This window comes from Anabrus simplex, chromosome 1, assembly GCF_040414725.1.
Source record: "Anabrus simplex isolate iqAnaSimp1 chromosome 1, ASM4041472v1, whole genome shotgun sequence".
In the NCBI taxonomy this organism is placed as follows: domain Eukaryota; kingdom Metazoa; phylum Arthropoda; class Insecta; order Orthoptera; family Tettigoniidae; genus Anabrus; species Anabrus simplex.
This window is the reverse complement of record NC_090265.1, coordinates 863,340,043-863,628,400: the sequence shown is the minus strand read 5'-3', so window position 1 is coordinate 863,628,400 and position 288,358 is coordinate 863,340,043. Positions and strand designations below refer to the sequence as shown.

The 288,358-nt window shown below is 39.3% G+C and overlaps 1 protein-coding gene across 4 annotated transcripts; it reads right to left on the bottom strand.

The window, feature by feature from the left end:
* Positions 1–100,952: 100,952 nt before the first annotated feature.
* On the bottom strand, positions 100,953–288,099 carry LOC136857648 (zinc finger protein 431). 4 transcript variants are annotated; one of them, XM_067136465.2, is made up of 17 exons: positions 287,959–288,099; positions 287,485–287,613; positions 262,220–262,346; positions 203,290–203,512; positions 202,458–202,597; positions 202,206–202,380; positions 202,004–202,110; positions 193,880–193,989; positions 182,383–182,490; positions 182,116–182,303; positions 159,154–159,314; positions 158,041–158,376; positions 142,535–142,608; positions 136,200–136,469; positions 123,815–124,006; positions 123,510–123,659; positions 100,953–101,343 (listed from the first exon to the last, which is right to left on the bottom strand). In XM_067136465.2, exons 1-17 carry the CDS (start codon positions 288,091–288,093, stop codon positions 101,176–101,178), a joined length of 2,793 nt encoding a protein of 930 aa, XP_066992566.2. In that variant the 5' UTR covers positions 288,094–288,099; the 3' UTR covers positions 100,953–101,175. The 4 variants fall into 4 exon arrangements, with proteins under 4 accessions (XP_066992566.2, XP_066992567.2, XP_066992568.2 ...); XM_067136466.2 differs by having other exon boundaries at positions 287,861–287,966; XM_067136467.2 differs by lacking the exon at positions 287,959–288,099 and adding an exon at positions 287,716–287,849.
* Between the last annotated feature and the right edge of the window lie 259 nt (positions 288,100–288,358).

Genomic DNA, 288,358 nt, shown 5'->3' with positions numbered 1-288,358 from the left:
AATGCTCAAAGCAGTCCGGGCTGACTTGTGACGTGTAACACAACGGTTGCCATGACAACGCTCAAGACTGCCTCCAGTACGCTTACGGCTATATTTTGCTTGGTGCAGCCCATTGAGACACTGGGATATTCGGCTGCTTGGCACGAGGTGGGAAGATATTATCCGAACACACCCGAGTATGTAACGCGGCCTCTCTGCTTAGTTTGCTGCCATGTACGTATCTGAATCTCACGCTGAAACACAATTAAACAAACAAGACACATTTACTATTATATTTTGTCGCGAGAGTTGTGGCTACTGTTACAACACCTGTAACAAGAAGCTTGTTATAAATTCGAACGTGTGGTGCTCGGAGTATTCTTTTATAGTGAAAGTAAATGTCCGTTGTTATGTGAATCGTGACCGTGTGGCGGATTAGTTGTGAGTGAACTGTACATAAAATACGCGCTTTTGAAGAGCATTTAGTAGCACAGCTCAAAGAGTGAGCTCTTGGCGTTTTTATAGATACTGCGTGAAGCGTAGCACAATTATTGTTGTATGGATGTTTGGAGAGGAAGTGCGGTTGAAATTCATTAGGGATATAAATATGTAGCATGCGAGGCCGTACTTATAGTGTTGAAATCTTTTCTTATAGTGTGAAAGAATAGTGTTCCTTCCAAGGCGTGTTTTTCTAACATGAAACCCTCCGTGCATTTAGTTTGTATTTTAAGAGAAACTCCATTTTCGAAATGGAAGGAGGAGGATAAAAAGGAAATTTTATCAAGCAATCGTCCCCAACCAGTTTGACTTATCAGAAAATAACTGGTTCTGCCTCCGAACAGATGTACACACGAAATTTCCAGGTATCTTGATATAGTAGTTATCCGTGGTTATGCGGTATTCATTATTTGCAGAGACTCTTTTGTTGGCCGTGTCTTATTGTTGGAGTGAAACAGGCAATCTGGAATCACGCAGGATTTGAAAATATGTCCTGTGCTACAAGGTCTTTCCAAAAACACGAAGGTTCCTCGGAGCATATAAAAAATGCCGTGGGATTTAAAGAAAAAAAGAATCAGAATCAAATTGCTGACGCTTTAAAAGGAAATGCTCGTCTATACATGATAACATTTAATGAGAGTGTGAGGCTTAACAGACTTTTCATGCGATTACCAACCGGTGCAGTTTTATATTTTTCTAAGCAGGAAATGGCATTTAGGGGGTATGATGAGAGCGACTCCTCCTTATGTAAAGGGAATTTTAAAAAACTGTTGATTGAAACTTCTATTTTCCAGCAGGTGATTAGAAATGCAACAGCATTATGCTTCTGTAAAGGTTTATAGCGGAGAATAGAAAACTATGCAATGTGAGTTAATAGACTGCATCTATACCTTTTTTAGGGTTTCTGCGAAAGAAGAAATTTTAGAAACCTCTTTCTATTCAGTTCAGGTCGACGATACAACTGATATCACAAAGAAATCGCAGTGTTCGGCGATACTTCGGTATACGTATTACCCACAAATGTGCGCTAGTTGAACGCTTTCGGTTTTTTGACGTTAGTTTGGACTGTACTGCGATTACTTTATTCATCTTGCTGTATGCTGTTTTGAGTGAATTTTCCTACAAAACTAAATTGATTGTCCAGTGTTATGACGGAGCTAGTGTCATGGCGGTCATGTAAATGGTCTTCAAACTAAGGTCAAAGAAGATGCCCCTCAAGCATTATTTGTACATTATTTTGCACACCAATTAAGTCTAGTGGTAAAGCAAATTATTACCAACATATTATCAGAGTGCTTTTTTTTTTTTTTTTTTTTTTTTTTTTTTGCGAGCTTTGGTGGCATTCCTTCATTTTTTCATTTATCATCCAAAAGAACTTTCGTCGCTGGTTCAGTAATTGCGAAGCGAATACCATCTGGTGTGGATACACGTTGGTCGTCACATAGGAAACTTTTGAACGTGGTTGTCGAGGAGTGGGAGGGATTGAAAGAAAAATATTTGAAAGACTTGTGTACGATCCTCAGTCAGACGAAGAAAACTTTAGTCAATCATAGGTGTTGTTCAATAATTTCAATAGCTTCCAGTTCACATTTTTATCAATAGTATTCAATGACATTTTAGAGCGTGCTAATATATTATTTAACATGCTCCAAAAGAAGTCTCTGAGCGTTTACTTCTGCCTCTCAAAAATAAGCACCACACGGCAGCTGATACTAGGTAAAAGGAATGAAGAAAAATTTAAAACCTACTTTCATACGGCTGAGAAGAAAACCAAAATTGAACTAAAAATAAAATTCTACTTCAAAAACAGAAAGTGAGTTTTCTAAAGCATGGAGTGCTTTATTTTCAGATACTGGATTTAGTCTCCGTGGAAAGTGATACAAGATTTCAAGATATGCAGAAGCTCCAATTTCTTTTCTTAGGATATAGCTCTACATTACATACTGTGACCGTATCGGCACAATTAATAGTATTTATTTCAAATGATATGCTTGGTAAGGAAGCTGGCAGCAAGCTTTCTTTGTGTGGATGCTGGGGGTATCGTCAGGTTGCGCAATACGAAGCCCGCCAGAGAGGCGCCTTCATCCGCCCACTGGGTGGCTTAAGGAATCCCCGAGCTAGGCACACGTCATAGAAGAAGCAGGAGAAGAACACTGTTTAGCGACTCCATATTGGAAAACATCTGCCAGCGTACAGCGATGCCAAAGCAATCGGGCAAATTTTAATGCATTTCGGCATAAATAGGGCTTAATTAACAATACTGCACCCGTTAGAGTAGTGGGCCGAATTTTGGTGGAATTATAAAGTCAAGAGTTCTGGTAGAAAATACTCTCCAAGCGAAAGGCGTTGGTAAACAACTTATATAACTCCGGTCGCGTACGGACGCCTAGTGAAAAACCAGATGCCTTCGGGGATTCCCTACTTCCCCTCCAAGATGATAAATTAATTACGGCAGATCCGCCGAACATATCCAATTCCGCATGGCATAGCGTACTTGTGCATAACCAAGTCACACAGTCTAGCGTATTGCTAATTTCGACAGGCTGGTTTATCCAGGAGCAGTCGAAATAAGAGTGGGGATGAAGTCACTAAACCGCCCCTACCACCGGGGCTAGTATAAGTTTTTTGCAGTTCCAGGGAACTTGAGTAGTCGTTGAGGAGCTTTCGACGGGAAACGACGGTCGCTTCGCTATCGGATTACCGCTCCTTGGTATACTATGTGAACAAAGCGGCAGGGAAAATCTTTCAGTTTTTTTTTGATTATAATTTGTGATAGGCAACAGACGATTACGGTAATGAGATATACTTAAGATATCGGTTGCAAAGTAGACTAAGACTTCGTGAAAGATGAAGTAGGATTATGCATAACAACTACTTGATAGTACGTAGAATTTCTCGAGCAGAACAAAGAACTGTATAAAATCACGCTGTTTCTGAACAGAGCGTAGGTCAGATTATTAACTGATTAACAATCTAGTGAGGAGTGTGCCTGAACTATTAAACCATACAGAAGATAGGGATAGAAAATTCTGCATCATACGAATGCTGGGAACGCCCGGTTTAACAGTGTAATAGACTAGCTGAAAGTAGCCGATATATTCATCTCCTTGTAACTGGCAGTGGGTAGACAAAGAAGTAATAGGAGTGAACGGTAACACGTGTGCAAGAAATTGATAAATTGTGTGAATTACAATCTAATTTCAGTGATCCGTGTGTTACTAAAATGGATTACGCGAGACAAGATATGGAACTTCTGAACTCCAGGACTACAGGATCCAGCGCCATGGAGTAATCCAACATGGGCAGGCCTCCGGATCCTCCGGACAGGGCCGAAGACGTCAACTGTTGAGTACAAAGTTATGTTTCTTTCCAATGCTAGTATTTCCCTTTGTAAATAATAGTCATGAAGTATAGGGTTAAAATAACATATATAAATAGGTTTAATCCGCCCAAGAATGGTTGGGAATCCTTTTATTCAGTTTTGTTTCAATAAATTAATTAGATATGGAAAGGGAGTGATCCTGTGTTAGTGTATATAATAGGGGACCCCTTTTAGTGGATATATTTGCATGTTATTATAATTTGTTTATTTAGTGCTGAGAAGGAATTGAGGGGGGAAAAGGAGTAGAATGATATGTAGATTAATAATGTAGATCTCATCTGAGCAAGTGCCTAAGTTACGTAGGGATTAGCGAGGTGACAGAGTCATCAACAAGTGCCCGTATGAAAGGAAAAACTTGGGCTAGAATCAGCACTATGTTCGTAAAGTCAGAAATAGCATGTTGTTGCATGGTAATATAAGTTTTGGCTGTAACTGGTGATGTTCAAGGAATGACGTGCCGAGGTTTGAACCCCTGTCCTCCACTACACTATTGAGGTTAGATGTAGAAGGTCTGTTAGTGGTTTGGAAGGATTTAATAATTTAAATTAATTTGAATTTCATTATTATTATTATTATTATTATTATTATTATTATTATTATTATTATTATTATTATTATTATTATTATTATTATTATTATTTTCTTAATGTAACTTGAGCAGTGTTTTGATACTATACATTTCAAGCAAAAGGTTAGAAGATTCTTATTATTATTATTATTATTATTATTATTATTATTATTATTATTATTATTATTATTATTATTAGTATTGTTATTATTTTACCTAAGGTATTTTGATTGATGATTTATACCGATAGATAGGGTAGTATCTGATAGGTACACACACTCGCCTCAGAGGCGGAGAAATAGGAGTATTGCTGTGGTCAGGGGCTAACGGATGGTGCACTTTGGAAGGAGAGAAGACACGAGTCGAACTCCAGACCTCCAGAGATATGAGAGAATGAAATGTGAATTAACGGTCGAATTTGAGAAATGATTCTCGTGTACTGAATGTATGTGGGCTGGTCCGAGCATTGAATAAAATGTGCCAGTTTTCTAATGAATTAATTTGATGGACACAGAGAGAAAAAGGCCTAGCGGGAAGCAGGCTGAATGGTGTTTTTTTTTGTCTCCGGACCGTGGGACAAGTGTCAGCTGTGAATTTATGGCTGAGAGGAGAGAATCTGGAACAGGGAGGAAGATATACAAGCAGAAAGGTTGGTCGAACCAACATTCTGGTTTCTTTGAGAATAAAGACAGCAAGTGCTTTAATTGCCACCCCGTAGACCATGACCTACAGAGCAATATAGATGTTTATTTTTGTTATGACAGTTCGATACACGATTAGATTAATTAGGGCTTGATTACAGTACCCTGGATGGAGACGACCAGAGTCTCAGGTTCGAACCTCATGTGGGCACAGCAGTGATCAACAGCTCGCTAAGACAGCGGGTTACAACGGTTAAATTACAGCCATCGTCTTTATTGATACATGTGTTTGATATATTTTCTTTTTCAGGATGTGTTTTTGTTGGTTACTTTTAATCGATGTCGATTTGAATCTAGACTTTGTGAAAGTCCACTGGTAGTGATTGCAAATGATAGTTCGTTGTTCAAGTCTGTGTTTATTTTATATGGAAGACTTGAGTCCTTTTTCTTTCCTTCTCCGTGTTTTAGTGACGGATTTCTGATATGGTCAGAATGTTCGGATTAATTATGTTTTTAATCTTTACTTCATTGATTCCTAGCGTTAGCCGACCATTCAAAGGCGGACATTTTTCTTTTGTGTAAATAGAGTCTAATGTGTAATACGGGATTCAGTCCCATGGAATACTCGCATTGGGGGAACATGGCTTGTTTTGTTTGTTTGTTTTTGTGAATATGATAGGGTACTCAGTGGTTTATGCTAAACCGGGTGATGACGCGCACAAAACAATTGCGATAATACACAAAACAATTTGTGTAGCATACATCCAAACTAATGTAATAATTATGTAAGCAATATATGACACAGGCAATTCAAAGTGATAGTATGTGAAAAAGTGAAATCATATTAACAACCTCTCGGTTATTCTCTGTTTTGGTAGAGAGGGATATGGATATCTACGTCTGTGTCAAAAAGGAAAATTTATTGGAGTAGAGAAAATAACAGCTAACGTTGCCTTTCACATAGATTTTGTCTGTGGAATGTGGAGGTAACAGCCGATGTCAATGGCAGCCCGGATTTTTCCGCTGCTAAAATAAGTGATTTGCTCATATTAATTGTGTAAGAAGTATCAAGAGTGTATGTAAATTTGTATATTTCACCGAGTGAGTAGTAAATTGTTCCAAACGATTTCATGCCTATCTATACCGAAAAACATGCATCCAGAATCCTCTTCCGTTCATTGTAGGCCTTTAAGATAGCTTATGTTTGATAGCCTCTTTATGCCGCGAACGTTCTTCGGCCCTGAGGAGTCCGTGTTCAGACCTCAGGAACGGGAGAGTAGCTTTGATCTAGCTGAGTCGAATGGTCGATAACTCTTCATGTGAGTGGATTAAGTATACAATCCCAATGAGGAGAAATCGGCACAGACCAAAAAGATCCCTTGACTATCGACTTCCGTGGAGCATGGTCCCATGTGTTCGTGACCCGAAAGGGTTGGTTTGTTGTCACATGGTCCCATGAGTCATGGGGGACGGTGGGAAAGGTTCCATATGGCGCCCTCCGTGTTGGCATTTTCGGCATTTTCGGCATTTGCGTGTAGGCATTTTCGGCATTTTTCGGTAGGTATTTTCGGATTTGAATTTTTTTCTTTATTGGGCGCATGGCACATATGCCTAAGTTAAAATGGATAGGAATGGCCAATTATGACAAGAAACTGATTTAGTTCATACTTGGATGCACGTAATTGGACCAGTAGGTAAATCTGAATGACTAAGTACATAAATAAATGTTAATTTGAGGAATTTTTCGGTGTGTCGTGGTTATTATTATTATTATTATCATTGCAATAACCATGACGGTCATTCAAAGCAATGGACGTACCCGGAAGGTAAATAAGGATTCAATCGAGTCCAGGAAACAATGAAATGATTTTCCAGAATCTGGGGAAAAATGAATATCGATACCCTTCAGGTAATCATATTCGCGGGTATGAGTCGGAAGGTACTGTTTGATGTAGGCCTCATTGCTAGTAGTGAATGTTATTTACATATTAAGGTAGATTTCTCGTGATTTAGCAAGGGTAACCTCAGGCCCTTGAGCTGATTATGAAATGGCAATAAATTAGGTTTCAGACGGAAAGTCTTGGGACGGTATGACCTATTGTATCGGGTATATCTGCCTCAATGCTTGACGGATGACCTGCTTTATTGGCATATACCACCAGTGTTGGTAATTTAATGCGCGCGTGATTAATTTATTCAAAATTGATTATTGATGAAAAAGGCTATGTTTTTAAAAGTTGTTTATGCACTCGGTGAAACAGGGGTGTACATGTTAGGCAACTTCGAGTTAGCCGTGTTTGAGGCGGTGTTTTGGAATTAATGTTTTGATTTTCAAAATTTTTCGAAGTTGAACGGGGGGAACGCATTCTTGAATGAACATTGTTTTGTGCGTCTATCAACCCGAGGTCCAAGGTCCGAAGGTGAAGGGGGTCTCATTTTTAATGAAAACAGTTGTATTATGATGGATATGGAAGTAGTCAGGGAACTCTTACGGGAGTTGCGCGAGGACATGCAGGGTATGAAGGAGATGCAGGAAAAATTGAATCAAAATAGTGAGGAGATGCAGGCAAAATTGAATCAAAATAGTGAGGAGATGCAGGCGAAATTGAATCAAAATAGCGAGGACATGCAGGCAAAATTGATTCAAACGAGTGAAAATATTCAGGATAATTTAACGGAAAAACTGAATCAATCTAGTGAGGAGATGCAGGCAAAACTGAATAAGAATAGTGAGGACATTCAGGAAATGATAGACAAAGTGCAGACAGAGTGTAAGGTAGGAAGGGAAGAAATTAATAAGCGGTTAGAGCGAATCGATGAGCGACAGGACGAATTGGTCGAACAATTGAGAGTCGATCGCGAACGCTGCATTAAGATAACCGAACGTTTAGAAGAACGAGTAGGGAGCGTAGAGGCAAAGCAGGAGGAGATCAGTAAGACCATGGATACGGCAATTGAACGCATTGACTGTGTTGAGGCTCAAAGCACAAGTGTCGCGGAGCAGTTAGACCAACATATGAAGGCGACAGTTGAATACCAAGAAAATCAGCGTAGGGAAACTGAGGCAATAACTCGGGAAATATCCCAAACCAAGATGAAGCTGAATGACGTACGCCATAAAGCCGAAGCGTTACGACAGGAGTTTACCGACACGATCGAACTGCGTGTAGCAGAAGAAAGAGAGCTAACGTCCGTAAACATTACCGCGATCCGGGAAGAAATCGACAAGAGGGACGATAAACTTTCAGACAGGATCGAGGATTGGTCACATAGAACGCAGAAGGTCAAACTCAAAGTAGACACCCACGACGCCATAATTCAGGAATTAAAGGAAGAGTTTGGGAAAATTAAAGTAGGGAAGAATTTTCAGGAAGTTGGGAAGGAATTTAGCCCAATGAAACCAAATCAATTTAATCCGTTCGACACAAAGCCCGAATCCGAAAGATCAGGACTCTTCCAGAAAATGAGTATGAGTCAAGATCAGATAGCGGGGACACCAGGCCATAACTCAACCTTTCTTCCTGTCGAACCTATCCCCATCTATAACATGGTGAAGATGGCGGACGACAAACCAAAACGTTTCAAACCCGGCGGCAATATGACGCCAAAGAAATTTTTGATTGAGATGGACGGTTACATGAGCGATAACCGGATCTCGTCTGAACGAAAGTTACGGGTTGTCGAGAAATTTTTAGAGGACCAGGCCCTTGTGTGGTTCCAAGCATTTCGATACTGCTTCGACGGGTACGAAAGCTTTAAGAGGGCATTTCTAGACAAATATTGGGGGATGCAAACGCAGCAGGGTTTGCGCCTCGAACTGTACTCACGTCGGTATTCGATGACGGGACCGACGCGTTTCTGCGAGTACTTCACAGGACAGCTAGTGAAGATGAGGGAGTTGGACAACCCTCCGGCAGAAGGCGAACTATTGGCAGCGCTCACAAAACAATTTCCCGCTGACGTGCAGCGTATCTTGATAGCGGCAGATATAAAAACAGCTGTTGAGATGGAGCAAGTGTTGCGGCATCTGGACCAGACGTCAGGTGGCCAACACATGCGGACCAGGCAGACTGAAATGGTAAACATCGTGAACTGCCAAGGAAATGCTAATTCGGTCGGTCAAAAGGACCAAGGGACAAGTACGCGGGAATTGTACGCTACAAATAACCATTCAAGGGATAGTAGGTGGAATCCTCGTCCGTGGAAGGAGGATAGGCGGAGTTACGGTCGGCAATCCTATACGAGAGATAATTACCGTAAGGACCGGCGACCCTATCCGAAATGGCAACCTAGAAACGATAGGAATCCGCAACCACGGGGAGATTATCGTCAGGGAGACCAGAACGACCGCAAGAAAGAATCTCAACGGTACGTTAAAGAACTGCGCGAGGCGCGAAGTAATGGAGACATATGGGAGCAGCCCATAAGGCAACTCTCCCAAACAAATGAGTGTCAAGGGGCAGAGAGTCTTGCGTTACAGCAGCATAACGCGAATCAAGGGAGGTTGAACCCCTGTGCGCCAGAGTATGAGGCCACAGAGGGGAATCGCCTTAAAAAAAAGCCCAACTACTAAGCGGGGAGATAGCCGGATTTTCGGAAGCTATCGATCCTCAGGAGACGTCATGGACGGTCATTACGATAGACACCTGGGTGGTGCAAGCTGATGATTTACTGGAGGAACAGTTGAAAACAGACATTAAGGTCATACGAGAACTACCCGTTATTTACATCAGGGTTAACGGGGTTCGAGTTCGTTGTCTTGTGGACACGGGAGCCAGCGTGAGCGTTGTCTCTAGAATTCTATTACAAGAACTTCAATCCAAAAATGATATCCCGGTTATCCCAATATCAAATGTCAAGGTTCGTGGAGTAATTCCGGACAGGACCACAATCTGCAATAGCCAAGCGTATCTGGACCTGGAGATTGGGAAGGATATTATTTCCCATCCATTTATCGTTTTATCCAAAATTGAATATAATATCATCATCGGTTCAGATTTCCTAAGGGAATATAAAGCCCGTATTAATATGGAAACAAACGAAATTTGTTTAAAATTTGATTCGGCCCAAACCGAGATGAAGTTAAATGATTTTGAGGACTTAGAAACCGAGGAAAGAATTTGGACGACACAGATCTGTTCAGGAAACCCGGAGGGAGAAGAAAGCGGGATAGGATTGGACGGAATCTGCCACAAAGTCTTTGAGGAATCTGGAATGACAATCGCAGCATTGGAGACAGAAGAGGAACCATCGTTGGATTCAACCATTCAAGGGAAAATTCATGAAGCCAAAATTAGGGAAAATGAAAAGGACCAATTACTCAAAATTTTAGAACAATGTAAAGAAGTTTTCGGTTCACGACCGGGGAAGATCCCAAACTTTCAATATACCTTGGTAGTCAACAGTTGGGAACCATTTAGGCAACGCCCGTATCCGGTACCAGAAAAGTATCATGACAAAGTCAGTAAAATCATTGGCGAGATGGAGGCTAGTGGTTTAATTATGAAGTCCCCAACACCTTTCCTGAACCCACTCGTAATTGTTGAAAAAGCGAATGGGTCTCTTCGCGTTTGCCTTGACGCGACGGCTATTAATAAACGCTTAGTCCCCGAGTATGATCAAGCCCCTTGTATCAAAGACATTCTGAAGAAATTTCGGCATATGAAGTTGTTTTCTGGGGTTGACTTAACTTCATCTTTTCATCACGTAGAGTTAGACCCGAAGACCAAAATTTTGACTGGGTTTATGTTTTACCAGACGACATACGTCTTCAACGACTTCCGTTCGGCATTATGAACGCGGGATCTGCTCTTATCCGAGCTCTCGATAGAAACCTTAGCGACGAGGTAAAGGCATTTACGGTAAGGTACATCGATGACATTTTGGTGGCATCTGAGACAGTCGAGGACCATCTCGAAAAGATCAAGAAGCTCTTGCTCGATCTGGATCGAAACAACTTTAAAGTCAACCTTCCAAAGTCACAGTTCTGTCAAAGGAGTATTTTGTTTTTGGGACACGTGATTGACTCCGATGGCGTGATCCCAAACCCCGTCAAAATTCAAGCAATTCAGAACTTTCCAAGACCAACTAGGGTCAAGCACGTTCGGCAATTTTTAGGGATCTGTAATTTCTTCTCTGATCACTGTCCTGGGTATACTGAAGTCGTAGCACCCCTCCAAAATTTGCTAAAGAAAAATAACCGTTGGAAGTGGGACGAGGAATGCGAAGCCGCTTTCAATAAGACGAAGGAACTCCTCGCCAACAGCATCAAATTAGGCTACCCAGATTACTCTAAGAAATTCATTGTGCAAACAGACGCATCGAAAATTGGGGTCGGTGCTGTATTGTACCAAGAAGACCCGGAGGCACGACCAAAAATCACATATCTGGCATTTATGAGCCGCAAATTGAGAACTCACGAGCTCAAATACACAGTGACTGAACTCGAGATGTTGGCTATCGTCACAGCCCTAGGTCACTGGCGGAAGTATATCTATGGCTTCCCCATTGTCCTTCGGACAGACCATAAGGCATTAACTTTCATGCTCAAGTCGACTATGACGAGCGAAAGGGTCAATCGTTGGTGTCTTTTCGTCCAACAATTTGCCTTAACGGTTGAGCATTGTGCTGGAAAGAACAACATTATTGCAGATGCACTAAGTCGAAACCCGAATCCCAGCGAAATTTCTGTTTTTCACATCCAGCTGGAAGACGAAGACCATGCCACTCTAGAGAAGTTGAAAACTATAGGGGAGGAGCAGGAAAGATATCCGGAAACAGGGAAATTGATCGAGTTCTTCAAGCGGAAATTACAACCGGGTACCGCCGAGCACTCAGAAATAGAGAAGAAGGCAGAACGGTACAATTACTTCAACGGGATTCTCCATAAGTTTGTCGATGATAATCACACTCGATACAGGATTGTAGTGCCGCCCGTTTTACAAGAGGACTTAGTCTGTTTGGCACACCGAGCCATTGGTCACGCCGGGATCGACAAGGTTGTATCAACGTTAAAGGAAACCTTCATTTGGCCAAATATGAGGAAGATTGTCCGCCGTGTATTGATGACATGCGATATATGCCAGCGGGTGAAGCACAATACCTTTTTGCTTAAACAACTGCCGCGGCCTTTGTTGCCGAAACAGCCCAAAGAGCTCTTCGCGCTAGATTTTTACGGTCCCTTACCCAAGGCACGACGCGGGATGCAGCATATTTTGGTTTGCGTCGATGTTTTCTCGAAGTTTATCCAACTTTGCCCCGTACAAAAAGCGAATACCAGAGCTGTCATCAATCAGATAAAGAATAAAATCATTCCGAGGATGGGTAAACCGGAGTGTATTTTGACAGATCACGGTTCCCAATTCACGTCCGGAGCTTTTAAAAGGGATATTGAACGATTAGGGGTGAAGCATCACCTGAGTTCGATTCGCCACCCCGAATCAAATCCAGCCGAGCGGATAATGCGGGAGATAGGAAAATTTTGCCGGATCTACTGTTCCCGTCAACATTGGCGATGGGTGGACGTCCTTCCTATTATTGAGGAATGTGTGAATGGGACGGTCCACGAGTCGACAGGGATGATCCCAAGCGTCGTTCACTTCGACGAAATTCCAAAAAGACCCTGGGTGAATGCAATCCAATGCCCTCAAGACCCCCGCTTATCCGTGGAACTCTGCATACAGACAACGGCGGAATATTTGAAAGGACAGGCAGAGAAGCGATTACGGCGATTGCGTGGAAAAAGGTACCATCGTCCATTGCGAGTTGGAGAACTTGTTCTTGTCAAACGACCAGCGATCTCCGATCCCGCAAATAAAATTTATCATAAGTTTGCGGAGCTATACATTGGGCCGTATCGGATCATCGAAAACTTGGACAATAATTCTTACAAGGTCCAGAGCATGGACGGCACGACTGAGACCGTGTACAATGCCGCCAATCTGAAATTGTACCATCCTCCAGGAAGCAGCAGAATAGACGCCAATCAGGTGGACGAGAACGCGGAAGAAGAGGAAGAGGATTTGGAAAGAGACGAAGATGAGGATCCAGGGGTCGAAGAAGAAGATGGAGAAGATGATCCAGCAGTCCAAGTAATGACGGTAGAGAAACGGGACGATTTGACTGACCAGAGTTGTGAGGAGTGCCTAGAATTGTACCAGAGACGCGACATTATGGCACGAGTATGTTTCCTGCTCCAGAGAGAAAATGCCCAGTTGAGGTTGGAATCGCAGAAACTTAGAGCAGCGAAAGAAGATTGTTCTTAAAACGGATTGGATAGTAATTGGTCAAGAAATTCGCAACTCCGTTCCAAATTTCTTGAAACCAACGGAGGGGCAGATGTGACCGTATCGGCACAATTAATAGTATTTCTTTCAAATGATATGCTTGGTAAGGAAGCTGGCAGCAAGCTTTCTTTCTGTGGATGCTGGGGGTATCGTCAGGTTGCGCAATACGAAGCCAGCCAGAGAGGCGCCTTCATCCGCCCACTGGGTGGCTTAAGGAATCCCCGAGCTAGGCACACGTCATAGAAGAAGCAGGAGAAGAACACTGTTTAGCGACTCCATATTGGAAAACATCTGCCAGCGTACAGCGATGCCAAAGCAATCGGGCAAATTTTAATGCATTTCGGCATAAATAGGGCTTAATTAACAATACTGCACCCGTTAGAGTAGTGGGCCGAATTTTGGTGGAATTATAAAGTCAAGAGTTCTGGTAGAAAATACTCTCCAAGCGAAAGGCGTTGGTAAACAACTTATATAACTCCGGTCGCGTACGGACGCCTAGTGAAAAACCAGATGCCTTCGGGGATTCCCTACTTCCCCTCCAAGATGATAAATTAATTACGGCAGATCCGCCGAACATATCCAATTCCGCATGGCATAGCGTACTTGTGCATAACCAAGTCACACAGTCTAGCGTATTGCTAATTTCGACAGGCTGGTTTATCCAGGAGCAGTCGAAATAAGAGTGGGGATGAAGTCACTAAACCGCCCCTACCACCGGGGCTAGTATAAGTTTTTTGCAGTTCCAGGGAACTTGAGTAGTCGTTGAGGAGCTTTCGACGGGAAACGACGGTCGCTTCGCTATCGGATTACCGCTCCTTGGTATACTATGTGAACAAAGCGGCAGGGAAAATCTTTCAGTTTTTTTTTATTATAATTTGTGATAGGCAACAGACGATTACGGTAATGAGATATACTTAAGATATCGGTTGCAAAGTAGACTAAGACTTCGTGAAAGATGAAGTAGGATTTTGCATAACAACTACTTGATAGTACGTAGAATTTCTCGAGCAGAACAAAGAACTGTATAAAATCACGCTGTTTCTGAACAGAGCGTAGGTCAGATTATTAACTGATTAACAATCTAGTGAGGAGTGTGCCTGAACTATTAAACCATACAGAAGATAGGGATAGAAAATTCTGCATCATACGAATGCTGGGAACGCCCGGTTTAACAGTGTAATAGACTAGCTGAAAGTAGCCGATATATTCATCTCCTTGTAACTGGCAGTGGGTAGACAAAGAAGTAATAGGAGTGAACGGTAACACGTGTGCAAGAAATTGATAAATTGTGTGAATTACAATCTAATTTCAGTGATCCGTGTGTTACTAAAATGGATTTCGCGAGACAAGATATGGAACTTCTGAACTCCAGGACTACAGGATCCAGCGCCATGGAGTAATCCAACATGGGCAGGCCTCCGGATCCTCCGGACAGGGCCGAAGACGTCAACTGTTGAGTACAAAGTTATGTTTCTTTCCAATGCTAGTATTTCCCTTTGTAAATAATAGTCATGAAGTATAGGGTTAAAATAACATATATAAATAGGTTTAATCCGCCCAAGAATGGTCGGGAATCCTTTTATTCAGTTTTGTTTCAATAAATTAATTAGATATGGAAAGGGAGTGATCCTGTGTTAGTGTATATAATAGGGGACCCCTTTTAGTGGATATATTTGCATGTTATTATAATTTGTTTATTTAGTGCTGAGAAGGAATTGAGGGGGGAAAAGGAGTAGAATGATATGTAGATTAATAATGTAGATCTCATCTGAGCAAGTGCCTAAGTTACGTAGGGATTAGCGAGGTGACAGAGTCATCAACAAGTGCCCGTATGAAAGGAAAAACTTGGGCTAGAATCAGCACTATGTTCGTAAAGTCAGAAATAGCATGTTGTTGCATGGTAATATAAGTTTTGGCTGTAACTGGTGATGTTCAAGGAATGACGTGCCGAGGTTTGAACCCCTGTCCTCCACTACACTATTGAGGTTAGATGTAGAAGGTCTGTTAGTGGTTTGGAAGGATTTAATAATTTAAATTAATTTGAATTTCATTATTATTATTATTATTATTATTATTATTATTATTATTATTATTATTATTATTATTTTCTTAATGTAACTTGAGCAGTGTTTTGATACTATACATTTCAAGCAAAAGGTTAGAAGATTCTTATTATTATTATTATTATTATTATTATTATTATTATTATTATTATTATTATTGTTATTATTTTACCTAAGGTATTTTGATTGATGATTTATACCGATAGATAGGGTAGTATCTGATAGGTACACACACTCGCCTCAGAGGCGGAGAAATAGGAGTATTGCTGTGGTCAGGGGCTAACGGATGGTGCACTTTGGAAGGAGAGAAGACACGAGTCGAACTCCAGACCTCCAGAGATATGAGAGAATGAAATGTGAATTAACGGTCGAATTTGAGAAATGATTCTCGTGTACTGAATGTATGTGGGCTGGTCCGAGCATTGAATAAAATGTGCCAGTTTTCTAATGAATTAATTTGATGGACACAGAGAGAAAAAGGCCTAGCGGGAAGCAGGCTGAATGGTGTTTTCTTTTGTCTCCGGACCGTGGGACAAGTGTCAGCTGTGAATTTATGGCTGAGAGGAGAGAATCTGGAACAGGGAGGAAGATATACAAGCAGAAAGGTTGGTCGAACCAACATTCTGGTTTCTTTGAGAATAAAGACAGCAAGTGCTTTAATTGCCACCCCGTAGACCATGACCTACAGAGCAATATAGATGTTTATTTTTGTTATGACAGTTCGATACACGATTAGATTAATTAGGGCTTGATTACAGTACCCTGGATGGAGACGACCAGAGTCTCAGGTTCGAACCTCATGTGGGCACAGCAGTGATCAACAGCTCGCTAAGACAGCGGGTTACAACGGTTAAATTACAGCCATCGTCTTTATTGATACATGTGTTTGATATATTTTCTTTTTCAGGATGTGTTTTTGTTGGTTACTTTTAATCGATGTCGATTTGAATCTAGACTTTGTGAAAGTCCACTGGTAGTGATTGCAAATGATAGTTCGTTGTTCAAGTCTGTGTTTATTTTATATGGAAGACTTGAGTCCTTTTTCTTTCCTTCTCCGTGTTTTAGTGACGGATTTCTGATATGGTCAGAATGTTCGGATTAATTATGTTTTTAATCTTTACTTCATTGATTCCTAGCGTTAGCCGACCATTCAAAGGCGGACATTTTTCTTTTGTGTAAATAGAGTCTAATGTGTAATACGGGATTCAGTCCCATGGAATACTCGCATTGGGGGAACATGGCTTGTTTTGTTTGTTTGTTTTTGTGAATATGATAGGGTACTCAGTGGTTTATGCTAAACCGGGTGATGACGCGCACAAAACAATTGCGATAATACACAAAACAATTTGTGTAGCATACATCCAAACTAATGTAATAATTATGTAAGCAATATATGACACAGGCAATTCAAAGTGATAGTATGTGAAAAAGTGAAATCATATTAACAACCTCTCGGTTATTCTCTGTTTTGGTAGAGAGGGATATGGATATCTACGTCTGTGTCAAAAAGGAAAATTTATTGGAGTAGAGAAAATAACAGCTAACGTTGCCTTTCACATAGATTTTGTCTGTGGAATGTGGAGGTAACAGCCGATGTCAATGGCAGCCCGGATTTTTCCGCTGCTAAAATAAGTGATTTGCTCATATTAATTGTGTAAGAAGTATCAAGAGTGTATGTAAATTTGTATATTTCACCGAGTGAGTAGTAAATTGTTCCAAACGATTTCATGCCTATCTATACCGAAAAACATGCATCCAGAATCCTCTTCCGTTCATTGTAGGCCTTTAAGATAGCTTATGTTTGATAGCCTCTTTATGCCGCGAACGTTCTTCGGCCCTGAGGAGTCCGTGTTCAGACCTCAGGAACGGGAGAGTAGCTTTGATCTAGCTGAGTCGAATGGTCGATAACTCTTCATGTGAGTGGATTAAGTATACAATCCCAATGAGGAGAAATCGGCACAGACCAAAAAGATCCCTTGACTATCGACTTCCGTGGAGCATGGTCCCATGTGTTCGTGACCCGAAAGGGTTGGTTTGTTGTCACATGGTCCCATGAGTCATGGGTGACGGTGGGAAAGGTTCCAATACATACATACATTATCATTATAGACTGTTATGCCTTTCAGCGTTCAGTCTGCAAGCCTCTGAGAATTTACTAAACGTCACCACAATCCTCGATTTGCAACTAGTGTTGTGGCTTCATTTGGTTCAATACCTCTTATCTTTAAATCGTTAGAAACCGAGTCTAACCATCGTCGTCTTGGTCTCCCTCTACTTCTCTTACCCTCCATAGTAGAGTCCATTATTCTCCTAGGTAACCTATCCTCCTCCATTCGCCTCACATGACCCCACCACCGAAGCCGGTTTATGCGTACAGCTTCATCCATCGAGTTCATTCCTAAATTAGCCTTTATCTCCTCATTCCGAGTACCCTCCTGCCATTGATCCCACCTGTTTGTACCAACAATCATTCTTGCTACTTTCATGTCTGTTACTTCTAAATTATGAATAAGATATCCTGAGTCCACCCAACTTTCGCTCCCGTAAAGCAAAGTTGGTCTGAAAACAGACCGATGTAAAGATATTTCGTCTGGGAGCTGACTTCCTTCTTACAGAATACCGTTGATCGCAACTGCGAGCTCACTGCATTAGCTTTACTACACCTTGATTCAATCTCACTTACTATATTACCATCCTGGGAGAACACACAACCTAAATAATTGAAATTATCGACCTGTTCTAGCTTTGTATCACCAATCTGATATTCAATTCTATTTAATTTCTTACCTACTGACATCAATTTAGTCTTCGAGAGGCTAATTTTCATACCATACTCATTGCACCTATTTTCAAGTTCCAAGATATTAGATTGCAGGCTTTCGGCACAGTCTGCCATTAAGACCAAGTCATCAGCATAGGCCAAACTGCTTACTACATTTCCACTTAACTGAATCCCTCCCTGCCATTTTATACCTTTCAGCAGATGATCCATGTAAACTACGAACAGCAAAGGTGAAAGATTACAGCCTTGTCTAACTCCTGTAAGTACCCTGAACCAAGAACTCATTCTACCATCAATTCTCACTGAAGCCCAATTGTCAACATAAATGCCTTTGATTGATTTTAATAATCTACCTTTAATTCCATAGTCCCCTCAAAGTTTGAAGAATTTTCTAAAATTGTCCCTTTTGATGCTCTAGAGAACTTAAAAATCTCTTATCCCACGATATTTGACACACCAAACCAAACCAAACCCCATGGCGCAACAGCCCCGAAGGGCCAAGGCCTACCAAGTGACCGCTGTTCAGCCCGAAGACCTTCAGATTACGAGGTGTCGTGTGGTCAGCACGACGGATCCTCTCGGCCATTATTCTTGGTTTTCTAGACCGAGATATTTGACGTACACCGGTTAAAAACTGAACTTCAGTACACGATTCCGATTCTACCTACAAAGATGCCAGTTTGGAGGAAATAATTCTGTCTCACAATAAAAAATGGACTCAAGGACTTGTTCAAAGAAGCGTATCAATTATTTTGTTAAATAGGTACCATACCATCTGCCAGCTCATCAGTAGAAAGAAGTTTTTCGTGTCTTAAGCGGATAAAAACCTACTGAAAGAATTCAACATCCCAGGAGAGGCTAACTGCGCTGGCAAGCATATCCCTGGAGAAGTCACTGCTGAACGACTTGATGCATACAATGCCCTTTTACGATGACATTATTGCCAAGTTCGCTGCTTCAAAGGACCGGAGAATAGATTTAACATACAAGCAATACATGTTACAGAATGTGAGCAATATTTGTTTTTTAGTTAATTTAATTTAATTACATTGTGCTTTTTAAAGTAAGTGCATGGAAATTATACAGCGCATATTTGTAGCCCAATATCTTCCCAAAACATCAACCCGATACCTTATTTCCTCCTAGCTAGATTATCCAACACACCTATTCAAAATGTACACGTTTACTGCACAGACGCGAGTTGGGCTGCACCAAACTTACACCCCACGAGCCGCCACTGCGTCATTTTGCCTAATTTTACGCTGAAGATCCTTCTCAACTTTTGAAATGGCGGAATTAGTTAATAATCCTTTAATTACGGAGGGTATCTTTTTCTTTGCTTCGTACCGTATATCATTTTGAATGATATAGATGTTGATTCCCATAGGGAATCTGAAATATTTGTCCTGAATGAGTAAATTTATAATACCAATATAAATGGTCCGTTATTGGACATTATAAATTTTCCAGCTCACTCATTCTTGGTTGCCAGCGTTTCGCCATCGTGTGCCAGGGTGGGCTCATCAGTTGGTACCTAGCACACCTACCAATACGCTGGCTACTGCATACCGTGGAGGCCACTGCGTAGGCTAACTAGAGCCACCGGCAGTGCCAATGCACTAAGAGATTTTGTCTCATTATCAAAAATTGATGCCTGCTTGGCCATCAGATGATATAGATGTTGATTCCCATAGGGAATCTGAAATATTTGTCCTGAATGAGTAAATTTATAATACCAATATAAATGGTCCGTTATTGGACATTATAAATTTTCCAGCTAACTCATTCTTGGTTGCCAGCGTTTCGCCATCGTGTGCCAGGGTGGGCTCATCAGTTGGTACCTAGCACACCTACCAATACGCTGGCTAGTGCATACCGTGGAGGCCACTGCGTAGGCTAACTAGAGCCACCGGCAGTGCCAATGCACTAAGAGATTTTGTCTCATTATCAAAAATTGATGCCTGCTTGGCCATCAGATGATATAGATGTTGATTCCCATAGGGAATCTGAAATATTTGTCCTGAATGAGTAAATTTATAATACCAATATAAATGGTCCGTTATTGGACATTATAAATTTTCCAGCTAACTCATTCTTGGTTGCCAGCGTTTCGCCATCGTGTGCCAGGGTGGGCTCATCAGTTGGTACCTAGCACACCTACCAATACGCTGGCTAGTGCATACCGTGGAGGCCACTGCGTAGGCTAACTAGAGCCACCGGCGTATTGGTAGGTGTGCTAGGTACCAACTGATGAGCCCACCCTGGCACACGATGGCGAAACGCTGGCAACCAAGAATGAGTTAGCTGGAAAATTTATAATGTCCAATAACGGACCATTTATATTGGTTTTATCATTTTGAATGTCGACTGGAAGAGTTTGTATGGCCGTTTCTGTTTCTGCTAACGTTTGTATTAATTCTAGTTTGTTGTTGATACTTTGCCAATTATGATTTGGACCTTTGCCTAATATTTGTAGTTCTTGTTCTGTAAACAAGTTAAACGACTAACACAATTTCTTTTATCACATTCCGAAGAGCAATTCTCGGAAGTTAAACAGTCAACACGGCCTTTTAACCACAAGAATATCACTCAAGGAAGTTATTAAATATAAACAATAAATACCGTACCTGAAGACTGGTGCATCTGACAAACTTTCATTCAAGCACAAGTGTTTTTGAATAAGTGCCTTACCATAGACACTTTAGAATATTTTAAAGTATGCTTATTAAAAACGAAGTGTTCAACAGCACCACAGACGCGAATTTTAATCAAGTTATTATTTTCTCACAAATGCCTGAAGATTATTACAAACACGAACTTTTTATTCACGCCACCTAATTTTATCAAAAAGAATTTTACCATAGACGCTTTTAAATATTTTAAATATGTTTTTCATCATTTAAGTTTTTTTTAAACACAATTGTAAACGATACTGTAATTTAAGTATCATTCACATAAATCTCCTTACCCCAACCCCCACCCCCATCTTCCAATTCATTTAAAGCATCTAGAACAATAGTTTTTGGATTCCCATGGGATATAGTTTTAAGATCCAATGTGCTTGCTTTTAAATGTTATCATCTAAGATTTTTTATATACAGCTGAAGATGACCACTAAGTGGTCGAAACATGTACTGTGTTTGTTAATGTATTTTTAAGTTTGCCAAAGGCAAAAGAAATAAAGTATCGATTAGGTGGCTTTTTAGATTAATGAAGTGGACAGCTTGCAACCCAATTTAATCTCAATAGGAAACAGCACAAAAAATAGATCTTACAATATCCTTAAAAAAAACTGAGATCATGTTTACACATCCCCCGCTGGTAAATAAAATAACGATTGATGGGCAAGAAATCAAAATTGTTGATAAATTTAAGTATTCAGGAGAAATCATAACTTATAATCTTAATGAGAAACCAGCTTGGCATAACAGAATAAATAAATTAAACAAAGCAAATCCTATTACCCAGACTACATACAATAAAAAAAAGCTTATCAATAGCAGCAAAATTAAAACATTATAAAACAGTCACACAGCCAGAAATATGCTAGTGAAACCATTTATAAAACTACTGATACAGCTGAAACAGACAAAATACTTAAAACAGAAAGAATAATAATTATAACATGCATAAATAATCAGTATCAAGTTAATGGACAGTGGAGAATAGCATCAATAAAACAGTTTATAAGGAAATTGAACCAGTATTGAGCACGATTAGGAAAAAATGTTTATCATTCTTTGGATATCTTATCAGAACACCTGACACCAGAATTAGCAGAAGAATAATTTTAAAATTATGGAATTGCAAGACCAAGATTAAATGAATCACAGAAATTAAGAAGGATATTAAAAAACTACAAATAACGATAGAAGATCTCAAAAACAAGACAGAAAAAATTAAGATACTTCAAGACACACACACATCAGGCTACAGACCAAGATCAATAAAAGGTATAATGGGAGGATATCTTCTACAGAACAAAGGAAGGCAGCATCTCTCAGAATGAAAAATATTGGGCTGATAGGAAATCAAGAAATCCTTTGGTTAATTGACTAGTATGTTCCAATGTAGGCCATAAAATGTGAAAAATAATTAATAAAAATAAAATTGTTATTTATTTATTTATTTATTTATTTATTTATTTATTTATTTATTTATTTATTTATTTATTTATTTATTTATTTATTTATTTCAGTTTGCAAATTGGGAGGATTTGAAATTTCTTCTTCTTCACATGCCTTATCCTATAATATTGGTGATCAGCAGCATGATCTGTTTCTTATCTATACCTGATCTAAACATTGAAACCGTATTAAACTCAAACCATTGGCTTAAATTATTGAGCGACAATATTCTTTGCCACCTAGGACTACATCTTCCATTAAATTTTCCTCGGAAATTAAGGCAAAACATTCATTAAACTTTTGAACTGTGAGGAACCTAAAAAACTTGTTGTAGATGGTACCTACTGAGCCATATCCTAATATGCCTCAAATAATTGGTATGGATTTTGTGACAGTATTTTATTAACAGCAGCACTGAGTCATTGAAAACATAGGCCAGTACTTTGGGAGGCCATGTTATAAGCTTTGTGAACCAGTATTCGGGCCAGCACAAATTAATTTCTTGTTTGAATCGAGCCGGTAACCGAGAACTTGGTCACGTAGGCTAGTTTAAACTTTCAAATGTAACCAACTGCAAGCTGGTAGGGAGAAGATTTGAAGTTGGGGAACTACTTGACATTGAGTTCAGGCTAGCCAACTTTGCTTACCCATGGCTGGGATAACTTGATTTTAAACCAAGATATCCATTACTAAGCATTATTCCACAGGTTTGATGGCATAAGATGTTGAGATAAGAATTACCAGCTACCTAGCAATGATGTATTTGATCACTTGTGCTATTTAATTATGAGATGTATTTGAATGAGAATCCATTGAGACTCAGTCGTCCGTTGAGAGACCAGTATCTATTATACAGCAGGGAAGTACCGTCACCAATAAACTTCCTGTGAATCTATAAAACCGCCCATGGCGGGGGAATCTCATTCATTCCTTATGTATTTGTGAGGTGAGTTGCACGTTTGAACTGCGCTCTGTGATCATTTGAACTTACCAGCATGCTGTATGTGTGCACTTTGAAATTTTTCTCAGTTCATTGTGCGAATTAGTATTTCAGTGACTTCAATCTTCATTTCATTATTATTTATATACACTAAGTACGGTTTGGCATAATTTACAAATTGCTAAAACTATAACTGAACTGATGCGAGAAGATTAACTTTCATATTAGCAATAAACTGTTGTGTCGCGATCGTGGACCGCCAAGTATCGTGTGCGTTTCTGCATTAATATTCCACTGAGAAGGACAGATTTTGCCTGGGAAATCAATCCCATAAATTAGCGGCATGATAATCAGAACTCAGATTTGATCGCAGACTGCAGTAAATCGCAGGAAGGGGAAAATCAGTGTGTAACGTGCACAACCAAAGCGGTGAAGCTGACGTAATTGGAGACCAATAACATAGCAGGCATGTCCAGGACCAAGACAGCAGCCATGGCAGTCTCCAGAAGTCAGCAGGATGGATGTTCGACATTTGACAACTGCTAACCTGATGTGCTAAACGCACAGAGACAAAGCAGTCATGTGACTTGTCGCTGATGCCCAGGTGCCAGCAAAGATAAGTGTCCTAATGTCTTAAGCATGCTGTAGATAATGACAATTTGCTAGTGTAGGATCTATTTTCTTAATTTGTTAAAGATTAGAAGTCAGCCAGAATGGCAATTGTTTTATTCTTTGTATTTCAATTTAAATACGCCTGGGGCTGTTTGCATGTTTTGAGCCCGGGACCAGTGTACATATTTTATTTAGCTGGGAAAGAAGGGACAAGACACGATAGATATACTTAGTTATATTTTTGTTTAGTGTATTCCATATTTTCCTGTCTGAGTTATGTTCTTTTTTTATGATAGAGATATTTTTGGGATTGAGTCTTTGTGTATTCATGGGCTATACATGCTTCTGCGTTGAATTTTAGATTAATTTAGTAACATCAAACCAGTACAGGATGTATTTCTTTTTATTACACGTAGCATAGATTTTTCAGATCTAGTTATAAGATGTGCGGACAAGCTGTATATGCTGTTGGGATAAGCAGGGTATTAAATATTTATGGAGAGCAAGTTCGGGGTATGTGAGAGCATTGAACGAAGGAGATATTGGTTATGAGGCCAGATGTGCCGTGAATCATTTTGTGGGCTAATTGGACATGTGATAGGCAGAGAAGCCGTTTTTATTTGCTGGGGCCAATTATGTGATGAAATAGCGAGCCACGTGCTTTGCTAATTGAGAGCAGGAGCTCTCTGTTGTGATTAGAAAGAGGGAGATTATGAGCCTCGTATTTATGAGGAATGGTAGGCTAGGGCTTGGCCTTGTAGAGCTTTAGCAGGTAGCTACAGCTGAGATTTCGCTCCAGTCGTTTGAGTGAAATTTCTTTTTCTTTGTTGCCAAGCCTGTTAAGCTCTTGAATGAACCTCTTGCTATTTCCGTATCCCAGTTAGATCTTGTTGTCCTGCAGTCAGCTGAACGACCGACCACATGGAGATCAATCAGTCACTACTGATCTGCATTTAGGGCAGTCGCTCAGGTGGCAGATTCCCTATCTGTTGTTTTCCTAACCTTTTCTTAAATGATTGCAAAGAAATTGGAAATTTATTGAACATCTCCCTTGGTAAGTTATTCCAATCCCTAACTCCCCTTCCTATAAACGAATATTTGCCCCAATTTGTCCTCTTGAATTCCAACTTTATCTTCATATTGTGATCTTTCCTACTTTTAAAGACACCATCCAAACTTATTCGTCTACTGATGTCCTCCCACGCCATCTCTCCACTGACAGCTTGGAACATACCACTTAGTCGAGCAGCTCGTCTCCTTTCTCCCAAGTCTTCCCAGCCCAAACTTTGCAACATTTTTGTAACGCTACTCTTTTGTCAGAAATCGCCCAGAACAAATCGAGCTGCTTTTCTTTGGATTTTTTCCAGTTCCTGAATGAAGTAATCCTGGTTAGGGTCCCATACACTGGAACCATACTCAAGTTGAGGTTTCACCAGAGACAAATATGCTCTCTCCTTTACATCCTTACTACAACCCCTAAATACTCTCATAACCATGTGCAGAGATCTGTACCCTTTATTTACAATCATATTTATGTGATTACCTCAATGAAGATCTTTCCTTATATTTATACCCAGGTATTTACAATGATCCCCAACAGGAACTTTCACCCCATCAATGCAGTAATTAAAACTGAGAGGACTATTCCTATTTGTGAAACTCACAACCTGACTTTTATCCCCATTTATCATCATACCATTGCCTACTGTCCATCTCACAACATTATCGAGGTCATTTTGCAGTGCCGTGCGTGTATGGCGCCTGGCTGTGAGCTTGCATCCGGGAGATAGGGGGTTCGAATCCCACTGTCGGCAGCCCTGAAGATGGTTTTTCGTGGTTTTCCATTTTCACACCAGGCAAATGCTGTACCTTAATTAAGGCCACGGCCACTTCCTTCCAACTCCTAGGCCATTTCTATCCCATCGTCGCCATAAGACCTATCTGTGTTGGTGCGACATAAAGCCCCTAGAGAAAAAAAAAAACATTTTGTAGTTGCTCACAATCTTGTAATTTATTACTCTGTACAGAATAACATCATCTGTGAAAAGCCTTATCTCTGATTCCACTTCTTTACACATATCATTGATATATATAAGAAAATATAAAGGTCCAATAATACTGCCTTGAGGAATTCCCCTCTTAATTTTTACAGGGACAGATAAAGCTTCACCTACTCTAATTCTCTGAGTTCTATTTTCTAGAAACAGAGCCACCCATTCAGTCACTCTTTTGTCAAGTTCAATTGCACTCATTTTTGCCAGTAGTCTCCCATGATCTACCCTATCAAATGCCTTAGATAAGTCAATTGCAATACAGTCTAATTGACCTCCTGAATCCAGGATATCTGCTATATCTTGCTGGAATCCTACAAGTTGGGCTTCAGTGGAATAACCTTTCCTAAACCCAAACTGCCTTCTGTCAAACCATTTTGCAAACATGTCTTACATAATCAGAAAGAATGCTTTCCCAAAGCTTACATACAATGCATGTCAAACTGACTGGCCTGTAATTTTCAGCTTTATGCCTATCACTCTTTCCTTTATATACAGGGGCTACTATAGCAACTCTCCATTCATTTGGTAAAGTTCCTTCATGCAAACAAAAATCAAACAAGTACTTCAGATATGGTACTATATTCCAACCCATTGTTTTTAGTATATCCCCCAAAACCTTATCAATTCCAGCTGCTTTTCTAGGTTTCAACTTTTGTATCTTACTGTAAATGTTATTGCTGTCATAGGTAAATTTTAATACTTCTTTAGTATTAGTCACCTCCTCTATCTGGACACTATCCTTGTAACCAACAATCTTTGCATACTGTTGACTGAATACTTCTGCCTTTTGAAGATCCTCACATACACACTCCCCTTGTTCATTAATTATTCCTGGAATGTCCTTCTTGGAACCTGTTTCTGCCTTAAAGTACTTATACATACTCTTCCATTTTTCACTAAAATTAGTGCAGCCACCAATTATGCTTGCCATCATGTTATCCGTAGCTGACTTCTTTGCTAGATTCAATTTCCTAGTAAGTTCCTTCAATTTCTCTTTACTTCCACAGCCATTTCTAACTCTATTTCTTTCAACCTGCACCTCCTTCTTAGTCTCTTTACTTCCCTGTTATAATATAGTGGATCTTTACCATTCCTTACCACCTTTAAAGGTACAAACCTATTTTCACATTCCTCAACAATTTCTTTAAACCCATCCCAGAGTCTGTTTACATTTTTATTTACCATTTTCCACCGATCATAGTTACTTATTAAAAACTCCCTTATGCCTGGTTTATCAGCCATATGGTACTGCCTAACAGTCCTAATTTTAATCTCTTCCTTTCTTTCACATTTATTTTTAATTACCACAAAAACAGCTTCGTGATCACTAATACCATCTATTACTTCGGTTTCTCTATAGAGCTCATCTTGTTTTACAAGCACCACATCCAGAATATTCTTCCCTCTAGTTGGTTTCATCACTTTCTGAATCAAGTGCCCTTCCCATATTAACTTATTTGCCATTTTTTGGTCATGCTTCCTGTCGTTCGCATTACCTTCCCAATTGAGATTTGGTAAATTGAGATCACCCACTATGATCACGTTCCTTTCCTTATCGTTTCCCACATAGCTGATTATCTTATCAAATAATTCTGAATCAGCATCTGCGCTACCCTTTCCTGGTCTGTGCACTCCAAAGACATCAAGTTGCCTATTATCTTTAGAAATGAGCCTTATCCCTAGAATTTCGTGCTTGTTATCTTTAACTTTTTCATAGCTTACAAAGTCTTCTTTCATGAGAATGAATACTCCCCCTCCTACCTTTCCTGTCCTATCTCTACGATACACCCTCCAGTTCCATGAGAAAATTTCTGCATCCATTATATCATTTCTCAGCTATGATTCAACTCCTATTACAATATCTGGTAAGTATATATCTATTAAATTACTTAATTCTATTCCTTTCTTTACAATAAGTTTTGAATTTCATTATGGTCCGTATTGACAATTGATCACTATCAAAGGGTAGGAAGGGTCCACCTATTCAATACTATTAGTTTGTATATTGTCTTATAAAACTGGGACTATTTTCGACCCCATATATATTGGGTCATCTTCAGCCATGCTCCAATCAGAAGACATAAGCACGCATATAACCAATAATGATATAAACACTGATATGACAGGATTTATAGTCTTAATTTAAACCACTGATGAAGTCTGAATAACATATTCACACTTTAAACTAAATAACACATCAAGAATGTTGTGGTCGATGGCAAATTATTTTGTCGTTTCTACAGCAGCCATTGTTTTTGAGTTGATCTGGGAGTTGGTATCCTTTCCTATGTAGACGAGCAACTTGATAGATATTCATGTTTGTTCAATACTAATATGGGTCAAGACTTATGTAGGTTTAAGGGGAACATTCGTACTTTGAATAGGTTTTCCTTATTATCAATGAAGTGACCTATTGTTTAATTTAGTTGGAGGTGAATGTCCCTAGTTGTTCGTAAGTTATGTGTACTTGGTACGGATACCAATACCAGACTTTATTTGTCATCCAGGGTTTGGTTTTCTTTCTGTCAGTATCCTTTAATTTGGTCTGGCTTACATCAGTCACAGCAAACTTGATTTGATTCCAAGTATCCTCAGTATCATTTACATCAGCTTGGTTTTGAATGTCATCGAGTTTTACATTTAGGGCCATCTGAACTTTGACTTTCAGAACTGGGTCTCAAAGTTTATGGATTGCGATTTGACTAGATCTTGACTCTGGATGAGATTGTTTCATCTTAAAGTTCATACTGGGAAGCAAGATGTTGTGGTCAGAGTTTATTTCGGCACTGGTTATGTTTTTATACTTTTGATGGAGTTTTCTTTTAATAATTTGCTTTATGTTGCACCAGCACAGATAGATCTTATCACGACAATAGGATAGGAAAGGGCTAGGAGTCAGAAGGAAGCAGCCATGGTCTTAATTAAGGTACAGTCCCAACATTTTCCTGGTGTGAAAATGGGAAACCGCTGAAAACCATCTTCAGGGCTGCCAACGGAGTTCAAACCCACTATCTCCTGAATGCAACCTGACAGCTACATGACCCGAACCATGCAGCCACTCACTCGGTAATGTAGTTTCAGAAATGTTTGTTAACAGTGATGTAATCAGTTTGATTCCTCATGTTTTTGTTTGCATTTCATATACATGTATAGAGATGACATGGAGGCAGCTGGAAGTGTGTATTTGTTATAACAAATTCCTCCTTCTGGCACATTTGGAACAGTCAATCACTTCAAGCATTGCCAATTCCTAATCCATAATTATCAACTATATCAGCACAATGACCATGGCCTACCTTGGTATTGAAATCTCCCATAATTATGTTGACTTCAGCTGATTTGATGCAAGCCAGGGTGGTTTTGACACGAGTGTAGAAATTTTCGATATTGGTGTCTGATGCATCACATGCTGGAGCATACACCTGGATGATGTTCAGCAAGATAGACTGTGTATTAAACTATAGAAAATAACTCTGTCTGATATGGGCAAAAAAAATGTTCACACATTTACTGATGTCTGAATGTACTATAAATTTTGAGTTGTGCAAATCTCTTTAATTCTTGTTTAAGATTATTATTAGAGGAATACTCTAAACTCCTGGCGTTAAAAAAAAAAAAAAGAAAGATATTTGTTCGTGGCATCGACCTCTGCAGTTCTTTTGCCACTACTTTCAACATATGATAGGAACCTGTGTGTAACTGTAATTGCGGAAGTGTAAAGTGTTGAATGTGAGGAAAGGAACATTAAGGATGACACAAACACCCAGTCTCCAGGCCAGGGATATTAGTCATTTACAATTAAAAACCCCTGACCTGGCCGGATATCGAACCCAGGTCCACCGGGTGACAGGCAGACGCGTTGCCCCCTAAAGCCACGGGGCCGGACAACACCTGACCTACTTTGTTGCCTAACTTTGGAATTTGAACAACTTATTGGAAAGAAAATACTAAAAAAGGCACGAATTTCTACTTCATCTGTAGGCTTTGCCTCTCTTTTATGCTCAAGTCTATGGTGTATCAACTTATCTCAGTTCTACCATCTCAGTCTGCGCCCCCTACTTTGCCTTTAGGTCCTGGCAAATGAAGAATGGTACTCTGAGCTCAAGTACGAAGGTTCTGTGGTACATTATACTTCCTAATACCAATATGGTATTATGACTTTACTTAGTCGGGACAAATATTTCAGGTTCCCTACGGGAATCAATATCTATATCACATTATACTTCCTCCACTTAAATTTTTCCTTCCTTCCTCATTATCAGAATAGTGTACCTTTGCATAACATAGTCTTCCTCTCCATCGTTGCTGTCACCTTGCACGTCACTGGTAGTGGAGTGTGTAGCCCAGTCAACTGCAACACCAAACTGTGCACAGATCCAACTCCTTAGAAATGCAAATGCTCACTAAATCGTCATTAGATGGAAGGAAAGTACTAGAAATGACATCCCTCCATCACTATTGGCTATTACATGGAAAATAAAATGGCTAGGCTACCCGTATAGCCCGTGTGAGTGCTGGAGGGTTACATGAATAAGAGACATCAACAGAGACAATGAGAATAGGGATAGGCCTTCACTCTGATTTTGAGATGTTATGAGAAATGTAGCTGTTGTAGAAGCCTCTTTGCTGATATGGAAGTAAGGATAAAGGGACTGGAACTTGCCAACTGAACAGTATTTTTCAGAGGTTAATGATGATGATGATGGTCCTCGAGGAAGATAATTCAGTGTAACATAAAACATTTTATCAATATCCTCATCAAATTGACCTTTGCTACATTTGATTCCATTAGAACTTGCAAAGTCAGTGTCTTTAGTGATGGTTTAAGGTTAATTTTAATTTTATAAGTGGAACTGGATGACAGAAAAGTTTCTTAATTTTGGTTAGCCATAAGGTGAACTTAAAATCTAAAGATCCTTTCATGATTACTTACCAGTGTACTATCCATTTTTTATTTAGATAAAATCTACCAATGCATACACTACACTGATTATCAACACACTGGTTTTCTGTAGCTGCCATTCGTTATAAGACAATTTCATAACTAAGCAAATGGCTTTTTTTCAATTCGTAGCTATTTAAACCTCTGTTTCTCTTTTTATTTCAGCGCTAATGCTATTCCGAACATGCTGTTGCTATTCCCGTTTGGTGGTGATGATTTTACATGCTGTTCTTACTTCCGTACCGCTTATTCTTGGAATACCTGGCATGTTAAAGGCAACACCAATATATGGCTCATGTGAAGGTTGTAAAATTTTCTATTCATTTCATAGCTGGCTTGGAATAATTGCAATCCTCCTGGCCTGGTTTCAGGTAGGTTTGCTCACAGAAGCTTCTGCTTAACTTTTGAAACATTTCTTTAGTTTTCCTTTCTTTTCTCTGTTACTATCTGTTTCATCTCCCACTAACTTACTCAAAAATAAATGACCTTAAATTATATTTTTAATTAATGATGCTACTGAGTGATGTGTTACAACTACAGTAGGTGGCCATGGAAGTAGAAATTATCATATAAACTTACTTTTTATAGTACAAGAGCAGTCATTGTTGTTGTTGTTATTACAGTAAAACCTTGTTTTATCCAGACTAACTGGGACCAAAGGCAATGTGGACAGTTGAAAATCCTGATAATCCGGGTTATATGGGTAAAAATCAAAACAAAATCCTTAAATAAGTGAAAATAAAAACTATGTTTTGTAACAAAATTGTGTTTACAAGACATTAAAAAATATAAAAATCTTAATCACATAAAATCATTTCTTAGCAAAGAATTGGTCTAATGTCTTCTGTTTCAAACACTTGTGGCGTTTGAATGAAGCACGGACATGCAAATGTTTTATCATTGATAGTTCAACTGGAGTGGTGTCGGGCTGACGCTCCAAATATGCCATAATGTTTGTCAGCTGGTGCACGGCATCTGCATGTGTCGTCTGCTGTTGCAGAATGCTTGCTCCCTCCTTGTCTTCATCATCTTCTTTCTCACTGTCTGCTGTAGATGTGCATGCCACTACAATGTCTTCTTCTGTCATACTATGTCAGCACCAGGTGACATTCTAGTAAATCTTTCTTAAACTCAACAAAAAGCACTTTACAGTTCAGTATTACCATAATTTATTGTACAGTCTATGCAGGAACTATAGATTTGATTCATTTGATAGTTTGATAGTTTGATTCAAACTAAAAGGCAAATATTTTGAATACTTACAATTACATTCTTGCTATCATAGTTAAAAATTATGATATAATGTCAACATTAAATTTTAAAAACGTCTACAAATCTGATCCTGATTATCCAGAGATGCAGATCAATGAGGGCTGGATAAACAAATATTTTCTCTATTATTATCTGCGGGCGTGACACCGTGGAAAATCTGACTGGCAGCAGCAGTAATAGTAGTAGTAGTACACTGACTGAGCAAATATCATGAGATAGCGGAGCACTGATGCGCAGGTGTGCTGTCTGTGCACCACACGCCCCCTGTGCCAGCGGCAGTTGTATAGGAGACCTTGTGAACAGTGGCTGTGCAAGTGACAGGTGTAACATGGAACGTCGTCGTGAGCTGACACCGTTCGAACAGGGTATGGTGGTCAGTGCCCGATGGATGGGAAGTGTGATTTTGGAAGTGGTGCGGGAATTTGGCTTCACACGATCAACCGTGTCCAGGGTGTATCATGAATGATTGAATGCGGGTGTCACCGTCCACAACAGACGAACGACCGGCCGCCCAGCCACCCTTGATGACCGTGACCGGCGACATCTGAGACGGATTGTCAATAGTGACAGGCGGGCAACCGTGCAACAAATCATGGCTCAATTCAACATAGGCCGTGCTAGACATGTCTCCCAGTGGACAATCCGTAGGAACATGGGTTCTATGGGGTATGGGAGCCGTCGCCGCACACAGGTGCCACTGTCAACCCAACGTTATCGGGCACAACGACGCGCATTTGTCGCCAGTCACCAGGGATGGACACTGGAACAATAGCGCAACATGATATGGTTGGACGAATCACGACTTCAACTGCACCATGCTGATGGGAGGCACTGTGTATGGCGCAGACCACATGAAGAGATGGATCCCGCCTGCCTCGAAGGTGTGGTGTCTCTGTTATGGTCTGGGGTGCATTTTCCTGGTATGGAATGGGCCCCCTAGTTGTTGTGGAAGAGACTTTGAATGGTAGGCGGTATGTTGAGCTGCTCGGAGACCATCTTCACCCATTTTTGGGCTTCCAGCGCCCAGGCGGTTCTGCGGTGTTTCAAGATGATAACGCGCCACCACATCACTCCCACGTTGCCCAGGAATGGTTCCAGGAACATGCAGCGGAGGTCCAACGACTGTCATAGCCACCCAGGAGCCCCAATATGAACCCTATCTAGCGTATCTGGGATGTCCTGGAATGCAGGCTCCGTGCCATGGATCCTGCACCTACGAACAGGCTAGCATTGGCGGCTGCTCTGCAAATGATTAGGTGTCAGCTGCATCTAGAGGACTACCAGGGACTTGTCGACTCACTTCCACGGCGTCTCACTGCAGTTCGCAGGGCCAGAGGAGGCCCAACACGCTATTAGGTGACTATCCCATGACATTTGCTAAGTCACTGTATATCCATCATAGGATGTTCACAATCCTTTTGGCTACTTAATTTTGTTGGTGGCTAATCAGAATAGTGCAATGGTTGTTTGTCCGAATTAGTGTTGGTTACTGAGTGTATGATTCGAAGCAGTGTATCGATTCATTCAATTGCCCGAGTGAATCGAATCACAGGAACAGCGAGTTCATGCCACACGATTCAGTTGACTCGCAGCAGACAGTGCTGAGTGGGTCACTCATGAATCAGTGAGGCGCAGCACACACACGGTTCATTATCGGCACACTGGACATTCTTTTAAATGTGTAAAGTTTTAATTTCTGTTATATTCCACCTATTCGATACAATCAATCATAAGATTAATGTTCTTTCTTCATTAAACTATGAACATGGGACATGTTTTGCCCCTTGTAAAAGGCATCATCAGCCTTATCATTGCCTCAATACCAAAACAATTACCTGTTTAGCCATGATATAATCCAAAAATTCTTATAATTTAAAACATTAACATGATGTATAGTCATTATTTAAGGAACTTGATTAGACATGAGAATAATTAATATGCTAAAGGTCTAATGCCTTGGACAAAAGTAAAAAGCGATTAACATATATGGTACAATAGACACTGGTAAAATTAAAAGGAGTTAAAACATTTTTAAAACAAGATTTAAAAAGGAAATATTTTCCAACATGTAAAGTTTTGACATATTATTTAACTGTATGCTCAGATCTAGTGATCATTTCTCATTCAAAGGTTGATAAAATTCGGTGTTGCAACTTTCAAAGCTAGAAGTTATTTTATTGTTATATTATTGATTGAAGGCATTAAAATAAAAATTGTAATAGTGTCATTAACTATCTTCTTTTGTATTCACTAATACTGTGGAGTTGGCATGCTGCATCGATGTTGTGATATTCTGATGTTAGCTTGTTGATCAAAAAGAGAACAGGCTGCGGGACAGTTGTGATGTCATGATGTCGGGTGTATATAAGCTCTGTAAAGGGAGAAGTTAGAATTAACCTGATTAAAAATGTAAAAAACAAAATGGGACAGGGTAACCGGAAATATTATAAGTATTGTTGTGTTGACGCTTACCTTTTGCCCACTTGAATGTTACCTTGGTGTGTGAGTACTGGTGGTCGCTGATATTCTGCTATATGTATTGTATGTGTGTCGTCTTGGTGGAGGGGAGTGGCCTTGTGAATGTTATTAGTGTTCCTATTGATAAATACTACATAACAAAAGTTACAGAGAGTATAATTTCAAATAATTTATGTCTTATGCAGGTTTTACCGTACAGACTATCATCATCATCATCATCAGTTTTCCACTCCAGTTGCCCGGGTGTGGTTTACAAGCACTCTCCACTTCTGTCTGTCCATGTACCACTCTTCTCTCAAGATGACATCCCAGCTGACTCCTCTTGTTCCTATGTCCTCTTTCACTTGGTCCAGCCATCTCTTCCTAGGTCTTCCTACCGGTTGTTTTCCGGCCACGACTGTGTGTAGCCATTGTTTTGCTGTCCTTCCATCGTTCAATCGTTTGACATGGCCAAACCATTTCAAATGGGCCCTTGTCACTTTTTCATTCAGGGATGGGTACACACCAGCTTGCTCCCTTATTCTTTCATTCCTTACCCTGTCCCTTTTTGTCTTCTGTACCATAGTTCGTAGGAACTTCATTTCTGCGGCTTGTAGTTTGCTATCCACTTGTTCGGTTGTTGTGCAGGTTTCTAGGCCATATGTTAGTATGGGGGTGAAGTATGATTGGAATAGAATCTGCTTTGATCTTAAGGGAACTTGTTCGTTCCAGAGGAGGTTCCGAACTTGATGGTAAAACTGAGCTGATTTTTGAATGCGGTTGTTAATCTCATGCTGTATTCTGTTATCACTTGAAATGATGCACCCAAGATATTTATATTGGTCTACTGTTTCCAGCTGTGTACCTTCCAGTATTATTTTTCCTTTCTTCTTCTGCCTGTTGACAGACATAGTAACAGTTTTCAATTTGTTTATTGTTAATCCGTGTGCTTTCAAATGTTCATTCCAGGTGTTCAGCCTCTCTTGGACTTCCTTCTCTGTATTTCCCCAAATTACTACATCATCTGCAAATGCAAATGCATTGATGTCCATATTGTTCTTCTGCTTAATTTCTTTCATGACTTCATCCATGACAGTGATAAAAAGTAAGTTGCACTCCTTTAGTAGTTTGGAACCAATCAGAATTACCGTTTCCTATCTGTACGCAACTGCAGCAGTCTTCGTAAAGCATTTTAACTTTCTGGATAAGACCTTTGGGTACATTTTTCTTTCTTAAGCATTCCCATATAGTCTTCCTTGGAACACTATCAAATGCTTTTTCGAGATCCAAAACCACTAGTGTTGGTCAGCCTCATCATTGCAGCTTAAACTAACCTGCATGGTTACATCATTGGAGTCTTTCCCAGTACAGTTGTATAAATTATCAAAATAGGATTTCATGATCTGCCTTATTTCTGTCTCTTCCCTGACTATGTTACCATCTGGTTCCTCTATTGCTGTTATGTATTCATTGTCTCTTCTTATACCGGGTGAGTTGGCCGTGCGCGTAGAGGCGTGCGGTTGTGAGCTTGCATCAGGGAGATAGTAGGTTCGAATCCCACTATCGGTAGCCCTGAAAATGGTTTTCCGTGGTTTCCCATTTTCACACCAGGCAAATGCTGGGGCTATACCTTAATTAAGGCCACGGCCGCTTCCTTCCAACTCCTAGGCCCTTCCTATCTCATCGTCGCCATAAGACCTATCTGTGTCGGTGCGACGTAAAGCCCCTAGCAAAAAAAAAAAGTCTCTTCTTATATTTCGTATTGTTCGGTAAAGTAGTTTAGAATTAGCTTTGCTGTCTTGCTCTAGTTTATCTGTGAAATCAGTCCAAGCTTTCTGTTTTTCTTCGGCCACAATTTTCTTTACTCGTAGCTTCTGATCTCTGTATTTCTGCTGCAGTTCGTTTACTCTAGATTAATTCCTTTGACTTCCTTTTTGCATTTCTTTGTCTCTGGCTTTCCTGGTTTCATTTTTCGCTTTCACAGCAATCTTCACCCGATCGTTCCACCAAGGAGTTTCTTCTGCCTTCATTTTGCTATTAGTTTTACCACAAACTTCTACTGCAGCTCCGACAATGCTTTCTTTGAATCTAGTCCACTCGATGTTGCCTTCTTGTAATGCATCTGATGGTAATTTATTGGTCACTTTTTTTGTGTATTCAGCTTGTTTCTCTGCCTTCTTTAGCTCCCATGTCTTGATTTTTGGTTTCCTGTATTTCTGAGGTCTGTAAATTTTAATGTACTTTATTGTTGCGAGGAGAAGTCTGTGGTCACTGTCCAGGCTTTCACTTGGTATAACTCTGACATCACATATGGTCTTTCCTGCTTCATTGTCGGATAGAAAATAGTCTATCAGAGTTTTAGTATCTCCATTCCAACTGTATCTTGCTAGTTTATGACTTAGCTGCTTCTGAAACCAACTGTTGTTTATTCTCAAGCCATTCCTTACACATAGATCTAGAAGATTTTCTCCTTCTGGGTTCCTGTCTCCATAACCATGTGGACCTAGTACATTTTTATATCCAAGCCTGTCTGATCCAACTTGAGCATTTAGATCTCCCATTACTATGATATTTTCCTCACCGTACAGACTATAACAGAGCTATTTATGAAATTAGACTTTGGTTGCTTAGTCAACATCAATGCTGAGCTACGAGGAAATGAGTGAACAGAATTATGAAAATCAGTATGTAAAGCCAGGAAATAAGTCACTATAGTGTAGGCTATAAATAATTTGATTCGCTCTTAGTAAAATGGTAGTTTAGGGGAGGCCTAAAATTTAATTCTCAGATACCTATGTTGTTAGTTGTCCTATCGATAAATACTACACTAAAAAAATGTTACAGAGAATACAGTTTATGTCCATTTATGTTTTATTCAGTTTTACGATACTGGCTCTGATAACAGAGATATTAATGAATTTATACTTTTGTTGCTTAGTCCATATCAATGCTGAGCATTGCTAACATGGAAATATTGTTAAATCATGTTGATTGACGATGGTGGTGATTTTTGTTGTGGTTGTCTTAACCCTCGAGCGCTCGCGTAGAGCGCTCGCGTTCATTTTCATCACTTGAGCACTCGCGTGGCACACTGAGTGCTCCATTAAGTATGTTAATGTTTTCATCAAAGTTAAGTAAATTCAGAGCCTGTATTCATCAATTAATTCTTGAAATATTTTTCATAATATTAGTCTTTATTTTACCTTCCTAATTACATTACAATATAATATTGTTATCCCAACCTGGTGGCTATGTACGAGGTGTGTTCAAAAAAAGATCGAACTGTGGCTAGAAAAACTTTATTATGTAGCTTACATCATTTCAGAGACTGTCCCCTTCAAAATAGTCCCCTGCACTATCAACAGCGTGTTGCCAACGTTTTCTTCCACTTTTGGAATGCTTCCTGGAATGCACTTTCTTTGATGGCGCGAAGTTGCCTCGTCGCATTCTCCTTGATCTCTTCAATGTCTTGGAAACAATGTCCTTTCAAGGTGGTTTTCAATTTGGGGAATAAGAAAAAGTCTGCTGGAGCCAATTCGGGAGAAAAGGGCGGATGGGGCGCAACAGGAATTTGGTGTTTTGCCAGATAACTGCGGACCGAGAGAGAGGCATGTGCTGGCCTCTTCCTGCGCACAGCATCTCTCAAATGCGTTAAAACATTCTGGTACAGTTCTTTGTTCACTGTCTGGCCTCAGGGTACAAACTCGTGAAGGACAATGCCTTTCCAATCAAAAACACAATCAGCATCACCTTGATGTTTGAACGACTCATTCGTGCTTTTTTTGGTCGAGGAGAACCTTTCCCCACCCACTGTGATGATTGCCTTTTGGTTGCGACATCGTAACCGTACACCCATGTCTCATCTCCAGTGTTTCCACAAACGTTTTCCCAACTTTGAAGCAGAACTTCACGCACACGCATTGTTCCTCAAGCTGTTTCATTATAGAATTCGACGAACATGTGACACACGCAATCACTTCAGAGGCTCTAACTCAACTGATAATGCAGGCAATGGAATGCGGAAAGCAGCAGTCTGTTATCAGAAGTTGCCGCTAGGCGCCGCCACAGTCACAACTCGCTCAATGTTGCAGTTTGCGCGCAATTTACAAAGTTCGGTCTTTTTTTGAACACACCTCGTACAAATTTGTGAAGTTTACAATATTGTCAATCATATTTACGTCAATAATTTTGTAAAAAGTTTCTTCCATACACAGACTTTATCTCTTCGTATGAAACAATCACTTTTGGCTAACACAACTTCACCAGAACTTTCATCACTTGTCCCCAAGTCATAATTCTGTTCACTTTCTGAGTTATGCTCACTGAAAAATTATTTCCTCATTTTCAATTTCAGAATTGTCTTCCTCATTTTCACAGTCATCTGCTTTGTCGAAATCAGGATCATCATTCAGTAACTAGTTCAGCTGTGGACTTGACAGATATCTTGCAGCCCTAAATAAACAGAATGATTATTGTAGAAATCAACAAACAGTCTACAGAAAACTAATGCAAGACAATTCTAGTGAATACAGAAGTAATTTGTAAATAAAAATATACTTACATGATGACGCGCGTGGCGCACTGAGTACGTCAGTTGTGACACAGTGAACTTAAAACACAGTTTAATTCGCTTCTGTTGGAGAAATATTTATTTGACTTCTGACACAGATAGCTAAAAGTGTACTGTAGGAATACCTAACAACACAGGTCTGCAGATTGTTGGTGCGACAGTGGTCATCCGTTTATTTAAACATGGCACACCGAGCACTCAGGGGTTAAGGTAAAAAACCGCAAGATCATAACCCCATATCGACAAGGACAGTTGTGAAAATGACTACCAAAATGTAAAAAAACAGAAAAGAAAAAAGAATCGTGAAGGAATGATCGCTTGAAGATTAAATAAGAGGGGTCATGAAAGGAGGGAGGAGGACCCACTTTACATTGGATGCGCTAATATCATTGAGTTGGACAAACTAAATGTGAAGATCTACAACATCAAAAACCCCTAAAATTGATCAACAATAATATTACATTGACTGTTGTTTGTTATGATGTGCTTTGTCTGTTCTGCTGTCACTCATCTCCATTAGATGGCATTGCTGTTGTGTACCAGATGATCTAAGAGAGTTACTTATCAGAGATTAGCCTGCCTGTGTGAAGTAGTATGCCACTCCTCTGGTTCATGCGTTCTGATAACTACTGGTACATGACATACTGGTACATGACATACTGGTACATCCTATATTCATAGTTTCACTCTTGCTGCGAATCAGATTTATTTTCTCCACTTACCTCAACCACCAACATGTCCAACTTGATTACATTTTTCACAACATTCCAAATATTTCTGTAAATAGTAATTCTATCTAAACAACGTGTATAAGAACAATAATTAGAAATTTACTTTAATCTTTTATGTATCTTTCATTTCATACATTTTTACCTCAAGAGCTGGAATAATGGAGATATTAATGAATTGAAGACTTTATGGCAAGTCCGTCAATTGCGAAGATTGCCAACGGGGATAGCCTCTATTGTTCTGTCTTCACGGTAATCAACTAGCTAATAACGATCGTGATTGTTGTAATTGTTTAAATAAGCTGCAAATCTGCTTGATTGTTAGACACTGTTGATCAGGAAGATAATGAAGATGTCTACCGAAATGAGAAGGAAAATGTGATCATTCAAAGAAAGCGAAAAGTGAATCATAAGATGATTGGTGGTGATTATTGTTTTAAGAGGAAGTACAACTAGGCAACCATCCTCTGAATCATAAGAGAGGTAGTTGCTCTAATATCACTGAGCTCGAAGAAAGCAAAATGTGGCGGTCTTCAGCGTCCTAAGTCCATAAAACTTAAGAAATACGCCATTTCATCAACTACAACAATACATTGACTCACTATTATTAGTTGAGGTGCTCTTCCACTTTACTGCCCCGAATATACAAACAGCAACCCACCAACAACAGGTGATTGTAGATATTGTTCAATATTAGAGTCCTCTGTTCAGGAATATTATGGACTATCAAAGATAGAACCTTTATTTATTTACAATTGTAAAGATAAAATGAAGTGGTGATCAAAAAGTAAGGTTACAAAGCCTGCAGTGAAACCTGTACATTTTATATCATACAACCAATATAGCCAACTGATAGTACAATAGTACATTCATTAGGTTATTTTTTGACACAGTTTCCACATCAGTTTAGGCATTTGTTGCTTTGTGGGATGAGTTTGAATATTCCCTCCTGATAAATATCCTGTCCTTATGTGATCAGCCACGTTGTTGTGAAGTGTTTCACCTCCTCATCTGAAGCGAATCGTCAGCCTCCTAGGTGCTCCTTCAAGTGAGGACAGAGGTGAGAATCGCTTGGAGCGAGGTCTGAGCTGTAGGGAGGGTGGTCGATGATGTCCCAGCGAAACTGCTTGAACAGCATGGTGGTCTGCTGGGCTGTATGAGATCATATGTTGTCGTGAAGGAAAATGATGCCCTTGGTGAGAAGTCCCGGCTGTTTCCTTCTGACTGCATTGTGTAGTCATGTCAAGGTCTTGCAGTATCGTTCAGCGGTCACTGTGTGCCCTCTTTTCAAAAATTCCACGAGTATGACACTCGCTGTCACAGAACACTGTAGCCATCACCTTCCCAGCACATGGCGTCACCTTAAACTTCTTTGTCTTTGGAGAGGAGGTATGTTTCCACTTCACTGACGACCGCTTACTGCTGGGGGTGTAGTGGTAATGGCCCCACAAGAAAGAAAAGATGTAGTGGTGGATCCATGTTTCAACACCCGTGACAATGCGGTAAAGAAAACTGTTCCCTTCCATAGAGAACCATTGCAAACATTGCAGACTGGTCCCCATGCGCTTTTCTGTGTGTTGGTTGGACAGATTTCGTGGAGCCCATCTGGAACAAACTTTCGGATACTGCAGAATATTGCGAACAATATGACGAACACTTCCGAACAACATTCCCAATTCTAATACAAATATATATATGGTCCATTATTGGACTTTATAAATTTTCCAGCTAACTCATTTCTGGTTGCCAGCATTTTGCCCCAGTGTGCTAAGTTGGGTAAATAGCACACCTACCAAGATGCATGGCTAGTGCATACCGTCAGCCAGGAATGAGTTAGCTTAAAAAATTTATAATGTCCAATAACGGACCATTGATATTGGTATTATAAATTTACTCATTTGGAACAAATATTTTAGATTCCCTATGGGAAACAACATCTGTATCATTCCCAATTCTACCATCATATGCCGTAACATGATTCTCCTGTTGTACTGAATCAGCTCCTCCATGCGAGCTGTGTTCAAATCAGTTGATGCCATGCTGGGTCAGACACTCTGATCCTCGTCAGTGACCTTTTCTGTACCGGCCACAAACTTTTGACACCATTCTGCGACATGCTGACAAAAAATTACAGTGTCTCCATAAACCTCTACCAGCTGTCATTGAATTTCAGCCACGGTTACATGTTTTACCCACAGAAATTGAATAACTGAACACATTTATTTGTGAGACCAGTTTTCCAAATGAGTCCCCATTTGTATTCACATACAACTAACGCTGTAGGTGGCGGGTGGCTGAAACTCTGCACAGTTGCCAACCACATGTATTAGAATTACCACACACTACTAATTTCTCTATAACGGACGAAACTCCAGGAATATTGGCATCCTTAGTTTTTGATCATCCCTTGTACAATATAGAATACAATAACAGCTGCCCTAGGAATTTAGTTATTTATTGACATGTACTGAAAACATATTTATTAAATTTTATCCTTCATAATTCTCAGTCCCATAAATTTGACAATGCAAATTTAGTAACTGAAACTAAAAACATTGACCTATTCAGATTTTAGTTTCATTTTGGAATAAAAATGAAATTAGTACCGTATTTTATTGATTATCTCAATAATATCATGAACAACCTACATGATTTATGTGAAAATAAAACCTCATTCACTCTTCTTTCTCTTAGGATAACTAGTGGGCCTTGGTCTACCAAGTGACTGTTGCTCAACCCAAAGACCTGCAGATTATGAGAAAATGTGTGATCAGCATGACAAATCCTCTTGGCCATTATTCTTGGCTTACTATCCCTATACTGCAGGTCTGGCTGAGCAACATTTCAGTTTAGAAAATGCTTTTTACATAATCTTGATTTTAAGTTCACTTTTTTTTTTGTCCAACTTGACATGGAATGACTCTAAATGCATTGGGTCAGTTGCTGAGGCCACATGTTATGAACAGTGGAGGCAAGAATATCTGGCACTTATAAAGATGGGAACCTTCATAGTTCACTATATCATTAGGTATCCAAACGTACTCCATAGCACTACGATCCTCTTGAGGATCACAGACTTCCAGTCGACTCAGTCTTCTGCACATCTATGCTATCTCACTCTAATAGCTTTCAGGTCTGCCTCAACATCATCTAGCCATCTGACATGGGGCCAGCCTCTCACTCTTCTACCACCAGAATGTCCTATTAGAGCATTCTTTCGGTACCCTTCTTCTTCCATTCATTGCACTAAACTTCCCATTTTGATCAAAGCTACTGTGTCAGGCTCTTTATACAAGGACTAGCAAGATACCCGTGCTTCGCTACGGTATTATACTGAAATTTACAATTTAATGCTTATTGTTTTAGATATATAATCCGCCGAAATTCGCGATCTGACTCGTTTTCGGCGAGAATCCACCAAAATTCCCGATCTGACTCGTTTTCTATTAGATTACGGCATGTTTCCTCCCATTTTTCAATCTTCCTTTCCAGCAATCGATTTCGTACTTCCCGGGCTAGGCTCAGGTATTCCTCCCGGTCAGTTGGGTCCCTAAATCTTTGCCATATTTTCCTATAATCATTTTTAATATGGATAAAATCCTTCAGGAGAACCGGCGTGGTGTCATATTGGGTGCCTTGGCGGCACTGAACCCGCGGCCGGACTGCATTCTTAGTCATTACCAGTCCAGGAGCCGTTTCCAGCGCAGTCCGCACAACTGACGACAGTCCGGAGCATTATTATTATTATTATTGTTACTATTATGTGTTGCTGTAATGGCTGATGACAGGGAAAACCGGAGTATCCGGAGAAAAACCTGTCCCACCTCCGTTTTGTCCAGCACGAATGACACATGTAGTGACCGGGATTTGAAACACGGAACCCAGCTGTGAGAGGCCGGCGCGCTGCCGCCTGAGCAACGGAGGATCCTTATAAGTACATTAAGAACAGTAAAATCAATTGGTCTCACCTCCTTCTACACCCCACCACCGCTAAGTTTATTTACCGCCACCCACCCCCCCCCCCACCAAAAAAATTAAAAGAAGGCTTGTTTCTTTATATTTAAAGGAGATTCCAAACAGCAATATTCACGTCTATTACCTTCAGTTTTGAGATATAAGTATCCCCATAAGAATAATTTATTTTTTCACTTCATTTCACACAACTCTCCTCCCCCTCACTAAGTGAATATTCCCGCAAAAATTACTTGTGTCTTTAATAGTAAAGGATCTTCTAAATACCAATTACCACGACTCTAACTTATTCAGTTTTTTATTTATGTGTCCTTATGAAAGGAATTCAACTCCTTTACACTCCCCCCTCCAAGATGGTTTCCTCCCAAAAACTGGTTTTTCTTTGTTTTTAAAGGAGATTCAAATACGAATTTTCACGTCTGTAACAGCTTTAGTTTTTATTAGATGTATGTATTCTCATACAATAAAGTCAACTAAATTTTCAATTATTTCACCCCCCCCCCCCCCACTTCATTGGATTTTCCGAGAATACGTGTTCCTTTACTTTTAAAGCAGATTGCAAATATCAAATTTCACGTCTGTAACATCTTCATTTTTGAGATATCAGTAGCTTAATTAAAAGAATTCAACACCATTTTCAGTCACATTTACCCCCCTCCACCCAAGTGGCATTTCCGAAAACTAAAAATACACGTTTCTTTATGTTTCATAGAGATAAAAAATACCATTTTTAACTTCTGTAACATGCTAAGTTTTTTAGATATACTGTAAAAATTCTCATTTTAAAATTTCTTCCCTTTTGAGTTCCTCTTAAGTGGAGTTTCCAAAAACAAATCACCTATGTTTCTTTACATTTACAGGAGATTCCAAACACCCACCTTTTACGTCTGTAACATTTTACATTTCCAAGATATTCTGTAGATACAGTCTTTCAAAAAATTCACCCCAATTTGTAACTCCTGTTTAGCCGCCATTAATTGGATTTTCCAAAAATTAAAAAATACGTGTTTCTTTATTTATAAAGGAGATCCCATATACAAATTTTCAGTTCTGTAACATCTTTCGTTTCTGAGATATATGTATCCTCATTAAAGGCATTCGACCCATTTTTCACCCTTTTACACCCCACCTATTGCGATTTAGAGCAAACCAAAAAATACGTGTTCCTTTATTTTTAGAGGAGATTCTAACTACCAATTTTTATATCTGTAAATTTTAAAGTTCTAAGATATAGACACACTCATTTTAAAAAATTCACCCCCCCCCCCCTTTTCACCCTCCAATATTTGGAATTTTCAAAAACGAAAAAATACGTGTTTCTTTACTTTTAAAGTAGATCCCAAATACCAATTTTCAGGTCTGTAATATCTTCAGGTTCTGAAATATAAGTAGCCTCATTTAAGGCATTCAACCCATTATTCACCCTTTTACACCCTTCCTTTTGGGATTTTCCGAATACAAAAGAATATGTGTTTCTTTATTTTTAAAAGAGATTCTAAATACCAATTTTTACATCTATAAACTTTAAAAGTTTCGAGATATAGATACACTCATTTTAAAAAAACACCCCCTTTTCACCCCCACCCCCCCCCCCCATTAATTGGATTTTCCAAAAACAAAAAATACGTGTTTCTTTATTTTAAAGGAGATCCCAAACACCAATTTTCAGGTCTGTAATATCTTCAGGTTCTGAAATATAAGTAGACTCATGAAAGGCATTGGACGACTTTTTCAAACTTTTTCACCCTTCCTATTAGGATTTTCCGAAAACAAAATATACATGTTTCTTTATTTTTAAAGGAGATTCTAAATACCAATTTTCACATCTATAACCTCTAAAAGTTTTGAGATATAGATACACTCATTTTAAAATATTACCCCCTTTTTACCCCCCTTAATTGGATTTTCCAGAAACAAAAAAATACGTGTTACTTTATTTTAAAAGGAGATCCCAAACACCAATTTTCAGGTCTTTAATATCTTCAGTTTCTGGGATATAAGTAACCTCATTAAAGGCATTTAACCCTTTTTTCACCCCTTTTCACTCCTCCTATTGCGATTTTTCGAAAACGAAAAAATACGTGTTTCTTTATTTTTAATGAAGATTCTAAATGCCAATTTTTACATCTGCAAACTTTAAAAGTTTGGAGATATAGATTCACTCATTTTAAAAATTCACCCCCCTTTTCACCCTCCCATTAATTGGATTTCCCAAAAACAAAAAATACGTGTTTCTTTATTTTTAAAAGAGTTCAAAAGTACCAATTTTCAGGTCTGTAATATCTTCAGTTCCTGAGATATAAGTATCGGTATCCTGATTAAAGGCATTCAACCCATTTTCCCCCATTTTCACCCATTTTCACCCATTTTCACCCCTCCTATTGGGATTTTCTGAAAACAAAAAAATACGTGTTTCCTTATTTTTAAAGAAGATTCTAAATACCAGTTTTCACATCTGTAAACTTTTAAAGTTTTGAGATATAGAGACACTCATTTTAAAATTTAACCCCCCTTTTCACCCCCTTAGCGAAGGAATATCCAAAAATCCTCTCTTAGCGAGCACCTACATCTTAATATGAACATATCCCCAAAATTTCATTTCTTTATGTCCAGTAGTTTTGGCTCGGCGATGATGAATCAGTCAGTCAGTCAGTCAGTCAGTCAGGACAAGTTATTTTATATAGGCTATATAGATTTTATTCATCATTAGTTCTAAATCCTCCATGTCTCCCCTTCTTTCACCAGGCTAAATATCTTTTTCAACACTTTTCTTTCCCACAGAGTCAGTTTCTTCTCCATAAACTCAGTCAGTACCCATGACTCACTGCCATACGTTAGGATTATTTGATGGTTATTTTGCAGAGAGTCAATTTTAATTCCCTGCATATCATTAGGTGGGACAAAATCCCAGCACCTCGGTGTCTCTGAAAACCATAATAGTAGTTAGTGCGATGTAAAGTCAGACATTATAAACATTAGGTATCCGCCCAGCAAATTTCTGATATTCTCTTCCCTGATTGGTGTGGAATAAAATACATGCACAGTATCTCCTGCCTGTCATAAGAAGTGTCTAAATGGGATGACATTCCAGGGACTCTCAGAATAGGAGCATGTTATGGTGAACATGAGGCACATACTTGAGACTGGGATTGGTGCACTTATTTGTGTCAGTTTCCTTCTTCTTTTTCTTCTTCTTCTTCATGTGCCATGTCCTCGCAGAACGTTGGCGATCAGTAGCATGATCTGTTGTTTGTCCATAGCTGTTCTGAACAGAGTAAGGTTTGTCACCCCAAACCACTGGCTCAAGTTGCCGAGCCATGATGTCCTACTTCTCCCCGGACCATGTTTTCCTTGCTGCTATCTTATCTACTCAGCGTCCCTTTATGAAAACTCTTATTATTTTCTGGTCCCAAGAATGTTGAGTTTATGAAGTCTAGGAAGTCTTTTATACTCCTGTCTTTTATAGTTCTCTCTGTTTCTTTTGCCAGTACCTACATTTTTTGAAGGGTCAGACTTCTCTTCTAAATACAGTTAACCCAATAGACTCTCATTTAAATATCCCTGTTTGTCACACTGACTCAGATTTAAATCCCAGTAGAGAAGCTGTTTGTGCAGTATATGGGAAAATAGATTGTGAAAAGAACTGTACAGGATATTAATCTGAAATTTTGGCAGTAGGTGAAGAGATACATGTATTCACCTAAAATCATGTTTTTGTGTCATAGATTTCAAAGCAATCAGGGAGATGTAGTGCAGTTTTGTACTTCTTGCACTGCCATGTTGTCTCACTTCTTTTCTTCTGTTTTGAGCACACACAACTTAGAGGGATTGTTTTTTTGTTTTTTGTTTTTTTTCCAGTATGTAACGGACTCGTCACTTCACCAGCATCTACTGCAACAAAATTCGCCATGCACATAACCTTTATCTTTCTATTACTAATATGGACTCACCCTCATTTGATAACACATCGTATTTTACTCTGCAACTGGGACTCAAATACCGGTGAATATATTTACTTGGACATCACATACTCTGCACGGACTTCAGTTCTGTCCATCTTCACTATCTGTTGTCAACTGACTACCTCTGGCCTGCTGACGTCATACGATACTGTTTAGTTTGTTGTGCATACTCCCGTAACATCTGGAATCTTCCAGACGTATTTCTCCTCAATTATTTCCCCTTTATTCTAGCGTATAAAAACCTGGCCTTTCTCCAGATTATTTGAGATGGACTTTAACCTGTGTGGAGGGTGGAACACTAAACGTCGCCTCCATAATTTGCAGACCTTGTGCACATGAGTGCTCTTTCTGTGCCAGTACTACAAACATCAAAATGAGGTATGACAAACAAATCATTCATTTTCTATAAATATTAGCAGCTTCAAAAGGAACAATTTTCCTCTGAAAATTGAATAGGGAGCATGGCATTTCCAGACCAAGATTCCATCTACTTTCAAACTATTTAATATCTCCATTCATGAACTTAGTTGCAATTCTCTTTCGAACTGGGTGTGTTCGGTATCTGGCACTCCGCAAGTCCGACACATGCTTGTACATGAACAGTGCCTTGCATTCATGTTTACAGTTGCTCATGTTTCAATGTGACTGTCTTAGGACAGCTTTATTCGGATAATTGTGATTTCGGCCTGCTTGATAATCTTACTTCGTGTGAATTTTTGCTGTGACTGACTGGTAACTGATGCAGTTCTAATTCATATTTGGACTTCACTTCGAAGGACTTTGGTGTTATGTAACATTTTTAAAAAATTCATATTTCTTGTTACTCTTGACTTTTCAATAGGTAGGCATATTTTTCCTTTTTCCTGCTTTTTCCTTTTCATTCCTGCTTCACTCTTCCTCGTTTGGTTTATTTCTTGCTTTCTCGTAGCTTATATTTTGTATAAAGTTCCAAATCTTAAGGTTTATGGTTGGGAAAGCACCATAGTTGTATGTTTCTTGCTCTTTGTAAATATTTGTAATGAGTTTGGTTTATTTCAATATGTCTTCAAAATTTAGTATGCTTTCCTCTTATTCTATAATCTTGCCCTATCATGGTCCTAACTTGTTTTCACACTCCCTGTTTTTTCTAATGCTCATATGCCAAGTTTCCACTGCGCTATTTTGTTAGCTGGACATGAATGCAATTAATCTTGGTACTAGGAAATTATCATTATTACCACAGCCTCTATTTATCAATCTGGCATAAATGGATGGTGTGAATTCTATTACATACTGATCCGGAAACTTCTCGGTGTTGTAAATATTTATGGGGATCTTGCCTTAAATTATTATTATTATTAGTATAATAATTTATTATTATTATTATTATTATTATTATTATTATTATTATTATTATTATTATTATTATTATTATTTATTATTATTATTATTATTATTATTATTATTATTATTATTATTATTTATTATTATTATTATTATTATTATTATTATTATTATTATTATTATTATTATTATTATTATTATTATTATTATTATTCATTTGGACGTATGTTTACCCCATTGGTTACAAGTACTAGGGATGTGCATGGAAAAATGAGTTCATTTTCTAGCTTGTAGTCAAAGAGGGGTTGCACTAGGTGGAGGTCGTCCCCTGACTTGTAATCAGCCAGTTGCATGGTCGCAAGTAACTATGTCGCTGCAGCCACACGGAAGTCTTTGTAGTAGGGTTTCCTGCACTCCATCTGTAAGAAAATACAGTTCACTACAGAGGAATTGAAAAACAAATGTCTGCAAGATAGAAAAGTATTATTCTATACTCTTTGACTTTTCGCCTCATGATGGGGGGAGAAGGCAAGACCCTGGTCTTGTTAATCTACTCCCTTCATCCTATCTTGGTACTCAAGGGCCAGTTTCAGTTTCTCAACTTCTTCCTGTGGCACTTGTCCACACTTTCTCTTGAGTTTCACATTGGTGTAATATTTGCTGTTGTATGTTTTGAAGAAAGAAAATTAACATCTTTGTTATCCTTCCATTTGAGGCACAAAATGTTGTTGGATGACCACGTTTGCAGTCCTTTAGATAAAATATCAGGTGGTATGTTTTTTATTTTGGGCCTGACAAATCCTACAATACTCGTTTGTTTTTCATTAACCCTTTTACAAATGTCTGGAGACAGGTACCGGTTGTTAAGTTACAGGGTGTGACCCTTGTTGAACAAAGGTTCACACATGCTCATAACAACATTAATGCTTGCAGGCAATGCTTGAAGGGCCAATCATATCATTTCCTGTATATATGCAAAAGGTATTGCAGTAGCCTGTATTTGCATCAGAAATTTTAATATATCTTTATGCCAAATCTTACTCCTAATATATTGCACGTACGACAGCCTACCATGAAATTTAATGAGGATTAATTAGCCTAAGGCAATGTTTTCTGACAGTTCAAATAACAAAGAAAATGTGTAAGAGAAGTGCTAAATTATAGGCCTGATTTTTCTCAGTTTGTCACTAGCATCACCTGACACGTCATCAGTGAAGTGGAGGAAATGAGATATGAGGAGAAATCCTTCCCTGCTCATTGTTTCTGAAGAGGCAGAAGTTTCAATACACCCCTCTTTACTTTGGTATCAACTGGATACGTGGTTTCCGAACCTGGGAGATCAGGATATACAAAGCATGCCTATATTTTGTCCTCCATTGTGTTAAACCATATTTTCTTGTCATCTTTCTGCTTTGTAAGTTAGTTCTGAACATAATTATTTGTCTCTTTAGCAATTACAGAAAATAAAGGGCTCATACAGTCGAAAAAAATGGAGAGGAGGCTTATATTTCTGGCATAAAAACTCAGAAACACCACTGTTTTCATTGAAAGGGTGAATGACAGGATTATTATCTCCACTTACCTACACCCAGTCTTTGTGTTTCACAAGTTTTGGTTGTGCAGGTCTGGCGTGAAAGTTATGCTCGTTATCACTCTCTGAGTCACCAGTGACATTTACATTTCCTGACTCATTTACACTATTTACACTCAACACTTCCTCACACAAATTATCGTCTTCTAATTCCTGAAGATCTTCCCTTACACTATCTAAAACACTGTTAATTCATTTCATTAACACCTCATGCTCAGAAATGCGCGTGCTACTAGTTGGCATAATGGCTACTCGCATCAAAGGAATTTACAGTATTTCTGAGTCACCCTGTGCACGTGATGTGAAGGTCAAACAAGGGGAAGCTTTGACATACCCTTGCTGCAACCTTCTAGTGTGTGAAAATCTTAATGCAAGAGCCATCTGTTACAACTGGGTGGACTATAGGAAGATATCTGAGCATTGGCAATGTGCGGGCCCGAGTTGTAGGCCATGTGTGCACAAGTGGGTGAGCCTTGTCATCTGAGTTCATTGGGTAAAGGGGGATGTTTATCTTATTGTATGCCTCTTTAACATAATGATCATCACCTTGTCATCTGAGTTCATTGGGTAAAGGGGGATGTTTATCTTATTGTATGCCTCTTTAACATAATGATCATCACCTTGTCATCTGAGTTCATTGGGTAAAGGGGGATGTTTATCTTATTGTATGCCTCTTTAACATAATGATCATCACCTCAACTTTCATGCATTTTAAGTTCTTTTAAATTTGATTTTTGACTTGTAACACTTTCTTTTCCAGGTAATTTCTGGACTGTTTGTATTCTTCTGGATGAAGTTAAAAGAAGAGTACAAATCGGTGAGATTCCGAGCAAGATTCACACCATACCACTTTCATCTAGGATATATTACATTCTTTGTTGTTGTTGCTACTATCATAACAGGGCTGTCCATGTTTGTCAAATATTTATTTCCCAGGTAATTTATCCTTTTCTAAATATATATTCATAAATTATGTCTGTTTATGTAGAAATATGATATCTTAAATCTAATATGTGTTTGAACTGCAAAATTCATTTTACCATATTCCACTGCCTGACAAATGGTATGGCCATAAGGATGGATCAAATGAGTACAGCAAGAAAATGGAGAGAAAAGGAACTGGAAGGAAAAAGACCTAGAGGCAGACCAAGGAAACTGTGGATCAGTCAAGTAAAGCAGGACCAGGAAGGAAGAGGAGTGGAATGGCATCAAGTTGAAAAGGAAGAAATGTACCTGGATAGACAAAGATGGAGAGCGCTCTTGTACCACACCCGGGTGACTGGAGACGGTTAAAGGAGGATGATGATGTTTTCTGCTTCATTGCCAACAGCCAAATGTGTACCATTAATGTGTAGTGTTTCCTCTACCATCCTATTCCTTTCACACTGATTACTCACTGGACCAACCAACTATGACACTGCCTGTGCACAAGGCTTGTTTTCTCACTACCACTACACAAATTCTGTGTATAGCCTCTAGGCTTAAGAAAGGTGTTACAAAATTTGAAATATATTTACAGGAAATGAAACAGGCAACAGCCCTAAATGCAGATCAATAATAATAGTTTGATTCTAGTCTGCATTTCCATATACTTTGGCAAAATTTTTACGATGGATGCCTTTCTTTCTGCAACTCTCCCCATTCCCTGGGCTCAGGACTATCTCTGAAATAGGATGGCTTGACTACCCCAGTGGTATGGCTAATAACACTGGAAGGAGAAGAAGAAGATTAACAAAAAACATCTTGAAGGAAGTGAAAGAGACAATATTCACATTTGACATTACTAGAGGGCACCATATGAAATGATCAAGAGCACAGTATTAAGAAACAATCAGGAATCAAATTTTGTCCATGAAAATTCTGAGGCATATCATATGCTTTGCCCCTGGAGAAGTAATTTCTAGTGGCGTATTGTTCTTCAGGGTTATGTGATCACTGTTGGCTTGCTAGAACACCCACTATTTGTGCAGTTAATGGAGGCTTTGTTGTCTGTAGAATCGACAGTGATGGTAGAGCACGAGTCAGACCAATGTAGTCAAAGTGGAGAGGGGCTTACAGGGCTTTGTGTGACCATAGAATGCCAATCCACCTGAAGTCAAAGATCTTCCAAACTGTTGTCCATCTAGTGACATTTTATGGAATGGAATGCTGACTCATGACCAAAGCTACAGAAAGTGGACTTTATGCAGGGGAAATGCACATGGCTTGCTGAATAACAGATATTTCCCTCAAGGATCATAAGAACCATATCTGCAGTGACACTCTCAGGCAACAGTTTGGTATTGCCTCCTTTCAAAATAAAATGTGGAAAAGGTGTCTATGATGGTTTGGCCACATCTTATGGAAAGCACCTGGAACAGTCACCAATGCATCTTATTACCTTGTCTGGTAGACTCAAGTAACAATGGCAGGACACTATCAACATAGAATTGAGAATCTGCAGCATTCATTCAATTAATGCTCAGGACCAAGTGAAGAGATGATTAAAGATTTTAAGTGGACCTGCCCTTAGTGGAACAATACTAACCAAGGAACTGTTCAGGTTGGACCAGATTTCAATGAATCTTGGGTGAATGATTAATTAAATTTAATGATAATATTCACTTTATGAAATAATTCAGTCATGGATAACACCTTGCTTAGATAATGTGGCTATGTTTAATGTTAATAATCACTTTGCTTTAAAATCAATGATAGTGTTATAATTAATTGTCAAAAATACCTGGCAGCTTGGAACAGTTATACCAAAAATGAGATTTTGACAACATAAATGGAATTAAATGCTTTACAAGCCTACCTTACAAACACAAACAGTTTATGCATATATGAAAATATTAGGGTTTTCATACTTTTCTTTCATTTATAATGGAAGCTAAAATATTATATAGTATGAAATCTTGGTGTTCTATGTATAAACTTGCAATGCAATTTTATCATCACAAAAAAAGAAAAATGATGGATTGTTAAGAGATACTCATTTTGACATGCTGTGGACAGTCTGTGTACGAAGGCAGGCATCCAGCAGTATTCTAATGTCTTAGTTATTGATCACTCTACCAACTTTCATTGTAATCGATGCCTTTGATACACCACATTCCATTTAAAGCTGTAGCAATAATTGCTATTTTTAAGGATGTAAATATTATTTTATGGCTAATTTACTGTTACCAATAATTTTATGATTTCTTAATTGATCATACTTCCATGTTTCATTGCAATTGGTGTGATTTGGTCTAAACAGTTCTCTTGTAAGATGATGATGTAGTCTGTGTTTGTGACACTGGATGTTTATATCTAAGAATTGCACAATATGTTGAACAAGAAGTGTCAGTAGAGTACTGGTGTTGGTGCCATTGGTCAGATAACTACATGCCTGGTATTAGACAGAAGCACCACAAAAAAGAACACCAAATCCCTTACATTGTAGAGTGAGAGCCATAGCAGAACAGATCATGTCACTCCAGAGATGTTGGTCAAGACCATTTGCAGTCAATTGCTTGAAGCTGAGCTTTGATCACGTATGTTACTAGGCAGACCATACAGCCCACCTGCAGTGGTATTGAGAAAGGAATGTTCGGCTAAAGGATGAGGAGAGCAAATCTTGCTTTGGCACTAATGATGACCATTTATATTTGCTGTGTGTATTAGGTGGGTAATACCTGATGATGATAGGTTATCACATGCTGACAAGTATGGTTGTCTTCCTCAGGTACCATTAGTCTTGTCTGTGAACTCTGAGGTGACTGTAGAGTCTTATTCGAGAACCACATTGGTGACACACAACAGTCAGTTGCTGAGAGAGGATGGTTGCCTAGTTGTACTTCCTCTTAAAACAATAATCACCACCACCATCACCAGTTGCTGAGAGTTATTTCTTCAGAGGAGGGCCTGCTCTTTCCTTGCTTTATGTTTGTCTATTTCGAGTCTCCATCTTTGCTATTAAAAAATTTGAGGGCCTTCATGGACAAGTCAACACCAAGCAGTTAAATGCTGTACCCTCTCAGTTTAATTATTTATTATTTATTTATTTATTGTCTTCTTTTATATGGTGGGACTCAGGCTATGAAGCCTGCTGTTCTGTCCGACCATACATACACCTACATGAAGAGTTTTTTTTCTTTCTACAAGTTGCTTTACGTCGCGCCGACACAGATAGGTCTTATAGTGACGATGGGACAGGAAGGGGCTAGGAGTGGGAAGGAAGCGGCCGTGGCCTTAATTAAGGTACAGCCCCAGCATTTGCCAGGTGTGAAAATGGGAAACCACAGAAAACCATCTTCAGGGCTGCCGACAGTGGGGTTCAAACCCACTATCTCCCGAATACTAGATACTGGCCGCACTTAAGCGACTGCAGCTATCAAGCTCAGTTACATGAAGAGTTAAATATACCGTACACTAAATTATCTACAATTTAATATCTTAAGGCAGGGCCTCTCAAACGCTAAAAATCTCACGTGTGCATATCGAGGCGCAGAGACTCCGTTCTTTGTGCATCGTTTTGACTCGGCTCAACTTGGCTTGACTCGGATGGTGTAGTGCGCTGAGAGTGAAGAAGCGTTCGGTGATAGACGGCTTGTTTATCAGTGAAATAGATAAGCACAAGACAACAACATAATAATGGAGCAACCTGTTTCAAAAAAAGCAAAGACTGCCGAAAGTCCATTTCAATTGAACTGGGAACTTTCGTATTTCTTTGTCAGTCATGACGATAAAGCCAATAGCTCAATGTGTGGGACAAATTTTGTGTGATAAGTTAATCAAAAAGATCCATTTTCCAATACAAAGGCTTTGCTCAAATTCTACAAGAATTTGTCGAAGGAAGATGTTCCTAAGCTGCATCAAGAAGCAGCTAAGATTATTTTTATATTTGGTTCCACATGCATAAGAAAGGTATTTTTTCCTGCTTTGACTTGTATGAAAACTAGATTGTGTGCGAGTAGGCCTGTTTCTGATTGTAATTTAAAGAAGGCTCTCAAATTGCTGTCAGCTGCTCCCTTGTTCCAGGCATAACTGATATCATTGCAAAGATAAAGGGAAAGAAGAGCTAGAGAAGATAAATTGTCTGCTCAAACCAAATTGAAAGAAGAGTGTTTTAACACCGGTGATGTTGCCCCATACAACAGTGTCACCGCTCACCGCACATAAACATTTCGCAGTGAGGGGAGGATCAGCAGGGAAGGTGGAGAAGGCGAAGACAGGCCGAACGGGTGAGACATGTGTAGGGGAAGTAGAGTGGGGGTTTGCACTCTGGTCAACCTAGTGAAGTCGTCTCCTGCACCTTGCGCCCGTGCACTGCACGGCGCATGCACCCTGAGAGGCCCTGTCTTAAGGTATCAATTAAATGTTTTAATTAACCTAATAACTTAGCTATGATCTAATCCTACTACATTATGACTAATAATTATTATTATTTATTTACCAGGTTTTTTGACAGAGTTTCTTAAAGTGGAGGTGGTTTGACACGCTCCTAATTTCAGCAGGTAGGGAATTCCAAATTTGCCTGGCGGTGATTACAAATGATCTACAGTAGCCAGTTGAGTGATGAATGGGAATGCTTAGTACTAAGGTGGATGATGATATGGTAGGAATACTAGTAGGTCATGCTAGGTAATGGAATTGTGTGGCAAGGTATTCAGGAGTGTTAAGGTTCAGTATACGATGTAACAGGGAAACAGTGTGTAAATTTTGTCGCTCTCTTAAGCGTAGCCATGAAAGTCTATCAAATGCAGAAGAAATATGGCTAAACCTTGGTATATCTAAAATCGAGCACATACGTTATGTGCCTTTTTGAGCTTGATGGAAAGTGAGGCGTTCAGGTTACTGTATACTACGTCACAGTAGTCGAATATTGGCATTACCATACTTTGGATAAGCAGTTTTCTTACATTTTGGGGGAGTAAATCTTTGAGTTTCTTAAGGGAATGTAAGGAATAAAACACTCATTGACATATACCTATTACATGATCGTTCCAACTAAGGTTTTTTTCCATTATCATCCCTAAGTTTTTAACTGTGTCTTTGAATTGTAACTGAGTGCCTCTTAATGTTACTGAGTGGGTATGCACGTCTGTAAGGCGTGCGTGGGTTTTTTGGGTACCTAAAAGAATACACTGCAATTTTTGGGCATTGATTTTTAGTGCATGGTCATTGGTCCACTTACATATTCTTTCTGTTAATAAACTTAACCATGATAGGTTAATATTGTGTTTGGTCCGTATTGACTGGTCTGAATGTACAATATAACTATTTATTTATTGATTTAAATAAACTATTATAAATAGTTATATTGTATATTCTTTCTAAGTCGTCATTCATATTATTTATTGCAGTCAGTAAGTCACAAGGATGTGCATGTGTATATATTTGTATGTCGTCTGCATACACATGATATTGACAATGCTTAATTACTTATGTTAGTCCTGAAATGAAGATCGAGTGGCGCTAGCACTGACCCCTGTTGTATTCCAGTCCCTACAGATTGCCATGAAGAGAAATTTCACCTGTTGATACACACTGCCGGCGATCAGAGAGATAGGAATACATCCAGGATAGTGTGCTTTGTGAGAAATTAAGAGCACGTAATTTTGCTATTAGTATGTTCGTGTCAATGCAGTCGAAGGCCTTACTAAGGTCTAGAAGAGTTAAAACAGTAACTTCTTCCTTATCCATAGCTACTACTATGTCGTTTGTAACTTTAAGTAGTGCAGTAGTTGTGCTATGATTGCTTCTAAAACCAGACTGGTATTTGTCAAGAAGTATATTGTTATTTAAATATGCATGGAATGCGTTTGTGGAATTGGTTTGGCATTTTTTAATGTTGGACTTTAGAGCATCCTGGAAACAGAAAAATACAGAGCGAGTGCCTGGAATTATGATGTGGGAAACAATGGATGTTCACCTCCAGTATTTTTGTTAATAGAACATCAAACAACACACAGTATATCCAGAGCATTGTTTAACCTATTCTGCTGTCATTCAAGTAACAACAGATGAAGGTGCTGTTCCAGAAAGACAAGGATCACTGACATACTGCCTGTACAACTCTAGAAACTGTCCAAAGTGTTTGTCAAATCACCTGACTAGCAGGATCATCAGACCTGTCCCCTGAACATGTGAGGGACTGGATTGGACATCATTTAGCCTGGTCTTCAACATCAGTGACAATTCTTGCTCAACTGCGCCACCATTGTGAATGTGCATGAACCTCTGTTCTGCAGTATAATATTCATCATATCTATGATTATAGGATCAGCCTTGGACTACTTCCCTAGTGGTGGCACATTGTCAACTTCTCCACTCTTAGCCACCATACAGTATGTTCCTCCGTTCTTCTTTAAAGTTGCACAGTTAATCACAACTAGCTTTCTTTTTATCTGACTTTGATGTTTCTCAGAGATTGGTACATTCCTTTCTCATCACCACTGCAGGTGGGCTGTATGGTCTGCCTAGTGACATACGTGATCAAAGCTCAGCTTCAAGCAATTGACTGCAGATGGTCTTGACCAACACCTCTAGAGTGACATGATCTGTTCTGCTATGGCTGTCACTCTATAATGTAAGAGGTATGGTGTTCTTCTTTGTGGTGCTTCTGCCTGATACCAAGCATAAGGTTATCTGACCAATGGTGCCCACACCAATGCTCTACTGACACTTCTTGTTTAACATATTGTGCAATTCTTAGATATAAACTGGATTTTGTTCAATCTGGTCACACCATGTGCCCATCTGAGACATACAAAATTCATTCTCATCCTCCTTCTTAGTGGGGGCCGATGACCTTAGATGTTAGGCGCCTTTAAACAACAAGCAAGCAACAAGCCTTCTTAGTGGCCCAAAATTTGGAGTCATACACTTTATAAGAAAGACGCATTTTAATTCATTTATTTATTTTAAGTTTTTAGCCAAGTTTATGGAGGTTTTTCTTTTTTTTCTTCAGTCCAGTACTGTTCATTCTTTCTGCTTCTGGAATCACTCTTCCTCTTCTCTGCCTGTTGATTTTTGTCTGTAGTTTAGTGTGTTTAATATCTTGAGTGTATTTGTTTTGTATTTTAAATCTTCTATTGTAATATGTAACTCTCTCATGTCTTCTTTGAAGTTCTGTGATCCATCTAATATTATTCTTACTCATACTTTTCCATAATTATTATATTATTTTTCTACTGATTCTATTTTCTGGTGAGCATATTAGATGCCCTAAGAACAATATTAATTTATTTTTAATTGTGCTAGTCACAGGTTCTGTTTCTTTATAAACTGTTTCATTGGAAGCTAGTCTCCAGACTCCGTTTACTTGATCATTTTTATTTAAACAGGTTCTCACTATTCTCCTTTCTACCTTGAGTACTCTTATCTATTGAAACTGTGTTTATTGTTTTGAATAATGTTTTTGGTTGCTATTGAGAGGAACTTTTATTATATACTGGGTTCCAATTTTTATATTTTTGAATTGTTCTTGTACCATTCCCTCATAACATACTCTAGTGCACAGTTAAAAAGAAGAGGTGACAATACATCACCCTGTCTTAAACCAGTTGTTACCAAGAATGGTTTAGAAAGTTCTTCTCTGAACTTAATTTTAGAAACTATATTAGTTAAAGTTCAATCAATTTGATTAGCTTTGGGTGAAGTCCGAAATGTCTTATAATTTTTAATAATGATGGTCTGTAGATGGAGTCGTAAGCTTTCTTGAAATCTATAAACATTATTGTAAGGGGTTTGTTTTGTTTTCTAAATTCCCCGTGGCTCAGGCGGCAGCACGTCGGCCTCTCACCGCTGGATACCGTGGTTCAAATCCCGGTCACTCCATGTGAGATTTGTGCTGGACAAAGCGGAGGTGGGACAGGTTTTTCTCTGGGTACTCTGATTTTCCCTGTCATCTTTCATTCCAGCAGCACTCTCCATTAATATATAATCTGTCAGTCATTTATCATTGCCCCAGAGGAGTGCGACAGACTTCGGCAGCCGGCACATTTCCTATCCTCGCCACTAGATGTGGGCTTCATTCATTCCATTCCTGACCCGGTCAAATGACTGGAAACAGGCTGTGGATTTTCATTTTCATTGTTTCGTTTTCTGTAATATGCTATGACTAGCTTCAAAGTTATTATTTGTTCAGAACAGCTTCTCCAATGTCTGAAGCCTTCCTCATATTCACCTAACTCTTGATCAAGTTGTTCTTTAATTCAATTATATAGTATCTTAGAGAAAATTTTATGCATGCAGTCAAGGATGGAAATACCTCTATAGTTGTCTGGATTACTTCTTTCACTACATTTTATTAATTTTTTCACTAGCATTAATAATTCTGAACTTCTTTCTGGTTGCAGTGAAATAATTGAATATTTTGAAGACAATTCAAATGCAATATTCAAATGAAATATTTCCTAGCCATTCAAGCACAAGCTAAGATCAATCATTTGTTGTTCTGCCTTTTTGCTGTCAATTTATCCACTCTTAGTCACCATTTTTCTTTCAAGTTGCACAGTTAATCACAACTGGTTTTCTTTTTATCTGATTTTGATGTGTCTCAGAGATTGGTACATTCCTTTCTCAACACCACTGCAGGTGGGCTGAATGGTCTGCCTAGTGACATATGTGATCAAAGCCCAGCTTCAAGTAATTGACTGCATATGGTCATGACCAGGGAACGGATTTATATGTAAATACATATCTCTTTAGGAAGCTAAAATTAATTATATTTTGCATTATCTTTACAAATCATGACGTGTGGAGTTGAAAAATGGAGTATTCATTTTCCATATTTTGGAGTTTAGCACATAGGCTAGAGCCTCCGTGGCTCAGACGGCAGCGCGTCGGCCTCTCACCGCTGGATACCGTGGTTCAAATCCCAGTGCTGGACAAAGCAGAGGCGGGACAGGTTTCCCTCCGGATACTCCGGTTTTCCCTGTCATCTTTCATTCCAGCAACACTCTCCATCGTCATTTTCATAGCATCTATCAGTCATTAATATATCACTTTGGGAGTGGCGACCCCATCGTCCTAATAGCCTATATCTGCTTCATTTATTCCATCCCTGACCTGGTCAATGACTGGAAAACAGGTTGTAGGTTTTCATTTTCAGCACATAGGTTGTGTTCCATATTCTTCGTCATTAAAATCAATATAGTCCATATTTCGGCTATAAAGTATTAAATTGTATTAAATTAGCAGTCCTCTCAATAATGGTGAAATAAATTAAAAATCTATATTTGAAAAATTAATATTTTAACTGGTGTGCAGGTCATTATCACGCCTGTCCACATCTGGGCTGATAAAATAAGCTGATAAGCGGTGCGAAGAAAGAGAGAGGTTGAGCCCGGAAGTGGTGGAGATCAGCCGGTCAGTACCATGACTATCTGAATCAACACTTACAGCACTGATAAGCTGCATTTACATAACATCGACTGTGTCTGTGCCATCATTTCATAGCTAGGGAAATCTCATTCATCGACGATGTGATAGTGGTTTCCGGTTTAGTTTGTAATTCGGGCATTCCCTTTGATTGCTCCATAACTCCATCTAGTTCACTACCAGTCATTCACAGTTTGAATTAGCAGTGAGTCAGATCATAGTGTTCTTGTAAATTCAGTGTGTGCAGTTGTATATTGATATTCATTGAAGACATTAACGTTGTTACAATATGCCTAAAGTAGCTCAGTCAACCAGTTTAAAATTGAAAAGTTATGTATCAGAATTTAAAGATGGTTTATCAACTTGACAGTAAGATATTATTTTGTAATTTGTGTCATTGTACAGTGACATCTACTCAAAGGTTCCTTGTGCAACAGCATGTTTCAACCAGTAAACACCAGGCTAACAAACAACAAGATTCCAAGAAGAGACAGTTGTTTCTGACACAACCAGCAACTTCCAGTGTAACGTCCGAGTTCAACACCGATCTCTGCCGTGCTCTCATCTCTGCTGACATACCTCTCGTCAAACTGAATAATCAGTGCTTCAGGGAATTCCTCGAGAAATATACTAAACGATCCATCCCGGATGAGTCAACGTTCAGAAAAACGTACTGTTCAGCCATATACGATGAAACTGTTTGGAAGATAAGGCAAGAGATTAAAGACGGTCCAGTCTGGGTTTCCGTTGATGAGACAACAGACAAAGAAGGCAGGCTAATTGGCAACATAATCATTGGTTTGTTAAGCGAAGATTATTGTAAACCGATTCTCATACACTGTGATGTTCTAGAAAAGTGTGATAACAAAACTATAGCAAAACTGTTCAATGAGGCTATGGGTATCCACTGGCCACAGGGCGTTAAGTATAATAATGTGTTACTTTTTATTAGCGATGCCGCACCTTATATGATAAAAGCCAGAGAAGCATTATGTGTTGTATATCCTAAGATGACTCATTTAACATGTGTAGCACATGCCTTTCATCGTGTGGCAGAAGTGATAAGAGGCAGTTACCCCAAAGTAGATTTATTGATTTCCTCAGTGAAAAAAGTTTTTCTCAAAGCCCACAGAAGAGTTCATCTGTTGAAAGTAATGTACCCAGAGATTCCATTGCTGCCTAAGCCGATTCTAACTAAGTGGGGTACGTGGCTGCAAGCGGTTGAATATTATGTTGAATATATAGACTGTATTAAGAACATTCTGCATGCCATGGACTCTGAAGATGCAGTCTCAATTGAAGCCGTGAAAACAGTTGTCTGCGATACAAGTGTGAGAAATGACTTATGTTACATTCAGCATAATTTTTCATGCATCACAAAAACACTGAAAAGGCTCCAAAACTCGCATCTCTCACTTTCTGAAAGTTGTGAAATTGTGAATAAAACTGTGGAACAACTAAATCGTGGTACAGGTAAAGTTGCAGATGTAGAAAACATGAAGATGGCCACTGTACTTTCAAAGAACCCTGGATATGAAGAAATGACAAAGGTTGCTGCAATGCTGTGTGGAAATTTAAGTGTAAAATTAACATTGGATTTAACCCCAGCAGATACTGTGAAGTTGAATTATGCCCCCATTATCTCTTCCAATGTTGAACGCAGTTTCAGTCAATATAAATCTGTCATTAGAGATGATAGGAGAAGATTCACTTTCCAGCACTTAAAAGAACATTTTGTAATCCATTGTTTTGGTAACAGAGAATAAAAGATTGTGTGTTCTTCAAATATATTAAAATGAGAAGTGCAACATTATGTTGCATGTAGATCTACTTTGTTTAGCTTCTTTGAACTTTGACATTAAATAGAAATTATTATATGTATATTTATGGTTCAGGTTTGTGTGTTACTGTAGTCACGTCCTAGTTCGTGAACCATGGGCAACGGCTGAGTGGCCTAGTAAGTGGTCCTGAGAGTCGGGATACCAGTTGCTATGGAATGGGAATGGGCATCTCAGACATATTCTGAGTCATGGCCCTCCTTGTGCTCAGGCGGCTAGGACTATACAATTCACCGGTGGTCCATAACCCGTTAGAGGAGAGATCCTCACTTGGACTATTTGCACGTAGGGTAGCATCCTGCTTCATGAATTTACCGAGCTCAGAACATTTTAAGCAAGCCTCAGACCTAGGCTAGGTCAAGCAGCAGGGAAACCTTTCTGGACAGTAATAAAGAATCTTAGGAAGGGAGGGAAAAAGGAAATGAACAGTGTTTTGAGTAATTCAGGTGAACTCATAATAGATCCCAGGGAATCACTGGAGAGGTGGAGGGAATATTTTGACCATCTTCTCAATGAAAAAGGAAATCATCCTGGTGGTATTGCAAACAGCCAAGCTCATGGGGAGGAGGAAAATTATGTTGGTGAAATTATGCTTGAGGAAGTGGAAAGGATGGTAAATAAACTCCATTGTCATAAGGCAGCAGGAATAGATGAAATTAGACCTGAAATGGTGAAATATAGTGGGAAGGCAGGGATGAAATGGCTTCATAGAGTAGTAAAATTAGCGTGGAGTGTTGGTAAGGTACCTTCAGATAGGACAAAAGCAGTAATTGAACCTATCTATAAGCAAGGGAACAGGAAGGATTGCAACAACTATCGAGTAATACCAATATATTGGTCCGTTATTGGACATTATAAATTTTCCAGCTAACTCATTCTTGGTTGCCTGCGTTTCGCCCTCGTGTGCTAAGTTGGGCTCGTCAGTTGGGACTTAACACACCACCCAAGACGCAAGGCTAGTGCATACCGTGGAGGCCACTGCATAGGCTATTTGAAGCCACCAGCAGTGCCAATGCACTATGAGAGCTATGTCTTATTTTCAAAAATAGATTCCCTATGGGAATCAACATCTGCATCATTTGATGGCCAGGCAGGCACCTATTTTTGGAAATGAGACATAGCTCTCATAGTGCATTGGCACTGCTGGTGGCTTCAAATAGCCTATGCAGTGGCCTCCACGGTATGCACTAGCCTTGCATCTTGGGTGGTGTGCTAAGTCCCAACTAACGAGCCCAACTTAGCACATGAGGGCGAAACGCAGGCAACCAAGAATGAGTTAGCTGGAAAATTTATAATGTCCAATAACGGACCAATATATTGGTATTATAAATTTACTCATTCAGGACAAATATTTTAGGTTCCCTATGGGAATCAACATCTGCATCACAACTATCGAGGTATCTCATTGATTAGTATACCAGGCGAAGTATTCACTGGCATCTTGGAAGGGAGGGTGCGATCAGTCGTTGAGAGGAAGTTGGGTGAAAACCAGTGTGGTTTCAGACCACAGAGAGGCTGTCAGGATCAGATTTTCAGTATGCTCCAGGTAATTGTAAAATGCTACAAGAGGAATAGGCAGTTGTGTTTATGTTTCGTAGATCTAGAGAAAGCATATGACAGGGTACCGAGGGAAAAGATCTTCACTATACTGGGGGACTATGGAGTTAAAGGTAGATTATTAAAATCAATCAAAGGCATTTATGTTGACCATTGGGCTTCAGTGAGAATTGATGGTAGAATGAGTTCTTGGTTCAGGGTACTTACAGGAGTTAGACAAGGCTGTAATCTTTCACCTTTGCTGTTTGTAGTTTACTTGTATCATCTGCTGAAAGGTATAAAATGGCAGGGAGGGATTCAGTTAGGTGGAAATGTAGTAAGCAGTTTGGCCTATGCTGACGACTTGGTCTTAATTGCAGACTGTGCCGAAAGCCTGCAGTCTAATATCTTGGAACTTGAAAATAGGTGCAATGAGTATGGCATGAAAATTAGCCTCTCGAAGACTAAATTGATGTCAGTAGGTAAGAAATTCAACAGAATTGAATGTCAGATTGGTGGTACAAAGCTAGAACCGGTCAATAATTTCAAGTATTTAGGTTGTATGTTCTCCCAGGATGGTAATATAGTAAGTGAGATTGAATCAAGGTGTAGTAAAGCTAATACAGTGAGCTCGCAGTTGCGATCAGCAGTATTCTGTAAGAAGGAAGTCAGCTCCCAGACAAAACTATTTTTACATCGGTCTGTTTTCAGACCAACTTTGCTTTACGGGAGCGAAAGTTGGGTGGACTCAGGATATCTTATTCATAAGTTAGAAGTAACAGATATGAAAGTAGCAAGAATGATTGCTGGTACAGACAGGTGGGAACAATGGCAGGAGGGTACTCGGAATGAGGATATAAAGGCTAATTTAGGAATGAACTCGATGGATGAAGCTGTACGCATAAACCGGCTTCGGTGGTGGGGTCATGTGAGGCGAATGGAGGAGGATAGGTTACCTAGGAGAATAACGGACTCTGCTATGGAGGGTAAGAGAAGTAGAGGGAGACCAAGACGACGATGGTTAGACTCAGTTTCTAACGATTTGAAGATAAGAGGTATAGAACTAAATGAGGCCACAACACTAGCTGCAAATCGAGGATTGTGGCGACGTTTAGTAAATTCTCAGAAGCTTGCAGACTGAACGCCGAAAGGCATAACAGTCTATAATGATAATGTATGTATGTATAATTTTAAGTCCATATATAATTCCATATTTCAATCAAAATAACTAAATGTATATGTACATATTTCAATAATTATTAGTACATATAAATCCGTTCCCTGGTCATGACCAACACCTCTGGAGTGACATGATCTGTTCTGCTACGGCTGTCACTCATATAATGCAAGAGATTTGTTCTTCTTTGTGGTGTTTCTGTCTAATACCAAGCATAAAGTTATCTGACCAATGGCACCAACATCATTGCTCTACTGACACTTCTTGTTCAACATATTGTGCAATTCTTAGATATAAACTGGATTTTGTCCAATCTGATCACACCATGTGCCCATCGGAGACATACAAAATTCATCCTTCTTCTTAGTGGCCCATCATTTGGAGCCATACATTTTATAAGAAAGATGCATTTTAACACTATATTTTATTCAGTTTTTCACTAGCATTAATAATTCTGAACTTCTTTCTGGTTGCAGTGAAATAGTTGACAAAATTCAAGACGGATCAAATGCAAAGAAATATTTCCTAGCCTCTCAAAAACATGCTAAAATCAGTCACTTATTGTTCTGCCTTTCTGCTGTCTTCATGTATTACACCATATATCGAGAAGATTTCAGATATCGTGGGCGCATTTTAATCACGAGGGACACAGACTATCCAGTTAAATAGACATGAACAAAATGAGAATATTACGTCACTTAGTGTGCTATCTCCTGGGGAAACTCCGAGAATATGATTGATTGCATACTGGAAGTCTGAAGTGATAAAATGTTAATATTTACTGATTTCTGCTAAAAGTATAGTAGTTGTTTATATGTAAGAACCTGAATGATATCAACAATGGTAGTGCATAATAAACAATGTATGTTACAGAGAAAATGTTTGAGAGTTTGTTTGTATATGCAAGGTAATCTCAGGAACTAATCAACTGATTTCAGTAATTCTTCCACCATTAGAAAGTTTATTTCTTCCAGATTATTATAGGCTACATCTTATTATGTTAGCTTACCAGGACAATAGGTAGGTTTTTTAAAAGTAGACCAAATCAGAAAAACTGTGCATCCGAGACCCTTAAAGGTGAATATGCTGTAGTATACTGCTGAACTACTAGACCAGGCTCAATAGGTAGAATTCTAGTATTTAACAATAATACCTTTTAAATCAATCCATAAGAGAAAAATAAGTAATAGGAGCATTAAGTGCAATTTCACATTTACTGCAACATTATGTTTCATTAAGAATTACTTTACAAATAAATTGTAATATTGGGGTTAAAACACAGCGTATTCCTTCCCTTGTATTCACCTTCACCAAAACATTTATGAGAAGAGTTGTATCACTCTTGAAAAGAATGAATTTACATTTTACGAAATGCAAAACCCTTCAGTTCTCAGAATTGGGAAAAATTGAGTTATAGCACTTTTAGTGGCCCTTAATTTCTTTCATTGCCCCCCTCCCACTCATCCACCCACTTTCTCCTACCTTCAGCCTTAACAAAGTTTTTCTCATGGAGTGAAAAGGTATAATAACAATTGTTGGACTTGCACTGCACTATTATGCCTTTCTGCTGTCTTCATGTATTACACCATATATCGAGAAGATTTCAGATATCGTGGGCGCATTCTAATCACGAGGGACACCGACTATCCAGTTAAATAGTGACATGAACATACAAAAATTAATGAGAATATTACGTCACTGTCCGACTCGTTGGCTGAACGGTCAGCGTACTGGCCTTCGGTTCAGAGGGTCCCGGGTTCGATTCCCGGCCGGGTCGGGGATTTTAACCTTAATTGGTTAATTCCTATGGCACGGGGGCTGGGTGTTTGTGTTGTCTTCATCATCATTTCATCCTCATCACGACGCGCAGGTCACCTACGGGTGTCAAATAGAAAGACCTGCACCTGGCGAGCCGAACCCTTCCTGGGATATCCCGGCACTAAAAGCCATACGACATTTCATTACGTCACTTATAGTGTGCTATCTCCTGGGGAAACTCCGAGAATATGATTGATTGCATACTGGAAGTCTGAAGTGAAAAAATGTTAATATTTACTGATTTCTGCTAAAAGTATAATAGTTGTTTATATGTAAGAATCTATGGATTATAACTTGTTTATCCAAATGTCAAAATTTCTTAAAATGAAATTCTTGTCATGTTGAAATTTAAACTGGCTTTATGATGGAGCATGTCAATTTACTTAATTTCACTGTCTGTGTCATCTTCCTCTGCTAAAGGGTCGACAGAGGTCCAGATTCCACAGACGAACTTGCAGTTGTCAGTTGGATGAAGAAATTGTGGTGGACCGGAAGGATGTGTGACAGAAGGGTCATCATGTCTCTCTTTTTTTTGCCTCAGTGACAGGTTGCACTGCATTGTTGAGAGGGACGAGTTGAACACCAGACAAGTGAGGACGACCATGGGCACAATGTGAAGTTGTAATATCCAAAGTTTTTAAAGGGATTCCTTGTATGAAACAAGATATGGACATTCTTTCTGGTAACAAAACCATCAAACATGAAGCCAGTTGAAATTTTGATTTTGAGTGGTCTTTCTAAATGTTACACTTTTCTCTAGTCCTTTGTAGAGACAAAGTCATTAAGGGCTATTCTAAAAACGGTAAAGGTTTTTCTTCTCCTTGCCTTTGAATGTCATTACACCAATCATCTGGGGGAAAAATTTGAAAAGTTCCTCATTTTGTCTCAATAACTTCAAAATCCCAATCATTTGGCAGCAAGGAGTATCCTGATAACAGGGCCAACCACTTGAATTTAATTTCTTGAATCCTTTACAGCTTTTCTACAAATTAGCAAACCTCCCTTATAAAGACAATATCTGCTTTAATAATATCCAGATATTACAATTCTGAAGAAAGTAAACAATGCTAATACTTATCAGCACAGTCTTTTATTATTTTAGAGCATAAATAAACGTAAAACAACACAACACGACCACATGGCCTTGCGACTTATACCACTATTCGCACGAACACACTCCACTCTGGAGTGAGAGGAAGAATGCATACAGTGATCTCAAGTGGCTCCTAAGGGACTTACCTCCGCAACAAATTTTCATGCACTGTGAGTGATACAACTCAAAAACTAACATTTTCTGTCTTATACCACTTTGGCCCTCAGCAGATCTTATGTAGCAAGCCAAAGGAAATGTTCATCTTGGCCCTTAAGGCAACACTCCAGAGATAAAAATTGATATTTTGGTCATTTTGGCAATTTTTTTTTACTGAAATTGAAAGTATTGAGTTTCTTCTTTCTTGTCACAAAAGTTATTCTGCTGAATTCAAACAATTTATCACTTTAATAATGCTTTGTTTTCCAGTCTGCACACAGCAGAAATTGGCATGGCATCTGCTGAACTGCTTGTCTTGTTTCCATTCAATCAAATATGCCTGTTCTTTGCAATTACGCATCCATGGGATGGACCAACAACACCCCCCCTCTTCCGATACCTTTATACATATTCCAGCTGTAAGATCTACCATATTTCTGAATGAATTTATAAAGCCTGTTACGGACTAATATTTCAGTACTCGACTGTCATTGAGCAACATTGGATGCTTGGTGGTATTCCTGATGGTACTACAATAGTACCGACAACTATAAGTTTTGTTATTCTTGTATGTCTAATCTTTTTGGGGGAGTTCTGTGGTGGTAGCCAATCTGTTTACTTTTGTGAAGTACGAGCACAAGTTGCGTTCCTAGATATTATTATTGAAAGATAGTGTGCTGTAATAATTGATAGCTTGTATCCAAGGGAGTAAACAACATGCATAAACATAAATCAGCCTTAGCTAAGCGAAGAATTGCTGAACTTTTGATAGGAAAGAGATGGCGATCAATTATTACTGAACAGGAGTCTCCATTGAAGAAACCAGGGACAAAAGGTCATGAAATGTTATCGGAATCAGATTGTTCTCATCAGGAAAGTGTCGCATCAACTTCAAGCCATGTATGTCCTGCACCTATGGCCAACAAATATGACACGACACAGACTACAATCCCCATACCTTCGACTCAGGAAAAGTTGCATTGTGAAAAACAAAATGCAGGTGAATGATTTTCTGTTCTTTGGAGAAAGAGAAGAAGAGACAAGCTTCCAGAGTTACCAGTATTTGTACAGAAGCTGCTAAGAAAGAAAAGGTGACTTTTAGGTAATGAATCAGGAAAAAAACGTCACTTGAACTTTGCTTTAATTTTCCCACCAATTGTAATTTTACATTTAAATCCCATTTTTCTCACATAATATTCTGCCAAATGTAACAAAATTTGTATGGTATATGTATCACAGCTATATTAAAAAACCTGCATATGACATTTTTTATTGCAGAAGTTTTTCAAGTAGTAGGTATTTTTAAGTACAAAATTATAGAACATAAAAATTACAAAATTGTACAAAACTTAATCCTCCTAGTCAGTACTATATACTTTACGTCCAATTAAGACAAAACTTCACACATAAATAGACATGTTTCGACCCGGCATTGGGTCATCCTCAGTAAGACATGTAAAATGAAACATGTCTATTTATGTGTGAAGTTTCGTCTTAATTGGATGTATAATATACAATATTGACTAGAGGGATTAAAATAGTTTTGTACACTTTTGTAAGAAGTTCAACCGTCAATACAGATTTAACATGAGATTCATAGTCCGTAATACAAAAAAATTACACAAACTTTAGTACGATATATTCCCTTATATAAATTATGTACAGAAAAATCGATAAGTAGTGCTTTTTAAACAAGTATTATCTACCTAATTACAAATTTCCATTAACATGTTAATTAAAATTCATGAAAAAAAAGAATTTAAAAATTTCAAAAAAATATTTTGGAATAACTATTAATTGTATATGCAAGAAGTGTTCATGATATCTCTACTTTTATGTAGGTGACATTCCCACAAAGTTTCATGAAAATCCATGCATTAGGTAAAAATATCTGTTTATCTCAGGAGTGTCGCCGTAAAAGAAAATACACTGCCTGATTTGTTTCAAGTACAACTAATATTCCCTGGCTATGGGAATTAATGCACTGATTGAGTAGAAGAGAGAGATGAAACATGACAGAGAATTTGATCACAGGTAAGTTGTTATTGGACTCTTCTCTGTTGTTACCAGCAGTGTTTAAATCCCATTTCAGAAGGGGGCAGCCGCAGGAGCTGCTAGTAATAGTATATTTTCATCTCTAATTTATTTTATTGTCTACTAAAGCAAGCTTGCCTTCATAAAAACTACTGCAGTGGCAATGTGCAAGTATTTACAGTAGGATCCTGCAAACTCGACCTAATGTGGGCAGAGAGGGTGTCGCCTTTCCGAAACATTGAGTTTTACAGAGTAATGGATGGGTTATTCAGAGCTCATAATATTTTATAGCATATTACCAGTACTGTAACGAAAGTTCTAGCACAGTACAGAACATAAGAGTAAAACGTACCATAAAATATTGTTAAAAATTAATTTTACATACAAAATTGAGAAAATGTTGTGATGCTTAATCGTCTCTTATACTCAGTTGAGTCCTTTTTTTTTAATTACAATTTTTCTGATGTCTTTCACCTCTTTGTCTTCTCATTAATCTTCACTTTTACCTTTTGTTCTCTTTAAATAGTGCAACTATTTCACTAAAAGTTTACAGTTTTCATCCTGCCCCATCTGTACTCCAATATCAACACCAGTAACATCTTTACAGCCTGGAATTTTCTTCAATCAGTCCACTACTTCGGAATTTTCTGTCTCTTCACTGCTTTCTAGAAACTCATTTCCTGAATGGTTCAGCAACTTTCTCCAGAAACAAAGGAGACGACCCTTCCTCCATGGCTAAGACAAGAGAAGAAGGAAGTTTATGTCTACATCCCTTCTGCAGTGCTTCCAAAATGTCCTGGTCTGTGGTAGGAGGGAGAAACATGGCTCTTATATCTTCGTCTTGTAACTGTTTTGCATCTGGATGGGATGAGGCTAGTTGCTTTATGTCGCACCGACACAGATAGGTCTTTTGGCGACGATGGGACAGGAAAGGCCTAGGAATGGGAAGGAAGCGGCCATGGCCTTAATTAAGGTACAGCCCCAGCATTTGCCTGGTGTGAAAATAGAAAACCACGGAAAACCATCTTCAGGGCTGCCGACAGTGTAGTTCGAACCCACTATCTCCCGGATGCGAGCTCACAGCTGCGCGCTCCTAACCGCACGGCCAACTCGCCCGGTTTGTCAAGAATGAGAAGTGTGTTCCTTGGCAGGTATATTGATTTTCTAAACTTTTCTACTGAAGGAACAAACTCCTTATAAAACCAGCCCCTAAAAGTGGCTCCATTCATCCATGTATTTGCCTGATTCCCGTACTAAACAGGCCGATTATAGTAGGTGTCAGTCACGTTAGTGGACTTTTCTTTACGCTTTTAAATGCTCGAGGATTTTTTTGATTTGTCAATTAGCTTATGGCTCCTATTGTATTACTGCATATCAAGACTGTAACTCTCTCCTTTTATAGCCTGGGGCTGATTTCTTCTCCCTGGATGCAAATGTTTCAAAGGCAGCATTTGAGAATTCAGACCAGACTTATCACAGTTGTAAATTTGATCACCAGATAGACCTTCCTTTTCAATTAATTTGAGGAAAGTTTCATTGAATTTATTAACATTTTCCAAGTTAGCAGATAGTTTTTCACCACGAACGTGTAACTGTCTGATGCTGTAGTGTTTCTTCCATCTGTCGAGCCAGCCAACACTAGCAGTGGATACAGGCTCCCCTTCTTGAAATTCCTCATAGAATTTGAGGGCTTTCTCTTGCGAAAATAGGTCCTGAAATGGATTTTTCTTTTTCCCTTTGCTGCCTAAATCAAAAATAAAGCACCACACTCAGTTTCTCCTATTCGCCATTTTTTATACTTTTTTCATTTAAACTAGCTGCACAGGCTCTTTTCACACACCAAGACTAGATTTCAAACATGTTCTTTTTCCAACCTATAATATAGTTGTTCATTCTACACCTAAATCCATGGCAATTTAATGACACATTTCCCTTTGGCCAATCTCTGTAAGGCATCCATTTTCATTTCCATTATCACATTAATTTCTTTTCTTTTCTTCTCGTTCAATATTTTCAACTGCACAGACAACATATCATTACAAAACACAACATAAGACTTGTAAGCCTGGAAGTAAACTGAGAAACTGTACTAAGAATGAACTCAATGTTTAGCTTACAATAGAGAACAGCATTCAGTCAACCCTACTAGTTGCTAACAAGAATCGGAAGCTATGCGAGTGTTGATTGACAGGAGCTACCTACCTTCCACCAGCAACTTCTGAAAGGGGGAATGGGGTAAATAGCAATTTCAACAAAAATAACAGAACCTGTCACCAATTTTGTTACACAGTTCCATGAATTAGTGTCATGAAAGGCAAAGGGATACAAATTGAATACCATAACAAATCCGTGAACAGAACACGATAACATGCGGATATTCAGACGCGTAAACAGTACTGGTATTGTAGTTAGAATGACGCAGTACTGTAACTAAAATGAACCTATACTGTTTGCAGTGTTTATGTGGTGTTAGAAATTACAGTTTAGAGTGTAGGTATTAATAGACTGAACTATTTCAAAGATAACGTTTTGCTTGACCAGTGAAAAATCATTTAGCGTTTAAAAAACATAGTGCTCATCAAGTTGTTGAGTTGTTGGGAATCGAGTTAGCGGGATTCTACTGTATAATTATTGTTAATATTATTAAAATGATATTAAGAAATACTGTAGTACCTTCGTCTTTAATGCGTCGGCATATCTAGTAGAAAGGGTCTCCAGCAGCTGTTGAAAATATAAATACACTGGTGGAAAAAATATCCAAACACCAAGAAGGGGTTGTTCTAGATTAACGAACATTGGTAGGCATGTTTATACATCTGAAAGATGACGTTGAATCAAATTTCCCGCAAATCGCATTAGCGTAGCACTAGTAGCGGCCCAATGATGTTGCACATCAGGCTTGTTTTAAATAAGGGCTGTACTGTGCAAAAGCGTTTAACGTGTGAGATTGGACGAAGTGACTGTGAGTGGGTCAAGAATGCCTTTATGACAACGAAGAGGCCAGTATCAACAGCTCACTGCAACTGAACGGGGCTGTATAATAGGGCTATGTGAAGGTGGATTTTGCAGAATGACTTGGCAGGAATGTCTCCACTGTGCATGCGTGCTGGCAGCAGTGGTCACGAGAAGGTATGCTCGCAAGAAGACCGGGCTCCGGACGTTCCCGTGGCTCCATTGAGAGGGAGGACCGCTGTATTCGGCGTATGGCTGTGGCGCAGCAGACTGTGTCTGCAGCAGCAATTCGAGTGGCAGTTGACACCACTGTTCGAAATCGGTTACTTGAAGGACAGCTCTGAGCCAGACACCCTGCATTCCACCTACCCCAAACCACCGCCGTCTGTGACTTCAGTGGTGTCAAGTGAGAGCTCATTGGATGATGGAGTGGAGGACTGTTGTGTTTTCCGATGAAAGCCGGTTCTGCCTTGGTGCCAGTGATGGTCGTGTATTGGTTAGAAGGAGGCCAGGTAAGCGCCTGCATTCAACCTGTCTGCGGCGTCAACACACTGGACCTACACCGGGAGTTCTGATGATGCTTGTTGTTTAAAGGGACCTAACATCTAGGTCATCGGCCCCTAATGGTATGAAATGAGACGAAATGTAATGACAATTACAAAGTCCAAAATCATCCAATGACCAGAATTCAAAACGTGGTGAAGAAGAATGGATGGATGAATATGAATTTAAAATAATCAGTGGATCCGACCTGCAATGCCCCACCTTTCCAGAAACTATCTTAAAACAATAGTATTACTGACCAAGAGACTGCTTCCAAAGCACAATCATGAACCGATGATGCTTGTTGTCTAAAGGAGTCCAAAATCCAGGTCAACGGCCCCTCATAATGGTACTTAGCTAGTAAAGTACAACCATGGTATTTGTCATTATGCAGTACTAATCAAAAGTGGCATAGACTCATGGTGTTCCACACATTCTGGTACTACTCAAGTACTGCACGGTGCACAGGTAACGCAGACCTATGGTGTTTCTCAAAAAATGGCACCACTCAAAGACAACACAAACCCATGGTGTTCCCCAGCATACGTGTACTAGGGTGGGCCGAAAAAATTTGAATTTTTTTTTCCAAGTCGTAATACCGCGGAAAAGTTGCGAATTGAGGAGAATAAAATGGGGTAAAAGAAGAAACAAAATAGGTTCATTTCTTCCGGTTGCGCACGTGCTCTAAACTTTGTCAAAACTGGGAAAAATGTATATTTTTACGATAATTTTCTACCTTGCTTAACTTGTCAATCTTTAAATATAATAGCTCTAGTGGACTATTACTAAAACCAATAATGATTTAGAAAAAAGAATAGTTCAAATCGGTTAAGGTCTTCCGCTCGTGCAGCAGCCGTCAAAAATCCAACAAATTCTCACACTCATCGTAACTCGCTCGGGTCAAAGACTCTGATGCTCAACCCACCTACCACTCTCGCCACCACGCCGTGCTATTGTTGTGTCAGTCTGCACTTATCCCTCGTGTTTGATGTGTGTTTCATTTGCTCTTCCAGTTACTATTGTGGCATTTGCATCTACTGTATTTCAATGTTTGTTTTGTGTTCTGACATTTTTGTGTAACTTTGTGACTTAGCGGTGGTATACTATGGCTGTACCTCAGAAACTCATCACAAGACAGGTATTTGATTGCCCTATATTTACTGCACCTAGAGACTTTTCATCAAACAAGCTTCCTACTGGTGAGGACGTGATTCGGTGTTGTTCACAGGAGAGATACCACTTGGCGCTTAAAGTTAACAATAAGAGAGTCAGTTTTCCATACGTTGCAAGTACAGTAGCTAACAAAATAATTGGTTTGTATCAGAAAGCATCCATCCCAATGGTTACAGATAAGATAACTGTGCAACTTATAAAAGCGTTGCATGATAAATATTACAACATTCAAAAGTTATATACTCGGGGTAAGAATAAAGATTTGTTTAAGCAGAAAATTGAGGAGTTTAAGCAAAAATGCTCACTGCTTTTTGATGTATCGGCTTGCAAATGCCCCATTGTTGTTAATTGCATTTGTAACAGAACCCCTGATTTATGTAAATGTGATATAACTGTCAACTGTGTGCAAAATCAAACAAAATACCTGCTATTGAGCTAAGATTTGTTTAATTACGAGGACACGGAATAGGAAAAATTGGAGGGATGGACGCATCTGAAACAAAGAAACGTATTAAATCATTGGAAAGGAGATCGCGTGACAGCCATTTAACTCTGCATGATCATCATTCCGTGTCCGGTCAGCATTTCCAAAATGTAGCAACTCCGATGGCCTTGTTGTTCGCCTTGATCAGGTCCTGTGTAGTGCAGGAATGTTCTAGTAGGGGACAGATGAGCAGGTGGTTTGGATCTTGTGTTACACCACACTCGCAGAATGCATCTCCATCAGCTGGGATTATGGCCCATTTTTGCATCTTGGTCTTGCAAAGAGGTATGCCCACTCTAAGACGATTAAGTGATCTCCAAATAGGGTAGGGCAGGTCATTTCCTGGAGCTAGCTCTTGCTTTGCAGGAGTATCAGGTGGCAGCATGCTCTTCCACCTGGTGATGCGGTTAGACTCAGATGTTCCTACCAGTGGTTGAGTCCTGGTGATGAAGCTCTTTCTCGACTTCAGTCGACAGACTACAGCCTGGTGATCATGCAGTGGGTGGCGAGAATCATTAGTCTGCTTTGTCCTCTCTGCATCAGCAGCAACAGCCCTTCTGATAGTGAGGGGAGCTATTCCAACAATCGGGTAGAGTTTGTCAACTGGAGTTGGCTTCAGACATCCCGACAAGATTCGTATGGTAACTCTGGATGATGAATCTGAATCTCATCTGAAACCCTTGTGCTCGTATTCAAATGTAAATATTGTTGAAACTGATGATGAAGACCAATATCTTGGTTGCTATCGCTACCTTTACTAGAAGGATAACTTTAACTTGTTTGATGAAAAGTCTTTCGGTGCAGCAAATATAGGGCAATCAGATACCTGTCTTGTGATGAGTTTCTGAGGTACAGCCATAGTATACCACCGTTAAGTCACAAAGTTACACAAAAATGTCATAACACAAAACTAACATCGAAATACAGTAGATGCAAATGCCACAATAGTAACTGGAAGAGCGAATGAAACACACATCAAATATGAGGGATAAGTGCAGACTGACACAACAATGGCATGGCATGGGGGTGAGAGTGGTAGGTGTCCTGAGCGTCAGAGTCTTTGACCCGAGCGAATTACGACGAGCGCGAGAATTTGTTAGATTTTTGACGGCTGCTGCGCAAGCGGAAAACCTTAACCGATTTGAACCATTCTTTTTTTCTAAATCATTATTGGTTGGAGTAAGAGTCGGCTAGAACTATTACATTTAAATATTGACAAGTTAAGCAAGGTAGAAAATTATCATAAAAATATACATTTTTCCCAGTTTCGGCAAACGTTATAGCATGTGCGCGACCGGAAGAAATGTACCTGTTTTGATTCTTTTTCTACCCCGTTTTATTCTCCCCAATTCGCAACTTTTCCGCGGTATTACAACTTGGAAAAAAGAATTCAGATTTTTTTCGGCCCACCCTAACATGTACTAATCACAGGTGCCAGTATTCCTGTGGTGTTCCTCACATAGTGGGTACTAATCACAGGCAACGCAGACCAGCGGTGTCGCTCATGTAGTGGTACTAATCACAGGCAACGCCCAGACCCATGGTGTTTCTCACATAATGGTACTATTCATAGGCAACGTAAGCCCGTGGTGTTCAGCATATAGTGGTACTAATCACAGGTACTGTAAATCCGAAGTGAACCACTCTCTGCTGCTACAGATCACAAACCTATTGTGCACCTAACATAGTCTTCAGCAAATCAACTTACAGAGTTACCATTCTGATAGGTGACAGTTGAGTCATTGCATATTTTATTTGAATAATCAAAAACATTTGTCTTTTCAAAGAAAACAATAGGTGTGTCAGAAGCAGAGGAGTTCAAGCCCAATGATCTGAAGTCAATAAAACTCTCCCAATTCTATGTAGAAAAGCTAATTACCTTAGAGGCAGGCTCATTCTACATGCTATCTACAATACGCAAAGTCCTTGCTTCTCCACCAAGTTCTTTGGGATCCTGATATGTTACATAAATCATCTGTTGAATACTGTCATCATCAGGCTTCTCCTCAGCAATTTCTGTGCTCTCCTTTGCCCCTTGCTCTGTAGCTTCCTTGTGAAGGTAGCGGTGGATAATACTCCACAAAATCAACAAAAAGATCAGTTTAGTTGAATGCAATTTGTATGCAGTCCTAGAACTGGCTTCACAGCACAGCTGTTCTCAAAGCAAGTAGAAGAACGATCAGAACAGATCAAGCAAATAGAAATGCTAATAGAAGACTCAAATTTGGAAGAAGCAGTGCAAACTATAGAGGAACTTCTAACACAAGCCACATGCTCTAGAAAGGAATGAAAGGCAAAACAATGGTTTGACTAAGAGTGCTATCTGCTAAGGAAAGGTGTAATGGAAAGCCTACATCAACTAAAAACTAACACTGACAGCCATGTACTCCTTCAGGTGTAAAACAAGAAGAGAAGTCACTACAAGAAGTTTCCAAGGGAGAAGACGAGGACATACTGGGAAGATAAAGGCAAAAGAATAGTAGAAGCAGCTAAGAAAGACCTCCGTATCACTCTATGTCCCAGGAAGCAGGCGCACACACGCTATATAAACATGGAAGAATGGATTACACATATTAGTACCATACTCAACAAGAAAGGAATAAAGGACATACCAGAGAAAATGCTCAAGAAACTAGCCTACATTCACCAATAAAATAGATTCCACTGACTAGAAATGAGGTCCAAAATGTCACTGAAAGCACAAAGAACAAAAAATCATAGACCCACCAACATACAGTACATAGTGAATATATAAAAGACACTGCTCACCTCCAAATACCTATGTGGACAAATCATAATAACAGATGCATTGAGGTGGAGACAGTCCATAGTGAAAGTGCTGCATAAGGGCAAAGGAGATACAAAGGACATCAATAAATACAGAGTTATGTCATTTTTTAAGATATTCATAGACGTAAAAACACATGGATGCTGGAAAGGCTCATCAGTTTTTTGGAACTTAAGGATTACTTTTAAACTTGTTACTTTTATACGGCACACTGGACCTTTTTATGGATCTCTATTTTTTAACATAATGTGTGCAACAATTGGCTTCCTTCAAGTTCTAAAAAACTGAAGATCCTTTCCAGCATCCATGTGTTTTTACGTCTATGAATATCTTAAAAAACGATGTAACTTCGTCTCAGTTGTTCTTCGAATATACAGCAGCACATTTAAAAAGCCAGCATATGTTGAATTCCTTGACCCACAAGTGAAAAATTTCCATCCCTAACAACTTTTTAATGCTATACAGCGCACTGGACTTTAATCGTAAATAAACAACGTGACTTCGGCTCAGTGGTTCTTCAATTGGATACCAGCATCTTAAAGGAGCCAGCATATTCTAATCTCCTTATCCACCAACTTGATTCCTATCTATAACATCTTTCTAATGCGTACTGGACATTTTATGAATCTCTTTCATAGAGTTATTTTTTAACATAGTGCTGCACAGTATCTCACATGGTATGTACTTTTACGAGACCTTATGTTTCTTTACATTGTTTAATTTCTTTGGTATTTGTGTTTTAATTTTGCTTTAGGCTGACGATGACCTAGTACTAGGTCAAAACTAGTCCCTAATCATTTATGTAATTTAAACTCTTTACATTTTGTATTGAAAAGGTGGACCCTAATAATGCATTAATTTACTCTATTGTCAATACTCAAATAGAATAAAATAAGAATTTCAGACAATCTCTCACTCTTAGAACCGATACTCAGAACAAATGGAGTACTACAGGGTGATCCAATTAACCCTTTACTTTTCATCCTGGCAGCAGATAAAATTATGATAATAGCCCAAAAGGAGGACTTACAGTAGTATATGCGTACGCAGATGGTATAGTGATTGAATCCAAAACACAATAAACAACATGGAAGAATGGTGCTACAAGTATAAGTTAGAAATTAACAGTTCAAAGACAGAAATTATGGTGTTTAGACAAGGACGGAAGGCTCCAGCTACAGCAGAAATCTTCATCAAGAGGATGAAAATAACCATCGTAAAAGATTTTAAATACCTAGGCACCAAACTGCAAACGTGCTAAATGCTTCACAAAGAAAACAATGCAAGCAGTATGAGCGATGCATGAAATACGCTACATCAGAATCCTCAGCTTAAAGACAGCAATGGTGCTATTCAGAACTTAAATCATGCCTATACTTTTGTATGGGACAAAAATCATATGGTCAAACCCCACAGAAAAGAACCTGTCAGCACTAGAAAGCATAAATGTGCTATACATCAAAATAGTGATCAGAGAATCAAAGATGACTTATCTACCCCCTGGCACGAGAATCATTCCTCATTGAAGACCTCAGAACACTTTCGTCTCTACCCATCACTAGAGCCTCAGAAAATCTACTAATATCACTCAACAAAAATAAGAGAAGATATACCTCCAGAATTCTATGGAACTGGGGCCATGATAGAACAGATGTGGACAACATCCAATTGTGAGATGAGGCATGTGTTAAGATTGGCAGTAAATGGTTTTCACCACATTATTGTGAACACATCTTACCATTTGTAACTCTGCAGCAAAAAAACAAAATCAATTGAAGACAATGCAAAACAAGATGCGTGTGTACAATTTTAGTGTATTCTACCTTCATTTTTATGCCTATTTGGCTGCAATAAAATTATTATAATATTCGTATTTGAAAGGTTTATGGTCAAGCCTTCTCTGCATGTCGATGTAAGGTTGCTGACCAAGGACTGGAGTTCTTCAGTGCCATTAGCCAGTAGTACAATGTCATATGCAAATCCTAGGTTGTTCAAATTTTTTCTATTGAATCAGATTCCCCATTTGTGACAATTTACTTTTGACATACCCATTTCTAACACAGATGTGGATAACTTGTGTGATACAGTAATGTGTTACTTCACAACTCTTTCAAAGGGATATCCTCCATTGCTCTGTAAACTTCTACAAAGGCTGAAGAGGTTTCACAGATGTTTTGGAGGACTTTGATGTAGCCCATTTTTATGGGATGCACAGTTAATGCTTGTATCATGACTGCACGATTGAAAGAGTCAAAGGCCTTTTGGAAATCAACATAGGCTAAGCAGAGAGGCATTTTATATTCATTTGCTTTGCTAATAACTTCCTTAAGAGTGAGATTGTTATCAATTGTGCTATATCCACTGCAAAAACCAGCCTGCTCAACTCGCTGAGCTGAATCGAGGGTACAACTGATCTGATTTGTCAAGACCTTGGTAAATACCTTTACAGAACAGACAGCAGACTGATAGGACGGTAGTTCTTAATGTTGTGAAAACTTCCCTTTTTATGTAGGAGAATTAATTTAGCTTCATTGCAGAATGGTGGGATTGATTCTTTCTGTAAGCAGGAAGTGATTTCAAGTAAATTATAATTGATTATAAATAAACCAATGTACATCCTAACCGTTGGAAGATCTATGATGTGCCTAAATCCACTGACTGTGACCTTTTACATTGTATGTTGCATAATCGTATATATTCATTACTGAAGAAGTCCATACAATTTATTGCTGGATATGAGGTATTCTACTGTATACTGTTTAATTTAAAATTGAGAATGGACTTCCCAATAAGAAACAACGTTTAGAGTTAACGTATTTTTTTGCTATTTGTTTTACGTTGCACCGACACAGATAGGTCTTATGGCGACGATGGGACAGGAAAGGCCTAGGAATGGGAAGGAAGTGGCCATGGCCTTAATTAAGGTACAGCCCCAGCATTTGCCTGGTGTGAAAATGGGAAACCATGGAAACCCATCTTCAGGGCTGCCAACAGTGGTGTTTGAACCCACTATCTCCTGGATGCGAGCTCACAGCTGCGTGCTCCTAACCGCACGGTCAACTCGCCCAGTAGTTAACGTATTTACCTGAGGGTAAGCAGACCTTCTCTTTCGCTTTCTTGGTCCAAAATATGCACTTCAGATTAGAATTGGTATTGTTAAAATTGCCGGTAAAGTAAACAATATCCCTGATCGATACACTAGGATAACGTTCCAAAAAAGAATGCCAGAAGCCCATATAAGTAAGTAGATTCAGGCCTGGTTTCATCAACAATTGTTAAATTTATACTAACAAGTTGTTAGTTAACACAGTGTTAAAAATATAATGTGATAAGATTCTTGCATTTCTTCACATTTTTCCTGAGAAATGTTAGCTAACACATTGTTAACTCTCTCTCGAGAGTTATGAACAGTGCGAATCTAGAAGGCAGTGGCAGAACCAAGCAATTTTTTAGTGCGATCTAATGTGATTTTAACTTTGAGTACAGCTGTAAAACACAGTGCATGAAATTAGGCAGAAACAGGTTCTTTCAATATCTGAATCACAATCTTCAGCTAAGAAGAATGGGAAACCATCTTTTACAGACCTCTATCATCCTTCCCACGTGTTCAGGATCCCTTTGTAACTTGTCTCCACTTACAACTGTGCTCGGATATGGGAGTTACTAAATATTATACTGTAATTTACAGAACATGGCCAGAACTACGCCTTGACTTGGAGGTTAGGATCATTAATCACTTGAACATTAACAGAAAAGGTATTCCTTCTGAATGCAGTATATTTCAGCTCTACTGCCTCCAAGTTATTGGATTCTTGTGAGTACACCAGCAAAACGGGCATATTTCACAGAAATCGTGGATAATCTGTTAATGTTGCTCTACTGAAGAAAATGCAAAGTAATCTTCTTATGGATGCTATTGCTGCAGAAACACTGCTATCAATTCAACTTACTGTGAAATTCTAGCACTGTCTCCAAATATTAAGCTACAGTACATGAAAAATTGTCGGTCGTGTATTTAAAAAGTGCTCCATTTTGAATGTGCTTGACAACACAAAAGACTATGCTCTGTACGAAGACAGTAACGAATAAGTGATGATGAATTTGAATCATCAGATGGAAAATATCTGAATATACAATGAAATGGCAGAAAATTTTGCTTTGTGCATTTTATTAATTATTTTAAAACATTTAATTACTGATTTCCCGAGGGTTGGCTTACAATCAAATAAATACAGTAGTTCATGGTAGTTTGCTAAGCAAACTGAGTATTTCACCAAGTACAGGAAATGACTGAACAGAAACACTGCTGCTAGGTCACAAGAAAATAAACTTTAGAATATTCCTCATGCAGACAAATTGCCCTTTAAATTTTATTTTATTTTATGAAATATGCAGAGGCTGCCTTGCGACAAAGTATACTTTTACATTTAATTTTAGAAGAGTAATAGATATACTGTACTTGAGAAATGTTGAAGGTAACCTAATTGTAACAGTGATTTCTTAGAATTATCAGTGAGCCCCTTAAGGGTATGATGGCAATCTCCCGTAACGTTGTAACTGGCAGAGACATCTGTTTCCAGAAATTAGCGGCAAAAGCGGGAATCGTTCCCCTAGCTCCAATCATCAGACCTACTATGTCGATTTCCTCTAGCTGGTATTTCTCCCTGTAGTAAGGAATTGTTGGTAAGTAAATATTCCTCTTCTCGAGGTTAACATCTGTGGGCTGCGACTTATGGCTTTCAAAGCGAATTTTGGGGTCGATGATGTAACCTCTCTTCTTATTCTTGAAAGCAACGATGTCAATCCTTCTATGGCTTCCGTTGTCCGCTAAGCCATGAACCTCTTTAAATACCTGGAAACCATGGTCTTTTAGCGTTGTCGCAATTATCGAGTGGATGTTATGATGACGCGTATTCCTTAAAAGTTCACCATGAGGACAAGATCCCAGAACATGCGCAAGAGTTTCAATCTCCTTGAGGCAGCACCTACAAAGGGAATCATTCTAAGATCTTCCTGGTACCGATCTAACTGCTGAAATGTTTGCTGTCATCTTAATTGCTTCACGCCATTCACTACATGATAAGCCTTGATGGTCTCGAATCCAGGAGTTGGCAGGAGTGTATTCATTGTACAAACATACACCTCTTCCTTTCTGCTGCAAGTTACACCACTCACTGAATGCCCTTTCTCTCAGTACTCTTCTCACTTTCCTGGCATCTGTTATATCTAGGCGTGGATGTAGTAAATTGTCAGATGGAGGGACATTGAGGGATTGTAGTGAGAGAGTTATTTCTTCTTTCAGATTTCTTGTAGCACGGATGTATTCGTCACCTGAGCTTAATAGCACTTTACAGATGTTAATGTGCTGAAGATGAGCTTCCCAAGTGGTGCAGAAGAGTCCCAACCCCTTATATTTTTTCTCATTCCATTAGGAATGTCTGCAGATATTTGAAGAATTTCCTTAAGAGCACTTCTTATTACTATGTCTGTATCAGCAAGGAACTTTTTCGGAATCTTCTCTGGCTTGATAGTTTGGAATGGGTACAAGAGAGATGGGCATATAACTGTGTTTATTACTTTAAATTTCTGGTCAGCCTGTAATAATGGAGAAGAAACCAATTTCTCCATTTTATTCTGTAATTTTTTAAGCTCCTGTGTAGGTTGAAAAATTAATACATTTGAAAAGTTAACTCCCAGATAGCGGCTTGTTTCCCCACGTTGCAAAATCGATATATCATAGCTCTTAAATTCAGCTGGGTCTTCGATTAACTTTGGGCCAATGACCTTCGATGTTAGGCCCCTTAAAACAACAAGCATGGATTAACTTTCCGCGTTTGATGCAGATTGCCGTAGATTTCACTGGGTTGATATAAAGCCCTATTTCATAAAATGTCCTTGTGACTATTTTTGAGAGCTCAAGTGCTGCTGTTCGACTATTTCCTATGACAACCAAGTCATCAACGAAACCCGTGATCCTTAAAGGTGGAAGATGTGGTACTAAAGAAAATACATAGTGGCTTGTGAGAGAGTCTTCAGTTAGTTCGTTTAAAATATGATCTGTCGCTAGATTGTAGAGACAGGGAGAAAGAGGTGAGCCCTGCACAACACCCCTTTTTAGGGTTAAGGTGGCTGTCTTTCCAGATACAGCTTCTATTTATTTTTTTTAAATTAAGATAATTTAGAGTCACTTTAACCTTAAGGTCTTATCGTGACTTCTAACTGTAGAATTTACATTAAATTACAGTAGGGTGAAGAATGAAAAAAATATAAAAGATTTTGGTATTTTAAACTGAACAGTTAAATTTTTGAATACAGATCAGTGTCTTTGAAAAACTTGATAATTTGTTTGCACAATGAAGGAGATGAGTGTGTCCCCTTAATATCCTTAGGTATACCATGGTACTGGCACCATTTGTCATACAGTGAACAGTCTGTTATGATGTGCTTCACAGTCAACACACTATTGCATGCTGTACAGATGGGAGGCAGTTTCTTTTCAAGGAGGTAGCTGTGACTTATCTTGGAGTGGCCAATCCGTATTCTAGTTATTAGGACTTGATCTTGCCTGTGAAGGTTGTGAAGATAGTGTTGTACTGTAGATTCCGTTGTTACTTCGTGGAGTTTGCTGTTCGAAGTTTGAAGCCATTTTATCTTCCACTGTTGGTATAATTTTGTTTTAGCATAGGCAATAATGTCAGTGTGAGGGGTAGCTATTGTTAGATCGCCTAGCGGGAGGTAAGTAGCGTCTTTAGCTGCTTGATCAGCAGATTCATTGCCTTGAATACCTCTATGAGAGGGTATCCACACAAGGATGACTTGTTTGCCTTCTTTCATGATGTTGTTAAACAACAGTTGTATTTCTTGTACAAGGATGTGTTTCGATGATGGGCTTTCTATTGAGTTTAATGCACTTTTCGAATCAGAAAAAATGATGGAGTTATTACAGGTGCTGGTTTTCAAAATATATAGCATAGCCTGCTTTATTGCGTACAGCTCATTAGAGAAGACTGTATAGTAGTCAGGCAATCGGTATAGCATGGTACGTTCAGGATGTATAATCCCACATCCATTTCTTTCCTCACATTTTGATCCATCAGTATAGATTGCAGTGTGTCTTGGGTATGTATTAGAAATTTCAAGAAATAATTGATGGTAGTGAGATCTGTCAGTTTCATCTTTGACACTGTAATTTATTTCAAAGTTAATTTTTGGGAGGGTAATAGTCCATGGTGGGACATTAAGAGAGTTGTCTGCGAGGAGTATTGGAGGGATATTTAAATTTAGTTCTTCAAGAAACTTAGTTATTCTGACATTGAAAGGCTGTGGTTGTGATCCTGATTTAATGAGTGTACCTTGATGCTTGTTAGGAAAAGCATACAACTTAATTCTTGATTCACTCATAGTTGCTACCTTGAGCGCGTAAGTCAAACTTAGTTGTCTACGTCTAATTGTGAGTGGTGGTTCATTTGCTTCTATTTGAATGCTGGCTACTGGACTGGTACGGAAGGCTCCTAGAGCAATTCGAAGAGCTGTGGACTGGATGGAATCAAGGATTTTGAGTGAAGACATTCTTGCGGAATTGTATACAATGCTGCCATAGTCTAATTTAGCCCTAATAATGGCTTTCTATGTGTTCATTAGCACTTGGTAGTCTGCCCCCCAGTTTTTTGCTGCCAGGATCTTCATTATGTTCAGCCTTCGCAAGCAGTCATCTTTAAGGTTTTTCAGGTGAGGTATCCAACTTAACGTAGTGTCGAATAAAACTCCTAAGATTTTCATCATAGTTGTTACTGTTTCAATTTTGTGATTGTCCATGTACAGCTCAGGGTCTTGTACAGTATGTTTACATTTGGAGAAGAGTATGCATTTGGTTTTAGTTTTGAAAAACTTGAACCCTGTAACTTTAGCCCATTTTTGGATATTATCAATTGATTCTTGAAGTAACTGTTGAGTAGTTAATTTATTTCTTCCTGCACTTAGTATAGTCAAATCATCGGCAAAAAGGCAAGCCTTTACCGGTAGGTGAATGTTGGAGACAATGCCATTTATTGCAACGAGGAATAATGTGACACTGATGACTGATCCTTGGGGAGCTCCATTGTCAATGGTTACTTCACGTGAAAGAGTTCCATTTGTCCTGACTTGAATTCGGCGATCTTTAAGGAAATTATAAATGAAGTGAAGCATGTTTCCTGAAATATTATGTTTCATCATTGTTTCAATTAGATAGTCTTTCCACACCATGTCATATGCCTTCTCAATGTCTAAACTAACAGCTATGAGGTGCTGATTATTTAGGAAAGCTTCTCGGATTTCTGATTCTAAACATATCCGAGTATCTGTTGTTGAACGTGCTTGACGAAAACCATTTTGTGCATCACTAAAAAAGTGTATATGTTCCAAATACCAGCGTAATCTCTTGTTAACAATTTTCTCCAGTAGCTTACACGTTGTATTTGTCAAGGTGATGGGACGATAATTATCTGGGATCAAAATGTCCTTTCCTGGTTTGAGTATAGGCACTACAATAGCACAACGCCATTGATCTGGAAATAGTTTGGAACTCCATATATAGTTGAAAATAGCAAGTAGATAATTGAGTGCACTATGTGGAAGCTGTTTTAAAAATTCATATGGAATGATGTCTGGGCCAGGACTAGATCTGCTGCATTTGTTGAGTTCTGTAACCATTTCTTGTAACTGTAAAGTATCATTATAAGCATAGTTTGGTGTAGGTACAGTTTCACTTAAGTCTACTGGATCTCGAGTTGTTTTCATGCGAAGAAATTTTCAACTATATATGGAGTTCCAAACTATTTCCAGATCAATGGCGTTGTGCTATTGTAGTATCTATACTCAAACCAGGAAAGGACATTTTGATCCCAGATAATTATCGTCCCATCGCCTTGACAAATACAACGTGTAAGCTAACATAATTGTTATCGCTAGAGATTTTTGAAAATGATTTAGCCAGTTGATCAGCTATTTGTTGAGGTTCATTTACAATTGACCCAGCGACTGGATCTCTTAGAGAGGTAATACAGAATTTATTGTATTTGCCACTTATTCTTTGGATTTTATTCCACATAACTTTTTGTGATTTTTGGCAGGTTAAGGAGGAGACGAATGTTAACCAGCAGGTTTTCTTACTTTATTTTATTTTATTTCGTGCTATTGCTCGGTATTTTTGAAAATTGATTTTATTTTCAGGCGTAGGATTTCTTTTGTATAGGTAGTAAGCACGGTTTTTATTTTTGATAGCCTCTTTACAGGAGTCATTCCACCAGGGAACTGTTTTCTTGAAGGGCATATGAGCTGTTTTTGGGATGCTCTGGTCAGCAGATTTAATTATTACTTCAGTGAAGTCTTGAACAATATCATTGATGTGCTTAGAAGGAAATTTATTTGTTGGAGTTAGATCATTTAAATAGTTATTTACAATCTTTCTAAATGATTGCCAATTTGCCTTATTTAAATTCCATTTACAGTATTGGGGTTTTGATGTGTTGTCTGGAGAACTTTGATCATCATTAATTATGATGGGGAAGTGGTCACTTCCTTGTAGAGTTGAATAAATGGACCAGTTAAATAGTGCAGCTATACCTGGCATACATATAGTTAAATCTATGCTACTGTATGTTCCGTGTGCTACATCAAAACGAGTTGGAGCAGTTGAGTTCAATAATACTAGAGTAAATTCATCTAGTATCTTCTCTATTTCTTTCCCACTTGCATCAGTATTGCGACTACCCCATAAACTGTAGTGGCTATTAAAATCACCCATCAAAATGAAGGGTTTGGGGAGTTGGTGTATTAGGTTTCTTAAATCATCAGCGTGAGATGTACTATTCGTAGGAAAATAAACATTACATACACATATAGCTTGTGGTAGGTATAATAAAACTGTGACTGCTTCTAAATCAGTAGTTAAAGGAACCTCTTGATGGTGTAAATTATTTTTAACATAGGTGGCTACGCCTCCACTTGCATGATTTGGATTAATTCAGTTTTTATAATGTACGTTAAACTGTCTTAAAAGGGAAACAAAGTTGTCTCTAAAGTTAGTTTCTTGTAGACAGACAACTGAAGGCTGATGTTTATTTAGTAGAAGTTGTAAATACTCTCGCTGTGATCAAAAACTGTTGAGGTTCCATTGAAGTAATGATATAATCATAAGAATTGTTGTATGTCCTCCGCTCTCTTCGCTCAGCGCCAGCCAGCCGCACGCACGCACGCAAGCGTGGATCATTCGAGACTCGACGCGCAGTCTTCAGTGCGCATGTCTGTTACGTTGTGTGCAGTATATAAGGAGCTCCCTGTCTGTCACTCATGAGGATTCTCCCCAGTGTCCTGCTCCAGAATACACTGAACGTCGAACACGGAGGCTACTCCTCTTAAAAATGTGTCTCGACCAGGTGGACGGAATTCTGGTAGTATGAGGTTTCACCTCAGGTCACTACTCCACTTTCCCGTTCCTTCATCCATGTCGAGCCCCCATGTTGTATGCCACACATCCCCAAGCTCACTCAAGCTCCAACACACACATTAGATTCTCTAATTGTGAACATAGCTTTCATTTAGTACAAGCTTATGAACTCAGACACTTCAAGTTAGAAGGAACTCTCTTAGCTAATCTATGCTAGTGCAAATGATAGTTTTCAACTATCACGAACTATATCTTTCCCAAGAACTATCTTTTCAAGATAGCAGTGAGTGTAAATACATTCAGAGTGTACATAGTGTATAGAAACGGAAACTCTCTCAAGATTAATCATCTACTTTGCTTCAAGACAATTTTATGTTTTATACCTGTACATACCGTAGAATTCAGTGTAAAGCAAATAAATAAGTTGTGTTCTCGTAAACCTTATCTTGTTTACAACACAACTCATTGGCGACGAGGTAAAAAAAAAAAACCTACGTACCATCTGCCACCAACACATTTGCGACAAAGTCAAACAGTGGTCAGTGCTTCGCCCACTCATTCGAAACGAGGTACAAAACTGATTACATTCTGTCGTCAACTCATTCGCGACAGGGCAACAAACTCTTACAGGATATCGTCCACTCATTGGCACAGTGACACTGTACTCCGTAACTATCACCACTCCACATTGGAACCTGTACGGCCTCTACCAGCAGTTAGCCTTTTCTACAGTGCAACTATTAGCCTCCTTCGAACTACGGACAGTCAGCCGACATTCCAAGGCTCTCTCTCGCTCGCAGCACCTGTTCGGCACGCTTCAGCTTGCTTGTTCTCTCACACACTCCCAGCTGTTCCGGTGAAGGTCTCGCCTACAGCCAGCTCAGTACACGCTGCTAGACAAGTTCTTTTCTGTCACGCATCTCAACATGGCTACAGCCGAGCAGCTAGCTGCCATATTGCAAGCTCTACAGCAGCGACAGCAATTCATGCAGCAACAACAAGCGGCATTGCTCACAGCTATGCAAACTCTTTCTGTTTCTACACAGCCCTCAGCAATTCCTCCGTTCTCTGCTTTTGATCCGGCTAAGGAAGAATGGTCAGTCTATTTCGCCCGCCTACAACAACATTTCATATGCCATTCCGTTACGGATGAGAAGCGCCAACGTGCACTATTTCTCAGTTCGGTTGGCAATGCTACGTGCGAATTACTACAAAAATTAAGTCCAGAGGAGCAACTCTCTGAAGTGCTATTCGCACAGCTCTTGGCCCGTATCACTGAACACTATGCTAAAGCCCCGCACATAGTGGCCGCTCGCTACAAATTTTTTCAGAGCAGGAAGCAACTGCATCAGACTCATGCTGAATGGATAGCGGAATTGCGAGGTCTAGCTAAACCCTGCCAGTTTATATGTTCCCAGGACGGTTGTGGTACGCCCTATACCGATTCCCTCATTCGGGATATGGTCATTCTGCATACTCCTGAGAACAAAGTTCGTTTTGACGCTGTCAAGAAGAGTAACTCTTCTTTAGAAGACGTCCAGCGTATTGCTACGGTATACGAACTTACTACCAAGACTGCGGCAGAAATAGCTTCTAAACACGAAGTCGCTCAAGTCTCTACTCCAGCCCGCCAGTCTTCTGCTACCTTGAACCGCGCAGCCAAGTCGCTCTCTGCCAAGCATTCTCACCCGGTTCCCTCTCGTTCTTCTCCAAGGAAGCCCACCTCTCAGAGCAAGTCGCAACTCCTGCCTTCCTGCAGAGGATGTTTCAAACATCATGAACGTCGTGCCTGTCGTTTTTTCAAAGCCACTTGTGAACGATGTAATAAAGTAGGACACATCAAGACTGTATGTCAGAGTTCGCTCCGCCCTGCTAAGACTCCTGCAGCGCGCCCGAAGCATATACAGCCCCGACAGGACATGGAAGTTGATCAGATAAATCTTATTCTTCCCACCAAGAATTCTCACAAGATCATCGTTCCTCTATCATTCTCTGATCGCTCTGTCGATTTTCAGTTAGACACTGGATCACCTGTCTCTATCATTAACCTGGCTACATATCATGACTTAGGTTCACCTTCATGTTTTCCAGCTGACATCCAGCTTGTTACATTTAACAAACGGAAGATTGACATTAAAGGCCAAATCACACTTCCAGCCAGTTATAAAGGAGTTCGGAAGGTCATTCCACTACTCGTAGTCAACAACTACACTGCATCGAACATTATGGGCATGGATCTCTTTAATTTATTCGGCTTCCAGATTCATGACAACATCAACGTAGTATCTACGTTGCAACCTACTTCTGATATTACGGCTCTCCTCGAGCAGTTTCCTGAAGTCTTCGACTCTACGCTCGGAACCGCCAAAAACTATACAGCTCACATACAGCTGAAATCAGGAGCTAAGCCGCGCTTTTTCAAAGCACGTCCAGTACCCCTGGCACTTCAAGACCAGGTCACTAAGGAGTTAGAAAGATGGGTAGAAGGTGGAATAGTGGTACCAGTCACTTCCAGTCAATGGGCCACTCCACTAGTTGTAATCAAGAAACCTGATGGCAATGTACGACTTTGTGGTGATTTCTGCTCTACGATCAACGCACAAATCGACACAGATATATTTCCAATTCCCCGTCCAGAGGACTTATTCCGTCGTCTAGCTGGTGGACAATTCTTCTCTAGAGTGGATCTTAAAGAAGCCTATCTACAGCTACTTTTAGACGAAGAATCCAAGCAATTTCTCACACTCAACACTCCTATCGGACTGCTCCAGCTCCAGCGTCTCCCGTTCGGCGTCTCTTCCTCAGCTGCTATTTTTCAGCGCTATTTAGCTCAACTTACCACCTCCATTCCCGGTTGTGTTAACTACCTTGATGATATCATTGTGACCGGCGCAGATCATCAAGAACATCTCCATAATCTGCGCCTCCTTCTCACGAAGTTGAAAGACAATGGCCTACGAGCGAATCTCGCTAAATGCACTTTCTTTCAGCCGCAAGTTCACTACCTGGGACACATCCTTGATAAAAACGGCATTCAACCTAGTGAACGGAATGTCTCGGCGATTGTAAACATGCCTATACCACAGAACATCAAGCAGCTCCAATCCTTCCTAGGCAAAGCGAACTACTATAACAAGTTCATTTCCCGCTTCGCTTCAGTTGCAGCTCCATTAAATGCCTCACGCAAAAAAGGTGTTAAATTTCAGTGGTCTCCGCAATGCCAACAGGCCTGGCAAACGATCAACAAAGCCCTTGTTCAAGCTGTTAAACTCACTCATTTTCAGCCTGGCAAGCTCATCACTCTAGCTACTGACGCATCAGATTACGGCGTCGGCGCCGTTCTCTCCCAGAAGGATCGTCACGGACAAGAACGCCCCATCGCCTTTGCTTCGAAGACACTTAATGAGCATCAACGTCGGTACTCCCAGATAGAAAAAGAAGCTTTAGCAATCATCTTTGGTATTCGCCGTTTCAATGAATATCTCTATGGCAACCATTTCCTGATCATTACTGATCACAAGGGGTGCACGGAAGAAGCCTCCCCGAAGATTGTATAAATTACGCTATGAAAAATCAGTACAATCAGGCGCACCCTGGGCAACGTTGCAAATTAGCAGCGGCGGATTCTTCCACTACCGGTCAACACAGAAGTAGTAATCCTCCTAAAGGGTCTTTTTTAAGACCACTTGTTATAGTCTCGATAAACACTGAGGGTTTTTCGTGTGCCAAAGAGACCCTATTGGCTGACTTGTGTAAGGAATGTAAATGTGACATTCTTCTAGTGCAAGAGACTCACCGGGGCTACAACAGCCATTGACCGAAAATCGCAGGCATGGAGCTTGTTCTGGAAAGGCCCCATGATAAATACGGTAGTGCCATTTTCACCAGACCAAACCTAAATATCACATCAACCTCACTAACTGAAAGGGATGACATTGAGATTCTTTCTGTATGTACGCCACACTTTAGTGTTACTTCTGTATACACGCCTCCTAATGTTGACTTCACGTTTGAAGAACCTACTAACTTTAAGTACCAGGGCGTAAATTTCATCCTTGGCGATTACAACTGCCGAAGCACATCTTGGGGATACCCAGATTCAGATACCAATGGAGATAAACTGGAAACCTGGGCAGAGAATCATGATCTTCATCTAATTCATGATCCAAAACTACCAGCATCCTTCAATAGCGGTCGGTGGAAGAGAGGCTACAACCCTGACAATATTTTCGTGTCATCAAAAGTTGCTGGGAGATGTGTGAAGATGATGGGTAAGCCTATCCCATCTACCCAACATAGACCTGTAATCTGCAAAGTGAATGCCATGGTAGTGCCAGAGGAGGTACCTTTCAAGAGAAGGTTTAATTTTCAGAAGGCCAATTGGGAAAGATTCACCAACGAGCTTGATATAGAAGTTGCCAAGATCCCACCGAAACCTGAGATGTATGAGGCATTTGTCAAATGCGTCCAGACAGCCTCTAGAAGGACCATTCCAAGAGGTTGTAGAACAAATTACATACCAGGAATGACTGATGACAGCAAACAGCTGATGAACCATTACAAAGATCTTTTTGAGGCTGACCCATTTGCTGATGAAACTATCCAGGTTGGTGAGGAATTGATGCAAACTATCTCAGCAAATCGCAAAGTTAAGTGGACCTCACTGGTAGAGAATCTGGACATGAAGTTGAACAGTAGGCGAGCCTGGAATCTCCTGAAAAACCTCAGCGGTGACCCAACAAAACCTAGAAACTTCACCACAATTACAGCTGACCAGATTGCAACCCAATTACTCATGAACGGGAAGATTAAAGGTCGGAGTACACGGGAGCAACTGGAACGAACCCCAGGAAGTGAGAACCAAAATCTCCAAGAACCCTTCACCTTGAATGAACAAGAGTCTGTCATCTCCACCTTGAAATTAAATAAGGCTGCTGGCATCGATGATATCAGAGTAGAACAGATCAAGAAATTCGGCAGGACTACTCTGCAATGGCTGCTTACAATGATTAATGAGTGTGTATCTAAGCTTTATATTCCCAAGCTCTGGAGGAAAGCTCGAGTGGTTGCACTACTTAAGCCTGGTAAGGAGCCAAACGATCCTAAAAACTTTCGCCCAGTATCGTTGTTATGCCATTGTTTCAAGATCTTCGAGCGCCTTATCCTTAACCGAATTAGTGGCATCCTCGAAGGAAAGTTCATTCCTCAACAAGCTGGTTTTCGACCTGGAAAGTCATGCTGCAGTCAAATCCTGAACCTTACTCAACACATCGAGGATGGTTTTGAACAGCGTAAGGTAACTGGAGTTGCCTTTGTTGACTTAACAGCTGCCTATGACACCATCAACCATAGGAAGTTACTGAGGAAAATTTACCAGCTCACTAATGATTATCAACTAACATCTCTTATTGGCATTCTCCTGCAGAATAGAAGATTCCAAGTCTCTCTCCATGGTAAGAAGAGCAGATGGCGCATACAAAAGAACGGTTTACCTCAAGGCAGTGTGCTAGCCCCTGTGCTCTTTAACATTTATACTAATGATCAACCCATAATGGAACATACCAGGCTTTTCATCTATGCCACGATACTGCAGTGGCTGCCCAAGGAAAGACATTTGAAGAGGTGGAGGAAAAGTTGACTTCTGCACTAGATACTCTTGGCTCCTACTATGAAGGCAATCATCTAAAGCCAAATCCCAACAAGACTCAGGTGTGCGCATTTCACTTAAGGAATAGAGAAGCTCGGCAGGAACTGGACATTATATGGCAAGGCAAACGACTAGAACATTGTCCAACACCTGTGTATCTAGGTGTTACTCTTGACCGAACACGGTCCTTCAAGAAACATTGCCACAACACCAGGCTGAAAGTTAGTTCACGGAACAGTATTTTGAGAAAGCTCACAGCCACCACCTGGGGAGCAAGCCCTCACGTCCTGAGAACCTCTGCTCTTGCTTTGTGTGTGTCTGCTGCAGAGTACGCTTCACCTGTGTGGAGTGCATCCACTCACACCAAGGAGGTTGACATTGCAATCAACGAGACCGTACGTATCTTGTCGGGATGTCTGAAGCCAACCCCAGTTGACAAACTCTACCCGATTGTTGGAATAGCTCCCCCTGCTATCAGAAGGGCTGTTGCTGCTGATGCAGAGAGGACAAAGCAGACTAATGATTCTCGCCACCCACTGCATGATCACCAGGCTGTAGTCTGTCGACTGAAGTCGAAAGAGCTTCATCACCAGGACTCAACCACTGGTAGGAACACCTGAGTATAACCGCATCACCAGGTGGAAGAGCATGCTGCCACCTGATACTCCTGCAAAGGAAGAGCTAGCTCCAGGAAATGACCTGTCCTACCCTATTTGGAGATCACTTAATCGTCTTAGGGTGGGCGTACCTCTTTGCAAGACCAACATGCAAAAATGGGCCATACTTCCAGCTGATGGAGACGCATCCTGCGAGTGTGGTGTAACACAAGATCCGAACCACCTGCTCATTTGTCCCCTACTAGAACATCCCTGCACAACACAGGACCTAATCGAGGTGAACAACAAGGCCATCGGAGTTGCTACATTTTGGAAATGCTGACCGGACACGGAATGATGACTGATCACAAGCCTCTAGTACACTTATTCCATCCTGGTAATAAGATCTCTGAGCATTTTCGATGGCTCCTTTCCTTTCTGATTATTCCTATCAGATCGCCTATCGTGCCACATCCCAGCATTGTAATGCTGATGCCCTCTCTTGCTTACCAGTCGGTCCTGATACCGCCTTCGATTCTCAAGAATCCGAATGTCTTTAGTTAGACATAGAACTCGAAGACACCGTATCCACCTTTCCTATTGACGCTACCTGCATTGCTAAAGCTACGGATAAGGACAGTACACTTGCTACGGTACGTACGTACATCCGCAATGGTTGGCCCCTTCAGAACAAACTTCCTGCCCACCTTGCGCCTTATCATCTTATTCAGCATCGTCTTACGACTCGTGCCGGAGTTATACTCCTTGAAATCGGCACCACCTTCCGAGTGGTTATCCCACCTAGTCTACAGACACAAGTTCTTGACTTATTACACCAAAGTCATTGGGGTATATCCTGCACTAAGCAACTGGCACGTCAACACTGCTACTGGCCTGGTATTGATGTCGCCATCGAAAAGCTCGTCCGTCATTGTGAACAATGTCAAATTAATCAGAACACCTCCTGCTACTTCTCCGTGGGAACGAGTTCACATTGATTTCGCAGGTCCTTTCCTCAATTCCATGTGGCTCATCGTAATAGATTCTCTATCGAACTTTCCCTATGTAGTGGATATGCATTCGACTACTACTACAGAAGCTACCATTCGTGCTCTTCAGAAAATATTTACAACTGAAGGCTTACCTCAAGTCCTAATTTCTGACAATGGACCGCAATTTACAGCTACTGCTTTTAAGAACTTCTGTACATATAATGGCATTCGCCATATCCTAGCACCGCATTTTCACCCTCAATCTAATGGTGAATCTGAACGCTTTGTACAAACTTTCAAGAAAAGTATGAAAAAAGCTGTCTCTTCAGGCTTAACTAAAGACCAAGCATTGTTACAACTCTTAAGCAACTACAGAACTCTGCCCGGCGCTGATAATGTCACTCCTGCACAAGAGCTCCATGGACGACCTCACAGAACTTTACTTTCTCTGTTGCAGCCTCTTCCGGCCCAGCCTAAGACCTCGCCAACAAAGTTCACCGTCAACGACAGGGTCTACATAAGGACATTCAAGTCAAACCCGCTCTGGTTACCTGGTGTCATCCGCAGATCTTTGGGCCATCGTCTCTACGAGATTCAGACTGCTGAGAAACGCATTTGCCGCCACCAGGACCAGATACGCCTGCGCTACCGTCCATATCCGGCTATTGATTCTCTTGTTAAGCCAGATAAATCTATTGCTGAACAAGCTTTAGACCATTTAATAACCATGGGTTCCTTGCAGGACGATGCAGTGCCACTCCGCCCAGTCACAGCTTCGGACAATACAACAGAGACGTCAGAAGCTCCTGCCCAGCATCGTAGCCGCCGCCGCTTCACGCCGTATCAGCGTATTTAGGAGGGGAGGGTGTTGTATGTCCTCCGCTCTCTTCGCTCAGTGCCAGCCAGCCAGCCGCACGCACGCACGCACGCACGCACGCACGCACGCACGCACGCAAGCATGGATCATTCGAGACTCGACGCGCAGTCTTCAGTGCGCATGTCTGTTACGTCGTGTGCAGTATATAAGGAGCTCCCTGTCTGTCACTCATGAGGATTCTCCCCAGTGTTCTGCTCCAGAATACACTGAACGTCGAACACGGAGGCTACTCCTCTTAAAAATGTGTCTCGACCAGGTGGACGGAATTCTGGTAGTATGAGGTTTCACCTCAGGTCACTACTCCACTTTCCCGTTCCTTCATCCATGTCGAGCCCCGATGTTGTATGCCACACATCCCCAAGCTCACTCAAGCTCCGACACACACATTAGATTCTCTAATTGTGAACATAGCTTTCATTTAGTACAAGCTTATGAACTCAGACACTTCAAGTTAGAAGGAACTCTCTTAGCTAATCTATGCTAGTGCAAATGATAGTTTTCAACTATCACGAACTATATCTTTCCCAAGAACTATCTTTTCAAGATAGCAGTGAGTGTAAATACATTCAGAGTGTACATAGTGTATAGAAACGGAAACTCTCTCAAGATTAATCATCTACTTTGCTTCAAGACAATTTTATGTTTTATTCCTGTACATACCGTAGAATTCAGTGTGAAGCAAATAAGTTGTGTTCTCGTAAACCTTATCTTGTTTACAACAAGAATGACAAACAAGTGTAGAGGGAATTTTATCATCATTATGTGAGGGAAGTAGAGTCATCGCTGGAGTAATCTGGAACTAAACTGTTAATTGCTTCGCCTCGGTTTTCACTGCTAGCCTTAAGCAGTTTCTTGACTATTCGAGTACTCCTGTTCTTAATGGATTTTTCAGTGTAGTACGGATATAGTTTTTGAGGGGCTTGGGCTAAACCCTCTAGATCTTGGGTGTAATTGGAAGCTATTGCTGCAATGTCATTAACTCCAATACTGTTTTCAAAAAACGATTGGAGTTGTAAGTAATTGAGGGGAAAGGACTGAGGGTTGGCTTCTAGAACTTGCTTAATTGGCTTAAGCATATCACTAATAGTTGTGCTTTCTTTTTCTGTCTTTGGTTTCTTGTAAGTTTGTTTTGTCTTGTGTTTCCCTGCCTGTTCACTTGTCTTAGGTTCAGTTGTTAGGGGAGGTTCCTTAAAATCAAGGTCTTTTCTGCCTGTAGTTTCACTGCTAGATAGTGATATTGGTCTCTTCGATCCAGCAAGATGAACACATGAGGGGTTTTGAGGGCATTCCAAATGAGAGGTTAGAGTCGTTTCGACTGAGGGTAAAGGCCCACAGTTTTGATTTTGAGAACACTGAAGAGATGTAGATGTAGCAGTTGTCTGAACAGTAGTTTGTGAGGGAGTACAGGTAATATTTTCTTGACAGTTTGTTTTAATTTTTTGTGTATCCTCTACTAGTTGGGGAAATTCTGTTAGATTGATCTTGCCACAAGAATGACTGTTTTGATTTAATGAAGAGACTTCATTTTTATTTCATCATTATCAGGACAGTTTCTAGCTAAGTGCCCCTCAGTTTTACAAAGAAAGCAGGTGGGTGTGTCAGAGGATAAATAAATCCAGTAATTGGTACCCTCATATTCGATTTGGAGTGAGTCTGGAAGTTTGTTAAAGTCTTCATTTTGAATATAAATCTGTCTCCGAAAACTGAGAATGTGAGAAAATCCGGGGATTGTTAAACCTGCTCTAATAGGTGATATCTTTGACATTGGTTTAATGCCGAGTTTGAGAAATTCTTCTTCAATAACAATATTAGGAATCACAGGGCAAACATTGGATAGAATAACTCGTTTGTTTTTAGTTAGGAGAGGTCTTATTTCCAAGGAGACATTATTTATAAGAATCTTAGGATGTTTTGAAATTAATTCTTTAACACACTTTTGACTTGTAAGGAAGATACATATTCTTCCATTAGACATCCGTGAGACAAATAGGATGTTACTAGGGCTAGTGACTTTTCCAATTGTTAGTATATAATCTCGGATACTAATACCATCGCAAGATTCAATAACAATAGCTTGATCTTTGGTAGGGTAGGATTGCATTGCTGCAGAGTAACTTAACCTTGGATTGTTAGGAGATTGATTAAGTGTGTTAGGAACAGTAATAGAGGTTGTCATGAGGTTACCTGGTTCACCGGTACGGGTGGGAATTATGCTTTCTTTATTCTGTCGATTCGTGAGGTTACTTGAGACTTGCTGATTTTCATTATTTAGATTCAGTGAGTTAGAAAAAACTTGCCGACCTCCATCAACAGAGGCGGCCATTATCAGTTAGCTAACAAGATTAGGTTATAGGTATGAGATTGATCCTTTAATGAACACTAATCTCCACAACGCAGATTTTAAACCACACTCACTACAAAAGTACTTAGCAGCTTCACTCTGGTGCTTCAGACGGTAAATTTTAGCTTAGAATGACCGATTATTCAATAGTTCCAAGCGACATTATTACACGCGAACATCATGTAAGTCACTGCCATCTTGACTAGCTTCTATTTTTGTAGTGTTTCCTGTCTGGAGATTAACTATTAGTTCCTTTAATTTCTCAGGTATTCCTAATGTCCTCAAGGTCTCATGTAAATGAAGGTGCCCAATGTTGTCAAACGCCTTTCTGACGTCTAGAAAAATCACTGTTAGATCAGTTTTGTTCAGTTTCGCAGAATTTAAAACCAAATCAAGTGTAGAAGTATTGATATGTGTACCGGCTGAAGATATAAATCCCCGTTGTTGTGGATTAAAAGCAATGTATTCTCTCAGGTGTTTATCAAGAGCTCGCTCAATTACTCTCCTAACAACAGAAAATATTGCGATTGGTCTCCAGTTTGCAATGTCATCAGGGGCACCTCCCTTGTGTATAAGAACAGTTCTTGCCTTTCTAAAACACGGTGGTACCTGTCCTGTTTGAAGCATACGAGTGGCTATTGTGGCAATTATCTCGGAAGCGATGTCACTTTTAATAGCTCTAACGATGACGTAATCAGGTCCAGGTGAAGTGTCCACCGCAATTCTACTTGTTGCAAGCTGTATTTCATCTTTAGATATAACATCATTAAACGTGTCATTGTAAACCGTTTGTGTAGCTTCACTCACTTTTGGGGGATAATTTTCTCTCACTGAATTATTTTCATGTCCTAATATTTCATGGAAATAGCCATATACATGTTGAGAATTAATCAGACATCTTTCATTGTTTTCATGAAGGACCGTTCTAACTGCTTTCCTACGTTGATTGTGGAACTGAAATTGAGTTAACTGATATAAATATAAATATTCAATTGAAGTTTTCTCATTTAACACGTTCTCTTTCCTTGTCCTCTGCAGAAATTTTGACGAGGTTTTACTGAAACAATTCACTTAACATGATATGTAATAAGAATATACTTACCTCTTTTAGTAAAAATGTAGACAGAGATATTCTTTATTTTACAGTTCACCCATAAGTGAAAGTATTGCATATTTTCTATGAAAGGGGAAAAGGAAGCAGTTCAGATAATCTTTGAAAAATGATAATCTCTCATACTACAGTATTCGCCATCCCATGGAAAACAATAATGAATCTGATCCATTATAAAGGCATAGACAGTTTGAAAACAAAAGTATTTCTATATTTGTACTCAAAACACATTTATATGAACAATAAAAAATTTAAAAATGAAACAATGTCTGTACAATGAAACAATTTTAATCTACGGATGAACATTTGTTTTCGTGAAAAATAAATAGTTTACTTTATAAACAAAAGTTCCTTTGAGATCAATTCATTTCTTCCTAATATTTATTGAATCTTAATGTTTAGTATATTCGAAATTTATTTACAAGGGTGCTTATAAACTTATACGTCGAAGTTTCATTGCACTTTCTATTTACACGGAAGAGATCACAGACAAATTCAAGCAGTTGTAAGGTAATCAGGTGTTAACTGAAGAGGGTCCACGTATGTTGCAACCAGTCTTACTTTCTGCCCATCTTGAGTAGTGAACTCAATGTCACCTCCATTTTCCACCAGATTAGAAACATCTTCATTCACAGCTTGAATCGTCACTTCTGGAGTCTCAGCCTGAAAAGAAAGAGTCAATTAACTACACAGAATTATGGGTACAATAAGTGGAAGTAAAGAACATATAAGGAGATAAACAGTGCGATGGGCAGATATTGGATAACAAACATCCTAAGAAGCAATGAATCCAGTGGGTTAGGTCATGTGGCGAGGATGCCAGAAAAGGCAGTACTTGGGAGCTGTGATGGAGGAAATACCAGGAAAAACTTGATCCCTTGGTAGATTAAGGCTGCAATGGCGAGAGGAGTTGGAAAAAGACTGTCACGTCATTACATTCCTTTTTTCCCTTCAATTTGCTTTACGTTGTAACGGCACAGATAGGTCTTATGATGGGACAGAAAAGGGCTAGGAGTGGGAAGGAATCTATCACAACCAGCATTTACTTGGTTTGAAAATGGGAAACCATCTTCAAGATTGCCGACAGTGGGGTTCGAAACCACTATCCCCCCAATGCAAGCTGAAAGCTATGTAATGCAAACTGCACAGCCACTCACTCAATACATTCCTTGCTTATGTGGTATTCAGTAACCAGTCATTGGCAACCTACATGCGTGATGTAGAGTTCTGCGGACACTGTTCCCAACAATAGAAAAAGATATCGGAAACTGAATGGATTCATTCAAACACAAAAGTCTTGCTTCACTTTAAGAGCTTTTGAACTCAAGAAGGTAAAGTAAACAGCAATCTGCAGTCAGTCAGTCAGTCAGTCAGTCAGTCAGTCCACCTCTGTAACTCATTTGGACATGGAGTCAATTGCACAGCTAGAAAAGTGTGAGTTGCAACTTGTTCTTATTTGAAGGTTGCTTCTTGGTCAGTCACTGCACCATGGTGTTTCAGATATTCTTGGTAGGATTGAGATCTGGGCTTTGTGCTGGTTACTAAATTAATGGAATTAAGCCAGGACTGGAATATTTTATCATTACAGAGTGGATTACTGTTGTATCGGTAATCGTATCGAGGTTTCACTGTGTACCAATGTAGGTTGAACAAATAAAGAGGTTTAGCCTCAGTTGAGTTGCCAATTATTCTCTGTGCTGTGTCGTGGTGAGTGGCTGATGCAAGAGTCACCTGACCCAGTGATGCCATGGTCTCAGCTAGTCTTGTGATACCTGATAAGCTTCTGTACATCTACAACGTGATTGCTTCTTATACACCAGTAACTGATTGGTTTAGTGCATTCCATGATTTCTGAATTAAGTGTTGACAGCATATTTTCATGTGCTGTACATTTCTGAAGTAGGAATCTGCTGGGAGAGTAAAAATAGAATTTCACAAACAATTTCTTGGGATGCGAGTGCCAATGTGTTACGGATTTAAGAAAATTCTGAATAAATTGAAAACTGTAGGTTCAATGATAAACACAACCAAGTTATAGATTTCAATTCCCATACGGAAATTACATATCTGTCCTGAATGAGCAAATTCACATTCCAATATAATTGATTCATTATTGGAAAATATAAATTTTCCAGCTAAAAAATAAAAAAAATTCAGGATATTAGAGAAAGACTTGAGCGATCCCCCAAAACTGAAATTTCAGCTTTACACAGTCACAGAAGTGCGAAGTTTAAGCCCAAGCTCACGTTCAAATCTCCTGCATTTTTGGCACCACCGACTAGAGTACATACGTCACTGAACGATCACGTTATGTTCCATACCCCTACAGATTTGCTGACATTCTATGCCATTCAGTTGAGCGTGTGATCCGCACGGAGACGTGTTGCACCTGCTGTTGTGCTGGTGATATTCATTCATATACAGTACAGCAGTAATTCTTTACTATGTACACAACAGTAAGCTGTACATACAGTACTGTACTTACAGTTCAATGATAGTGCTGCTGTTGACCATGGCATACACGATTGCGGAATACGCTGACATGATGGTATTGTATGGTGAAACTCGGTGCAATGGGAGAGCTGCTCGTCAGTTGTATGGGGAGCGTTTTCTACACCGCTGGACACCTTCACACGCCCTCTTTGCTAAGGTCTATCAGTGAGCCTCAGAGATGAGTATATTCACTGCCAACGGAGACGACTGTGGTGCTCCACGGCGGTGCCGCACACCTGAGTTTGAAGAGGCTGTACTCCATACGCAGTGGAAGAGGATGATACTACTAGTACCAGAAACATAGTAAGAATGCTGAATGTGGATCACATAACTGTCTGGCGTGTTCTGCACGAGCAGCAGCTACACCCGTACCACCCCCAAAGGGTACAGGCAATGCAGCCACAGGATTTTGTGTCAAAAGCCCACTTCTGCAGGTGGTTCTTGCACCATTGTGTGGATGATCCCCACTTCCCATGGCGGGTCCTTTTCACTGATGAAGCAAAGTTCACCAGGGAAGGTGTTTTCAATTCCCACAAGTCATGTGTGGGCTGCTGAAAACCTGCATGCTGCGCATCCCCATGGGTTTCAGCAATGATACGGTGCGAACATTTGGGCAGGTTTTTTGAATGGATGTGTGATTGGGCCATACCTTCTTCCACAAAACCTCATGAGTGCCGCGTACTAGGTATTACTTGAAGACGTACCGCATGAATTCTTGGACGATGTGTTACTGCATGTGCGTTAAAACATGTGATTTTAGCATAATGGCACACCACCTCATTTTTGACTTGCGGTCCGAGATCACCTGTACCAAAGATTTGGGCAACAGTGGATAGGTCGCGGTGGCCCGATTGCTTGGCCTGCATGTTCGCCCGACTTAACACCGCTAGATTACTTCCTGTGGGGTCACATGAAAACCTTGATTTACGAGACCTGTGGAATCCTAGGAAGACCTACTGGCGCGAGTTATGGCTGCATTGGTTGTTGGAAGGGCCAGGGATTGGTGATCACGTGTACAAGAACATGGTACGAAGGCAGCGTGTCTTGTATGGACGTCGGTGGTTGTCACATCAAACCCCACCTGTAACTGGACCAAGACGACTAGCAAGGGCGTCGGACAGATCGCTAAAAATGCGCGAGCTGTGAATGCGTGCTGCGGCGTTTTTTTTTTTTGCAGGGAGCGGGAAGACCACGTTTCCAGACACAAGTTCCTATGATAAACTTAACCGTGTTGCTCCCCACTGCAAGCCCTCAAAGTCTGTAATGGGAATTTAGAAACAACCTGTATATACTGCCATGTAGATTGGCAAAGTAACTGGTATTTATCACGTGAGAATTCAAGAATACATGAAATTCCACTTCATGCCTTTGAAAATAGTAGTTTGGTGCGCTAATAGTGCTAAAAGAATTGTAGGGACATTTTTTATAATGATGCCATTAATTCTGACCGATACATAGAATGTGAAGATCGGCTCTAACGTACGGATATTTTAACAGTTTTGGAAGCAGAGATGACTAAGTATTTTCTTTATCAGATGATGATGATGAGTGGATACCTACTGAACAACGGGTCAGTGAATGAGACTGTAAAAGTGGAAGTGAAGAGGTTTCAGATGAACCAAGTGACGCCGATGACGTTCAGAATTTGACTCAGCCAGCTCAGTTCGTTGCGATTGATGCTCCAAGACCAAGGTTTGCTTTTGGAGGGTTATATATGATAAATATAAACTTCAGTTATGGACTTTTCCTTCTACAGGATATTGTTCACAAGCCAGAAAACTGCCTCTACTTCACAAAACATGAAAGTACAGCTACTCCCTATTTCTTAAAAAATGATGTCCGAAAAGAGATTCCACCTGCTTTTGTAATTCCTTCACTTTGCAAATAATTCAACAAAATACAGCCAATCCTCGACCATCTCCCAAACAAATTTTCCTCCATCTATACTCCTGAACAAAATGTTTATGTAGATGAATCCCTTCGCCTTTAGAGAGGATGACTGAACTGGGTACAGTTCATACCCTCAAAATGCAGCAGATTTGGCATAAAACTCTACAAACTGAGTGAGTGTAGTTCTGGATGTGTTTGGAAATTTACTGTGTATACTGGTAAGGATACTGTATATAGTCAGAACCATTCAGGAGGGAGTACAACTGCAAGAATAGTTCTTGAAGTCAGTGATGAGTTACTAGACAAGGGATATTGTTTGTACCCTAATAACTGGTATACTAGCCCGAGATTACTAGATAAGCTTTGTGAAAGGAGAACTGATGTTATAAGGACCATGAAGACTAACCGGAAGGAGTTTACGGACTTTGTGTAGAAGGCAAAATTATAGAAGGGTGAAAGAGTTTCAGGCTATCGAAAGAAACAGATGATCATCAAGTGGAAAGATAAGCGAGATGTCAATCATGTAAGCACTTTCTATGATGATTCTATGGAGAAGATAAACTCAAGAAAGGGAGTTACTGGGAAACCAGTGTTAGACCTGGACTATAATAAGAATATGGAGGGGATGGATAAGTATGACAGTCAACTCCATAGCTAGAAAAGTGCTTGGGACTGTCTCAAGAAGCATTATGAGAAGATGTTCCGATACTCGATCAATATGGTTTGCCTAAATGCCTATGTCATCTACAAGAAACATGTGGGCAACTTTGGAGGCTTGATTTCCAATTGACACTTTGTGAGATATTATCACCTGGAGGATTGATGCAGCCAACAATGGGTTGACCTTCTAGATCACCAAGGCAATCTTATCTGCTGCTGCTCCCCAGAAGATATTTCCAACACAGCGTCAAGGAAAAAACCTCTCCAAAGATGTATTGTGTGTTGTACAAAGGGAATAGGAAAGAAACATAAAGGTGTCTTGACTGTGAAAAGGCTTTGTGTGTAACACCTTGTTTCCACCTGTATCACACAGATAATCTAGTAAACCTGTAATCATCTGGATACATAACAATGTAAATAAGGTTTTTTTTTTTTTTTTTTGCTAGTTGTTTTACGTTGCACCGACACAGATAGGTCTTACGGCGATGATGGGACAGGAAAGGGCTAGGAGTGGGAAGGAAGCGGCCGTGGCCTTGATTAAGGTACAGCCCCAGCATTTGCCTGGTGTGAAAATGGGAAACCACGGAAAACCATTTTCAGGGCTGCCGACAGTGGGGTTCGAACCTACTATCTCCCGAATACTGGATACTGGCTGCACTTAAGCGACTGCAGCTATCGAGCTCGGTATAAATAATGTTAGTAACCCATTATTGAAGTATACGATGATGATGATGTTTGTTGTTTAAAGGGGCCTAACATCTAGGTTAGACCTGTGGAGTTTCTCACATAATGGTACAAATCAGAGGCAATGTAAGGGTACGAAATGAGATGAAACGCAATGACAATTTAAAAGTACAAAATTCATCCACTGACCAGAATTCAAAACGTGATGACGAAAAATGAATGGATGAATATGAATAAAACAATCAGTGGATCCGACCCGCAATGCCTCACCTTCCCAGAAACTACTGACCAAGGGACTGCTTCCAAAGCAAATGGTCCCTCATAATGGCACATATCGCTAGTAAAGTAGAACCATAGTATTTCTCAAGTTGCGGTACTAATCAAAGGTAGCGTAAACTCACGGTGTTCCAAACATTATGGTACTACTCGCAAATACTGTACGTCATACAGGTAACGCAGACCAATGGCGTTTCCACATAATGGCGCCACTTGTAGGCAACGCAAACCCATGGTGCACATCACATAGTTGTATTAATCACAGGGACTCGTATTATCCCATGGTGTTCCTCACATACTATGTACAAATCACAGGCAATGCAGACCAACGCCCGGACCTGTGAAGTTTCTCACATAATGGTATAAATCACAGGCAACGTAAGCCCATAATGTTCCGCATATAGTGGTACTAATTACAGGTACTGGAAACCCACAGTGAACTGCTCTCTGCTGCTAATAATCACAAGTAGTTTGATGGTTGCCCCTTTTAGTCACCTCTTACAACAGGCAGGGGATACATTGGGTGTATTCTTCATCTGCATCCCCCACCCACAGGGGGTTGAAGTATAATAATCACTATCATACTACATTAAACTAACCGTGTACAGTAGAATTCCGATTATATGTTTCTAGAAACTATGCTTATCCAGATTATTCGTTCAAATTACGTGGTCCAATAAGCATCCTAATTAAATCACGTTGTAAAAATTCTGCATTATCCGTTCCTCGAAGAAACGACTTCCTGGATCAATTGTCCAGAAATTTCAGTCTCATGAACACTAAATCCTCGATTAAGCGTTTTTCAAGAAACTGTATCTCACGAGAGGACGGCTATGGCATACTTATGGATCTTGGTGTTAACGTTCTGTCATTGTGATAATTAGAGCAAGTACTGTACCATTTTAGCAGCGCATTTGGGTGGTAATGTTTAGAGAATCCTCGGAAATCATAAAGCAGAGGGTGGTCACAACAACAGGAAGGAGACAGTGCATTTCGACAGCTCTACTTGAAGATGGAACGAGTTTTGTCAAATGTTTGTACTTGTAAAACGTCTACATTATGTCCAGGGTTAATTTCTTTTTTTAGATTGTATCGCCAAACACGTTTTCGGCACTTCCATTAGGGCACTGTATAGTCACTGGGCTTTCAGGCAGGAATCGAAACTGCTCCTTCTTAACATAAATTTAGTATTTTAATATTATTGTATACGATTATGTTACTGAGACCAGAACAGATGTTGCACGTTACATACATAAAGCCATGGGAGGTTTTGGGATTGCCTATTACTGTTTTGGTCCTAATATAAGACTAAGAGTCATTAATATTACCTTGGGAGTGGCGACCCCATTGTAATAATAGCCTATATCTGGCTCATTCATTACATCCCTGACCCGGTCCAAGACTGGAAAACAGGTTGTAGGTAGGTATTCATTTTTTATAAGACTGAGAATTTTATGTTTGTGTGTTAAAATGTTATAAAAACCGCAGTTGTTTTATTTGCGCACGTTACATTTAAAAAGCCTGTATCATTTGTCACTCATACTGACTTGTACAGAGAGCGTGCTTTCCAGCTGAGCTCAAGGTCACGAATAACCATAATTTCTGAAGTTTTAATGATATTTTTCCTCTTTCCAATTTGATTGTGATTAGTGACAGGCAGAATTGAATATAATGCATTTGAGAACTTATGAGAATCGCTACGTACATTAAAAGCCATATTCTCGAGTTCAACATAACCTTTAAATGTTGATGTAGGCCTAATTTACGCGGTACAAGATTTCCGAACACTGACTACAAACAGTATACCATTGACCCAATTATAATGCAAGATTTAAAAACGGGATATCACCATCCTGATGGCTGTTTTTTTTATCTAATGTGCTTTATTTCTTTAGATCAGAGAATTAAAGACTACTTGTGGTCGATTGTTGTTTGGGTTGGCGTCATTTGATTTTTCGAAAAGTTTGGCTGATCAAGGTTCCTCAACCAAAAATAGTTTTCATGGGAAACTGACGAAGTTTCCAGTAAAACAGAATGTAAATTTTGAGTATTTTACTTGCGCACCGGAAATTAATGTTTGAAGCCAGCCCCTCGGCCTAACTTGCCTGCCTCTCACCTGGAGGGCCCAAGTTCGATTCCCGGCCAGGTCAGGCATTTTTACCTGGATATGAGGTCTAGTTCCAGTTCCACTCAGCCTATGATTACCTTTAATTGAGGAACTACTTAATGATGAGACAGCAACCCCGGTCTCGAGAGCCAGGAATAACGGCCAAGAGGGTTCATCACACTGACCACGGCCAAGAGGGTTCATCACACTGACCATGCGTTGCCTTATAATCTGCAGGCCATTGGACTGAGCAGCGATTGCTTGGTAGGCGAAGGCCCATTGGGGCTGTAGTTTCATTTGGTGTAGGAGTGTTTGTAAGATTATAATTGTACATACAGTAGAACCTTGATTATACATTCCCGGAAACTACGTTTTCCCGTATTATTTGTTCTAAGTACGTGGTCCCGCGAGCATCCTAATTAAATCACGTTGTAAAAATCCTGCATTATCCATTTCTCGAAGAAACAATTTCCCAGATCAACCGTCCAGAAATTTCAGATCTTCAAATGTGTTCATTAAGCTGCCCTTTTTAAATTTTTTTATGATGGTCAGGTCTTGTTCTATGTTTGTAAATTTATGACCTGTGGCAGTCATGTGTGATCCCATAGCTGAGAATCTTCTGTGTTTTTCAGCATTCACATGCTCCAAATATCTAACTTTAAAATTGCGGCCAGATTGTCCTATGAACACATATGAAGATCTATACATTCATCTAGACCAACTTGTAAAGAAAAAGGTAACCTTAATGAGGCTGTAGAATATAAGAATCCATTATATTATCAAATTCTAGTATATTTGAAAATGCTTGAGAAAGATCACGAAAAAAGAATTGGAATTTCTCCACCTACAGATAGCCCTACAACTTACTCCTCCTCCTCAGTTGAAGCTATAGGTGACAGCAAGGAAATTCTTGACACACCTATATTCCCCGCTCCTCCACCTCCTCAGGTGCAAGAGCAAGGAAGAACGCATCATCAATATTACACCAGACACAAAACTGTGAAAGAATGACAGGAGTTACTGTTCCAAAGGAAAGCAGGCTTAATAAGAATTGACAACTAGGAATGTTATATTTTCATCTGCATTAATAATAAGAGCCACACTGTGATATCTGGATTTCTTCATTTCGACAATTACTTATAAATTGTATAATTTATAAACTGACCTTTTTTTCATGAATTATTAAGAAAAGAATATTCATTAGGACATATTCTCTATGGAATATTGTACAAGTGTTTCCTTGATGTCTGCTTTCAATTGTAGAAATAATTAATATATTTTCTCTTGAGTTATTTGTTTGTTTTAATGTTGTCAATTTCATGTTAATTTTAAGTACACTTCCTCTAAAGCATTACTTTGTCAATATTTTTCATCTAAACAAGTGTTATGTGGCTGAAGATGTTGATAATATACGAAACATGTACCACTTTTAGCCATTAAATTGCCTTAAGCAATCATTGTATAGACTAGGTGGAAAATAAATAAATAAATAAATAAATAAATAAATAAATAAATAAATAAATAAATAAATAAATAAATAAATAAATAAATAAATAAATAAATAAATAAATAAATAAATAAATACATACTTAATTGTGATTCTATTGAAGTGCAATACGGACCATGAAGCTGATTTTACGTAATAGCTCTACTTGAAGACGGAACGAGTTTCGTCAAATGTTCGTACTTGCAAAACGTCTATATTATGTCCAGGGTTAGATTAATTTTTAAAATTTTTTTACTTTTTTCGATTGTATCGCCGAACAGGTTTTTGGCACTTCCCTCCGGGCATTGTATAGTCTCTGGGCTTTCAGGCAGGAATCGAAACAGCTCCTTCTAAACACAAATTTAGTATTTTAATATCATTGTATACGATTATGTTATCGAGACCAGAACAGATGTTGCATCTTACATACATAAAGCCATGGGAGGTTTTGAGATTGCCTGTTACTGTATTGGTCCTAATATAAGACTGGGAATTTCATGTTTTTGTGTTAAAATGTTATAAAAACCACACGCACGTTACATTATAAAGTTTGCAGCATTTCACACTATCACCGACTTGTACAGTGAGTGCGCTTTCCAGCTGAGCTCAAGGTCACGAATAACCATAATTTCTGAAGTTTTGATGATACTTTTTCTCTTTCCAATTTGATTGTGATTAGTGACGAGCAGAATGGGATATAATGCATTTGAGAATTTTCGAGAATCAATAGCTACGTTCAAAACCATATTCTCAAATTCATCATGACCTTTAAAAGTTGATGTAGTCCTACTTTATGCGGTACAAGATTTCCATCAGCTGACTACGAACTGTATACCGGTGACCAAATTAAAATGGAAGCTTAAAAAAAAAAAGGGATTCTGCCATCATGTTGGGCGCTTTTGTATCTAATTGTGCTATATTTTAGCAGATTAGAGAATTAAGAACTACTTGTGGTCGATTGTTGTTTGGCTTGGTGTTACCAGCATTAGGTTTTTCAAAGAGTTTGGCTGATCAAAGTTGCTGAACTAAAAGAAGTTTTCACAGGAAACTGATGAAGTTTCCCTGGTAAAACTGAATGTAAAGTTTTGAGATTTTTAATTCGCGTACCGGTAATTAATGTTTGAAGCCGGCCCCGTGGTCTAACTTGCCTGTATCTCACCCGGAGGGCCCGGGTTCGATTCCTGGCTAGGTCACGCATCTTTACCTGCATATGAGGGCTGGTTCCAGGTTCACGCATTCTACGATTATCTTTAATTGAGGAACTATCGAATGGTAAGATGGCGACCTCGGTCTAGAGAGCCAGGAATAACTGCCGAGAGGATTCGTCACACTGACCATGTGTCACCTCGTAATTTGCAGGCTTTCGAGATGAGCAGCGGTCGCTTGGTAGGCAGAAAGTCCATTGGAACTGTACTTTGGTGTAGGAGTGTTTAAAAGATTATAATAACAGGTGTACATATTTTATTTTGGTGACATTTAGCCAAATTCTTGATGGTTCATTTGTTCTCGAATTATCCGTTTTCCCGTGTTGCACGTTTTTTTTCCTGGGGTCCCTCCAAAAACGGAGAATCATCGAGGTTCCACTGTATTTCATTTTCGTGATGTTTAGCCAAATTGTTGATGGTTCGTTCGTTCCCGGATTTTCTGTTTTCTTGTGTTGTTTTTTTCCATGGTCCTGCCAAAAGCGGAGAATCGAGGTTTAATTGTACACATTTTTGCAGGATAGGTTTAAATATCACAAGGGGGTGGGGGGAGTACCCAGGGCAGATTATGCATGTGGAGAATTTCATACCCAGTTAAGGAGTTAAAGGAGAACTAAAAATTTATATTTTTACATTTGTTAGTTTGGACTTGTCTGATTACAATACCAGTATTCACACATTTCTACGCAAGGCCATTTTCCAGAAAAAGCCAAGGCAAATATTTCTACTTTGGGTTGGTGACATCATGTCACCCGAGATGTCTTGCTAAGCAGCTGTGTCACAGTAATAGCTACTGCCAGTTTGAGACCATGCATGACGTTGACGTGAGTTCTTTGGGCTTTGTAATAATTTCTTCGTTGCTGTGTTTTCAACATTAGTTTTTCTTTGTATTACTGTACAGTGTAAAGTAGTTTTAAATGTGATAAATACGCCGGCATGTTCAGTTTTTGGATATTATAATAAATGTGGTCTTCATCCTCATCTAGGATACTACTATTTTCCCCAAGAGGGAAAAATTCCCGAAACTACATAAAATATGGGTTCTTTGTACAAAAAGAAAAAAATTTGTTCCAACCAAAATTGCTGTTGAGGCAGGCATTTCAGTGAAAGTGATTTTGAAAGTTCGATTATTGCCAAAGAAAAAAAATTAAGACACCCTATGCTAAAAGAAAATACAATCCTTCAAAATATTTAGGACCAAATGGGAAATCATTCTCTTGAAAATAAGAAAAGACTGCCTTCATTCCATTTCTGATTGACTAAACTTGCAGTAGTCCTGAAATGAATGATACAAGTACATCTGTATGAGAGAAGGTAGACAGACATAATAAATACGAGTTCATATATTCAGCGTTAATTTTAGGACGCGAAACTTACAGGCATCAAATATCACGTGATGATGAATGAAAATGAATATGACTCAGAAGTAGACATGGAATCACTATACTCAGATATGGACCTGGAGTATTGTTTTTCAGAAGAAAGTTGTAGTGATGATGATGACGACGACGACGACGACTCGGAGGATCACAACACCTATATGACCGGGGGAACATTTTCTGCAGCAGCTTTGCTTTTCTTGTTGAAATTATGTCTGCATTGCTTCAGTGTACAAGAATATCATAGAAAACAAAGGATCATGCATTGTTCTATAAAAACATTGTACGAATGGACATGTTTTTACCTGGGCATCTATGGGTGATAAATCCTGTCTTGAAGACAGTATCTCTATTACACTGGGCATGCATTTTTGTGGGTTGAACTTCAATTTAATGAAAAGTTTTAGAATTTTTCCATTTTCCCCCACTTTTATTTTTGCTATCACAACTCTATGATTTCCACTGACTGCTTCTCCTGGTAAGGCTGTTACATCCATCAACTCTCTGCAATCTGTCCTTTCCACCAGAAAGTAATAAATTACTCATTTTTATTCCTCTGTCACCCCAGCTTTACGTAACACCAACACAGATAGGTCTTATGGCGACAATGGGTCAGGAAAGGGCTAGAGGTGGGAAAGAAGCGGTCATGGCCTTAAGGTACAGCCCCAGCATTTGCCTAGTGTGAAAAGGGGAAACCACGGAAAACCATCTTCAACTATTTTCTCTCCTTCATTCCTTTTCCCATATCCATATAGTCCAATTACTTTTTCTTTTCCTTGTCTTTCATTTCCCCCCTGTGCATTTATTAATCCAAAATCAGCAACCGGGCGAGTTGGTCGTGCGGTTAGGAGTGTGCAGCTGTGAGCTAGCAGCGGGGAGATAGTGGGTTCAAACCCCACTGTCGGCTGCCCTGAAGATGGTTTTCCGTGGTTTCCCATTTTTACACCAGGCAAATGCTGGGGCAGTACCTTAATTAAGGTCACGGCCGCTTCCTTCCCATTCTTAGGCCTTTCCTCTCCCATTGTCGCCATAAGACCTATCTGTGTCGGTGCGATGCAAAGCAACTAGCAAAATCAGCACCTGTTTTACAAATAAGGTGACCAGTGAGGTCCAGGACTACAAAACATCGTCACATCATCATCATTTTCCAGCTCCAGTTTCCCGAGTATGGTGTACAAGCACTTGCCACTTCTTCCTGTAAAAGTACAGTTCCTGTTTCTCTATGTCCTCCCACTTGACATTCCTCTTGTTGAATTTCGATTTGACTGCATGTCCATCGATTCCTTGGCCTCCCTACTGGCCTCTCCCCTTTCACTTCTCTGTCCAAGTAATTTCTTGCTGTTCTCATTCTGTCCATCCTCATAATATATCCAAACCATTGTATACGTGTCTTCCTAAAAGCTCGGTAACAGGTATTTTGAGTACAAGAAATAAATATAATTATTATTCATTATTATTTTATTATTTCAGTCGTTTGATTTATTTCTAATCTTGTTTTTCCTGGTCTTCTGGTTCACTGTTCTGATGAGTTACATTTCTGTTGACTGGACTTTACTATTAGCCTTATAACTGTATTTTTTGCATAATTAACACCCTTGCATAATTTACGCATCCCAATATTTTTGGGTCCAAAGTGGAGAAAAAGAAATGCTCACGTATTTGATGCACCCACTTCTTTGAACACCCATCACGCAGCTCCGGGTGTGTTTTGAAATAAAGAAGTCAACTACTCAGGTAGCAGCCTTCATACTGCAAAACCGGGCATTCCAAATACAGGGCAATGTGCTGTTATGAGACGGTAGGGAATAACACTGCACTAGTTCATTGAGTGAATCAGCACAGAAATGACTAGTCACCACTCTATTCCAGTCTGGTACAAACATTTTACGAGTGTTTCGGGTATGGGATATGCATTTGCTGTGATCTCAGAATTGTTTGTTAGTCCACAGTGAGCAAGAATTTGAGTAATATGGCACCAAATAAACTCGCGGTTATCAGTTACGTTGAAACATACAGGCATAGGGTTGCAGGTATTCAATGTCCGAATGCAACGTGCACTACCGCAGTAACAGAGAAATGCACTTCAAGCGACCAACAAGTCTCATAAAGCATTTCGCAGATCAAAAGGCGGCAAGTTTTCGAAAGTAGAGGAGGATCTGCTTAAATGTATGATTTCGTTACGCAATCTTGGATGTGCCGTTTCTCACGAAATGCTGTATTTTAAAGAATGACAAATAGCCACTGCACATGGAATCAGTGTCTCTAATTTGAAGGTTAGCCGCAGCTGGATGATTAATTTTATGAACAGAAATAGACTTTCCCTTCAATGAAGAACAACATTATGCCAAAAAATGACTAATGATTTCAATCAAAAAGTAACTGATTTTCATTGCTTTCTGATTGAGAAGCGTCAAGTGAAGGAATATTTGATCTCCCAAATAGGAACTGCAGGTCAGACGCCAATCAGTTTCCATATGCCACAAAGTCGAACAATCGATAACAAGTGGACATTGAGTGTTATCGAGGAAGCAAAATACAACGATGTACTGCAATGCTTGCTGTAACAGGTGATGGCAGAAAGCTTGCACCTTACGTTGTTCTGAAATGAAAAGCAATGCCTAAAGTAAAATTTCTGCAAGGGATCCATGTTCGTACCCAAGAAAAAAGGTGGATGGACCAAGTTTGAATACAAACGGTTTGGGGAAATCTAGCAGGCTCCCTCCTTCGATGCCCCGCCCTTCTCGTGTTGGACAGTTTTCTCTTTTTTTGTCAGTGTGTCACTTATGAGATTACATAAACTGTTCTTTTATTAGCTCATGTTTATTTCATTTCAATTCGTATTGTCAGCTCATAACAGGAAGAATATTTTCCAGTATTGGTACTTCAAACCCATGCGTCTAACTAATCTGATGTACCCTATTTGACTTTTCAGAAAAAATATCACGCCGGAATTTTATGCCAAATGACGATAATCGCAAATGAGCTGAATCAATTGTGTTTATATTTGATGTATCTTTTAAATGTAAATGAACTGTAAATAATTTATGCATCCAAAGTTTTCGCCTGTATTTTTCGTCAAAATAGTGTGTCAATTACGCGATAAAATATGGTATGTAGGGTACACGTTTTGAGTCCATAGGTGAGAATGAGAATGAAGTAGGTAAGAAACTTTGTCATTTTTGCTTTCTGGGGTATTTTATCATTCCAGAGCCCCGAGTCCTATTAAGTATTTCTTGGTTTATTGTGTTATCTTTGGAAATAATACTTCCAAGGTTTTTGAAGTTAGAAACAGATTGTAACAAGAGTTCCCTCCAGGAAAATACACTGACTGACAGAGCAAATGCAACACCAAGAAGGAGTGGTCAGAACTTTATGCCAATTGCAGGGTAGACTGACGTCACTGAGGTATGCTCATGATGTGAAATGCGCCGCTGTGCTGCGCACGTAGCGAACGATAAATGGGACACGGCGTTGGCGAATGGCCCACTTCGTACCGTGATTTCTCAGCCGACAGTCATTGTAGAACGTGTTGTCGTGTGCCACAGGACACGTGTATAGCTAAGAATGCCAGGCCGCCGTCAACGGAGGCATTTCCAGCAGACAGACGACTTTACGAGGGGTATGGTGATCGGGCTGAGAAGGGCAGGTTGGTCGCTTCGTCAAATCGCAGCCGATACCCATAGGGATGTGTCCACGGTGCAGCGCCTGTGGCGAAGATGGTTGGCGCAGGGACATGTGGTACGTGCGAGGGGTCCAGGCGCAGCCCGAGTGACGTCAGCACGCGAGGATCGGCGCATCCGCCGCCAAGCGGTGGCAGCCCCGCACGCCACGTCAACCGCCATTCTTCAGCATGTGCAAGACACCCTGGCTGTTCCAATATCGACCAGAACAATTTCCCGTCGATTGGTTGAAGGAGGCCTGCACTCCCGGCGTCCGCTCAGAAGACTACCATTGACTCCACAGCATAGACGTGCACGCCTGGCATGGTGCCGGGCTAGAGCGACTTGGATGAGGGAATGGCGGAACGTCGTGTTCTCCGATGAGTCACGCTTCTGTTCTGTCAGTGATAGTCACCGCAGACGAGTGTGGCGTCGGCGTGGAGAAAGGTCAAATCCGGCAGTAACTGTGGAGCGCCCTACTGCTAGACAACGCGGCATCATGGTTTGGGGCGCTATTGCGTATGATTCCACGTCACCTCTAGTGCGTATTCAAGGCACGTTAAATGCCCACCGCTACGTGCAGCATGTGCTGCGGCCGGTGGCACTCCCGTACCTTCAGGGGCTGCCCAATGCTCTGTTTCAGCAGGATAATGCCCGCCCACACACTGCTCGCATCTCCCAACAGGCTCTACGAGGTGTACAGATGCTTCCGTGGCCAGCGTACTCTCCGGATCTCTCACCAATCGAACACGTGTGGGATCTCATTGGACGCCGTTTGCAAACTCTGCCCCAGCCTCGTACGGACGACCAACTGTGGCAAATGGTTGACAGAATGGAGAACCATCCCTCAGGACACCATCCGCTCTCTTATTGACTCTGTACCTCGACGTGTTTCTGCGTGCATCGCCGCTCGCGGTGGTCCTACATCCTACCGAGTTGATGCCATGCGCATTGTGTAACCTGCATATCGGTTTGAAATAAACATCAATTATTCTTCCGTGCCGACTCTGTTTTTTCCCCAACTTTCATCCCTTTCGAACCACTCCTCTTTGGTGTTGCATTTGCTCTGTCAGTCAGTGTATTTGAATCTGTGAATTTCCTGTTTATAGTCATTTTTGTTTTACTGATGTTTAGTCCATATTCTTTAAACTTGCCATTTCAAAGGTTTAGTTTCTCCTGTACTTCTGCTTCATTTTCTCCCAAGATTAGAACATCATCCGCATATATCTGTGTTAGGCTCTTTGAAATATTCTTCAATGGATTTTATGATCAAATCCATGACGATGAGCACGAGTTGTGACAACGCACTTCTCTACTGGAAGTTGGTTTCAAACCAATCTGATCTTCCATACTGTACTTGGACACAGCTAAAGCATTTTTGACAGAGTGACAACTTTACCAATCAGGAAGTCTGGTACACCTGTACCTTCAAGGCATTCCCAGATTATCTCCCTAAGCACAATGTCGTAGGCCTTCAAATGTCCATAAAAACTATCACCAAGTTCTTACCATATTCCCAGTGCTTTTTCATTAGCCTTCTGAGAGCAAATATCAGGTCTGCAGTGCTACGGTTCTACTATATTCCTGATTCTTCTTTCAATTATCTTCTCCAGAAGTTTAAGAGTGTGAGAAAGTAGAGTGATGCCCATATAATTTCCACATTTCTTCCCGTTTCCATTTTTATATTGGGGTATAATGATACTTTTCCTCCACTCCTCTGGTATATTGTTATTTCTCCCGATGACAAACAGTACTCTATACAACTACTGTATGCCTTGAGTTCCAGTTGCCTTTATCACACCACGAGTGAAAATGAAATGGTGTATGGCTTTTTTTCAGTGCCAGGAGTGCCCGAAGACATGTTCGGCTCGCCAGTGCAGGTCTTTTGATTTGGCGCCCGTACGCGACCTGCGCATCATGCTGAGGATGAAATGATGATGAAGACCACACACAGACACACACACACCCAGCCCCTGTGCCAGCGAAATTAACCAATGATGGTTTATATTACCGACCCTGCTGGGAATCGAACCCAGGACCCCTGTGACCAAAGGCCAACACGATAACCATTTAGCCATAGAACCGGACATGTCACCAGTGAGGTCATCAAACCCTGGGGACATAACATTCCTGATGTTCCAAGCTCAGACCCCTCTTCTACCGATATTATAGCTGGTGTTGTGCTCCATCACTCAGATTTAAACTGCAGTCTTCAGTGATATCATTTCGAAGACTTTGTCCATTTAGTAAAGTATTCAAGTAGTTCATTTTTTCTCTGATGCCTTGATCTGTCTTCACCAGTGCAAAGGTGTTCCTTCTTCTATTTTTGACTACTTCTTCCTATTACTTTCACAGTCTTCTGTTAGCCTGGTAGTGAACTCATCCCAACACTTTTACTTTTCTTCAATCAGCTGTTTCACAAATAATTTCTTGTTTCTATTCCTGTGCCTCAGGTACTGAAATTCATCTTCTTGGTGGAATGATTTCTGTTTTTTTTTGTTGTTGTTATCTAGCCTCTTCTTTGCTGCATTTTTTCTTTCACAGCAGTTTTCACCCTCTCATTCTACCATGGTGTTTCTTTCTCCCTGCATATTGCACTTGTCCTACATGATTCAGTGATTCATCTTATGAAACCAGGGTGTCCTTGAACGACAGCCATTATTCTTCTGTTCCTCTTTTTTCATTTTTTGGTCATCTGGCTGAGATCTTTCTTTGGTAGTCTTCTTTCTTCCCATCTTCCCTTAGCAATCAGGTCTTTGTAATTTTCTTGCGCTTGACATTCTGCACATGGACGTTCCCCACGTGCACAACCAAAAGCCGGTGGTCACCACTGAGACTTTCACTTGGAATAACCTTAACATCAATGATGTACTGGTTAACACATTTATCAGTTGTTATAAAATATAGTCTATTACATTACTGTCCCCTGCTTCCCATCCCAACTGTAGCGTGCGATTTTATGGCTGTATCTCTTCTGAAACTAAGAGTTTTGTATGCTCAGGTTATTCCGTGCATAGAAGTCAATCTGGTTTTCTCCCTCCTGGTTTCTACCACTATAGCCATGAAAGCCTATGATGTCTTTGGAGCCCTGCCTATCTATCCCTACTTGGGCATTCAGGTCTCTCATAATTATGATGATGACCTCCTTTATTTTGTCTTCTAGATCTACAAGGAACTAATCTTCTTCACCTGCAGGAGAACCTGCGTGAGGGTCATATACTTGGAGAAAGGTACGGGACACCTGGCCAACAGGTAATTTCATTTTAATGATTCTGTCACTCATATAAATTATGTGGGTCTGCACATAAACATCTTTGTGGAGAACACAGGTAACTCCATTTCTGGCTTCATTAGGGTTTCCACTCTAGTACAATATATATAACCTTTCTGAACATTTCCATTTTGTCTCACTCGACCTTAAAATCCAGAGTGTGCGCCCGGCCTGTCCTGTCCTAGAGGTCTGCAATTTCTTTGCATTTACAAATAAGGGTGAGGATATTGAAGGTTCCAATTCTGAGCAGTTTCTTCCTGTGTAATGTCGGTCTCTTCATACATCTCCGATGAGCTTCGAGTTGTTGGCTGTCTCAAGTTCGTGAGTTGCATGAAGAGTTGTCATGTCTGGTAATTTTAACACTTTTTAATCTGAGTCTTGTTTTGGTTTTGACAGCAACAAACTCTGTTCAGCTGGCTTTCTAGGCCTAACACTGTAGAGGATTTTCTGTTGGGAGTAATCTTCCTTAGCCTTTGGCAGTCCCCTGCCACACTTTGTGTGTCATTTCCTACACAAAGGCTTCACCAAGCCTCCTAAGGGTGAATGAACTCCTCCACCCTTAGGCATTGGTTCTTCCTTAGTTTGTTGGGTTTGGCACTGGCCGCACAAGCCTCAGCCAGGCAGTCACAGGCAGTATCATCAACTGTCACATATGGTAGCAGGATGTTCCTGACCTAACCTTGAAACAAAACAATCAACATTACATTATAGGCTTTAATCCTCGAACCAGTAGCTGACAACAGATCGGCAGGTGTGCGCCTATCTCAACTGCCGCTGACGATAGACCGTCAGGTCTACTTTACCAGTAAATACAGGTACAAGAAGTGCGATTTTTTTCCGTTAGATGGCAGCATTCATCAGGCAAATTTTCTCCTTAGAATGTTTTGGTGTTAAATACATTCATTTACGTGTAAGATCTTTGTAAAAAAAAAAAAAAAAAAAAAAAAAAAAAAAGGTTGCAATTCGTACAACTCAGAAACACGTGCCGATTTTGTTGTGGCTTGTTTTCATTGTTTACTGTGCGTTATGCGCAAACGATGGCTATATTTTCAGATTTAAATGATGATATTGTTATAGAATGAAATACAGTGGAACCTCAATTCTCCGTTTTTGGAGGGACCACGAATAAAAAACGTACAACATGGGAAAACGGAAAATCCGGGAATGAATGAACCATCAACAATTTGGCTAAGCATTAAAAAAAAGTGAAATATGTATACTTATAATCTTACAAACACCCCTAAACCAAACCAAACTACAGCCACAATGGGCCTTCCGCCTACCGAGCGACCGCTGCTCGGTCCAAAAACCTGCAGATTACAAAGTGACGCCTGGTCAGCGTGACGAATCATCTCGGCCGTTATTCCTGGCTCTCTAGACCGGGATCGCAATCTCACCATTCAATAGCTCCTCAATTAAAGGTACCTAATCGTAGAATGAGTGAACCTGGAACCAGCCCTCAATATCCAGGTAAAAATGCCAGACTGGCCGGGAATCAAACCCGGGCCCTCCGGGTGAGAGGCAGGCAAGTTAGACCGTGGGGCCGGCTTCAAACAATTACCGGTACGGGACTTAAAATTCTCGAAACTGTACATTCAGTTTTACCGGGGAAACTTCGTCAGTTTCCTCTGAAAACTTCTTTTAAGTTCAGAAACTTTGATCAGCCAAACTCTTCAAAAAATCTAATACCTGTAATGCCAATCCAAACAACAATCGGCCACAAGTAGTTTTTTATTCTCTAATCTAATACAATAAAGCACATTAGAAACAAAAGCGCCCAACACGATGGTGAAATCCTTTTTTTTTTAAAATCTTCCATTGTAATTTGGTCACCGGTATACTGTTTGTAGTCAGTTTATGGAAATCTTGTACCGCGTAAATTAACCCTACATCGACTTTTAAAGGTTATGTTGAACTCGGGAATATGGTTTTGAAAATGTAAGTACCAATCCTCAAGTTCTTGAATGCATTATATTCAGTTCTGCCCGTAACTAATCACAATCAAATTGGAAAGAGAAAAATATCATTAACACTTCCGAAATTATGATTATTCATGACGTTGAGCTCAGCTGGAAAATGCGCTCGCTGTACAAGCCGGTACGAGTGCGAAATGATACAAAGTTTTTAAATGTAACGTGCGCAAATAAAACGACTGCAGTTTTATAACATTTTAACACAAAAACGTGAAATTCCCAGTCTTGCATTAGGGCGATAATATTAAAATACTAAATTTGTGTTAATTAAGAAGGAGCCATTTCGATTCCTGCCTGAAAGCCCAGTGACTATACAGTGCCCTGAGGGAAGTGCCGAAAACCTGTTCAGCGATACACTCGAAAAAAGTAACAAAGTAAACATGTAATCCTGCACATTAATGTAGACATTTTGCAAGTACGAACATTTGACGAAACTTGTTCCGTCTTCAAGTAGAGCTGTAAAAATGCGCTCTGTCTCCTTCCAATTGTTGTGGACACACTCTGCTTTATGATTTCCGAGGATTCTCTAAACGGTACCACCCGAATGCGATGCTAAGATGGTTCCTTATGCAAATTCACCGCCGATCGCTTTTCCGGTACAGTACTTCCTCAAATATGGACGGTTGATCCAGGAAATCGTTACTTGGAGGAACGGATAATGCAGGAATTTTACGTGATTTAATTAGGATGCTCACAGGACCAAGTAATTTGAACGAATAATACGGGAAAACGTAGTTTCGAGGAACGTATAATCGAGGTTCTACTGAACATCGGTAAAATCAAGGCCCACTGCAGCAGAATGGATAAGTGTTGTGCCACCTGAGGTTGGTTATGAACACCCGTCAGAGCTCTATCAACTTCTATACTTTTTATAGAATAATTCCTGAAGTATTAACACTATTCACTTAAAATTTGCATGCTTATCATCAGAATTAATTTCTCTACAAAGTGTATATTTCAATAAGTTTCAGAAAACTGATTAGTCATTTATATTTTATGTGTAAGTAAAAAATATTTTTGAATTTTTTGAGGGGGCATTTAAAAGGGTGGAAAATTAAAACAAAAAATAGTATATTGTAGGTAAATGCAAACCACTTTTCAAGTAGTCCAGTTCATGTTGAATGTTTCAGTGCATATTCTGAGAATAATACATCTGTGAGAGTGACGTACATCAGGTTCTGCAAATGTGTGGTGCACACCCACCGGTTAGAGTTATTTCAACTACCAGTTTAAGGGTTAAGTTAAAAGTAAGATTGCCCAGCTCATAAATTCTAATTTTAATTAATTATGCGGGTAAAGAATGTGCCAATTAGTTTATTAAGAAGGGTCTTTAGGTGATGATACAAGTTTCTTTTTAATGGGGAAAAAGAAAAGTATAACCACAAACATTCAAACAGGAATGCCAAAGAAGTCATGAATGAACAATCAAGCCCTTTCACAATAATGCATTTGTTCATGTCCTGAGTATAATATATGTCTAATTTCAGTAAATAATACCCCGGTAATCAATTCTTCTTTCATATATCCAGAATTGCGTCAGCAACTTTGAAATTAATATCACAAAAACACTTTCTTTCTAGAGACAGTTTATTTATCCCTTTCTGTATGACTTTGGCACTAAGTTACCAGGTCTCATGAAGATGAGCACCACTTACGAATTGTACTGTATTGTCTCTAATGTATTTACTTATAGTAAGGAGCTTTGGGAGTGATTGTTAAAAAGCAATAAGTGCAGGCGTATTTTCAAACCTGTTCCATTTCAACGTCATCTTCTTCATCAACAGGTTGGATGTGACTTGTCATTGGAGAAGAAAACTGATGACCATTACCCAAGTGCAAAGGAATTGTCTGACCATCAACTGTTGTAACCGTAATAGACTGGCCATCTGTTGTTGTAATCTGTATAAGAGAAATAGAGATGAATGTTAATCCAAATAAAGATTTACAATATAAGAAAGTAATCCCAAGGTGGCACTCTGTCACAGATATGGAAAACTTTAAAGCATTGTAAATTCTCATTTAATAAGTATTTCAGAGAGTGAGGGGTCAAATACCTGCAACTCACGTCCGTCTTGCATGGTGAATCTAATGGGGTTGCCTTCTTCATCTGTGACCTGCAGCGAATGTGATGCATCCAGTTGCACTGTTCCAGGGTGTGCTAAGTGATTGAGTTGAAGCTCTGACTCAGATGCCATGCTCACCACTGATGCTTCATCAGGAGCTGGTACTTCTGGTGCATCCTCTGGCTGTAGAAACAAAGAGGAAAATTGATACAACATTATGCCTCAATTGTGAAGGGATAAAACAAACAAACAAAAAAAACATTGTACCAAAAGCATCTATGCATTAGGACATAACACATCTCAAATTACACTGGTACAGTAAAACCTTATTAATCCAGACTTCCTTTAACCCAGAGAAAACTTGTTGTGGATGCACACTGCAAACAGTTCCTAATAAGCTGCTGTATCAAATACGCTCATGTTCATAAAAACCAGAACACCATGAAAGACTAGAGATAGCATGGTTCACACTTTTATTTTCATACTGATTTCCCTGACTGAAAAGACAATATTTCTCTGACTCTTGACTCATTAAATGACAGGAAGGATATCAATCTTTTTTTTAAATCTGCCTCCACCATCCTCATAGCCGTCCACCGCTCACCTTTTAATTCTTACAGTACTCTTTGATTACATAATAAAAATTTTCAAAGTGAATACAATGTCATAGTTTAGTACTTTAAAGTAAATACTTAAACATATTCTACAATATAGATAATACAAACATTTTAATGTATGCTAAAAATTAATACAGTATGTCATAACATGTGTAAATTTGTACCATTACATCTCTAGTAAATTGAAATACATTTCAGATAACACTAAAAACCGCCTTGTTTTGGACAATGTCATTGATTGGATGTCAAAATGGTTAATTGTTGATTTCGTCCATCCTAAATACATGAAAATCAGCAAGGCTATGCTTGTTTTGCCTTCTCCAACAATAGTATTTTTGATGTGATGTTTTCTTCTTCCCTCAAAGCTTCAAGTTTCTTTACTTTTCTAATATCTTCAAGTTTCTTAATTTCCAAGGATATCTTTCGTTTTTCTGCTCTATTCTTTTCTTCTTTTTGAGCTCTCTTTGACTGCTGGAGGCTGTCCTCATATCTTTTGTGGGCAGCTCTGACATTGTTCAAGAGTGCTTTGGTTATTGGTAGTTTCTGGATGCTTTCATAGAATCTTATTACATTTTGAACCGTACGTTGTGCAACTAGGCTGTGTTCATGTAGATCTTCAATAAGTAATTTTATTTATTTATTTATTTATTGAAAATCCACTCTCAACAGTAGCATTTCCATGAGAAAAGATTAGACCAAGTTTAATAACTTGCCACAGTTCCTGATATTTTATATTCCCCATCAATAAGCCTGAATAAAAGTCATCAAGTCTTGCAAATGAACTTGCATTTTCTAAAAAAGTTTTGAAATGTTGTTCAAATGTAATGTGTGCTTCACAACAAAAGACTGTTGTACTGTGTTCTAGCTTTTCCAGCAAAAACATCAGAAATTCAGTTAGCAGTGTACAATGATTCTAATAGTATGTTAACTCTCTGTTTTCCTTGTTCCGATTGATTGAATATTATGTTGGGCTCCAAAGATGACAAATCTTGTACATTTCTGTACTTAATAGGACATTTTTCTAATAATTTTTCAGTCACTTTGATCAGTATAGTTTAACACATTCACATACCATTTAACTGAACTTATTTGTGCCTTGGTGTACCATTTATTTTCATTACTTTACATGATATTATCACCAACACTGAAAAAGCATGCTTTACAGCAAATTAATGAGAGGAAATATCCAAACTACTGTCAGATGTTCTTTGTTAAGTCTTTATGTGTATGGTAGATCATAAAACAGTCATATACGTGCACAACCACCTTGCACCGGTGGCATTCAAATGAAGATTCCTTCCTCAGACCCTGTGTCACACAGACTTTGCATCTCTGTGATGGGATAACCTTCTTCGTTGTTCGGGGTATTTTAGTTGAAAAGTGTCCCCAGTGCCTCTCCTGAAGTCTCTGTGGTGTATCCCCAGGGCTTGGGCATCCTCATTTTGGATAGGCAGGCAAGGTCACACTTGCCAACAGCTGTTCAGCCAAATGTCTAGCATGTAGAAGTATATATTTTTTGTATCCTTTTACATACTTCCTCATGAAGGGGAATGATGCGAGTCTCTGGTCATGGGAATCAACACCACCCATTCCACAGTTGTAGTAAACAACAAGATTGGGTCTGAACTTCTTTTTTCCATCATATTTTACCACTTCAAAATAATATGGCCTTCATTTCATCCACAGATACAGGAAACCAGTGTTCCTTTTCATACGATATTACCCTATTTATATCCTCGGCAGCTGATGCAAGACATTTACTTGCATAAGCATTTGTCTCATTGGTCAGATGTTCCCAAAAGTCCACTGTTAGAAATTTGTTCACAACTTGCATTTCGTTCGGGCATTGTCCTATGTGCCTTTGAACAACACTATTTATTTCACCAGTTGCGATGCCTGAATGATACTCTGGAGTATTAATTACGTGCTTCCAGTTCAATTCTCTATCGTGTAAAATATGATTAGAAGCTGTTGGTGTGGCATCAGTAGTAGACCTAAAATTCAAGGACGTATTTGACGGCAAAACAGCACTTTGTTCACCCCTACCAGCGCTCACGTCACTATCACACAAACTACTTTCACTACTCTCATTTCCACTAAATTCTTTGTTGCTTATTTCTATATCAATGTCACTCTCTTCTAAAAATTCCCTTATAAATCACTTTGTCACTCAACTTGGAGGCAGCCATGATTTAGCTTACGAAGAGGTTGCTAAGATACAGGTTATTCTTTCCACAGAATAACTGCACAGAAATGTTTAACGAATACATCAATGGAATAAAACAGTGCTTTCATCTGTCAGAAGTTTAGCTTACTAATATCAAATCCTTTCACAAAGGAAACCGGCTTGGAGCGGGTCCGGAAATAAACACTACGTGCGAACTGAAAGATCCGTCTTTGTACCGGAGTGCAGTCAAGAGCCAGGACGGAGAGATCCGTCAAAGTACGTCAAGTGGTTAACACTCTAATCTGAACTTTTGAATATCAGTTTCCTTTGCTTTGGTTTCTTTAAGAAGCTTTTTGGTTTGGAAACCAATATCAATATTTTTCAAGTCACGGTACTTGAGCTTATCTTTGAACCCTTTCTGCTTGTGTGTCGTCAGGTCGATAGCCATCATTTAGCGTTATAGCTCGTGTATCGATCCTGAGTCGACACAACGTTTCGCCGCTCGTTGCTAGGTTACCTGGCATGCCAGGGCTTTTGTACTTCGTTTTGTAAGTGCTGGTCCCTTCCAGAAACCGAAAGAAACCAAATAGGAGTGTTCTAGTTTCTCTTTGCTCAGCAAAATTGCTCCATTTCCTTGACAACGGAAAGCAGTCACGTGAAGCAACATGGCGGCGCACAGTCTGACCTAAGCCGAGATTCTTGCGTCTGTTTCGGCTGATTTTGATGATAGTGGCCATAAAAGTGATGAAAATTTTGAATCTGGTGATGAAAGTGATATATCCATTAGTGATGAAAGTGACGATATTGATATCAGCGTCGCAAGAAATCATGGAGGAGGCGATAGTATTATGACTCATCCTGGTCCGAGTCATAACGTTCTGACTTCAAACATACCTTGAAGATCATGGAGAATGGGTGATGCAGGATTACCCAAATTTCCTTACAGGTTAGTCAGTGGATTCATAAGTTGTGGCAATAGACCTAAAATAGAACTAGAGTACTGGCAGCTATTTTTTACTGATCAGTTGCTAACCTCTATTGCCCATGAGACAAACAAATTTGCTGAAATGAAAATACAGCAAAATACTCTACTCCAGAAGAGCTGAAGGCATTTATTGGTGATGAACAGTAAGGCAGAAATGCAGGATTATTTTAGTGAAGACTGGTTGGATAAGCAACCAGGGCTCCATCCAGGCATTTGCTTTGAACGCTTCCACACACTCGAGACAAACCGTTAAGAAAGTGAAAAACATTATTTTGTGTCATGTAAATACCATACATTCATTAATTTTGTAGTTTCTTCGTGTATATATTATTACCACCAGTACTTAATACTAGGTTTTATATGAAGAATGCTGACAGAAATAAATACAAGTTGGGAGAAATCAGGACTTACAAATAATTCGAGCGGAAAGGAGAAGAGAGCAGATGTACTAGAAAGTTTCTCATTTCTTATGAACCTCTCCAACGAACTACGTAAAATGATTTGCAAATCTATCTGTAAACAAAAACGGAGCTAGTGGATTCAAAGTTTGAAATTTTCTTAGAAATGGTTCACATTCTAGGGAGATGTTTTAGAAAAATGCCACTTTGCACTTGATGAAACTATCTTTTGTTTGTTTTGAAATATTTCTATTTGTATTCAAAACTTTTCTTGAATCAGTGAATTCCTTAATACTATCAAAAATGTTTAAAAGTCTGTCACTACATACCACATTATCCAACCATCTAGTAGTACAGTATTTTAAAGAAAATACTCGATTGCCAGTAAGAGTGATATATTCTGCACAGCGGGCAGGAGAATAATTGAAAATGTAATATGCATCTCGCAAAACGTCATGCAAGTTCCACTTTGCAGCTAGCAGACCAGACCCAATCACTCCATTTACTGTATTACATTTAGCCCACATACTCCAACGTTAACGAGTCTTTTCCCATCAGGATTCTCTTCCTTCAATCTATCTTCTAACTTTTTCATAAAACTCAAATTAACATTTGGGCCATCCATTGAAAACTGAAGAATATTTTTTTGCTTCAATGGATGGATTCCTGCACTCAAACTTTCAAGTAAATTTTGCCCAGTAGCTCTGCCTAAAAACACAGTGTTAAAATACTCTGTACGTACTCTACTCCTATTGATGTCAAAAAACCTAACAAATATATCCATCTGTCTCATCAAAATAGATGACAATCATTACACTGTTGCAATGTATCTTTGAGTTAATTGGAAAAATGAGGAGCCAGACCATAGTTAGTAATGTATTTGCACTTTGTGGCATCCATTTTAAACTCTGAAGCAACTGAACTGTCTGGGAACATTAGTTTGAATGTTTCTCCTAAATCTGAATGTGAATTTAATGAAAACTTGCTATTAACAACTTTCAAAGCCCATATTGCTTCCGCTTTTGTAACATCATCCCTTGTGCAAAATGATTCAACAGACTGTTGAGCGGATTTCAAAATCTCAGGTTGGGATGAAATTTCCATACTTTCTTGACTAGGTGGCTGGATATTTACTTGACTTGTATTATAGTTCATTCCACGCTAAGAAAACAGTATTGCTCTTATGGACCTACAAGGAGTAAACACACTCCCTCTGAGATGCCCGTAATTCCTCATGATTAAGAGATATTATACTGTACTTTGTAATGTATTATGAAAGATAGATAAAAAGGATGAGGCATTTTTGTCCGTGAGTTATTAAAATAACTACATAACATTTCCTTTTTCATAAATACATTCGTAGGGAGGAAGCACAAAGGTGGGAACAGCCATCGCTTCATTGCCTTCCTTCAGTTTCCTTCTTCTGTGTTGCTCTGGTACAAGCCTCGTTAAGTCCCTCACTCTGTGAATTGCCGGCAGGTCCCTTCTGTAATGAAGTCATCTGCAGTATTTATTTATTACATGTGTGTGTTTTAGACTTTAAATGAGTGAATAATTGTCTGGTGTTGAGTGAGAGTTATGCGATAAGCCTACGTGTGTGATTTCTTTCTTTTAACATTAATACAGTGATTTTTTTTGTAGAGAATTTGTGTGCAGTATTTGTGTGTTGCCAATCGTCTCTGCAGAACGCACTAATGAACATGTCCTGTGAATATGAACTTCCTATCTCTAGTCTTTCAAGGTGTTCTGTTTTTTATGAACATGAGTGTACATTGGAATTTCACTAGTTTTTTTGAAGGGACTAAAAAATTTAAATGTCATATGCAGGAAAATGTACTACTGAAAGCAAAATTTACAATTTGTGTGTTTAGGCTGATGAAGTAACAGAAAATAAGTTTTCACAGATTTAACTACACTACCAATGGCTTTTTCTTTTGTTTGTTGTTTGTTGTTCCAACTTGTATATTACTGAATCCATCTTTGTTAATACAGCCATATCATCACTGCCAACAACAAAAAACGCAACACAAATCGCTGAACAGTACCCATTGCTTCTCTGGCATTTCACAACGGTGTTAGTTCCATTTCATCCTCTCCATCATCACTTTGCTCTTTCAGCTTCTCGGACATTAGCTGATCCAGGATTTTTTGTTAATCATCGTGGACTGACAAACCATGACTCTGTAGTTACATTCTGTGTATTCGATGAACGTCATGTTGTCTTCCACCCCCACCATCGTGTGCCAATAAACTGCTTCCACTATGTTTTCAATTGCGGGTATGATGTCAATGGCCCCAAAACAGCTAAAGCTAGCTTTATGGAAAGAGCTCCAATGTTTATAAAAAGGAATCCAAAGCACATTTTACGAAATGTATCTCCTTCAAGTTGCTTATCTTCTCACTGTGGAATGAAGAGAAGTCTACCACCCTTGAACAAGCCTTATTGTATAGTCCTACTTTACACTTCATTGGATATCCTGATTGAGAGTCTCCAGATGACTTGTGCAATATGGTGGGAAGATACGATGTGTTGGTAGGATGTGCTGCATACGGGTCAACAAATATTTTCCAGTTTTTAGCACCCATCTGACTATCCAGCGTACGTAAATACTGTTCATATACCACAGATCTTAGCCACACTTTCGGATTTTAAGTGTATTTGCATGAAAATGTCCACACATTTTTAAAACAACGTTGGCCCTTTGCTTTCCTTATTGTTAGAGGAACCAACTTTTCTGTTCAAATTTTATTGCAGCACAACAGGACTGTCAGTTTCTCTTTACATAACTCCTTACCATGACATTTCTCACCCTTAAATGCCAAGGTTTTGTCATGTTGAAGGTGATAAATTAGCAATGTTTCATCTGCACTGAAAACATCATTTGGTCTGTAATTCATGAGAAATGATTGCAGTGTAGTCTTTCCATCTTTATATCAGTCTCTCGGTTAATGCTAGTAGCTATGCCTCGCACAAATCAATACACTAGATTATGCCTGTTCTTAAATCACTCAATCCAACCATTAAAAGTGAGAAAATTATAGAGTTCTAGCTGCTGTGCTAAAGGAACCGCCTGGGCTCATAACAGGTTCCATCAAATGGAATAACAGACGCACAGACTTGTTTAATCCATTTCAGTAACACTCTTTCAAGCTCGGGAAACTGACTCTCATGTACTTGTTTCCTTTTGCCACTTGCCTCTTCTTCGCAGGCACATTTAATTTCCTTCCTCTTGCTCAGTAGGCTGTTCAGTGTGAATGGTGGAACATTCTATTTATGTTGAACATCCATATGCTTCATGTGAGGATTGCGGTCCACTTCTTGAATGAACGTAGTCTGCTTTTCATGACTGGTTATCTGTCACACTTTCTTTTGTCCATAATTAAAAACACGCTTTTTTCATTACTAAGACACTGAATGACAGCAAACACAACACACACAAACTGAAAGAGTTGCAAGCTGCTATCTGTTAGGCACACTGCTGAGGGAGGGAGAGAGAATGATAGAAAGAGATGGCACTTTCACTCCTCAGAGTAGGAGAGATCTTGTATGCTGTCAAAAACTATGGAAGAATTTTACACTATACAAGATACGAGTAACTAAATTTGGAGTTTAAATTTAGGAAAGAAACAAACAAGTATCAAATCAAGTCAAGATATGAAAAGGAATGAATAATAGGACGAACACAATGAGAATCAGTGTAAGAAGAGGAAGGGATAGAAAGAGAAGACAAGGACACACATGAAACCACAAAAGGACTATGACAATCTTCACACAGGCTTTCTACCAATCAATCCCTGCCGATCTATTCAAAGATGACAGTGCATGAAGATTGTCGTCATCCTTTTGTGGTTTCATATTTGTCCTCGCCTTCTCTTTCCATCGCTCCCTTTTCTTAAACCGACCTCTTACTGTGTTCGTCCTGTTGCGTTCCTTTTCATGTTTGTTTGCATGTCTATCCCTTAACCCCATTTCTTGACACGAGGTAGGGCACGAGGCGAGATGAATTTACATGGCATGATTTTACGACCAAATGCCCTTCTAGATTCTAACCTAGCCAGAGGAGCTGATGAAGATGAAATGAATTACAAGATGAATTTATATGGCATGTTTTTTCAGGCGGATGCCCTTCTTGATGCTATCCTCAGTAGAGCAGCTAATGTAGACAATGAATGATGGTGAATGAAATTGGGTAAGGAGGTGGAAGGAATCAGCTGTGACCTCTGAATAGGAACTGTCCTTGCATTTGCCTGGAAATGAAAATGGGAAACTCCAGAAAACCATTCTCAGGACAGCCAACGGTGGGTTTGAACCCATGTGTCTCCTGAACGCAGAGCTTGGCTCCACAGTCGTAGTGCGTTAACATGCGTGGCCACTCCGCTCAAGTTTCACGCACCTATGTTTATATGACTAAATTAAAAATTTAGTCATCGTAATTTAGTCATCGATAACGGAGAAAGTAATGTCTAGTCAAACAGCTGCAATAAAATTTGATTGTCTCAAGCATGAAAGGAAAACTTGTTCATATCTATTTATAGCATTAGGACCGATGAAAATCGTTGTGGTAAGTGGAAAAACATTCTAACGTGAAACATGTGAACGAGATTTCACTGTACTGTACATATCGTTCTTTGTTTTGTACAGTACCATATTTTACTACATTTTAACCCTTAGAATGATAGGCTCTCTTGTAGATTCCCATACATAAATTGCCAAGCTATTTTGCTTGAAAATGCAGGGTCTTTTTTTAAAATAATTTGAGATGTATTTGATGTACCTGCCTGTTCATTTTTCGTTTTGAAGCAGAAGGTTTGTTCTACCGAAAGTACTGCCTTTGAACATTTAAGAAACTGAAAACTTTATAAAAATCCTAAATTTTCAAAATATTTAAGTTGTCTTCTCATGTTTAATTAATAATTAGGAGCACAAGAATAGTTCAGCAGGTGACTCAAGAGACAGAGGAAAATAGCCCAACACAGTCATAAGATAACAACAACAAATTAAATGAAACTGCAAAAAATAGTATCTTGACCTGAAATTTCAGTCTTTATTTTTTTTTTACATAACTAGAGAAATATTTGATAATTGTACCCGTTTGTTTTTACTTTGAAGCAGTCATTATTCTACTAATAATTAAATTTTTTAAACATTTTTTAAAGGGTAAACGCCATAAAAATTACAAATTTTACAAATTTATGAATTTCGTTTTTTTTTTTTTAGGCATGGTAAATATAGACTAAATAAATTTTGTGCACACTTCTGACATGAACATAGTCCAGTGGGTGATTGCAGAGTAGGGAAAAATTGCCTAACACAGACAATCAGTAACAAATTAAATACAAAATTACAAAAAAAAAAAAAAATCATGGTGGGGACAACATATGAGAAAAATGTATCTTATTTACAAATGCAGCTTGAAAGGCTGAATACAGTGGTTTGATCATCAAACAGTTTTAGTACGAGTGTCCCCTTATGCAGATAGGGTGTAGGCCCTTTTTGCAACCAACGCATGCAGTTCGCGAACGCCTTTTTCTATCTGGGGTGGAGCACTCAACACAAATGCTTTCCTTCTTTGCTGTAAGTGTTTCAACTCGAAGGAGAAATAGGGCTCCAAGCTGATTGTCACCTCCACCTGTGCTACCTACAACTTTTCTTCTAATGTTTAAACCATTCTTTTGATAATGCCCCAATTACATATATGTTGAATTTCAGATGGGTCATGAGTTCCTTGTTTTGTGGCAAATTTTCTTTATATAATATATAAGCATTCAATAACATCGTACCAAACACACTGAAAGCCACTTTCTTCCATAACTTCGAAGTCTTCATTTCATACAGATATACATACATCATCATATCATTTGAATCAATTCCACCCATGCATTTGTTATATTCAACAAAAACATCAGGTTTTTAGAGTTTTTTTTTATTTAGTTGATTTTACTGAAGTAGTTACTAAAGAATGTGTGCTGAAAAGAACCTGCTTTTTCTGAGATTTTTTCTCCCTGAACCCACAAAGCAGGAGAAATGTATCCCTAAAAAACTGAATCTCTCCTACTGAAAACTTCATGAGCAGTTGCTTTGGAATACATTTTCTGTTTTTACAAATGGTTCCAGTGAAAAATGTTCCAGCTGAATACAGAAATTGTGCTAAGGGAATTGAAACAAAAAAAGTCACAAAAAACATGAAAACCTCTGTGCAAGTAATTACCAAGATTTAGGAGATTGATCACAACATAATAACCTAACCCACTTTTCTTTATCTCTTCTTTTTTAAAAGGTGACTTTGCTCCTCTGTATACAAAGAAACCCAGACAATAGTTGACAACTGAAAAACAAAGCATCCATAGTTTCACTCCCTACCTACGGTGGTGCTTATCAGGCAGATATTGAATCAATTTTGAATGTAATTTGCTACCTATAAGACTCTCATCAATGCTGAGTTGCTGTTGTGTAGTGAATAAATGCCTTCATTTCAGCCACATTTGTCTCTTTCCACGGTTTGAGTCTACAAAAGGGTGAAATAGTTCCACAAGACTGTAATATTTGCTTGGCATACCTATTTGCAATACCAATATAGTTGGTCCGTTATTGGACATTATAAATTTTCCAGCTAATCCATTCATGGTTGCCACCGTTTCACCCCAGTGTGCTAAGTTGGGCTCATCAGTTGGTAAATAGCACACCTACCAAGACGCATGGCTACTGCATACCATGGAGGCCACTGCTTAGGCTATTTGGAGCCACCGGTGGTGGTATTATACATTTACTCATTCGGGACAAATATTTCAGGTTCCCTATGGGAATCATCAATATCTATATCATCTGATGGCCAAGCAGGCATCGATATTTGGTAATGAGACAAGTCTCTCATAGTGCACTGGCACTGCCGATGGCTCCAAGTAGCCTACGCAGTGGCCTCCACGGTATGCACTAGCTATGAGTTTTGGTAGGTGTGCTATTTACCAATTGATGAACCCAACTTAGTACACTGGGGCAAAACACTGGCAACCAGGAATGAATTAGCTGGAAAATTTATAATGTCCAATAACGGACCAACTATATTGGTGTTATAAATTTACTCATTCAGGACAAATCTTTCAGGTTCCCTATGGGAATCAACATCTATATCATATCTATTTTTTTTGGTAACAACTGTTCTTAGCAGATGAACGGTAAAAAAAAAGGATCAAAATAGTTCACAGGTTCCGAATCTTTAGAAGGACAATGTTTGGGCCCAGAAAGTTTGCAATATGTAAATGAATGAATAGGAATATTACCTGCAGTACTGTCTTTTATTTAATCAAATTAACAGCCAGGTATTTCGTTTAAGTCATTATGTTGTGCAGCACTGCCAAAATTTACTGAATGATTTTCACTATCACCATTGTCATCAGTATCACTATTTTCACTTGGATACACATCGGACTCACTACCATTCAATTCTGAGAGCTGACTATCATTTTCTTCATCAGATTCCAGCAAATAACTCAGAATTTCTTCATCCTGTTCAGTACTTGTGGGTGCCATTGTTTACATTCGATGTGCGCAGAGAATCAAGAGTATTCATTTATTTATATCCATGGCCTTCGGAACAACCAATATGGTCAAAGAAAAGTTAACTTGAACTATCTAGTTGGTTGTGACACAGATACAACCACATCTGCCTTCTAAGTACAACGCTATGTTAAGAAATCCGACGATACGATCTAATTGTATCTTTATTAATAATCTTGACCATGATGGTCGGGATTGGATCCGTATTGACTTAGTAACAGTAAATATGTTGGAAGATAGTCCGCCTAGTCAATACAATTCATTTATTTACCTTTCACCACCTGGTCATTGGCACATATGAAATTATTTACCTTTCACCACCTGGTGAAAGGTAAATAAATGAATTGTATTGACTAGGCGGACTATCTTCCAACATATTTACTGCTAATTGTATCTGGCAATTTTGGTCATTTTTCCCTATCAGATCATATTTGGCATTCTGAAGGTTATCATGTTACTATTACATCACTGAATGAGTCCTTTTCTGGAGATTATAAAAAACTACATAAAACCATCATAATTCATTTTTAAAGCAGCAAATGTACAGTGAACACACAGAAAACAACAGGTGTGTCAGAAGCAGAGTAGTTCAAGCCCTATGTTCTGAAGTCAATTAAACTCTCCGAATTCTGGCTATGTAGAAATGCTAATTACCTGAGGAGCAGGCTCATTCTGCATGCTATCTACAATGTGCAAAGTCCTTGCTTCTCCACCAAGTTCTTCGGGATCCTGATATGTTACATAAATGATCTGTTGGATACTGTCATCATCAGGCTTCTCCTCAGGAATTTCTGTGCTCTCCTCTGCCCCTTCTTCTGTAGCTTCCTTGTGCAGATGGCTGTGGATAATACTCCACACTTGGCGGTCCACTCCACCACTATTACTGTTGTCTGCCAGTACACCGTCTTTATTATCTCGATGGACCTGAAACACACCCCAGAATATTTTACTAACTAAGGTATTAGGGACCATATATCATCAATTCCACATACATATTCATACATGAATTATTTCATATTTTGTGCTATAAACATGTCTGTAACAAGAGTGTGTACAGTCGAACCTTGATATCTCGAACCTCCATTACTTGAATTTTCAATATCTCAAAGTAACTACAATTTACCAGCCGTTTGTCCTAATATTCACATGTATTTATATCTCTATTAGTCGAAATTCGGTTACACAAATTTCTCGATTTCTCAAAGCAAACGTTTCCTCCCTTGAAGCAAAAAATACTCTGTAACTCGAATTTTGTACAACATGAACTGTGCAATACAATACTTGTGGTTTATGAGGAAGATTTAACAAGTAAAGGAAGGATTACAGTGATACTGGGAGCTAATACAATGGGAACAGAAAATCTAAAACTTCTAGTAATCGGAAAATTGGCGAAGCCTTGCTGTTTCTCGAGTATGAATTCATTAAGACAAAGAATGTTACAACTGTTTTAATTTCCAGCTATTCAATACAAAGAGAGATCTAGTAATTAAGAATTAAATCTTATCATATTAATTACAGGGACATATTTCACCCATTATAAGGGCCCTTAATCTCAAACCTGCAAGGTGAATAATCAGGATCCTGACTAAAATGCTCTTAAATACATATATATTTAGTTTATTCTACAAAATGAAAATTAACATCTGAGAAAAAGTACCCACACAATTGTGCGTGTCAGGACTTAATTCACTACTTACAAAAAAGAAAAATTACCACAGTGCATGTGAATATGCACGTGTACATTATCAGATGTTCCATTTTACAGTGTGGAACAATTAAAATCTTTGTTCAAATACAAGTATACATTATATTTTCTGCTGCCCAAAGGGCTGTAAAAGCAAAACTCGTCGTCAGACCTGAAAGAATACTAGAGGTGTGAATTTATGATTGTACGTCAAAAATTTACTAAAATGCTCTCAAATACACGTGTTTACAGTTTATTTTACAAAATAAGAACTATCGTCTGAAAAACAGAACCCACAAAATTGTGCGCGTTAGGACTTAATTTGCTACTTACAAAAAAAAAAAAAAAAAAAAAAAAAAAAAAAAAAAAAAAAAAAAAAAATTCAGCTCAGCACATGTGAATATACACATGTACATGATCAGATGTTCTATTTTACAGTGTGGAATGATTTAAAACAATTAAAATCTTATACATTACATTTATCACGTAGAATACGAATTCTGCTTTGACAGTGCTTTTTGTGGCAGCACCCAGCACTCCCGCATGTATTGCCTGTAGGAAAACCTAGCCTGCACAACTGTGCATATCAACATTCAAAACCTCATGATATTACGTACGATGTTATAAGTTCACAATTTACGTTTGCTAAACAATTTACACACTTCATAGATTACATCCTGATACTCAGTGAAGCTTCTAGATTAATATGAATGCAATAAATTTACTTTAGTCTTTAGTGCTACCAGCCATCTTGCCAATGAACTGCACTTTTAACTCTCCTTCCTACCCCCTAGTGGCCAAGCACTAAATAAAAACAACTGAAGTACATGCTACGTGTCCCGCACAATCACTGCAGTTTGGTCTAGCGCCAAGAAAACCTCAAATAAGCTCAGACATAAATAAAATACGAACCCGCACAATTGTGCATACACGGTCTGAAAGGGATATAAGAATGTCCTTGGTTAAAACTGTGGTATCAAGCTGCATGTCAAAAGTTCTACAAGATTATATTCCTTGGAGTGTTGAATGGAACCTGGTTTAATGTGCCTAATACTTGTTGAAGGTGTAAGAAAAATAATTTGGAACATAAACAGCTTAATCTTTATAATGAGGTAAAAATGTGTTTTTTGATCACTCCTAGTGGAGGATAAGAAAAAGTAAAGTTGCTAGACAGATGAAGACGTTAATTTTGTATGTGAAGATAAGACAACAGTCTTCTTTAAGTACGTTGTAAAAGCAAGGAAGGGTATTGCTAAATTCATGATTGCAGACTGAACAACTTGCTCTGTATGGATTAGATTTCACTGGTTGAATCCATGAATAAGTATCTTTCCACTATAAGTATCTTCCCACTTAGGATTATGTGAACACAAATAATTTTGTTTCTTTTTTTTGTTGTCTGAATTTCTCCATCGCTTCTCATTTTCAATTGCGTGTAAAGAAAATTAAATAAGCACATAATATTTTAAGCCAATTGAAATATGAGTCATGTAACTCAAAAGTTTAGGAACTACTATGAAAATGTCTTATGTCACTGGAAGAATATATACAGTATGTAAACACAAATCTCTACTTACACATTCTTGTCACGAGGGAAATTGGAAAAAGATTACAAATTCTTCTGCAAAAAACAGCATAATTTTTATAAGGTTTTAAAACCATCCGTGTGTTTAAAAAAAAAACCCATGGCGCAACAGCCGCGAAGGCCCATGGCCTACCAAGCGACCGCTGCTCAGCCTGAAGGCCTGCAGATTCTGTAATCACGTAGGCTGAGTGGACAGCCCTCAGACCCAGGTAAAAATCCCTGTCCTGGCCAGGAATCGAACCCAGGGCCTCCGGGTAAGAGGCAGGCATGCTACCCCTACATCCCGGGGCCGGCAACCGTGTGTAAAATATTTATTTTTAACTTGTTTTTTTGATGTTAACTGAGGATAATCCAAACAAGAATTGAAACATGTACTAATTTATATTAATTAGAATAACTAAATAGTCGACTATAATATTAAATAGATGGACGTACAGTCTGTTAAACAAAATTTCCTTTGTACACATTTTGGTCATAACTTATGATTGTGAAATAATGTCAAATATTTCTGCGGACTACAATCCGATCAATATTCTGAAGTGGATAAGGTGTGAATGCAGGAAACCAAGAATAATGACAACAGTGTGTTCCATGAAATGTTACAAATAAAGCGTGTGAAATCGCAACAATAAAGGAATCAGAGGAAATGACTTTAAAGCAGGCAGAAGTTGGATGAGCTGTACGCTTTATACAAAGAAACAATCGGAATTTACGGATGTGTACATCACTGTGTCAGCAGCTGCAGGAAGTACATACAGATAAAGTAACAGAATTTGATTTGTTCATGTCTTGACAGCGGCAAGAATTCCAATAGCTCGTATTGTATATAGGAAAAGTGGATCAGACTGGTTAAATTTGATACTAGTATATGAAGATGCTCAGCTATTATCGTTAAAGAAGTTTCAAGTGTAGTCATGAAAAATTACAGAGTGCAGTAATACTCGCAATTACAGCAAATGGTAGAAAACTTCCTCTCTCTACGCTATCTTTAAAAGGAAAACCTTGCCTAAAGCCAACCTTCCCAAAGATATTGTTGTTTGCATTCAAGAGAAGGGGTAAACGGTGACAGATCTGAGGACAGACCGGCTGGGGACAGAGTAGATTCACTGCCCTGAAGTCTTGTTCCAGAAGATGGCACTGTTGATACTACACAGTTTTCGAGGTCACCTCGTCGATACTGTAAAAAAACAAGTTGTTACCCATGAACACCTATGCTGCGATAATTTTGGTACGGCCAACTTCCATGCTTGTTACTTGATATCTGCATGAATAAGTTTTTCAAAGATTATGATGAATTTTATGTACACTCAACTGCAAAAAAATTGGCAGCAAAGAAATGTTTCGTTTTATACACTCTCAAAATGCGGGGATATTCATAAACTGTGGATAGCCAGAGGCCGAAGAGATGATACTGGCAATTCTACCACCTGCACAATAGGTTCATCCTATTTCAAACGAAGGCCAATTTTCGTGGGGTTGAGCGTACATTTAACACTGATAAAAGGTAAAAAAATGTCAACAATTGCTCTCTGGATTAATTATCAGTCATTAAACTGTGGTCAGTACTGTAGATAGTTTTACTGTAGTTAATACTGCAGTTTTTCACAATGGTTCTGTAAACCAATCCGATCATATTAATTATCGGAATTCGGAATGCGCCGACAGCAGCCGTAGGCACATAATATTTAACTGAAGTAAAATATAGAAAAAATACATATCTCTTACTCCCAATTCTTCTCAGCATATTTGTGTCAAGCAGTGTAGCTATGCTGCTGGACATTAAAATACTTTATAGCACTTGCCTTATCTTTCACACTTTGCAGAAGAGGATTTTTCCTTCAGTAGAGAAGCATTCCACACCAAACTCTTTAATGCAATTTCTTAATTTAACATTTCACTACACTTTCATTATATAGCCTTGTATCAGCACTTTTTAATGTAACCATGAAGCCTTGAAAAATTCCTGCACTGTTAAGTCCTACTCTAAAGGAAGTTATTTTAAAACAAGTGATGTAAACTCCTGTTTACAATAGTAATGGACGACATCATGAGAACAGCAAAAGCAGCATATGGAGGAAGAGAAATGAACATGATGTTATTTGCAGATGATATTGTGATTTGGGGAGAAGACGACAGGAAGATTCAAGAACAGTTGAATGTGCTGAATGGGAAGATCGAAGAATGTGGATTGAAAATAAGTGTAGAAAAGAGTAAAACTCTTGTTATGACTAGAGGGGAGAAAGAAGGGAATGGTCAGATTAGACTTGCAGACACGTCCCTGGAAGTAGTGGAAACATTTAAATACCTGGGGAGTGAATTAATGGAGAATGCTCGACTGGATGCTGAGATTAGTAAAAGGATTCAAGCTGGAAGTTGTTTCTATCATACTGTAAGAAACATGTTATGGGACAAAGATGTGCCAACGGAAGCAAAGGATACTATGTACAAGATGTATTACATACCCATAACAACTTACGGAGCAGAAATTTGGACAATGACAAAGAAGGATGAGAGTCGAATACAGGCAGCCGAAATGAAGTTCTTGAGGAGTATGATACAGAAGAGTAGAAGAGACAAAATAAGGAATGAGAAAATCCGGGAAGAAATTGGAGTGGAAAAAATGAATGATAGAATAGAGAAGAGCCGACTAAGATGGTTTGGGCACATAAAGCGAATGAGAGACGAAAGAATGCCAAAAAAGGTGATGGAAATGCAAATCCAAGGAAGGAGAGGCCGTGGACGACCACGATTGAGATGGAAGGATGCCATCCAACACAGCATTATAGAAAGAAACCTGGACTGGGACACAGTGTTGGAGGAGGAGTGGTGGAAAGACCGAAGAAAGTGGAGAGGAACCATATTTGCCCCTACCCGGCTACAGCTGGATAAAGGGAAATGATGATGTAAATTCAAGACAAGATACAATAAGCATCAACTATTCAGCTTTAAGGCCCGAGCCGCTCGCACGCACGCATGCACGCACGCACGCATATATATATTTACATATGCAACATCAGACACCATACTTTTCCATGCAAAATACAACACACAACTAAAATGACTGAAATATAACCAAAACAATAAAACATTGTAAAACATGCATTTATATGCTCCATAAAATAGGCCTCAGAAATGCCAACAAATAGTCAAAAGGGAAGGTGGGAAAAAATATGACATTTGCTGAATATCTGAACTCTAGTGATGACAAATGAACTGTTACAGATAAATTCAATTTATTTTAAAAGTGCCTGTTATCTTTCAAAGCAGAATATCCCTACTGCTACTGTTTAATACAAATACAAAACATGACCTGAGGATACCCCAAACTGCTACCGCTGTATATATTAAAAAAACCACAAAAAAAAAAAAAACAATGGTCTACCAAGGTATTTTACTTAAATTTTCTGTACTATCATTTTAAGCAAGTATTTTTATTGATTAATTCATGTTTGGATACCCTGGTAATTTTTGAGATATGCACATTTAAGACTGTCCACAATTTTTTGGCATTAAATAACAGATAAAGAAGGTCTTATATGAGAGAAATGTTCGATGTGACTTGCCTATAGGTAGTAAAAATATACCACCTTGCACTTTTGCTGTTCAAATAAATGAGAGTATTGAAAAACAATGATAAACATCATAAATACTACAAGGCATGTGTTCAGTATAATAGTACAAAAAATTATTAAAATACTGAAAAATATCTAATTAACCTACCTTTTTGTGCTTGGTAAGATTTGAGCAATCTGCAAATGCCTTGCCACAAACATTGCAAATATAAGGTTTCTCACCTGAAATAGTAAATTACAGAGAAAATAGTCAATTTTTATTAAATAATTCTATTTAAACATTGTGCAGGAAATTTCTTACAATATGTTGATTCTAGATATATTTTGGATGACCTTTCAGTAGAAGTTTCAAGAAATCAATAAAGAACACAAAAATAATGCACTTAATTTGGTTGGAATCACAAATGTGAAACTCCTGACATTCATGTAAACATCTTTTGAGTGTTTAAGTGAGAGAAAGGAACAAACAAGTGCAAATCATGCCATATACAGAAAGTGCTGAGTATTTAATACACATTTTCAAGGCAAGGGGAAATTTCCAACATTGACTAGAAACCAGTATTGTTAAATTGTTTATGAAGTTGAAGATTACTGTCTGATTAAGTTAATTTGTGGTCATCACCATAATCTCCAACAGTTTCTAGCCTTTGGTTGGGTCTGTTGATTCTGGCAAAAAGTTTTACAACCACATGCCCTTGCTGACGTTAACCCTCCAAGGTATCTAAAAGGCAGCTCCAAACCTAGAGAACAGACACCCCTGTAGCTATCCCTAACCTGGGGTACAGACGCTATCCGATTGGTTTCAGATGCATTTCCTTCACTGAGGGACCATCACCCTATCAAGAGGACTCCTCCACCTGAAGCCATTGACCCTCTCAGGATGTCAAATTATTTCTTGCTGCCCAACACTCAACACTGAGTCACTGGCTGTATAGTCTACTCAATTATCACAGCAGGGTCAGCCGGCCAGACCACAAGAATAAATAATAAAAAATGTGGAAAACGAAGAACATATTTTAGTCTCTCGAGTAATTTTGTACAAAATATGAGCCCACAGTAGAAACTGTTTGCAGGTTTCTTGCTAGTGGCTTTACGTCACACCGACACAGATAGGTCTTATGGCGACGATATGATAGGAAAGGGCTAGGAGTTGGAAGGAATCGGCCGTGGCCCTAATTAAGATACAGCCCCAGCATTTGCCTGGTGTGAAAATGGGAAACCACAGAAAACCATCTTCAGGGCTGCCGACAGTGGGATTCGAACCCACTATCTCCCGGATGCAAGCTCACAATTGCGCGCCCCTAACCGCATGGCTAACTCACCCGGTGTTTGCAGGTTTAGAGTGAAAATAATCTTACAGCAAAATGAATAAAAACATCATATGTATCCATGATCAGTTCTTTATAGCATTTAACATGCAATTTAACAAAAATGACAGACTTTCATCACATTCTAGGCTTACTCAATCACAGAATCTTCTTGTGTAAGACTATTAGCTTTCACTGACATACACATTCAAAAATATTAGGTATGGAGAACCACCTGTTCAATACTAAAAATTGTGATAATTATTAAGTCATCACATATTTATTTATTTACATTTGTGGGACAGGTTTCGGCAATAAGGTATGCCATCATCAGCCTAGGAAAGTATAACAAAGACAATGAAAAAAGCTGCATTTACATGGGTTCTTAAAATTATTTACAAATAATATTAAAATATTCGTGTACGAACTGAAACCTTTGCGTAAGTTACAAAACTGGGTAAAAGGAGTTCTTCGTAAAATATTCACTAGTTAATTGTTTTTGAGCATCCAACTTGGACTTAACAACGTATAAAGTTTAAATACCTACAATATATCTTATATAGATAAAATAGACTTGGTTGGTGTATATATCACAGGTTGTTATATGAATAAGATAAAATTGAATACAAAACTCAAGAATACAAACCTACGCTTTTACCCTTACACAAAACCAACCAACAACACGCATATTTTCAACTGAAGAAAGGGCACGAAGATCGGAGGGTCTGAAGAAGTACTGGGAGGACCACAAAGCCCGAACAATCCCTTCAAAGAGACCTGAACGACGGACTGACTAAAGTGATCCTATGTGGTCATAAAAGAAGAAGAAGAAGAAGAAGAAGAAGAAGAAGAAGAAGAAGAAAAGCTCAATGAGTAAAATAGGTAAGTCCATTATATGGTTTATTTTTCCGTGTCTGTAAATATGTAACAATCTTGATTAAAGTAAGTTAATATAAAGAACAGACGAGGTTCTTGAAAGAAATAGTATTTCAAGTGGATCTTGTGAAGTTCTGGAAAGATCTCTAACCAGAAATGGAACCTAAAAGAAGAAAATTAAGGCGCACGTTAGCACGATGGAAGCAACAAATGATAGAGGAGAGTTTATTGTAAATAGAAACTCACCTCGAGCGCCAAGTTGAAGGTGGAGAAGTTAGAGAGGAACTGACAAGCTGAGTGACAGGCAGCAGACTGCCAGAGAGGGCAGGGAGAGGTGGGGTGTATTAGGTCGGAGGAGGGACATTGATCGGGAGGGCGGGGGTAATACGCAAGCGTGGTATGTATTATTTTGTGAATTGATCGCTTTTTAGGTAATTTGATATTATTCATTATTGAAATGAGTGTATGAAACAAAATTGTGGGTTTTTCAGATAAGTCGTTGAGATTAAGGTTTGGATTGTAGTATTGATCGAGTAGATTGAAACAATGCTCAGTTAGATCAAGTAAAAGGCCCTTATTTATTATTTCAATGATGTTAGTCTCCAACTCCTTTGCTTCTCATCTATCAAGTTCACTTCCAGTTCCATTCTAATGTCATTGTTCCTTACATGATGATCCTTGAGGTGGTTTTTTTTTTTTTTTTTTTGGAGGGTAGTTTTTAGAAACTTAATTTCACATGCTTGCAATTTACCAACTTCTCTTTCAAGGTACATGTTTCTAGACTGTATGTGAGAATGGGCACTTTATTATCCCAAAGTAGATGTTTTACGAGGTTGTAGAATTTGGAATTGCTAGCCACTCTTTATCTGCAGTATCCCTGCTGGAAATCATACTCCCGAGGTATCTGAATACCTGTACATATTGAATGTTTTCACCTTCAAGCTTTATGCCGTAGCCAGTATCTTTCCTACTCATTTTCAAGTTTTTGTTTTCAGTTTTTGTTGTGCTAACTTTCATCTGATACTGTTTGAACTTTGCTACCCATTCATTCAGTCTAATTTACATCAACCTCTGATTGAAATTTAGTGAGTACTTCTTAAAGAATGTTTTGTTATTTGTTGCCCTCCACAGTTTACTACCTTATTTACAAACATCTGAAAGATTTTCATTTAGGAAGTGTTCATGATGAAAATATAAACAATTTTTGTAATTGCGACTGATATTCGCGATATTTGCCAGTGAATACTTTACGAGTTATTTTATTCAGTAATACTGCTTCCTCTGTCTTTTCATTAATGAAGTAACTTATTTTTGTTCATTTTGAGCTGCATACTTCATAGTAATTGCACGAAAATAAGTGTTAACACCATAACCTATAAGTAACATGGTTTATTATACCACACTCATAGAGGAAACCACGAGAACCGTGCTCGTGTTAACGTTTATTGGTTGATGCTTTCGCACAACACCTACGTAGAGAAATCAAAGTAGTTTGTTAGCCAGGTCATGGCATCGTGTGATCCTACATGCAAAATGTCTAATATTTAGGTGTTGAAATATATTCTATTTTTTCTGTGTGAAGGTCTCTGTATACAGCAAATATGTTCGTTGTGAACTCTAAGCAGCCTCTGAGTGATGCTGAAATGCTGAATGTATGCTTTCCTTTCTGCTTTAATTAGAACTAGTCCTCAGACATTTTTCAAAGCATACACCATATTAGTCGGACAGTCGTGTGGCAATCTAATGATCTTCTTGCGGATAGTACGATTTTATCAAAATTTTCAAGAAAATTAGATGAAATTTTGTTTAAAGGGCTGCTCTGGAGAGGAGAGATTAAACTTGGTCAGATGTACTGATTAATTATATTTAGCCTTTGGACTTGTTTGGAAACTCAAGATCTTTTTCCAAATTCTTAATAAATTTTGCCTGGTCGAAAATAATTTTGTCTTTGAATGTTACACCGAGGTTACACCAGTGTATTACAGTTGTCATATCGTTTCCCTGCCAGAGACTTCCTTCTATTACGTTAATAATTTTGCACTATGAAGGGTTAATTGCAAGACCTATTGAAGAAAAAAAAAAAAAAAAAAAAAACCTAACAACTATTTAGGAGTGAATGTGCGGTGACTTAATCTTTTGCTATTAGCACATCATCTGCAAACAACATAGCCAAAACAATTCTTGACATCGGGCAACAATTGGTAATGCTTTGCTAACTTCATCATCGGTATGTTCTCTTATAGTTTCATCATAGAAAGATTATAGGGAAGAATGGAGATCGCTGAGCAACACCTCTCCAAAGCTCTATTTTAGCCATTTATGATGCTCATGAACGACATTATCAAAGGCCTTGGAAATATTGGGAAATATAATGTAGCGGTTTTATTTGTTTACATTTGCGTTGCATAGACAACCATTAATAACTGAGATATTAACATGTGCACTTAGGAGAACAATAAAACCTGCAGACCATCTGCTTCAACAAGTGTGATATGGTCTCTTTGAAAGACCGTCTTTGAAATCAATTTTAGTTTTATTATAATCATCAATGGCACTAATGTCAAGTCGTAATGATTTTGGATACTTTTATGTTAACATTGAGGTTGCATTGAGCCAAATAGCAGCCAATGCTGCTTTTTCTTTTTTTCTTTCAGTAATTAACAGAAATAAAATTTCAAACTGGTTCTTGAGTAATGAAAGAGACACTTTTAACTTTGTATCATGTTTTTGAGACTAATTCTACCTTAAAATATCCCATTTTTTAGTGCAGAAAAGTAAAAATTTCTATCAAAATTATATATATCGGTCTCTCAGCTTTATATTGATGCATGATAATGTTAAGTTCTGATTACAATGAGCTTTCAGACACTGTTTTCTTTTATTCTGTGCATTGTGGAAAATTACTGCATTTGACGGATAAACCTGAGCAGTTCTAGCGTTAATCACTTGTCAATAACTTTCCAAATGATTCATCTAATGAAAGAAAACATTGTCAAAGGTCTTCAGTTCATTACCTCTTCACTAAGCACGGCTTTGGCATTTTTAAATAAATCCGATCGCTTCTTAAATTTAAGCGTAGGAACACTAAGACGCATGCTATATTTGTAGTTTTCAGTTCTTTCAGAGTCGTAACAATGATGCCATTCGGTCTAGCTGCAGTATTAGATCATACCCTGGTGAAAGCTACGTTTATTTCAGAATCATTAATTCTGATATCAATTTAAGGGCATACTGCATCTACAGGTTGAAAATCTGTTAGGTAACTTTCTTCTGTTTGAAGAAATGGTACTATGCAAGTTCGTACTGGTATTTTCTTCTACTTCCCTACTTCCTCCACTTAGCTAGTCTTGTAGGGTGTTTTGATTTGAAATATACTGTAGTATGCCCTACCTGTTGTTTCTTCCTTGTGTTGGTAAAACCTAACAGGCAGATGTTATGGGCCTGGGAGTGAAGTTATAGATTTGGGTATCAATTCTGTGAACTCTAAACACTTTGATTCAAAATATGCAAAATCATTGTTGTTAATAATTACTGTAAATTTTTCCCTGGAAAGCCAGATGTTTTGCTGCTATAATTTCTAACTGCATTTGTAGCTTCATTGTGTAACTGACTATTCTCACTAGAATTATCTGAACCTAAACTATGGTTTGATGTTTTGTATCTCGATGCGGACAGTTCTACAATAAGCATCTGGACAGATCTTCCCCACGTGAATTGCTACCAATTTAAAAGCTTTTCCATAAATATTGCAAGTATTCAATCTAGTTTCCTCTCTACTGATCTCTGTGAGAGGATCACTGCAGATCCATCGGTCACTGTAGGACTGCTGTTTTTGTTTATGAATAAATCTTGGAAATCACAAACTAAAATGGAATAAAAATAACCACTAAAACCTCCTTCTTAAATAACTTCTGTACACTAACTACCAAGGAAAATTGATAGCAAAAATAAAATCATATGAAATATACATACACAAGAAACTAATACCTCCGAATATGAGGTTGGGGAACTTTGCCCATAACTGCAAAGTTAGCAACAGAGGTTGTGTAAAAAAAAAAACCCTATAAAACCAAATTAAAACAATCATCTGTCACTCTTACGAAAAACAAATACCATATTTTCCTACATAATTATTCACATTGCATGATTTATGCACCCAATTTTTTTTGGTTCAAAATAGGGAAAAAGGAGTGCTTGCATATTTGACACACCCACTTTCTCAATTTATCGCTATGTTCTGGATGCGATTCAAAATAAAGATGTCAAGTAGTGGCTTTCATATTGCAAAGGCTGGCATTCCAATACTGTGCAACTTCCTGTTATCATCCGTTAAGGAAGTACCACTGGCCATTGCACTATAGTTCGGTGAATGAATCAGCGCAGGCCTGACTACCGATGCTATATTCTAGTCTGGTACAGAGATATTTTATGAGTGTTTTGGGTACATGCATGTTTTGTGATCTTAAATTTTTTGTTAGTCTACAATGAGCAAATATTTGAGTAATAATGCATCATATAAACTTGCAGTGATCAGTTACGCCAAATCACACAGAAATAGGGCAGGAGGCCGCAAGGATTCAGTGCCCAAAGGCAATGTGTGCTACTCATGGAAACAGAAAACTGCACTTTAGGTGACCAACAAGTCTCGCAAAGCATTTCATGGCCCTAAAAGCGGCAAGTTTCCGCAAGTAGAGGAAAACCTACAGAAAGTGATTTTGTTACGCAATGATGGATGTGCCATTTCCCACAAAATGCTCTATTTTAAAGGACGAGGAATAGCTGCAACATACGGGATCAGTGACTCAGATCTTAAAGTTAGCCAAGGCTGGATGATTAATTTTATGAAGCGGAATGGACTTTCTCTTCGATCAAAAACATCATTATGCCAAAGAATAGTGGATGATTTCAACCAAAAAGTCATTCATTAATTTTCATTGCTTTGTGATCGGTAAGCAGAAAGGGAGTTATCGTACGCACGACTGGAAGTGAGAAACAATGATGTACTGTAATGCTTGCTGTAATAGCTGATGGCAGAAAGCTTGCACCTTATATTGTTCTGAAACGCAAAACAAAGCCGAAAGTAAAATTTCCATGAGGGATCCACGTTTGAATCCAAGAAAGAGTAGATGGACACATCACTCACACAAGATTGGATACGAACAGTTTGGGGAAATGGAGCAAGGTATCTCCTTCGGTGCCCAGCTCTCCTTGTGGCGGACAGCTTTTGTGGCAACCTGATGGAAGACACTAAGAAATTACTGGAAATCATGAAAACTGATTTGGCAGTGATTCTCTGTTGATTGACATCAGTACTCCAACCCTTGGACGTTTTGATAAATAAACCATTCAAAGAAAATGTGCAGAAACTTGGTGCTGAATGCCAGAAAGTGTGCATGAACTTCCTCCAACAGGCAAGATTCGGAAGCCACCGGTGGAACTCTTTTGTGAGTGGACATTGTGCACTTAGGACATGATTTCTTGGAAGATGACTGAAAAGAGCTCCAAGAAATCAGAAATCTTGAATAAGTTGGACGAGACTGAAGACTACTTCTTATGGAGAGATGGGACCAGTGATAGCAGTAGCAATTCTTCCTGCAGTGCCAGTAGTGATGTCAAAGACTGTGGCCTATAAAACGTAAGGCTACTTTTCTTCCCTTTTTACCAGTAGGGTATGTTGTTATTACTTATGTAAAGCAGAAGTCCGCAATAGCAAGTACGGCATATAGCAAGAACCCTGTTATAACATCAGTTTTTTATGTGCCTTCAAAATACCTATATTAAACTGTGTATTTTAATTGTTACAACGAGAACCCTTTCACTGATGCACCGGGTATTACAAGTAATTTACCGTGAGTTTTTCCCCCCTTTTATCAATATTTATTCACTCCAACGATTACACTGAATGCAATCAAACTTCTCTGTATTAATTTCTCACTACATGCACTAGCGAGCTTTCTCGTCAACATTCGAAGGCAATGTCAGAGTCAATTAGTAACAGCTGTCAACTAATGCAGAATACTGTAAACAAACTTTGAAATGAAAGGGAGAACATATTTTCATAATAAATGCATAAAGTTTGAAGTAATCAATGTGTAGTGAAATTAAGTAACAATGTGATGCACTTCAGATACAGCAGTGTGCTTCACTGATTTCAGAGGTTAGTATACATATTTTCACATCTGGTTACATTTCAGAAAGTCCAAGCGAGTTAGCCATTTGGTTAGGGTTGCGTAGCTGGGAGCTTGCATTCAGGAGATAATGGGCTCAAATCCCACCATCAGCAGCCCTGGGATGGTTTTCCATGGCTTTCCATTTTCAAACCAAGCAAACGCTGGGTAATATAATTAAAGTACTACCTTCCCAATGCTAGCCCTTTCCCATTCTTACGTCGCTGAAAACCTTCGATATGTTGGTGTGACGTTACACTACTAGCAAAATACTGATAGCAAAAAGGTTATAATTATTCTACTGGGACTTGAAATATGTTTTCATGATACTGTACATATACGGTTAAGTCAGGTTAGGTGACACTGCTTGAATAAGGAAACTGAATTTGCTACAAAAGCCTCTGAAGTGATACTATTACAACTTTTAAGAATGAAATTGAACCTGCACGTTCACACAGTATCATAATTATAAAAATAACTAACGTGTAAGCTGTAGTGTGGAAATCACCTATGAAAATTTGACTTAAAAAAACTGATTGCTGTTTCATACCGATTTTAATGTGTGTGTGTGTTTTATGATATCATTTACGATTTCTATGAAAAATCAGACATAATGACAACCTGCTATGGCGAGTACAATTTTCACTGTTATGGATTCTCGCTATAACGAACTTCTTCTGTAATTAATACTTTGATTAATTCATATTTATTCTGCTTCAGGTTGTATTATCAGCTCGTAACAGGAAGAATATTTTCCAGTTTTCTAGTTCAAACCTGCATGTTCAACTTGCCTGACATAGGGCCTATACTATTTGACTGTTCAAAGGAAAACTTAAGCTGAATTTTACGCCAAATGACGATAACTGGCAATGAGTTGAACCAATTTTGGGTATGAATACAAAGATAAGATTAGTCCATTCGCTTGTGTTCTCCATCTTCCTGTATGGATATGAAACTTCGACCATAAAAGCTAAATACAGGAACCAAATCAATGCCTTTGAAATGTGGTGTTGGAGAAGGATGTTGCGTATACTGTGGACAACTAGGTGAAAAAATGATTCTGTCATCCAGAAAATTGGAATACAAGAAAGTCTATGCCAAGTTGTGTACCAGAAAATCCTGCAATTCTTTGGTGACATTGTGAGAAAGAGAGGATGATAACCTGGAAAAATTAATTGTCCAAGGAAAAGTTTCTGGCACAAGGTCATGAGGACGGGTTGCAAAAAGATGGGTTGATCAAGTAAGAGAGATCATGGATCACATCAGTGGAACGACTGTTGTCGTTACATCAAATTTTTCGTAAAAGTCGGAAAAACCCCATACACAACAAAATCGTGCCTTTGCTGGCAAGATGTAGTGTTTACATTGCACTATGTCTTCTGGTATGGGCTGGAATAAATTTGTTACTTTCATTGACCTGTCTCAGTCTTATCCTTGGCTTTGACAATATGAAAGTGGCTGAGGTATGAGTGATAGTAGTAATGCCATTCCTTATGCAGCTAGTTCCTGCTATGAATGGTGGTGTCACTCATAGGGTCAGATGGTGCACGCATTTCAGTGGGCTTGACAGACTGATATGTAATAGTAACTTCTGGCTCAGTGAGGAAAGCAACGGGAAACTATCTCACTCCTCATTTCCCCTAGTACGCCTCTTCAGTGACACCTAGGCCATCTATAACAGCTAATGGTGGACCTGTTGAGGATCCAACCAGCCGGTTATGTATATGTATCATGAAAATGTATTTCAAGCGCATGTAGAGAAATCATAACCTCCTCACCACAAATTTACATGGAAACAGCCTTTCCGAAATTTAACTAGATGCGAGAAAATATAATCTATCCTCTGAATCAGTGATGTACTCTGCCATATCTTGAGGCGTATCCAATTCTTACCTAATTTCAGTACATAAAATTTAAAAATAAGTGATCATTTACTTCAGCCTTTATCTCTAACAAGTTAACAACTGCTATTGGCCACATTATTTATGCATTTATTACGAAAACGTATTAACCTCATTCTGAATCTTCTTTTAGAGAACAGCAGTCGACGGGCATTACTAATCAACTCTGACATCGCCTTCGAATATAGATGCTGATTCACATAGGGAACCTGAAATATTAGTCCTGAATGAGTATATTTATAATACCAATATAAATGATCCGTTATTGGTAATTATAAATTTTCCAGTTAACTCATTCCTGGTTGCCAGCGTATTGGTATTATAAATTTACTCATTCGGGACAAATATTTCAGGTTCCCTATAGGAATCAACATCTATATCATCTGATGGTCAGGCAGGCATCAATTTTTGGTAATGGGACAAAGTCTCTCATAGTGCATTGGCACTGCCGGTGGATTCAAGCAGCCTATGCAGTGGCCTCCACGGTATGCACTAGCCATGTGCCTTGGTAGGTATGCTATTTACCAACTGATGAGCCCAACTTAGCACACAGGGGCAAAACGCTGGCAACCAGGAATGAGTTAGCTGGAAAATTTATAATGTCCAATAACGGACCATTTATACTAGTATCACCTTCGAATGTCGAGGAGAGTGCTGGCAAGTATACATAGCGAGAAAACGGTGCATACCGAAGATGACCGATCACATTTTGTGGCAAATGTTTCAGTTTTCTTATTCAAACAACATCACCTAACCTAACTTAACCAAGCACCAGTAGAGAAATGATAACATTCTCGCTATATAATTTAGATGGGAATAGCCTTACCGAAATTTAACCAGACGCGAGAAAATATAATCTAACCTCAGAAATCACTGATGCGCTCTGCTATATCTTGAGGTGTACCACATTCTTACTTAATTTCAGTGTAGAGTATTAAAATTAAGTTTGTTTACTTAGCCTTTATTTCTAACGAGTAAACAACTGCCATCGACCAAGTTGTTTATGTATTTGTTACAAAAACATGTTCTCTTTCATTTCTAATTTTCTTTATGGAACAGCAGTTGACGGATATTACTATTCGACTCCGACATTGCCTTCGAATGTTGACGAGAGAGCTCGCAAGTGCACACAGCGAGAGAACAATACCAACGGTTGCATTTTGTGGCAAACCCTTCAGTTTTCTCATTCAAACAGCATGACCTATCCTAACTTAACCGCGTATGTACCACGAAAACATATATCAACATATATCAAGTACCAGTAGAAAAGTGATAACCTTCTAGCTATAAATTTAGATGGGAATAGCGATGAGAGAGATCAAGTGCACATAGCGAGAATTCAATACCGTACCAAAGATAATCAATCACATCTTGTGGCAAACATTTCATTTAAAAAAAAAATTCAAACACCATAACTTAACCGTATTATATGTATCATGAAAACATATTTCAAGCGCCAGTAAAGAAATGATAAACTTCTCGCTATAAATTTACATGATAACAGCCTTTCTGAAATTTAAGCAGCCGTGGGAAAATATAAAACAAACCTCTGAAATCAACGATGTCCTCTGCCATATAATGAGGCGTATCCCATTCTTACTTAATTGCAGTATTTAGCATTAAAATTAAGTGATCATTTACTTCAGCTTTTATTTTTAAGAGTTAACAACTGCTATCAGACATGTTATCTATGCATTTATTTCGAAAATATGTTCTCTTTCATTTCTATTTTCCTTTACGGAACAGCAGTCGACGGGTATGACTAATTGACTCCGACATCGCCTTCGAATGTCGACGAGAGAGCTCCCTAGTGGACATACCAAGGAAACAATACCGAAGATGATCGATCACACGCAATATAATTGCTGGATGCATAAGTGTCAGTAACGTAAAAAAAATCGTGCACGCTTAATCGCTCGTAATATCGCATGCACCAGTTATAGGGCTCTCGCTGTAACCGAAGGACAACACATAACTCAATATAGGAATTCCAAAGGGACAGACAAAAACTGTCGTTATAACAGGGTTCTTGTTATATACCGTACTTGACACTGCGGACTTCTACTGTACATCTGAATTCTGCGAATAATTCACACATCCAAATTTTTTGCCAGTATTTTTCATCAAAACAGTGTGTTAAGTATGTGAGAAAATAAGGTACTACATTATACCACTCATTACAAGATATCAATCATTCCGTATTGACTGTTTTCACTTTACAAAGGAAATATAATATGTCCTCCTATTCAATGCATACACATGTACTGATTAAGAGATATATTTCCTTTGTAAAAGTAATACCACACATCATTATGAAGATTGTTAAAAATAAAAACTATTTCAATCCTTAAAACAACTTGGGAATGATGAAAAATAAATAAAAACCTGGAAGCTCAGGTAATTGCACTGGCTGATATTACATACTTCTTGAATCAGCTTTCTATTCTATTCTTACTTAATTGCAGTATTTAGCATTAAAATTAAGCGATCATTTACTTCAGCTTTTATTTTTAAGAGTTAACAAATGCTATCAGACATGTTATCTATGCATTTATTTCGAAAATATGTTCTCTTTAATTTCTATTTTCCTTTACGGAACAGCAGTTCAAACATCAAAACAGTGTGTTAATTATGTGAGAAAATAAGGTACTACATTATACCACACATTACAAGATAATAGAATCATTCCGTATTGACTGTTTTCACTTTACAAAGGAAATATAACATGTAATTACTGAAAAATATCTTCCGTTACTAATTTTTTATTAATCAAAATTACAGTTAATTTGTGGTATTCAATATATAATATATAAAGCTATAAAGTAAATCTAGTTTAAAGGGTCCCTTTCAAGTACAAGCAGGTAGTATACATACTAATTCTTTGCAACATTCTGCCATAACTATAAACACTGCAGATCACTAGTTCTCAACCCTACATACACTCTTAACAACAAATTTGAATGAATGCTGAAATCCACCATCCTGATGAAGCTGGGAAGCAAAAACAAGCTCATGTAGAACCAAAAGGAAATGGATATTGACCAGGACCGATGAATTAGAAGTAAGAGCAAACCCACTTGAAGATTGCAGTGTATGAAAACATGGAGATGTCATTGTCCTTCTTGTGTTTCCATGTTTGTCTTTCTCTTTTTCTGGTGCTTCGTCTTCCACACTAACATGTAAATTTTTTTTTTTTCATAGGTCCATTTTCACGTTCCTATCCTTCTAGCTGGGCTGAGTGGCACAGACAGTACAGCACTGATCTTCTGAGCCAAAAGTAGCAGGTTCAATCCAAGCTCAGTAGAGTGGTATCTGAAGTTGCTCAAACAGCTTGCCTTGTGTTGGTAGATTTACTCACACCTAAAACTCTTGCCCGCCCTCCGGTCTGCCTCTCACCTGGAGGACCTGGGTTTGACTCCCAGCAAGGTCACGGATTTTTACTTGGATCTGAGGACTGGTTCAAGATCCATTCAGCCTAATATAACTGACGAGCTGTCCGACGGTAAGATGGCGGCTCTGGCCTTAAAAGCCAAGAATAATGGCTAAGAGGATTCATTGTGCTGACCACACATCACCTCGTAATCTGCAGGTCTTCAGGCTGAGCAGTGGTCATTTGGTAGATTTCCTGCATTTCTAGAAAAACCATGAAAGTAATTAGAGAATATAAAACCAATTACATTATTATTATCTTTCTATAAATAAATGATTTATTTGTCACCTGTTTGCTCCTTTGCAATGTTACCTAGATCTAGAAGCAACGATTCCCTCCTCAACCTAGTTCTACCAGTTCTGTTTATTCTCAACCACTTGCAGGTTTTTTTCTGCTCCCCAGTTTCATCAGATAGCAGGAGTTCGTTCTATTCCATTTCTGCTTCCTCTTGTTTCTGTTGCTCCCACCGTCCACACCAGTCTGTCTGTGTTCATACTTTATATGGATTGCAAACAATATGTCCTCCTTGCTGTCAGACCAATGTTACATCACTTTAATTTGTGAATAAATTAGAAATGAAGTAAGTAGGCCTAAAATAAAATTCTCCAGGCATCTGAGTTGTTGTCTTTTTTCGCAAAAAGTCTCTAAAGTTGGTTTGTTTATTCAAAGGAATTGGACGGGATTAAGAGGAGGAAATTCTAATTCATGTTGAGGTCTCGGAGTTATAGCAGACTTAAGGGGTAAAAAAAAAGGAAGAGCAGAAAATATTTTAAGAGAGCGACTAACTTTATACGTGTTATTTTACGAATTGGCTATTTATTATTTTACAATTTTAAGATGGTGACTAACTTTATAGGTGTTATTTATTATTTTACGAATTGGAAACTATTTTATTTTAAAGTGTTCAACTAAATGGCAAAGTAAATGTTAAATTTAGACACGAAGAAACATTTTATTCTTTTTAGATGTAAATAAGGATGTAAAATTAAAATATAGTGATTAATTTAATAGATTTTATCATTTATGATTTGAAAATTCTAGTTTAAAATCTGTAACAAATGACATAGTAAGTGAAAGGTGAAACACAGAGAAATATTGTAACAATTTCAAGATTTATATATAATTGTTCTATTTGCACCAATGCACCAGGTCCAAAGATTAATTAATGTTTGGCACCGCTGAAGAAGAGAGTAGTTGGCTCTCGAAACATGTATGGTAATTAAATATAATAAAATATGTAAAGTATTGACAAGGCGGGAAAGTGTTCTATAGAGATTTGAGACCTATCTGTATCGGTGCGACGTATAGCAACACTGACAAAAAGATAGAAGAATAAAGTCCAGGCCAGTAAAATGAAATTAAGAAGTATGATAGGAAAGACAAGAAACGACAGAGTAAGAAATGAGGACATCATGAAGGAAATTGAAGTGGAAAAGCTTTACGACAAAAAGGAGAGGGATAAATTTAGATGGTTTGGACAAATTAAAGAGGATAGGAGAGGGAAAGATGTCAAAGCAGATGATGGAGACCCAGGCATAAGGAGCACCAAACAAAGGCGGTTGAAAACAATCAAGAATAGTAAAATTAGAAGAAATCTGGATTGGAACACAATTAAGGAGGAACAATGGTGCTTCGATAGAGAAAGATAAGAGGTGATATAAATAACCCAACCTAGTGAGAGAGCAGGATGAGGGGATGAGGGAAGTGGATGATGATTAACTGTGTCGAATTCTGCCAAACCTATATGTATTTACTATTCTTGTTGTTACCTTTGTGAAGTAGCAGTAATAATACAATTTTTTTTGGTAACAATTTGGGAGAGGAGCATAACATGGGAAAATCTAACTTTTCTCGACCATTCTATGTGAATTACTCTCTCTCTCTCTCTCTCTCTCTCTCTCTCTCTCTCTCATATTTTATGAAGAAGGGAATTACTAGGTTACAAGGATACAAAGGAACCAAACTGAACTCACCAGTGTGCAGTCGTAAATGTTTCTTGAGGGCCCACTGCTCTGTAAAGCCTCGTGCACAATAGTGACACTGAAAGGGCCGCTCTCCCTTGTGTCTCCGTGTGTGACACTTCCATGTGTCTTTATGAAGGAAGCTCTTGCCACAGTATTCACACTTCCAAGGACGTTCTCCAGTATGCCGTTTGACATGCAGCTTGAACTGTGAACTGGTAGTGAATTTGCGCCCGCAGTAGTCACAACAGAAAGGCTTCTCGCCAGTGTGTATACGTAAGTGTTCCTGGAGGTTACCATTCTGTGAGAAACTTTTGGAGCATACTTGGCACTGGTAAGGTTTTTGACCTGGAAGTAATGCAAAATTTTAACTGTTTATGGAGACCTATTATAACTTTATAAATAGGGCACACAATCTATAAATATTTGAATAAAACAAACATGATAAAATAGTAAAAATGTGGTTTTATAAGAAACATATCCTTATCCTTACTGAAGAGAGTTTTACAACCGCTTTTTTTATTTATGCTTGCTGTTAAAATGCAATTCTAGTCAATATTTGTGTTTTCCTTCCATACTGTGATAACCTACTTTATGTTAATACAGAAGTTTTCTATAAAGACTCTTGGTATTCTCAAAGAAGGAAGTTACGTTGCCCGACCTAAATATGTACAAACATTTCAATATGTAAAGCTGCATGGAAATGACTGCCAGTGAAATTCACTATTCTTATCTGTGAGATGCAACTAGCAGATAGTAAAGCAACATGAACGAAAGCAGTTGCAGCAGACATCAACTCTTTCCTTACCTATCTATAACCCTGATTACATGATTCAAAATTATTGGTCCTGAGAGAATTTCCAATATATGTCATGATAAGAATGGCAGAAATGAATGTGCTAACCTTATTCAGACCATTTCTATAGCTGAAAATAACAAACTGAAATCATTATAACCTTCGAACAACTCAATGATAGATGAAAATTCAATTGAGTTTGAACAACTAAAGTTATAGCAAAACCAAAAAGTTAATAAATTAAGAATAGTCACTGTAATGTGATGCACTAACAATTTAAGCTTGATGTGTAAATAACTGCAATAAAGAGGGCTTTCAACATCACATACCAGTGTGCCACCTGTAATGTAGTGTGAGACTTGTCTTGTGAGCAAATTGCTGGCCACACAGTTCACAGAAATACTTTTTCTCGCCTGTGTGTGTTGGCTGATGGTTCAACAGGTTAGCTTTGGTTTTAAATGTAGCACCACATGACTTGCACGAAAAAGGCCTGAAGATGCAAGAAAGAAAAACAGTAGTTAGTTATAATTTAGGGAAAATACATGTGGCCAATATAGTTTTCTAAACAGATCAGAACATTTCAACTGACAAGGAAAGTATTTGGGCTCGAACAAACATATCTGTATAAAATTTTGGTTACAGGACCATTACATACCTCTCAATATGCTGGCGAGTGTCTTTTTTTCTGTAAGACTTTGCAAACGTGCTGTAGATGTCACTGTAGAAGCCAAACGCAATGACGATATCTTAACTATAAATGTAAGCGAGGACTTTCAATAAAATGCTCAAAGGAATATGAACGACTACAAAATGCACAAGGAAGAAAAGTAAGTTGATCACATGTCATGAATGCACATTCCATAATATCACTTCTGAATGCCACGTCAATAACACTTTTGAAGTTGTCCACAGGTTCACCAATATCGTAGCCAGCGTTCTGCCACACATAATGAAGCATTGGTCTATATACGCCCGCAGATAACCGATTGCAAATGACAGACTGCAATTTCATGGTAAAGAATCTGTCATGCAAGTTGGGCTGGATGTTACTGGAATGTAGTTTAAGAAAGTCTGTTATTTTCTTGGCATATATATTGTATGTAGCCTGAAGAAATACACGTCCAGAGGTTGTGTATATTTTGTAATTTTAGGTGGAATGATAGGAAGCCTCCGTGGCTCAGGCGGCAGCGTGCTGGTCTCTCACCGCTGGATACCGTGGTTCAAATCCCAGTCACTCCATGTGAGATTCGTGCTGGACAAAGCGGAGGCAGGACAGGTTTTTCTCCGGGTACTCCACTTTTCCCTGTCATCTTTCATTCCAGCAACACTCTCCAATAACTTTTCATTTCATTAATCATTCATTAATCATTGCCCCAAAGGAGTACGACAGGCTTTGGCAGCTGGCACATTTCCTATCCTCGCCGCTAGATGGGGTCTTCATTCATTCCATTCCTGACCCGGTCGAATGACTGCAAACACAGGCTGTGGATTTTCATTTTCAGGTGGAATGATAGCCGGGCCTGTGGTGTAGGGGTAGCGTGCCTGCCTCTCACCCAGAGGCCCCGGGTTCAATTCCTGGCCAGATTAGGGATTTTTAACTGGATCGGCGGGCTGGTTCGAGGTCCACTCAGCCTACGTGATTAGAATTGAGGAGCTATCTGACAGTGACATAGCGGTCCTGGTCTAGAAATCCAAGAAGTGTTGACCACACACGACACCTCGTAATCTACAGGTTTTTGGGGTGAGCAGCGGTCGCTTGGTAGGCCAAGGCCCTTTAGGGCTGTAGTGCCATGGGGTTAGTTAGTTAGGTTGAATGATTTTTAAATGTACATCTTTTCCTCCAGGGGCTTCCAGTAGTACTTGTTCATCCTTATGTCCAGAGCAGGAGTCACAAAGTAGTAGTGACTTTGTCGGCAAATGTGGATTAAAAACTGACCAGAGAAAAAAAATAAAACCTTACCAGATGTTCTTTCAACATCTTCCTGCTCACACTTGCATCTACCAAGACATTTGGAGGGTCTCAACTGGTGTAATGGAAGGTAAAGGTTGAATGTGGCATTGCATACAGAGGCCTCTAGTAGATGACTGAAGAGATTTGCAGAAAAAACAAATATCACCAGTGCACGAAGGAACCTTGAAATGATCCGTCACAGGATTATGATGTAAATGCGTTTGTTCGAGCCCAAATACTTTTCTTGACATAGAACATTTTCAAGAAAAGTAAAAATTACCAGTTAAATTGAGAAAAATAAAAAACACAGGGTACACACAACACAGGAGCACTTCAATAAAGTAGGAAACAACTAATATGGAAGGTAATATGACAAAACTAGAAAAGGGAAAGTAAAAATCTGAAGCTGCTAAGTCAGGATCAAGGCACATCAAAGCTCATCCCAAACTAAGAAAAGCTGAACTTCTCAGGGTCAAGTTTAAAATCCAAGTGACACAATGAGCAATATTTTATTCCAATACACTAATATAACCTATGCAAATGGACCTTCAAAATTTCTGTCTTTGCTAAGCTGAGCTAGTGAGTAGACGTGTATGAACAACAATCCGTTAGTGCATGGAAAGCAGAATGGGTGCAACAGTACAATAGAACAGGAATGTGATGGGGTGATAGGACAGCCAGGTCAAATTGATCAAGACAGAGTGCAAAATAGCAAACAACAACAGAATAGGCCTGGCAGAATTCTTGATGGCAGTAGTTCTACAGTGGTTACTTTGTTAGTCAATGCAGGTGCCGAGATGAACCCAGGCCTACATTGTCATGAGAGGACATCAAAGTTTCACAGGCTGACCAGACAAAAGAAATGCTGTAAGTACAGCCTCAACAGATTAAGGAAATGAAGGACTGTCTAACGGAAGAACCAACAGCAATGAAGGAGAAAATGAGAGAAAACAAAGAAAGAGCTATACCAAGTGGTGGTGGTGATTATTGTTTTAAGAGGAAGTACAACTAGCCAACCATCCTCTATAAAATCAGAGAGAAAAATGGAAGGGATCTGACACTTCGAAAAATGAAGATGTTAACCAAAGAAAGAGAAGGGCCAAGAAGGGCGTGAAAATGGAAGATTTCCTAGGCCTCACAAACCTAATACCGTCAGGGTCGGAAAGGAACAAGAGTTGACCAAGGGAGGTCGGATAAGATAGATGAAAGTAAGGAGCATGGCACAAGTGGAAGCAATGCCAGGACTCAGCTAGAGCCCCGTGGTTGCCTCTTATGACAGGCAGAGGATACCGTGTGTGTTATTCTAGAACTACACCGAATCAACTTCAATGACATAACAGAATGGAGGAGAACTGTAGAAACAATTATTTATAGCCTGGAGAAAAGAAGTCCAAATCCTGAAAACATAGCTATGTGGAACTGATGAACTGTTTTAAAGCTAACGAGAGAAAATGGAGGCATTGTCTACTGACTGTGCAGAAAGAGATTTGTATGTATCTATGTGTCACACCTTATATGACTAGTTTGTTGGCAGAAAGTTTCACATCTATTGGACTGTATGCGATTAGCAAGCAGCATGTTTAAAATACCAGTTTAAGCCTTGAACCAGTACGTGACAATAGATTGACAGGTGTGCACCTATCTCGTCCATAGCTGTCGATATATCGTCAGGTCTGCTTTAATGGCTAATACTGCTAGAATAAGTTGTGAGTTTGTCTGTTAGATGGCAGTATCCATCAGGCATATTTTCTCCTTGGAATGTGAAATGTTTTGGTACTAAATACATCCATTTATAAGTGATATATTTGAAACAAATGAAGGTTGCAATTCGTATTAGCTTTGAACCACGTGTTGTTCTTGTTGTGACTTGCTTTTCTTGTTTATTGCTTGGTTATTCACATACGAAAGCTAAATTTTCAAAGATAAATGGTGAAGATATTGTGATGGAATTAAATGCATTTGTAAATTCATAGATTGTGGCATTATACACAACCATTAACCCAGCTCAAGGGAGATAGGGTCATCTTCCCTATCCTTCACTTGAGTAATTCTTGTCTGGTGCATCCACGTTGTGGGGGTAGGTATCAGTAGGCCGGTGTGAAGGAGAGCTAAGTGCAGGCAAAGACCCAGTCTCACGGGGTATAACGAGGAATCCACGCCCAGGGTTATGGGTGAAGACCTTAACAGCATCTTAGCAGAGGAGACCTACGGAATGGCAAAGGTGGTGGATGAGGCAACCTCTCCTCTCTGGGAAAAATTAGGAAACCACTGCATTGTGGAGAAGAGGAATCTTCAAAGGCTACGGGAGTAAACCCCGAAAGAAAATCCTCAGATGCATTACGCTTAGCAGATCGGTAGATGAGTAAATTTGTACTTGCTTTCAACTATAAAACAATCCTTGGACGGAGGTTTAAAAATGGAATTGGAATTGACAAGCTAAATTTCAAATTGAAGAACTCGAGAAAATTGCTGCAAGAATCGGACTGCAAATCTCGTTTGAAACGACTGAAATGATGCCGACCTTCAGAATTGAAACGCCAGTCATTGTGAATAAGTTCAAATATCCTGGGGAAATTACAACCTGGGACACAAAAGAGAAAACACTGATCAACAGCAGAACATCTAAACTGAAAAGAGCACAGAGAATCACCTGGCCAACTTCTTCATCTGTTTACCCCCAGGGTCGGTTTTTCCCTCGGACTCAGTGAGGGACTTCACCTCTACTGCCTCAAGGGCAGTGTCCTAGAGCTTCAGACTCTGGGTCGGGGATACAACTGGGGAGAATGAACAGTAGCTCGCCCAGGCGGCCTCACCTGCTTTGTTGAACAGGGGCCTTGGGGGATGGGAAGTTTGCAAGGGATAGACAAGGAAGATGAAAGGAAGCAGCCGTGGCCGTAAGTTAGGTACCATTCCGGCATTTACCTGGAGAAGTGGGAAACCACAGAAAACCACTTCAAGGATGGCTGAGGAGGGAATCGAATCCCCTTTACTCAGCTAACCTTCTGAGGCTGAGAGGAACCCGTTCCAGCCCTCGTACCACTTTTCAAATTTCGTGGCAGAGCCGGGAATCGAACCCAGGCCTCTGGGGGTGGCAGCTAATCACACTAACCACTACACCACAGCGGTGGACGTACTCATAATACAATTGTTTTAGGGAAAAAACCATCCAAGGGTTCTTAATGAGCATTTAATGGTCTGCCTATTATACTGGTAATTTTATTATTATTATTATATTATTATTACTTTTTTTTAAATTAGAGAGTTCTTGTAAGATGATGTTTTTAGTGACAAATGAGATCCAAAAGATCATCTTGAGTGGCGAAGAGAATAACCTAACCCATATTCCAGACCTTTTAAGTCAGAGATTACCTCCTGTGGGATTCATTAAGCACTAACGTAAAAAGTATAAATGGTGTCCAGATGTTCGGTAGGATGAATAGTTTTTTTTTTTTTTTTTTCAGCATAATATTTATATTGAAGTTGTGTGTTCAACAGACTGAAAAGCCTTTAAGTTACATTTAACTGCGTCGACACTGGAAAGTATGGCATCCATAACAAATTATTCGCCTGAAGGTCTCAAATATTAATTCTTAAAATAATTTGTATTTCTTGGTCCACCTTTTCAATACAACTTAGACTAGACACTAAAATTGAGCGTTGAATTTAATAATATATATAAAATTCAGAATATGTTTCATCCCTTACTGGACCATCTTCAGATGATTCAAACATTGAAAAAAAAAAAGAAAAAAAAAAAAACCTTATATGATATAAAATGATGATTGATGAAAAGAAGGATGCTTAAAAAGTTATTTAAAAAGACACCCTGAAGTGTATTTTTCAAAATATCTCCCTATTTTAGACTTAGTAAAAGTTGGCAATATTGTTATAGAATATTCTTGTTATAAAGCTGGTCCAAATATTTACCAGGTTAAGTTGGGGGGGAACTCCTCTTGTTCATATGTGGTGGACAGATGTTAATCATGAAAACAGAGTGCTTCTGATAATAAAAAATATCAACACGGAACTCTGATCTCAATATTACTGGTAGTTCTTTCTATTTCTGATGGAGTCTAGAAAGAAAGAAAAACTAAATAAGTATGTTGATGGAGAAAAAGATGATGATGATGATGATGATGATTGTTGTTTAAAGGGGCCTAACAGCTAGGTCATCGGCCCCCAATGGTACGAAGTGTAACGAAATGAAAATTAAAACTTCGAAATGTATCCACTGACTAGAATCTTAAACGAATGGTGATGAGAAAATGATCACGAAACAATCAGTGGATCCAATTCACAATGTCTTAATTACGTGACTGTACAAGTGTACGCCCCACAGGCTGGATGCAGTGCTGATGATCACTGTGATGGATGCCAAAATAAAGGCTCTAAAAAGGAAAGAGCAGGAGGACTTGCAAGCTTTCATCTTTGCAGACGACGCAGTGATCTGCGGTGAAACCGAAAATGATGTGGAGAAAAAGCTGCAGAAATGGAGTCACGAGTTTTAAGAGGTACGATTTAAATATCAACAAGGCTAAGACAGTAGTGCTGAAGTTACAGAGGTGAGATGACAAACCACAAATCAGAATAAATGACACCAAACTGGAGAGTGTTCCAATGTTTAAGGACTTGGATAGAACAGTATCAAAAGGCAACCTTGCAAAGTATGAGGCAGTTGAATTAGCAAGGCAACTCAATTTTACCACAAAGTAAGACAACTACTGTGGGATAAACAAGTACCATCAAAAGCAAAGATGACATTATATAAATCACATTAGACACCCATCCTCACGTATAGCTTGGAAACTACCACGTTAACGAGACTACTCAAAACTCCAAGCTGCAGATATGTTCCTACGCACCATGACAGAAGACCAGAAAGGACAAATTCAAGAATGAAAAAGTCCGAGAGGAGGTGGGAATAGGAGACTCCTTATTACAGAGGATTCAGAAAGTAATACTGAAGTGGTCTGGCCATGTAAGAAGGATGAGTGCAAGCAGGACTGCAAGAAGACAATATGAAAGAGAAGTAAAAGGAAAAAGACCAGTGGGCAGACCCAGAGGAAAATGGGCAGATCTGGTCAATGAAGATGAAGAAAGCCTGGGAAAAGATTATGAGAGAGCAGTGGTTCATGGACAAAGATGGAGGGGGCTTGTACACCACACCCGGGCAAATAGAGATGGTCAACGATGATGATGATGATGATGATGATGATGCTTATTATCTGAAGGGGTCCAAAATCCAGGTCACCGACCCCTCACAATGGTACTAATCACTAGTAAAACAGAACCATGGTGTTCCTCCTACAGTGGAACTAATCACAAGTAACTTAGACTCATGGAGTTTCTCACATGGTGATACTAATCACAGACAGTGGAAACCCATGGTATGTCACACACAATGGCACCACTCACAGGTAGCACAAACCCATGGCGTTTTGCACGTAAGTGCACCACTCACAAGCAACGCAGACCCATGGGGCGCCTCACCTAGGTGTACTAATCACAGGCGCCGGTATTCCCGTGGTATTCCTCACTTGGTGGAACCATTCACAGGCCACATATACTCATGGGGTTGCCCACATAGTGGTACTAATCATAGGTAATGCAGACCCACGGTGCATCACACGTTGTGGTAACGCCCACAGGCAACACAATCCCATGGTGTTCCTAACATAATAATACTCCTCTCTGGTAACGCAGACCAATGGTATTCCTCAAATAGTGGCACAAATCACGGGCGCCGCTATTCCCGTGGTGTTTCTCACAGAATAGTACTAACCGCAGGCAACAGAGATCCATGGGGTTGAACATAATGTGGTACCATTCATAGGTAATGCAGACCATCCTGAACACAGTGGAACGGGCCAGTGGAATACACAATACTATCTCTTTTACAAGCAACACTCAGACCCGTAATGTTCCACACAGAATGGCACTGCTGCTATGTAACGTAAACCTTGCAAGGTAGTACTAGTCGCAAGTAATGTTGACCCATGGTGTTCCGCGCGTAATGGTACAAATCACAAGCAATCTCTTGGTTCAAATGTCATCATCCCTTGGCTGCCCCTTTCAGTTGTCTCTTACAACAGGCAGGGGATACCGTGGGTGTAGTCTACATCCGCATCCCCCACCTACAGGGGGTAGATAGGGAAAAAAGGAAAAAGAAGGGATCCGACACTTTGAAAAATGAAGTACCAGACAAAGAAAGGCAAGGGCCACGAAAGGCGTGAAAATGAAAGACTCCTTAGGCCTCGAATGCTCTAATACCGTCGGGGTTGGAAAAGAACAAGAGTTGACCAAGGGAGGTTGGAGAGGATAGATGGAAATGAGGAGCTTGGCACAAGTAAGTGGAAGCAATGCCAGCACTCAGTAAGGGCCCCGAGGTCGCCAATCCACGCTCCCAAGTTGAGAGCCCCAGGAGCCTCTTTTAGTTGCCTATTACGACATGACAGGCAGGGGATACCGTGGGTGTACTTTTTATCTGTGTCCCCCATCCGCGGGGGGTTGGAGAATAAGAAACTAGGTTGAAGAAAACAAAATGGGTGAATGATTATTCAATGTACTCTGCCCTGTTCTCGCCAAGTCACATCACGTTGATGTTTGAATGAACATTAATGGACAGCGGTTGAGAACTGTTGTTATTGAGAAAAGGCAGCAACGCCCAAGGGTGCGCAAATTTCACTATTTTTGAAATACTGAGCTGTCTTGGAGCAGACATGATACTTGAAGCACGTCTCCGAACAACGCTATACAGCACATTTTTGCTCAAGTTGAGTTTATGGCCAAACACTGATATGTAGAGCATTCTGCATGCGCTGATGCATGAAACAAGGTAGGATGTTATTTGTAAGCGACTCGTTGTGAGTCGCTAAGTTTGGCGCCAGGTGGAACAATGCTATACGGCACAGTGGAGTTTACAACATGGCGAGCGCAGGAGATGCTGTGTTGTCTCCTGGACAGATCATGAAAACTTAAAGTGAGTGGAAGAATATTAAGTTCAAAACAATGAGATATCAGGGGAAGGCATATAAGTCAACGTAAGAAGAATATTCCTGCTAAACAGCCTCCAAACCAAGTAAGTGGAACAATGATGTATGATTCCTAAAGTGATGGTTCCTCTGCAGTGGAATACGTGATGGGAGAAGCATCAAAGCATTCACAGCGACTGCACTCCAACGATCTGAAAGGATTTAAGTGAGGTCGAAGCATCCATAAACAGAGACTGTGGCCTAAAAATCACAAAAGTATGTGGTTAAAATTGCCCAGTAATGATTCAACTGCACTGACGGCTCGCGAGTCCCATAACATTCTGCATCCGTGGGTAAAATACACTATCTTGCACAAGAACAAGGTGGCATCAATGAAGTGTTTCAGTAGGTACTCTGCCACAGAATCTTTCTGCCTTATATGTAAGTCCACTTCCCATCACCAAAGAAAAGAAAAAAGGATTTACCAGATGCGGTGTAGGGGTGGTGTGTCTGCCTCTCACCTGGAGGCCACGGGTTCGATTCCTGGCCAGGTCAGGGATATTTCCTGGATCTGAGGGCTGGTTCTATCTTACGGTGAGATGGTGGCCCCCGTCTAGAAAGCCAAGAATAACGGTCAGAGGATCTGTCATGCTGACAACACGCCATCTCGTAATCTGCTGGCCTTCAGGCTTAGCAGCGATCGCTTGGTTGGCCATGGCCCTTCGGGGCTGTTGCAACAAGGGGTTTGGTTTGGTTTGTTTTGTTTTTGCGACATGTGCAAGTATACAAGCACAGAATACAGGATTTTTAAAATGAAAATCTCCTCTCTAAAGACTAGCATTGCTGTTTTGACTTCATGGAGTACTGTATAGCTTGACATGCATTCTTTTATTTTAATTTGGTTTTCTTGTGAATTTTTAATGACAGTTTAATTGTTTAATAGTCCACATATATCTGGGTTTCCCATTTTAGTCAGTCTCTCTGTCTGAAGTATGATGATATTTTCAATTATTTTCAAAGTAATGTCAATAATTATACCAGATATATTTACTGTTAACGGATAAATATAGCACAATGTGTGTTATGTTGATGTAATAAATGTATTTTTTGTGTAATGAAGTACATTAGCTCTGCAAATAATCTCAGCCTTTGTGGGTGAGGTTAACTTCCAAAAGTAACCAGGAGAACCCGACCCCTACAGAGCGCGTCCCCAGGTGGCGTATAGGGGGCCCCTACAGTCTGTAGGGCTGGTTGAAATACCCAATACAACCCGCGGACCAACAGGTAGCCCAATCCCTGGGGGCTTTAAAATACTGGGACACCCTCTCTCCAGGGGTCATAAATATGGAGGGACCTTAGCCTGGGTTATAGGTGAAGTCCTCAATGGCATCTACGGTGGAGAAGATGACCTTCGGTACGGTAGAGATGGTGGAAGGGGCAAACCTTGCCTAGGGTTACTAGGTGAAAACTGGTGAACGGTCTCAATGACGGATGAAGAGAAGAATCTCCCAACGGCAGAGAGGGTGGATGAGCTACCTCCAAGAATTGAATCTTGGTTGAAGAACATAAAATTCCCCAGGCGCCTGCTCCCAGATTGGGCGGCCTGAGGTCAGCGTCTGTACCCCAGGTTAGGGTCGGCTGGAAGAAACCTCCAGAGCTCACAACCTTGGTTGTAAACTGGTGACTCAAGTAGTTACCCCAAACTCATGTTTATCGTTCATGGGAAAGTGTAATGTGAAACAAATTACCTCAGGTGCACCGCTGTGCACAAGCAGACATTCGGATTCTGGGGAGTCAGCAGCGTTACACAAAGACGAGTCGGAGCGTCTTGAAACCTCAAACAAAATCAAATGCAAATACCCGAATTTCATAGCCACCTTCAATGCTAATTCTCTTCTTAACCCTTTCCCGCCCGCATTTTCACTCTGCTTATCCCCAGGTTTCATCCTATTATTTAGCAAAAACTGAAACAGACCGTATTGTTTCAGAAAAAGTTATATACAGTAAAAACTATTGATCACAATTAATTCCAATTTTCAATAACATTAGAAAATATACCATCACATCCATTTCTCTGTTTATTGAGTCATAATGTGCCCCCCCCCCTCCTCGTGATACTCGACACAGAGACAGTCTGCATTTGTCACATTCCCATGTTGCCTGAATCCCTCAAAACCAATAATCACGTGATTTTGGAAGTGGAATGATGCCCATGTATATAAGATTTTATTTCATCTGGGCGAGGGTCTTCCCATTCTGTTTTATCTTAGTGGAATGCGACTGTTTGAAGGCTGCATTGTTATATGCGCAATAGGCTATGTCACTGAATAGTTTTTCTCCTCCTAACATACGTAAATAACAATCTCTTTCCCCTAATACTCTTTCCGAACTATGCGCAGGTTCAACATCATCCATTCGGAGTAACAAAGTGTAATATTTGTGTTACCTGAATTGCCGTGGCATCGCCATCAGGTCCGATTTTTCGATATTCGTTTTCATTCATATCACTGTTATCACTAAAATTATCTTCGTTGATACATTATTCACTCATTAAAAATTCACCTGCACCCCTACTCAAGGATTCTGTGTCACTTTTTTTGCTCATATTCAGCTCAGTTTCAATATACGCGATATTCAATCCCGCCATGTTTACGGATGAAACAGCTGACCCGCGCTCACGGAAGTTCAAGACCGTTGCCTAGGCAACGTCAAGACAGATTCTCTCTCTTCCTTTATTCTCTAAGACTTGTAGATTGCACTGCGTGTTCATAAATACCTTATAAACACTTCACTGATGAGAAAAATAAATAACTATCGCACAGATCGCAGACGAATGCGTATAATGCAGCCGGGCGCTTTCGGGCGCTAAGGGCCGGAAAGGGTTAAAACTGGAAAGTTAAAACACCTTACGGACACTCTCAGAAATCATCGAATTATCATAACGGCACTTCAGGAGACCAGATATATAGATGAAAACAACTTCGACTCTGAAGGGTTCAGGATATATAAGGGAAAAGTTGGTCAAAGAGTCATGAAAAACATGCCACACCTAGGAACTGACTTCATAATAAACAAGAATGTCCAGGATTCCATAGTCCAGTTTGAGTCCCAATCTGAAAGACTATCAACTTTGGTTTTCAAATCTACCAATAGAATATACACTATTATTAATGCCCATGCCCCCATAAATGAGGACAACAGAAAGAACAAGGAGAAAGTGGAACTCTTTTGGGATCAGTTGGACAATGTCATCCAAAGGGTACCTGAAAAACACATCATCATACTAATGGGAGACTTCAACGTCCAGATAGGGAAGGAGAGAAAGTATCGACATGTAGTCGGGAAATACCCAGCGCATAAAAGGACCAATCAAAATGGTGTCAGACTTATAGAGTTGTGCCAAGTCCACGGTATGATACTGAAATCCACAGCTTTTAAAAAAGCTTCCAGCTGCAGTCGCTTAAGTGCGGTCAGCATCCAGTATTCGGGAGATAGTAGGTTCGAACCCCACTGTCGGCAGCCCTGAAAATGTTTTTCCATGGTTTCCCATTTTCACACCAGGCAAATGCTGGGGCTGTACCTTAATTAAGGCCACGGCCGCTTCCTTCCCACTCCTAGCCCTTCCCTGTCCCATCGTAGCCATAAGACCCATCTGTGTCGGTGCGACGTAAAGCAAATAGCAAAAAAAATTTTTTTTTTAAATAAAAAGCTTCCTAGAAAAGAAAAAAACGTGGATCTCACCAAATCCTCACTGGACCATGTGGCTATTAGATGGAAGTTCAATAGGGAAATACAAAATGTCTAAGTCCTCAGGGGAGCTAATTTAGACTCGGACCATTACATGTCGAAAATAAAGATCAAAATCATCACCAGAACGAGAGACAAGGTCCTTAAACACACAAGCAAACGATATGTCCCGGAGAAAATTTTAAATTCAAAAGAATACCATCTTGCGACAAAGGATATACACAAACAAAATTGGGATCAAATAAAACAGACTTATTATTAAAAACCGAAAAATTTGCCCCTATAACAAAAGTTAAAAAAACATGCTTGGTGGTCGGAAGAATGTGACGATCTATTGAAACAAAGGAAGGAAGCATGGCACAAATGGCAGTTGCAACGAACAGAAAGCAATAGACAAAATTTCTTGAATATCAGAAAGATGGTCAATAAAAAATTCAAAACAATTAAAAAGGCTTACGAAAACCAGATGCTTATTCAAATAGATGACGACTTTACCAAAAACAAGACAAGAAGTTTCTACAAAATCTTTAAACAGAGAACAACGAAGTACAAGCCACCGACTCTACAGTTACGGGACAAGAATGGAAATATAGCACATAACAACACTGATAACTGCAGGATACTAACCGACTACTTTGAAAATCTCCTTAACTGTGAAAAGCCAGTTGAAAAAATGACATTTAATGTCCCAACAAATACAAATTCTGACTCACAGCCGCCAACCTTCGAGGAACTAGAAAAGATCATTTCGAGCCTTAAAAACAACAAAGCATCGGGAGAAAACCAGATCACAGCCGAACTTTGGAAAAATGCCAACAAGGAAGCAATAGAATCCCTACAAAAAGTTTTTGAAGAAATCTGGGTCAAAGAAAGAATTCCAGAAGAATGGAAGATGGCCCTCATCCACCCGATCCACAAGAAGGGGGATAAAATGAACACCAACAACTATAGAGGCATATCACTTTTGGATATTACATACAAGATATTCTCAAAGGCCTTACTTAATAGGAGAGAACCACAGTTAGATCATCAGTTGGGTAAATATCAAGCGGGATTCAGAAAGGGGAGATCCTGTCCGGAACAAATCCTGAACTTTAAAAATCTCATAGCATACCAGAAATCTAGGGCAAAAATATATGTCATCACCTTTATTGACTTCCAAAAGGCGTATGACTCACTAGACCGGGAAAGTCTCCTCTCTGTACTCAAAGAATTCGGTCTAGACAACAAAACAACAACCTCATCAGGGAAACTCTCACCAATACATTTTCCAAAGTCAAATTCATGGGAGAATTGTCGGCTCCTTTTGAGATCAAAACTGGTGTCCGACGGGGTGACGGACTGTCCCCCATACTACTGTTCAATTGTGCCTTGGAGAAGGTAGTCAGAAAATGGGATATGACAACTAATGGTGGAATTCGATTGGGATTGGTAAACAAGGGTATCAAGATCAAATGTTTAGCTTTCATAGACGACATGGCCTTACTAGCTGAGACGTGGGAGGAAGCCAAGGAGCAGTCCTTCGAACTGCTGAAGCAAGCGGAGAGGATAGGTCCCAAAATCGCCTTTGGAAAGACCAAAATAATAACCTACATTAAGAATCCTCCAAAATATTTGAAAGTGGGGGAACAAAAAATAGAGATCGTCACAGATTTCAAATACCTTGGTGAATGGATCAGTCAGCATGTGTACCATAGAACGTGATAGTGAATTTAATTTTTTAGGGGGTTTGTGGTCATCATTATTTAAACATCTTGTATGCTGAGTACTGTAGTTGTAAAGCAGAACTGGTCATCACGGTAATTAATGCCATTTTTGAGTCAATTGCAGTTGTGATGTTTTAAGTTTTAATGTGAAGTTAATTGGGTTTTCAACTTGACTTTAAGCTGACCGAATTATTGTGGTAAATATCTCTGAGCTGATTAATTAACAGTTTTCTTATCTGAGAATCACAGTGGTGAACTGGGTTGCAGAGCAAGCAACAAAAATATATTAGGAGTTATGCGAACGATCACAAGATTCTTGCATGCAAAATGAGCCTATTGGGGTTTGTAGCATTGGAAGTCATATGGGATAAAACAACATTCCTGGGATCATCAGAATCTTTTCAATTTGTGAGTTGTATGAAATAGGACAATATTACCCAAAGGAAGATACTGGAGTATGATGATGATGATGATGATGCTTGTTGTTTAAAGGGGCCTAACATCAAGGTCATCGGCCCCTAATGGTACGAAATAAAATAACAAAAATTTCAAATTCATCCACTGACCAAAATAAAAAAAATAAAAATGTCATGAAGAATGAATGGATGGACATGAACCCCCCCAAAAAATACAGTGGATCAGACTCAAACAGAGATGATAAATAATTGATTACCGACCAAGGGACGACTCAGAAAGCACAATGTGGTTGATATCTAAAGGGGTGCAAAATCCATATCTAAGGCCCCACAGAATGGTACATGTCGCGAGTAAAGTAGAACCATGGTATTTGTCATGTTGGGGTACTAATCAAAAGTAGTGAAACTCACGGTGTTCCACGCAAGATGGTACTACTCACAAGTATTGTACTTCGTGCAGGTAACGCACACCTATGGTGTTTCTCACACAATGGCGCCACTCATAGCCAACGCAAATCAATGAGTTTCCTCACCTAGGTGTACTAGCCACGGGTGCCGGTCCCATGGGCCCCGTGGTGTTCCTCACATAGAAGATACTAATCAAAGGCAACGCAGACCCACGGTGTCGCTCATATAGTGGTACAACTCACAGGCTACGCCCAGACCCGCGGTGTTGCTCACATGGGTACTACTCACGGGTTCTGGAAACCCACAGGGGAACCAACTCTCTGCTGCTACTAATCACAAACCCATTTCGTACCGAATATAGTGGTACAACTCGCAAGTACAGGCAACCCATGGTGTTCCCCGCGTGATGGCACGAATCAAAAGCAGTTTCATGGTTCCAATTTAAACATCCCTTGGTCGCCCCTTTTAGTCGCCTCTCAGGACACACAGGGAATACCGCGGGTGTATTCTACATGTGCGTCCCCCACCCGCAGGGGGTAGTGTGTTTGGTCCGCGAGAGGTATTTTATTTCCCTCAAGTCCACCGGCAAGCCGGTTAGGACCCCCCTATCCAGCACCTGGGACGCGCCACGTGGGAGTATCACCTCTCCCCCTCCTACGCCAGCGTAGCAGGTTCGTGGATACTGGAGTAACACTGTTTGGGATTCATCTTCAAAGAGTATGTTAGAAGTAGAGTTGGAATGTTTGCCATCTACTGTATCAAATCAACTCAGATGTTACAATAATTAACCAGGTCAGCACGTGTCTTGGATCATTGGACTTTAATACGTTCGAATACACTCCGATCTACCTCCCACCCCCTAATTTGCTTTACATCGTACCAACACACATAGGTCTTATGGCAATAATGGTAGAAGAAAGGGCTTGCAGTGGGAAGAAATCGAAAATAGCCTTGATTAATGTACAGTCCCAGCATTTGCCTTGTGTGGAAATGGGAAACCACTGAAAACCATCTACAGGGCTGCCAACAATAGGGTTCAAACCCATTATCCCTTGAATGCAAGCTTACAGTTACACAACCTAAACCGCATGGCCAACTCACTTGGTAGTCTACGTCGTACATTATTCCTCACAAGATATTGTCAAGAAATGGGGATACGCATATACTACTGTGGCTTATTTCTGTTATACACTGTGAGGGCTGTGGCAACAACATTATCTCACTCCATTTAACCACCTCCGATGAGTATTAATGTCTATTTGTTTGTGGTAACTTTTTAAATTACGATTTGTCTTCTAAGTGATATTAATATTAGATTATAGGACGCTGTTTTATAGTTATTGATTTATGTTAAGAAGTGAGAAGCTTATAGATTTATGTTGCATGTTACGTTACTTGCAAATTATTTTTGTTGCAAGTGATTATGTTTAGTTGAGAAGTGAATTACTTCTTAAGCATCTCCTACAAATAATTCACATAGTAATGGTAATTTCTTGGTTAGGAACCTATCAGATTGCATTAAAATCTATGATTGAGGTTAGGTCGCAAATTAAAATCCAGTACATTAATAATTTGTAGAAATTGGAACTTAAGCAACTTAATTGCTGATATGAATTTTTGGGTATTTAAGGTAATTATTACGAATAAATTAGATTTTTTTTTGCATCAAACCATATTCTATTACTTGTTAAACCCAATACCCACTGAGCATGGGAGTCTCATACTGATTCAATACAAATGTTTCAGGATGAACCAAGTCTCATCTCTCCTGCCTCGGTGGTCAACCAAAAGTTGGAATAGCCCAAAATTTATCATTTACCAGTACAGTAAATAAACAATGAAAGTTAGCCGTATTTGAGTTGATAATAAATACACTAATCAGCCACAACATTATGACCACCGACCTACTATCGATATAAACCCAGGCGATAGCAGCATCACCTGACAAGAAATGACTGCCCCCCCCCCCAATACACACGGTGCATGTAGTATCAGCGAGCGTGCTGTATCTCTGTAGAATGGGGAAAGTGCGCGATCTGAGTTTGACCGAAGACAGTTTGTGATGGCCCGGAGACTCGGCACAAGCATTTCTCGGAAACTGCACGACCTTACAAGTAACTAATCTCATTTTGTTCCATATTGAAGATACAATAAGTAAAATTATTTCAAGAATAAAATTACTGTGTCCACCCTTATTCAATAAAATTATATTTTATAGTGATCAAATCCTACATGAATTATAAACACTAGTTAGGAACATGTTTTGCCCTAATTTTGGGCATCTTCAGCCTAGTACTAATCTTAAGGACAAGTCTTAAATCTATTAAACATTGGAACTTAATACTAAATACAATGGTCTTATGATTTTAAAAAAATGTTTACAAATGTTGTGCTTTAGGTGATATTTACATAGTTTACAATATGTACATTAATTAAAAGCCAGAATTTGTGAACAAGGAAGCAACTAAATTATTTTACAATTACTAGAAAATGTCCAAAGTGTAAATTGGATTTCTCCTACTGTATGGATGAAAGTTTATGCAATATGTTCATATGGACTAGAGATTGATCACAGCGTGTATTGGGGTTTCTCCAACTGTATGGATGAACATTAGGTTGAAGGTTTTACAGTTGGTTCGTTCAAAGGTGGTTATGGTCACCTATGTCGTAAGTATATTGTTACAAAACCGGAACCGTAGTACAAAGCCAATCATGTTGTGTTTGAATATTCCTTTAGAAAGAAGCCTGGCTGGACGGTAATATTTTATAGGTTAAAACATGTATGTTGGAAACGTATTGTTGATATTATTCAATAGTGCTCATCTGATAAAAATTTTGGAATATTGTGCCATTCTTGTCGATTAACATTCCCGTTGGTGCTTTGCTCAACCTTGGGAGGAATTATGAGTTGTCTGTAACTAAATAAGAGAAAAAAGGAATTTAGAATGATGAATATAATAATTGTAAAGTGAAAGTTTTTACCCCATAAAAGTGGACGAACTTACTTGTCCTGTCAGATGTTAGCTGGAACCACTTGTTCTGGTTGTGTCTGAACGACTAACCTTGTTACAAAATATAATTGTAATGAATAGGTGGACACAGTAATTTTATTCTTGAAAGAATGTTACTAACTGCATGACCTGTCGGGTGTTGGAGAAGTGCTGTGGTGAGTGTCTTCAACAAGTGGCGAAGCTAAGGTGAAACCATGTCCAAACGTTGACGGGTTGGGCAGCCACCCCTCCTTACAGTAGTCGGACGTCGTAGGCTGGGCAGACTGGTAAAAAAAGGACAGGTAACAAACTGCGGCACAACTATCAGACTGTACTGCTGGGCAGAGTACAAGTATGTCTGACCACACAGTGCACTGAACACTCCTAAGGATGAATCTCCGCAGCTGACACCCCATGTATGTGCCAATGTTAACACCATGACATCGGCAACTGTGACTGAAATGTGCACGTGACCACTGTCACTGGACGTTGGCGCAGTGGCAGAGCGTTGCATGGTCTGATGAATCATGATACCTTCTTCACCAGGCCGATGGGAGGGTACGAATTCACCGTCTTCCAGGGAAACATCTCCTTGACACCTGCACTGCAGGACAGAGACAAGCTGGCGGCGGCTCAATTATGCTCTGGGGAACATTCACGTAGGCAACCATGGATCCAGTGGAGCTCATGCAAGGCATCATGACGGCCGAGAAGTATCGTACACTGGTGGCAGACCACGTACACCCTTTCGTGACAATCATGTTTCCCAACGGCAATGGCATTTTTCAACAAGATAATGTGCCATGTCACAAGGCCAGGAGTATAATGGAGTGGTTCGAGGAACACAGTGACGAGCTGCAATAGATGTGCTGGCCCCCAACTTGCCATATCTTAACCCGATCGAACACATCTAGGATGTGATTGAACGTGGCGCCAGAGCTCATCGCCTCCCTCCCTGGAATTAACGGGAATTAGGTGACACGTGTGCAGATGTGGTGCCAACTCTCTCCAGCGACCTACCAAGGCCCAACTGCTTCCATGCCAAGACGCATCGCCACTGTTGACCGTGCCAAAGGTGGACATACCGGCTAATGGGTAGGTGGTCATAATGTTCTGGCTGATTGGTGTATATGGAAAATTAATAATAATCAGGATCAGATACCAAGAATGAAAAATTATCTACAATCCGTATAAGAATCAATCAGCAGTGATAAGAATCAAGGACTTTGAAAACGAAGCAACAATCCAGAAAGGAGCGAGGCAAGGCTGCAGTTTTTTGCCCACCCCCCCCCACTCCTTTTCAATGTTTTTATGGAACAGGCCCTAAAGGAAATTAAAGAGGAATTTGGAAAGGGAGTCACAATCCAAGGAGAGGAATCGAAACCCTGAGAATTGCCGATGATATCGTTATTTTATCTGATACTGCAGAATATCTAGAGAAATTCCTGAATGGTATGGATGGAGTCTTGGATAAGAAGTACAAGATGAAAATAAATACGTCTAAAACAAAAGTAATGGAGTGCAGTCGAATGATATCAGGTGATGCAGGTAATAGTAGATTAGGAAATTAAGTTTTAAAGGAAGTAGATGAATATTGTTACTTGGGTAGTAAAATAACTAACGATGGCAGAAGTAAAGAGGCCTTTCTTAAGAAAAGAAATTTACTTACCTCGAACATTGATACAGGAATCAGAAAGATGTTTTTGAAGACTTTCGTCTGGAGTGTGGCATTGTATGGAAGTGAAACATGGATGATAACTAGCTTACAATGAAAGAGGATAGAAGCTTTTGAAAGGTGGTGTTACAGAAGAATGCTGAAGGTGAGGTGGATTGATTGAATCACAAATGAAAAGATACGGAATCGAATTGGTGAGAGGAGATTGATTTGGCTACATTTGATGAGAAGAAGAGACAGAATGATAAGGCACATCTTAACACATCCAGGTCTTGATCAGTTAGTTTTTGAGGGAAGTGTAGGTGGTAAAAATGGTAGGGGTATGAATATGACAAGCAGATGTAGAGTGTAATAGTTATGTAGAATTGAAAAGGTTAGCACAGGATAAGGTGGCATGGAGAACGGCATCAAACCAGTCTATGGACTGATGACCCAACAACAACAATTTCTCAAGTATCATCTCTGTATGGGGAAATTAAAATGAAGTTTTGTAACGTAAAATTATGACGTTAAAGTATGAAATACAGTGGAACCTCGATTCTCCGTTTTTCGAGGGACCATGAAAATAAAACGTACAACACGGGAAAACGGAAAATCTGGGAATGAATGAAAACCATCAACAATTTGGCTAAACACCACAAAAATGAAATATGTGTAATTCTAATCTTACAAATCTCCTAAACCAAACCAAACTATAGCCCCAATGGGACTTTGCCTGCAAAGCGACCCACTGCTCAGCTCGAAGGCCTGTAGATTACGAGGTGACGCATGGTCAGTGTGACTAATCCTCTCGGCCGATATTCCTGACTCTCTAGATCGGGGTCGCCATCTCACCATTAGATAGCTCCTCAATTAAAGGTAATCACGTAGGCTGAATGGACCTGGAATCTTATATCCAGGCAAAACTGCCTGACCTGGTCGGAATCGAATGCGGGCCCGCTGGATAAGAGGCAGGCATGTCAGATCGCGAAACCGCATTAATTATCGGTACTCAAGTTCAAAATCTCGATAATTTATATTCAATTTTACAGGGGAATCTTCGTCAGTTTCCCGTCAAAACTTCTTTCAGTTCAGCAACTTTTATTAGCCAAACTCTTCGAAAAATCAAATAACGCCAAGCCAAACGACAATCGACTGCAAGTAGTTTTTAATTCTCTCATCTAATAAAATAAAGCATATTAGATACAAAAGCGCCCAACATGATGGCGAAATCCCTTCTTTTCTTAATCTTGAATTGGACTTGGTATACTGTTCGTAGGCAGTTTTTGGAAATCTTGTACCTGTACCGCCGCTGCGTACATTAGGCCTACATCGACTTTTAAAGGTTATGCTGAACTCGAAATTGTTTTGAATGTAAGTATCGATTCTCAAAAGTTCTCGAATGCATTATATTGAATTCTACCCGTCACTAATCCAATCAAATTGGAAAGATAAAAGAAATATTATCAAAACTTCAGAAATTACAGTTATTCATGACCTTGAGGTCATCTGGAAAGCGCGCTCACTGCACATGTCAGTGCGAGTTGGAAATTATACAAACCATTTAAATGTAACGTGCGCAAATAAAACAACTACGGTTTTTGGTATTTTAACACGAAAACGTAAAATTCCCAGTCTTACATTAGGACCTAAACAGTAATAGGCAATCTGAAGACCTCCCGTGGCTTTCTTTTTTAATGTAAGGTGCAACATCTGTTATGGTCTCGCTAACATAATCCTGCATAGAATTTCCAGAATTGTATGCATTCACTGTCGTCAATACGGACCAAAAAATGAGGTTAATGACTTGTAACATAATCCTGTACGATAATATTAAAATACGGTACTAAATTTGTGTTAAGAAGGAGCAGTTTGGACCCCTGCCTGAAAGCCCAGTTACTCTACAGTGCCCTCAGGTGCCGAAAACCTGTTCGGCAGTACAATCGAAAAAATGTAAACATATAAACATCTAACCCTGGACATAATGTGGACGTTTTATAAGTGCGAACATTTGACGAAACTCGTTCCGTCTTCAAGCAGAGCTGTCGAAATGCGCTGTGTCTCCTTACAATTGTTGTGGCCACTCTCTGCTTTATGATTTTCCGAGATTCTCTAAATAATACCACCCGAATGCGATGCTAAGATGGTTCCTTATGCAAGTTCACCGCTGATCGCTTTTCCAGTACCGGTACGGTACTTACTCTAACTATCGCAATGACGGGGCGTTAACGCCAAGATCAATACGTGTGCCATAGCCGTCCTTTCGTGAGATACAGTTTATTAAGAAATGATTGATCGAGGATTTAGCGTTGATGGGACTGGAATTTCTGGACGGTTGATCCGAGAAATCGTTTCTTCGAGGAACGGATAATGCAGGATTTTTACAACGTGATTTAATTATGATGCTGGCGGGACCACGGAATTTGAACGCATATTCCAGGAAAACGTAGTTTCCGGGAACGGATAACCGAGGTTCCACTGTAATGAACAAGGTCAATAATAATTTTAGTATCTTGTTCTTTGTACAGTTTTGATTGTATTCATTTATATATGTACATCTAGGAAACAGATGGAGAGCAACGACTTACCATGCAAGCCTGCATGGATAGGATACACATAAAAGAAAATGTTGGGTCCAAAATTTTCGACAGCAGCCTTCGTCCATTTTTTTGGCTGTAATAGCTATATGCCTAATTGTCAGAAAACTGACTACTCTCTCCTCAGTTTCTGGAATCCAGAACTGGTGGAGGGGAGTATTCTATAATGTCCATACGAAGTCCCATCAACTACCAGCAAAAACTTTAGACATCATTCATTTCACCTATACCAGACTCTCCGCTACCCACAGCCTAGCAATAAAGATGAAATTTGGCCCTATAACCTAGCTGTCTACCAACAGACTTTTTTTGCACCCTAATTAGTAAAAGCTACCTCATCAAACCCGCCCACAACCGGATTGCCCATGCAATCTTCACCAAATTAATTTCTAACACTTGGTCACACCTTATTCATGCAATGTTTATCATCCTATCCTCTACTATTTCAACTGCCAAAGAATCAACATCCTGTTCCACCAGAAATTTCACATCTCTTCTACCTTACTACTCATCCTTAACAGGTATGAGAAGCAGAATAGACCAACAACATGTAAGTTGTACTCAATAATTTAAACATTTAAATAGGAAATTAAATGAGGCAGCTACAAATAAAACATATTATATACAGGGACTTAGTTCAAAAATAAAGGTTTGTAATATCTACACTGAAAAGTTATAGTCAATAGATATATAGGGTGTAATTCAAGAATGTAGTTAAATGGGATGAATATTCATATAAAGCTTTCTCTTTGTTTTGGTGTCTCCAATCCACTGGTACATGGGTCCTACACACTGCGATACATCCTGTACATAAAGTCAACACATATGTTAAAGGAGAAAGTGAAACATACCTGTTGTCAGAATGGACTAATTGATGTCGTTGCAGTAACTGCTTATGTTTGAAACCCTTTCCACATTTGTTGCAGACAAAACGTCGCCCATTGTTATGTTCAGCCTCTTTATGATAAATGACAGAGCTTGGATGGTTGAATAACTTTCCACAGATATCACAAGGGTAACCTTTCTCATTGCGTTGTTCCTGAAAATTAACACCTAAAACTTCAGTATCCAGTGATTCTCTCTAATGTATCAAGATTAACTATTTATATACAACTCACCTCATGAATTAGCATGTGGGCCTTAATGCTATTGTGGTAGGCAAAGGTCTTACCACAAACCTCACAAGAAAATGGCTTCTGGCCTTCATGGATGGCTTTAAGATGAACCTGAAAACAAAGCACTCAGTGCTACACTTACACGTGTACATTAAGATCTCCAAAAGGCAAGGTTTTTTGTTGGTGATAAAAATGTTGTTAACTTTATTCAAAACTGAGTTATATTTCTCAAAACCCAATATTATTTTTTACAATATACAAGTGGATCATTCCACATCAAATTGAACAAATCTAGAAACTTTCCATCACATCTCCAATTTGGAAAATATTTTTCCTGCATATAAAAGTAAAACCTCGATTATCCGTCCCTTGATTAACCGTTCTGTGGATTATCCGCTGCCAAAAAAAATCTCTATTTTTTTAAAAGCAATCTACAGTTGCTCCAAAACTGAATGAGCGTACTCTTGATGTCAACAACAACAATAATAATAACAACAACGTTATTGGTTTTACGTACCACTAACCACTCTGATGGCTTTCAAAGACAACGAGGTGCCGAAATTTTGTCTCACAGGAATTCTTTTACGTGCCAGTAAACCTACAGACACAAGGCTGGCGTATTTGAGCACCTTCAAATACCACCAGACTGAGCTAGGATCGAACCTGCCAAGTTGGGGTCACAAGGCCTTTGCCTCAACCATCTGAGCCACTCAACCCGGCTTTTGACATCAAGGTATCTTGATACAGTATTCTGTTTTGGAGCGACTGTATACTGACTCTCCGACTCCTGAGTCCACGATCATAATGTACAGTAACTACTGTACGGACACGCGCATAGACCAGCAATCGGCATTGGAGACATGACTTCGTACTTTTTTTACTACGTAATTTTATGTTGTGTAAAATTATTTAACTTTTAACTGTTATGAAAGAAGAGGGATGCTATTCAAATTCAACAGTCACAAACTTTATTATCCATTCCATTGTTGACGACCGTCGTGTGCCCTCTCCCAGCTCAGAGCGTAGAGTACGGTATGCTGGTCATTTCTACTTCAGAATGATACGTACAACTTATTTGGTAGCATGTAACTTTTCCAAGTACCGTTCATGGATCTTTCATATCATTCTCGGTCAAGGTTAAATATTTTCACTACAGGCTACTGCATTACAGCAGGCAATGGTATGTTAATAAACGGGGTTAAAAGTCAGGTTGTGAGTTTCACAAATAGGAAAAGTCCTCTCAGTTTTAATTACTGCGTTGATGGGGTAAAAGTTCCTTTTGGGGATCATTGTAAGTATCTAGGTGTTAGTATAAGGAAAGATCTTCATTGGGGTAATCATATAAATGGGATTGTAAATAAAGGGTACAGATCTCTGCACATGGTTATGAGGGTGTTTAGGGGTTGTAGTAAGGATGTAAAGGAGAGTGCATATAAGTCTCTGGTAAGACCCCAACTAGAGCATGGTTCCAGTGTATGGGACCCTCACCAGGATTACCTGATTCAAGAACTGGAAAAAATTCAAAGAAAAGCAGCTCGATTTGTTCTGGGTGATTTCTGACAAAAGAGTAGCGTTACAAAAATGTTGCAAAGTTTGGGCGAGAAGAATTGGGAGAAAGAAGACGAGCTGCTCGACTAAGTGGCATGTTACATGTTATTACATGTTATAAATCTCATTTTTGGTCCGTATTGAAAATTTACAGTTCAAAAATAATAAAGGTGTTCTTTAATCCACCTATTCAATACTTTAATTTCCACTTATATTGGTTACATAAACAGACTAACAGTTAAATGGGACATGTTCGCCCTTAATTTAGGGCATCTTCAACCTAAAAACAATCTTCAAGAGTACACCTTATATTAATATGGAAGCTAAAAGTTTAGCCAGTTACTAAAATTCAGTACATAAAAATGTGAAAAATGATACATTATACAAACATGTTAATGGAAACATTGTCAATAATTAAACCATAAACTATTTTGTCAGAGACTAAAACTTATTCCGTTAAAAATTCTAATTAAAATGGTTCATTTTAAATTGTTAGTGGAATACCAAAGTGACAATGACATAATGCCAATGACATGAAGGCGTGAATCACAAGCACAAAAATTAATATCATAAATACTACATGTTCAAGGCCGCTGATGAAATCATGAGCATAAGGTGAAACTGAAGCATCAGTTGAATTATTGCAGAAGGGGCCTTTACCACTGGTAGGCAATATTATTGTCTGAGACCTTGTCAGGAAAAGTCATTAGATTCTGGAAAATGTTCTATGTTTGTTGAAAGCTGTCATTTGCTACCTACTGTTGCGTTGGTAGCCGCCCTTCTGTTGGCTCTGAGCCTCGTATTATAACTGTTATAACAGTCATAACAGTTATCTGGTCTTTCTGTATGTGATTGTGTTGGGGAACATCTTGAAATACGAATGGAATGACGTTCAAAAGTAGGATTCTTATTGCTGTGCTTACAATATAATCTGAGTTCTTAAAATGCCTACTGCAAACAGTGGAACATACGCTAGGTTTCCACAGAGATCTCAGTCTATTTCCTTGACAACAAACTGCCAATCACCATTTAGTTTTAGGTTCCTCATCTTTCGGAAATTTGTGAAATGAAATACGATAATTATCATTTTGAGGTCTTTGATTTACAGTAAGGAATACTACAGGATACCACGTTTTTTTAAGTTTATCCGATGTTTGCATTGCGTAAATATGTCGTTAATTTCAGTCACTAAATTATAATCATCTGCACTAGCACAAGAAAGCTCATAAAGTACAAAAATACGTCTTGAGATGCTTGTGAATGTTTGAATAAGACTTCGCCCGCGGAATTTAATGACTAAGAAGAGCGCACCCAGCGGCAAAATGATGCATTTCACGAGCCCGAGCAGGAACCAGTTTCACGACCAGCGAGGCCTTGCATTTCCCAGCCTTGTATAGTAGTGTAAGCAACGGTATATACTTTAATTGTACAACCTTCCCCTCTAATAAGGTTTACTTTTTGTCCATGGCTTGGTGGCCATTACCTAGCCCCCGTCTCCAAAACCATGCCAATTAAACACACACTTGTCCTCAATGCCTCCCGTCTCATCTCAACCTACAGAAAAACCAAATAACTCTGTATCTCCATCAAGCAATCTCTGCCACCAAGTAAATGACTGTTTCAGTGCCCTCTCAGCCATCAACGGCCGCGCATCAACATCCAGCGAGCAATGCTGGAGTGGGGTAAGGGCCCACTATACTCTGGTCCAGTCTCCTTCTGAACGGCATGCCGGAACTCCATCCTTTCCGGCAAGGGCTGAGGTGCGGTAACTCAACCGCCTAACCACCCTGGAGCAGCATTACTATATCTGGTCTGTGGCGACCATCACCATGGCTACCCCTCTCATGGTAGCGGGAGAGGTGTATCCGAAGGTACTTGGGGGGGTGCAAAGGACACCACCCTGGTATCAGCAGCGATGGCCGATCTTGCCATCAAACTTGAACTTTATACCTCAGACCTCTACAACTTCTGGAAGACTTCAAGACGGGTTTTCAAAATAATTTCTCTAAAGTTAACTTTCAGCAAGAAATTTTCCGTATGTGAAATTCCCATATAAAATTTTCTTTAAGCAAATTTCCACAGTGTCACCCCAGGGAAGGACTTTTGGGGGGGGAGGTCTGTACAGGGAGGTACACCTCAACCTCGTGCTTTTAAATGAAGCGCCTTGAAGAACGCTATCTAACACAGAAAGTTTGCAACAACTATTTCAAGAAATTTGTACTTTTCTCCATAGATGTCTCTATTAAAAAACTGATGACATGCACTCTGGTGTAAAGTGGAACTACTAAAAATGTAAAGAAATTTTGTATTTATAGGTTTCCTAAACTGAATCGATTATTCTTTGTTTTTGATATTTCTAAGTTTGTAACACTTCTAACTCATCCCGCCAGCTTTGGAGTCTGGCCAATCAGAAATTTTGTGTGTTTAATTTTCAGCCAATCACATGCTTCTTGTAACTTTTTGATTGTCCAATAAAAAGTAAAGGGTGTGTCTGGACTTAGTCCAGAGCCTTCTCGAACCTTCCTCTCGGGTATAAAAGCTGACGCCTTTCGAGCTTATTTGCCTTATTGATCGTCGTGTTACTGAGTGTGTGTATTAAGAGACGAGGTGGAGCCTCATCCATCGGCAAGCAGAACATCAGCCAAAGTAATGGCCACCATTTTTCTAACTCTGTAGGTATCTCTGCCAGCTAATTCGATGGGAAGGTTTCCAATCTTTATAATGTAACTGTGAAATTCCAAAAATGTACATTTTTCTTTCTTCTCATGTAAAAGTTGAACTAGTCTATAGCACTTAACTAAAAACCGATGATAGAGAGGGCATTACCCTCTCGAATTCCCCTTCAATTTAATCTTGAGGTGACTATGATTTTGTAACAGTTTTCACTATTGTAAATTGTAACCTAACTTGTCCATCTAGCCACCTCAGTAGTTTGGGATTAGCCTCTGTGTCGTTGGGCCACGAGCCCAAGTAGGGTTTTAAGCTCTGATTTTAAGGAGCGCATGTTCCGCCTCCATAAATTTTTTGAGTTTTGGGCCGGTAATTGAACCTGTCATTTTCCACAAAGGCCCGGTAGAATGCGTACTCGATACCCCTGTATTATTTCTTTCACGTAAACTTAAAAGACAACTAATACGGTCTTGTAAATTGTAGGTTGTGCCTAGAGAGGCCTGAAGGTGTAAATTTTATTGAGTAAAGACGCACTAATCACAAGTGTAAAAGTTAAAGGCTGTTAGGGTTTGGGAGCGCAGTCTCCTTGGTAGAATTATAGAGCATAGAGGCTCTTTCTTGTAAGGTAAAAGATATTTGTGTAAATATTGAATGGTGCTTTTGGAAGGCCGTAACTTGTAACCTTCGGAACAAAAGGTGATTGTGAAAATTGTGTAATTTAAATATCCTGTAAAAGAAATTGGGAGACTCTTGTCCTTGACTAACTAAACGCAACAGTAGTGATGTAGGAACTTCTATAAATTGGGAGCTTGAAGCTCAAATTTTGTAACTAACCTTACTGGGTTTTTCTGGTTTTTTTTTTTTTTTTTTTTTTTTTTTTTGTACCAAACTAGCTCTGTACCTGAAATCTTGTTCTTTCTCCAAGTGAATAGTTTTGTTAAAATTTAATATCTGAAAAGAAATATAACCTTTATTTTTAAAGTTTTAAATTAATATTTGACTGTCGTAGATAGACTCATTCAAGCCAGCACCTTCTTTCACCTCTATGTTCCACGCAAATGTCGGTAACAGTTTCAATTACCCCCCCAAAAAAAAAACATACAATCAAGCAATGTACATCAAGTAAATGCCCCAAATGTGATCGAAAATATAATTCATTATAAACGAGGACACTAACAGTAACAACCATATCAATCAACACACAGAGAAAATAGCCATTGCTAGTGTTCATACAGACAGCAAGCTGTACAGTCCTAACTTCATCAAGCCTCATGTTCTATTATTACCTGCTGTTGTGAGGTGGTGGTGGTGGTGGTGGTGGTGATGATTATTGTTTTAAGAGGAAGTACAACTGGGCAACCATCCTCTATATAACACTAATCAGAGAGAAAAAATGGAAGGGATCCGACACTTCGAAAAATGAAGATATCGGCCAAAGGAAGACAAGGGCCACGAAGGGCGTGAAAATGAAAGACTCCCTAGCCCTCGCAAACCTAATAGCGTCGGGGTCTGAAAAGAACAAGAGTTGACCAAGGGAGGTCGGAGAGGATAGATGAAAGTGAGGAGTCTTGCACAAGTAAGTGGAAGCAATGCTAGGACTCAGCTGAGGTCCCTGTGTTCGTCATGCCACGGTCCAAAGTTCAGAGCCCCTGGGGCTCCTTTTAGTCACCTCTTACGATAGACAGGGGATAGCATGGGTGTTATTCTACCGCCCCCACCCACAGGGGAATGCTGTTGTGAAGGTAAAGAATAGTAATGGTTCATTTTGCACAGTTAGAACTCTTTTTGATCTTGACTGTGGCAGTCAAAACACAACCACAAAAGACATTTCTAACAAACTCAAGTTAAAATGCAATAATGTCAAATGCTCCTGCTTCTCTGCCAGTATTTATCTTGTTTTACATATATTTAATAAATGTTACAAAATCTTTGCTTTCTTTCTGTTCTGGCAATCTTACACTTGATAGTTTATCATACTGTCACAATACAGCAATAGTGTCCCCACTTGTAACTTGACTTTTCTACCTCCTTGATTTTAAGTCTCTTAATGATATTTTTTCTTTGAATTTTGGAGAAAAGCAAAATGGAGTCCAGAAACACAATGCAGGCGTTCTTACTATATTATAGTATTCATAATAGATTCAAATAATGTTATGCTGGAGATTCATGCAGAATCTATTAATTCTTATCTTTACTTAACTTTGTAAGTTTGTGACTATGCCCACTTTATCTTCATTAATTTCTGTGCCTGTTTTATCCTGCTTGATCGGTCGGTCGTAGTTTGATTACCGTTCAGCCGAACATTATGCTCTGAAGGTATTGCCATATTATTTCACCCGTTGCTTGGGTTTTGCCTATTTTCGATGTATCAGCACATTATGTGCATGTTTCTTATTTGTATGTATCACTTCAATGTTGTGGCACGATAAGGTCTATTCCAATATTGTTGGTGTAAGTGACATCTCCGTTTATACGTGCCTGGTATTTTGGATATCTTGTCGGGAATTTCATCGATGTCTTATGCTTGGTCCATCTTAAGGTCTGCAAGTCTGCTTACATGGCATTTATCATCAAAGCTGTTTTCTTGAGACATTGCGGTGGTTATGTACGTCATGGTTTAGCACATATCTAGTCTGGTAATTAGGGCCAATCAACGCTATTACCCCAACATTATTATACTGACTGACTTTGCATTTTGGTGCATTTCTACACGACACTTTCGATCTGTAAGATGCCTGATTTTGTATGTTTGTCATGCGGTTGAGTGGAATAGATCGTATTTTGGTACACAATGAAGCAGAAAGATTTCTTTCATTTTTAGTTTTTATTTTACTCTGGATTAATGTTTTATTTTACTGACCTGTCTTTACATCCCATTTATGTCTTGCTATTGTGCGACCTAGTGGTAACCTTATCCTTTACTTTTGGGCTTTTTTGGAGATAGCCATTTTATTTTTCTGTGTGAATCTTCGAAATAATCCCCTCGTATAACTATACACTGCTGAGATCAGCGATACATGTCCTGGAAACTTTGCAAGAAGGCTTCCTTTGGGATGGTGTTCAAAAGCTTCGTCACATTACGTTGGATGTCGGGAATATTGTCAAATCTCTTTCCTTTCAAAGTGAGTTTGAGTCGTGAGACAGGAAGAAGTCTGGAGTTTCGAGATCTGGCGAGTATGGGGGATGTTCAAGTTACACCACCTCCTTTTTTGCCATGAACTGTTTGACGATATTGGCTGTGTGTGGGCAAGCATTGTCATGGACAAAAAACCATGAACCTTATTGTGTGTACTGGGGTCGTACCCTACGTAGACGTTTCATGAAACGGGTGAAAATTTCAATTCCTTGTGGATAATGCCTTGACTATCGAGAAAGGTGATGAGCATCATTTTGATGAGTGACTTTTCGGCTCTGACCTCCTCCTGACGAGGGGATCCCGGAGAACGCCATTCCATGCTTTGCAGTTTTGTTTCAGGGTCGTACCTGAGATACCAGGTTTCATTCTCAGTGACAATAGAGTTCAAGAAATTTGGTGTCGCATCCGCCGTTTCAACAAAATCCTGTGAAGCCTCTAAATGTACCTGCTTTTGATCGTCAGTCAAGTGATGTGGCACAAGACAAGAAAACGTTTTCCTCTTACCTAACTTCTGGGTAACAATTTGTCGCACAGATTCACAGTTAATCTGCAGTTCATCCGCTATCATGCGCACAGTTAATCGCCAATCCTTCGTGATTAATGTCCTCACCTTCTCAATGTTTTCGTCACTGACAGCAGTCGCTGGTCTTCCGCTACAGGGGTTGTCAGAAACACTTTTTCGGCCTCCTTGAAAACAGGCGAACCACTCGTACACACACTTCAAGGACAGCGTGTGATCTTCACAAACACGTACCAGCATCGCAATGAGTTTCTTTCGGTGTCTTGCCAAGCTTAAAACATAACTGTACATTGATCTTTTGGTCGGTAATGTTCCTGTTCGCAGTTCAGAACCAACACTCTAAACACGCACTGCGTCAAACAGGTCTTACACGGCACACACACGATGCTCAACTGAACAACGTTGGGAGCAGGTGGTCAAAACCTGCTGCTACACAGTTGCAGCATTGTGTGTCGCCAGTGTTGCCAGATCGACCGTTCTGACTTCATTCACCGAACTTTATTGTCACAAGTTGTATATGGGATAACTGGCCCTGTATATAGATATCGTTTAAAATGGTTTCCTAAAGAACAGTGTGTTTCCAAGAAATATTGCTAAAAATATGTCATAACAACTTGGAGAGAATCATGTTAAATCAGGAAGGTTGTAACTGAGGAATAGTTAAAACCATCTCCGTTACATTATATTAGAGAAACTTATCTTGTAGTGAACCTCCATGCCATGATAGCTGACCAAGTGTGTTCCTGTTTTTGTTTCGTCATTTGTTTAATATAGATAAGTTTCTTGCCATTCAAAGGCATTCAGAATAATATAGACTCACACTCAGCACTAGGGTACTGTCCTCAAATTGAAGTGGAGTCAGTAATACTGTATTTCTCCGAATCCAAGACTTTTTTTCTCAGAATTTCATGCGAAAAATCAAGGGTCGTCTTGCATTCGCGATGTAACAATAATGAACACCACTAGCAGCTACCATGGTAACCATGCTGCTTACCATCACAAAACTCGACCTTCAATGTCTGCATCTTTATTATACATCACTAGCCACGGCGGTCGATTGTACAGTGCCTCTGTGTAACATCACTAGTTCTTTGGGAATTAGTGAAGAAAGAATGACATTCTACTAGCCTTTAAAAAAACATTTCTCATTTCTGTAGAATGGCATAAAAATATTAGGTCAACTCTCTTGAGCTAATTGCAACGTTGACCACAATGTACTTTCAAGCCCCAACTGCGCAGGAAGTGTTATTCGAACTGGAATAGCAAGGAAGTGACCCTTCGAATTCTTAGAAAGGCCCAGGTTACTCAGGGACAGAGTTATAATGCGTCTACTGTATCCAACGCTTAGTAAAAGTAACCATTTTAGAGGCAGCAGAAATATTTTCGTGACGGATCGTTGTATTGTAGACACACATGGAACAAGTATTGCTGCCAAATTTTAAACGGGTTCTTGTCGATATTATGATACCAATTTTAAGTTAATGGTTATTAAACACGTTGACATGAAGAATAATTGTGCAGCAAAAAGAAAATACAGCGTAACTAAAGCCAATGTTCGGTGTTAGTGTGAAGACAAAGATAGCTTTAAAAATGTGTGATCTACAAAAAAATTGCATTCAATGGCCTGCAACAAGGACGTTTTACAGAAGTCGAAGAAATTGTGAGGTATGTGCATGAAAAACGCAAGGACGGGATGGCCATACAACGGCGCACACAACCCGTCGACCCTCCCGGGTCTTTATTACACTGTACTCACTGGTTGCACCTGATGTGAAGTAAAAGTAACAGTTTTATAGACAACAGGAATCATTTCATGATGGATCGTTGTATTGTAGAGATACGTGGAACAAGTATTGCCAGCAAATTTTTAACGGGTTCTCTTTGATATTATGACACCAATTTTAAATGAATGGTTATAAATAAATAAAGAATAACTGTGCAGCCACAAGAAAATACGGCATAATTAAAGTCAATATTTGGCGTTAGCGTGGAGATAAAGGTAGTCTAAAAATGCGTACTGTACAAGAAAAGCATTCAATGGCCAGCAACGAGGAAGCTTTAAAGAAATCAAACATGAAATTGAGAGGTATGTGCGCGAAAAACGCGTGGTCGGCATGGCCCTAACACGAGATGCGATACAAATGCAGACTTGCGAAGAGGAATCCTCTGAACTTTCAAAGGCAGTATCAGATACTTCTAATGAAAATGTAGCATTTATATGGTACTTGCATGAGTTTATTTTATTTCTCAAATTAAATTTGAAATTTGTTATAAATAAAATTATGATTTCACAAAGCACTTTTCAAGCCCGATTTAATTTTTTGGTAGATTTGGAGATTTGGAGAAATACGGTATATGGTTTGTACTTGGTTACTGCAAAAAGTACAAGAAAGGTGAGAAGGTAAATGCACACAGTGAATCACACACTAATGTGTGCACCAGTTCTCGAATTAAATGGTATAGCTTCTGCTGTTTTGTGGCTTATTCATTCAAACTAAGGACATAACTCTCCAAGTCTCTAAACTATGCGCCAAAACAGAAACATTCTTTTGTCAGAAATTATCGAAGAAAATTCATATAAACCTTTTGCTGGCAAATCGAATTTTAAGTACACCTGTTCTGCTCCAATGTTTAACAGGACTAACTGTTCAGACAGCTTATTCACTTTTAAGGATCCAAGGCATACATTTTCTTCTGGCTTGCTTTACATTTCATTTTGCTACACGGCCCACTTAAGAGAGAGTCTGATAGTAAAACACAGAAAGGCACAGAAATACTTAGAAACTTTTTACTAGGAAATTGAATTTTAAGTACACTTGCTGACTCCATTATTTTATAGGACTAACCGTTTAGGTAGGGTATTCACTTTTAAGGGTCCTAGACATACATTTTCCTATGACTTGCTTCACATTTTATTTCCCTACAGTGTCCCCTTAAGATAAACTGCAATAGTAAGTAGCCTATATGTTAACCATGGGCTCCTGTTGTATGCTTACCAAATATGAGCACAGTCCATCAAGAAGTGTTTACATGAAAGAAACCAAGAAAAAGAAATCAAGGATAAAGATCCGCCAAATTATAACAAAACATTTTTTTCTCAAGAACTATTAGAGATACTCAGAAAATTCATATACACTTTTTCCTTGCAAATTGAATTTCAGGTACACTTGGTGCGCTCCATTGTTCAATAGGACTAACCATTCAATTCAATTCAATTTTAAGGATCCCAAGCATATGTTTTGCCTCAAACTGCTTCACATTTTCTTTCGCTACATGGCCCACTTAAAAAGACAGTATGATAATAAATAGCCTGTGTGTTAACCAAAAGGCATTAGCTATAAGCTTGCAACATTTGAGCTCCATCACTAGTTTTTATGTGAAAAAAGGAAAAAAAATCACAGAAAGCAAACACAAACATACGAATTTTGACATTTATTTTTACTGTCATTTTTTCATTTAAGCCACGGTTCTCATGGGTATCTTTTGATATTCCGGGACGATATATAGTCTACGTAACCAAGAATGGTCTTATCTTTCAAATGGCAGTTTCTGAGATTACCTGTTTCATATAAACAAACTCAGTATCTTTATATGTTAGTATAGAAGTATAATTGACTGACATTTACCTCATGGCTCTGTTTTGTCTGGAAGGTTTTATCACACTGATCACATGGGTATCGATTCTTAGTTGACAGCTCCAGGATATCTTTCCCATCTTCTAGTCCTTCAATAATACCTACAAAAAACACTCAACTTTAGTCTACAGTATATCATTCAACAATAAGTATCTGCAATATGCAATGATTCTGACTAATGACAGATTATTGGTCTGTGACAGCAGGACCAGAGCAACAAGTGTGCAAAGTTCAACTATTGCCATATTGTGCAAAAGCAGTATGTGATGAATTACATCTGATCAGTAGGGCAATTAGTGGTGGTAAAAATTCTGCAACATTCAAACCACTTGGGGAAGAAACAAGTGATTAAAATGTTAATTGTACTAATTTGCAATAAAGAAATATTTATGCATTACTTTGTGGTTTCAATTTCAAGTTGGAATTCACTAGCCAATGCACCTCCTCCACTCACTAGAACTTCCCCTATATCCCATATCCTCCCTTCACCAGTTTCCAGAAATCTATACATTCAGTTGCTATTGAAATGAACATCAATTCTAATAATCTTTACGACAGTGCTTCCATCGGAGAAGTAAAATTTTGTTTCCCTAGCAATGCTATTATCAGGCACAAAAACATTCTCACCACTCTCTCACAATTCTTCTAGTTGTTCTTTAAAAAAAAAAAAGAGTAACGTATACTGTATTTATTCAATTATAAGCCAAAACCAATTGTAATCGACCCCGATAAGCCGAAACCAATTGTAACTGACCCCCAAGAAGCCAGAATTTCTTTTTTTTAATTAATGAAGCACACAAAGCATAAGGAATAAGTTTTCTGCCATTTAATTTTTTAGTCAGTCATTGCCACCAGGTGATTCAGATTCGTTGTCACATTTCTTTATCACTGTCTTCATATAGAGCATCATCTATGCCATCAAGCGCATTTCAGAACAAACATTTCTTAAATGCATGACCAATGATATTTTATGTAATTTTTGGAGATAATGCTAGAATTTCAAAGGCTTCAGTTAGTAGAATTTAGCAGTTTCTGCATCGATAGCATCCATAAGACTATTTGTATTTCCTTCAGTAGAAGAATTTCAACCGATTATCCACGACTCCTATGAAATATGCCGTTTTGCTGATGTTTTAGGAACAACAGCTAGTATACTCGCAAGAATCCAATCACCTGGAGGCAATAGAATGCTGCAACTGGGATACTTTTTCTATTAATTTCAAGTGATTAATAATCCTAACCTCCAAATCAGGGAGTAGTTCTGCCCAGGTTCTGTGAACGACATAATATTTTATAACGCCCATATCCGAGTATGGTCTGAAATTGGGACAAATCACAAAGGGATACTGATGGTTTCCAGTTCTTAGTTGGGGATTGTGATTCAAATGCTGACACAATCTGTTTCTGTCGATTTCAAGCGCCATGCTTTACAGCTGTATTTTTAAAAATTGCATCGGACCACGCTCTAAAACAGCTTGTATCTGCCACTGCCTTCTAGATTCAAACTGTACGAAACTCTCACAAGAAAAAGTCTGAAGAAATGCAAGAATCTTAAAATGTTATATTTTGAACATAGTGTTAACAAAAAACTTCTTAATATACATTTAACAAATGTTGATGAAATCGGGCCTGAATCTATGACGACAAAAACTTATTTATAGGGAACTTTTTCCTATTGTGTTGATAAAGGCTGTCGTCTTCTTCACCGGCCATACAGCGATTCTAAGCTGAGGGGAATTTTTTGAACTAAGAAAGAAGAGAAAGATGGGCTTACAAATGGGTAAATACAGTACTTGTTCATCGTTACTGAGTACAGCAACAACTGTTTATCAGAAAGCTGCTCAAAGAGTGTACAATACAACAGAAAGAATATAACACTCCACAGGAAAAATAACATATCATCGTCGTGCCTCAAAATACAGTTATGTGATAGTGTTGCCGGAGAAATACTGACCTGCAGCATATGTATAATTTAAGAATGAAAATTTGATGTAATTCATAAAATACTGAACGTTTCTGGCCAGAGTTCAAAGCTGAAACAGATCCTACAGGGTTTTTTCTATGCGCAATGACAATATATTAACATGCGAAACATTATGGTTTGGATAATAATTACACTGCCATATTCAAACAATTGGCAACACTCTTTTACTGGTATTTTTCACACTACACACACTCTTACTAATCTTTCTTCTCCTCCTATACTGTATGTATTGTATCTTGTATCCCTCTTGCTCCTTCTCTCAATGGTCGATGTTATTTCAAAATATTTTCACATACTTTTAACTATGGGAAGACACATGAATGGGCAGGTTATCAGTCACACAATATCCTAGTAGACTGTGTAAATACTTCCTTGCTCTCATTTTTGTTTATATCCTTCCACTGTCATACACTATTGCACCTTTCAGCATTGTCTCCAAGCCTCTGGGAATTAACTACGAACTTACACTCCTCTATTTGCAATTAGCTCAGTGGCCTCATTTAGTTTGAATTCACACTATTCACACGTTATGCTGAGAGAAGTAATTTACTTGCCATCCTGTAAATGGAGGTTCCCAATGGAAAACTGGTGGAAATTTGCTGCTTTGGGAAATTAGTGTTACATAATAATAATATTGGCTTTACGTCCCACTAACTACCTTTTTACAGTTTTCGGAGATGCCGAGGTGCCGGAATTTAGTCCCACAGAAGTTCTTTTATGTGCCAGTAAATCTACCGACACAGGCTGATGTATTTGAGCACCTTCAAATACCACCGGACTAAGCCAGGATCAAACCTGCCAAGTTGGAGTCGGAAGGCTAGCGCCTCAATCGTCTGAGCCACTCAACCCAGCAGAGTATTACATCTTCTGGTTAAATCTTGATTGAGTTTGCTAATAAATACCTTGCAAACAGTCAGGTTCCTTATCTATGGGATATGAGGGGTCATTCCTAAGGAATTAGCTTGGCTCGTATTTATGAAGAAACAATTTAAAAATTTTCAAAAATGGTTGTTGTTATTAGATATATTTTATTGAAGTATACATCTATTTTTTGTTCCAATTCCCTTGAAAATCATTTTGAAAGCAAAGAAAGTACCATATTTACTTGCATATCAACTGCATCCCTAATTTTTGACTGAAATATTTGCATAAGTTTTTGCGCTGATTAAGAGGCACACATCCAATTTAAGGGCTTGCTGCAAGAATGCGCATCTGCTGTAACAAAACGGAAAGGGTCACTGCTGCGCACAGTCTGAACTCAACCATTTAGGAGCCTTTTTTTTTTTTTTGCTAGTTGTTTTACGTCGCACCGACACAGATACGTCTTATGGCGACGATGGGACAGGAAAGGGCTAGGAGTGGGAAGGAAGCGGCCGTGGCCTTAATTAAGGTACAGCCCCGGCATTTGCCTGGTGTGAAAATGGGAAACTACGGAAAACCATTTCCAGGGCTCCCGACAGTGGGGTTCGAACCTACTATCTCCTGAATACTGGATACTGGCCGCACTTAAGCGACTGCAGCTATTGAGCTCGGTCATTGTGGAGCTTGTCTGTAAATATTTATCATGGGGAAAGTTAACAGTTACACAGTTTCATTCAAGCTAAAAGTGATGAAATTCACAGAAGAAAACGGTGACAAGAGAACCTGGCCACGAATTCTCTGTTCATGAAAAACGAGTAAAGAATTGGAGATAGAAGCATGTGGATTTAAAGAACACTGGTTCATCCAGGCGTGCATTTCATGAGCTAAAACAGGGCACGTTCCCGAGTCCTGAGGAAGCATTGCTGGAATGAGCAAGAGAGATGCAGAACAACTGTAGTGATTCACATGAAATATTACAATTAAAAGTACAGAAAATTGCACAATCCCACGATATTTCAGAAAACTTATTGAAGACAAGGCGTGGTTGGGTAGACTCAGTTTATGTGGCGTAATAATCTGTCATTGCAGAGGAAAACATCGTTGTGGCAAAAACTGCCTAGACTACTCTGATGAAATTGGAGAGATTCATAAGCATGTGATCATGTTAAGGTAGCAGAACTCATATCTCCTCTTGCAGAGCAGCAATGCTGACCAAACTGCTGTGCATTCTGACATGCCCAGGAACACTACTACTTCTGAAAAGAGAGCGGCAAGCATTCTAATTAAAACTACCGGCAACGAAAAGTTATATTGTGCGGTGATGTTGACCATTACTGCAGATGGCTGTAAATTATCTCCGTACTTTATATTTAAACGCAAAACATTACCGAAGAAAATCACATTCCCGTCTGGTATTCACGTACACATTCAGGTAAAAGGCTGGATGGACAAGAAAATGATGTGCAACTTGATATATGCAGTGTGGCAGCAAAGACCTGGTGCACTGCTCTGAACGCAGGCCTTACCTGTGCTGGACAGGTTTAAAGGTCAACTTGTTGATGCTGTGAAGCAAGAGCTCAGAGTTAATAAAACCAATCTTGCTGTGATTTTGGGTGGTCTAACATCGATCTTGTAACCTTTGGACATGTCTGTGAACAAGCCATCTGAAGACCATTTGCAGTGAAAGTATTCAGACTGGATGGTTGCTGGAAACAACGAATATATATCCAGTGGTAAGTTGAAGTGTCTAGGGTTAACATAACTGAAGTGACTGTCTCCAAAAGCTTCATGAAAACTGGAGTTTCCAATGCACTTTATGCGCTGATGATGCTATACGGACTGATGGAAATGGGAATGATTCATAATGTAACATAGACATCGACAAAAGTGAAATTTGCCACTCTGCTAATGATTCAGAGTAAACTTTCATAAGCAGTGTTTTTAATGACATAAGCATTTTTTCTTCCAAGTTTATAAATGTACACAATCTAGCCTCTCTGCATGTGAAAAGCCTACAGTGTGTGTGAATTATGACTGGAATATAAACTAATAGAGAGCCTCCATGTAAAGTTTCAATCTTTCTTTGTTTTTGTAAGTTTGTAAATAAGTTAATATCTATTGAATGTATCTGGTAAAATATTTTCATGAAGAAAGTTCAATAATGTTACAGGCTTTATGTCCCACCAACTACTTTAACAGTTTTCGGAGATGCAGACGTGCTGGAATTTAGGCCTGCAGGAGTTATTTTATGTGCTGGCCACAAGGCTGACGTATTTGAGCACCTTCAATTACCACCAGACTCTGCCAGGATTGAACTTGCCAAGTTGAGGTCAGAAGGCCAGTGCCTCAACCGTCAGCCACTTAACCTGGCTGAGGAGAGTTGAACAACACAGGTAACATTACTCATTTCATACAGTATGCATTACCGTGCTATTGATTACTTTTGTGCGTTACTGACAATTAGTATAGTATTAGTAACGTGGTAATCGTAAATACATGATGCACCACCAGCTCAGCAAGTGGATCCGATTGAGCTTGCAGTGGCCTTCATGATAACGTACGATGGCGTGAAAAAGCAAAGGATGAATCAAAGATCAGGCACATACAAACCAGGTGATGTAAGAACACAGCGTGCACGTCTACTAGTTCATCAGGCTGACTAAAATTTTAACATCAGTTTTTCAGTTTAGAAAAATAAATCTATGATTGAAGTTAATTACACTCGCCTTTTGTCGTAATATACAAGTAAGCTGGTCAAAACAAGTTGTCCTTCGAGCATGTTTCGAGTAATGTTTTAAGTTTAGACTATTATTTCAGCATATAATGAGGTTATTATTTTTTTAAAGGCACGTAGTAACTTGTTTCAAGTAACTGGACTAAACGAATGCAGGCTGGATATTATAAAATGGGAATTAATATTCCTACAACAGTCTGACATTGTCATCCGTAATAAGACCATGAAATTCCATTACAGCCTTCAGTGAAGTTGTACTGAAATCACGCGCAATATTTAGCATGCTTAATTTGACAGTGGATGTACCAGTCTCAGCCTGTTATAATGTTGTATTAGTGTAATGCCGTACTGGCAACAGTGTGGCATCTCTTTGTTGTTATATATATACTAGAGATGGGTATAGTGATACTGCTGACCATTTTGAAACGGCAGAGTGAATTGCTTTGAAGCAGTGTGTCAACCCACGGCGCACTTTTGCCTCGGACTGAAAGACAAGCAGTACCTGAACAGTGTCCTGTGATGGCATGGCAAAGTAGCGTGTCAACACACAGTGCACTTCTGCCTCGGACTGCAAGAGAAGATGTTCCTATACGCAGTACCTGGACAAGGTTTCACGATGGCACAGTGAAGCAGTGTGTTGAAACATGGCGCACTTCTGTCTCAGACTGAAAGACAAGCAGTACCTGGACAACGTCTCGTGATGGCACAGTGAAGCAGTGTGTTGAAACATGGCGCACTTCCATCTCGGACTACAAGAGATGTGCGGTGAAACATGTATCATGCTTCATAGCTCAGTTCAGTTCACTGAATAAACTGTTCAATGTTCTTATAACGATAAAATATGAGGTTCATGAAATACTTAATGAGCAAATGTACAAAATACCTAACAAAGTCATGTACAAAGAGCTAGAACCCATTACAGATACTATGCGTAAGAGGAGACTGGGATTTTTTGGACATATCATGAGGATGCAGGATTCGAGACTTCTGAAACAACTAGTACAACACAATCTCGTCTCAAAAAAATACCACAACAGGATGTAAATGGATCAGAGAAGTAAGAGAGGATCTGAAGGAAATAGGCCTTACAACAGAAGACACCACAAATAAGATAAAATTGAATACAAAACTCAAGAATACAAACCTCCGCTTTACCCTTACACAAAACAAACCAACAACATGCACATTTTCAACTGAGGAAAGGGCACGAAGATCGGAGCGTCTGAAGAAGTACTGGGAGGACCGCAAAGCCCGAACAATCCCTTCAAAGAGACCTGAACGACGGACTGACTAAAGTGATCCTATGTGGTCATAAAATAATAATAATAATAATAAGAAGAAGAAGAAGTGGAAGAAGAAGAAGAAGAAATAGATGATGTACAGTATAATAGTACTAGTATATTATGCGTTTTCTTCTTCACTAAATGATCAGATTGTTACTGAAAGTGATCAGTTTTACAGTTAAAAGCGCGCTAAAGCAGTAACTAATTTGAAGAAGTATAAAATGATTAATGAAATTTAAGGAGTTCAAAAATAGGCATTCTATGTACAATAACAAACTTAACCTAATCCAGTTACAAAAGCACAGTAAAATATTAGTCTAAGTAAATGAACTAACTTGAATAATTATAAAATGATTAATAAAATTCAAGAAGAGTTGAAAATCAGAATTTTACGTACATTAACAAAAATAAACTAAACTAGCTACAAAAACATAGCAAGATAGTTAATAAACCAAATGAACTCATTTGAATAATTATAAAATGAGAAATTAAGTCTAAGAAGAGTCCTAGGTTGGTATTATATGTAAAAGTAACAATTTAACCTAATCGAGTTTTAAAATCTACTTCAAATTGAAGTTCAAAAACATAATTGTCAAAAATTTTGCACTTGACAAACGAGGGCGTCGTTCTGTTATAGTACTGTATGACCCTGCATTGAAAACAATGTCCTTTTCCTGTGTAAAACAAAGATCTTACAGTGCGAAGTACATGGTTCTTTTAGTAACTTGAATCCCAGTTCGGAATATGAAGACTCAATTAACGAGTGTAGGTTCATCTTCACGGTAATGTCACACGGAATGTTTCTATTGAGGCTGTTTTGATGCATCAATGTAGCTGACATGTATGGAACAACTATTGTTTCTGTTCACACAACATAACACACGAAGCAATCTCACTGCTTCGAAACAGTGAAGAGTTGATGTGACGAGGCATCAAGATAGTTGACAGCGCTGGCTGTGTTTCGAAGCATAAACACACTAGCCAATTCTACTGTAATATACACCTCTCTGATAATAGTTTCAATGGCTACAATATGCCCCGAAGTCTTTTAAAAATGTTGCCTGAAAACATTTTGCATAATAGCTGCACCCCCTATTTAGGGACATTAAAACTAGCATTAAATACATGGCCGATATGCGAGTAAATACGGCATCTCATAACTTACATAAATCATGAAAGTTTTATAGATGCATAAACTATTAAAAATCTTGTAATTAAATAGTTATGTTTATCCCACTCAAATTCAGTCTTACCTTCTCCTGCATGGCCAGTGGTGGTCTGATGAAGCTCAAAATGTTCTCTACTAGTAAATCTCTTATTGCAAGTGCTGCATTCAAATTTAACTCCTTTATGGTAGCTCCTGGCAAAAAACAAATGATAAAGATATAGTTCAGTACTGAAGATGTAATTTTCTGAATGCAGAAGGCTCTTAGTCCAACACTATGTGACACTAACTTGTGCATAAGCAAGCGTCCTTTATGCTGAAATCCACGACCACAAACTTCGCACTGGAAGCGGTGTTTCCGTCGCTTTCCTCGTGGACGTCCACGACCTTTACTTTTGTTGACAATTACTAGCTCACCCAAGTCTTGACCATCTTGATTCTCCAGATGACCAATCACCTCAGCACCTGTAATTATCTTGGGATGTACCATGCTTCACAATGTGCAAGTCATAAACTAAAAATGAACAAAATATTGTTCCCACCTTCTGGACCATCCTGTTCGGAGATGATCATTTTCTCATCTACATCTTCCTCTTCTACCTCATCTTGTTCATCTTCATCAATTACTCCCTCTTCTCTAAATATTCTCTCCAATTCCTTTCCCTGAACAGCTTCCATGAACCTGCAAGCATATTAATATGACACACAAACTAAACATATTGTTTCACCTTTTGTAGTCCAGAGAACAAAACAAACTCTCTCAGGCATTTGCACAAGGATTGTCCAGGGTTCTATACTTCATGCAAAGGATGGAAAACTCAAATTCAACTGAACTTGTCAATAACTGTAAATAGCAGTTTGATAAATTTAGTAAACCTTCCTACCTCTCCAAGTATCGATTTTAGTTTTAAAGACCCTGATAACCTGTCACAATACTACAGGAATGGAAATATTTCTAAAAAAGGAGAGGGAGAAGAACTAGAGGCCAGCCTTGAGTTAGACAGAATGACTACAGGAATGTCTATTAAAGACAGATACAGTAAGAGAGCTGCATGAGGAATGGTGCAAAGAAGAATGACATGGAGGTTTTTGGTACATTATCTTACACAGAGGCAGTTGGGAACAGGGAACTGAAGAAGCAGAACAGAAAATTACAACAAACCATCATAATGATCCATATCAGAAAAACAATTTCAAATTCATCAAGGCAGTGCAGTAAAATCTCTCCTCTTCAGAAAGATACAAAGAACAAAATAATCTGAATACCCATATAACTACTCCAAAGATATCAAAATGATTATGTACCTGTATTAATTCTTAAGTGATCAAAAGTAAGGTTGGGGGAAATGTAATGCAGCCAAATATAATTCATACCGCTGTGGAGCTTTCCGTTTCCGGCGACGCCTTCCATCAGCATCTTCTTCCATTTCTTCCACTTCCTGAATATCCTCCTTGGCTGGTTCTTCTTCCCTTTGTTCCACAACTGGCTCCACATGCGTTTTTTTAGGTCGACCTCTTTTACGACGGGGTTTCTCTAAGCCTTCCATCTTTAATGCCATCTCATGGTCCGCAGAATACAAAGTTCCATCCGCCATTACTAAAAGAGAATCACAATACAATAGAATATCAAACAGAACTCTGGTGCAAAAGAAAAAAACATCAGCATGAATGAAGAAATAGCAACATCATAAAATGACCAAACCAGAACACACTTTATTTCAACATGCTATGGGGAATGTACAAGTGACGAGGTTCAGAGCACTCTAGAAGACTTCCCTGAGTTACCACACTCTCTAGCGCTGCGAGTTGCTAATGCAAATAGTGAGCAAGGAGCGATCATCGAGAGATATTTTCATTTATGATGGATTAAAGCCTTAAATTTCATATCCAGAAGGGAATCAGATAATACCACAAAAGAGCATGCTATTTCAAATGATATTACGTGTGTTAAATAACAAAAGTTTTTCTTTCGATATGCTTTATGTCACATCAACATAGGTAGCTCTTATAAGAGATGACGGGATAGGAAAAGGCTAGAATTGGGAAGGAAACGACTGTGGCCTTCATTATGGTACAGCTCCAGCATTTACTTGGTGTGGAAAAAGATTTGCGAGGCTGAGTGGCTCAGACGGTTGAAGCACTGGCCTTCTGAACCCAACATGGCAGGTTCGATCCTGACTCAGTCCGGTAGTATTTGAAGGTGCTCAAATATGTCAGCCTCGTGTCAGCAGATTCACTGGCACGTAAAAGAACTTCCACAGGACTAAATTCTGGCACCTCGGCGTCTCCGAAAACCGTACGAGTAGTTAGTGGGACATAAAGCCAAGAACACTGTTGTTGTTATTTATTTACACTGTTTACGCCCACATTGGAGCACCAAAATCGAACCTTATACAACAAAGTCTTCAAAGAATAAGTTCAGCTTTTAACACTTGACAACTTTTTCCTTTCCCAGAACTTTTTCATTCTGGATGATCTTGCGGCCCGTTCTTCTGCAAACATAACATACTGCTTACGCTGCGATACTTTTAGTGACAGTCTTGTGTACTTGTTATTTAGAATCCATTTCTCTTCTCTATTTTCAATGGGATCTTCAGTAATTTTCAATTCATCTAAATACATTTGGATTTCTTTAAACCATGTGTTTTTTTTGTTTTACTATTCCGAAAGAAATCAAAAAGTTGTTTCAAGAATCTAGTATATGGTAAGCAGTATATGTGTCCGAACCTCCCGAAGGTATCACCACCTTGACAAAGGCAAAATATATTTTGCCGGGTGTTCGGAGGCTTGCGTGTTCAAATGATCCTTAGAGCTATGCCGGCGGGAGCACATGCTCCTGATAGGGCCACCCAAGCCGGACAGGTCTAAGGTGATGATGTAGACTAAGAGTGATACCCTGGTCCTCCAGGTTGGGGGTTGGGCGTACGGTTAATTCCCCTACCTCGTAAAAAGACAAACGTTACGGATACCTTACGACATACTACAGGAAAAGTGGATAACTTGGTGAGGACTCAGCAAGAAAAATGGCTTAAGAGAAGGAAAAATGAGATCATAGTAGCAGCGCAGAATATAAGGACCTTAAAGAGACCTGGCAAGTTGAAGGAATTAAGGAATGAACTGGATAAGTATGGAGTGAAAATAGCAGCATTGCATGAACTAAGATGGAAGGGGCAAGGGATGATAATGTCTGGTCAACATATCCTGATGTACATTGGAGGAGAAGAAGGCAGTAATGGCACAGGATTCCTCATACAAAAGTCTGTAAAGCAAAGCGTGAACAACTTTACTGCAATCAACGATAGGATATGCTCTTTGAGACTTAAGGCAAAATTCTTCAATGTTAAAATGTTTTGTGTGTATGCCCATACAGAAGAGGCAGAAGAGGAGGAAAAAGATGCATTTTACACCAAATTGGAGAATGAAATTAACAAAGTTCAAAGACATGACATGAAAATGATCCTTGGAGACCTAAATGCAAAGATTTGAAGAGAAGAGACGAATAAACATATAGCAGGGGAAAAAAGCTTGCACGAAGTCAGTAATGATAATGGTTTGAGACTTATTGACTATGCGAATGGGAAGCAGATGATAATTAAAAGTACTTGGCACCTGCGGAAAAACAAAGGAGACATGGATATCACCAGATAGTGTAACAAAAAATCAAATAGACCATGTTATCATAGACAGGCGGCATGCATCAGACATCATGGATGTTAGAAGTTGCAAAGGTGCTGATGCTGATTCAGACCATTATCTTGGAAGAATAAAATACAGACAAAAATTGACTTGGCAAAGAATGAAAGAGTAAGAAGAAAGACAAAGCATAATGTAGAGAGTCTGAAAAATGAGGAATTGCAAGAAAAATACAAGAAGAAAATAGCAGAATCTTTGGAAATAAGAAAGGAGTTATGGGAGAAAGGAGAAGTGGAAAGTAAGTGGGAGATACTGAGAACAACTATCAGTGAAGTTGCAGATGATACTTTGGGGAAGAAGGAACGTGTAAAGAGAGCAGAATGGTTTGATGAAGAATGCTTAACACTAATTCAAGAGAGGAATGAAGCTAGGAAAAGAATGCTTCAAAGGAGGACAAGGCAAGCAGTGTAAGAGTACAGAGAGAAGCGGAGAAGAGCCGATATGTAGATCCAAAAAGAGAGCTTTCGAGAGAAATAGAATCGAAGAACTGGATGAAATGAAGGATAGAAATGTGGTAGGAAAGTTTTATGAGAGAACAAAAGATCTTAAGAGAAGATTGCAACCAAGAGATGTTTTAAGGACGAGGATAGAAACCTCATCTGTGACAAAAGCAAAGTGCTCAAAAGATGGCAGGAGTATTTTTACCAGGTACTCCATGGAAATAATGAGGAAGATAGAGAAGAGGGAAACATCAGTGATGATGGGGAAGAAGGAGAATTGAATGAAGAGTTAATAGAGCAGCCAGATTTAGAAGAGGTCAGGATAGCAATTAAAGCATTAAAGAATAACCAAGCCCCAGGTGAAGATGGGATGGAGACAGAATTGTTGAGATATGGGGGAGAAGGAGTAGAGAAGGCTGTTCATGAGTTGATAAAGAGGTTTGGATGAAGGAGGAAATGCCCAAGGATTGGACATTGGATATAACAGTCCAATACATAAGAAAGGAGATAAGGCAGTATGCGGAAATTACTGAGGGATTACTTTGCTGGACGGAATTCACAAGGTTTTTAGTAAGATATTAGCCTCAAGACTGGAATCATGGATGGAAAGGATACTAGGGGATTATCAAGCAGGTTTTAGAAAAAAATCGCTCTACAGAGGATCAGATTTTTATATTGCGACAATTACTGGAGAAGTTTTATGAGTATGACAAGCAGCTGCACCAGCTGTATGTTGATTTTAAACAGGTATACGACAGTCTAGATAGAGGCAAAATATATAAAATTATAAGAGTTTGGAATCCTGAGGAAATTGGTTAGGTTGACAGAAATGACCTTGAAAACAACAGTATGCAAAGTGAGAGTGGAACAGGATCAGTCAGAGTTGTTTTTAGTTGAAAAGGGGCTGAGACAGGGGGATGGTGTCTCCACACTCCTATTCAATTTAGCACTGGAAAAAGTAATACGCCAACTACCCATTAACCCAGGGGGAACTATCCTGAACAGATTAGTACAAGTGATAGCATATGCTGATGACGTGGCAATTATTGCACGAAACGAAAGAGTTCTTGAAGAGAACTATACCTTGTTAGAAGAGAAAGCATGGAACTTAGGGCTTGAAGTGAATATAAATAAAACAAAGTATATGAAGATGGGAGAGACAGAGAGAGCAAGAGAAAGGACCACAGTGAGAATACATAGGAAGGAATATCAAACAGTTGCAACTTTCAAATATCTAGGCTCAATAATAACTGCAGACAATAAAACCTCTGTGAAAAGGAAGGGATAAGTGGGAACCAATGCTTTTACGCCTTGCAAAATATGTTTAAATCCACGAATGTCAGTAGGAATACTAAAATAAAAATATACACAACAGTACAAAGACCTATAGTGATATATGGCTCATAATGTTGGGTGATGACAACTAGAGAAGAACAGTGGCTGTTACGGTGGGAAAGGAAGATACTGAGAAAGGTATTTGGAGCAGTTAGAGATCAGGATGCAGAGATGCCAACTATTACGATTCAATCGTAATAATTACGAATTACCCATCATAATTACGCCTTTACGAATCACGCGCCACAAATTACGATTTTTTGTTGATTTTTAAATCTAAGTGTATGAAGTGTTCAAAAGGATACACAAGGCGGCGTGAATTCTCGGAATATTATCCTCGGATTTCTCAGAAATAATTTATCCCCCTTTCCTGTCGTTCGTTTAAGAATATTTTGAGTTTTCACGCGCTGAACGCAGTGTGTGCTTCCAGTACCGGAAATTTAGGCACCTGTGAAGTGGCATATCTTGCAGAGTTGTTGTCCTTGTTCGTCACATGATCAGACTTCCATGCAAGTATGAGAGTTCTTTTGTCTTTGTTTTGGCGGTAAAGTGGTGACAAACTCCGTTTAATGGTGAATACTGTGTGCGTGACTGTTGAAGAAGTATTTATTGCGATGTTAGTTGCCAAATTTACATTTATTGCTCTTCTAGGATATATGCTAATCGTGTGTTACGAAATGCGAAAGGTTTGGAATAATGAAGGGATTTCTTGTGCAGGAAAATACGTGTGATTACGTTACTGTGACTAGTGACACTAGTAATATAGTTGAAAATTTTGGGAGGTATACTCGGAAGAATGACCCAGTTTAATGCGCTCCTCAAAATCTCATTCACACGTGTTTTGTAGTGTGTGGAACCGCGATGTTTCGGATGCGCATGATGAAAATGAACAAGACTGAATTTCGTGCTAATATGAACTCCGAACTGTTAAGTGCTCTGTTAGTGCAGAGGATGCACATGATATGAAAAGAAAAAGCATATTACCAGTGTACGTTTACCAAACAGTAACTACAAGCTTTAAATGATATGTAAGTTAGTAAGATCACGAAAAAAAAGAAAGAAAAAATCTACGACCGCCCCCCCCCCCCCCCCCCCCCGTGCCCTAACGGCTGCATTACGAATTACCTTTTTTGAAAGTTGGCATCTCTGAGGATGGGTGGAGAATGAGGACAAATGCAGAACTGCAAGGATTGTTTGGCCAGCCAGATATTGTTGTTAAAATTAAGCAGGGAAGAATTTGGCGGGCTGGTCATGTTCAGAGAATGGCAGAAACCAGTACTGTCAAAAAAGTCTTTATAGGAAAACCGGAAGGAAGAAGGAGAGAAAGGCCCAGGAAGGGATGTTTTGATGATTTTGAAGACGACCTTAGAAAGATGGGAGTTAAATGCTGGAGAAGGAAAGCCGAGGACGGCGACGAATGGAGGCAGGTGATTAATGGAGGCCAAGGACCTACAAGGACTGTAGCGCCGACCAGTAAGTAAATATATGTGTCCGAAAAATCCAATCCTCAGTTTTCGCATCGTGGCAATGATTGATCTTTGCAATCTTTGCAAAGTACTGAATTTGGCAAAAGTCTCCACTAGCCATCAATCTGGTGCTTTTTATTAATAATTGCCCGAAGAATTCTTCCATCAACTTTCTGCAGTCTGTTGTCATTATTATTAAAAAAGATTCATCCCTAACGGTGTTAAATAGTTGTTAAGACCCGAAAACAAAAATACTCATTCCTCTGAAACTGTTTCCTTCTAAATGGTGGTATATATTTTTAAATCCTAGATGTAAAATAGGAAATATTTAAAAACATTCCATCCCTAAAGCATTAAATGAGGTTAGCTCTGGAAACAAAATTATTTATCCCTCCAAAGCAGTTTAATCTACGAAGTTGTAATTTTACAAGAAGGTTATCTTTTATGTCTTAAGTGTCAAATTTGATGTATTGTTTTTTTTTTGTTTTTTTTACAACATGCTTTACATTGCACTGACATGGATAGATCTTATGGCGATGATGGGATAGGAAAGGTCGAGGAGTGGGAAGGAATCAGCCATGGTGTGAAAAATGGGAAACCACGGAAAACCATCTTCAAGGCCGCCAGCAGTGAGGTACAAACCCACTATATCCCAGATGCAAGCTCACAGTGTGCGCCTCTAACCGCACAGCCAACTCACCCGGTTTGATGTCCTTCAAAATGTTTTTATTATTAATAAGAAGAAGAATGGATGACAACATGTTAACCAAACAGATCTTCAAATATCTTTGGAACAAGAAGTCAACAACAATCTGGATTCATGAAGTCGATAAAGATTTGGGAAGAAGCAGCAACAGACAGAGAATTTTAGAAAGAGTTAAAAATGGAAGGATTCCAAGGTCGCAAGGGAAAGGAAACAGGCTCAAAATGGTATGAGGAAAGGAAAAGGAGGTATAGTGAGCAGATGAAGGAGTATTGGAGGAGGAAGGAACAACAAAGGATGAAGCATTGAAACTGTCTCGTGGTCCCTAGAAGATCCTAATGGAGAAAGAATTTTAATAATTACGTTAGTAGACAAATGACCAACTTGTCCCTGAACGATCCAAAGTGGAGGTGGTGGATGGTGGTGGTGTAGATCTAAATGGTAGAAATACAGGCAAAAATTCAAGCTGCCATAGAGCATACTTCGCAGTACTACCTCTTTTCAGAAGTAGAGATATAAACCAGAGCCTAAAAGTTATGCTATACAAAACCCTCATTCGCAGTATAGTGATGTATGGAAGTGATACGTGGACCCTCCCATAGAAAGCCGTGGAGAAGATAGATTCGTTCGAAAGGATATCCTGAGGAGAATTTATGGACCCATATGTGTACAAGGGGAATGGAGAATTAGATATAACAATGAACTATATTCCCTGTATGGGGAGACACCCCTGTCGCATGTCATTCGAATTAAGAGACAAATGGGCAGGTCATCTAATTAGGATGGAAGAACACCAAATCCCAAAGGAGGTATTCTTAGGAGACTTTGGAGGAGGAAGGTCTCTGGGAAGGCCATGTAACAGATGAGAAGATGGTGTTCATCAGGACGTAGCACACGTCCTCAAGATCCGGAATTGGAAAGTTGTTGCGCGAGATCGACAAGTTTGGCAGAGAGCAACTGGGGAGGCCATGACCCAAAATCGGGCCATTGCGCCATAGGTAAGGTAAGGTAATTATGTTATTGGTTTTATGTCCAGCTAACTATTTTTATGGTTATTGGAAATGCCGAGGTGTCAGAATTTCGTCCTACAGTTCTTTTACGTGCTGGTAGATCTACCGACATGGGGCTGATGTGTTTGAGTACCTTCAAATATTACCGGACTGAGCCAGGATCGAACCTGCCAAGTTGGGTTCTGAAGCCCAGTGCCTCAAATGTCTGAGCAACTTAGCCTGGCAAAAATTACTAGCTAGAATCAAAACTGAAGAAGTCGTAACTCCCATTAATATTTTTCGCAGGGAAGAATTTGGATTTATTTACAGGAAGAGTGAAATCTGGAATCAGCGCAAAATTAATTATTGAATCATATGAATTTATCATTGTAATAAACAAGGACAAGGAACTTACGAGACATTACTAATTTCTGCTTTATTAATGACTTACACCACTGAAATTCTCAAGGTGTCAATTACATTTGAATATTACTTCTGGTATTATTTCAAGATGCTTATTTCATTTGATTCACTGTCAATATCCTGTTTTTGTCTTCTTTCTTTTTCGTACTGAACGCAAAAAAACTTCACACTACGATCACAATGTTCTGAATTATAGCAGTTAACTCTTTCAGGATTAACCCTTGCACCTTGCCCAGCTGGATTTGGAGCATTAGGTCTTGTGGCCACTGACATGGTGCAGTCCTGTTAAGAAATACCACTTGTCTATGGCTACACAAAGTTAAGTCTTCTAAGGGTGGATTTACAGCCAGCTGTATGACTGTCTCCTAGTGTAGTGATGTCCAAGGAACGTCTTTGCTTCCATTTTATTCCATTAATGAAGCTGAATCTTCATTCACAAGATACTGTTGTTACTGCAATGCACATGATGAATATGTAAAACACTTTCTCCAGCTCACCTAAGAACTCAGGAACCTCAGTTTCTTATAATTTTCCTAATCCCCTTGAACATAACTGCCCTTCTTCAATCATCTTTACTTGAAGCCATCCTCATTTATATCACCAGCAATAAAAAAATGTGGTGCCAACTGATCTCCTCACTACCTTAAAATGCTGTTAGGGTGTTAATTTGAGGCAGGTACAAGACATCTAGAATGTGACCCTCGGTGCCTACTTTATTCTCGACTGTATCAAAGCAACTCTTAAAGTAGTGAACTGTGCTTCTGCTCAACTTGTTTATTTTTATTCATTTTTTCAGTAAAGGTGGGCAAGTGCAATTTTCGAGGGCTGCTATTTACACAAACCAATCACTTTAATTAGGACAAAAAAATCTTGGATGTGAGTTTAGAGGATAGCCTTCAACTGTGATTTCGAGAGATGCACTTCAAATTGTACAAAATCATCTGTATCACTTGAAGTAATTTTAATAAATAGAATCGATCGGGAGGTAGCTGCCCAAAAATAATTAATATTGCAACATTTTAAAAATTTCAATGAAAATTGATGTATTTAAATTTCTTATTGTCCTTTAGCATTAATCAGTAGGCTGAACCTTTGTGGTTTCCCTAGTATTATTATTGTTGTTACAACTGGCTTTTTGTCACACGACACAGGCTAGTCTTATGGCAATCATTGGACAGGTAAGGACTAGGAGTAGCATTAAGGTACAGCCCCAGCATTTGCCTGGTGTGAAAATGGGAAACCACGGAAAACCATCAGGGCTGCCAACAGTGGGGTTTGAACCCACTATCTCCTGAATGACAGCTCACAGTTGTGCACTCCTAACTGCATGGCCAACTCACTCGGTTGAAGAAACAGAATGTTAAGAAACAGAGCAATTATACAGAGATTTTCCAGTATATGATGAGGAAGGGGGGGGGGGGGAATAACAAAAATTATTGGATTATCAATCTATAAATATGAACCATCTGTGATTCAAAGCAATATGATGATTATGTGGGGTAAAACTTGCTATGAAGGAAGATTTATCTCACTTCACATCCGACCTCGCAGAAAAACTGAATAAGGGTTCAATATACGTACAAATTACTGTTAAATGTATAAAGAGTAATATATGTCACTATCTTACTACTGAAAATACCCAAAGCTGCTTCTTGCTTGCTTCACTGCAGGTGTGAGCAGTTGAAACTGGTGGTGAGGAAAACATTCCTGCTGTGACATTGTTTCAGTGGGACATGTGTATAAAAATGTAGAACATTCTACAAGCACGGCAAGTAAAGGCATTTGCTTAAATTGATATGAATAACCTTTTGCTTGTGCTGACTAGAAAGTGCTGCAATTTTTTCCAGCACATCCTGACTTCTTAGAATGTTCTAAGTAACATTTTCTAGTCGCGCAAAACATGCTAGTTGCCAATAAGAGGTTAAGTTAGTATAGAAACACATGTTGACCGCCATAACCATAGAAGTATTGCATTCGGTGTTACTGGTGTTTCAAGCTCATCACCATTTACTGCAGTGCATATTCAGTGTTCTACGATGTCGGAGATATCAGAAACAGATGTAGAAATTGATGTAAATTATCACTTCATTTCAATGATCAAACATTTACCAGTGTTATTAAGTAAACTGCATTTTTCTCTGACGATAACAGCCAATTTACAAGCTGTTGAACAGTTACGCGAGAGTTCTGAGAAGAATCTTGGGCGGCAATTCACAGCAGATCAGGTGAAAAAAAAAGATCCATAACATGAAGACCGAAGTGAAAAAGAAGAGTGACCGTAACATTGCAGGAAACAGGAAGATACTTGTGTACCAGGTATGTTTATCAGTTAATTTTTTAAACAATTTGCTTTACGTCACACCGACACAGGTAGGTTTTATGGTGACGATGGGATAGGAAAGGCCTAGGAGTGGGAACGAAGTGGCCATAGCCTTAATTAAGGTACAACCCCGGCATTTGCCTGGTGTGAAATGGGAAACCACAGAAAACCATATTCAGGGCTGCCAACAGTGGGGCTCGAAACCACTATCTCCCGGATGCAACCTCACAGCTGCACAGCCCCAACCGCACGGCCAACTCGCCCAGTATTAAACGTTACTAGACTCATTGATGAAATATTGTATCACTCCGCAAGCTGTGAAGTAATTAGAAAAAGAATCATTAGGCCTAATGTATTTCTTTCTTTTATGAATCATTCACGTTGAGTTCATTTTATTAATCTGTAGATCAAGGTCAGTAATTCTATACCATCAACTTTTCAGCTGCAGAGACTGAGGAGACAGAAAGACTTTAGATCATGGAACTTCAGAGACGGGTGTTATTGGAACAGCTTAAGTTAGCTCGCATGCAACATCAGGAAGTAGAAGAACAGAAATTATCTTCAAACTTAAACTTAAGTGAACAAACCTACATACAGTTTGAATGATGTGTGGAACATAAAATCAGAGAGATTAGTGTTTGTATTTGTATTCAACTGAGGTGAATGATACAGTAGCGTACACAATGAAGTGAATCACAAATAAATTTATAACGATGTAAGTGTATAAGTTAAATGAAAACTACGAGCCACACAACTGTTAAATTTTATTATTTCCAGATCACAGTGCTTTACTACTTTCATAGTTAATTTACAGCAACTGTTGAAACAAACTATTAGCGATTTCATTTCTTCTCTATGCACCACGTTTTCTCATGTCATCATAACCATATTCTTCTTCACCCCTATTACCAGCACCATCATCGTCGTTTTCTTCAGTATAAACATTATCAAAATGGTCCTCATCTCTTAAATGCTTAGAAACGTTATACAGCACAAAGCAACAGATGATAATGCGTGAAATTTTCTGTAAACAGATTCTGACTTTGTTTGCTAGTAGATGGAAACATCTCTTCAGCTGACCAAAACATCTTTCAATAATTACTCTGTTTTGATCATGCACGCGATTGTAATTTTCTTCTTGTGGATTTTGAGGGTTTCAGTAAGGAGTTGGCAGCCAAGGTACAAGCCCGTAACCTGAATCACCCAAAAGTATTGCAGCTCCCGCGTGGTCTCACAATCCTTCATACACACGGGACTTCTTAAATATGTGACTGTCGTGAACAGAACCAGGCCAGCTAGCATCAACACCAGTAAAAAGTTTGCTTGAATTGCATGTTGCTTGTACATTGATAGAAGCAAAATTTTTGCGGTTGATCTATTCATCGCCGTGTAGTCGTGGCTTTAAAATTGGTACATATTGTACCATTACGTTACAATTGACGTCAGTTGACGTGAAGATAGATCGGAAGAAAAATGGCGCAGATCAGATTCAAGCATTAAGAATGCACGGAATAACTTTTTGTGACAAGTTGACCGCAACTAGCAGGCAGTGCCTGGCGAGATGGAAAGGAAACTCTATGAGAAATGAACCATTGTACGTAAAAAAAAATTGGAAAAACGTTCTATTATTATCTACCTTGGCAATAAGATTTCATCAGAAACGAACTGTGAATTGCAATTACCTAACCAGAAGAACAACTGTTATAATCAATACAACCATATCAAAGTCCATACGAAGGAAGAATCTAGAAACAAACTACTGAAAAATACGTAAAAACGGCAGGGAAGCACGTATAATACATTTCAAATACTGTGCCGAAGAAGTGGTGTCGGAATACGGCAATCGTAAATAAGGCCTAAACTGACTTAGTAAACGGCCAGATTTCCTCAAATAATCCATATAACCCATCTATAAGATTCAAAAAACATTATTCAGGCAACAGATTTTACCAAGAAAGAACCAATTTATAAGAATATAATTAATTCTGAGCTTTATCTAGAGAGGATAAGAAATATAAATACAATTAGACAAAGTCCTTGGAAGAGCTATATATACGGAGAATTAAGATGTATTCTGTTAAATTAATAATATCTTTTCGTTGCATGGAAATTGGATACGAAATGGAGCGAGCGTAAAGCGATGGAGGAAGGCTGACCAGATCATCGTAAGCTCAAGCCTGGCGACCTAGAGATCCAGCATGACGTAATCCAGTGCAAGGCTAGACATTCCGAGATGCCGTGAGGAGGAAGAAGAAAGCAACGTCAGACCTAAAATGGCTTGAGGTAAGTAACATTTTAAGAAATTTAACTATAAAGTATTTCATTTAGTGTAGTATAATTGTAGAAATGCTGAAGTGCCAAAGATATGACCTGTTTGTGCCAATATGTGAGTTCTAAGGCATATGCCGGAGAAAATAACCACAGATACGTATTATTTATGTGTAGTAATATACTGCCGTGCTCATAAGTTTGATCTGAGGTTAATGTGAGCAGTATCGGGAAGTGAATAAGGATGTTTTTGAACCAATATGTTTAAGAGTACGTCGTATATTAAGCTAGGCAAGGCTAAGATATGAAAGTGCAGTGTAATAATAATAAACCTAGGCTACCCAATGACCAGATTGAATAACTAGGCCAATATCGTCCATATTTACGATGAGTTGGAATAAACAGTAGCAGCTTCCGATGTTATGAAAAGATATTAAGGTAAAAGAAGTGTTTTACTGCGACGTAGTAGTCATTATGAAGAAGTTGAGTAGAGATATTGATTGAATGCGGAGGAATCGCAGTAATTAGAAGCATGAATGATAATATGTTGTTGGAGATTTGAGATGTTGAATAGGTATTGTGTAAGTAAATGATTGAAGGAAATAGGTGCGAATTTATGCTTAGCCACAGTTATGTTGTGATTGAAAATGAGGCTAGCAGTGGAATTAAGGCCTAGATACGTGAATATTGAGTGTAGTAAAGAGGTTAGATGGTCGATTGGTCGAACTTAAATGAAATATGGAGAAAGGTTAAGCGTAATTTACATGCATTTGAAGTGTATATGGGAAAGAGATACAGTCGCCTAGTAATATATTTGTCTCACACAGTGAATATACAGTATTGGAGCACGCGTTAACCTGAAAATGGTAAAATTGGTAGGCAGTAGAAAGAGTCATTTTAATTGAAAATACACATAATATTTAATTGATCTGTACGATTCTGGCAGGTTATGACGATTGAAGAACATGGAGATGGCACTCGTAAATGAAGATATTTGATTTTATTTTGGCACATATTTTTAATATATAAGGATGTTGGAATTAATATTAATGGTTAGGATTAATTTCTTTTAGATACTTAAGATGGCATTTTGAAGCCATAATTCGAAAGAGTTACTTATCTCATGCCATAAACAAGTCAAAGATGCAATTCCCAAACCAATCCCAAAGAATACTGCAAATAGACCTAAAGGAAAGAAAGACCACTCCCTCCTTTAATAAAGAGTAAATCCTAATTGTCCCCATGATGAAATAAAAGGATGAAATGTGGTCACGCAGCAAAATAATAATTGCCCAAATGAATTAAAGATACCTGGCCAATTTTATTATGTTAATTCATTAATTTGAGCTGTCAAGAAAGATAATATGTGATATTCGAATTTATTTTCCTCTATTACCAGAGATGGTCATTATTTTGTTAGTTATAGTATTGGCATGCTAATAAATTAGTTTTAAGATTATTCAAGCGTTTATTTTCAAAGGTAGAGATAGGAAGATTAGTTGTAAGGATATATTTAGACTGGTATTTCGGAAATCATGATATTCAGAGGCTCATATTGATTCTACGGTAGGATTTTGGAGAAAAATGAGTGACTTATTGAAATATACACCCTCTTCAACGGAACTTGCGAAAGTAAATAATATTTTTGAATATGTATAGATGTTTTTACCCTGAGATATTGACTTAATATTGACATGCAACCACCGCGCTTGATCTGTATATCCATCCCCAATTTCGGATAGTTAATTAGTACCAATTAAGTGGGAATATTGCGCGGGCAACATCATATTAATTTAGTACCACAACATGAGGTGAGTTGAATGGAAGTACAGCGCGATGGTTATACCTATACTTTTATCAGTCCAATGTGGAACTTGGTAAGAATTAGGGCTGCGATACCACCAAAGGTTGCATTAAATTTATCGCCCATACTTGGGGCAAGTTGAATAGAAAAACACCGATGTTGCAGGTTGCAATATGCACAGTCAAGATCACCGATCACACAAGGAAAGTTAAAGCGTTGCAGCCATTCGTCTCTAGCTACATTGATTTCTTGTGGCTGCGACTGAAATTTTATCCAGTATGTACTTTTTGAAAACTTTTCTCGCTGACGAAATCAATGGTTCTACTAACAATACTTTGATGCACTCCTGTATCTTCTCCTATCCCAACTTGGAAACTCGGATCGCCAACAAAACGAAGAAATATCTGCATTCGTTCCTTCGATGTTAACGCACCACCATGCGTCTCGCCACTTTCTCCCAAGAAAGAGCTCGAAATTAATTCAACATTTTCTTTGTTAAATCTACACAAATGTTTATATGCACGTTCATCACTATGCCGTCTGGGATTATAGAGTTTCCTGCGTCGGATATTCACAATTTGCGCCATTAAATCAACCAGAAGGCAACACTAAGTCGTCACAGAACAAACTTCAAGCTAATTGAGATTGGCTTGGTAAATCTTAAGTAAATGGTTGCATGGTACTAGCACATGCTAGGTTTTATTCATGTAGAATTCAGCATTTGCTGGAAAATTAAGCAAATACTTGCTAGCAAGTAAACACCAGTAAGTAAAGCAACTACTAGATTATTTCATTCATACTTATTCCAGCATATGCTTACAAAGGAGGTAGGAAAAGCATTTGTTAGACTTTATGCATACGTCCCAATGTGTTAACCTACATTATAAATTACAAAATGAACCTTGGTTTGTCATGCAGAAGTAGTGAGAATTGATCAGAATTATGCTAACGTAAGGAAACAATCTGAAATATTTTACAGATATTCAATTAACATGTAGAAAAGGTGTGTAAAAATATAAATAAACAATTTGATTGGCAGGTGCAGTAGTAGATTTACCAAGATCAGATCAACTAAAATCTGGGGCAACTGAAGAAAATTTATGCTGTGTTGCAAAAAAGAAAAATTCAGCAAGACAAGGTGCTCAGCTGGGTGCCTGTTGAGAATAGCACAGTGCAGCCGGGCTTGCTTCTCAGAAATGCAAGCAGTTACGTACCAAGCGTACGCCACAGTCAAGCCAGAGAGCGAACACACTCGCATGAGGCTCTCCTTGCACTATTCCACGAAATGTTGATTGTAGTACAGTATTTTTTTTAAAAAAATAACCTTTAATTGCAAGAAAAAATGTACCTTTTAAAAGTATATGGGTTTGGTTTATACCCCTCTTGATATTAACAGACATGGTTTTATTTACCTCTGTTTAAACATTCAAAGACAACTGATATGTTGCAAGTTTCATGTAACAATGTACAATTTACAACTTCTTGAACGAAAAAGATGGAATTTCCACAAAGAAGAGTAAAATTACTGTTATTCATTCAGTAAAACTTAACATATTTCAACAAGTTTAATGCTTAATTTTGCATGAATTTCCTTGTTCATTGAGTTTCTAAAAACAGAATTTAAAACTTATCATCAGACATCCACTGTTAATAGCTAGCCTTTAAATAATGAGCAAGTTTCATCCCTAGTGAAGAGACTGACAGATATTTACTATCCCAGTTCAACAAGTAGATATACAGTATGTCTTCAAATAAATATAACTTAATTAATGTTATTCCCAGTAAAAATGATTGGATTGTTAAACTCGAGCAAGAACAAGCCACAACTTATCTGCTTTACCCATTGTATTAGGAATGTTTCTTTTTACTATTTGATTACTATTTACTAAGAAGGGACACCTTCGACCTCGAACGCTCAGAACTGCACGAAACCATGCTTAGAATAACAAGCAATCATAAACAAAACAGTGGTGTGTGTCATTTTCATGCAAAACGCTGCATTCCACCTCAAGTAACATTTTAATAGAGAGAAACAAAGTAACAAGATATCAATACCATAGGAAGGAAATTATATGCAATTTAATGGAGTCAGTGTATCATTACATTTTCAATCAGCAGCGCCGAAAACTCTCTGCTTAAAGGACTTATAATAGTGCAAAACACACACATATACAGCAGTACCACACACCTGAAAGTGCTTATATTAGTCCTCAAAGTGCAGATGCACGATTTTGATGAAGTGGTTGAAACAAAGTGGGAGAGAACCTTGTGCACACCTCACTAAAGCCACGTTATCACATTCCAAATCACTTTCGCATTCACGCAGTCCAATATCAAAAGCCACACTAATTACATTTTCAATTGATGATGTTGGTATGTCAATGTCATAACCTGGCTTTGGCCAAGCATACTACAACATAGGCTTATACATAGGTGAAGCAAATTGATTGTAAATCACAGAGTGAAGTTTCACGATGAAATAACGATCGTGTAACTTCACTTGTGGTTTGGCACCTTGTAGTCTTACAAAATCAGTAATCCTCCTGATATAGAGTTTATACTGCCGAAAGAAGTAAACATCAAGAGGTTGGCAATATTTTGTTGTTTTCAGTGGCAATATCTTCAGCATAACATCTTTCTTTGGAAAACTTGCATCTAGAAGGGTATGATCTGTATGACCTGCCCAGGAATCACACAACAATAGGCTCTTCATTTGTTACATGTTCGCCAAGGACTGAAGTTAGAAAATGTTTCATGTGTTCTTTAGTCATTTTTCCACTTTTGCTTAGTCATTTTTCCACTTTTGCTTGCCTCCACATGAATGTTTCGTGGACAGGTTGTTTCAAGTTTCTTTTAAATAATTGGACCGAAAGTGCCTCGTCTCTCTTGAAAACAGATGTTACTTGTTTGCTAGTCTGCCTGCCATTGATAAGGCCACATCAATTGTGTAGCTGTGGGTAGAGCTATGTACAGACTGCAACACACTGCCTGTAGTTTTCTCTCCTCTGTAGGACAGTGTTGATGCTGAAGACATAAAACATGGCATAAAACATGCAAGAATGACATCGTTCATACAATTTACCCGTATAGCAGAAGAGCGTGGAGGATGGAAACAGGTACAAAGAAATATCTTCAGAGATCACGATCCTCAGGATTGAGGGACCGATGTAGACAGACAAAGACAGTGCCCACATCTGCAGATGCCAGTAGTGAACTGTAGATCCATACCACCTTGTACCATCAAATTGCGATATTACATACTCTTTTATAGTCTGTAATTGCAACAGTCTGTTTCCTTTGAAACAAGCACACATAATTTAGAATTAATGCGCAATTTGATTTACTTTTGATGCACTTATAGCGGTTCACTAGTTTGCTATAGGAATTGAAGCCGTGATTGTAATAGTCGTCATAAATGTTCTCTAGTAGGCTATCATCAATACAGGGTGTTTCAAAAAGGACTTTACAACTTTGACAGCTCATAGTTATTTATTCTTTCAGTTACAGGCATGGTTTTGGTGTCATCTTGACTGAAAATAGATCAAGTTTTGACTCGCGTGGTATGCTAGTACAGAACTGCGCCACTGCAAGCGCTAGCTAGATGGCTAGCAAAGATGGCTGCCTTCACCGGTCCTGAGTGTGCTCGCTGTGTGTTTTGGTTGGAAGAGTCGAAGTCTGCGACAACTGTGTAACGTAATTTTCGTACAAAGTATGGTAAAGATCCTCCCAGTAGGCCTACTATTTATGAGTGGCATAAGTGCTTTATTGAAAATGGATGTTTGGTAAGCCACAAGAAATCCTCAGGTCGTCCACGTACATCTGACGATGTCGTAGAACAAGTGAGACAACTCTTTGAGCACAGTCCTCGAAAATTGACACGGCGTGCTTCTCGAGAGCTGGGCGTCGCACATACGACTATTTGGCGTGTGTTGAGAGAATGGTTACATCTCAAACCATACAAGTTCACAATGGCACAGCAACTAAAAGACACTGATAAGACTGATAGGACTTTTGTGTGGACATGTTACATCGGTTGGAAGAAGATTAACATTTCATTGGAAATATTATCTTTAGCAATGAGGCAACTTTTCACTTAAGTGGTAAAGTTAATAGACAACTGTAGGATCTGGGGCAGTGAAAATCCAGTGAAAGTGCTAGAACGTGAACGTGATAGCCCAAAATTGAATGTGTTTTGTGCATTGAGCAAGAGGAAAGTTTACGGGCCTTTCTTCTTCCATGAGAAAACTATCAACTGAATAGTGTACTTAGATATGCTGGAAAACTTTTTAATCCCGCAGATTGACGCTGATGACCAAGAACTCAGCATACACTTCATGCAATTCTGAAACGCTCAATTCCTGTTTCATCGGTTGACCACATGCCCTTGAGGTTTGTATGAGAACACTTCATTGCTCCAGCCAAGTATAAGAGATCTATCACAGCTTTTATCTATACCAATGTCGCATTACTAGCATCTGTCTCCCTAGAATATTTTGCCCTGGGTTTTCTTATCCAAGTTAACAATTTCCTCTAAGAAGCTGTTGGAAAAAAATAGCTCCCAAAATTCCAGTATGATAGTGGCATGTAGAGCTTGGCCTATCTGCCCTGGCAGATGAGTTACTGTGTTCCTCCTTCTAGCCCTTCTACCAGCACTAGGGTTTGGAAAATAATTCCATCTTGTTTCACCATTTCCACCAATGTACTCAAGCAGCGGTTGATCTTGATTGGGGTCTACTTGATAAGCTTCATCCTCAGATTCTGCGGACTCTTCAGAAGCACTGTCATGATCACCGATTTATATATTATCAGCCTCATCATCTGCTTCTTCGGGTAAATCAACATCTTCCTCGAATCCCTCTTCATGAAAGAGTTGTCTTCTAACCAAATCCTGTTCAATTTGCAGGCGTTCATTCTCCTGTAGCTCTTTTTCAACACTGTCCAACAATTTTCGTATGCTATCTTCATCCATCTTTGTCAGTAAAACCCGTCGCTTTGGAAGTCGCATGCGGTGGAACTGACCGCACTAAACAAATACGTGGGAACTCGCATGCAGTCGAAAGCACCGCACCGACTAAATACTGGCTGTTATGACTCGTTAGATGGCACTGTCAGTTATTCTCCCATATGAAAGCCCTGCCTACATCCACAACAACGATATGATAGAGGGTGCTCGTCATCTGTCACCTATATTCCAAATGATACCAACTTTACCATAACTGCGGTCTTTTCCCTGCCATGCGACTTCTCCTGGGTTAAAGCTACGGCTGCTTCCTTCCTACTCCTAGCCCTTTCCTATCCCATCGTCGCCATAAGACCTATTTGTATCAGTGTGACTTAAAGCAACTTGACAAATGCAAAGAGGAGAAGAATTCCACCTAATCAATACTTGTTTATTATTGTTATTAAAAATACAGGACGGGTTTCGACCCTAGTCATCCTCAGTGGAACATACATGTACATATAACACATTGTGCAAATGCAAATATTACCATATCTTAAGAGGAATCATGTGATGGTAACATGTCAGGTTGTACTCATGAGTAGGCCATTCGTCAAACTGGAAGCTGAGTATATGTTATCATGCGTAAATGCGCATCTATGAGAAGTGAGAATTCCTAAACTTAAAACTAACTTATAAGTATTCATAAAATAAAAACATATGTGTAAAGCACTTTCATGTGTTTGAGCTTATGGCTTGCACTGTTTCTTAGTTCTTCAGTTTGGCTGCTGTAATTAAGTCTTGTTGTCCACAACTATGCATTTATATTAAAAACTCAATAGCTTAAATTGTGATATGAGTTACACTTTAAAATACCACTAACCTTGTTTAAAAGATTTTTTGTCACCGTATGTACACGAAGGGTAAGAAACACTTAACATCTCTAAAAGGCAAAATATTGAAGTAGTGTAGATTCAGTTGAGGCTTGGAAGTGTAGAAATTGCAGCTTGTGGTATATAAAATCCAAGTGTTTACATTTTAACGGCTAGCTGCAATTTCTACACTTCCGTCCAAGCCTCAACTGAATCCACACTACTTCAATATTTTGCCTTTTAGAGATGTAAAGTGTTTCTTACCCTTTGTGTACATATTATCATCATAATTTCTTTGCTCCAGCAAGCTGGGTGTGGTTGTGTACAAGCCTCCTCCAGTTTGTCCTATCTATCCACAGATGCTGCTCATATATGCGACGCTAGTTCACATGTCTAATTTCAAGGTCATTCATTATCTGTTTTTCCCAAACATCATGAGGTCTTCCTCTTGGTCTCTTCCCAGGAACATTGTGGTCAAAGTATGTTCGAGGAGTCCTGCGAGGGTTCATTCTTTTCATGTGACCATACCATTGCAATATCTTCATTTCTTGGGTCTCCAGCAAGCTTCTTTCCAATCCAAGCTGTTGTCGAATATCCACATTCCTTATTTTATCCATTTTTGTTTTTTGTACACAAGAACGGAGGAACTTAATTTCAGTTGCCTCAAGATGACTCTTTGTTGATCCAGTACGTGTTGCTGCTTCCAGGCCATACATCAATATAGGTACTAGATATATTTTGTACAAGCTGATCTTGGAAACTAACAGAAATGTTTCATACCGAAGTATTTGACGTACAGTGTGATAGAATTTGGAAGCTTTTGTGTACATATGGTGCCAAAAAATCTTTTAAACAAGATATTGGTATTATAAAGTGTAACTCATATCACAATTTAAGCTATTGAGTTTTTAATATAATGCACAGTTGTGGACAACAAGTCTTAATTACAGCAGCCAAACTGAAGAACTAAGAAACAGTGCAAGCCATAAACTCAAATATTCACAAGCATGGAAGTGTTTTACGCATATGTTGTTTTTATTTTATGAATAATACTTATAAGTTAGTTTTAAGTTTAGGAATTCTCACTTCTCATAGATGCGCATTCAAGCATGATAACATATACTCAGCTTCCAATTTGACGAATGGCCTACTCATGAGTACAACCTGACATGTTACAGTCACATGACATTCCTCTTAAGATATGGTAATGTTTGCAATTGCACGATGTGTTATATGTATATGTATGTTCAGCTGAGGATGACCCGCTAGGGTCGAAACCAGTCCTGTATTTTTAATAACAATAATAAACAAGTATTGATTAGGTGGAATTCTTCTCCTCTTTGCATTTGTGTTGTTCAATACGGATATGAAGCTCATAAATTACGATTATAGCAAATTGTGTTTTAAAAAATCCTACAGCCATATGCTGCAAATACATATTGGTTGTGCCATATCGTTCTACTACACAGTGTCTTATTAATGTCTGACAGCTGCAACTGTCATGACTGCTTGATCATTTTGGGATTTTCTATATAATCATTTCCCCAATGTGGCAGAGACTCCTAAAGTTTGAACAAATACTATTACAGCAGATAAAAAATCTTACAAAACTAAGGGCGGGGAACCAAACTATAATTAATAACTGGTGTACAAGGTTATGAGAGCAAACCAGAAGAATGAAGCTGCAATAAAACAAAAACTATACCGTGTTGAATATTTATACTTCACCCAGCAATCCGGCCTAAGGACTTTGCAGTCCACTGCTACTTTGTACATTGTACAGAATTGAATTGTTTAAGAAAAAATCAACCATGCACCTCAGAACCTCTGAGTTTTCTGCAGTGTTAGTGAGATCTTATATTGAGTTGCCACTGAGAGAAATATCTGATTCTTCTAACCTATTTTCTCATACTATACACAACCGCGAACAACTGTAAATATACAAATTTCACAAATAATCATTTTTGTTCAACTAAATCACCTCACTCGATCAACACAGGTATATGCCCCGATATAAACATCTAATATTTTTAACAGGCTGTATAATGAAGACTACCAGTGTTAACTGAGACTAATGATAATTATAGTCACTCAAAGTGAACATATAAAATAATCCACACAACATCTGGAGACAAGGTGGGGGTGAAAGGAAGCTGTAATTCATAACTTGACAAGTTTCCAATATTAAAAAAAAAAAAAAAAGCTGTTATCAAGCTCCCAAAATGAAACCTAAATACAGCAATGAACTTATAATTTAATCTGTCGACGTATAAATTTACGAAGGCTATGCCAAAAGTTTTTAGCAGCACGTAAACTGTAATTCTGAGGACAAAGGGATTCTTTTCATTTGAAAGAGCGTTCTCGATCTTGGAACACGCGCATCCAACCCCTCCCAGCGGTGGCTCCTCCAAAGCGCAGGAAGAAAGCACACACAATGCTGACTCAAACATGGTGAAAGATGGATCTGTCGCGTTGCGATTTTTGCGCAAAGATTTTCTATGATTATAAAAAGAATGTAAGTGCCAAAGAAAGCCATTTTTCTTTGCTGCGTGTTTTCGGTGAGGCTTCCCCTTCTAGGGCCACAGTTGGAAATTTGTTTCGCAAATTTTCAAGGGGTTGGCAGTCAATTGAAGATGAACCTCGTCCCAGTTGCCCAGCAACAGCTGTGACTCAGGAAAACATTGATGCTGTGAGGAAAATGATCAAAGATGATCCACATCTTGCATTTTGTGACATTGAAGGGATCCTAAATATTGGGTCAACAGCAGCACAGACCATCATTCACAATTATTTAAGCCTTACCAAGAGATGTGCCCAGTGGGTGCCACATGCCCTGACAGAAAGCCAAAAGGAGGAGAGAGTGGACTGGTATCGTTTCATACTAGAAAAATTCAATGGAGGCAAGTCTCAAGACACCTATAATATCATCATAGGTGATGAAACATGGGTCTATTATGAGACTGAAACAAAGACACATTCTTCTGTGTGGTACTTTCCAGGAGAGGAACCACTCATAAAAGTTTGACGAAGTCGGAGCTCTGGAAGAAGATGGCGGCAACTTAAAAAAAAAAAAAAAAAAAAAAAAATGGGGCATCTCACCTCCGTAACCTTGGACACATGTTGTACGGTCAATGTTGAATGGTACATGAATGTCCGTCTTCCCCGAGTCCTCGCCACGTAGAGGTCAAAGCACCCGAAGTCCAAAAGCACCTTCTGCTGCATCACGACAATGCATGTGCACACAGGGCTGCCAGAATAAAGGACGTTTTGGAAAGGAAGAAAGTGCGTGTGTTGCCTCATCCCCCCTATTCACATGACCCGGCCCCATGTGACTTCTTTCTGTTCCCTAAGACCAAGGAAAAAATTCCTGGGCAGCGGTTTTCATCAGATGAAGAGGCCATTACAGCGTATGCAAGTGCGCTAAGTGACATCCCGAAAGAAGTTCGGACTGAGACGTTATCCAAGTGGTTTCAGAGAATGGAAAAATTTATATGTGCTAATGGAGATTATTTTGGAAAATTGTAATTGTTGTTTTGCAAATGTTTTCCCCCCTCACACTTTGCTAAAAACTTTTGGCATAGCCCTCGTATTACAGACAACTTAACATAGTTTCCATTAAGCCAGTGAGACAAGACTAATTGTCAAAGGTGACCAGATCCTAAAAGATCATACAGAACAATGAAGACTATACACAGGCCATTAATTACCTTCTCAGCACAAAACTTTGAGCAGGAGTATGATGGGTAGCAGACTGGGAATGGGGTAGAAAGGCCTTCGAACCACTGGCTGAGGGAGACAGGAGTCAGGAACTGTAGAACAAGATGCCAATATTACAGAATGGGTCATCAAATATAACTACTCTTAAAAAGATATGAAAATTAATTCTTGCAGCAAAAATATATACTATGTAACTACTCTATAAATAATTAACTCAATGCAGAATACAGAGTTAATGGTAGAAGACATTTTCAATAACCTGCTTAATTTTTAAAACTGAGAAAAGTAAATAATAGCAAATAGAGAGTTTTATTATAGAAATATATTGTGAAATATTTCAAATTCTGATGTTGAGTGCTCAGCCTGGGGCTGATTGGGATTCCCAACAGCTCCATTATCAGCTCTTGTAAACATCTTAGATGTCACTGAAGAGGTATACTAGGGAAATAAGGAGTGAGGTAGTTTCCTCTCAACTTCTAAAAACGTCATAACAAACAAGGGCAACTTGAAACAAAAGCAGCGGGGAGACATTCTTTGGTTGGTAAATCAACAATGCCAGAAGTAGTTTTCTGTTTACATTATATGATAGAGGATACAGGAAAACAAGCAATACTGGAAAACTGCCCCAAAAATTTCATCCATCATGGTTCTATTAAACTAGGAGTTTCAATGCCTGGTAAGGCTTGTTAAGGTAATTCTTAAAGCAACCTAGCTACGCCAAGTACACAACAGCAAAAGAGCTGACAGCATGCACACGAGCATCACAAGAATATGGCTCAACAGAACTTAATGAAAATCAGTATGTAAAGGCAAACAAGGCACTATACTTTAGGCTATAACATAACATCCAAACCCATAATGCTGGGCTAAAAGTTTTGTGGAAAGGGATTAAGAAAACAAATTCATCTTCCAAGAAAGAGGCTCTTCAATAACCTACTTAAATATGATAAAAATCTGTACTTACTGAAAGGCAAAAAAATGATTAGAGAATTGAGAATTCATCATTACCAATGAATGTTTAGATAACTCATCCAATAGACTAACATATAATGGAAAATATTGTTTGACCAAGTACTGATTTTATCACTCAATTTATTATCTTAAGTATTCAACCAATACTCATTAATATGTGAAGATGAAATATATCCTCTAGCAAATGGCAATACTGCAGCATCATGAAAGTAAAGCATATTTTTCATTTTACACCCACATTGAAGCACTTTAATCAATCCACATACATACAAGTCTTAAGAGTATTAGCTACAAATTTGGTTTATGTTTCTTCTTCTGCTCCCAGAACTTCATTCTTTCCGACCTGGCTGCCCTTTCTTCGTCAGTAATGGTGTACTGTTTGCATGTAAAAGATTTTAGTTTAAGTCTCAAATTTATGTTTCTCAGGATCCTCTTCTCTTCTCGGTCTTTAATTTGCTGCATTGTCAAGCCTAACTCATCTAAATCACCTACGACTTCTTTGAACCAATTATTACAAAAATAAGAGTTTTGTCTGTACATTGCTCAGTATTTAAAAAGAATGGTATTTCTGTAGTAGAAGGAAATGCAGTTTTTAATTTTCTGTGTTCTGTGTCTGAATGTATGTACGAGCATCACGAGAAAATGGCTGAACAGAATTTAATGAAAATCAGTATGTAAAGTTGGAGAAAGCCATTACAGTTTAGCCTATAAATAATTCTGTTCACGCTTGGTGAAATGGTAATTTAGGGGAAGGCCTAAAATGTAATTCTCAAACATTTATGTTATTAGTGGTCCTATCGATAAATACTAAATAACAAAAGTTGTACAGAATACAATTTCCAATCATTTATGTCCTGTACAGTTTTCCTGTACTGATATCATAACAGAATTAATGAATTCAGACTTGTTACTTAGTCCATATCAACACCAAGCATCACTAACATGTGAATACTGGCAATTGTGATAACTGGCGATGGTGGTGGTTTTTGTTACGATAGTCTTATGGTGAAAAACCATGTGGTCATCAACCCATATTGACAACGAAAAATTGTGAAGATGCTTATCCAAATGAGAGAAAAAAAAGTAAAGGAACAATTGCTTTGAGAGTGAGACAAGAGGGAGTCATGAAAGGAGGAAGAAGAACTTCCTTTACATTGACCTGACTTGGGTAGATGACTTCAAGTCGATGTATATTCCTGGCGGCTGCATGGGTGGGAGTGTCTCCTGATGCTTCTGTTTTCTACAAAGCCTTTCAGATCTTGCAAGGACATATTCATAGCAAGTTTGATAATATTTATCCTTCTCAATGCCGACTGTCCAGTCCCTTTCACCATTGCAAGCACGATTGCCTTTTCAGACTGCCTCATAGTATGCCCAAAATAAGACAGCTGTAACCTTGTAATGAATGCCTTAAGAGATACACCTGAACTGATGTTCTGAATAACCCACTTGTTCGTCTTTTTGACTGCCCAAGGTAAGTGTAAAATCCTTCTCCACCACCTTAGCTCAAATCCATGAAAGTGCTTTCTACCATACTTTTTCATAGTCCAGCTTTCACATCCATATGTTACTGGAAAGACCAATGCCACAACCATTCTGACCGTAGTATGCACAGATACATCTGATGACCTGAAGATTAGGCTTTGGAATGCCATGTGCTGTCACCGGATCTCTGAGCTGCTAGAGCCATTACTACTTATGGTTGAACCCAGAAAACAAAAATCATCTACCACTTTGATGACTTCGTCATTTATTTTGATATCTGAAGGTGTATTTGTTGCAAGAATCTTCATCTTGCCAATATTTAAATGGAGTCACATCATCTCACTTTGTTCTTTCATTTCTGATATGAGCCTCTAAGGCCATCCTTACTTTCAGCTATCAAAGTGGTGTCATCTACGTAACGTAGGTTGTTTATATTCAGACCACCAATCTTAAATCCACAAAAGGTCTCATATGTTTCAACTTCCATCATGATATACTCAGCAGATAAGTTGAACAGACAAGGAGAGAGTATGCATCCCTGCCTTATCCTCTTACCAACTGAAAACCAGTCTGTATCACCATGTTCAGTTCTGACCATGGTTTCTTGTTGCAGATAAAGGTTATGCATCAGGATGAGATGTTCAGGTATACCCATCTAAGGACATCCCACATCTTCCTGTGATTTACACTATTAAAGGCTTTCTTATAATCAATAAAGCACATATAGAGCTCTTTCTGATATTCCTTTCCTCACAACCATCCACACATATCACTAATGATATCTCTGCTTCTCCTAAAACCATTTTGACTTTTGGACAGTTCACACTTCATGTAAAGTTCTAATCTTTGTTGTATGATCTTTAACAACACCTTACTAGCATGTGATATCAGGGCGATTGTAAGGCAGTTTGTGCAGTCCAACATACCGGTATATCCTTTTTTGGTATAGGAACGTGGATGGATCGTTTCCAATCAGTGGGCCATGTTGCAGTTTTCCAAATCTGTTGACATAATGCTATTAAAACTTTGAACAAACCTCCTTCTGTAGCTTGCCATATTTCAGCTGGAATTCCATGACTCCCAGAAGCCTTTCAATTTGCTAATGATTTAAGAGTAGATCTTACTTCATCTTTCAACACTAGCACGGTTCCAGATCAAATTTTACCTTTCCACTGGGCTATCATCATGTACATTTTCTTTATAGAAGTCCTCAATATACTCCTTTACATTAGATGCTCTAATATAGCAGAGTCAAAAGAAAACTAAATATGAAGGCCTACAATATTAAAAGCCCATAAAATTGATCAACAATAACATTACATTGACTACTGTTTGTTATAGCATTCTCTCTTTTCTGGTGCCACTCATCTCCGATAGATAGCATTACTGCTGCATCCCAAATATAACAGCCTGCTCGAATATTGGCGGGAAGTAGCTGAGAAGTTAGATAACTTCCTCTTTTAGCATGCCATTTCTCTGATTCAGAAATTTTCTGATAACTTCTGGTATGTGACACACTGGTTCCTCATAGTATTCTAGCTATTCGATCCCTGTTCTGAGGTGCTGATATGAATGAGGAGTGTGTACATGTAATGGAAAATGGTAGAGCAGCGTGCACCTACGTCCGTGGCCAGGTCATTCCAGCTCTGGAAATTGGCACTAGAACGCGGCATAGTACTGTTTGTGACGAGTAAGAAACTGTGCCTGATTTTCATCCGTTCGAGCACTCCATATGATAGCGTCGCTTCTAACCGTAACATTCCATGAGGTTAACATTGTATTTTGACAAGAATACCGACGTCATTGTAATGACCTAAGTCGAGTTCAGTTAAAAATATGTCTGCGTCTGTTACAGCATTATGGGAAAATGGTTGAGTGGATTTTAATGAAACTTGGTAGTTGTCAAAAAAAATTCACCAGGAGGGGCCTAAAGCACAAAACTCTACGTATCTCTCTTATGATTGGTTTTATACGAAAATAGCTCACGGCAAACTTTTGTTCTATACCTTTGTCTGATACAGTGAAATAGAAGGGAAATACCAGTGGCAGTCACATGAAAGTGTGAGTCTAACTCAGTCTGTCTGTCAGGTCATCGGCCCAGATGCTGGTTGGATCCTCAAACAGCACCACCAAAGGTTATGCAGTTATAAGGAAACCGCAAAAACCAATGGCAGCACCAAAATGAGACGTACTAGGCAAGACGAGGAGTGAGGTAGTTTGCTATTGCTTTCCTCACTGGGTCAGAAAGTGCTATTGCAGCACGACTGATCCTATGAGCAACACCTTTCATAACACTCAGATGCACTAGTCATGCTCTGAATGTCATTACTCAGCACCACCCATACCCCAGCAGCTTCCATATTGTTACAGCCATGGATGAGACTGGGACTTTGGTGAAAGCTACACTTTACTCTGGCCTGTGCCAAGAGATGGATACAAAAGTACTGTATCCATCAAGAAATGACAGCAATAGACTATAAAAAGAGTTGCTAAGGAGATTATTTCAGCAATGTCTTAAAGGTTTGGTTCACCTCTCAGTATTTTTAAAAATATTAACCCAATACTTGCTTTCTTTTATAACGGAAGAGGTAAAAAAAAAAAAACCCTGTTAAGGACCACAGAGAGCAAGGAGGCGAATGCGTCACAACAAGCTGCAGACGGAAGGCATGTCCTTTTATGTGCCTCAGAATCTGCAGAATGGAGGGGTGGACAAAAATGTCATCACACATACACACACTAAGTGACTGTTGTATCACCATCGGTAGTGGATTTGTAGACAGCAAGTGAATGAAGAAAGCAACCACAGTCAGAACAAAATTCTGGTAACCAGTCTGATGTCCTGAATTTGAAATATTCAGTTATTGCCGAATACAAGATTGGCACTAGAGCAATATTACCTACAAGTACTAACAGGGTACATAATAGCCATCATAGTTAATGTGAAATAATTTCTTTTCTTGGGTTCAGTGATAACTAGATAACGAAGCCCACCTGGTGGCCATGATCATTAAAGCATCAAGTTTCTATGGTATGGCAATGCGGTTAGCCAGTTTGAGTCCTGCTGGTGGGAAAAAACTTCACCATCAGAATGTTGGCCGGCAGGGTAGAAGAGGTGAACTGTGAGGACTTGGTGGATGTCGAAGCAATAGTAGGTAGCAAGCACTGAACTGCAGCTTTCATTGTTGAACGCTCAAGGGCACTCACATGCTTCTTGCAACCAATATGCTGCGTCACAGTAAACCTTCTTTCAGCCGATCCTATGGTTTCGCACAGCTTACAATATACTATGGTTCCATCAGTAGAAAACACACCATCACCAAAGTCGGCTACTACGGTATATGTTTTAAATGAACTGAAACGTGTGGTTTAATTTTAGGCATTTTCAAACTGATACTTGAATGCTTCCAGTACTGCACCATATGAACTACGGTACGTGAAACTGAGGCAATTCTGTTCACGGAAAATCCACACCTCTCTTTTCCACCCTAACCTTTACAGCTATAAGTGTCAAAGAAGTCTTAGCAACTCCATTTAACATTCTGGACATTCCAGTCTCCAAATACCTTATTTCCTAAAAAAGCAAGTGTATCATGAAAGAAGAACTGCGACAGCTGTCATCTGTTCGTGGTCGCGAAATGAGAGAACATTTCCACCAACGGTTACTGTGTTACCAAAAAACACATGTTTTATTTCAGTATTTGTGTAACTACTAGTTAAGGCTTTCAGACATAATTTCATAAAATAATATGGTAACAGGACAAAAAGGATAAAATGACCTAAAGAAAAAATTCTCCAAAATATGACTGAACAATTCTCCAAAATTAAAAAAAAAAGTGCTGTTAAAATGTAAAAATTCCAAAAGTACAAATAAAGCAAAATTTAAAAAAAGATATATAATCAAGGTGTGATGAACAGACTTTGTATCTACTGGAGCATTGCACCTGACAACTCAATAAACATCCGGGCCCTAGTTACAGTAAACGGATGCACAAGGTTAGCATCTGCTAATTGGTTTGTATTTTATAGCTGAGTAAGTAAAACAGCTAAGACTAGAGAAATTCTAGATGAGTTTGAAGTAGTTGATTCCTCAGATATCCTGAACTTTAAATTCAGTATTTCTATACAACTGCCAGAAGATAAAGGAGGGTAAACAGATGCAGCTTCTGGTGATGAAGACTGTGCAGATTCCACAGATTAAATTACGCCTAGCTTCAAGTTCGAGCAGAGTTAGAGCTGTGCCATTGCATTTTACGTCATGTAAAAAAATGTCACCTAATGATTGAATGAAGTTACGCGAAATGCATTTAGGCAGAGCGAAGGCGAACAAGAGTATGATCTAGAAGTTAATACAGGCCTAACTTAGAGAAGAAGAACGTGATCAATGTGGCAGTGGAGAAGAAGACAAAGAAAAAGCGAGCTAGATTGTTAAAAACAAAAAAGGATTATAAAACTACAACATTGCCAAGAAAAGCAAATGGATGACAAGTTTTAAATCATATCTAATGATAGATAATAAGTAATATTTAAAGGGAAGAAAACGAAAAGCACTTCAGAAAGAAATATACCCATTTATAAAGGACGTATTTCCTACAAGAGAAGAGATCGACAACCAGACCAAGTTGCTATATAATAGCCAAGATAGCAGTAGTCGGCGAAATATCGAGATTGCCAAGTGGAATCCAAGATATATTCAAGAAAGAAGAGAAAATAGAAATTATCACAGAAAAAAACAAACAGACTGTTATAATCTGATCTAGGAAATAAAATTCAGATTGGGAGCAATACCAAGATTCTCATGATACAATTCAGAGCAGTCTTATATAGAACAGCAGAGGCAGAAAAGCAATATATATTCTCTATTGTATAAGGATATTGATATGAATTCCCATATTTCATCTGTATATTTCTTTTTTAACATGAGGCCAAGCAGGAAGATCGGCATGAATTCCAGTTAAATGTGCAGTGGGCGGCCCTAGAGATGTGTTCGACACCGCGGGATTGGTCCCACCTGAGAAGGAATGAGAAGGCAGCGGGTTGTTGGTTTTCCGAGCGGCCGAGAGAGTAACAGACCAAGGATGGATGGGAGCTGAGTCGCCCCAAACTGGAGTATGATTGAGCTAAGTTCCCATAAATTACAATTCTTACTTGAAATAAAATATTAAAAAATGCCTCTAACCTAAAACGGAGAGTATGTAGTTTGGATATATTCAATGTACAGTAAATTTTAAATTAAGCTCTCTCATATTATCCTAAATCAGAGTCGATATATAAGAATGGAGCAGTTCTCAATGCCTATAGCATGCATACAATGCTGTAGATGTCGCCTTGATAATATTGAATAGGTAAAGTTTACTACGTCAGAGAACAGCAAGTTTTGAGAACTAGATATTATAATGTATAAGGCAACCTAATGTTTAACGTGAAAAGCATATTTAGGGTTAAGTATGGATATGCAGGCAGATGTGTGTTTTCATTGTCATTGAAAAGCAAGGAGTAATGTGTTGGTAAACTCGGGAGTTAGATGTCATCGGAATGGAATAATATATGACCCAGTGTAATTTAAATAGCTATAGCTATATATGCCTCGTCGAGGGATATATTTATGAAAAGAGGTTGAGACATTTAAGAAATGAATATATACAGAGAGGAGTAAGCTGTGAGTTGTACTAAATGAAGTGCATAATAGTTGAAGAGAATTAGCATTAGCAATGCACAGAAGAAATAGTTTGGGATACGAGATGCAAGTAGCTTAAGATTGGGTCATGTGCAGACTACACTGAAGTACTAAGGAATTTCATCGAGGGAACATAGAAGTATATCAGGACATATCTGACCTACAATAGTGAATGATAAGGCTGGTCCAACTTATATTGTGGGCATATCCATGCAATAAAGATTAACATGTTAGGTGACACCTATATTTAACATCTCATGTGTGTCTAATCTATATATATTGTAACAGGAACGCCCGTACTTCAGTTTATCGGAGAGCATGAGGAACGACAAGGCGTGTACGGCCCATGCTAAGAGAGTAAGAGAGAAGGGTAGTGAAAGAAAAATTCATGATTAAGTGGATCCTTCAGTTTATTCAATAAATAGGCAAATAATTATGTCACCTTTTATAGCTGAATTGTAGATTTGTCCCTGAGGGCGTGAAGAGGACGTTGTCCCACGGCGGCTGCGTCGTCTTGCGGTCGGCGTCGGCGTTGTCTTCCGTCGTTGGTGTTTGTATTAGTGTTGATGACTCGAACCAGAGGCAGGAACGGGGAAATGTGGAGCTTCCACATTTGACGTCATGGGGTACTGGTGTGACACTTCCCTATGGCGAAGCACGCCGAAATAGTTCCCACAGCAGCAAGGATAAAGTTAGAGTCACAGTTCGTATTTGGAATAATACGCAAATGAAACAATCTAGAACCTTCCGAGGTGCGGTGATCAAGCACTTCATAAAGAAAATTAAATTTATCGAGTACAGTCTCTGCACTGTACTCCACCAGCATAATACATTTGTTGAAATAAATGATAGTCCAAATCCCCGTACGTCGTGATTTTCAGATTAACACTGGCACTTAAGATCATAATGCAACACAGTTCAACGGATAGACATAGTCTTTAAATGAAATTGAGGCTGGCTAGAAATACTACCGCTGCTTTCACACAGTCTTTGAACGAAATCAATGCTGGCACAGTTAATGCAAGAACACAGTCTTTAAATGAAATAAAGCTGACACAATTAATGCGAGAACACAGTCTTTAAATGAATTCAAAGCTGACACCGTTTATGTGAGAACACAGTCTTTAAATGAATTCAAGCTGGCGAGAACACAGTCTTTAAACGAATTCAAAGCTGACACAATTAATGCAAGAACACAGTCTTTAAACGAATTCAAAGCTGGCACAGTTTATGTGAGAACACAGTCTTTAAATGAATTCAAGCTGGCGAGAACACAGTCTTTAAACGAATTCAAAGCTGACACAATTAATGCAAGAACACAGTCTTTAAACGAATTCAAAGCTGACACAATTAATGCAAGAACACAGTCTTTAAACGAATTCAAAGCTGGCACAGTTTATGTGAGAACACAGTCTTTAAATGAATTCAACCTGGCGAGAACACAGTCTTTAAACGAATTCAAAGCTGACACAATTAATGCAAGAACACAGTCTTTAAACGAATTCAAAGCTGGCACAGTTTATGTGAGAACACAGTCTTTAAATGAATTCAAGCTGGCGAGAACACAGTCTTTAAACGAATTCAAAGCTGACACAATTAATGCAAGAACACAGTTTTAAACGAATTCAAAGCTGGCACCGTTTATGTGAGAACACAGTCTTTAAATGAATTCAAGCTGGCGAGAACACTGTCTTTAAACGAATTCAAAGCTGACATAATTAATGCAAGAACACAGTCTTTAAACGAATTCAAAGCTGGCACAGTTTATGTGAGAACACAGTCTTTAAATGAATTCAAGCTGGCGAGAACACAGTCTTTAAACGAATTCAAATATACAGCCGGACCGAGAGACGAATTATGTCGCGACGTGCTTACTTGCACACACTCGCTGACTCACGGCTTACTGCCGACTCACTCCACTCTCTGCCTTCAGCACACTGCCGTCGCATACCGCACACTCTCTCTGCTTTACTGCAGGCTCTCTGCTTACCTTCTGCCTTACCCCAGGCTGGCGACTCGCTTATATTTCGTTCATGCAGCAATGGAACACGAAGGAACCTTCTGCGTGACGTCGCTTGTCCTTGGCTGGTGTTCTGGAACGTCGCGAACTTGCTCGCAGTTCCCATTATGCCTGTGCGCTCGGCGCAAGTTTTAAAGGCTTACGGCCGGGTGTTAGCGAGCTTCTCTTAATAAAAGAATGAAACGTGAATGCTCGTAGGGTGTTACCGTTTCATCTCCCCCCCTGCTCGGGAAAAAGAAAATTGCTGGGCGATTTTCTTTTCGCTCATCTCCTTGTAAAGTATTTCTTGAGATTGGCCGAGTTGAAGATTCCCTCAACGTCGCTATCTGCCCTTCCTACTTCGTAGGCACCATTATCTAGTGCGGTAAGTATCCTGAAGGGTCCTATGAACAAGGGACAAAATTTGGCGTAAATTCCCTGGTCAGGGTGTGAAACTGCAGGCTTGCGTATTAATACTAGGTCATCCACTTGTAAGGGTTGTCGAAACTTGTGATGCCGTAACTTCTTTTCTCGGATTTGAGCAGCATGTCGTAATTGCCGAAGTGCCTTAGTAATGCGAGCTTGTTGGCTCACTGCTGCGTCAGGTTGATCAGGCAAAACTCGATCCCAAGGTCTGTCAGGGGTGAGGCCTTTATGTACACTCAAAGGGATGTCCTGAATAGACTCATGCATGGTGGTATTGACGATCCTTTGCATAATGGGCAGAACTTCAACCCACTTCCAATGCTGTTGTCCACAATACAATCTACAGAATCTGGCAATTTCGCGCATAACCCGTTCGGCTGGGTTGGCTTCCGGGTGTCGGATAAGGCCGTTTCTTATAAGGTGATGTGTCAGTAACATCTAAGTGGTGCTTGAAACCCTTAATGACTCCAGGTTTCTCAGAAAATACATCTGGAAACTTCTTAAAAAGCTCTTGGATTGCCTTTATTACTTTATCATCATCGTAATCTGGGCTTTCAGCTACATTGGCGTAAAGCGTGAAGTTGTAGTGGTCCTCGTTAAACTCATCATCGATAATGGACGCCATCTGGTCCTCTACGGGTCCCACTTCCTCGGGTCGCCCCTCTTCGTGGACGCTTTCTTCGACAGGCGGAGCCTCGCTCATCTTGCCTTCTACTATGCCCACCGGGGTCTCACATTCCGGATTCTTCACGTCATTATAAGTAACCAACTGTAGCCCTACAGATTCGACGTGGAAAAATTTAATCACATTAGCGGGATAATCAATGATTCCCCCATGTTGAATGAGAAAGTCTGATCCAAGAATTAAGTCAAATTTCATTTGCGTCAAGATCAAAAATAGATGTTGGAACTTAACACCACCAATTTCTAACTCAAGAAACGCCTGGAATTTGCATTTAATAGCTTTGTCAGGAACTATGCCTTTAACCTTAACTTGAGCAACCGGCAAGATGGAGATGTAGGTCGTCTCCTGCGCCACATCTATTAATTTCTGCGAAATTAGTGAGGCTTGCGATCCCGAGTCTACTAGAGAGTGGACAATCATATTGCCTAACTTAATGATAATGATCGGTAAGCCGCGTTGTATCTGAGGCTGTCGCGGTGTTGAATCCTCATATAGTAAATCTGCATCCTCTAAATACCAATGGTTAATGAGTGCGCTACATACTACTTCTCCTCCCTCCGGGTTTTCAGGCAGTCTCTTTATTGCTTCGACAAAGTTTTTTTTTTGTACCCATAGCTCTTGGATCCATTTCCGTTCTCTCATTTCTTCTCTGTATCTCTGCCTGGTATTCCAAAGAAGCTGCTCCAGGTAAGCCCTCTTCCCTGTTCTTATTCCTTACATATTCCGTAGTCTCTCTCCAACGTTTCTCTAATTCTTCCCGCTGGGAGTTCCTATTATCATTGGGTTGATTAGCTGCCTGCCTCCATGAAGGTCCAGGTTGAAACTTAGCCCTCCCTTCGTAGGGGCGATTCCTAGATCTTCTATACCGAAACGGAATATCTCGGCGAGTTTCTCTTTCTTCTCGCGGTTCTGGATTTACTTGAACCGGAGTTTTCATTTCCGTAAAGTTGGTTGTAGTTTCTTTGGTTCGACCTGCTTTTGCTGCGCTCTGAGTGTGCGCAGTATCGAGTTTCCTCAGGACATCATCAAGCTGCTCCAAGTCCTGGACGTTTGCTGCCACCAATATTTCCTGAACATTTGGTGGAAATTGCAGCGTTATGACCTGAATAAGTTCTTGCTCCGGTAAAGGAGGGTCGAAAAACTGCATCTTTTTAAGCTGAGATATGAGATAATCTGAATATCGCGAGGAATTGACGGACATGTTATACTTTCTAGAGTATAATTGAAGTTTTATCAGGTGCTGAGCCTCAGCACTCCAAAATCGTCTAAGTAAGGCTTCCTTAAATTCTTCGTAAGTGTTAATACTGAATTTAAAAGCGGTAAACCACATTAACGCCTTGCCTTCTAACAATCGAGATGCTATTCGTAAACGACGGTCGGTCTTAACGTGATTTTCTTGAAAGAATTCTTCGAGGTTGAGGAGAAACTCCTTAGCAGTATACTCCTCTTTTCCCGAAAATTTGGCTGGTTTTTCCTCAGTTATTTTAAAAATTGTGGAAACATTCATGGATTCTCCACTAGTGTTGTGAAGGCTAGATGATGAAACATCCTGTTCGATTTGCGATACTTTGCTGTTGAGAGCTTCTATATCTCCTTGGAGTTCAAGTTTTAGGGTTTTAATTTTCCCCTGTACGGAATTCTCAATTTCCTTGACCTCCTTCTCTATGTCGGTCTTGACTTCTGCTACATCGCGACAGATACGAGTAATCTGCGTGTGAGCATTATCTAACTGAGTCTTGACACGTTTATCGGCCTCCTCTTGCTGACTTTTCAGAAGAGTAATTTCGTTTCCCAACTTCATGAAATTATTTTTAACAGATTCATGAAGTTTGTCTTGAATAGACGCGATTTTAGTTTGCGCAAGAGATAATTGAGCATGGGACTCTTGAAATTCTTCCTTTAAGCTTTCTACTTCTTTAAGGACTTCCTGAGAAGAAGACGGGAAAGCAAGTTTTAAGTCCTCCGCCACTTGTGTTTTTATATCTTGCTTAATGGTTTCTAAGTCACGTGTTAATCTTTCATTTATTTCCGTAAACTTAGAATCCATTCTTTTGTTAGATTCTTTAAATCTTTTTTCAATTTCGGCACCTGCACTATTGAGCCTACGTTCCAAATTATTATTAACTTCTGCAAATTTTTGATCAACAGATTCTGTCAATTTTACAATGTTGGCATCATTAGCTTCCCTTAGTTGAGTGATACTACGATTAGTTGCTTCATTAGCCTCCCTAAGTTGACCTATACTAGCCTTAGTGGCTTCCAGGGTCGCGTTAGATTCTTTAAGTTGAGCTCCTAAAGTATTGTTAGATTCTGCAATCCTACGCCCGAGATTAGTGTTACTTTCCGTAATCCTGTCATTTAGACTGATTTTTAAAGCCTCAATGGCAGCTAGTATATTTTCCATATTAATGTCGTTATTTTCACAAAATGCAGAAAATACAATCATTCACCTCATACGTAAAATCACCATTATTGTCCAATGGTAAAGTTCAAAATTTCACCAACACAAAATATCAAACACTTGTGCATAAAATTAAATATCACCATTATTGTCCAATGGTAAAGTTCAAAATTTCACCAACACAAAATATCAAACACTTGTGCATAAAATTAAATGTCACCATTATTGTCCAATGGTAAAGTTCAAAATTTCACCAACATAAATATCAAAATTTATATAAGCCTGTGCATGAATATTATGCCTGAAATGTTTTACATAGCAAGAGAAAGAGAAAAATAATCACTTGTGCCATAAACTTGATCAGAGTTCTGTGCCAAAAGTTTAAAATTTCGTCAAAGTCATTGAATTGAACTTCGTAAAATTTTAACACATTCACTGAACTGGAATTAACGTACGTACTATGCACTTTTATTTGAATTGGTAAGTTAAGATATCACTGATTTCAAAGTTAATTTTTATCACTTTACTCTCTTTAATCTGGCCCCACGCTGGGCGCCACTATTCACTACCTTCTCTCTGTAACAGGAACGCCCGTACTTCAGTTTATCGGAGAGCATGAGGAACGACAAGGCGTGTACGGCCCATGCTAAGAGAGAAGGGTAGTGAAAGAAAAATTCATGATTAAGTGGATCCTTCAGTTTATTCAATAAATAGGCAAATAATTATGTCACCTTTTATAGCTGAATTGTAGATTTGTCCCTGAGGGCGTGAAGAGGACGTTGTCCCACGGCGGCTGCGTCGTCTTGCGGTCGGCGTCGGCGTTGTCTTCCGTCGTTGGTGTTTGTATTAGTGTTGATGACTCGAACCAGAGGCAGGAACGGGGAAATGTGGAGCTTCCACATTTGACGTCATGGGGTACTGGTGTGACACTTCCCTATGGCGAAGCACGCCGAAATAGTTCCCACAGCAGCAAGGATAAAGTTAGAGTCACAGTTCGTATTTGGAATAATACGCAAATGAAACAATCTAGAACCTTCCGAGGTGCGGTGATCAAGCACTTCATAAAGAAAATTAAATTTATCGAGTACAGTCTCTGCACTGTACTCCACCAGCATAATACATTTGTTGAAATAAATGATAGTCCAAATCCCCGTACGTCGTGATTTTCAGATTAACACTGGCACTTAAGATCATAATGCAACACAGTTCAACGGATAGACATAGTCTTTAAATGAAATTGAGGCTGGCTAGAAATACTACCGCTGCTTTCACACAGTCTTTGAACGAAATCAATGCTGGCACAGTTAATGCAAGAACACAGTCTTTAAATGAAATAAAGTTGACACAATTAATGCGAGAACACAGTTTTTAAACGAATTCAAAGCTGACACCGTTTATGTGAGAACACAGTCTTTAAATGAATTCAAGCTGGCGAGAACACAGTCTTTAAACGAATTCAAAGCTGACACAATTAATGCAAGAACACAAACTTTAAACGAAATCAAAGCTGGCACAGTTTATGTGAGAACACAGTCTTTAAATGAATTCAAGCTGGCGAGAACACAGTCTTTAAACGAATTCAAAGCTGACACAATTAATGCAAGAACACAGTCTTTAAACGAATTCAAAGCTGACACAATTAATGCAAGAACACAGTCTTTAAACGAATTCAAAGCTGGCACAGTTTATGTGAGAACACAGTCTTTAAATGAATTCAAGCTGGCGAGAACACAGTCTTTAAACGAATTCAAAGCTGACACAATTAATGCAAGAACACAGTCTTTAAACGAATTCAAAGCTGGCACAGTTTATGTGAGAACACAGTCTTTAAATGAATTCAAGCTGGCGAGAACACAGTCTTTAAACGAATTCAAAGCTGACACAATTAATGCAAGAACACAGTTTTAAACGAATTCAAAGCTGGCACCGTTTATGTGAGAACACAGTCTTTAAATGAATTCAAGCTGGCGAGAACACTGTCTTTAAACGAATTCAAAGCTGACATAATTAATGCAAGAACACAGTCTTTAAACGAATTCAAAGCTGGCACAGTTTATGTGAGAACACAGTCTTTAAATGAATTCAAGCTGGCGAGAACACAGTCTTTAAACGAATTCAAATATACAGCCGGACCGAGAGACGAATTATGTCGCGACGTGCTTACTTGCACACACTCGCTGACTCACGGCTTACTGCCGACTCACTCCACTCTCTGCCTTCAGCACACTGCCGTCGCATACCGCACACTCTCTCTGCTTTACTGCAGGCTCTCTGCTTACCTTCTGCCTTACCCCAGGCTGGCGACTCGCTTATATTTCGTTCATGCAGCAATGGAACACGAAGGAACCTTCTGCGTGACGTCGCTTGTCCTTGGCCGGTGTTCTGGAACGTCGCGAACTTGCTCGCAGTTCCCATTATGCCTGTGCGCTCGGCGCAAGTTTTAAAGGCTTACGGCCGGGTGTTAGCGAGCTTCTCTTAATAAAAGAATGAAACGTGAATGCTCGTAGGGTGTTACCGTTTCAATATAAAGTAACTTGTCCTGACTGACTGACTGATTCATCATCGCCGAGCCAAAACTAATGGACATAAAGAAATGAAATTTGGGGGATATATTCAAATTAAGATGCAGGTGCTCGCTAAGAGAGGATTTTTGGATATTCCGTCGCTAAGGGGGTGAAATTTTAAAATGAGTGTGTCTATATCTCAAAACTTTAAAAGTTTACAGATGTGAAAATTGGTATTTAGAATCTTCTTTAAAAATAAGGAAACACGTGTTTTTTTGTTTTCGGTAAATCCCAATAGGAGGGGTGAAAAGGGGTGAAAAAAGGGTTGAATGCCTTTAAAGAGAATACTTATATCTTAGAAACTGAAGATATTACAGACCTGAAAATTGGTGTTTGGGATCTTCTTTAAAAATAATGAGAAGCATATTTTTTGTTTTTAGAAAATCCAATTAATGGTGGGGGGTAAAAAGGGGGTGATTTTTTAATATGAGTGTATCTATACCTCAAAACTTTTAAAGTTTATAGATGTAAAAATTGGTATTTAGAATGTCCTTTAAAAATAAAGAAACACGTATGTTTTTGTTTTCGGAAAATCCTAATACGAAGGGTGGAAAAGGGTGAAAAACTGGTTGAATGCCTCTAATGTGGCTACTTATATTTCAGAACCTGAAGATATTACAGACCTGAAAATTGGTATTTGGGATCTACTTTAAAAATAAAGAAACAGGTATTTTTTTGTTTTCAGAAAATCCAAATAATGGGGGGTGAAAAGAGGGATGAAGTTTTTAAAATGAGTGTATCTATATCTCCAAACTTTTAAAGTTTATAGATGTAAAATTTGGCATTTGGAATCTCCTTTAAAAATAAAGAAACGCGTATATTTTTGTTTTCAGAAAATCCTAATAGGAAGGGTGGAAAAGGGTGAAAAAGAGGTTGAATGCCTTTAATCAGGCTACTTATATTTCAGAACCTGAAGATATTACAGACCTGAAAATTGGTATTTGGGATCTACTTTAAAAATAAAGAAACCGGTATTTTTTCGTTTTTTTGTTTTTGGAAAATCCAAATAATGGGGGTGAAAAGGGGGGTTGAATTTCTAAAATGAGTGTGTCTACATCTTAAAACTTTAAACGTTTACAGATGTAAAAATTGGTGTTTTAGAATCTCCCTTAAAAATAAAGCAACAGGTTTTGTTTTCTATAAATCCTAATAGGAGGGCTGTAAAAGGGTGAATAATGGGATGAATGCCTTTAATGAGGATACATATATCTCAGAAACTGAAGATATTACAGAAATGAAAATTTGTAAATGGGATCTCCTTTAAAAATAAAGAAACACGTATATTTTTGCTTTTGGAAAATTCAATTAATGGCGGTTAAACAGGAGTGACAAATTGGGGTGAATTTTTTGAAAGACTATATCTACAGAATATCTGAGAAGCGTAAAATGTTACAGACGTAAAAAGTGGGTATTTGGAATCTCCTGTAAGTGTAAAAAACATAGGTGATTTGTTTTTGGAAACTCCACTTAAGGGGAACTAACAAGGGGTGAAATTTTAAAATGAGAATTTCTACAGTATATCTCAAAAAACTTAACATGTTACAGAAGTGAAAATTGGTCATTTTTTAATTCTATTAAAAGTAAATAAACGTGTATTTTTAGTTTTCGGAAATAACACTTGGGTAGTGGAGGGGGGGGTAAACGTGACTGAAAATGGTGTTGAATTCTTTTAATTAGGCTACTGATATCTCAAAAATGAAGATGTTACACATGTGAAATTTGATTTTTGGAATCTGCTTTAAAAGTAAACAAACACGTATTCTGGGAAAATCCAATGAAGGGGGTTTGGGGGGGGGGGGTTAAAGGATTGAAAAAATTAATTGACTTAATTGTATGAGAATACATACATCTAAAAAAACTACAGTTGTTACAGACGTGAAAATTGGTATATTGATCTCCTTTAAAAACAAAGAAAAACGCGTTTTGGTGGGGGGGAAACAATCTTGGGGGGTGGGAGTGAAAAGGAGTTGAATTCCTTTCATGAGGACACATAAATCAAAAACTGAAGAGGTTAGAGTGGTGATAATTGGTATTTAGAAGATCCTTTACTATTAAAGGAACAAATATTTTTGCCTTAATATCACTTTGTGAGGGGGGAGGGGGGGAGTGTGAAAGGAAGTTAAAAAAGTGAATTATTTTTAAGGGGATACTTATATCTGAAAACTGAAGGTAATAGACGTGAACATTGGTGTTTGGAATCTCCTTTAAACGTAAAGAAACACGCCTTTTTTTAAATTTTTTGGGGGTGGGGGTAAATAAACTGAACGGCGGTGGGGTGTAAAAGGAGGTGAGACCAATTGATTTTACTGTTCATAATGTACTTATAAGGAGCCCCCGTTGCTCAGGCGGCAGCGCGCCGGCCTCTCACAGCTGGATTCCGTGTTTCAAATCCCGGCCACTCCATGTGACATTCGTGCTGGACAAAATGGAGGCGGGACAGGTTTTTCTCCGGATACTCCGGCTTTCCCTGTCATCATTCATTCCAGCAACACTGTCCAATATTTCATTTCATTTGTCACTCATCGATCATTGCCCCAGAGGGGAGTTTTGGCAGCCAGCACAATTCCTATTATCGCCGCTAGATGGGGCTTTATTCATTCCATCCCTGACCCTGTCAAATGACAGGAAACATGCTGTAGACTTTCGATGTACTTATTCTGATCATAAACCGATCATTTTTAATCTTTCCTGGGTTCGTTTTCAAGAGCCATCTTTTCCTTCGGAGAACGTTCTTAGATTACATTAGATTCTCCTGGCATATAAGTAAAAATGTAAACACATTTGAAATAAACGATAGGAATGAGATTGGCCGTCAAATTGTTCACCTCTATAATAAGGTCAATAATACACGGAGGTATGTCATTCGTATCGCCAGATATCCCGCACACTTGCCAACGCGCAACAATGGTGCTGGTCACATTGTCAAAAATGACAATGGCAGCAGATGTAATTTACCGCCAAGTATCGGTCTTGCATATTGCTGTGAGGTCCAGAACATATAATAATAATAATAATAATAATAATAATAATAATAATAATAATAATAATAATAATAATAATAATAATAATAATGTTCTGGACTGTCGTCAAATGTGCGGACCACGCTGGAAACGGGTCCTGGACGGCTAATGACTAAGAATGCAGTCCGTCCGCAGGTTCAGTACCGCCAAGGCACCCAAGACGACACCACAACAGATCCCCTGAAGGATTTGATCCATATTAAAAATGCTTATAAGAAAAGATAGCAAAGATTTAGGGACCCAACTGACCGGATGGAATACCCGGACCTAGCCCGGGAAGTACGAAATCGATTACTGGAAAGAAAGATTTAAAACTGGAAGGAAACTTGCCGTAATCTATTAGAAAACGAGTCAGATCGCGAATTTTGGCGGATTCTAGCAGAAAACGAGTCAGATCGCGAATTTTGGTGGATTATATATCTAAAACAATAAGCATTCAATTATAAATTTCAGTATAATACCATAGCGAAGCACGGGTATCTTGCTAGTATTACAATATATTGAGAAATGGGTTGAAATAATTCAATGTTGTTGTGTGATAATCGTAACCAAGCTGTTCATTGAATTTAAAGAGCTGTATACAAACAACGGAGTGTTATACCACATTGATATCGGAGCACATGATTTAAAAATAAAAGCTGTAATCAAATAAGAATTGTTACACTTAGAAGTCAGTTAGAGATTTTTGTTTTAGAGATTATGATATAATTGAAATATCCTAGTAAATTGAGATCAGGTTAGTAAATGCAAGATTTGCTGTTAAAGGAAGAAGTGGAACTTAGCACGACATTTCAAAGGTAAATGGAACTTCTAAGTTCCCATGGAGGGAATTAGATTCTTTTCCACCAATAGAGCATATCAAAAATCAGATCAAAAATTCGATGGATGGCTTTTCCGGCGTTTGCTCTATTAACCAGCGTTTCGTCTTAGGTCTGACACTAGACTCTTCAGAGTGGGATGTGTCAGACCCTACCCACTGACGCTGGGGTGTATGCAGGTGAACTTATCAGAAGCTCATTTATGAAGCACAGTCTGATAACTGCATACGGGAGATAAAACTCCACAATGGAATTAATGCCCGCCTAGCAATTCCAAATGGAAATTCTAAGTTCCCATGGAGGGAATTAGATTCTTTTCCACCAATAGAGCATATCAAAAATCAGATCAAAAATTCGATGGATGGCTTTTCCGGCGTTTGCTCTATTAACCAGCGTTTCGTCTTAGGTCTGACACTAGACTCTTCTGATAAGTTCACCTGCATACACCCCAGCGTCAGTGGGTAGGGTCTGACACATCCCACTCTGAAGAGTCTAGTGTCAGACCTAAGACGAAACGCTGGTTAATAGAGCAAACGCCGGAAAAGCCATCCATCGAATTTTTGATCTGATTTTTGATATGCTCTATTGGTGGAAAAGAATCTAATTCCCTCCATGGGAACTTAGAATTTCCATTTGGAATTGCTAGGCGGGCATTAATTCCATTGTGGAGTTTTATCTCCCGTATGCAGTTATCAGACTGTGCTTCATAAATGAGCTTCTGATAAGTTCACCTGCATACACCCCAGCGTCAGTGGGTAGGGTCTGACACATCCCACTCTGAAGAGTCTAGTGTCAGACCTAAGACGAAACGCTGGTTAATAGAGCAAACGCCGGAAAAGCCATCCATCGAATTTTTGATCTGATTTTTGATATGCTCTATTGGTGGAAAAGAATCTAATTCCCTCCATGGGAACTTAGAATTTCCATTTGGAATTGCTAGGCGGGCATTAATTCCATTGTGGAGTTTTATCTCCCGTATGCAGTTATCAGACTGTGCTTCATAAATGAGCTTCTGATAAGTTCACCTGCATACACCCCAGCGTCAGTGGGTAGGGTCTGACACATCCCACTCTGAAGAGTCTAGTGTCAGACCTAAGACGAAACGCTGGTTAATAGAGCAAACGCCGGAAAAGCCATCCATCGAATTTTTGATCTGATTTTTGATATGCTCTATTGGTGGAAAAGAATCTAATTCCCTCCATGGGAACTTAGAATTTCCATTTGGAATTGCTAGGCGGGCATTAATTCCATTGTGGAGTTTTATCTCCCGTATGCAGTTATCAGACTGTGCTTCATAAATGAGCTTCTGATAAGTTCACCTGCATACACCCCAGCGTCAGTGGGTAGGGTCTGACACATCCCACTCTGAAGAGTCTAGTGTCAGACCTAAGACGAAACGCTGGTTAATAGAGCAAACGCCGGAAAAGCCATCCATCGAATTTTTGATCTGATTTTTGATATGCTCTATTGGTGGAAAAGAATCTAATTCCCTCCATGGGAACTTAGAATTTCCATTTGGAATTGCTAGGCGGGCATTAATTCCATTGTGGAGTTTTATCTCCCGTATGCAGTTATCAGACTGTGCTTCATAAATGAGCTTCTGATAAGTTCACCTGCATACACCCCAGCGTCAGTGGGTAGGGTCTGACACATCCCACTCTGAAGAGTCTAGTGTCAGACCTAAGACGAAACGCTGGTTAATAGAGCAAACGCCGGAAAAGCCATCCATCGAATTTTTGATCTGATTTTTGATATGCTCTATTGGTGGAAAAGAATCTAATTCCCTCCATGGGAACTTAGAATTTCCATTTGGAATTGCTAGGCGGGCATTAATTCCATTGTGGAGTTTTATCTCCCGTATGCAGTTATCAGACTGTGCTTCATAAATGAGCTTCTGATAAGTTCACCTGCATACACCCCAGCGTCAGTGGGTAGGGTCTGACACATCCCACTCTGAAGAGTCTAGTGTCAGACCTAAGACGAAACGCTGGTTAATAGAGCAAACGCCGGAAAAGCCATCCATCGAATTTTTGATCTGATTTCAAAGGTAGTCATGAGGAATAGTCATGAGGATAGAAAGATAAGTTATGGTCTAGTATACAAAATCAAATTAGGAAATTGATGAACAGTCATCTTGAAAAACAGTTTTGTTTCGAGTGATCTACATATTAGTGGATACGTGTTGGAAAGGAAGTGAGGCTAATCACTACAAAATAGGTACTGTGTGTTGGTTGGCTAATCTTAAAGAAAGTGGATGGTCTTACTTAGAAGATAAAAGAATACTATATTGTAAATAATACTTCCTATGAAATTTATTTGAATCTCAGGTATTATGAAATGATTTATGTCACAGTAATTTTCTCTTTCCAAGATATTCTAGTTATTTAATAAACCATTTCAGTTAAAAATTTACCATTTGACAAGGCTATTTATTGATAGAGATTGTAGGTTACAGATTTAAGTAAATTGTGTTTTTTTATCTTTTGCATTGTATGGTACGTGGGTGGAGATGTCCACCTGAGATATCGATAGGTCACAGTTGTGGAACACCGGACCCTTTCTCTGACTCCATGTTAAGCTTAGATTCATCAAGACATACCCTGAGATCATCATGAGTAGTCAGAGTTTTCTTTCACTCTCCTACTGGACGCGGTAGTAGGGTGCAGAAAAACGCTGTAAGTACCAGTGAACGACAGCTTAATCTTGGATAACCCTCTTGAATTCAGTGGCCCTCCTGTTTTGGTGTCAGAATGTGGACAAGCTAATAGCAGTGACTTTGACATAAACTATAGTAATGAAGCAACTGGGAAACAGGGGATATAAAATGCCATGCTATATCTCCCTATATCTTTTGCAATAGTGATAAAAGTTTCTTTTACAACTTCTTCACAATCTGTGGCTTACTTGGATGCAAATAATGGTAAATGGATTTTGGCATAAATAATCCTGGGATTCACACCACAGCTATGGAATTTCTCTAGATGGCCTGTAGTTCTATCAAAAAGGTACAAAGATAATTCCGTATAAATCAGGAACGGGTCCAAAGGGATGAGGTCAACTTCTATGGAAGTTACGAACAAGCTCCAAAGGAAAGAACACCATAGCCATTTCATGAAAAGTGAACAACCCAAGCTGATCCAAATGAAACATTCAAAGCAAGTGCTATGTGCAACAAACCTCTTCCTGATACCCATTTTGCAATTTGCTATGAACGAATCTGAACTCTAGTGTTTTCTATGTGATCTAGTTACGTGTTCTGCAATCAAAACATTCTTCTTGAGAAAGGGAACGTTAACCATTATTGACGTGAAAGTGCTCCTTTTATAACTATATATAAACTATGTTAGTAAAAAATAAATTGTTGCCTGGTAAAATTTCCAGAAATCTCACAACCTCATTCTAGAGCAAGTGCTTAATGAGTCGCTGACAACCCGAATGTTTATACAGGACTTAAATGAAAGAAAATTTTTTAAGTTTGTATTTATGCAAGTAGCAGCCCATATTAAACATACTTGTATGCAACTCTTCAGTCTGTGAATTAAAAAAATAATTTGGGCTTAAATGGATGTCTTCAGTACAGCATTTACATAATCTACAGACCTTCATAATTTATCTGTATTTTCACTGGGTGAATTTCTATAGCCCTTCATTTTAGTAGCTTAATTTCATGGATCAGTGTGTTCTTATCACAGCTTCAGTACAACATAAATATTTCTCCAAAAAGTTTTGCTCCCATACTTAGATCTACAAGTGGTAGAGGTGGTGGTAGTGATTACTGTTTTAAGAGGTACAAGTAGGCAACCATCCTCTCAGATCTACAACTGCTGTAATCTTAAGCTTCAGTAAATTGCTATTGTTATACAGATATGAAAGGTTGGTTCCGAAGACCAGACAAATCCACAAAATGAGTTTCTTTGGATTAAAGCGCATGCAGTCGTTCTTGCTCCTTCATGTATCAGGCAGTCCCCAATGAAATTGGCAGCTTCTGATAAAAAAAAGTCTTGTGCCATTCCACTAAGAACCAAAATGTGTGGTAATGAAACATTCAAAGCAAGTGCTAGGTGTTACATTCCTCTTCCTAATACCCATTTTGCAATTTGCTATGAACGAATCTGAACTCTAGTGTTGTCTATGTGATCCAGTTACGTGTTCTACAAACAAAACATTCTTCTTGAGAAGGGGAGCATTAACCATAATTGATGTGAAATTGCTCCTTTTATAACTATATATAAACTATGTTAGTAAAAAAATTGTTGCCTGGTAAAATTTCCACAAACCCCACAACCTCATTTTAGAGCAAGTGTTTTATGAGTCGCTAACAACCCACATGTTTATATAGGACCTAAATGAAGGAAATATTTTTAGTTTGTTTAATCTGGAAAGTTCCATTAGTGGGAACCTTGACATACCTTTGTTACATGCAGTTCATTGAGTAGCATTCGGAGAGTGCTTAAACGTTGTTAAGACTGTGTGATCAGAGAAACAATGAAGCATTCTTCCCTATTTTACCTGAGATGACTTACATCCATTTCTTAGACATGGCAAGTGTTGCGGAACCTTTGTTCCTAAAAACACCTGAACCTCCATTGAAGATGCAACAACTTTTAACAAGTTTTTTTCACTAGTGGTTTAACATTGCACTAACACCATCAAAGTTTTCGGCAATGCAAGGATGGGAAAGAGCTAGGATTGGGAAGGAAGCGGTTGTCGCCTTAACCTGTCAGCGTGGAGTGACAAGCCCTGCTCGTCATGCAGTGAACATCGCGCGCGGTGGAGTGATGAGGACTGCTCGCACAGTACATGCGTGCACTGTTCTGTGATTTATTGGTTACGATCAAAGATGTTTGTGTTTTAACCCATTTCTCCTTGAAGCGGAAAGTGTGAGCTTTCAAACGATATACCTCAATCCCCATTTTAATAGTGTTTTGTCACTGAACTTTGAGTGACATTTCAAGGAATGTTTATCTCTGCCACCAGGTGCAAGCACTGTTTTTGTCTGCTATCTGGCGACTACTGTGGACACTTCTTGCATTATACCTTCATTTCCTCTCAGGGAAGAACCTGACTGCCGGTTTTACATATTCAGGGCTCTAGAGACTATTTTTTCCTGTCCTTTTTCCTTACCACATGCTGTCTTGCATTCCGTTGGTTGTGAGTGGAGATGGCTTCTACAACCAAGTGCTGTCAAAAACATATAAGATGTAAGGCTTTTCAGGCGTTTGCTCTATTAACCAGCGTTTCGTCTTAGGTCTGACACTAGACTCATCAGAGTGGGATGTGTCAGACCCTACCCACTGACGCTGGGGTGTATGCAGGTGAACTTATCAGAAGCCCTTATAAGAGGCACAGTCTGATAACTGCATACGGGAGATAAATCTCCGCAATGGAATTCTTGCGCGCCTAGCAATTTTTGACATTTTTGACATGCTCTATTAGTGAAAAATGGGAATTTAGAATTTTCCATTCGGAATTCCATTCCAAGATTTCCATGCAAATGCATGTTTTTGAATAAGCTGGTTACAATTCTCAAACTTTGTAAATATTCGTTTTATGGCTTAACGATTCCAAATAACCGTTCTTTTTCCGTGCATGTTTTGGCCTTTTTAGGACAAAATTCATGCATAATGCATATTTTGAAGATTTTGGATTTAATAGCAAATATTTGGACGTTTAATATTGCATAATATGACTTTTCTTGTGACTTTAGCGCATATATAATGCTAACTTGCATGATAGTACCTTTTATGAATGTTGGTTTCCAGAATTTGGTGCCTTTTTTTCCATGTCTATTACTGAGAAACGGAAAGAATGTATTCCTGGCATCCTAAATGACAACCAAAATTAGTACATAATCCAATTAACCAAACACTTTCGTATCTGCTGCTTGAGTAAACAATCACGTAAGCCGGAAGCCCACGTCGATCTGTGTAATTCTTGAGATTAAATTGTCCCAGTTATATATTGTTATAAATCGAACCATAAATCGTGCATTACCCATTGACGGCTCATTATTTCGTCTATGTTAGAGGAACAAAATAAAACTAGTCGCATTTCTGTGACGCCGCGTTTCTGAGGTAGCAGCTGGTTTTGCACTGAACCCTCTTCCGTTGTTATCCTGAATTTTCCTACCGGGAGCTCTCACTCGTCACTTTGTTATCGCAGCAGGCAATCAATGCCAGTTATTGAGGAGATTCAAATGTGTCTGCCATCATCGCACGGTGAAGTATAGCTGCGGCAGCTAGATATAAGTTGAAAAAAGTGATCCGTTCAAATCCTGATTTTGATTCGTCAAGCTTATATAACACGTATTGTAGTGAAAATGCAAAAGACGTACAATTTGACCTCACTTTGTCCCAAATGTCTTCAATTAACTATGCACTGTCACTTCTCGTGACGTAGAACTTCTGTCATTAAGGATGTGCTCACAGATAAACGGACGAGCTTAAATCAAGGCAATTTGGAGAAATTAGCTGTTGTACAAATGTTTCAAAAGGAAGTGAATTGTGATCGTGCATATTTCTAGTTTATCGTGCATGTTTTGCTATATGATAGTGCATGAATGCATGCATATTTTGAGATTTGATAGTGCATGGAAATCCGGGCTCTAGTCATCACCATTAACTGCCTCATATCGAATATGGGGTTTAGTGTTTATCTTCCACTTTGAAAGCCATATTGCTCTTCTTGTAATTGTCCTTCCGCCTTTCTTCTCATTCTATTTTCCCTTTTCAAATATTTTTGCTATCTGAGATAGGAGTGTGATTCCTCAATAATTATCACTCATCGTCTTATCCCCCTTCTTAAATATAAGTATTAAAACTCCTTAACTAAAGTCATTTTCTACAGATTTTTCTTTTCAAATACATCTAAACAGACTATACAGCCATTGTATACCAACAGGTCACGCTGCATTTATCATTACTTTAAACAAATTGATCCAATCCTGCTGTTTTCTCTACTTTTCTTCATTTGATAGCAGTTTCCACCTCTTCAATTGCAATTTCACTCTCCAATTGTCACTCCTCACACTCTACCTCTTTAATCTCATATACACTCCTAACATTCAGGAGTTCATCAAAGTAATTCTTCCATCTTTTCCTTATCTCCTCTGGTTGTGTTATCTCTCTTTTTGTCCCTTTCATCGGCTTTGTGTAGACTCTTCGTTTAATACAAGTCGATATAGCATTCTTTCACCACCACCCACATACTCTTCCAACCCCCCATGTAAATCCTTCCCAGCCTTTCTTCACTTGCCACTGCTTTTCATTTCCTAATACTCTCTTCTATTTTATCTCCTTTCCATAATTGCCATGGTTTTTTCACCACTTCCCTCACATTCCACCATGGGATCTCTATCTTTCACTCTTTCATCTATTCTGTTACGAGCATACTCTGCACTATTATAACTTTTATAATTTAAACACTTAGCCCTCCTTTTCTTTTTCTGAACACACTTGCTTCTCCAGCTCCATTTAAAAATCTGCTTCCTGAGGGATCAGTGACTGCACAAACATATGGGCAGCATGTTTATAAAAACCAAATAAAAAATATACAAATTAAATACAAGTGTAATACAATACTCAGGTGCAATGTTCAGCATTTTTAACCCTGAAATTCTCAGACAATCACATTTTCATTGGTAACTTATTTCTTTTAAATGCATTTCGGAAAAACACTGCCTCACGTTGCTGTCTCTTAAATTTACAGTCACTGCAAACTGCAGCCTTTACTTGCCCTCTATGGATGAGAATAAATGAAGTATGTACAACAATTGAGACCATTTAGGAGCATAACCTTCTGAGTGTTTACAATGGCATACTGGTTAGTTTCGCCCACAACTTTTTTTTTGCTACGGGCTTTACGTCGCACCGACACATATAGGTCTTATGGCAACGATGGGATGGGAAAGGCCTAGGAGTTGGAAGGAAGCGGCCGTGGCCTTAATTAAGGTACAGCCCCAGCATTTGCCTGGTGTGAAAATGGGAAACCACGGAAGACCATCTTCAGGGCTGCCGATAGTGGGATTCGAACCTACTATCTCCCGGATGCAAGCTCACAGCCGTGCACCTCTACGCGCATGGCTCACCCACAACTAACATCAATAACTTGTCAGTTATAAATAACTGAAAAGAATCAAGTTCACTCTTGGGTTTAGTCCCGTGGTCTGGTTTATAACCAAACGCACCTGTGAATGGGATTGGTTTGAAGTTGTGATCCGAGTCACGGTATTCCTTCTAGCCATCAGTAAAGGTACCAGCACTATAATTTCATATCATTTTCTCTTCATCACTGAATTCACTAATACAATCTAATTCAGCAATATCTTCATCACGACGTCATTCAAAATCGTTTCCACCATCCCTCAAATCAATATCACTTTAATCTAAACTTCTCGCTACTTACTTCTCATGATTCTCGAACAACGCCATGTTGCTAAACAACGTCTGTTTACAAACTTGCATGCTATTTAAAGCACCTTCCACAAAGCCTGAGTTCAGAGAGATTATAGCAAACAGGGCTTCAAATTGTTATCAACAGATGGCAGTAGCTCACTGTATCTGTGCTTCATGCACGTGTAACCCCATAAAAGAGTTATATAGAGAAGAAAATTGTGTCAGGCAATGCCCGACATAGGATATTGATGCAAGTGCGATAACAGGTATAACTTGAAAACAATATTCTCTCACCCATGGGTAGCTAATGTAGATATCGAGCTCGAATCATTATTTTTACTTTACGATTATTATTATTATTATTTTACAATTATTATTATTATTATTATTATTATTACAGTATGTTTAGCTGTGAAGTGTTACATCCATTTAGTATTATTATCATTATTATTGCATCATGTGTACATATGATATGATTGCGTTGTTTTTGAGGTTATGTCATGAAGCATGCAGTGTATACACACATTTATATCAGTTCAGTTAATGTAAATACCTGTAAATTAATATTATAATTTATTCTTAACTGCATATATAAATTGTAATCCATAACTGTGAAACACACTGTAACTTCCAGAATGGTAATAGGCAAGAGAACATTTAAGAAAATTCTATACATTATAACCTATGTATTAGACACACTAGAATTTTCATGAAAATATTTTTTCTTGTAACGTAGACTCCTTTTTTTTTTTTTTTTGCTAGTGGTTTTACATCGCACTGACACAGATAGGTCTTATGGAGACGATGGGATAGGAAAGGCCTAGGAATTGGAAGGAAGCGGCCGTGGCCTTAATTACAGTACAGCTTCAGAATTTGCCTGGTGTGAAAATGGGAAACCACGGAAAACCTTCTTCAGGGCTGCCAACAGTGGGATTCGAACCCACTATCTCCCGGATGCAAGCACACAGCCGCGCGCCTCTAACCGCATGACCAACTTGCCCGGTAACGTAGCTTTCTGGAAGCCTGACCAGGATATATATAAAAAGACAATCTTGACAGTAAAAGTCAGTTTTTGTTAGAAAGTTACTGGAAGAGAGTTACTGGTTAGCGAGTTATGGTGTAGCAAGAATATACTTGTGATATCGTGACATGCAGTAAACGCAGTCGCCATATTAAAGAGATCGGCAGTTGTCTGTTCTTAAATGGCGGTTTGTGATGTGTTTTGTTGGGACAGCAGTGGTCAAGGTTATGTGTGTATTTAATCTGTAAATATATGTGAATAAAATAACTACCAACTGACAGCATCTCGTGTGCGTCTTTGCCGATATGTTAAATGGTGACCGTGGGACAATATGTAAAAATTTACGAGTGAATATGTAACGGAACAGAATGACAAACTTTCAGGCGAAATTTCTCAAGCTAACCCAATTTTAACCCGACAGATAGCACAAGTGTACACACAGGTTTACAATGTAGAACACGGCCTAGAATCAAAAATTTCAACCATAAATGACAAAATTTAAATCACAAATTAGCGATGTCACCAATCGATTAACGCAGCAGATATCGGACATCAGGTCAAAACTGGGACAGGTTGACCAGATCAATAGTAGAGTAAGCCAGCTGGAAGGGGATATCTTGGACCTCAAGGAGGGGGTGGAAATCCAGGTTCCCAGTATAAAACAACAGGCTGAGGGGAGGGTTTCTAACATCGAGGGAAATATTGCAAGCCGTACATCTGCCGTCGAGGGAAATCTTGAGAGCCGTATTTCTGCTGTTGAAGGAAGGATAAAAAAATGGATTTCGACCATCAAGGGAGATGTGCAGAATATAAGGGAGAGCCTCCTTCATGCAGTAGAAAATAGATTGACTCAAACAGGACATACCACCACACTTCTAACCCCTTCAAACCTAACCGGCAATACAGGACACCTAGACCCAAAGGTGATTATAGAGAGCCTTCCGGAATTTCACGGGCGACTGGAGGAGAACCCGACTAGCTTTGTCGTGGGATCGGTCAACCTATTAGCAAGGACTAATTTACGAGAGGACATCTTCATGCAACTCATCACACCGCGATTAAAGGGGCAAGTTGCTACTTGGTGGAACAACTTGAAGGGTTTAAATCTAAACTGGACAGACTTCAAGGGAGAATTCCTCACTAGGTTTAATTCCAAAGGGGTGAAGAGCTCCGTGAAAAGGAAGCTACTGACTGAGGCACAATCCACTGGCATCAGAGCTAGCGCCTTCGTCCTAAAGAAGTACCAACTCTTCAAGCGTCTGCACCTGGAAGGAAGTGAAAACGAGATCTTACCAGATAACACAGAGCTACTCCACGTTAAGATTCGGCCCCTAGTGAAAGTATCACAACCGAGATCCTTTGATGATCTATGCAGAATCATTGCCCAGCTGGAGGAGGAACATAAGAACAAAGCTACAGAAGAGCCCAGCGCAGTTAGGAAGTGCTACCAGTGTGGAAGAGTGGGACACCTGAAGAACAAGTGCCAAGCCTTGACGTCGGAAAACTAGTTCCGGCCCATTCTGGATTGAGGGGGGATGGGACCGGGAACAGGAATGCGCCTCACGACCGGACAGATAAACAACCCTGGTCAAGTAGGAGAGGGATTGGTCAGATAGTGAGTAGAGTAGGCCAACTCCGCCCAGCTATCATTTTAAGGATTGGCAACGAGAATTTTTCAGCCATACTCGACAGCCAAGCAAGCCATTCATTTGTCAACGGGACTGTCGTCAGATTACTACCACCTACAAAGTCTCACCACCTCGGAAGGGTAGTGGGAGCAGTGGACAGGGTAACCTATTCCATCCAAGGACAGACTAACCTAACCGCTAAATGCATGAACATGCCTATTGTAATTGATGTTGCAGTGATTCAGTACCTGACACCTGACATCATATTAGGTCATGACTTTCTGGTGGAATACCAGATGATCTTAGACTATGCAGCTCATGAAGTATTTTTGGGAAAAGATAGACATTTGAGGATCGCCTGGCACGATGGAAATCTCCGGACTCGCAAGCAAGGATACGGAAGTTGACATAAAACTGGGAGATATCCACTTAACACATCTCAACCAAGTGAAGAAGAGGAGTTGAGACACACCTTGAAGGACTTTCCAGAAGTCATCACCAATGAAATAGGAAGGAATACCACAGTAACGCACACCATTAAATGTAGCTCTTCCTCACCTATCAAGCAATGTCTGTATCCAATCAAACCGGATAAACGCAATTTTGTCATCCAGAATATTCAAGAGATGGAAGGACAAGGTCTCATCAAACCCTCTACATCCTGTTGGGCTTCACCTATCGTCCTACCGAAGAAGAAGAAGAAGAAGAATGGGGAGTATCGACTATGTGGGGACTTCCGCAGGTTGAACGAGAAAATAGTTAGTGATGCCTACCCCATGCCTAACCTGAAAGACTCGCTGAGACAAGTAAGTGGGTCTAGGATTTTCAGCACGCTGGATCTCAACTCCGAATACTGGCAAGTGGAGGTGGTTGAGGAAAGTTCTAGACCAGTGACCACTTTCGTGACACCGAGAGGATTGTACCAGTTTGTAGTAATGCCCTTTGGATTGAAGAATGCTCCTACAACTTTCATGCGACTGATGGATAAGGTTTTATCAGAATATGTTGGAGATTTTCGCCAAGTGTATCTCGACGACATTTTAATTCACAACAAGAATTTTGAAGAACACCTTGGTACATCTGAGGAAAGTGCTGGAACGACTGAAGATTCATGGACTGACTTGCCAACTGGAGAAATGCCACTTCGCCCAGTCCCACGTAGAGTATCTTGGCCATGTCCTAACCTCTGAAGGCTTAGAAAGGCAACCAGAGAAGAATCAAGCTATCGAAGAAGCTGAATGCCCGTGGACCAAGCAACAACTTCGTCAGTTCCTTGGCTTGTGTGGATGGTATAGCAGCTTCGTGCCACACTTCGAAGAGAAGGCAATAACACTCACCGATCTACTCCGTAACAACCGCCCGTTCCGATGGACCAACAAGGAAGAGGCAGCATTCCAAGCCATTAAGGCTGCAATATGCAACGCTCCTGGTCTAGCCCATCCCGACCCTCAACAAAAGATGTGCCTGCAGACGGACGCCAGCGACTCCGGCTTAGGAGCAGTGTTATTCCAGGAGAGGAGTGAGAGCGGGAGGGACATCGAGTATGCCAGCAGGAAGCTATCTCCCACCGAACAACGCTACTGCACTGCCGAGAAGGAAGCCTTAGCTGTGGTGTGGGCCATGGGCAAATTCAGAGGCTACTTGGAGGGAGACAAGTTCCAGCTCTACACCGATAATGCTGCTCTCAAATGGCTGAACTCGGTCTCTGGCTCAAAATCTAAATTGATGCGATGGGCTCTGCTAATCGCAGAATTTAATTTTGATGTGTGTCACGTTCCAGGACCGACAAACATAGGACCAGACAGCTTATCTAGGCACCTGGCGATGGAACCTGAAGCTAGGAGCACCATTGTCGACAGGAAGTTCCCACAAAAACACCAGAGTGAGCCTAAGGAACCTGTCCTTATGACCATCAAGAAGAAACTTGATCTGGGAGTGATCAAACAGTGGCAGAAACAAAACAAGCCCTGTAGGACCATGACGCAGTGGATTATTAGGAGACAGAACACCGATAGTCGACTTGTTCCAAGGGAATTCAAAATGTGCTACAAGAACTTCCGGGTTGACGGAGGACTCTTGATGTACAGGTCGCACCTCTCCAACACACCTGCAGTAGTGGTGATCCCCAGACAACACACGACGGACATGCTCGAGAAGTTCCACGACAGCACGGAAGCCAGACATCCAGGAGGCGAAGAGACATATCAGTCCACCTGACGAAGATTCTTCTGGGTCAACATGCGGAAAGACATCCTGGACAACGTGAAGGCGTGCTACATCGGTGCCTGCAGCAAGGCGAGCAACAGGTAGGCAGATTCCAGCCAACGAGGCAACGAGGAAGACGGCCACAACGCCTGTGGGAGGTCATAGCCGTGGACTTGATGGGTCCTTACCCTAGAACACCACGAGGTAAAACAGGACTCCTAGTAATCACCGACCTCTTCACAAGATGGATTGAGGCCTTTCCAATACCTGAAGCCACGACGGGACACGTCACCAGCCTGCTACAAGATGAGGTATTCAACTGCTACGGTTATCCACGGTGCATTCTGTCACATAACGGGAGTCAGTTCACATCGAGGAAGTGACGGCAAATGATGATGGAATGGGGTGTGGAGCACTGAACCACCCCTATCTACAACCCAAAGGGCAAATCCAATAGAATGACGGAACCAGGAGCTGAAAAGGATGCTACGAATCCACCTGATAAACAAAGAACATCGACTGTGAGACCGTCGGATACCGCAGTCATTCTTTGCCCTGTGACGAAGCATCAACAGTGTCAACGGCTATTCTGCAGCAGAGCTGTTTCTTGGTCGACGGCTGTATGGCACTGGGGATTGGGAGATATGTCCACCATCCACTTTGGGTCAAGATGATGCAGCTGTTTCCCTGGCAGAGTGGCAGCAGCAGCAGAACATCAAGGAGAAGCAAGCTTTGGCTGAGAAGAGATCCCTTACCCAGGCCAAGGCTCAAGATGTCGAAGAGACCCAGAACTTCCTACCAGGCCAACAAGTACCACGACGTAACACCCAATCAGTAATAAGATTGGAGAGTTTCACGCAGGTCTCGCACCTAAGTGGGTTGGTCCCATCGAGGTGGATAAACAGCCGGGCCATGGGGTCTACTTACTGAAGACCAACCCTCCTGTCAAGGTCCACGCATCAGAGTTGCGGTGAGTCACCCAACCGCTACGCATACAGAGTAAGCCTGGAGGAGAGGCTACTAATGACAGAGCACCAACTGGTCATCGTGAGGAGAACACATCGACTATCATTGAGAGGATGGCAGCGAGGCAACGCAACCCCGACCCCAGACACGGCACATGCCGGTCAAGAGGATAAGAGCAAATCCAGCGACATCAAGGAAGAAAGAAGATACAATCTATGTCCAAGGCAACGTTGACGACTGTGACGAAGTGTGGAAATTGTTTCAAGTTATAGGGGAGATATTGATGCAAGTGCGATAACAGGTATAACTTAAAAACAATATTCTCTCACACATGGGTAACTAATGCAGATATCGAGCTCAAATAATAATTATTATTATTTTACGATTATTATTATTGTATGTATAGCTGTGAAGTGTTACATCCATTTAGTATCATTATCATTATTATTACATCATGTGTACATTTGATATGACTGCGTTGTTTTTGAGGTTATGTCATGAAACATGCAGTGTATACACACATTTAAATCAGTTCAGTTAATATAAATACCTGTAAATTAATATTATAATTTATTCTTACCTGTATATATATAAACTGTAATCCATAATTGTGAAACACACTGTAACTTCCAGAATGGTAATAGGCACGAGAACCATCAAGAATATTCTACACATTATAACCTATGTATCAGACACTCTAGAATTTTCACGAAGATATTTTTTCTTGTAACGTAGCTTTCTGGAAGATTGGCCAGGATATATAAGGAGACGATCTTGACGATAAAAGTTAGTTACTGTTAGGAAGTTATTGGAAGAGAGTTACTGGTTAGCGAGTTATGGTGTAGCAAGAATATACTTATGATATTCAGTAGTATATTAAATTTAAATACGATATTTGCTTTTATTTCATCAGAGTATTCTTAGAAAAGCTTAGCTTAACCTATCTACTCTCAGGCTTTGCTACTGCTTGCAAAAAGCATGGGATAGTGTGGTCATATTATGGCCCAACTGCTTCTTCATTCCAACAGTCATGTATGGAAGAAATTATATAAAAAACTTATCTGTTTAATGAACATACTTTGAATCACAATTCGATTCTCTCCATCACCATCATTAGGATCATGAGTAGATGTCGTTAACAGGAGTTCAGCTCCATCCTTCTCTGCTCTCATTCGTTCTCGCTCCAATTTTCTCTGGATTTCTACCTAGATAAAAATTAAAAGTTGAGAAATGTAAAACACCATTGTGTGAAATGTAAATATGCTGAAAGGAAAATTTAGTTTTTACAAATCTCCAACATTTAAAATACTGCTGAAAATGTTCATCACTATAACACACTTATTCCGCTACAAAAGGTTACGGGAATATTATTAGGACAGATTTAACCAGGAATCCTGTAACAGAATTTAGAACTAGAAATATTCTGTTAGGTTGAAAGCTAAGTATGCACTTGTTCCAGTAACATAATATTTAAATATTTCAATAATCTATTTTCTTACTGACTAATTGAAATGGTCACTAATTCAGACCGAAAGATGATTCTGAAGACATTCCCAAAGGTTAAAGCACAAAATATGACGTAGGATTCTGGATAGAAACTTAGTTTTCAAATACTTCATGCTTCAAAAATAATTAAAGCAAGGAAACTGTTACATAAAGGTTATATAAATAAATGCATGTGTGTGCCATAAGGAATCTTCAAGACATTATAATCACATGAAACAGCAGTGTAGGTTTGGGTGGATTCAATATAGCCAATGCCATGACAAGGTACACTGTTGTGTAAATAATTCAACATAGAATTCTTTGTTTAACTAAAAATACTTAACACTTAAACCCTCAAAAGCAAAAAGTGAGTTCTAGGTAACACACTTCCGAATACTTGGAATGACTGGCCCCCCTTCCGAATAAACTTTGAACGCTTGGAATGACTGGTTCTTAACATTTGAATATTGGTTGTGTATGCTCTCTTCTGATTTGAAATAATTATAAATAAATTATATTCAATGCAGGAGAAGTGTGCCACACCATAAACAGCATTATGCAACAGTCCTGCTCATGATCTTAAGAGGTTCATGCTCTCCTGCAGGGTTTTAATTCTTTCAGAAATCCATGGTTTCATACACCATCAAGTAATGCCTCTAATTACATACTCTGTTTCAGATGAAAAATTCCCTACCACTAATCACATCTATATACAATGGCAGGAGAAATTATGAGGACACCCTATGAGATGTATGTTGGCTTAATCTTCTTCTTCTTCTCATCCTTGTCCAGGAAACTTCTTGGTTGGGCAGTGGATCCATTTCACCCTCTTCTTGTCCTGGTCTACTTTGATGTTTAATGTAAGCCATGGGCTTGCCACACCCAAACGTGTTTTATAAGGAACTGCCAGGTTTCAAAGAGGCTGCTCCTAACTTGGAGATCAGACATTGCACACTGGAGAATGGGCACTTTGTAATCCCAAAGTGAATGTCTTACTAGGTTAGAATTTGGAACTGCTAGAAACTCTGTTTACTATTTCTTTACCTGCAATACCCCTCCTGGAAATCATACTCCCACGGTATTTGAATACCTGAACACACTGAATGTTATCACTAGGACTAGGATTTTTATGACCTAAAAATCACCATAATATGTCAAATAAAATATAAGACATAAAAATTATGACCTAACAGTATTATATTTGAGGTAAAATTCCAGTTGTAAAATCAATTAATAAGTCAATTTATGACAACTAACCATTTATTTATGAATAAAATGCACAAGTTAAACTACGCAATCTGATATTGTAGTGTGCTTATTATTTTATTAAAACTGTCAGTACATAGTTAACGCACGCTGTGATTATTTTCGCATGCTTCTGTATCTTCAGTTTATGAGCCCTGAGTTGCAATATACAATGAATACCTTGTGCAAATTTTAAAATAAAAAAGATTTCCTATTTTCAGCCAACAAAGCCTTGTACTTTGAAAAACTTTGTTCTACTTCAGCTGACACAAGAGGAGCATATTTGAAATGGACAATATCATTTGAATCTAATTCCAAATAATTAAGAGAAAACTTTTCACCCAACAAAATCATTGAAATGGAACACAATGTGTGATACCCTTAGTTTCTTCCTAACATCTTTTCCATTCTCTTTGATAACTCTTCCCCCACTTTACGACAAACAACATTAAATGTATTCACAGTTATTTTCACTAGCCCTATCTGCTTCACTCGTGGCACTTCTGATTGCTCCAAAGCAGTTGTAGTAGCAGGAAGAAAACCAAAATTTGATTTGATGTATGAAAGTTGACCTGAAATGTCAGAATTAGAAACTAAAATTAAAATTTGCACAAGGTATTCTAATTCTGGGCTAGTCCAACTGAAGTGGCTTCACTGCTATCAAATGAATCAATGATACCTTTCACAATGTTGAAGTTCTGGCAGTAATAGTTGCAGGATTCAATCCAGGATTCCCATCTTGTCAAAATGGGAGAAGGCGCCAAGGGAATGTCCGGAGCTAGCAACTTAAATGATACAACACGTGAAGGGGCTTTCAAGAAGACCTTCTTGCTACACCCAATCAATTTATCAACCTCGCTGAATTAACTATGAATCTCTTCTGCAACTCTGTGTAAGGTGTGAGCTAAACAAGTCACATGCACCATCTATATATATAAAATAACTTGTCCTGACTGACTGACTGATTCATCATCGCAGAGCCAAAACTACTGGACGTAAAGAAATGAAATTTTGGGGATATATTCATATTAAGATGTAGGTGCTCGCTAAGAGAGGATTTTTGGATATTCCTTCGCTAAGGGGGTGAAAAGAGGGGTGAATTTTTAAAATGAGTGTATCTATATCTCTAAACTTTAAAAGTTTACAGATGTAAAAATTGGTATTTAGAATCTTCTTTAAAAATAAGGAAACACGTATTTTTTTGTTTTCAGAAAATACCAATAGGAGAGGTGAAAAATGGGGGAAAATGGGTTGAATGCCTTTAATCAGGATACCAGTACTTATATCTCAGAAACTGAAGATATTACAGACCTGAAAATTGGTACTTTTGATCTCTTTTAAAAATAAAGAAACACGTATTTTTTGTTTTTGGAAAATCCCATTAATACAAGGGTGAAAAGGGGGTGAATTTTTAAAATGAGTGAATCTATATCTCCAAACTTTTAAAGTTTACAGATGTAAAAAATGGTATTTAGAATCTTCATTAAAAATAAAGAAACACGTATTTTTTTGTTTTTGGAAAATCGCAATAGGAGGGGTGAAAAGGGGTGAAGAAAGGGTTGAATGCCTTTAATGAGGCTACTTATATTTCAGAAACTGAAGATGTTACAGACCTGAAAATTGGTGTTTGGGATCTCCTTTAACAATAAAGAAACGCGTATTTTTTGTTTCTGGAAAATCCAATTAACGAGGGGGTGAAAAGGGGGTAATATTTTAAAATGAGTGTATCTATATCTCAAAACATTTAAAGGTTATAGATGTGAAAATTGGTATTTAGAATCTCCTTTAAAAATAAAGAAACACGTACATTTTGTTTTCGGAAAATCCCAATAGGAAGGGTGGAAAAGGTTGAAAAATGGGTCGAATGCCTTTAATGAGTCTACTTATATTTCAGAACCTGAAGATATTACAGGCCTGAAAATTGGTATTTGGGATCTCCTTTAAAAATAAAGACGTATTTTTTTGTTTTTGGAAACTCCAATTAATGGCGGGGGGCGAAAAGGGGGTGATTTTTTAAAATGAGTTTATCTATATCTCAAAACTTTAAAATTTACAGATGTAAAAATTGGTAGTTAGAATCTCCTCTAAAAATAAAGGAACACGTATTTTTTGTTTCCTGTAAATCCCGATAGGAGGGGTGTAAAAGGGTGAAAAATGGGCTGAATGCCTTTAATGAGGATACATATATCTCAGAAATGGAAGATATTACAGAACTGAAAATTTGTATATGGGATCTTTAAAAGTAAACACGTATTTTTTAGTTTTTGGAAAATCCAATTAATGGCGGTTAAACAGAAGTGACAAATTGGGGTGAATTTTTTGAAAGACTATATCTCCAGAATATCTTGGAAACGTAAAATGTTACAGACGTAAAAAGTGGGTGTTTGGAATCTCCTGTAAATGTAAAGAAACATAGGTGATTTGTTTTTGGAAACTCCATTTAAGGGGAACTCAAAAGGGGTGAAATTTTTAAATGAGAATTTTTACAGTATGTCTAAAAAACGTAACATGTTACAGAAGTGAAAAATGGATTTTTTATCTCTATTAAACATAAAGAAACGTGTATTTTTAGTTTTCGAAAATACCACTTGGGTGGAGGGGGGGGTAAAGATTTCTAAAAATGGTGTTGATTTCCTTTAATTAGGCTACTGATATCTCAAAAATGAAGATGTTACAGACGTGAAATTTGATATTTGCAATCTGCTTTAAAAGTAAAGAAACACGTATTCTTGGAAAATCCATGAAGGGGGGGGGGGGGTGAAAGATTTGAAAAATTAATTGACTTAATAGTATGAGAATACATACATCTAATAAAAACTAAAGCTGTTACAGACGTGAAAATTCGTATTTGAATCTCCTTTAAAAACAAAGAAAAACCAGTTTTTGGGAGGAAACCATCTTGGAGGGGGGAGTGTAAAGGAGTTGAAATCCTTCCATGAGGACACATAAATCAAAAACTGAAGAAGTTAGAGTCGTGATAATTGGTACTTAGAAGATCCTTTACTATTAAAGAAACAAGTATTTTTTTGCGGGAAAATTCACTTAGGGGGGGGGGAGTAGTGTGAAATGAAGTTAAAAAAGTAAATTATTTTTATAGGGATACTTATCTCTCAAAACTGAAGGTAATAGACGTGAACATTGGTGTTTGGAATCTCCTTTAAACATAAACACGCCTTCTTTTAAATTTTTTTTTGGGGGGGGGGGGCGGAGGGGTGGCGGTAAATAAACTTAACGGCGGTGGGGTGTAAAAGGAGGTGAGACCAATTGATTTTAATGTACTTAATGTACTTATAAGGATCCTCAGTTGCTCAGGCGGCAGCGCGCCGGCCTCTCACAGCTGGGTTCCGTGGTTCGTGCTGGACAAAACGGAGGCGGGACAGGTTTTTCTCCAGATACTCCGGTTTTCCCTGTCATCATTCACCCCAGCAATATATAATAATAATAATAATAATAATGTTCCGGACCATCGTCAAATGTGCGGACCACGCTGGAAACGGCTCCTGGACGGGTAATGACTAAGAATGCAGTCCGGCCGTGGATTCAGTGCCGCGAAGGCACCCAATATGACACCACGCCGGATCTCCTGAAGGATTTTATCCATATTAAAAATGATTATAGGAAAAGATGGCAAAGATTTACGGACCCAGCTGACCGGGAGGAATACCTGAGCCTAGCCCGGGAAGTACGAAATCGATTACTGGAAAGGAAGATTGAAAAATGGGAGGAAACGTGCCGTATTCTAATAGAAAACGAGTCAGATCGGGAATTTTGGTGGTTTCTCGCTGAAAACGAGTCAGATCGCGAATTTCGGCGGATTATATATCTAAAACAATAAGCATTCAATTATAAATTTCAGTAAAATACCGTAGCGAAGCACGGGTATCTTGCTAGTTTTACTATATAATGCTTTTAGTGATTTGGCAGCTTTCACCATATGAGGCTCAGCTTTAGAACATGACACTTCATCGCAACCATATTAGGCCTCTTCAGATATTATTCTCAACTAAATTTACACTCAAGGCGCTTGCCTTGCTGAACGGATTTTAAGGATAAAAGTTCTCCCAGAGTTCTTTATCAGGATGCATTGATCTGAACTGTATTTTTGTCCTTGTAAATATGCTAAAAAATGTCTCACTCTCAACTCTGCAATGTGAAAATGATAAAATAAAAAGCATTATGTTAGAGATTCTGTCATATTTAAGATCACCACCAGCTGATTGCATCTGCCCTGCCAGTACCCACTGAACATCAGTTCTCTCCAACTAGTTAAATGACGAAAAACGTGGGATTTTTAAGAAAAAACCCACAAAAACACTAAAAACTAAAGCTGCTCTCATTATCATCTTGTGTGGAACACCTGTTGTTGTTTGAGTCATCAGTCCATAGACTGGTTTGATGCAGCTCTGCATGCCACCCTATCCTGTGCAAACCTTTTCATTTCTACATCACTATTGCATCCTACATCTGCTCTAATCTGCTTGTTATATTCATATCTTGGTCTACCCCTACCATTCTTACCACCTACACTTCCTTCAAAAACCAACTGAACAAGTCCTGGGTGTCTTAGGATGTGTCCTATCATTCTATCTCTTCTTCTCGTCAAATTTAGCCAAATCGATCTCCTCTCACCTATTCGATTCAGTATCTCTTCATTCGTGATTCGATCTATCCATCTCACCTTCAGCATTCTTCTGTAACACCACGTTTCAAAAGCATCTATTCTCTTTCTTTCTGAGCTAGTTATCGTCCACGTTTCACATCTATACAATGCCACGCTCCACGCGAACGTCTTCAAAAACGTCTAATTCCTATATCAATGTTTGAAGTGAGCCAATTTCTTTTCTTAAGATAGCTCTTCCTTGCTTGTGATAGTCTGCATCTTATGTCCTCCTTACTTCTGCCATCGTTAGTTATTTTACTACCCAAGTAACAATATTCATCTACTTCCTTTAAGACTTCATTTCCTAATCTAATATTTCCTGCATCACCTGCCTTAGTTCGACTGCACTCCATTACTTTTGTTTCGGACTTATTTATTTTCATCTTGTACTCCTTACCCAAGACTTCGTCCATACCATTCAGCAGCTTCGAGATCTTCTGCAGTCTCAGATAAAATAACAACATCATCGGCAAATATCAAGGTTTTGATATCCTCTCCTTGGATTGTGATTCCCTTCCCAAATTCCTCTTTGATTTCCATTACCGCCTGTTCTATGTAAACACTGAAAAGGAGGGGGGACAAACAGCAGCCTTGCCTCACTCCTATCTAGATTGCTGCTTCTTTTTCAAAGCCCTCGAATCTTAACACTGCAGACTGATTTTTATACAGATTGTAGATAATTCTTCGTTCTCGGTATCTGATCCCAATCACCTTCAGAATCTTAAAATAGCTTGGTCCAATCAACATTATCGAATGTCTTTTCTAGATCTATGAATCCCATGTACGTGGGCTTGTCCTTCTTGATTCGACCTTCTAAGATCAGACGTAAAGTCAGGATTGCTTCACGTGTTCCCACATTTCCTCTGAAGCCAAACTGATCTTCTCCCAACTCAGCTTCAACTTGTTTTTCCGTTCTTCTGTAAATAATACGTGTTAAAATTTTGCAGGCATGAGATACTAAACTAATGGTGCGGTAGTTTTCACACCTGTCGGCACCGGCTTTCTTGGGAATAGGTATAACAACATTCCGCCAAAAATCAGATGGGACTTCTCCTGCCTCGTACATCTTACACACTAAATAGAATAACTTTGCCACGCTGGTTTCTCCTAAGGCAGTCAGTAATTCCGACGTAATGTCATCAATTCCAGCTGTTCCTACTTAAGTCACTCACAGCTCTGTCAAACTCTGACCTCAAAAGTGGGTCACCCATTTCATCAGCATCAACAGCCTCTTCTTGTTCCAGAACCAAATTATCTACATTTGACCTTGATACAACTTTTGGATATGTTCCTGCCATCTTTCTGCTTTGTCTTCTTTCCCTAAAGTGGCTTTCCATCTGAGCTCTTAATGTTCATATACATAGATTTCCTTTCTCCAAAGGTTTCCTTGATTTTCCTGTATGCAGCATCTACCTTTCCTAGGACCATACAACCTTCGACATCCTTGCACTTCTCCTTCAGCCATTCTTCCTTAGCTATCTTGCAGTTTCTATCCACTTCATTCTTTAATCGCCTGTATTCTTTTCTGCCCTCTTCATTTCTAGCATTCTTGTATTTGATCGTTCATCAATCAGGTCTAGTATCTCCTGAGTTATCCACTGAGTCTTAGTTGATCTTTACTTCCTTCCTAATGTTTCTTCAGCAGCCCTACTGACTTCATTTTTCATGACTATCCACTCTTCCTCTATAGTGTTTCCTTCAGCCTTTTCATTTAGTCCTTGTGCAACATGTTTCTTGAAAGAATCCCTCACACTCTTTTCTTTCAACTTGTCTAGATCCCATCTTTTTGCATTCTTTCCTTTCTTTAATTTCTTGAACTTCAGATGGCATTTCATGATCAACAAGTTGTGGTCAGAGTCCACGTCTGTTCCTGAGAAAGTTCTGCAATCCAACACCTGGTTTCTGAATCTCTGCCTAATCATAATGAAGTCTATTTGATACCTTCCCGTGTCTCCAGGTCTCATCCACGTATACAGCCGTCGTTTGTGATGTTTGAACCAAGTATTGGCAAGGACACTTGTATATGTGCTATATTCATGAGAAGTGATCTTCCCACCCCTCCATTTGGACTTCTACGGGGATTCTAGAGGGTCTACTTCTGAGAGCTATGAAAGGGTGCTTACATGCTTCCTCTGCCAATTGCAAGGCTTTGCTTTTCGATGAACTGTACCGTCTGGCTTTTCAAGAGTTTCTAATAGTCATTTCTATTCTTCACATACTTTGCCAGCTGGTCTTTTGAACCGACTTTCACCTAATAGGTTTAATATTGTTTGTCATTGTAAGTTGGATTCCAAATCAAACCACTGCATTGCATTACCTGTAGTGTGGTTGTTTTTAGATCATCTTCAATAGTGGACATGGCAAGGTTTATATTATCTTTTAAATGTAGTTTTGTAGTTTCAAGAGAATGTGTGTTGGTCAAGTAGGGCTTTTAAGACTATAGTTTTTGTGAGATTCAGTGTATATCTATATTTGGTACTTCAGTGTCATTTCTTACTTTTTTTTGTTGTTGCTATTTTGCTTTACGTCGCACCGACACAGATAGGTCTTATGGCGACGATGGTACGGGAAAGGCCTAAGAATGGGAAGGAAGCGGCCGTGGCCTTAATTAAGGTACAGCCCCAGAATTTGCCTGGTGTAAAAATGAGAAACCATGGAAAAATCTTCAGGGCTGCCAACAGTGGGGTTCGAACCCACTATCTCCCGGATGCGAGCTCACAGCTGCGCGCTCCTAACCGCAAGGCCAATTCGCCCGGTTTTCTTACTATTAGGAGACCGGTATGGATGGGGATATGTTTACATTAGTCAGTGGGGTGTGCAATGTCCGCCATACACCCCCCACTTTTTTTTTTACTTTGACATAGACACTGTTTCATTAGCAGAAGACTAATTCTATAGTGTCTGTATCATTATGAGTATTATTTTCTTGTAGCTTGTTTATAAGGTTATATCCTTCCTCTTTCATAATGTCTATCGTCATTACTGTTTTCTTGTTGGGCTTATCAATTCTGTAGTCAGAGTCTCCTAATAACGTTACTCTCTACCTTCATTTGTTCTACTGCCTCTATATCTGTTCTGCTACGTCCTCTATGGAGGTACCACATTTGATGTACATTCCTACTATAGTCATTGTTTTCACTAGTACTATGTTTTCTTCTTTTACTATATCTTTAGAGTTATTAGCGACCGCCCCCAGGGGCCCGGGTTTGATTGCCGGTATTTCTAAAAAAAAGTAAGAATGGCAGGAGGGCTGGTATGTGGTTGAAATGGTATGCAGCTCACCTCCATTGGGAGTGTACCTGAAAAGAGCTGCACCACCTTGGAATGAGGCCACGCGTTTACTTACTTTACCCGATACATTCTGGCACCATGTTGATTATGCTTTTTGATCCTTCTATGTTCCATAGAAGAAAGTAGAGTGTCTTTCCAGTCAGTTCGTGAGATTCTAGTTGTCTTTCTTTAATATTACTGACTAAATCGATACGTGCGGTGGATTATGCCAGCTGGCCCAAGTTCTGGACTGAAGATTTCTGAAGTTCAACAGCACATTTATTTTAAATGGTTTGCTTCTGTCTTTAGTGGGAAGCAGTTCACATCCAACAACTTTAAAGATACTGTTCCTCATACCCGTAACACCGAGTTTGATAGCTGCAGTCACTTAAGTGCGGCCAGTATCCAGTAATCGGGAGATAGTGGGTTAGAATCCCATTGTCGGCAGCCCTGAAGATGGTTTTCCGTGGTTTCCCATTTTCACAGCCCCAGCATTTGCCTGGTACGAAAATGCAAAACCATGGAAAACCATCTTCAGGGCTGCCAAGAGTGGGATATGAACCCACTATCTCCCTAATGCAAGCTCACAGTTGGACGACACTAACCGCACAGCTAACTCTATTAGATTTTTTTTTTTTTTTTTTTTTTCTTGCCGTGCAGACTGGGCACTTCCAAACATTGAGAAGTGACAGAGACAAGACCTTTGGTCTGGTAAGGTTAGGTCTCAGACTTGCACAACTAGCAAAGGGGATCTGAGGGCTTAAGCTCCCAGGTTAGGCCGTGAAGCAGCGTACAGACCTGTAATACCTCCAGCGACAAGCTTGTTGATGCATTTTGGTTAGTTCTTGGGGGTGGGTGTTGACAGACCATTGGTCTGTTTGGAGAATATATAGAGCTCAAAGGACAGAGCAGTTGCATCCGACACGCACCAGGACAGTTTCCTTACTTTCATGGAATGTGGTAGGCCTGTGGGCAGAGCTGATGCCAGTATTATCAGAGACAATAAGCAAATTGTTGGCATCACAGAAAATGGTTGCATCTTGCAGATTTACACACACCCAGTTTTAATTCTTATACATATTTGAAGTTAGTAAATACACTATTCAGATATTAGAGACAATGCTGGCATTCATTTCCTTATTAAGAGTTATGTGCATGGTGCAACAGCGAACTTTTTCACATCATTTCGTTATATTCTTGAATCAATGCTGTACTACCTAGAAATCACTTATATCGAATTTTTTCATTTTTAGTGTGGTAGTAAGATATCTTTTAATATTCAATATAACATATTTTAACTCTTATGTTTTTTTTTAAATTTTTTAATGGTTAGAAGAAGGACCCGTCTCCGAAGACCTTAAAAAGTAGTTAGTGGGACGTAAAGCAAATAACATTATTATTAGAAGAAGGACTGGAAGGACAAACTGAAATAATTGGTTACAATAAAATACTTTGGGATAAATTCCAATTTTCTACTTATGGTATAAGTTAATCAACCTATTCTGATTCTTAAGGTTAAAGCCGACCATCGCCAGTTCACTTGTTGGTGCCATCAAATACTATCCAATATATTCATTAGGGTATGAGGAAGGAGTAGAGGTGCGAAAATACTGGATTTTTGCACTATTACCTGACATATATGACATTGAAGAGTACATTATATATGACTAGGAGAGCACATGGCGACCATGTTTACTTTGTGCCTGTGGGGTGATGACATCATACCAGATGTCATAGGGTATTAGAGACAGGGAATTAATATCCGAAAACTAAGTCCGAATTTTCATAAGTACATAGTACATTGTCAAATTTTTAAGTACAAATGTAATCATATAATTTACTTTGTCAATAAACAGGTTAAGTATTGGTGTTAGGAGTTTAAGGGATCACCAAGTGGTTACGTTCGTTAGGTGGGCATTTCTCGTGCGCATGTGTAAATCGAACATGGAGGAGCGGTTACCTGCAGCAATAACCACGTGGTCATGACAGATGTGCCATTACTGCCAATTCAAGTTTTTATATTTATTTCATTCATTAATGGCTTGTATATGCACAGTGTGCAGTATTATGTAGTTAACTAATGAAGGAATGATTTAGAGCTGGGAACAAAGCAGTTGCTCCTATGATTGTAATCGGTAGTGCAAGTGCAGTGCTCCATCCGGTATTGTCCAGTAGTAAATTGTTGCTTAGAAACCAATCAGTGCTCCGTTGGGCGAGCGGAGGACGGAGGACCAGTAGTGAATGCGGGCTCGCTTGCAGTTCCAGTAGTGGTGCGCAATGTGCTAGCTACGTAGTAAATAGTACTTTAAAGTATGATTCAAGGCGAATATATGAAATATATACATTCTCATTTATCGTTAGTGTTGTAGTAAATAGTGCTTTAAAGTATGATTCAAGGCAAATATATGAAATATATACATTCTCATTTATCGTTAGTGTTTGATTATTATTATTGTCCACCTCTGTGATGTAGTGGTTAGTGTGAATAGCTGCCAGCCCCGGAGGCCGGGGTTCGATTCCCGGCTCCGATGATGAGGGTGCTTGATGTTTAAAGGGGCCTAACATCTAAGGTCATCGGCCGCTAAAGGTACGAAATGGACGACATGAGATGATAATTAAAATATTAAAATGTATCTACTGACTAGAGTTTAAAATAAATGGTGATGAAAAATGATTATGAAATTAAAACAATCAGTGGATCTAATTTGCAATGCCTTATTTTCTAATAAAAATAGAGGTGATAATGGAATAAGGCATTGCCTGGAAGTACAGATATATCTATCTATATATAGATAGAATTCAAGTCAGAAGCTAAAATAACACATTAAAATACGTAAACACGAACTAAAATAGAATCAAAGGGATAAAAGCACTGTTAACACAAATACACTAAGACAGAGGACATTATTATACGCGACATAAAGGACCACTATCCCTCAGAAAACGGATGACAAGGTCTGCTGACTACTCGTCATCGTGCAGGATGAGGGAGATGGTACTCGGGAGTTTTAGGCTACGGCGCAGACCGACCAGGTCCATGTACTCCGTAAGGATGTGTACCACGGTAAGATGATCGCCGCAGGGGGTTCTCCTTTCAACAGATAGGAGTGCGTCAGGATATCGTGGCCGATCCGAAGACGAATAATACCACTGCTTCCCTCCGAGAAGCCTGAAAGGAAGTTCTCCATACGTTTGTTGTACCTTTTATCGCTTTCAGCTTATTTGGAAGAGGAGTGGCCTGCTACTCCATATCAAATGGGACATAACCAGAGGTCTCAGCTGAGAGTAAATATCACTTGCTGGAATCTTGTGAGGCAACAGGGGCAGTGTTAATGTCTCCTTGACAGCCTTATCTGCTAACTCGCTTCCCTCTTCACCCATGTGGCTTGGGACCCACATAAAAGTGATTCTGGTGCCAGCATCTGAACATCCAGCCAAGCCATGGAACCGGTGCACCAGAGGGTGCCGAGGGAAACAGGTATCTATAGACTGTAACGAGCTCAAGACATCAGTACACAGAAGGAAGTGTTGGCGCTCATCGGACAGTGCGTACCGCAGAGCCTCACAGATAGCATAGAGTTCCACTGTATACATACTACAAGTTTACGGGAGAGCAGAGAAAAACCTACCAGTGTCGACAACGAATGCACAAACCACTTTCGTGTCTGTTCTCAAGCCATCCGTGTAAATGACGGCTGAACCTGGATACCGGCCAACAACGGAGAGGAAGAGCCTCCGATAAATCAAAGTGTCTGTGTTTTCCTCCGGGCCAGTCTGCAGATCCAGGATTATTTCAGGTCATACCCACGGAGGTACCCCACTTGGTTGTCTGACAAGGCAAGGAACTGAAGGTGTGCAAATTTGCAGCATACGATAGAAGCATTTGCTGGTACCTCAGGTCGGCACACCAGACTCAGCAACAGGCCAGCAATAGGGCTTATACAAAAAGCTCCCGTCGACAACCTAACCCCGCTGTGGTGGATGCTGTTTAGTTTCGCAAGGATGCTTGGTCTTGCTGAGCCATATGCTGTACTGCCGTAATCTAGCCAGGATAAAATATGTGCCCTACACAATCGTAGGAGCACCGTGCGGTCAGCACCCCAATTAGTGCTGCTAAGAAACTTCGAGATATTCAGCTTCTTGGTGCATTCTACTTTTAACTGCCGCACGTGTGGCTCCCACGATAATTTGCTATCGAAAAGGAGCCCAAGAAATCGGCAAGTGTCAACAACGGGAAGAACGACATTTCCTAAATAAAGCTCAGGTTGTGGGTGAAGAGTATGGTGCCGACAAAAGTGGACAACAGAGGACTTTGTGGTGGAAAACCGAAAGCTATGTTCTAAGGTCCACTGTTCCACTCTCCTAATAGCTTGCTGTAATCGTCCCTCTGCGACTGCCATATTACACAAGCTATAGTGGAGAGCAAAATCATCCACATACAGCAACGGTATTACTGCTGAACCAGCAGGAGCGACAAGCATCAATTTTTGGAAATGAGACATAGCTCTCATAGTGCATTGGCACTGCTGGTGGCTTCAAGTAGCCTATGCAGTGGCCTCCACAGTATGCACTAGCCTTGCGTCTTGGGTGGTGTGCTGAGTCCCAACTGATGAGCCTAACTTAGCACACGAGGGCGAAGCGCAGGCAACCAAGAATGAGTTAGCTGGAAAATTTATAATGTCCAATAACGGACCATTATATTGGTATTATAAATTTACTCATTCGGGACAAATATTTTAAATTCCCTATGGGAATCAACATCTGTATTATCTGATGGCCAGGCAGGCATCAATTTTTGGAAATGAGACATAGCTCTCATAGTGCATTGGCACTGCTGGTGGCTTCAAGTAGCCTATGCAGTGGCCTCCACAGTATGCACTAGCCTTGCGTCTTGGGTGGTGTGCTGAGTCCCAACTGATGAGCCTAACTTAGCACACGAGGGCGAAGCGCAGGCAACCAAGAATGAGTTAGCTGGAAAATTTATAATGTCCAATAACGGACCATTATATTGGTAATACCATTATGGCAATCGCAAACAGAGTACCGATCCCTGTGGGCCTCCATTTTCTTGAACGTGGTATTGTGAATATGCCCTCCTAACTCGGACACGGAAAAGACAGAGCGGAAAAAAAATTTGCAATAAATACCGGCAACAAGTTACCTCGGAATCTCAATTGATACAGGACTGAAAGGATACAATATCACCATGTGGCGTCATAAGCCTTTTCTAATTAAAGAAAACAGCCAGCAAATGCTGTTTGCGGAGAAATGCATCCTGGATAGAACTATCCGGGCGTACCGAGCGGCTCGAAAACCACATTGGTACTCGGACAAAAGTCCGCGTTTCTCCAGACGCCACACAAGTCTGCGATTTACCATCCTCTCAAATAGCTTACACAAGCAGTTTGTGAGACAAATAGATCTATAGCTTCCTGCATACTTAGGAGTTTTGTCAGGCTTGAGGACAGGAATGACTATGACGTCTCACCACTGAGACAGAAACTCACCCTCTATTCAGATTCGGTTGAACACTCGAAGGAGATATAATAGACTATCCACACTAAGGTGTTTCAACATCTGGCTATGGACATTGTCTGGCCCGGGGGACGTGTCCTTGCAAAGCGCCAAGGCGTTGCGGAGTTCCCACTCTGTAAAGAGCAGGTTGTAGTCCTCTGGAGCTTGAGTGGCAAAACTAAGGTGATGTTCTGCCTCCCGCTTCAGAGCGAGGAAATCACGACGGTAATCCCGGAGCCAGACACATCTGCGAAATGGCTAGCTAGATGGTTAGCAATCAAGAGTGGTTCAGTGACGATACTGCCTGCAATGGAAATTCCTGGTACAGAAGATGAACCTTGGATACCCGAAATACATCAAAGTTTAGTCCACACTTGAGATGATGGAGTATGTGACGTCACAGACTACACATATCTCTCCCGCAAAGCTTTCTTACTTTGGCAAATAAGAACTCGCGCCTTAGCGCAGAGTTTTTTAAATGTTACCAAGTTGGCCACAGCAGGCTGCCTACGACATCGTTTATGAGTGCGATGGCGTTCTCTGATAGCTGCTCCAATTTCGTTGTTCCACCAAGGAATGAGTTTTCGGCGAGGGGTCCCTGAGAAGGAGGGAATGGACGCCTCAGCAGCAGCAAGGATAACTTGTGTTATATAAGTTATATTGCCGTCTACAGTCCACCTGGTCTCGTTGTTAAAGATAGCGAGTGATCTGAATTTTGGCCAATCAGCATGTTTAAGAATCCATCGAGGAGAAGCCTCGACGGATTTCTGTTTCAACAAAGTAAGAATAATAGGAAAATGGTCACTGTCAAAGAGATCATCGTGTGTATTCCACCGAAACAGCGGAACCAACGCTCGGCTGCATAGACTTAAGTCAATGCGAGAGTATGTGTCGTAACGTACACTGAAATGAGTTGGTTCACCTGTGTTCAAAATACATAAATCCAGCTCTGTTACTAACGTTTCCAACTACCTTCCCCTGGGGCAAGGCGTTGCAGAGCCCCATATGCGGTAGGTAAGGTAAGGGTTATTCTGCCCAAAAGCAGGTCCGAACCTCCGCAGAGGTGTTCCTGAGCCGGAGTTTACGTGCGGTAGGGTGGCCAGTTCCTTTCCATATGGGGTGATGAGCGTTAAATCGCCCCAAAAGGAAAGGAGGAGGAAGCTGATCTGTACGATCGGTGACATCATTTATGTTAAGAGGCTGGCCTGCAGGAAAATAAACGTTACACACTGTTGTTATGACAGGCAGTGGTATCCGCACCGCAACTGCTTCCAGTGGGGTTCTTAGAGGAACGTCTTCGCTTTAGGTATCAGAACGAACAAAAATACTCACGACACCGGACGCCCTGTGAGCATAATACCGTTGTCGAGTATAGTCTGAAATTTCTCAAGAATGCATGATGACCTGGTTTGAAGTTTGTCTCCTGAATACAGACTATACTCGCCGCGAACTGACTAATGAGCTGACGTAGCTCAGCAAGATGCCTGTCATAACCATTACAATTCCACTTTAACAGTGCCATAGTGTGGACTATAAAAAAGAGTGTTAGGTTATGAGCGACAAGATGCTAGTGAACCTAAACACTGTCAATATCAACATCTACATCCGTAGATGTAGACTACAGCTCAACGTCCGTCCCATCATCGCCCAGAACTTCGACGCTTTCCGGGGGCAGGAAGTTCCCCTATGAGGGGAGTGAGCAGATTTTGGAGCAGGAGTACCTGCTGGTGTAGACTCATACCTTCCAGATGGAGGGCATTATTTCCCTTTCGCAGGGGAATTGCGGGAGCGCCCTGTAGGGGCGTTCTTCTTCGCCGCCTTCTTTTCGAGTTTAGACGGGCTGGGAGATAACTTCCCAGCCCTGGTCGACGATGTCGCCTCCACCGGCTGGGGCACGGCTTTCGCCGACCTCTTAGGGGAGGCAGACTTAGCCTTCCCCCCTGCTGTGCCGGCTTAAGACTGCCAGCCAGCACAGGCTTCTGGTTGATCGAAGGTGGGGTGGTCCCCCCCTTCGAGCTTTTACTCTTTGCGATTTTGCTCTGAAGAGCAACAGTCAGCGATCATCACGGGTAGTGATGTCGTTAAAGATGAACCTGGCAGACTCTGAGCTATCATGCTGTAGTCTAGTACTGGCAGGTTTATTTGTGGAATTAAACTTACAGCGCGCTTCCTGGTAGGAAAGATCATCCATGGTCTTGATCTCCTGGATCTTCTTCTCACTCAGATATGTCGGACAGTTCCGATCTCGAGGAGAATGAGGACCAGAGTAGTTAGATGATGATGATGATGCCTGTTGTTTAAAGGGGTCTAACAACTAGGTCATCGGCCCCTAATGGTACAAAATGAGACGAAATGAAATGACAAATTAAAAGCCCAAAAACAACCACTGACCACAATTTAAAACATGAGGACAAAGAATGAATGGATGGATAGGAATTTAAAACGATCAGTGGAACTGACCCACAGTGCCTCACATGCACAGAAGCTGACATAGAACAATAGTATTACTGGCCAAGGGACTGCTTCTATAGCACAATACTGAATCGATTATACTTGTAAGCGAAAGGGGTCCAAAATCCAAGTCAGCGGCCCCTCACAATGGTACTTATCACTAGGAAAGTAGAACCATGGTATTTGTCATGTTGCGGTATTAATCAATAGTAGCGTAGACTCGCGGTATTCCACACATTATGGTACTACTCACAGATAATGCAATTCGCACATGTATTACAGACCTACGCTGTTTCGCACATTACGGCGCCATTTACAGGCAACGCAAACCTATGGTGTTCATCACATAAGGGTACTAACCACAGGGACTCGTACTATCCCATGGTGTCGCTCATATAGTGCTACAAATCACAGGTACTGTAAAGCTGTTGCGCTCTCGTTTGCTACTAATCACAAACCTGTTTGGTACTCAACATAGTGGTACTACGCGCAAGTAAAAGCGACCCATGGTGTTCCCCACGTGGTGGTACTAATCACAAGTAGTTTCATGGTTCTAATTTGATCATCCCTCGGTAGCCCCTTTTAGTCGCCTCTTACGACAGGCAGGGGGTACCGTGGATGAATTCGTCATCTGCGTCCCCTACCCACAGGGGGTTGTGTGTTTGGTCCGTGAGAGTTATTTTATTTCCATCAAGTCCGTAGGCAAGCCGGTTAGGACCCCCCTATCTGCCACCTGGGACGCGCCACGTGGGAGTATCACCTCTCCCCCTGCTACGCCAGCATAGTAGGTTCGTGGACCAGAGCAGTTAGTGCACTTGTACGGAGTTATGCACTCCTCCGCGCCGTGAGCTACTCTTCCACATGTACCACACACAGACCGATTCGAACTAGATACCATATGTCCGAATCTCTGGCACTGATAGCATCGTATAGGAGTTGGGATGTACAGCCTCACATCGCAACGGTAAGTAGTTACCTTGACTTTGTCTATGCTTAAAGTAAATACAATTTTTTTTTTTTTTTTAATATTCCACCTTCTCAATACTAAAAAATCATGTGATGTTTTTACAAAAACAAAAACATTACAATGACATTAAAATGGTACTAGTTTCGGTCCACTGTGGACCATCATCAGCCTAGCCAAATTACAACAGTAAAAGACATAGTGATAAAAAATAGTATGGAGAAATGAGAGGATCTAAAAGGATGGGATGGTCTCCTCTCATTTCTCCATACTATTTTTTATCACTATGTCTTTTACTGTTGTAATTTGGCTAGGCTGATGATGGTCCACAGTGGACCGAAACTAGTACCATTTTAATGTCATTGTAATGTTTTTGTTTTTGTAAAAACATCACATGATTTTTTAGTATTGAGAAGGTGGAATATTAAAAAAAAAAAAAAAATTGTATTTACTTTAAGCATAGTCTCAACTCAATACAGAACCTAACAATGAAGTTTATTACTTTTAATTGACTTTGTCTGGTAACAATGACAACCTGAAAGAGACAATGAATTCACCACTGGCAACTCTTCGTCAGTGTTCAAAATAAGGTTGCGATGAAAGATGACTCCGCGAACCAGATTCAAAGATTTGTGCACCTCCACTTTGACAGGGATTTTGCCAAAGTGGTCACACTTAAGCAAGTGATCGCCTTGCAGTGCTGTACGAGTCTTCAAAAGCAAACTACTGTTGCGCATTTTCTTGAGATCCTCAAGTTCGCCGTAGGCGCCTTCAATATGTGTACTAAAAAATATTGATTTTACCAGCCTAAAATCGTGCCCATCAGTTCTGGTAGCAACCAGAAACCTAGGGAAGCTGGATCCCATTTCTTCACGCTGTGCATGTTCTCAGGGAGTTGAACCTCTCAGGGAAGCAAAAGTTACAGACTTTGGTGGGGGACCACCTTGGGCAGGTCGATGACGTTTCGAAGCCATGCCCGAAAATCATACTCTCCGAATGCCACCCAATCCGATCAAGGGTCTCTGTAGCCGAACAAAGCTGCCAAAGCAATACCTACCTGGTCATAGCCGGTACTACTCGGGGTCTGATGTTGGGCAATGCCTAATACGGGATGACTGAGGCAATGAGCACGAGGACTTCCTTCCTACAGTCACCTGCAATAGCACGTACCCCATAGCGTATACAGAGAACTAAGTATAGCGAAAAATAAAAAACAAATAATAATAATATGTCCTCCTGGCATTCGGCTGTGCAGGGACCTGTGTTGTCAGGCGGATACTACTGCAAGGGTACATGTCGCTCCCACCCCCAAGATCCCTGGGTGGTCACAAATGCGGGCTTTTGGGCGTAATCGCACCTGTAAGAGGTCCATCTCCAAGCAGCACGCACATCAAAAATTTTGAATAGGTCTACAACTAAACCTCAAAAAACAATAAAAAATAAAGAGGGGACCATAGCCATGTGACCCCTTTAGTCGCCTTCTACGACAGGCAGGGATTACCTGTGAATATATTCAGCCCCTCCCATCCACAGGGGGTCCAACAAATTGTATAAAACAGCAATCCATGTCCGCACCTAGGTCACCCCTTTTAGTCGCCTCCTACGACAGGCAGGGGACATCGTGGGTGTATTCTACATGTGCGTCCCCCACCCGCAGGGTGTGATTCCTGGCACTGCCACAATATTTGAAAAGTGGCATGACGGCTGGAACAGGGTCCACTCAGCATCGTGACGTCAACTGAGTACGGGGGGCGGGGAGGGGGTTGATTCCCTCCTCGGCCATCCTTGAAGTGGTTTTTCGTTGTTCCCACTTCTCCAGGCAAATGCCAGGATAGTACGTAACGTAAGGCCACGGCCGCTTCCTTCCTTCTTCCTTGTCTATCCCTTCCCATCGTCCCATCCCTCCACAACGTCCCTGTTCAGCATAAAGTGAGGCCGCCTGGGAGAGGTACTGGTCCTCCTCCACGACCACCGGGTGAGTTGGGCACACAGCTCTGAGCTTGCATCTGGGAGAGAGTGGGTTCGAGCCCCACTGTCGGCAGCCTTATTCACACCAGGCAAATGCTGGGGCCGTACCTTAATTAAGGCCACAGGCGCTTCCTTCCCACTCCCAGGCCTTTCCTATCTCATCGTTGCCATAAAACCTAGTCGGTGCAATGTAAAACGAATTGTAAAAAAAAAAAAAGTATCCCCGACCCAAAGTCTCACGCTCCAGGACTGCCCTTGAGGCGGTAGAGGTTGGATCCCTCACTGAGTCCGAGGGTAAAACCAACCCTGGAGGGTAAACGGAACGAAAGATTATTATTATTATTATTATTATTATTATTATTATTATTATTATTGCTGTACGTCCCACTAACCGCTTCTGTGGTTTTTTTGCGACGTCGAAGTGGCAGCATTTTGTCCCACAGGAGTTCATTAATGTGCCGGTAAACCTGCCGACATCAGGCTGTCGTATCTGAGCACCTTCAAGTACCACCGAGCAAAGTCGGAATTGAAGCCGCAAACTTGAGCTCAGAAGGCCAACGCTCTACTCAGCCCGGCACAACATTTAAAATTTTCCGATCAGTGCTTACTCTTCAGTAATAAATGAGCTACGAGTATAATTCATGTAAGACATTGTATATATGATACATGTTTACATGCAATGGAATGTGATTACTACTTTAACATTTTTACTATTAATATTTGCATTTGCAAAGGTATAATATATGACAATATTCAATCTACATTATTCTATCCACCTGCACCTATTGCAAACTGAATTTCAGCAGATCGAAATCTGTTATTCATTGCGTAACAAATAATGCGGCAATCTTGAAACGACTGCACCATTTGAATGACGAACGTAGGAAAACACATGCATCTGTGGAATTACTGTAGTACTGAAACCTAAATTGTGATTCCACCCGAGAACACCGTTACAACATTGCCCACATTAAAGCATTTGAATTTTCCGCCAGTGAATTCAATCGGAGGACTACCGGAGGTCTCCAGAGGAAGAGCAAAAACAACTGCTCTACTCTACTCCTACCATTCCCAGCTCTAGAATAATTCGTACATTCAAGGTGGATTTATGTGCATTTTAGGCATTTAATTGCGTATCAAAGTGCAATGAAACTAACCCTGAATGCTTTCAAATTGATGTTGGCTGGCTTCGTAAACGATGCCAGCAGTATGTGCAATGGATACCAAAATAACATTCTGTGAGTGCCATTTGAACACACTACTTCCTATTCTTGCTACTGTGTGAACTTGCAATTTAATGTAACCTCAATTTTAATTTTTCTGTGTCAGTAATAACACTTTTTTGGGGCGGGTCGGTGGCCCTGGCAAGCATAAAGGAAGGATTTTTCCTCATTTCTACTCCACGTATCATTTCACATCATTCATGCATGCGTTTTGGATTCCTAAACGTGCATCCGCGTTCGTAAATTGGGAACGTTAACTGCTCCATAATGATCAGGCGCTCAAGCGATATCGAATCAATCTCTGATATTTTCTTCCTTTCTTTTTAATTTCCAGTATTTTAATGATTCACTGTGATTTCTATGGTGAATTTATATCATCAGTATGCATCATGCGTTTGTGTTTTTATGTAAATTTGAATGTCAGATGTTAGCTTGCGACGTCACAGTTTCGTCATGGCTAACCTTCAACAAGTTGAAGGGATGAACTATGGCGTCATAAACAAGGCTAACAAGGCTATTCATCGCCATAAGACCTATCTGTGTCGGTGCGACATAAAGCCCCTAGCAAAAAAAACCAAGGCTTGGCAAATATTTGTATTTAATAATTACTTACAAATTGCAAAAAATTGTAATTTTTGCATAAAGTTCCTTCTTTGGATATGGTAGAATTCGCCCTTTAGTTTAAAAAATTTCTCAGACCCAAACTGGAGATAGTCAGCTTGTGTACCGCACCCCTTCTTAGCATGTGTCAGGTTAGGGGATGAAGACCAATGCAACCAAGATTATTAACTTATAGAAATAAGTAGGCCAGTAAAGCTGAAAAACACTGCATGTCCGCTATTTTGTCTAGTATATAGGTATACTATACTTTACAATAGGTACATTCATCAAAATTTGAACTAAAGATATTATAACATTCACAGTCAAGCTACATATTAAAATTTAAATAAATATCAACAAGCAGTTACCATTTAATAATAATAATAAGAAGAAGACGAAGAGAAAAGCGCATGTGCATAGATGTTCTGCATATAGCAATTTAGTCGCTACAAAGTTGAGTTAGGGATATACGTCTCTGGTGACACCATAGCGCACAATACCGATCACACTGTTTATCGCACTGTTCACATACACACAATACTTCATCCGGAGCGTGGAAACCCATTTTCTTGCATACACGATGGTGGAACCCGTGCACTGCAAATCGCGTCAGCGTGTGGTGCAGATCGTAGTCCGCACCTTTCCAGTCTGTAGACGACATTGCTTCGGTCGAGTAGAATTCCAGCCATATGTCTTTTCTTGTTCTGAAGTTCTTCTAAAAGTTCCTGATATGCCTTTGTGGAGGGTAGGGGCATTTTCTGTCTTAACTGTTCTATGAAGAACCAAAGGTTTCTCCAATGAGCTCGTATGCTAATCTAGAGGGAGTGAATTTCGATACACATAATAGTCTCTTAAGATATGTTGCTTTGATCAGCTCGATGTCTTTGAGATTTGATTTGGTCAGATGTATCCATATTAATTCTAGTCTATAAGTCACTATTGGCATTATCTTGGTGTTGAAGACCTTTATGACAGTGGATACAGAGTGTCTGCACAGGAGTTGGATGTCATTGATGGCCATTATGGCTGCAGTTGCTCTATTCCAGATGTGCTTAATGTAGGTCGTTCCAGTGGTCTGTAGCGTCATTCCGAGATAGTTAAATTCCTTTGCTATTTTGATCGGTTCCTGGTTTGGATTGAAGAACAGTTGGTCTTTATTTTCCCCTCCCTTCCTAAATATCACTGATCTCTAGCTTATTCTTCTCTACCTATAATGTTAGGCGATACATACATTGCTGTAGTACCTCCAGGTTTGATGAGCCTAGTGCCATATCGTCTGCATATGCGTAGAAAGTGACCTGTTACTTTAGATTTCCGAAGCACTCGATAACGTCTGATGTTGCAAGATTGAACAGTAGGGGGGTCGCTGGGTCACCCTGCCTAAATCCAAATTGCTGATCGGTATTTGTCAGATTGTTTCCTTTTCTAATCTTGCAGATAGGATTCTGGTGAATACCTTGAACAGTGCGTTCTTCAACGCAATTCCTCTGTAGGAGTCCGGGTGGTCAGGGTACCTTTACCTTTGTACAAGAGTTTTGGCATTGCGGTCCTCCAGTTGCTTGGTACTTTGCCTATTTCTAGGTACTTGTTGAATAAGACTGTCCATAATTTCCCTAGGTTACCATTTAGTGTTGAGCTAAAAACAAAATCCAAAATTGAAATCACCTGTTCTGTCTTGCAGCAATAATCACTACAACCTAATCTACTATACACAAACTTTTTCTTGAGCACGATTTTTACAGGGTGCAGAGCAAGGAGGGAGCACTGCCGGATCCAGTTTATACTGCCAACTGGATGGAAATGAAATCTGAATTGAATCGATAATATGATCAATCGATACGAATTTTCTAAAAATTTATTATTTTACGTCAACAACTGTGTCATACATACATTATTTAACATTATATAACATTTCTCAATGCGAATCTTGTTACTAGCATGAATTATATAGTTTGGCTTTGCTGTGTAAACAACAACAGTACTAGTTCGTAAAGTGTACGCCAGATGTTGCACAGCGATGAATAAGCGATTCATAATTTGTGTTTCAAAGGTTACCGATATGGATGTCGAAGATGACCGAGGTCTACCAATTCAGCACTAGGGATCTCAGGGCTCAAGAAAAGGTTCGCGTATAGTATAAAATAATCATTAGTTGATAGGGTATACCCAAATGCTTCCAAGAATGTCATAAACTTAATAGGTTTAGTATTGCCAGTTTGAAAATCATCTTCAGTGACAGGTTGCCATGATTTACGGATGTATGGCAGTGACAGCCAGTCTGTCGATTAGACTATAACCTAATCCATCCAAGTGTAATGGTAAACATGATTTCATATAGGCTACTGTACTGGAAATTATCAGTCTGTGAAGTCACAACATGTCAAAATGATACAATCGGCCACTTACTGGACTGTGACAACCCAATTTTATTATCTACAAACATGCTTCATCAGAAATTAACTTCATTTCAAGCAACTGACAAAGCTGTAATTAAAATCATAACATATCCAAAACGTTACTTGAAACAGTACAAATTACACTGCCTAGTATAGATAGCACATAAGGGAAAATTAGTGTGTTACATGCTCAATATCACAATGACATAGGGAAAGGAAATATTAATAGTTACGACTAGGAAGTTGTAGGGCATGGGGTTAGAACGCACACCAAACGCACGCCGAATTCATGTTCTAATTCAACGTCAGTTCATCACACTGTAATGATAACTATTAAGAATACTGGAGCTATATTCCTACCGGAAAAACCGAATGTCGTCTTGATATATCATACTTTTAGTACAATTTTTAAGCTTGTGAAAAGGTACAAAGACGTTTGAAAGTAAAGTACATTCCCAATCACATCCCACTTCCAGGCTATTAATTACTACAGTAACATAACCAACGTGAAATGACAGGTGCAAACATAACCTACACAGAAACGTTTATTACGTATTGTCAACTTACCTGATTTTTCCACAATTCTCTTATTTTTTTCTGGCCTTCCACCAAAAGATCAAAAAACTGTACAGTTGATTGCAATTGTATATTACATCCTGGGCATATAGTCCTCGGCAGCTTACCGTCATCGTGTACCTGAAATTAATATCAACCTTCTGAAATCTAGGCAGATTACAGATTACTCGGAAAGGATTGTCTCAACAACGTAACTCTCTGTCATCATATTAAATTCCCCACCAGCAATAAATAGTATTATTCCAATTATGAGTCAACTACCACATGTAAATACAACACTATCAACAACAATATTTATAATATTAATTTGACCAAAATAATAGGAAGGATGTATAACTGAGTCATGTAGTGAGAACATAAGACCTACGCAATTCGTGCAACGATGATCAATGCAATCTCCATTTTGATGGAAAATAGGAAGTCAAGTTGCCATCCCATTTCCTCATATTATAGTATTTTTCCTACCTTAAAAGGGAGATAACGATTTATAAGAACACTTAAATCGGCGTCTTCTCCATCTGATCCATACAATAAAACGCCATTAGAATTTTCTTCCGCACATAAACGACAATATGTTGAATCATATAATACTACTTCCATGATGGCGGTAAATAAAGAACCTAGTACAGAACATTTCGACCAATGACACTTGGCATTGCTGAACAGCTTAAGGTATGTTGCTATTGGATAACATAGATAACAAAAGACAACCAAACATTGCGGTCCTTTTGAAACTGTATTTCGAGTAATGATTGTTGACATTTTAGTTTAGAGGACCAAACGGCAATGCCAGTAACATGAATATCTAAATCTTCATTTAGACGTGAAATTGAAGAAATTCGGAAACTCAGTGCACAGCCAAAAA

Coding starts and splice junctions, on each gene's coding strand:
- LOC136857648 (XM_067136465.2), bottom strand. CDS start 288,093: ATGGAAGTAGTATTATATGATTCAACATATTGTCGTTTATGTGCGGAA. Junction 202,381..202,457: donor CGAACAGGATGGTCCAGAAG/GTGGGAACAATA, acceptor AGATAATTACAG/GTGCTGAGGTGATTGGTCAT. Junction 182,304..182,382: donor CCCACATGCTAATTCATGAG/GTGAGTTGTATA, acceptor GTTAATTTTCAG/GAACAACGCAATGAGAAAGG.